The sequence below is a fragment of the Melospiza georgiana genome, chromosome 2 (genome assembly GCF_028018845.1).
Source record: "Melospiza georgiana isolate bMelGeo1 chromosome 2, bMelGeo1.pri, whole genome shotgun sequence".
Lineage (NCBI taxonomy): Eukaryota > Metazoa > Chordata > Aves > Passeriformes > Passerellidae > Melospiza > Melospiza georgiana.
In genome coordinates this window covers 7,550,534-7,838,891 of record NC_080431.1, presented here as the reverse complement: position 1 = coordinate 7,838,891, position 288,358 = coordinate 7,550,534, and the positions used below count along the sequence as shown (strand labels likewise).

Here is a 288,358-nt window from a genome sequence, read left to right as displayed (position 1 = left end):
CTCAGCGCGCTGCAGCCCCGGGAATGCGGGCACCACGTGGAAAAGAAAAAGAAGGTGAAAAAAGAAGAGAAAAAAGAAGGAAAAAAAAAACCTAAAAAGAAAAAGAAGATGAAAAAGAAGATGAAACAGAAAAAGAAGATGCAAAAAAGGACAAAAAAGAAGAGGAAAAAGAAGACAAAAAAGAAAAAGGAGAGGAAAAAGGAAAGGAAAAAGGAGACGGAAAAGACAAAGAAAAAGAAGAGGAAAAAGAAGACAAGAAAAAGAAGAGGAAAAAAGATGAAAATGAAAAGAAAAAGAAGAGGAAAAAGGAGACGGAAATTAAAATGAAAAGAAAAAGGAGAGGAAAAAGGAGAGGAAAAATAAAAAGAAAAAAGAGGAAAAAGAAAATGAAAAAGAAGATGAAACAAAAGACGAAAAAGAAAGAGAAAAAAGAAAAGGAAAAAGTAGATGGAAAAGGAAAAGCAGACAGAAAAGGAATTGAAGCAACATTTAGCAGCTGCTCTCGCAGGAAGCCATGGTGCGAGTGCAGCCTCATGAGATGTTGGCGCAGGTTGCAGGTGTAACACATCTGGAGAGCAAGTGGGGAGAGTCATCCATAAATTATAAGTAAAGCACCATAATAAGTTCATACTCAAGTCAAATCTAAGTCCTTATCCTTGAATGTGCTGTCAGAGGAAGGTATCCATAGAATACAAAGCCAAAGAAGTTGCACAGTGATGCCTACCCAAAATGGGCATGGTTTCTTCTTTTTTTGGGCTCTTTCATTTTATGCTTTCCAGAAGGAAGAAAAGTTGCTTGTTCACACCATCTGTTGCAATTCTACAAATAATCAGGAGTCAAAAATGAGACCTTTAATAGCAACAGCCTAATGAGCTCCATATCTCCCCAAAGTGTGTCACAGCTTTCCTGAAATGATCCTAAGCCTTAGCCAAGATAAGTCTCACACATAGAGTGACAAGAAATACAAGGAATGCAAGTTACCCAATTTTCATGGAAAAACCCCTTTATTGAACAGTGCCTGAGCATAATTCTTTGGAGAGATAAATTATATAACTATATGAATATATATCTACTTGGTAAAATAAGGAACTTGAAGAAAAAAAGAATGGAAAATTAATCAAAACGAACATCTTGGCAAATATTAATAGAGAATTAATTAGCTTTTCTAGTCATATGTAGTTCAACAAAAAGGACTGAACAAATCAAAATATTGCTATAGGAAAATGATATTGCTATCATTTTCCTGATGTTGTGGAAGTAGTAAATAGGTCATTAAATGTATTTTATCAAAGATGTGTAGACTTCCAACTTCCTCTGTTATTAGTAGGATTTAAGCAACTAAATATGTTTACAAATTTCCTTATAAGTTTTTTTTTTTAATACTACAAAAAAATAAAAACCCCATCCCTATTCAGAAAGCTTAGAGGCTGTCTTACCTGCTATTTAGCAGTGGTCTCTCTTTTCCCTATAAACAGAAACATACAGTGATCTTATGCAATAATTTATTTTACCTTCAGGACACAAAAACCTTTCTGCTTGAGAGTTACAAAGCCATCAAGAAATCTAAAATGACTGGAAAGATATCAGTGTTTTTTCCATCTTGAGTGGGTCATAACAGGGCAGCAAAATGGCATAGTAATGGAAATTAAATGCCAGCCAGAACATTTATAGGGGACATTATTACTTACCCTGAGTAAGAATTAAAAAAGAACATGCTGGCTTTGGTTAGCTTATTAACCAGAGCATGCCAAGGTATACAAACTGAGAAAGTCATCCTAGGAATTATCTTTTCTGCGACAAAGTAAATCATCAGTTCAGGACCTTCCTTCCTTGTTAGCTCTAGTTTAGACCACAGATATCAGGAGATACCAAACCATATCTCTAGGATGGGGCAGGAGAATGGCAGCCATGCACAGCTGGGTTTTGTGCCTCCAGGGTAAAGATGTACCAGGCCAATCCCACTCACAAGCTGCTCCAGAACAAGCAGAGACTGCATTGCAAAGCTAGATTATGATTTCATTAAATACCAGGTTCACCAAGCTGTAATAATAAAAATCCTTGAAGAGTTGAGAATAAAATATTGGAATATTCTGATGCGCGAGGCTTCACGGATAAAGGATATTAGATTCTCTATACAACACAGATGAGTTAGTCACAGAAATAAATATTGCATTACTTTGAAATGCTGAACACCTTGATCACAAATCTGTCACAGAGAGGGTTTCAAAAAGGAGGCAGCTGTAACTCTCCAGTCTTGAATTCACTCCAGAGACAGAAAAATCATCATTTAATGGCTATTTCTCTAAGTCACGGAAAACATAAAAAAATGAAGCCAAAAATAATGGTACAAAAACCCACAAGAACTTACATTATAAATTTGAGAGCTTTAGATAAATGCTTTCAGAGTGATTGCTCAAGGAGTAATAGCTCTCAACATTATTTCTAAACAATACACAGTTCCAGTATTGATCTCAGTGATCTGGTTCTTACCTACTACAGTGTACAAAATCTTTTATGGAGGGTCCATATCCAAATTCTTTGTGGGCCCCCACTGTGAGAAAATTCTCTCGCTCAAGATTATTTGGCTTATAATTTAACACAAAAAAAAAAAAAAAAAGAAAAAAGAAAAAAGGGTATGGATTTCTCTCTAAGTTTCTCTTCAAACTGTGGCCTATCAATCACTGAAGGGAAAAGCAAGGGAGGGAGGGGGATGGAGGAAAGGGATGCAGATTTCCACACACAAAGGAAGTAGAAGGTATTCCCTGTGATGGGCACATAAGACACTGCTTTCTATAATCAAACCCCCAAATCCACCCTCCCCCTTCCTGCCTTTCGTTATGTGCTGTTTGTCATATTCTGTTTTCCCATCTGGTGGCAGTTGTGTACATCCAATGAATCCTGCACAACTTTCAGCTTTCAGTATCCTTCTGTGGCTCCTCAGTTCATTTGCTGTTAACTTCTTAAAAGCTTTTCTCAGAAGCACTCACTCAGGTGACACATTTCCACTCTGCAGGTGCAGGGCAGGCATTACTGCTGCTCCCTGTGCTGCCTGCCCCATTCTAAACCCCATTTTTATGGCTTTTTAGATTACAGTAATAGGCACACACTGTAAGGAACAATATTCACAAATGACCCCGTTGTTCAGTGTGCTGCATCCCATATGTTTGCTTATGGCAATAAATCCAATTGCATTACTTCAGCCATGGCAGATTTATACCTGCTTCCTATCAGTCAATGAATTGACTTGAAAATTTTGTTCAGAGTTTTTCATTACCTGCCTGAATCATCCCTTTCATACCTATCAAAATTGGTCTCCATTGATACATACCCTCAGTCCTTACTTTCTAATAATAAATCTCAAATTCATCAGCCCCCTTGCCAGGTCTCTCATCCATGAGTAGCAGAGCATTCACCTGTTATGCCCCTGAGCTGTGGAATTCCCTGAACTCAAGTCTCATCTCCAAATCCCCTGAGCTTTCCTAATCCCTCTTGGATTCACACTTATTAAAAATTACTTTTCATACTTGATCCATTACTGACACATGCTGTAGGCTTTACTGACATAAAAATAGTTCTGTTTTCTTTATAGATGATGCACTGACAATGTCAAGACAAAAAAAAAAAAAAAAAAAGAAAAGAGAAAAGCCTCTTTATTGGCTTTATATATAGATTGCAAGACTTTTCTCTACCTTTCTTTTCTGAGGTTGAGCATCAGTTTATCTGCTTAGGCTGTGGTGTCCAGACCTCAGCTCTGACAATAAAAGTAGGAATTCCCATTGCTATTAGCAGCATATCATGAATAAAATGCAGAGTACTGAGTATGCATATATAAAAATACATTAGCATCCAATCATTCCTATGGCCTAATTGGGTTCTGTGCTCAAGAAAGCTGAAACAGAGCTAGAAATACTCCTGGAATTCCTCAAGGGAGTCAGGTGTTCCAGTGCCCAAACTCTGGGCTGGGACAAGGTCTTTTGCCAGCAGTAGGTGTGCTTGTGTCTTTCCTGCACACATTTAGCCTGCTGGTTACCAGTTTGAAAAAGCACATTTTGTTACAGGTGCACATCTGTGGGAAATGTGTATGAGACAGAGAGATTTCTTTTCTGGTCATATAAAATGGCTGCACTTGTAATTATTTTTTTTTGTCTGAGTTTACTAAACTTAATAAACTGCAAGTTTTCAGTGATTTCTCTTAAGTCTTGGACATCCCATTGAACCCCATGCAACAGAGCAATGCTCAGCCCTGGCTGCTCTCTGAGCACACACCTGGGAGCTCTGACCTGGACTTCCCGTGGCTGGACATTGAAAGAATTCCCAGGGTGTGCTTGTTGTTCTGTTACCAGAAATAATGAATAGCACTGGTGAAGGGAAAACTCAGAACAAACGGGAAAGTGAGGATGATTTCTCTTTCATATTTACATTCTCCCCCAGTTAAACAGTCTGTAATATGTCCCACCAGGATATATATATTTATCATTCTTCTCTTTACTGGTTGAGTTCTAAGTCTAAGGTTTCCTCTGAGATTAATTATTTCAGGTCATCAACTCGATTTACAGCAATGCATTTACTCACCTGGATTATCTGAGCACTGAGTTTGCTTTAGTCCTCTGAAACTTCTTCACTGTTCTCTGTTTGTTTTTTTTTAAAATCAGCATCATGGTCCATAGAGTTTCCCAACAAGCCCTTTAAATACTTGGGTGCAATTTATCTCACCCTGTAAATTCAAAAAACCCTTTAGTTCTGACAGTTGTCATTTAATGATCTCCCAGTTTATTGATCAAGAAGTAGTCCTCACCACTGTCAGATGTGATTATATCATGCTGGTTCTTTCCAAACCAGAACAGAAATATTTATTGGCTTCTTTAATCTTTTCTGCACCATATTTGACAGCTTTACCTCCTTTCCTAGGTTTTCCAGAGGCTGTGCACCACTCTCAGTGTTCCACAATTCTGCTGCACTGAAAGGATTTCCTCCTCGTTACCCCACGCTGTTATTCCCTCTAACTCTTCCACACATATCTATAAATCCTAATTACTAAAAAAACCCATTCCTCCAACAGCTTCTCAGCCCTCAAGATATTTTATGGTGGGTTTAATGAAGAACATTATTCCCTTTCAAATTATGAAGCTTTCTTACACCATTTTGAAAATGCAATTTTCCTTTGCAACTCTGAAAATCCCAACCTTAACTACATTTTATCACAGTACACTCCTGAATGAAGTTTATTACTGGCTGAAGACAATGTTTCTTTGTACCTAAGCAGAACCATGCATGCATTTTTCTTCAAATTTGATATTTACTTCAATAAATATTTCACATTTTATTTTAGTTCATAATGGATAAGTACTGATAATTGAGACTGTGTGCTGATCTGAACATTTTTTTCTGCCAGAAATGTTTATCCATGAATTTTTAAAATAGTAAATAGAAAATTTTCAAGGAAAAACTGCCTTTGGCAAGCCAGCCTCCTTTTTCAATTGTATTTTTCTTAAAGCTAGTGTGAGGAGCTGCCTCTGCCCTTTCTATCAGATGTTGTAAACATTATGCCATGCTCAGGTTTTCTTTCAACACCTGTGAAGCAGAAGTCAATTAGTAGTGGTACTGTGGAAGGTAGAAGAGGAAACATCTGGGGCTTTTTTGGTAAAAGACAGAAAAACATGGCTTGCATTATTCCACAAAGGTCTGCTGAAGCAGACTGAGCCACAAGACCTGGTTTAAACTACTGGTTGCAGCAGAAGACAATTGATCTTCTTTAATTCCCATAACAAAATTCTACTTGCTGCATCAGAGAATGCCAAAGGGAATGGCCCCAGTGCCCTAAGGGCACTGTGCCACCCCTCCAGGGTTTGTTTAAAAGGGTTTGTGTGTTAAAGCCCCATCACTGTGGGTTCAGCCTTTTCAGGGATCTAGCTACTTATGCTGGGCAGAGCAGGCAAGGGACAACAACATTTAGGGCTTTGAACTCGCAGTTTAGAAACTGTAGGAGGGAAAGTGTCTGTTTAGTTTAAGTTTCTGGATGGAGAAGCTCCTCCAAGCACGACAGGCAGCTCAGGAGTACATACACAAGTGGCTGTTTAAAAATTTAACAAGCAGGCAGTGGAGGCTGCTGTAATAGGTTGATCAAAAGCAAGAGGCAGCATCCTGACAGTGAGTGAGTGGTAACAGCTATGATGGGCTGGGACTCTAAAGGGCCTGGAAGGCACAAGCAGTTATTTCTGATGCAGCACAGGAAAAGGAAAGATGCCAGAAGAGGATAATGAAAGAAACTGATCTTTTCAGTACCATCCACCGCAGCTACAAGTGGAACAGAACGCTATTTGTCAAGGCCAGAGTGAGGGATGTTGCTGTAGCTAAGAGAGATGAGAGGCTCAGCGAGCTGGATATAAAATCCTGCATGGAAATCTTTCTCAGAAGTGCTAAAGGAGGAGAATCTGTGAGACTGAGATATTGTCCAGAAGATTCTCTACTCAAATACTGTGGGGGCCTGACTACCTTGTATTCCTACTGAGCTTTCCTGGTGCCTCCCTGAACGCAGGTGCCAGAGATGGGGACAGAGGCGAGCTTGAGGAAAACATGCAGATGTTTTCATTTGGTGAGAGAAAGAGGGAATTAAATGTTTGCAGAAAATATTACCTAGGGTCCAACATCAGGGAGGAGACAAGAAAAATAAGCTTTGAGAAGCAGCTGAAAAAATCAAGAAGGGGGTAGCAAGATTAGACCCCTTGTTAGATTTCCCTCACTGCTCAAAGCTCCATCACTTCAGGTCCTTCATTCCTGTGGCTCATCCCTCACCTGCTCCAAAGGACTGCAGTGCAATAGTGATGTGGAGGTGGGGAGAACCAAAACCACCTCGTGCCAGCCTGAGGTGAGGCTGAGAGAGCAAGAAACCAACTGAGCACTGACAGCCTGCAGCCTGGTGACTGCCCACACTCACCTGGCACCAGCAAAACCCTCTGCAGCCTGGTGACACTCTGGGAATCTTCTCTGAAAAGCCAAATCTTGCATTTTTTTTTTCTTTTTACGGCATTATTTAATTTTTTTTCCAATATTCTGCTTAATCATTCCAACATATTCCTCTTCTGATTAGCTGTACAGCACATGGCTCAGTGGGAGCACTCTGTGGTTACAGACTAATTCTAAAACCAATTTAAAACAATGTAGATGTAATTTACCATGTGTATGACTAACATTCCCTAGGCAGTTGTACCCTTTATTACAATCAGGGAAAGCCTTTTACTGTAGTTCTTCAGTTTTCTACACATTGCTATTTTTAAATATTGTTTAAAAAATACTTATAGTTCTTACAGAAAACTAATCCACTTACATCTCTAAAGCTTATGAACATACTGATTTTATTCTTGCATTTGTTTTGGGGTTTAGTTCTTGCTTAAAAATGTGTGAAATATTGTGTCAAGAGGGAAGATGCAGAGAATAATTCTGTTTATACATTGAAAAAGTCAGAGGAAAATCTGTTGAGAACAGAGTCAAGAAAGCCAGGGAAAATACAAATCTAAGGACAAATGTGAGTGACAACATCAGAGGCAATTAAAAGCTCAGGGAACAGAGCTCTGGCTCTGTTTCCTGATTTCAAGACTAAAAGGCTTAGAAATCATTTGGAAAAGTAGATTATCAGTTATTGAAGATAGATTTTAGAAAATCTGGAACGGAAACCCAGCTGAGAGGGCCCAGGCAGGGGCAAGTCCTGCAAGAGAAGGAAAGATAAATTGAGAAAGTTATTTTGTCACTCTTTGCATGGAATAAATTTGTAGGAAATTTTGCCTAGATAAGTGAAATGAGAGGGTAGGAGTAAAGTTTCGAGATCTTACCTTAACACTATCATCTGACTATCAAATTAGAAATTTTGTTACAAAAATAAAAATGTGAGTAAACAATTTGACATTGGAAAAGGAGTGTTACCTTGCACAGAACCATACAGTACTTTATTACTAAATGCTGTATTGAATATTTAAGTGAAAATTTATCTGAAAATAGAAAATTTAACACACAAATTACTAAATACTTACAGAAAAGCATGGCAAGTTGAAGAAGGGGATCTTAATTGGAAATGACCTTCTGCTCTCCTGCATAGAGATGCAACATATCTACAATTTCCCATATCCAGCTGGTGCTTGATTTCATAATTTCTCTCCATTTTATGCTGCCTCTTCTGTCCCTCAGGAAGCAGGTGGAGTGCCAGGTCCTGTTGGAAAACAAGGATCTAGGACTAGGATTATTTTCATATACTTAGTTATTTCTTATCAAACACAGCCAATTTGATATCTTTGTTATATCATTTCCGCCATCATCCAGGAGCATTTCACAAAGGCATTAAGGAATTATTTTCTGAGTCTCTGGCAATTTTTTTTTTTGTTCATAAAAACAATGAGGTTGCTGAGGAAAAGAGATTAAAAAGGCACGCCTAAATCTAATAGAAAAATTACAAAGCTAGGAGAACCCTACATATTTATCCCTTCCAATAATGGTGAGATTGTCCTGAGGTGAGACAAATACCTGAGTCAGTGTGCTCATAATCACGGCATCAGAAATTAAGTTGCACACAGTATAATCACACTTGAATGAAAAAAGGGTTATCCAAACAGGTAAGACTGAAGTGCATAAAGTTCCCCAATGCTACAAAAATCCATTTTCTAGGGTCCCAAACTAGAAATAATTTCATCATTTCAACAGCATTACCCTCGTGAGTAAAAGACGACTTCTTTGGTGAGGCTTAATGCCAGCAATTAGTAAACTATTAAAGTTACATTAAATTCACCAGTATGACTGGAAAAAACATCCCTAATTGGTAAAATGTAACAACAAAACACCCGATTTAAAATGCACATCCATATTTTTTAATACATCAGAATGAAGATTGAGATTTCAGGTGTCCTGAATTGCAAAGTTTTTAGATGTTGCATCAAAGTGAGCATGGGAACTCCACACACAGAAGATGACAATGGGAAAAGAACAGATCAAACTTCACCCATCTTCACTGAAGCCTACAAGATGCCCAGAAAGCTGGTGAAATCCCCAAAACCTGGAAAGAGCATTCTGAGTAGATCTGCTTGCATTATCAGAGCCAGCTAGAAATTGCTGCTGGAGATGGAGGCTGAGATTTTTTCAATCACCTGTCAAAAGCAAAAAGTAGAAAGTAGCTCAGCTAAAATAAAGTTATATGCATTATTTTACATAAGGCCCTATGCATTACTGGAAGAAGGCTAAATTACTTCCTTTCTCTTTAAGCAGCAACACCAAGGAAAAAAATGCCCAAAAATTCTCCCTCTGAGGTAGTTTCACTCAGATAAATTACCTATCTGATGGAGATAATTAAAGTATAAGATTAATTAAATCAGGAAAAGCTTTTCCTTGAACGTTAGCAGAAATGCTAGGCATGTTTCTGTGTCAGGCACAATTATCAAAAACCAAAATATACAGAACTCAAATGGGACAGTCATCCTTGCATTATTTTGATTCTTACCTTGTCCTTCCTGGGCTGTCAGGTCATCCTTTTCATTACCATTTCCAAGGATTGTTACAGAGCAGAGCTGCCTGGGATGCAGAGGAAGTTTCTTGCTTTTCCTTTGAGTTGTTACTTTCTAAGAGAACACTTTCTAATGGAAAACAATGAACAAGAATTTTGTACAGAAATGTGCCATGTCCAAGATGACCTGTGACCAGAGCTCACTGCAGTGTTTAGATCCAGGATCTAAACCTTTATTCCCCTACCCAGTCCAGAGCAAAAATCTGAACATACAGGTCTCAGATGCAAATTCTGACCAGCAGGAATTCTGTACAGAGTAGGGGGAAACAGAAGAGGAAAGAAATAGTTCTCATGAAATAGATCTCTACATGGTAATAAGCACATTCAAAATAGTGAGTTCAGCTTTTTGTTCACAGATCATTACAAAGTACACACCAATGAACTTCATCTGCAGTGTGCAATGGTATGGCTTTCTTTAATCTTTTTAAAATGTTTCTCACAAGTGGACAGCAAGAAAAAAAACAGGAGGAAAGAGCAATGTGCTTTTTTATCAGAGACATCCAGCTGTCCCTAGTTAGGCACACACATAAAAACAGGGTTGACTCTCTTGCTCAGATGTGGAATTAGTAATCCAATTTAAAGATTCAGGCTATGCCATCCAGAGTTAATTATATAAAACACAGGAAACATCTCCCACAAACCAGTTTTCAAAACATCCCTTTAGCCCAGGATCAAATAAACAGAAGTCAGAGCAAGCACTCAAAAAAGCTTAGAAATGGAGGTTTTGTGTGATTCTCACAAATTAAAAAATGGAAGATGCCAATAATTAAATATTAGGAGGGTTTTCTCTTCACTGACAGAGTGGTAGGTGAAGTACAGTGAGAAGCAGCTATATCCAGTTGTAGCACTGAGCACCAATGCAATCCCACTGACCTTCACTCACAGTCCTGAAAATCCTTTCCTGCAGGAGCTGAAAACAAGCAATGAAATCCAGGACACTGAAGGAGCAAAGAGCAGTTCACAGAGAAGCTAGAGGGATGTTTGAGTTGATCTTTTGCTGTGAAGCAGAATAACATTTCCCCATCTCCGAGTGGTTCTCTGCATAATAAATGGTACAATAAAGAACAGCTCGTGTCCGAGCAGAGAAATGCAAGATGACTTCATGCTCCCACACAGGAGACAAGGAAAAGCTTGGGTTCTCCACATTGGATCCAGGAACTTAAATTGATGCTTGTTCATCAAACAGCTGGAATAATGCTTTTTTTGACACATAGATTGCTTTTTGAAAGAGACCTTCTATGCTCAGTTTTTTCCTTTCTTTTTCAGATCACCAGAAGTGGAAGAGCAGTTTCATATCTGATTTTCTATTGAATTATTTTCTTAGTTTAGTTAGAGAAAGCAAAAAGATGAAGCATTAAATTATCCAGATCCTCATTCCTTAATATTTAATTAATAAGGAAAAGTTTGTTTTTGAAACTATCCCTGTCCAGCCACCTTTCTGAATAAATACCAACTTCTTTTCTTCATCTCATTTCTTTCTCTTAGCATGAACACAGCCTGACAACAAATGTGCAGGCAAAAAAAAAACATTTTCACAACTAGAATTACAGAAGGAAATAGCACATTTCTCTGTAGGAAGATACTGAGAACTGCTGTTTATATGTGTCCAGAGGATATGATTAATTAAAGACCACATACCTAAATTTTCAAATTTCTTTACTAATGAAGGTGTGTGCTCTGTTTTGTTTCCACACAAACATAGGAGTCTTGAAATTTTTATCTTTAAATTATGTCTACAAATCACTATCAGAAGTTGAAATTCCTGCTCTTTGTCATTTCTAGGGAAGAACCTCAACCTGAAAAGGATTTTGACAATGAAATTATTGTTGGAAAGTTGATATCTTGCTAGGTATTTTGAGTTATCTGGAGCTACATAAACCTGTCTGCACTAAATATAATGCATTTTGTGAAAATTACATGAAAGAACATTATGTAAGAAGTCCATACATAATGTAAAACATATGACCTACAGAAATAAAAGGGAAAGGGAAAAAATGCCTTATAAATAATCAAAAAGTTCAAGGCTGCATCTTTGAAACATTCATTGGAAAACACTTTGTTTGCATAAGAATCAGGCTAGTCTGCAAACTTCAAAAGTATTTTTTAATATTATTTGTTTCTTATATTATTAATTATTAAAATTAAATGCTGTAGGTGAAGATTTTTACAGGAAGTTAGAAAAGCTGCTTAAGTTTAAATGACCTTAAGTTCAATTAGATATTTTGGAATAATCTTGACTTGTTATGCTTGTTTTGCACTAACTAATCAGGCTACCTGTTTTCAAGGCCTAGCTAATAACTGGTCAGACACTTATTTTGTACAGCTCAAACAGCTTTGACAATTGTTGAAATAAAGCCTTCTTCCCTTGCTGGAAAACTCTGAAATAACAAAACCAAATCCTACCAAGTATAAGCCTCAATGTCAAGCTGTGAATTTATACTTGTGTAAAGTGAAGGCAATCAGAAGCACAACTTGAACAGCCTATGACAACAAGGGAAGGGAAAACTAAAAATAGAACAAATAAGAAAATAACCATAATGAATCCCATGAGGAACATATTAAAATGATCTCAGATTGCTCCTCTTCACCAATGGACCACAGTTCATCACCATGAAGTGGCATTCTGTGCCAGAAAACTCATGGTGTCCTATGCCCTGCTGCAAGGAATTCCTGCAGTTCTGCCATGTTCCCTCATGCCTATGGGCATCCCTATTCCATCCAGGATCCACCCTGCTTATCGGACCCCTAGGCAGGGTAGGGGGCAGTCCCTGGTGTCCTCACTAGTGCAGAATTTCTGGACATAAATCACAGGCTCCTGCCCCTGCTGAGGAGGCAAGTTTTGGTAATGGGGTTAGGAATCCATAGAAAATCCATAAAAAGCTGCCTTTTCTGTGAGGATCATCCACAAGTGGAAGGGTGGAGGGACTGACAGAGCAAATACATGTATTTTGTTGCCTTAAGGCAAAGGGTTTTAGAGAGGGAGAAGAAATTTCCCAGTTTCTTACATCCTTCACTGCTATAATACATTTTTGTCCGCTCGCAGCTATGGGTTCATTATTTCAGCTCCAGTCCTACCTGCCGGGTTATTCAAGTGCCACACAGTAAATTTGTGCTAGGCAGCTCCTCTCCTTTCTACTATTCATATTTCCTAAGGAGACAGCGCCGTTCTTACAAGAGGAGGCATTTAATTCACAGCCCTGCCACGGGCTCTCTGTGTGACCAGAGACAAGCCACTTAACCTTTCAGTGCTTTGGTTTCCCCTTCTCTAAAATGGGAAGAATAACAATACATTTCTTAGCTTTTATTCATTTTGTCTGTTTAGACTCTAAGCTCTTTCAGGGTGGAGGTTATCTGCACTAAGTTACAGGACTGCAGCCTTTATCAGTGTAAAAAAATCAGTTGCCGTGTAAAATAGTTCCGAATTTTTATTTTCATAGATGAACGGGAAGTTCAGCACTATCTGAGCAAGTGCAAAATGTTCAAATGCTTTTTTAAAAAGCAAGAAAATTGCTCCACACCGCCTGTGCTTACAGATACTCTGCTGTCAGCCTCTAACAGGAGCATTTAAGCAGCACTGCTGTGCCTGGATTCCTGATTTGTGACAGCTGAGAATCTTACAGATGGAGGGGGGATTAGGGACTGCCTTGTCTCTGAATTCCCCAGTTTTCTTGTTCAATACATTGTTAATGTGATTTTAATGTAGATTTGCAGGTATGTTCTTGCTTGATGCAGTGGTCTCAATATGCAGAGTGGCCACAAGAAACTCAATATTTCTTGGTTTAGTCCAGAATGTGTCACAATTTGGGGGCTTAAACTGCTAACACTTAAATGCAGCCAGCTCCTTTGTATTACAAATAGAAAGAAAAAGTGTGTGTGTGTACTGGCTTCTTAAGACCCTTGACTCCCTATTTACACTCAGCTAGATTCGAGCACAGACCTTCCATCTTTAACAAGAGTATTTGTGACTTTTTTGAGATTGGGGGAAATGGACGCGTTAGTCTACACTGAGACAGCATGGAAAATGGTATGTCACAGATATCTTTTATGAAAAATCCTTTCCTTAGGATTTTTCCTCCTGAGAAGCTGAGAAACCTCAGGAACAAAACGTAAACATTGATTATCTGCTGCTGTGGAATGCAACAGGTGCATCTGTGATTGGCCCATGTTGGATGTTTCTAATTAATCACAGTCAGCTGGCGCAGACAGAGAGCCTGAGCCATAAACCTTTGTTATCGTTCCTTCTTTTGCTATTCTTAGCTAGCCTTCTGAGGAAATTCTTTCTTCTATTCTTTTAGTATAGTTTTAATGTAATATATATCATAAAATAATAAATCAAGCCTTCTGAAACATGGAGTCAGATCCTCATCTCTTCCCTCATCTCCAGACCCCTGTGAACACTGTCACAATGGTAGAATTGCCTGATAAGCTTGTGAAAATGGAAAAGCATTTGTATTTTAGGCTACCAACCTTGTAGCCCTGTCTGCAGGCTTTGCTGCAGGTGCCACAGCCAGAGGGGCTTTGTTCTCCCCTGTGTGAGCTCCCACCTCTCCAAGACAGCAGAGGACAAATGCTCCTGGGCTTGGAACCCATCCTAGGGAGTCCAGCAAGGTTGATTCACCCTTCCTGGTGAATGTACACTGAGATCTTTGGGAAGGCAGGAGGAGAAAGGGAGTATGAGGGAGAAGAATGCATGAAGTATGCAATGAGGAACCATATCTTGTCCTACTACCAGCACTGTTGAATTATTAATGTACTTTCTAAAAAAGGCTGTGCCATGGATGACAAGGGCCTTAGCAATTAGACATATCACCACTACAAAAAATATTTTCCCCTATTCTTAAGACAGCTAGGACTTTCTTATAGTTGAATGTCTAAAGATCTCAACCTGTACTGATATTTCCTGATTAGCATCACACTCAAATTTATTCAGCGTACAACTTTCTAATGCAATCTGAATTTTGTCCAAGAGGCTGACTTGCATTTTCAGAAACAGCAAAGCTCCAAATGACAGGGACAATACAGCAACCATTTTAGATTTCACTCAATACTGTATATTGCTGATGGTCCAGGTTTCTAGGGAGTTGAAAGTTTGCCTTTGAATTGCAGGTAGGAAAACATATATTTTAAGAGTTTCAGATCCCAGCTTTACTTTTAATCATCCAAGACTGGTGTTTTTCCCTTAAATCTGTCCCCTGTCAGCTCTTTCTGGGTAGCTTCTTTCAGAACTGATCAGAAATAAGTGACAGAGAGCAGAAAGTCGGGTGACATTCACAAGTATTCACAAAAATCAGAAGCTTAGGGCAGGGGTTTCATTCACACTCAAGTATTTGAAATGCTAGACATCCTGATTTATAAATGCAAGTGGGTTTGCATCAAGGTTTTTTATAATAGAAATTTTTTGATGTAAAGCGATCATAAAAAAATAAGTGTTGGAATCCACTGGAATGAAAAAAAAAAAAAAAAGAAGCAAACCTGCTTTAACATTAAATAAATATAAATGGAATTAAAAAGAGAAAATATTTGTTTGTACTTTATATAGAGATGTCTGTTTACCTTGACTATGGTGTGATTCCTGGGGTGTTCTGCACAGGGTCAGGAGCTGGACTTGATGGTCCTGATGGGTCCCTTCCAACTGAACATATCTTATGATTGTATGACCTATTCAAAGTTTTATCTTCTTTGTTCAAAGAAAATAGCAAGTAGTTTGGGTTGTTTTTTCCAAAATTATCAGTATTAGTAAGCAGCATGGTTTAATACACAATCATAGCTTTTCGTGCGAGCAAAGGCTCATTATTTCCTGCAAAGTTGAAAAAAGAGAAACATTTTTGTAGGGAGATACCATGAAAACATTTGCACACAAAATATTTCCTATAAGAAAACCTGTTTGCGTTGCAGAGGATGCTGTCCTCAAATTCTGCATCTTCAGGGCATCCTGAGAGTTGGGAGCTCCCTCCTTAGCACAGAATGGTTCCTCTTCTCTTAGCAGGGAGAAAAGATGAGCCTGCACTTTCCCCCTCAGTGCAAACAGCAGCATTAATGCTGTGCTATTTCAGGCATAAATCCCAAACAAGTCCTGTGGTCCATAATCACCAGAACCACAACCAAAATCCTTTGCTATCTAAGCAAAATTAGGAAGACAACAAAGAGAAGGCAAACACACACATTTCTAAATATTTCATTGTAACCACAAATTATCAGAGGAAAAGTGTCAGGGCTGGAAGCAGCAGAGAAAAGCTGTTCATTTAGTAAACAACTGTAGATGGTAAAATGTAATTATCACAAAAGCAAACTTTACTAAGGGGATAAGTGTGAGGCTGTTACAGTAAAAGGTCTCTTTGCATTTCTAATCTGACAGGCTGAAAGTTCTCTGGAGAAAACAGTTCTTAATAAAACCACAGAGGCAAGAGGTTCTTTTCAGCTCTTGTTCTCCACTGTGCCTCTGGTAATAAGCTTACAAAGCAAATTAAACTTGTTTGTTTGCAGTAGTGACCACGTGTGGAAGATAAACAAAAGCTTTGCTCAGTATTCACCGGCAAAGCAATATAAGCAGATTTTAGAAAATTAATCATTCTTGACTCACAAGCTGAACTAATAATCTGGATCCCAGTTCTTCTTTCAGCCTTTGAAAAATGTGATAACTCTTTAAAGTCGCTTTTAGGGATGAAGTGAATTGCTCAAGAGGAGTAATTCCAAAAAACCCAAGCTCATTCCATGACCAGCTCTCTAACTTTAAGCCTTGACACAGGAGATACCAGAAGCACCACCTCTTTAAGAGCAACCATACACAGACAGTTTCTTCCTACATTTTCCCTTGAGAGTAACTTCCTCAGAAGTATCTTTAGTATTGTGAATAAATGTCTTGCACCATTTTAAATGGGAAATCCAGTCTTCATTTTCTACATTTTTATTTAACTATAGCCAACCCTCTCTTTGCCATTCTGCTTACAGTTCTATCATTTAGAGCTTTATTGCTACTCAGTCGCCAAAAATATGCATATGCAAAACTTGAATTGTGAAAAATCTATCCAAACATGGGACTGGTGAACAAAAACTCCTACACAGGGTCCTTTGCCCCCTGAGTGGGCACAGAGTTCTATTAAAAACAAAGGGATGCTCCCACGCAATGCCAACAATCAGAGCTGTAGATCGCAAAAGGACAAAATAAGTAAAGTTGGTACACAATATTAGATGCAAAACATTCCAAATGCAACCCTTCAGGACTACAAGGAATTTTGGAGAAGCAATCTGTACTTCCACTTGTTTCCACAACAACAATTCTGTAAATTCCTGCCCTACAAAGTCCAGTCAGCCCAAAAGGTCTTTGGAGAGAGATTTTTTTCATCGGTTCAGCCTGTTCATTTGGGAACAGGCAGTTTGATGTTCTGAACATCATTTGTTTCTTGCTTTCCCACTCCCCAAGGTCCGGAAGAGTTTCGAACCACAAAATCAGTTGCTTGTGTAATAAAACACCAACCTGCTCTTGAAGAGTTATCAGAGCTCAGCAACAGGAGTTTGGTTTATAAATCTGACGACATTTCTTCCTTGATTCTATTGCTCTTTCTCAAAGATCCCACTGAAGTTAAATGGACCTATGCCCTGGTGAAGATGGTTGCTCCTAATTTAGCAGCTGTGCCTGTGTCTGTGGATTAGTGGTTTGTTTGTGGCATCCTAATCACATTTCCTGATATGATTAAGGAGCCAACATTGTCTTAAGTTTCAGGGCCATAATGCCCTATTGATTTTGAAGCAAACTCCCCATTGATTTCAGTAAGAAACTCTAATTTTAAAAGAAAGGAAAGGAAAAATAATCAATGGTATATTATGGCCCTTGGAAGGTAAGCAGGACAAGAAAAATCATTTGAAGATGTTTCAGGCATTACAAAGGGATTTTGTTTCAAAACATGAAAGAATAAAACTACTGCATTGTCTGAACTTTCTAATTGATTTCCAGGTTCAATGAAGTATTAAGTACAAACATGCCATGTTCATACCTGCCTGGGGGAAAGATAATAAAACTTGCTCAAGTTATGGTGCCAGGCATGTCCAGTGCACATCTATAACAACAGCTCTGTGATGGTGAGGGCAGAGCAGAACTGTGGTTTATTCCAGATCAGTTATTCACTGGACTTGGTCAGAGAAAATATCTTTCCTCTAACACATAATTTTAAAGTTTATTCGGGTTTGGCTTTAGGATTTTGTTTTATTTTTTTGCCTTTTTAACTAGAAATAAATTGCTATTAGTGCACAATGTTTAGGTTTAGAATAGATTTCTTTAAGCAAAATAAAATAAATACCAAACCCTAATAAAAATAGATAAAGCTTTTAATTGGTATTACTGTAAGATGTTTCCAAAGGAAAGGGGGGGGGAAAAGTTGCATTATTAAAAAGAATCTTGCATATTTTTCCCGCAACTTCCCCTCTCTTGGTCCTGTGAGAACACTCTAATGAGAAGCTACCAGAGCCCAGCAGAGACTAGTTCTCCTCTCCAAGAGCAGCTCTGAACCTCTCTCTTAAACACCAGCAAAACTTTATGGTGCATTAGCCTGTCAAATAAAATCTCTAATATATGCTCTTCAATTCCTTGTTCATGTGGTGCTGAGCTTTGCTGCACTGTGACTGTCCTCAGCAGGTTATTCTTCACGCCAGTGCAGGCAATTTATTGTGATTACTAGTGCTGTAAAAGCACCAGAGCCAAAGGATGGAGCCATCCATCCCACCCAGGAGCAGCGGGATCGTCCCTAACCAAGTGTGGAGAACAAGGAGAGGCAGCCTGGAGCGACCTGCAGCCATGTGTGATGTACCAAATAACACACAGGCTCTGGGGTGAGCCCCTGCTCCCTCCTTTTGCTGCTGTTTCCACTCTCATCCAGGCTGGAAGAGGGGCTGGAGCAATGCCCAGGTCCCTCTTTGCAGCATCTGCAGCCCAACAATCACAGTTAATCCCCCCTGTAAATGTACAGCCTGGGGTCAGGGCTGCCAGAGCACAGCTCTCTCTCTACAGCTGAGCATTTCAGCTGCTGCTGTCTGAAAGGAAGGATTGAGGTCTCTGGATGGGACTATAATAGACAAATTCTCTGGTGTTGACACAGGTAGGTCTGCAGCACACTCAGCAGTAGGTTACGTGTGACTTCTGACAATGTCAAACGGCACTATTCCCTCAACTTGCCTTCTTTATTTGTGTTTGGATAGGAGATATTTGATCTTCCCTAGGAAACTCAGATTCACATTCAAATTACAGCAAGAGAGTGGTGTGTTCCTTTCCTGTCTGGTATGGTAGCAGCAGTGGAAACTGGGAAGAAAAGAAAGTTTTCTAAAGATCCCACATCTTTACTTCCCTCTTCCCATCTATTGTATTTACAGGGATGCCCTGACGCAGGCAGGAATGATGCATCTGATTCTATGTTCTCAGAAGGCTAATTTAGTGCTTTATTATACTATATTACATTAATGAATACTACACTAACTATACTAAAGAATACAGAAATGGTACTTACTGAATGCTAAAAAGATAATAATGAAAACTCATGATTCCAGAGTCCCGACACAGCCTGGCCCCAACTGGCCAAAGAGTCAAAACAACTCACACTAGAATCTAATTAGATAATCACCTTTGGGTAAACAATCTAAACACATTTTAGATGAGCACAACACAGGAGAAGCAAATGAGATAAGAATTGTTTTCTTTTTCTCTGAGGCCTCTCAGCTTCCCAGGAGAAAAATCCTGGGTGAAAGAATTTTTTAGAGAATGTGAATGCTAGACCCATCCACCAGCCCTGAAATCAACAGCAAAACACTTTAAACTCTGCAAATCATACAAAAGGAATAAATATTAAATAGAGCTATTAGAAATTTGGTATATTTTGCTTTCTTTTGTGTTAGATTTGAGAGTAAGTCAGGAAAGATTTTTTTTTTTTAATCCAAAAATGCAGTGAAAGGAGAAATGGATCTAAAAGAATAACTGATTGCTAAAAATGAAAATTCTGTGCAATCAACTCCACCCTGTGAAGATACTTGAGCACTCCTGTGATGGTTTCTCTCCCTGCCCCAAGGGAAATAATCTTTGCATCCATCCTGGCACCTTCTCCCCCTTCCAACCAGCTGCTGTTGTGCTGTTTTTTAGGCTCTCCCAGCTACCCAGAAAGGACCCTTCATCCCACATTTCATTCATCCCACATTTCCAGGGATCGCTTCCCTAAGAAAACACACAACCCTCAAAACAGGAAAGAGGAAAAAATTACTTTTCTAACACAATGGTGGTGAAGGAACCTTCACAGACCTTTCTTCAAATGCTCTGTGCTGAGTGTTCAAGGAGAAAATAAAAATGATTGAGATGTTATTTTGTCTCAAAGTGAGGCTGGAAATGCAGGAACATCTCCAATAAAATGCTCAAGGGGGTTTTCAGGTTGCAGTCCTGGCACATATTCATGATCAATGAATAACCCATGGATTCCAAAGTCTGCAGAAATTCATGAACATGTTACCCTAGGACTGCTCAAAAAAAAAAAAAAAAAAAAAAAAAAAAAAAAAAAAAAAAAAAAAGAGAGGCTATCACAATCTCTTAGCTTACAGATGAGCTTTGGGTGAGTTTTTAATGACAGAGGTTCACAACAGATTACAATAATTCTGAAAATGAAGGCTAGTCAGGTAAGTAAAGGGAACTCACACAATGCAAATGCACATTTTAACAGTTTTGTATTTACCTGAGAGACCCAAATGGCTCCTACAGAACCATTTATGTCAATCCAGAAACAGCACATTCCAGGACAATGGTGTTCTAAGAAAAGAAAAGGAAAAGCATGTGTAAATATTCAGAATATTCCTCACACCACAAGAACCCAATTCAGAATTCAGTTCGAAGCTGTGTCCTGAATGCATTGCCCCAGAGATTGGCCTTTCCTGTGGCTCTGAGATCAGCTGAAAGCTAATTATAATGTGCCATCCCAGGGAAAAAGGAAACTCTTTTTTGTTATTCAAAACAGAATTCCTCTGTAACTGTGCCTGTAAAGTGACTTCTTGAATTTCTTTACATTTCAAATGCATCTGCTTCCTTGACTAGTAGTGTTTAGTATTTAATAAGAGGAAGAAAAGGTGATTCTGCTTTTCAAAAGGCTCCTGTTATAGGTGGTGAATTTCAAAGCACTCTACTTGTTTCTGCTGTTATTTTTGAGTGTGAATGTCACAGAATAATTCTGCTGTTATTTTTCCATGTTATTTCTTGAGTTAAAAGACCTGACTGCTATACATTCCAAGGTTGCTGATTTCCACTGCACTTCTTATGCCTTCAAGCTTACATTATTTATACAGCTTTGTCTGCTGCCTTCATGCCTAGCTGTCTCCTTCCTAAACATTAAAGTAATATAAGGCACTTTTAGGTATGTTTTATACTTAAAACAATATCAAATGGCACACAAAGTCCCTGTGCTGTCAAAGGACTACAACTCACAGACCAGCTTTGTTTTCTTATTTCAGTTTGGCTCTAAGCTGAAGCACCTAGGCATGAATTCTGTTGTACTGTTTGCATTTGAAAATCACAGAGAAGTGCAAAATGTGATTAGTCAAATGTCTCTGTAGTCACACAAGGTGGTCTGACTGAAAGATCATACAAGCTGGTGTCAGAAACAAAGGACAGGTTAGTGAAACACAACAAAACAAATGAATCAGAAGAGCTGCCCCATCACACAGAGTCTGTCACTGAGCTGAGGTTACACAGCCACAACAAAACTGCCTTCAAATAACCCACCTCTGTAACACCATTGATTCTCCAGCTCAAAACGATGCTGCTCTTTGGGGACTGGCGCTCAGAGCATCAGAAGTGCTCGCTTCAAAGAGGAGAACTCAGGTGGCTGAAACAATTCCGAGGCCCCAAAAGACCTTTCAGCCTGGGGAGGAGCTGGATGCTGTTTGCTGTGCAGTGCAGGGATTTCCAAAGGAGGCTCCCCTGGGGCTGAAACAGTGGGATGAGCTGCCCATGGCCTTGGGCTTGGCCACCTGGTGCAGGGCACAATAAGGAAACTCCACAGTGGAGGAGGCTGGCTGGTTCCAAAGGCACACAAGGCAACAAACAGGTGCTTGCAATAAGAAAAAAGTCTCCACAAACCAAGTCTCCATGCTTTCAAGGGAGCACTGTCAGTTTTCCTGCTTTTCTTGAGGTTCTGGGGATTTGAAACAGGCTCTGGCAGAAGAATGACAGGTATTGGGTTTAGTCTCTTCTCTCCTTTATAATATATGACAGATTTCCCTGGAATGCAGATATTCACAAGTAAAAAGCAAAGCTTACCACTGCTTGGGCCTCACATGGAAATCCCCCTGACCCCTCTGAAAGACAGAGCAGTGCAGCCATGGGAGATCACCTGGGTGGATTCTTGTTGTTTGTTATAGGGGAGGGTAGAGTTCTTTTAAATCCATTTCTCTAGAATTAAAAAAAAAAAAGTGTCAATCAGGTGATAGCTTATAGGTCAGTCCATTTTTTCTAGTTATTTCTTGTTATATTCTCTGCATATTTACCTGTTAATTAGGAAAACACACAGTAAAACATCACAAAACCCGTGGAGAACTGAGCATCCACTAAAAAACCACCCAATACTGAAAGTCGAAAAAAAGAAGTACCTTATCAAAAGCAATAACTTGTAAAACATCTATCAGTATTATTTACTTATAAAAGATGGAAAAAATTTCTTTCCATAGAAAGACTCCTATAGTAAGAATTAAAGGGAATTTTTGACAGCTTCATTATCCCTCCCTGGATGTACAATGTCTAGTCATTGCAGTGCACATAACAAGTAATAAAAATGTAGATGGGTGATATAAACAAGATATTCTTTAAGGTATGAAATTATTCTTATTTGTCATTGATATTGAGACAGAATAGGCATTACCTCATTGAAAATGAAAATAATTCTTATGACAAAAGGAAGAAGGGATAGAGAAAAGTGAATTATTTTTCTTTACAAGGAAAGAATTTTTTACCTAGGATACACATGTTCCATGATATAAAAGAATACTGAGTATTAAATCTGAAATAGCATTCAGATTTTATTATGGCATAGATTCTAATAGGAAGGTATTTCATTCTGATCCTGCAAAGCTGTACATAAAATTATCCTCTTTTTTCAAAGCAAATTTTAAAAAAATGTTAATAACATTCCACATTTTTAAATGTTAGCTATGTCTTAAAAGAGAGGCTGCATAGAACTCTACCATTGGGTAGAGTTGATTTGGTAAGGCTTATTTCTCAGCATTATACAGCAACATGCAAACCCCTGGGGATACTGATTCTATTACATTTTATTGTTCCTGAGTTCAGTGAATTTTCTAAAGGGACCATTTTACCAATCAAGCTAACAGCAGTTCTGAAAATGTTGTAGTAATCTGTATTCTTTATTAAGCATACATTTGCTGACTAAACAAATGGCTCTTGTTTATTTCCATAGGATAATAGCTCTGGTGCTATATTTGTCTGCAAGTCTGTTGCATGATTTGCTGCCACGGAGAAATGAGAGTTTTGGCAATGAGAAAGATCCAACTGCAGAACCCAACCTCAATTCCACAGAACCCACCTGATCGCTCCCATAAAATGATTGTGTTCTGCTGTTCTTCATTAACAATGCTGAACATTTAAGTCTATTAAGATGCATTTCAATGCCTTGGCCAAATGCAAATGCCTTTCAACCTTTTCAGAGCAGTAAGATTTATCACAGTGTTTAAAGAATTATTGTGCATCCTTTCTTGTACAAACAGAATTTGTTTTCGTGGGTACCATTCCCAGCAATTTAGCAGCTATAATTCAGTGGGCTTGATGTACTCCTGTAAATATTTGTGATGGAACTTGAGTAACAGCCCTGGCACATCTACATTGATTTACTGAGAGATACTTGCAGGAATGCAGCCACAAATCACAGCGCAGCTCCATTGTTAATTACAGAAGTAATTACACAGTTAAAACACCAAACAGTGCAGAGAGCAGCTCCTGTCAGCACCTCCTGTTACCAATAAGGGTGTTGTTTTATGGTAGCACATGGGGTGGCAGTTATGGCAAAAGGTAATCTTTATGAGCACATTTTCATCCCTGCTCGTCCATGATTACATCACAGAAAATAGGTTGCAGAATTAATAAACTGATTGTGATCATGCAGATATGCCCTAGCGTATGCAGATCTGGGAGGAAATTAACTTCCAAATCCAAGTTCAGCTTGCATCAAAGTTTGTGTAGGCCTTTAAACTTAGAGGATTTTTGCTGAATTTGAGTGAAAATTGTGACGGTGTTCACAGGGGTCTTAGGACGAGGGAAGAAACGAGGATCTGACTCCATGTTGGAGTTATTATTTTATGATATATATTATATTAAAACTCTACTAAAAGAATAGAAGAAAGGATTTCGTCAGAAGGCTAGCTAAGAATAGTATAGGAAAGCATGATAACAAAAGCTTGTGGCTCAGACTCTCTGAGCCAGCTGACTGTGATTGGCCATTAATTACAAACATCCAACATGGCCGGGCACAGATGCACCTGTTGCATCCCACAGCAGCAGATAACCATTGTTAACATTTTGTTCCTGAGGCCTCTGAGCTTCTCAGGAGGAAAAATCCTAAGGAAAGGATTTTTCATAAAAGAGGTCTGTGACAGAAAATTGTCTCTGCTACTGAGGCATTAAAACATCCCTCAATTCACAGCAAACAACATAACTCTACAATAAATTTTTCTGTTCATGACCATCTATTCCCTGTAGCCACCATCACCCCAATATGGTGGCAAAAACAGCTACAGCCTCTGCTTCTTCCATCTGCTCCTTGTGCCACCCCTCTTTATGACAGATTAAGGACAGCTCAGCTGGTGGGGGAAGCACATTTGCATTATTAAGTCCACCCACCACACCAGAATTACTGCGCAGAAATAAAGGCAAAGCACCTTTCTGGGCCAGAGCACTGATGAAGAGATTTCCCAGTCACTGGCAGGGCTGCAGAGTAGCAAACTGATCCACAAGAACACAACACTAAAGTACAAAAATAATTTATGACACTGATCTCATTGGTTCAGTATTGTTTTTTTTTTCCACTTACGGGTACCCCAAATTACCTGAAACTTTTTAATAATACTTTTCCAATAAGAAAATTCTTTGGTGCAAAAGAATTGCCCAGAATTGGAAGGCCCAGTTACATATCTCTCTAAACAACCTGTTCATTTTTGGTTTTGTCAGCCTCAAATCTGAACACAAGTAAAAATTCTGCAAACAGGCAGGCTATTAAACTGAGTAAGGCTGTGTCTGTATCACTAAAGCATCCTTTTGAATTAAGTCTCTCTGATTGGATGTGAAACAGTAATCTGAAGTCAATAGATACCTGGAGGTATTTTTACTCCCCAACAGCCTACAGAACACGTTATTCCATTTATTTTCCTTTTACCCTGGAAGAAATATGTCTCACAAACCTACAGGACAGGCTACATAATGCCATCCCTACAACTCTGAAACTCTCCTGTAAGGTTCAAGCATGAGAAATACCTGAATCTAATTGGAAGTAGGAAAGATGTGTTGGGTAATAAAATGAAGTTAGTGCACCAGGAAGAGTACAGTTACTCAGCAGCTCTTTGAGAAAAATCTCTGCCTTCATTTTCAACTGCCAACTTTCTAGAATTGTTGTGGCAAAATTACCCTTGGAGATAAATATGATTATTCACTTAAAATATATTTCTGTAATAAGAAGGCTGCAGACCTGTAAGGTATATAAAATTTTAACACAGAGTTAGGTATATTAGCAGCTAGTCAGAAATCATTTCCCTAAAATGTCTCTAAGCCCCAGACTGGCTTCTCCAAGAGAAACATCTTCAGCTAATCCTCCTCACAGTTATGAGGTTTATGGGACAGAAGCCTGTTTTTAATTTGGGATGTGGAGTGTGGTTCTCAGGGACTGCCAGGGCATCAAACAGGAGCCTGGCTGTCCTCTGCCTAAAACAAGGATGAAGCTACTCCATCTTCAAAGCCTTCCCACCCTCTCTGCCAGGTCCTCCACCCTTGGTGTCTTTCTGGAGAGGCTGGTTGTGGCAGCAGCATTAAGCCAGGCTCCACAGAGGGGTACAAAGGACCTCACAGAGCAATTCAGAGCCTTCCTTGTGCTCTGCCTTGGGCATGCAGGTAAAACCAGCAGCTGGCAGGGAATATTCCAGGCCCATGAGAAGTAAACAGCTTCTCCTTCCACTGACAGGAAAGGTCTCAGGTGCTGAAATAATGTGATCTCCAGAGAGGTGAAGGCCCTCCTGGGGTGGCTTGGGTGCCCAGCAGCCTCCGTGAAGGTCACCAAGGCTTCCTGCAAACCCAGTGCCACACCTGCCAGTGTGATTTGAGGCAGACACTTCAGGGCAGGCATCTGAGAAACTCCCTACCAGAACAGAAACACATTTTAGCTTGTGCTACTTGAGCTGTTCTGTAAATCCATATTGTTCTGCGAAGTCTTACTTTGGAGGGCTGGTTAACAACACAATGCTTTTTACCTGTATTTAGAATCTGTTAGCCGAAATAACTTCATCATTTTAGAAGCAAAATTCACACACAACACTACTGCTGTGAAGCTTTCCTTTACTGGACCAGAATCACAAGGTGCTTTATGTCTGGGAGCAATTTCAGGAGCAGGTATTTTGGCTAAACATGCTGAGGAAAATGATTGCATTGGATAATTCCACACAAGAGCATTAACGGCATGTAAAGCCAGCATCCTCTGTGGTCTAGTTTTATCCTGAAAGTGATTTTTTTTTTTCCTGGATCTACCTTGTTTTCTTTTTTGCTAATAATAGGTTCCTTTTGGTTTTTGTGGTAATTTTTCACACTTGATATCTAAAGCATTTTTTGCACAGTGGAATAAGCAAGAAAATACAAAATACACACTTTTGACAACATGATATCCAAGGTTTAGCCAAGCCTTCCCCCTATTTTGCATGATTCCAGGACAACATGAATTTGAGTGAAAGAATCATGCATTACTAAAAAGACAAAACTTAGATGCAATTTGAAACTAGACACTAATACATATAATGATCTTTTTCCTCTGGTGACATTTGATGGACTCCTACTCTGGCCTTTCAAACTATTCTAGTTTTCTAATCCTATCTGCACATAACCTATGAATGTGTACAAGATTATTAATAATAAAATTGTCTGTGGTCACTCAATACAGGAATACTATTTCACCTTGAAGTCTGTCTGCACTGCATATGACCCAGAAAGGGAAGGAATCTGAATGAAAACTAAAAGTTCAACATCACTTCACAAGGTTTCATAAGTCATATAATTGCATCAGTGAACACTGAGCTAAAGCTGCAGTGGCTGGTATTAATTCTGTCACAGAAACACTCAACTCAAGTGGGTCCTCTGCCCTGCAATCCCTTCCTAAATGTGTATTATTCAAGCTCAACAGCTAATTTTGCTGAAATAGTGCAGAAGCCTTTGGATATCTGCTTAAAGTCATTACAGCTCTCCGAGTAAACATCGTATTATTATTATTTTTAAATAAAAATCATGGCCATGACCAAAGTGAAAGTTTAATACTATGACCCTAAAGGAAGATATAAGGGCTGACTCCAGATTGATATTATTCCCTGAGAACTTATCAACCTTTATAGAAAGGAACTGCTAAAAACATGTTCAGATTTTAAAATTCCACCCCACATACAATCTGAATGCAAAAAGTACCTGAGTTAAAAAATATTTTATATTGTATGATCTTCAAACTCTGAATAAAATGTTTAAAATGCACTGGTTGACTTTGGTTATAGATTTTAAATTTTCAGCAACAGAACTGGCCAGTAGGTATCAGTGTACACTACCAGATGGAGATTTTTACATTTATGCATAGAGGCACTGGAAAGGTTTGACGTTTTCCTTGCAAGCTGTTCCACATGCTGACTGCAGCACAGAGTTTTACTGAGGCAAATGTAAGAGGTTACAAAAATGAGGTGTGCTTGAATCCCTTTAAGGATGCCTGAGCTGTTTTGCAGACCTGCACTCTGTCAGGGGTATAAAGTTTAACACTCAGAAAAATGGGGCACAAATCCTTCCCTTACTGAAGATCAGGAGGAAATTTGCCTGAATTATGATCAGAGTTTATTTGAAGTGCTGCATGCTGAAAAATGACCAAGAAACGAAAATAAAGTTTTGCAACGTGAAGCCTTGTTACATGCATTTATTATTATGCTAAATTATCTTTTTTATAATCATTACCTCACTGTTCCTAGGTCTCCATGAAAAATAAAAAAATAGAAAAAAAATCTTCTTTGTGAATTTTTCTTACACCATGATCTCTCTTTCCCCACATTCAGCACAATAAAATTGCCAAAATACAAACAGGCTGCATACAGTATTTCAAGTATGATGTGTCAAATAAGGATGATTCAAAACCATTTTATTACAGTCTTAATTCTCCTGACATAAACTCAGAAAGAGAACTACCCAAACCCTATAATATCACCTGCTGCTCAAAAATCTGCAAATCTACTGTTCTTTGAATCCAGTGAGCATATTTTGCCACCCATTTAAATGACTGCGCAACTGGTACTGGTACAATAGTGAATATGGAATGGAAAAACAAGGTTGCATCCTTTAAACTGTAAATGTATATATGTATATACATATATGTATATTTGACCTTGGAAAACTTATCAGAATGCAATAGGCACCTCACTAGGTCCACTTTTGTGTGATGTGAGTGCCCACTTTGGCTGGGATGGAGATAATTTTCTCCCTGGTAGCTGGTAGAGAGCTGAGTTTTGGATTCAGTGTGGGAGTAATGTTGATCACACATTGATGGCTCGGTTGGTGTTCAGCAGTATATATATATATAGTTATATAGTTATATATATATATATATAGTTTTATATATATATATAGTTATATATGTATATAGTTACATATCTCTATCTCTCTCTATATGTATATATATATAGTTATATATATCTCTTTTTCTTATTCATTATTTTTTTTACCTTTTTTTTTTCAGTTATCAGGCTGTTTTTATCTGAATCCTTGGGGTTTATATTTTTTTTTTTCTGATTCTACTTTCTCTCTCCACTTCCTATGTGGTGCTTGGTTGCCAGCCATGGTTAAGCCATGCCAGCGAGGTAGACATCCATTTGACTTAATCTGTTTTGCCCTTGACTAGATTAAAGCCCCCTGCAGAATTAAATACTGTTAATGAGCTTTGGACTATATTCAGAAAAAAAGAAAAGGGAGATTCAGTTCAGGCAAAAACTTCAGTACAAAGGTATATATTAAAATAAGATTGTTAGCGCATTTGGGGGAACAGGGTGATACCTACTGAGCCTCTTCCGGACTTACAGGCTCAACACCACAATGCCATGTTAGTGCTCTTACCAGCTAAAACATGCTCAACCAGGGACCAGAAGAGAGAGGAAGAAAGGGAAGGAGAAGGAAAGGGAAAAGCAATTTTAAAGGACAGATATTGCTATCTTGTACCTGCCTTGAATATAGGAAATAGAATTTCGAGTTTGCAGCTGCTAAATTTAGTTCACTGCCATTTCACTATCAGAAGAGAAAAAATTAAAGCAAGTTCCTGAAAATAATAATGAAGATTTCTCATGGGTTTGCATGGAGTTTTTTTGTTTTGTTTGTTTGGTTTTTTTTGTTGTTGTTGTTTTTGGGGTTTTTTTACATAAGCCAGTTGGCACCAATCCAGTCTGAGGAGCCATATATGAAACAGTAATTGAAACTCCTACCTTTTCCAGACCACTCCTCTCCAAGCCAGTCAGGTAGTTTAATCCAAAAATCCTAAAGGAAAAAAAGATCAGAATCATGGTCTTTGGAGACACAATCTAATTGATGTACCTTTGTCCTCAAAGATTTTGTATTAAGACACCACACAAGCTAAAACTGTACAAGAATACACTGTACTAAAGAAAATTAGGAATAAAAACAATATGAAAGTAGAATGCAACAATCCCAGATCACTTAAATTTTTTCCTTACACTTTTTCCGGTGCCATGTTCTGTTCTGTTTCTAGTCACCCATTGGAGAGCTGCCGTCACAAGCCACCAATTCCTCCCAGTTGTGTGGTGCCTGGGATCCACCAGCCCTGCCAGTGCCAGGCAAGGATGACCAAACAATGGAACTTCATCATCTGCTGGACCTTTGTGTTCCCTGTGTGATCCTCCCATTCTCAGGTGGATGACTGAGCTCCGCCCACATCAATAATATCATTACTGGCACATACCTGCAAGATGTTGAAAGATGAAGTCATAAGATCCTGCTCTTTGCATGTTGTATTGCTCATGGACATGCTTTTGGGGTGGGAGCCTGGTGGAAGCAAAGGGACACAGCTCTCCCCTTCAGGAGCCAGCGTAGCAAATGGCCAGGGAACTCATTTTCCAGTGAAATTGTTCAAGGGCTGTCTCAGACTCCGACAGGAGAGGCACAGCCTGATTTTCTGCCCCTCTCTCATCCAAAGGAATGCTGGGCTAGGCTGCTTTCGTAATGAAAACACACATGCAAGCAACTCCCAATGCTTTTAAACTTACAGTAATAGTACAAGTAGGTTGGGATGGCTTAAGAGAGAAGCTTATGGATACCTGTTCGTGTTATTGATGTCCAAAACAAGGACCAACCAATTAAAAAGTGCTTTTCCTTTAAAAATTGTGGAATAAAGAGGCTGGTTTGCTTTATTCCTCTAGACAGTTTTAAAGTACAGTTGTCCAGCTGGTGGCAAGAAAGCAGCTTAGCATATGGTGATTCTTATCCCAAAGAAGACTCCTTCCCTGCTGTTTGAGGATTCTTTTTCCTTCTCCCCCAAACCTTTGACAGCTGCCTAATTCCTGACTGAGCTGCACTGTGCTCAGTCAGGGCTGCCTCACTCCATGCAGTGTGTGACCCAGATATGCAGCTTACTGCTTTGCAAAGCACATTCCCCTGCACTGACAGATAATTCAGTTTCTTCTGGCTGCTTAAAAATAGCAGCTTGAGCTGTTGGAGGAGTTCTCAGCGAGCGCAGCCAAAACACGAAAGGGAGTAATCCACCATGCTCTCAACAAGGCAGAGGAGAGCCTGGTGCACAGGCTGTCACCCATACACAACCCCACTGGCTCAGCAACACAGCTGCAAAATCCTCCAGGCACAGCAGGGGCTGTCAGCAGCACTAACATGATTAGCCAGGGGGATCTGCTTGTTTTCCTATCACAGGCTTGGGAAGGGCAAGCTCCATTCAGCTGGGGTGCTCCCCTCAGCTGGGTCATCTCTGCTCCAGGACCTAACAGCCCTAAAAAATGTCAGCACTGTCCACTCATGCTGATGCTGTCAGTGCCAGCCTGATAATCTTGGCACTTCTTCTCAGGTGTCAGCAAAATTTGGCTTGGCCAAGGGGTAACTCAGCTACTTGTCTCTACACCATAGCTTTTGAGCAAGGGTTCTTGTTCCACTTCTCACTTGTATCAGCTCCAGGCCCCTGAAATAGACCTGAAGAGTTTAGAAAAGCTTGCCCAAATAATAGTTTGGTTTTTTTTCCCCTCACTGAAAACATTAGAGACTAAAAGACTGATAAGTTAGTAAGAAGCGTCTCCTTCTACCTAACCTGACTTAATGCAGCATTTCTTTTCAGACCATGCCCCAAATTTTTGGTACAGAAAGCTCTCAAATACAATGAACATCATTCAAAAAAAACCCCACAAAACCCTAGTAGTATAGAGGTGGCTTAAGAAACTAGCAGAGCAAGAGGATCTTAAATGGAATCCTCCATCTAGACAGTACACCATCTCTATTATACTGAGATAAAACAAATACTACCTGCTTTTGGATGTGTTTTTTTTTTCCTTTTTTTTTTTTTTTTGCTTGTTTGTTTAATGTTTTGTTTTGTATGTTGAGAAGACTGAGACTGTTATTACATGGGAGCTGGTGATGGTGACTGCATAACATTTGTTATATATCCTCCCTTCTGATGAGAGAATAATAATATTTGGTTATGCACTTTGAGTACTGGAAGGGCCATGGTGGGTGTCATTAGAGCCCAATATCAACTGAATAACCTGAGCTGAGAAAGAAGAAAAAAATCTTCAGAAAGACAAAGACATCCATTGCAGTAATTAGGTCAGAAAGGTCTATGAGAAGGTCAGCCATTCTCAGTAAGTGTTTAATCATTCAGGATGATTGGGAAGTAAGTGCACATACACATCCTGAAGAAAAGAAAAATACTGTGGTGATTGATTCCCCTGAAAATTTCACATTAGACCCAGACTACTTACCCATTTGATTTGATGTGTATGTTTTCTGGAATGCAGCATATTTTCCTTGAAGCCTGTCAAATCTTGAATATTCACAGTAAGCCAGGCAAGGTGAGCTAAAGGCAGCAAAACCAAAATGAAACTCCTCTGACAGGTTAGGTTTTGTGGCACATGCTGCAGACAGGAGGTCACACTTTATCAGAATAATCCATTCTGACCTTAAAAACCTTTTGAACAATGTGAAAACACTGTCATGCCAAGATTTTTCCCCACATTGCATACTGCTCAGAACGCAAATTTTAAAATGGCTCTGAACCATTATGGGAAAGATTTTTCTACCACTTTCCTGTCCCAGGTGTTTGCAAATAAAAAGCTAATTAAAAAATGAGTAAAAAGAAGTAGAACCCTTTTTTACTTCATACAACAGCAAAAAATAAATATTCTCTCAGTGAACATACTGATGGTATGACAAATGACAAACGTAGAACATACTGGATGGTCTGACAAATGACAAAAGAAAAATAATTTTTTTCTTTTACTTTTTGTTGAAGACATAATGGAGTTTTAAAAATGGCTTTGTGTCTTTACACACTGCATGAGGCTACCCCCACTTTACCCTTCCCAGGGAGATCAGTCAGCAGAACATATTTCCCCATGGGTGCTCGTTCCAGCGGCTTGTCCTCCAAATCAACAAGAAGCCAGCCAGCTCTGGTTTGGAAGCCACGGTGGCATGGAGTCCAATCCAAATTGAAATGCAGTGTCTCTCATCCAGTTTATGGCAGGGCCAGCCCCGAATTCATGCCCTTGAGAAGATCCCAGGTCCCAGCTGATCCTCTCTGAGTGTGGGCTGGACGGGAGCGCGCCTGTCGCTGTCACGGGAACACCAACTCGCTGAAAGGGATGCCCAGCTTGCACAGAGGCTGCACATTTGCAGCCTGCTTGTGAGGCAGTTCTGCTTGCTGGGAGCTGGCATCCTCCAAGGGCTCCACAAATGCTCCTTTCAGCAGCTCTGGCCTTAAACTTTCTCCCTGCTTTGTGCCTCCTATGTCATTTCTGCTCCCTTAGTTCTGCCCATGTCAGCAATTAGTGGGGTTTGGGGGAGCTGGGCAGTAAACCTCCAGTAAAACTGATACCACAATCACAACACTGGCCTTAGTGGTAGCCAGGCAATAAACTAGAAAAGAGGAAGAGTAATTGCTGAAATTAATTGCTGTTAAAAATAAGGAGGGGCGTGCTGGTGGCAGACAAAACTGTGCTCACTTTGTTATACTGCAAATACATTTTTAGCACTGACTTTAGCCCTTTCAGAGCTGCTGCTCAACTGACTAAAAGCAGGTGCAGACCTATTGAATGCAGGCTAATCACTTCCATGAGGAGGATCATCATTTCCAGTATCATTTTCAGGACAGTTAAGTGGAGCACCATGGTTGCTTGCACCTTTAACTTCATTTGTGGCAGCATCTGTGGCACAATGCTGCTGAAACTGCAGCTGAACCTGGTTCCTCTCCCAGGACAATGCAGCAGGGCTATCTGCTCTCAGCTGGCAGATCTACCTTGAAGTCCCCAATGAAACCAGCTACCAGACATGAAATCAGCTGCAGATTTTCCTACTTTTAACAGCAAACCCAAATAAAAATATCAAATATTTAATTCAAGATTTCTCCCACATGAAGTCATTAAACTACAAGAATGTCTTTTGTTTCTTATGTGGTATGCACAAAATCCAAGAGGACGCTTGTAATTGCAATTTTCTGCTACTTTTGATGAACTGTCAGAACCTAGATGCAGAAAGTAGAATGGGCAATAAGTAGCAGTAATTTACAGCCCTGTAAGAATCTTATCACTTGGGAACCTACAATATGTTAATTGCAAACCTCAGCATTTTACCAAACGATATAAAAAATCCCTTCAATAAAATGTTCTGTCAATATTGACTAAAAATCAGCATCTAGCTTTTAGCTACTACAAGCTTAATTGATAAGAATTAGTTCTATTCCTCTAAAAGGCAATATTATGAGGCCTCTGGAAACAATATGTTTTTGGAACCAGTAAGTATTCACATCATCTTTAAGACAGAAAAACAAGGCACAGTGTCTGCAACTTACCCATTTGTCCCAAGGCATAGTTACAGGAACCCACACCACCATCACATTTCACCAATAATCCTTGAAGTTTTCTATTCCTCTATTTTTCATGCAAATTTAGAGCTCTTCAGGAAAAGAGAGAGGAGAAAACATTCAAAAAAGTCTTCAACACATGGCTGAAGTGAAAGATTTCGTTTGGAACTACCTGCCTTGATGCTCTCTGATGACTCCAAGTTGCCAGAGTTTTAGAAAGGCGAGAAGTTCTTGCACTTAAATAGGAACAACTTACATTTTACTTATCCTAAAGGAAAGAAAAAAGAAAGAAAGGTAGTGCTGGCTCTGTGGTAGAGGATTTCTATCTTAACTCATTATAGGTACATATAAAATCTCCAGATCTTAAAACATCTGACAGTTTAGGGGAATTTTATCTTGGATTCATATCTAGCAGAAAACCTGTAACTGGATCAGTCACTCCTAAAGAAGTGGTCAGAATTTTTATTTTTCTGCAGTTCTGGAAATGCACACTGACTGCACAACCCCACTATTACTGCAAAGCTTTAATCTCGTTCGTATATTCTGGTTTTTCTCCAATGCTAAACATGCCTCTAGCAAAGCAGAGCTCAGCTTATTAGCACAGATTTTTAATCATTTCTCCCTCCCCTTTCTCCCTCATTTTATTTATTTTTTTTTATGTTATCCCTTTTTGTTTTCTGTAATCCCTTTTTTGGCTAGCCATTAAATTTAAGACGATCCAGTACATAAAAAGCTGAATTATATCAACTGGCAATAAATACATTTAACTTAAAGATTTATTTCTTTACTAGCTATGTGTTCTTCTCTAGTCACACTCCAAGGTCTATTGTAATACATCTGGCTAAACAATCTTGGTTTATTTTTCTGTAAAAATATGGATTCCTGCTGACAGCAACATTTTATTGCAGAGGTATTGGAAAGTAATATCTGTTCACTGTAACAAGCTCTCCTGAATCCATGCTATCAACCAGAAACCTGTTGTGGGCCATTTGTTTTGTCTTTTTTCCCCCCCTCCTCTCTCTTTTAAACAAGTGGAATTGGAGCTGGAGCAAAAAGGCATCCTTGAAGGACAGATCTGGAATGGTCATCCCTCAAAAGCGCTAGGCAGGGCTCAGATGCCATCAGTCAGCGCCCCTCAATTCCCTCTCAGATGGAAGAGCTGCCTGCCTCACGTTCCAAATGAATTTTGACAGACAGGTTTTCTTTCAGGTCTCTGAAGAGAGACTATTTCCTGACTCAATACACCTGCCCCCATTAATTAAAAACAAAAAATAACCCACCCAAAACAACACACGAGCAAGGAATTCTTCTTCACTGAGATAACTCATCTCCAGCTCTGAAAACAGGGCTGCATCTTTTGAACAGGGAGCTGCGTACAATTCCCTTGAAGTAAGCACCCACTCTCAGAAATGCCCTTGTCCAAATTTTTACTTATCCACGCTGGGTTTATGAGAGACAGAGAGTCATATTTCTTACTGAGAATAAATGAAATGGAAGAATACAAATTTAGCTGATCCAAACTGCCTCTACACAGGGACATTCACACACTGACTAATATCATTGTGATGGTAATTAAAAGAGCAAAGACAGCAGCAGAGACATCTAATTTAATACACTGCTAGAAAGGAAAATTTTATGTAATAAGCAATTGTTGTTTTGGGTTTGTTTGGTTTTTTTTGGGTTTTTTTTTTGTTGTTGTTGTTTTTTTGCCATAGCTGCTTAACTTTCCCAAATATTGACAAGATAAATTTACACCAAGATTCTTTAAAGGTTTAGTCTTTGCCCTTAATGACACCTCATATTTTAGTTAGGTATTTTTTCCAACAAGAGAAAAAGGCAGGGAAATTTGATTTCAGGAAAATAAAACCATAGCATTTTCCTGTTTTCAGCTCCTGATTTATATTAACATAAGGAAGAGAGAAGCTCCTGTCATCAGTAACCAACCAAAATTTAAACATGTGTAAACATTTCTGATATGAAGGCTAAACGTGTTTTGAATCACTCCAAGTTCTCCTTGCTCTGTTCTCTGTTTTTAGATTACTCATATTAATTTTTTTCATAGGAACAGTTTTTCTACTTGGGATAGTGATAGCATGCATATTTCTACTAAAAAAGAAGAAGCCTGTGAGCATGTAAAGGGTGGTCAGGGAGAAATCTAAGAAGGTTCAAATCATTTTTTTAGACTTTTAAATTTTTCTCATTGGTACTATTTTAAGTCTGCAAGACAAATCTGATTCTCTGTATTACTATTCCCCCTAGAACTCCTCTGCCCCATTGGCAAGGCTGATAGGAATATCATTACATTTCAACTGCTAGGACTTGGATTTTCCCTATTCTGTTCTTTTCTTGGCACATTGAAACATTTTTATTCCCCTTGTATCTTTTAAATATATCAGATTACTATAATAAATGATAGCTGACCTTTATAGACATGCTGGCACAGAACCATAAATCTTGTTTGGTCACTTCTAATGGTTGTAATAAAATGGGATTACTGAACTGACTTGTTTAGCTTGTGGGTTGTTCCAAAATGACCTGAATCTTCATGCACTGTCCACCAGCTACTGCAACTGAACTCATCATTGCTGAGGTCTTCTGGTCACCATCTGAATACAAATCAGATAGCCACAGCTGGCAGAATAGGCTGCAGATGTTGGGCTTGGTTGCCACAGCTGGATCAATTCTAGCCCTCCATGATGAGCAGCACTTGAGCTCACCACACTGCTCAACCTTCTCCTCCTTGTGGTCATCTCTTTTTGCTTTGCATCTCTTCTTGGGCTTCCTACACGGGAAAGGTTTAGAAACACCTATCAGAGGATGTTCCAGCAGTAGGGACTCAGATATTTTGGTCAGAGATGATTTATTCAAGTTCAGAAAGCTCAGCCATCCGTCCATTCCACAAATAGATGCAGCTGTGCCTGGGGAGGTGTTATATAACAATGATCTGAGACATGTGTGCATACTCATACAACACACATGCTCCTCTGTCACAGAGCTTCCTTCCCAGCAACAGAGCTGTGCCAAGTTTATCATGACAACTCGAGAGTCAGGGGGGAAAACAGGAAGCTCTAAAGAAGGAATTACGATCTGTCAGGTGGCCGTGTACCTTGCCTTGAAAATCATTGCAGCATAACTGATGTGCATCTCTGCATGTCTAGACACAGCACCTCTCCCTCCTCAGTTACTGATATTGATCAGACAGAACATGAAAACAAATTTTCAGATGATCTTCATATGTATGCATAAATTTGAATGCTTGCTCTGTCGTAAGCTCCTTCACAATCACAGGGCTTTTCCTTTTATGTGTATGGCCTGTACAGCAAGGATAGGAATTAAATACGAAGCACATCCCATTTATCAATTCTTATGTCAGGAAAGATGATGAATACAATGCAACACTGATGGATTTCTCAAAGCTTGCAGAAACATCAGTCATATACAGTCCATGACCTGGAGTAAAGTGGAAAAATAATAAAGCATAAGCTGAAATCCTCTTTGAAGTTGACCTGAAAGTTCTGAATGACTTTAAGTTAAATTCTTATCTACTCTCTTATGAGCAACTATCCTCCACATAGGAAAGTTTGGCATCAGATTCTCTGGGGACTATTTCCAATGCAGTGTGTGTGCACAGAAATGAAGTAATGTTTCAGTCAGAAAAATGTTTATGAGCACATTAGAAATAAAAGTGAAAGCAAGATAAATTTTTGATCTAAGGAATAATCAGCATGCCAAGAAAAAATGGTTCTGTTCATATCTGAAACTACAAGGAATTTCAGCAGCTATTAACATGAAAAGTCACATGTATTGCAAATTCAAGTTATTTTATCAGAAAATATGATAAAGGCAAAATGATTCACATATCACCCTGACTTGTGTGTCAGGATCATTCTTTATACCCGAAAAAAACAAACCATTTCCATTTCAGAAGTCTAAAAATTCGAGACCAATGTCACCTAACATCTTCAGCCCCATTTATGCAATTTCACTTAGAAATCTCCTAATGAGATATCTCCTCATTCACATCAACCTGAAAAAGCTAAAATTTCAGAGATCTGGCTTAACGTACATTTGAGCTTGGGCAAACCTGGAGGCCAAGTATGCCAAGTCAAAACAATCCATCTAAACCCAGGACACCTCTTGCAGGTGCCCAACACAGATGACACCTTTGGCCCTTTTCTCTCTTGCTGCTTTGCTCTCTAATCAAGGGACCAGAGCTCCAAAATGCAACTTTGGGAACGTTCAGAATGCTGGTGGATAAAGCACCACCATATTCAAGGGATCTGTCTGTAAGCCAGAACCTATTTATCAATACAAATAACCTACATTTTAAAACTGAAACTATCTCAGAAAAGGTTAGAAAGGATCTGGCCTGCTATAATACACTTTGAGCAGCCACTCACTAACACAGAAAGAATTTAGGGCATTTGGATCATAGATCTTATCAATTGCTCTGGATCTACCTGTATGAGAAAGGAAAATTTCCAAAGCATCCTTGCAAACACAGCTTCAAAATCAAGCTGATAAATCTGTCCTGCATGAATACTGGCTCATAGCATCAGGACAGCAAGCAATGAATTATTTTAAACTGAAGCCTAACTGTTGTTGACTACATATGAACTCCTGAGGGAACTATAAAAAGCGGTAATTTAAGTCACTTAAGAGATGCTGAGTTTCAAATACTAAAATAAAATTGCCTGAAAGTTTCTTGCTGATGCTGTACATATTCCAGACTATGAGAAAAAATAATCCTCACCCTTATCTAGAAGATTTGTTAAATTAGACATTGATCTATGCTCAGAAACTTGAGGGCATACCTTCATCCTCAGTAATTCTAGGGAAGCATTTGCATCTTTGTGTGTTTTAGCACAAAGCAGAGAATTCCATCACTCCCCAACACCCCCAGTCTGCAAATGTGTCAGTGAATTAATTCAAGTCATATGGAAAAAAGGTGTTTGTTTTTTAAGAGCAGAATGTCTGTACAGAATGCAACAGGCTCTGTGACAGCAGAAGTTTCTGTCTGGGTGAAATGCCAGGCAAAAGGATGCTCCTCATCCCAGCACACAGCTGCAATGTCCCACAGCGTCCATTCCCTTCCAAAAGCAGAATCCCTACTGCCCAAAGGTCTCTGCTGAGGAGCAGCTCTCTTATTCCTTCATCATCTCACATTTTTCAATACAAGTCTACCCAAAAGGCTCAAGGCTTGCAGACCTGGTGGAGGCTAATTGCCTACCTGCCAAAGTGGAGCAGGGAAACACTCAAACACTTTTAAAAACACCAAGGAGCGCTTCCTGAGGAAAAACACACGTGAAAAATAATTTGCAACCTGTCTGCTGCCAGCATTCTTCTTCTAACTTTTCTCTTTAATCCAATGATAGCAACAATAGACTGACTCCAAAATACTAAAAAAAAAAAAAAAACCCAAACAAAAACAAATAACAGGAAGAACAACAACAACCCTAAAGAAAAAAATGGGTGTGTGTGTCTTGAATGTCACAGTTGTTTTAAACATCCGCTTTTCATAGATGAAATTTCAAGGAGTGGAAATTAAATAATTTTGTGACATCATTAACACCTGATATTAAATTTTACCTGAGTGACTAAATCAATGCTCTTCAAAACCAGGGTTAGGACTTGATCCAACACTGGCAGACACATACCTCATTTCACATCAGGGAGTTGTCCCCTCTTGCTCAGTGATGCTCTGTCCATAGAAAGCCCTGCACTGGTACTTTAGGGACACCCAGGCTCATTCCAAGCACAGGATGGATGCACCTGGAAAGCAAAAGCACCCTGGCAGTGTTAGGAAAGTACCACACCTTGCTGTCCTGCTATTCTCTTTCCAGGTCTAAAATCAGGGTACTGAACTTTGCTGCAGGGATCTGCTGTAGTTTGCTGGGCTCTACACTAAGGCATATAAGTAAAAAAAAAATAATCTGTTGCTCAAAATCACACAAAAAGTCCTTGTCTGCAGTGGAAAACTACAACATGCTAGAATATGGCTTCAGGAATACTGGGAATTAGGAGAGTTCTAAATGCATTATATCAAGGATTGTTAATTTTGCAGTAGTCAGATAACCAATGTTAATTCAAGGTTGGTTTTAGCTAACACTGACCATAATCTCTTTGAAGAGATTGGATTTTTTCTTTTTTTCCCAAAAGAAAAGAGGTTACAAATAACAAGTAATGGCTAATCCAAAATATGTTCCCAGCAAAAATAAGTGAGAAGTTGTGTTACTGTTGGTCACTAGGTCAAAGCACACTGCATTCTTCCCTGTAGTATTTACCTGGACCTAAAACTACAATTCCAGCCTTTACTAACATTTTTATTGTGTTATTTAGTACATTATGTAGTGCCTATAAAACTTTTTTCCTCCCTCCTGCTGGGAGTTTGCTCCGTGTGTGCACAGCCTCGTCCAATGCTGCCTTCATTTCCTGACCCTGGTGGGTTCTCCAGCACAATGTGATTTTTGTCAAAAAAAATCTGGCACAAAAAAATTTGTCAAACATATCAGTATCTCAGCCAGGTCCCCAGCTCTCCCATGAACACAGTGAGAGAAGCCTCTGCAAAGGGAAGAAATTACAAAGCCACAAAAAGCTCTGTGTGGCATTGTGCACTCCAGGGATTGTCCACTCCTTTCCATCCACAAGGCACAGGAGATGGCAAGAAGAACGATTGCAGGTAAGAAAGAGGAGACCAAGCTAGCAAACCAGAAAAATCCTTTGAAGTTTTGGACCAATTTAGTCATTCTGCACATAAGACCCTCTGTAGATCTGGCATCTACACTGTCACGTTTAGGGATATTTCATGTCCAGCCTTCCAGAGCATGACAGTGTGCAGGGATTTATATGCAGATTCCACAGCAGTGAAAGTCAGGACAAAAGCAACTATTCAGACTTCCAATGGACGCCAGGCAAATGCAATTATAAAGGGAATTAAGAAGAGTTATCTCCTTCTACCCAACTATTCTAGAATTTTTTGGGGCCAAAAATGGTAAGGAAGATAACAAGCATGCTGAGAATCTGTATTAGGCATTTCATTAGACATCTTCTCTGCACTCTACTATTAAAAAAAAAAAAAAGATTTTCTTTCAATACTGCCTGTTTGAAAGAACATTTTTTTTCCATCTTTCTTTATAAAAAAACAACAGCGTACATTTAGGTCTTAAAGGGCTGGAAAAGTCAAACCGGAAATTATAGAGAAATGGAATTATTTACTAGACTTTAATAATTAGATGGCTGAGGTTTCTCCTTGTTGCCACACCGTGCACATATGATGATCCCAAATGAACAGCCTATATTTTCAAACATCACACAAAGGGAATTCCCAGCAGGGCTACAAAAAGATTGGGAAAAATCACTTTGCAAGTCAGTTCACTTTATTTTTAAAAGCTCGCCAAGGTCACAAGCCCAAGGAAAGCTTAATTAAAGTCGATGGAAGACGCAGAAGCGAGGCAGAAAGAATAAGATGGCAAGAAAAATCATTTTTTAAAACAGATTATGTGAAGCCAGAGAGGCTTGACACCATCGATTTCAGAAATGGGTTAAAGATAAGGAACCAAGTATTGTAGGAATTACAATGAGGCAAAGCGGGCTCAGAGCATCTGCTACACACATTCCCTCTCTAATTTCAAGGGATACAGTGAAGGCTAAGACTAAAAGGTGTCTAAACCCAGTAGGCTTTCATTAGGAGCTTAACTCACAGGTCCACAATGAGGAGAAAACAGCCCAGACATGTTCTGCTGCTGGGCAAACATTTTAATCTTTCCTCTCATGAACTGCTAGTAAAACCCATAATATTTTGCCCCATACAGCTTTGATATGCACACCCTTACATACTCTACCTATTGGTCATGGAAAAGGTGTGAGGAGATTTCCTGCCCAAGACAACAAGCAGTTTTCCATCAAGCTGAGAAGCTGTCTCAGAAAAGAACAGAGCATAAAAAAAACCACAAGCTCAACTAGCACTTATTATGCATAAAATTATTGCCAACACTTTATGATACTTTCATTAATCTTCTCCTTCTCATCCTTGTTTAACAAGCAGGAAAGCTCTCCACTGATAATGTGGAGTTGTGCTTAAAGCACCCCTTTATACAACTGCATCTTAAAGTGACTGGAATGGCACAAGGTCAGTGCTTGAAGGTGTAATCCCTGTCAACAGAGCCATTTTCATTATCTGGGTGAAGAGTTCGCATCTTGACCTCTAAGACACTCGACTCCTCTCAGCCCTCCTTGTCCTCTGGTGCTCTCTGCTGCAACACCTCAGAGGGGAGAATGAGGGATGGAAGCTCCTCACTTTCAGCTACAGACCTACTAAAAACTTTGGAAACCAGCAGAAGGAAAAGCTTCCTGAGGGTTTGTGCAGAAATAGAGAAGTGTTTCTTCTGGAGGATGCCACCAAACTTAATTGGTATGGGGTGTTCCTAGAAATAAGGTGGGGAAGGGTCCTCATTCAAGGAACTCCCCAAAACTTCCCAGGAAATTTTCAGATGAAAGATGAATAAGAATAATCCCTTGCTTTTTAAATAGAATACTACTGATTGCTTTTTTTTGCAAAGCATTTGAAAATACAGTGTTTTATAATACATGTCTAGAGAGTCTTGGGGAAGCAGAAGAGCTTTTTGAGTCTAATACGTTAAAAGATTTTTAGCTTGAGGCAGTGCTGGCTAAGGGAATATTAGATTTGTAATCAATTTTTACTACCACTCTATTGTTTTCCAGATGTGCTTATTGATTATTAGTTTCAAAAAGTAACACTTAGTCTGAATAAAATATATATAGTTAAGAATCACATAAATATTTATATATTTTTAAAAATTAATACGTTAAAGGGGTCTATGTATACCAACATCTGCTACACCTTTTCTTAGCATGTTTCTTCCCTTCTGCAGAATGTGACACTTATTCTATGATCAGATGAGAAAGAGAATAAAGAAATTACATCCACCTGAAAATCCTGGAAGACTTTGGAGTTACCTGATTATGCTTAGAATTATCTATCTGATTACTAACAAAGGAAAGGATTTAGCCAAATACAATATTGGAATAGGTTCAATACTGCTAAATTTATGAAACCCATTTTCACTGTTTGTGCACCATCAGTGAAAAACTTGCCATTGTTACTGAAGGAAACCAACATCTCTTAGGTAGCATGTGAACCAAACATCTGCAGCCCCCACTTGCCTGTACACAGACTGTGGAGAGCAAATGAATAAATTGCTCACAAAGATGCTTTTATTTTTCTCAGTGTGGCTGCAGTCTGTAATTATTTGGAGATCTAATGTCAGCAGCACTTAGCCTATGACATGCTTGAAAATTGTGTTTAGAGAATTAATATTGCTGTTTGTAGTAGGTCACCTTGGGATATATATCAGCTCTTCCCTTTCTTGATGATACACTTCATTATATTTAAGTAAATTCCTGGAAGAGGCAGACTGAAGCAAAGACAATTAAGGGAAGTCAGGTTAACAAATTAAAAAGTTAAGGGGTCTGGGTTTTTCTTTTGAAAAACTATTTTTGTTCTGAGCAACTCTAAATAACTCTGGCCAGATAATTTGGATTAGGTTAAGAAAGTTAGCAACAATCCCTGATGGCCAGACTCTCTCTCACTGCAGGGATATGTGGCTGTGTCACCTGGAATTCAGCCTAGCTCAAAGATCTCTGGTTCAGCTGATGTGCTGCAGGTATCACAAGAATAACATCTCCTTGCTGAACCTTTGGAAGAGTGTTTCAGGGCAGAGTTTCTTGGTTCAGAGAAGGACTTTCTCTCTTGATATGATTTATTCATTGGCGAACATCACCTGCACAGAAGTGACAGGAAACAGCAAGGGCAAAGGGATGTGCAGGAACAGAGAGGGAATTTCTTAAAACAGATGCCCCCAAATTTTGTTTAGATATTCAAGGGCAAGATTCAACTTGCTATCAGCAGCCCATCCAGGTAGTTCTGACTGGGAAGAAGTGTGTAATGAATGGGGAAGAAGTGTGTAACGCATAGACAAAAAAGAAAGAGAAAAAACCCCAATGAAGAAAGATCAATAATCAACCCAGGGTGAAGAAGAAAGAATTTTTATATTGGGACTGTCAAAGATCTGTTTGTTCTACAGTTTTCTATAATTATTCTATAAGGCAAAATATTACAGAAGTCTCCTCATTGGAGATATTGAATTGCTATATGGAATGCTGAATTTATATATGGAGATAGGTAATGGGGCAATTGGGACAGCAAGGAACTGGGTCATTCAGAATCACAGAATCATTTAGGTTGGAAAAGACCTCTAAGACCATGGAGCCAAACCATTAACTCATGACTCTCACGTTCACCATTAAACCTTGACCCTAAACATCATGCCTACCTCCAGGGATGCTGATTCCATCACTGCCCTTGTCAGCCTGTTCCAGTGCCTGACCCCCTTTCCAGTGAAGAATTTTTTTGCAATATCATGACTCATTTCTACTTGGAGTGTTACCTAGGGAAGAGAGAGGGAGTCAGGGAAGGGAGAGAAAAGAGCCTTCTGACAAAATTAATTGGAAAACCAGAAATCTATTCCTTTCACTTTCACCTGAAATGGATTTGGTATAGTATGAAACTGATTTCAGCTTACAATCTAAAAGTCTATTTCTCAAACTTTTCTGCAAATAAAATTTCACTCACATGAATACAAACATTTGTGAAGGGATGAACATACAAATCAATAAAACATGGCCAGCTGTTTCCCTTTCAAAATAATTCCAGCTATTTGTGATTTATTTTTCCTATTATTTTGCCCAGCCTTAAACTGAACCTAAAGCCTAACTTCCATACACAGAAGGGTAAAAACACAAAGATTTCTCTTCCAAGTAGGCTTCAACAATGTTCTGTAAAAAAAAAAAGGTTTTAGCATTTAGTTTGTGGAGCTCCATTATCCCTTAGACTCCGAATATTTCACATTCATCAAAAGACACAACATTTAAAAGCCACCTTAATTTTGCCTCTAAATATTCAAGGGGCAGAGTGAACAGAAAGCTTTTTCTCTTTATATTTTTCATGGAACAGTACTTAAAATTTCCTATGCCAGGCTTAGGTAGCTCTCACAGTGAAAATTGGCCACTGGGCACTGCCCTTAAAACCACAGCTCTTAATGGTGGTGATTAAGTGAGAGAGAAAAGCCACTTTTACTCTCTCTTTAGTTTTCACAGGATGATGGATACAGTGCAATCTTCGTGAAAACCAGAGATGCAAAGCATGGTTTGATCCTGAAAGTCATTTCAGTGCTGGAAATGGATGATTTTTGGAATAATGCCCGGTGAACTGCATCTTTCAGAAAGCCAAGAGACTGTCCTATTAAATCTAAAAGGTTGCTTCGGCTGGTAGACAATAGATACTAAACTCAAAGAACTAGTCAGACTGACTTACCTGAGACATTTATCTGCTGCAATGATAGCCCACCTTTCACTCTGCTCTGCTGAACTACCACACTCCTCATCAAACCTTTATGGCCACAGAGGCGCATGGGTGACATGAGGCAAGAGTCAAGCGTCAGCCCAAGGAACCTAAGGCACATGGCAGAGTTATTATCACTTATTTTTCCCCATTTAGGAACAAAAGGGGCATATAGTGTTTAAACACTTGACAGCAATATTCCTTTCTCTCCAGGATTGACTTTTATGCTGTGTGACCCAAGCCTTTCTCTAGGGTGAAGTTTCCTACCTTGTTATCCATGGTGATTTATAGGGAAGAAGGCAGAATGTGATCCAAATTTTACCATAACCCTAGATATACTTCAATAAAGAAAGGAGTTTCTATGAAGTACCTATTTCTGCAAAATACGTATTTTTGAGCATTTGCACAGGACTGAGTCTGTTGGCAGAAACCCCATCAAGAATGCTGTTTCACTGCATCCTTGTGACTAAGTCTAGAGCACCCCCCTCCCTAGCCCTCCTCTTTCTACAAAAAGAGAATCTGGCATGAGGGAAAAGAGCCACATAGAGCTGAGCTGGTGGCAGAAATCCCAGGCTGCGCTGGGAGTGTGCTCAAAGGTTGTATTAAACAGAAATTATTTGACTTGGTCGTCTCCTGTCCTACATTACAGAGTCCTGTAATTCCCTCTGCTTGGCTGCCATCTCACAGAGATAACAGCTGCAGAGCCATGTGCTGCCCTTGCTTGCAGTCAGCACAGAATGCTGTCGTCTGATTTCACAGATACTGGAGGTGCCACTCGGCCATCTCCACCCTCATTTTGCTCCAGGCTCAGGCTGGAAATGAGAATGGAACTGAAAGAGGAAATTAGCCCCTCGGTCACAAGTATGAGCATGTGAATGGGATCAGTGCAAAAGGCTTACTTCTGCTCTTCCTCATAAACAGAAAGAAAAGTAGTGTCAGATTCCTAAAGCTTGTTCTCAATTTTAATGAGCACAAGGGAATAACACTGAAAAGACTTGTATGTTAGAGGCTCCAATACATCAGGCTGTCAAAAACACTGGAATACCACATACTCTAATCTTTGTTCACTCACCATTGCACAGTCAGTACAATTATCTTGTTGCAGCAAATAGGGGAAAAAAAGTATTAAGAGTAAATTAGTGTTTAAAAGCTATGAAATCTGCATTGCAGGTTGCCCTATTTCCTAAAGGGAGAAATATTATGAAAGCATTAAATAAGGATGTGAATTTTTAAGAAGCCTATTTCTCCTTTCCACAGCACTGGAAATACTTCTGGTGCACAGCCATGGCATAATCTGTAATAGTATCAGTGACAAGGAAAAAAATTAAAACTGGATGAGACCTGTAATTTTAGAACCAATACATAACAGCAAACAAATCTGATGGAAAATGCCATGAATAGTAATTGCCTGTTTGCAAAAGATATGAAGGTCAGGAAAAACACTGGGTGAAATTCAAAAGATGGGAATACACACTGGGAGAAAATAAAAAATTTCAATTCATGCAGATACCTTTCTCAGTCAGTGATGTATTTCCTTTGCATCTTTAAAATGCTAAGTGTACTCTTCACTAAGAGTAATTAATGTTAAATAATTTGAAAAGCCTTTTCTCTTTTCAGGTCCCTGATGTTTATGACACTTGAAGACTGCCAGGATGAATACATCTACCCCTACCTGCTCACTGAAGTTCAAGAGCCACATGCAGTGCTTGGATGCTCCATCACCAAGATTTCCATACCACATCAGAGGTACAAATCTAAAGAGACATGGACATACACAGATATAAATGAGTAAGGCCCTATTTGGTTTTGCCAATATTATCAAACAAAGGAAAGTAAGAAGAAAATATTAGAAAAGCGGGCTTAGATTACATATTTCAAAAAATTCCTGAAATAGTAGAATGTGAAAAAATTAATAAGATGTCTTCTGTTAATGATGGAACATTATTTTGGAAACTGTGAAGTGTGATTGTCTGAAGTCCTAAAAATAATTAAATTCACATTTTCACAATTTGGCTCTTAGGGAGTGTTGCAATACATAAAAATTAGTAGAGTCTAAAATGGTTGTACACTCAAAATATTTAATTACATAAAGGTAGTAGAAGAATAGAATAAACTCAGTGGTCCAGAGTTAATATCTAAGGGGAGTTTTGGATTTTGTTTTCATATTTCTCCTGAAGGACTTGGCAGTGAGCAATGAATGCTGATCTGCTGATGACTCTCCATGGCTGGAGCCTGATGCAGCTGTGGAACGGGTGAAACCTCTGCTGTGATCCAGTCAATACCTCCAAACATCTCAGTCTCCACTGTTGCTTTGCTTTAGAGTCTGGTTGTACTTTTAGTCAGTCCAGCAGACAGCCAGAGAATCCACATTAACTGATTTTATTGTAAAAACTCACCTTCTGATAGTGCTTTTTCAGCTGTGAGACAGATGAGGATTTTAGGATTATCTTTTTATCTTGATTCCATTTGTTGTTTCCCAGCTAGTGGGGCAAGTTTATGTGGATAAGTTATGCACAGAGAGGCATTTCTCTCCTGTAGTAATAGAAACCCTAAAAGACTTAAACCCATTTGCTTCTGTAATTAAATCATCCATCTCAAGAGAATCAAGGAAAAGCTGCAAATGGAGACTTTTCAAATTAAGAAAAATTAGGCAGTAAATAAAGGTTTAAAACCCACCCAGCTTAAATTAGTTTTCCTTTAATAGACTGAATTTCTCGCTCCTAAACAGAAACAACAACAAATCTGACCACCACAACAAACAGAAAGCTGAACTTACTCCCTTAGTAATGGTTTATTCTGACTTGGAATATGAAGCTCAGACATTTAAAAACTGATTTGAATGGATTTTTTAAATTATTATTGATTGTTTGTCTTTCACCTTATGGAAGCCCACAAAGAGAAGAATGATAATTGGCCATTTTGTCATTATAGTGGTTGGTACATAATTCACATGGGCAGAAATTTAGCAAGTGTTTGTTGTGGCTCCTGTCCTTTTGAAGAAGTCTAAAAGGACAAGTACCACAACAAACACTTGCTAAATTTCTGCCCATGTGAATTATGTACCAACCACTATAATGACAAAACAGCTAATTTTTGGGGCTTTTTTAATTCACTCTGGTACCCTCACACACTTGAAAATATATTTTCTATTTAGATAAGGCTGCTTTTTTTTATATATCTGTGCCATGCAGATTCAGGAAGACCTTTGATTATATTGGTGAACCCTGCACAAGGGGCTGCTTCCAGCATCAATGTTTAATTGATTTTATAGACACAAACAACCAAGCCCTTGAAAACCAAATTCATACTGAAGTGGCTGAGCCTTTCCTGTTCATCCCTCTAACTCCAGCATTCAATTCCAGCTAAGAAAGATCACATTCTTCAAGAAGAATTTTTTACCCACACTTTTTTTTGGTGATTAGCTATAGAATTCAGCAAAGTGCCTGATGTACCACATTAAGAAGGATGCTAAGCGGTTTACAAATCTCAGTAATTAATGACTATTTTTATCACAGAGAATATAGGAGACTTTCTTATATCTATCTGGAACTCAATATAAGCCTCTATAAGCCTCCAGGCTGCATAATTGGTGCAATAGAGCTGAAAATGAGATGGAGGATATAATACAGCTCAAGTAATCCTGCCTTTAGCTGAAATGGAAGAGTGGAGGCTCTGAGCATCCAGAATGTTGTTTCCACTAAGATTTAAAGCCAGCCAGCTGCTGCAGTGAAAATTGTTGTGTTATTTACTTTCTTCAGTATACTCCAAATACTTAAAGAGACACAACCATATCTACCGGCAATTTTTTTATCTTTAACAACTTAAGCAATGTATGCAATCACATTTTTCCTTGTTAGGGGCCAAATGGGTGCATATCCTTCATAAAAGTTTCAATTCAAGCACCCTGGAAATTACCTCAGGTCAAAACATCCTGGAAACGATGCAATTGGTTTTACCTTCTCTATGCAGGAGCTGTGAGAAATAAAATATTTTTAAAATCATAATGGGTTCATAAAGGGCTCTGAGAACAGGAGGGAACATTGAAAAGGTTTATACAGTGGTGACATTTTAAGATTGAAAGAGAGTGCTTGTTACACAGAGACCTGATGAAATCTGTCAGGTTGGGATTTACTGTTTAGCACATTTACCTCAGATCTAAAACCAGAAAAAAGTATAAAAAAGTGAAATAAAAACTACATCAATCTCACCTTTTCTTTTCTTTACAGTTTACATTGAATAGAAGATTTGAATGAACTGATGAAAATAATGACAAAATCTTTAGGATAATTCATTTTACTTTTTTTGTAACTTATTAGCAAATGATAAACACAGTATATTGCATCTCACTTTTCTGTGAGAGCACTGGGAAAATTTCTCCAGTGTTGTGTCTGAAATACAGTCAGACTAGGGTTTTGGGGTTTTTTTCTCTCTAGGGAAATCTTGGTTACTTTAAAGTTATAACAGTCTATAACCTATGGTTTGGGGTAAGGATTATCTCTGTTTTTAATTGTGTGCAAGGGGCCTGGCAGAGCAGAGTCCAGGGGCAATGCTGTAAAACAATCATTAAATACCATGAAGCCTGTGGCAAGGGAGAAGGAATCAGTTATAATCATTGTACATCATTCCTCCCAGATTCACCCTCAGCCTAGGGTCTAGCTCTTGGTCTGCTGGAAATGACATCTTTGGATTACACCAGAAAAACCCCATCAATGTTTCTGCCATTGCCACAGTCCTGCTGCGTTTGTCCTTGTGACAGATTCATTGCCCCGTTCTGTTCCATCATCTGCATAGCTGAAATGAGAGAACAACAATTCTCTGTCTCAGGGACATGATGTGGATTTTGACACTGCTGGACTGAAAACAATGTGGAGCCAGAGAACATTGTCATTACTGTTTAATAATCAACAAATACTCAGGAGCTCTTGTGTGACGGTGTTCACTGAGGTCTTATGTTGAGGGAAGAGAATCGGATCTGACTCCATGTTTCAGAGGGCTTGATTTATTATTGTATAATAAATACTACATTAAAACTATACTAAAAGAATAGAAGAAAGGATTTCATCAGTAGGCTAGCTAAGCGAAGAATAGAAAAGAATGATAACAAAGGTTTGTGGCTCAGACTCTGTGTCTGAGCCAGCTGGGGTGTGATTGGCCATTAATTACAAACATCCAACATGGGCCAATCACAGATCCACCTGTTGCATTCCACAGCAATGGAATAACAGATAATCAATGTTTACATTTTGTTCCTGAGGCCTCTCAGCTTCTGAGGAGGAAAAATCCTAAGGAAGGATTTTTCATGAGAAGATGTGTGCGACACCCTTGAGCCTCACAGGTCCTGCTCAGAGCATGCAGCCACCTCAGAAGGGAAGGCAACCTCTGTTCCACCCAAATGGGCTGTGTAAATAATGTCCTGTGTAGATAAATATCCTGTGAGAGCTCTCATGCTGCAAACAACCCTCCACAATCACTGACCCCACTGAACCTCTGTTGTCCCTGGATAACACTGTGGGGCTGTGACCAGAGACTGCAAGGAGAAGAAACTTCAAGGGCCGGTGGCACCTGGTCAGTCTCTGTCACCTCCCTGCAACAGAACGCGCACATCCCTCAGTGCTCCTAACCCAGGCATGGATGGGGAAGTAAAAATTAATTTACCCTAGAGACCCTGAAATTCTGTATTTTGGTACTTTGGCCCAGGCAAAACATTACTTATCTCATTAAGAGATAAGTACTTAGCTTCAAAAGTGCAAAGATGAGGCATCCTGACTTCTATGGATGGACAGAAGGCATCTAAATTTCCTTCCTCCCACGACACAGTTTGGACCTCAGAAGGAAATCTCTGCCCTAAATTCATCTCTTCTAAGTACTGCATCTTTTATGTACTATTTTGCCTTTATAGATTATGCTGCCAAAGAGCTGCTAGTTATTATGCTAAGAGATCATATAGAAGGCATTGCTAAAAACTGGTTTATCTCACTTACATTAAGGTGGTGGAATCAAATATGTTTTGGCATTCACTGTGGAGAAATGCTTCTCATTTTTTCTGCTAATTTTTAAAGTTTTAACAGCATCAAATTTGAACTGTTCTTTTCCTAACCAGGGTGAACTAGGAGAGAAGGGAAATACATTAAACTGGAGACATGAACCTCACATTATTTTCTTTGGTTCACAAAGCCCATTTCACCATATGAGCATTCACTCCAGGAATTTAAGACCACTCTTTCTGAGAGGCAGCTCTACTATTAATAGACAGGCCTATGAGCTATAGAAGGTTTTGATGATGTTTCTGGAGTTATACATGACCAAGGCAACAGTGATTTGATTGAATAGGATGCAATATTGCCACAAAAAAACTTCAATTAAAAATAAAAAGTGAGGAATCAGGTCTGAACATTCACTCTCTAACAGAAAAAGTAACAGAGCTGTCCTTATGAGGACCATGTTCTCTATTCATGTCTTGAACTAACTAATCAAAATTTTGATTTTACTATTTGAATCTCCTCTATTTTGTTCTATAGGTCTTCACATGTTTCAGATTTGCATATTCAAATACACTCCTTAACTTTCCACTATCATCTCTTTCTCTGGACTTCTCAGCATTATCTTCTTGGTATCACACAATTCATTTTCCTATTTCCTTCTCAATATTCTCCCTTGAATTCCTCACCATATTGACATATTTTCAGGAACAGTTTCTCATATTGTCAGAAGTTGACTCCAGTGTATACATTAGAATTAAGTTCTGAAAAGCAATCTACAGAGGAAAGGGACACAAAAACCTTTACCTGTCACACTCTCCACCCCCTGCAACATACCCCAAGAGGACAATATTTCTGTCTGGACATGTACACACAGAGCTACTGCTTTTTGCTGTGTCCTACATCTTTAATTGGAGTTCAGGATGGCACACAGAGGGATTGCCCAAAGTTTAATAGATTTCTGTTGCAGGAAAAAATTCTGTTAACAACACATTTTAAAATTTACTTTATAGAATTTAGCCAGGCAGATAAATGCAGAATAGTTCCTAAGCCTCAATAATGCAGAATCACTCACTAAATCATTCATTCCTCAACATTAGAGGAACATTAATGTTGGAAATTGTGGTCCCTGCCTGCAAGGTAACATGGACCTGCAGATTTTGAAGCAAACTGTAATTGACACATCAGAGTAAAGCCAGGAAGAAGACAAAACCAGTTATCTACAAGTGGGAAATAATTATGGGAGGATAGTTATGATATGTTATATAATCTACCAATAAACCCATAGAATTGTTACCTGCTGAGCCCGTGGGTGCATCAGATGCCATAGAAACTGTACAAGAGTGGAAGCCCAGGCAGAGTGTGAATAATCTGGCCAGGTAGGTCTGAGAAGCTGATTAAAAAGCTTCCAAATGTGGGAGGACAATTGAAACAACAAATTTGTTTTCCTGCAAAATTACCAGGCCCAGTTTGGTGCATTCAGTCTCCTGGGATTCCATAAATTTCCTCTGTCATGCTGGAGGACAAAGAGCTCTCACACTCTCCACGCAGAAGGCCAGGAGGAGCCTTTACCTCTCATCAGCTTGACCTTGATGTGTCCACAGCAGAAAACCTGACCTGTGGGCATGGCAGCCTGGGTCTGCCTAACCTGGCCACTCCTGCTGCCACCTGCACTGCTCTGCAGCAGCAAAGGCAGGCAGCTCTGCTGTCCCTCTCCTGGGAGCCAGTGTCACAGACATCTGTCAGGAAAAATCCTTTCCTTAGGACTTTTCCTCCTGAGAAGCTCAGAGGCCTCAGGAACAAAATGTAACCTATGGTTATCTGCTGCTGTGGGATGCAACAGGTGGATCTGTGATTGGCCCATGTTGGATGTTTGTAATTAATGGCCAATCACAGCCCAGCTGGCTCAGACACAGAGTCTGAGCCACAAACCTTTGTTATCATTCTTCCTTTTTTTTCTATTCTTAGCTAACCTTCTGATGAAACCTTTTCTTCTATTCTTTCAGTATAGTTTAATGTAATATATATCATAAAATAATAAATCAACCCTTCTGAAACATTGAGTCAGGTCCTCGTCTCTTCCCTCATCCAAGAACCCCAGTGAACACGGTCACCAGCTAGTTGTAGCATTCACATTCTTTGAAAAAAATCCCTTCGCCCAGGAATTTTCTCCTGGGAAGCTGAGAAGCCTCAGAGAAAAGGAAAACAATGCTTACCTCATTTGCTTCTCCTGTGTTGTGCTCACGTGGAATGTGTTTGGAGATTGTTTACCCACAGGTGATTTTTTCACTGGATTCTGGTGTGAGTTGTTTGACTCTTTGGCCAGTTGGGGCCAAGCTGTGGAAAGAGTCACAAGTTTTCATTATTACCTTTTTAGCAGTCTGTAAGTATCCTGTCTGTATTCTTTAGTATAGTTTAGTATAGTATTCTTTAATAGAATCTAGTATTATAATAAACTAGCCTTCTGAGAACGTGGAGTCAGATTCCTCATTTCTGCCTTCATCAGGACATTTCCCAGCAAATGCAACAGCCAGTGGTGCCACACACAGCAGGGACAGCACAGAACCTGGCAGGGAGCTAATGAGCATTGCCAAGGAACTAGGGAACCTCTGCTCCAGTGAGACTGCAGCCTCACAAGCCAAGGGATGGAAAAATGGAAGAGTGTTGGGATATTTCTGCTCTTTCTTACGTCATTTATTTACCCATTTTAACAAGCCTGGCACCATATTTGTGTGAATAAATATATAAATAAAGGGGTGTGTGCATCTCCACAGGAGACTGGACGTGAGCATTGCCAGGGATGGAAGAGCTGGGGCCAGTTCTGCATAGAAAATAGCCATTTAAACTCAGGTGCTCCTGTTAAGGAAACTTCCCAGTGTGACCACTCACCATACTCCCTGGGAGTCACACTCCCAATGTCACAGACTGTCACTGATGACACTCTCACCCCTTCACTGGGGTGGCTCCAGTGACCTGACAGGTCCCTGCCTGACTCCCTGCACACCCACTCACACTCAGACCAGGCTTCCTCGCCGACTCAATCCCAGGATTTCCGTAGCAGAGCCTCAAATACCTCATTGCACAGAGCAGTAACACAAAAACAGCCTGAGCTGGTTCCTCCAAGGGGGGGACCCTGAGCAAAGGAGCCCCTGGGCGGCTCTCATCCCCTCACAGTCCAAGCACACCAAAGTCTCTCTCCTCCTCCCCAGCCATCACCTGTCAATGTCTCTCAGTGTCCCTGCCCTGGCAGTGACACAGTTCCCCGTGCCCTTTGCTGTGCACAGGGTGGCAGCTCACAGCCTCTTGTGTCAGGTTCTCATCCAGGTCTCAACCTGCAGCTCCATCTACAGCTGCACCCCGAGCTCCCTGCACAGAATGTGTGTTCCTCAACACTGCCATCACACTGCCATGGCAATACCATCCCTGAACCATCCCTACAGCCCACCACATTGCTCTGGAAGGATATCCCAGACATCCAGGCTGAGTTCTGATCCTGCTCAGTGCATCACATAGCAACACGGCGCTGCACTTACCCACAACAATTCAGGCATCGAGGTGCTGTTTTGATTTTTGTGGTTTTGCTCAAGAAGAACGTTTCTGTGTAGCCTGGGCATGGTCACCAGTACTTTGGAATCTGCAGATTTGGACAGAGGGAGACAAGGCTTTGATCAGGGGGAGGGATGAATTGGGTAGCAGGTAGTGAGTGATCCTCTCATGGAGGAAGAGCACTGAGATCTCGTCCCCTCTCCCAACAGGTGCAGTGGGGAATCTGGTCACAGGAATCTGGTCACACTCAGCCTGGCTGCTGAGCAGCCGGCCTAGAAACTGTCTGCATACTGACGGAAAAAAAGTAAACTGCAAAAAGTAAACAGCCAGTATTTATTTGCGTAATTAAAGGAGACTAAAACATGATAGAAATATCTAATCACCACAAGAAATCCTGTAACCAATTTCCAACATGATTAAACTCGCATTGTTGCAAAATAAAGCAATCTAATCAACAGCCTGTGTTCTAATTACATCTACCTGATCTCAAAATATTTCTCAGCTTGTTTATATCCCCAAGCCCTTTTATCTTGACTGTACTGTAAAATCATTTCCAAAATGAATCAGGTAATGTGCTTTTCTTTCCGCGGCAGGTACGGCAGTGCGAGCGCAGGGAGGTTCAGAGACCACTGCCACGAAGAGATGATTGAAAATCTCAGGAAAGGGGGAGAGGGAAATGAGAGTGCTCAAGGGGAAGAAATAGGCCTACTCCTGGAAAGGGAAGGAAAACACACTGTATACAAATGAGGATATAACAGGGGGGAGGAGAAAATATACAGTGCAGGAAAAGAAAGTAGAGCAGAGAGATGAAGGCAGGGCAATCAGAGGCACCTAGAAGCAGGATGGAGGTGGTGGAGAGTATTCAAGACTCCCTTAAATTGCCAATAATCAAGTTTCAAAAGTTCATGTTTGTATCTCCTCCTCATATTGTGCTATTTTATTCATTTAAGCATTTCCTCAAGCCTCATCTTTGCTCTCATAGTCATAGAGTTCAAACAGTTAATGATGGTTGGTCAAGGAGGAGATGAGTGCATGAGAGGTGATGTATGCACATAGCTGAATAGTTAAAATTCTAAGTTACCTCCAAAAGATAGGGAAGGACAGGGACTTTGGGGAGTGGAATAATTATATCTTCCTATTTCACTATACAGCAAAGTGAATTAAAAAGTTTACATCATAATATTGGCTACAGCAAAATGTAGAATTAACAAGCATGGTGTGTCTGTGGGAAAGGCAACATGCTACAAATTAGAAGGACTAGGAACTGAACCAGCAGACTAAGCACACAAATGATGAAGGGGGAAAAAGAAATGCAAACTTTCAGGGTTTCATTTTCTTTTATAAACTCTCAAATAAGCCAAACTACTTAAAAAACTACTTTCCCCACACACATACATATTTTACCTCCAGTGTTAGGATTTAAATCAGGTTTGCCACCTGGAGTGCTGAAAATCAAAAGGACCTGTAGCACACAGGCAGACTCCCAATTAGAAAGACTCCAGACAAAATGCTGCACAGTGCTGCCCCTCATTTCTCAGACAACAGGAACTTACCCCAGGTAAGAAAAAGATAAGTCACTTTCAATCAGTGTGACAACAGCAAGACTATTTGGACAGGGGCAAAGACAGGGGAGATAACTTTCAACTGAAAAATGAGCAATATTCAGCACCTATAGTGGAGGCAAACATTACTACATTTTTTAACATTCATGAAAATTTCAGATCTTTGCTGCAAAACCCTTGCTCCCCTGTTTCCTTGTTTCTTTATGCAATCAGAAGAATATAATAATTCAGAAGCATAATGCAGAAGATACAATAATTCATTGTTTAACATCCATGGAATACATTTCACTGCATGAAAGCTTTTTACTCCTCATCTATTTCATTTCAGATCTCTGAGATTTAATGCTTTTCCCATTGTTAGTCGCTATTAATGGCAAGAACTCTCCTTTATTGAGCTCAGTATCTGAGAGAGTGGTCTGTCCTCACTGAAAAACAGCAGGGTTCTGAAATTTTGGCAGGCTTCCTCTGAAGTACATCTAGAGGCCCTTCAGTGCAAATAGGTATTCAAAGAGGCAGCAGCTGGAAAACTAAAGAGAGAACAAAAAAGTTATTTTGACAATGACCTCCATTCCTAAATTAAAAAGGAGAAAAGAAAAGAGGAAGAAATAGAAACCAAACAACAGCTCTGTGAGCTGTTACCAGGAAATGTCGTGGATGCAGCCTCAGAGCTGGAAGAGAGGAAAACCTTGGCTCAGATTTTCACATTTACTTTGTACAAGACAAGGTCATGCAGGAAGGTTAATCCAACTTTTTTCTATGGACTAATTTGCTTTGTTTAGAACCCACTGTGACACAATACCTGTCTTACAGGAGGTTTTCCCAGTATCTAAAGGGCTTTGGGTGCCTGATTCAAGGGCAAAGCCAGGAAGGGCTTGGAGAAAAAAATTGTTGTGGGAGAATGCCAGCAGATCAGACTAAGATATTCTCCTCAACAAATAAGAAGCAGAAAGAAAATTGGAGCAAAACATGAAACGTGACCAAAAAAAAAATTAAAAAAAAAAAATTGCCTGGGTTAAAAAATAAACAAGCCACAGCTTTAGAAGAAGGCTAGCAATTCCCAGGAGTCCTTACAAAACCTGCAGCACAGGTTTGGTTTTCATTCAAGTATATCAGCGGCCATATCACCATACAGAGACATTCAGATCACCTTCCTATGGGGACTGGCTTGATTGTAGGCAAAAACCTAATGTTGGCTGCACAGAACTCAGCATCTAATAATTTATCTTTTTTTCCCCTCACCTCTTCTCCTCTGGCTGCAGTGTTTATATTTCTTCAAGTGCTCAAATCTCATTTGTTTGTGTATATCCCCTCTATAAAGGTCTCTGAGCTTCTGGGGCTTTCCTGTTTCTCCTAACACAGAGAGACAGACAAACAGGACAATTACAACCTTCCAATTATGCAAAAAGTTGGTGTGGTTGCTGATGATTTATATGTTGTTTGATCTTTTATAGGTCATCTTAAAAGTTAACATTTAAATTATTTGAGAAATTCTGACTCTTAAATTGGCTGTTTCAATAACGTTATTGCCGCTGACTCCCTCGAGTGCTTGTGCTCCCAGTTTCCTGATTTTAATTATTAATCCACCACCACATGTTGTGCTTCTCTGTAGCAGCAGAAAGGTTAATATTCATAACCAGTTTTTTAGGTTATTTTTAAAGGTAGGTGAGGAGCAGTGCAGGGGAAGATGGAGGAGGGAATGGAGTTTTAATTACTTGTTAATATTTCTATCGAGGTTGTGGAGCTGATAGCAGCTCTGCTCCTTGCCTGGCTCTTTATGTGCACATCCACAATTCCACCCAAGGCTGAACATCACTCCCTGTCTCTCTGAAATTGCCTCTGTGCCAGCTGCTTTCAGGAGCCTCTCACCAGCAGCTTGTGCAACGTCGATCTGCTGAGGTAATAATTGAAGGGAAATATTAAAGAATCGTCCATAAAAAAGGAAAGCCTGTACACACATGGAATCTCATCTAATCTTGTGCTGCATTAAAATACAAATAACACAGACTGGGTTCTTTCTCTGGTTGGGAGGGACCAAATCCAATTTCCATGCTGAGAAAGCACAGAGCCTGCTGGACACCTGAGCTTGTCTCTGCCTTATTCTTTACTGTCTCAGACTGATTTTTTTTCTCCTGACAAAAATCTGGATTTAAAAAACCAGCACAATTTATTCCCTTCTGCCTGAGTCTCCAGAAAGTGGAAAAGCTTTTTCTTTTTCTTTTTTTTTTCTCCTCTACAAAGACACACCGAGAAATCTTCCTTTATATCAGCAAGGATTTCCATCACAGGCTCGACTGTACATTTATTATCAGAATGTAATATTTGGTCCTTTCTCCATAATGGGTGCACTCAACTACATCATTTATAGTGAAGCCAAAGTGAGAAAGAAAAGAAGAAATAAAGAAAATCCTTCCATGGGTAATCTTCACTCCATTAGTTTTTCCTCAGGAAAAGGTAAAACCAGTTCACAATTAGGCACATCTGAAACTTATATCAAAGCTCAGATTTGCCCAAGACAGATCTCTCCACATGTCCCTGCATAACCTCCCTGTATCCACATGGGGAGGCTCCTGCTGGGACTACTTGCTTTCATTTTACCCTAAAAATAAAGTTCAAAGTGGACCAAATTGGTACCTTCCTGTCTTTTAAACATGAAAAGGAAACTGACACACACACTTTTGTGCCATTTGAAGTTCTCAGCCTGTTCAAAATAAGACCAGAGGCCACTTGCTTCGATTTCCCAGTCTCTCTCCTCCTTCTGCCCTCAGAAATGAACCACCAGGGTATAAAGTCAAGAATATTAAGATGAGAAAACTGCAATCTGAAAGGTAACCCAGCAGGTATTTATGGAAGACAGAGTAGGATACATACTCCACTATTAATTTTCCCCATCTTACCAAGAGGTTCAGGATCATCTTTTTCAAAAAGGAAGCCCTGGATCACCAACATTACTCAACTCAAATTCAAAAATTAATGTTTACTTGGCACTCCTGATGTATCTACTCATGCAAAATGCATTCCAAAGCCCATTTGCCCAGGTTCTAAGGGAGTGATGTGACTGCAGCCCTGTTACATAAATGAAATGCCAATTGCCATCCTGACAAGAAACTCACATATTTAAATGATGAACAATTGATGGGGAAAAAAAAAAAGGATGTGAATATGTTTTTTGTTACCTTGTAGGATTGCTACAGAATTCCTTTCTACTGAATGAACCTCACTAACACTATAATTGCCATCTCTTTTTTATATTTTTTTTATTTTCAAGCAAAATTTCTTTGCTTTCAGAATAATAAAGCTTTGTTTTAATAAAGCTGTGTCTTAACTGCCTGTTAAGACACAGGCAGCAGGAGAAAGAAAAATTATTCATCATCTTTCCAATAGTTCCACTCACCTATATTCACAAGAGGACATTTACCTATTATTCTCTACTGTAAGGATGATGCAAATATTTATTATGCATCACCATTTGAAAAGTCTTTTTTATGTTCTACATCAAAAAGATGAAGTGGATGAAAACTGAAAGTCTTGCTGCATACACAGGAGATAAAAACTCGAACCTGCAAACTGCACTGTTTTAAATTGCTTTTTTTCAAATCAGAAAAATGATGAAACTAAGCTCAGCTTATTCCCTGCCACCAGTCAAAACATGCATACTTGCTTGCCCATGGCTTCATGCAGAAAGCTGAATTTTGACTAAGATTGAATTTTTTTATGAATTTTAACTAAAATTCATAAAGCTAGGACAAAATGCCTACAGAGACACTACAGTGATGCTTCTCTGAAAACATTAAAGTGTTCCTTCTGCACTGTCAAAGCCCTCTAGATGGCATTCTTTAGCAAACTTTGGTGGTTGCACACATTTTGGCCTCAGCGCAGTTTACAGTGTTTTCAGTAATGTTTTTAAATTAATCCACTGTAATGAGTGTCAGTTTAATGAGTTATTAAAAGATATTCATGCTTTTGTAGTGCAAAGTGTAACAAAAATAGAATAAATAACATTTCGCTCATTGCGAAAGTTCCTAGAGTAAAATATATTTCTCTGTCTGAAGTGCATTGCAGGCTTTGGAGAAAAGAAAAGCAACAGTATTTGCGAGCAATTAAATATTTTCTGGAACAGGACACATGCCTGCAAAGATTATAGTAACCCATCTTCCTCCTGAAGTAAGGTCTTTATAAATGAGAACTTCACTGAGTTTGAATAAGTTTCTCCAGTAGGGATTCTCTGAATGGTTTTACAAGCGGAACAACTCGTAAACAAAAGGAAAACCTGCTGCTAGGACCCCTGCTTAGCCTTACATCAGAATGCTGCATTAATTTGTAGCGGGCCCACAAATGTCAGTCTCATTAGATGAGCAAACACAAATTCCTGTATAAGTCAGGCTCTCTGTTAGTGCTCCATGGAGCCCAATAGCTTTGCAGAAGGAGATCCCAGCAGTGAGGCAAAGTGTCTGGAAAAGGGCAAGCCAGAGAGATTCTGACAGTCACTGTCGCCAAACAGGGTGGCAATCTCCAACATCAGTGCACACACAACACATAAACACACATGTATGGACTGGGACTCCTGTGTGCCAATTTAGTACCCAAACAAAGGGATTTCAGAGTTCCTGACCCACAGAGCTACTGTCGCAGACAACTTTTATGGAAAATCCTTTCCTTAGGATTTTTCCTCCTGAGAAGCTCAGAGACCTCAGGAACAAAATGTCAACATTGATTATCTGCTGCTGTGGAATGCAGCAGATTGGATTGGCCCATGGATTGGATTGGATTGGTGCATCTGTGATTGGCCCAGGTTGGATGTTTGTAATTAATGGCCAATCACAGCCCAGCTGGCTCAGACACAGAGCCTGAGCCACAAACCTTTGTTATCATTCTTTCCTATTTTATTCTCAGCTAGCCTTCTGATGAAACCTTTTATTCTACTCTTTTAGTATAGTTTTAATGTAATATATATCATGAAATATTAAATCAAGCCTTCTGAAACATGGAGTCAGATCCTCGTCTCTTCCCCAATCTGAAAACCCCTGTGAACACAGTCACAGAGCTACCTGATCACAATCTGGGGCATGCCTCCAACCCTACATGCTTTGCTAAAGAATGCAAATGTTTGAAGCACACTTGAAAACCCAACCCCTACACCCTAATCATTACTTAGTTTGATTCAGTAAGTACATAGGTGTTTCATTTAGCTTTTAAACCCCCAAATTAAGCCATGTATTCCCTCTTGTTTGTATTCTACCAGATGGATGCTACCTCATGCCTTATGCAGAATACCACAGGAAAAAAGAAATGAACAAATGCTATGTAAAAGAAGAACAAGGCAAAAATACCCCGGGGTTATTTCAAACTCCAGCAGTTTTTTGCAGGTGTTCTGGGCTTCAACAGCACAGTGAGACTTTTCCATTCATGTTCTGCCTGCTTCCTGGAAAACAGCACTGATGTGAATATCCAAGCTAAAGAAAACAAACCCCAATGTATATTTCAAAGGGAGAACTGGCTTTATATCCTATGGATTATTATATAGCTGTGCTCACAAACTGTGCCTAGGCATCTGAGGCATGTTGAACTATTCAAGCATAAACAGAGCCAAGAATATTTATAGTTCTATTCTGTCATAGTGGATGTTGCAATTGGACAAATAATAGGGCCCAAGGTGACATACTATAATATTAATAGAGGGGCAGAGTGAGAAATTACCAAACTGAAGCACTCAGAAATCTACAACCTACAGCAAGAACACCCAATGTCATAAGAAAGTCATTCCAGACTAAGAGCACATGGATTCAGGTTCCTTTTAATCATTTTGTCTAGTTGTGTACTCTGCTTTATGATGGTTTAATTGTAGCTGTACTTCAAATGTGGTTCACTGATGGGGGACAGCAGGGGAGCATTAGGCGTACAATTTAACTGCAAAGCTCAATGCAATCCTAATTATGGTGCTGCTATGACACCTCCATAATTACTCATTCTTATCCACTGGCTCCACTAAAATAATTCACAAGACAGAAAAGCAAGCTGAGAATGCCAGCATTGTCACTGCAGTCCAACACTACACAGGACTAAAACATGGTGATGCTCGGCTTTTCGACACCCACATCCTTCCACAAAATTTACAGAAGGCCTATTTTAAGCTCTGAGTTCCTATATAATTCAAAGATCATCTAAACTAGCTGGAAGGAAATGTGGAAGAGAGAAGTGCTTAAAATTTCATCTTTCTCAGGCTGTGTGATCTGTGTTAGCTGCTTTTATTCAGTCAGGATCCACAGCCCTGCAGGACTGGGGAACCTTTTTAACAAAGGCAGGCAACTTACACTTTCCTTTTTAAAAAAACCACTAGAAATAGAAGTGGAAGTCGTGCTGCTATTTTTTTTTTCTTTTCATAACAACCAAGGAGCAGAGCATTTCATTCATGGACAAAATAAATAAGCATCACCATGCCTTTGTCCCTCTCTAGACCAAGCGTGCAGTGACAGGGCTGGCATTCTCAGCTTGCTCCTTGTCATGTGAAACACTCAGCAGAGATGGTGGGTAGGGAAGAGTGATGATAAATGTGTCATAGCAGTGCAGTAATTAGGATTGCACTGGATATGGGAAGCAGGGATCAATCTTCACTCCTCTCTTTGCCCAGGGAGTGCCCTTATCACAGGGCGGAGGAGACAATCCTACAATCCTTCCCTTTTTTTTTCAAAAGCTGGCCAATCTAGCCTCCAGCTTCACAATTAGGAGACTTTCATGGGGAAGGACAAGCAAGGGTCTGCTTTCCTCAGGTGAGGAATCAATTAAGACTTCGACCTTCACATCATAATACAGGGATATGTATCGGGTCTGGGGAACCTTCCCTGTGCTTACTCTTACTCCAGGTAACTTTATCATGTGATGGAAGCTAAATCAAGCCTGGAGAAATAAACACATATTCATGAACATAGAAATCTTTGCTACACTAAAAAAAAAAAAAAGAATTCTAGCCACCTTGAGTACTCCACTAAAATAATATAAGTATGTATTCACAGCCCTTCCAGCATCAGGACAGTTATTCTGTGCTCTGCACTCCTGTACTTGTGTCTCATTTCACCTGGCTTATTGTTTTGCAGTGTATGTCTCAAAAGATCATCTCAAAAGACTTGGAGGAGTTACAAAACTCCTGATAACCTCCAGCACACACTCTGGGGTGTGAAAAAGGGCAGCAGCCTCTTCTATCACAGAAAGGTTAAAGAGCACTTGTTTTGGCTGTGCAGAAAAGGTCAAGGAGAATTACCAAAACTCTCATTGCTGTATTTCAGGTCTTTCTGTCCTCCAATTTTAGAGCAGCTTAGGTAGGGTACGAAATCATTTATTGGATCATGACGCAAGAGATATTTAAATTTTAACAACAGAGATACAGATTTCCTTTAGTGCTGGCAACTCCAAGCCATACAGAAAGTTCAAGCACTTCGTTTGAAATAAAAAGCTTCAAGAACTTTTGAAACAGTGAAAAAAACCACACAATTTTGAGGGTGCGTTGTTCCTTTTGAAAAGGAAAGACTGTAGAATTTAAAAAAAAGACCAAAAAAACCACAAAAACCACCCAAAACATACCTAAAAACAGAGTCTGCAACAACAACAACAACACACAACTGTGAATTTGAACTGAGACACCACTTACTGCAAGAACATGAAATAAACAGTGAGTTTGCAGCACTGTCCCTGCTCAGCTCATTCATTCACTGAGTGCAAGGTTGGTTGATAGGTACTGACAGCAAAGGTTAGATCAACTTCCCAGTCTGCTGCAGGGTGCTTAAGGGATTAGTACCAAGGGACTTAATAATATTGAAAGTACCTGGTTCTCTCTGCTATTCTAGGTTATTGCAGGGAGCTGCTTCCCTCTGCCTACACAACAGCAAAATATCTAATCAAAGGTAAAATCAGGTGCACTTTTCATTTCCTGATTATTTCCTGGCTGATTTCTGAAAACTGTGACCCATTTCACATAATCAAACTTTTAAACCAATCTGGACTCAGAAGGCACAACCACAAATCCAGCTAATATATATCCAGCAAAACCAGAATGTGCATGTTGACTGCAAAAATGGATTTTTTTTTCTTTCACAGTAATCATATTTAAAGCAACCAAAAAAATTTTCTTCTTAATCCAAATTCTTGCTTAAAAACAATCTAGATCCACGCTTTTGCTATATATGTGTTTTTATATATATATCAACATATGCATGCATATATATATATGCATGCCATTGGTCTTCCCTGAAAAGTTTAAAAAATAAAAATTTAAAATTCAAAGTTTTCTCTTCATGACCATTGACAAAGCAAGGCAAAGGAAGATTCAATGCTTCACTTCCCTGAAGTCAGCTCAGGATTCACCTGCCTGCCTTCCAAACATTCATCTATAATGTACAGGGTATGTGACACCTGGTCAAATAGACTTTTCTAGAAGCACAAAAGTGGAGATTTATTCACAGTGAACCTGATCTCAGCTGAATTTAGAGGTCTAAGATAAACTACAGGTCTAAAAATCCAGTGAGAGAAATCCTTCTCCAGCCCATTTGCTGCTCCATCCCACAATATGAAAAATGACATCAGATTTCCATTAATTACAGAGAACAAGTAAAAATGGAATGTCTTCGGAATGCAAACCTACAAAATATTCTAGCTTCAAATCCACCTTGCTTCTTCTAAAGATCTAAAATCCAATTATTGCATCAACCATTAAATTGCATATTTACAGCTCCCCTGATTCAAAATATATTGAGAAATCCAAGGCTAACTAAATTTTCTTTACTCTCCAAAACAAAATTCCTGATCTGAAGCCAACCATGGAATGCAGAAAACCAAAAGGGATCTGGCTGAAAGAGCTGTGGAAAATTGACATGAGAAAGGCTAAAGAAAACACAGGCCAAAACAGTCTCCTGCAGCAGTGCAATATGAATATTTCAAAAGCAAAGACATCACTAAGAAAGATTTTATAAATATGTCCCTAAAATGGAAAAATCCTTGAAAATGTATATTATGCATCAATTATATTTTCCCCTATAATAGTCTGGGGAATATCAGACCTAACTTCTGGGGGAATATCAGACTAACTTGTGCTTACCTCTTATCCAGTCCTTCCTGACAGGCTTACAAGTGACCCCACCTGTAACAAAGAGGATTTCAAGGGAGAGGTTAAAGATTCATACAAACATCTTCAAGTAAGCACAGCACAAAGAGAAGAGAAATTTAAAAGATGGGAAAGGTTTTTTTATGTACAAAATGAATGATGCCCACATTTCATGTAAAGTTTTCTATTTCATGGTCAGTTGTTCAGAGATAAAAGGTAAAGTCACATAAGAAAACTCTTAAATCTGAGTTGTTTTGTCAATATAGAAGAAAAACATGTCTAAATATACCTTTAAGAAAAAAATCTTCCTTCCTAATGTTAAAATGTTCATCTGTATAGGAAAATGGATAATCATGGTTGCATCCTCTGCTATTTATTCAAGAAAGAAAATTAGGTGCACCACATGTAGGTAATTTTTTGTCACTTCTGTAGGGACAAACCATCCTTCTCACCCTTTAACAATCCATCACAACTTTTTTTGCCATCAGCCCAAAGCACCAGCTGAGGGGATTTTGCTAATTAACTACAAGTTGCAAGGTTCAGAACTCAGCCATCAGGTTGTTTTTTCTTCTCCTAAATAATAACATAATCAGAACATTAAAAAGCTCTTGTTGGCTTTATCTTACATTCTTATGTAAAACAGTTATTTAAGAACCAGAGTAAATATTGAGAGCATTAACTAGCAAAGCTAATGGATGATAGAGGCCCCATGAAGCTAAAAGTGAATGCCAAAATGCTCCAGCAAACGAGGCCATTAGATTTTCCACCCACCACGCTGCCAATAAGGCAAATACAATGATTTCATTTATCCAAATAACTGCTGCTAGTCACAGATAATGGCAGCTTAAGCTACTCAGTGTGCAGCAGGCCACTTGCAGAAACAAAACACAAACAAAGCCCACTGCAGAAGAAGGAAACAATGGTGCAGTTGTGTGTGTGGGCCCTGGCAGAGAGTGCCCATTATTCCTGGTTAGCAGAAGGAGCCCACAGGTGAACAGATACCTGCCTGGATAAACAAATGCTCACAACACAACTCACACGCTGAAAAACTGGCCCACAGACCAAACCTGCACAACCTTGAGCATAAGTAGCCTCTTTCTTTTATTTTTTTTTCTCCTTTTTCATGCCTGCATGTACCAGATAAAGTCACAGGAGTCCCAGGCAGCGACTGGAACAAATGAGCTGGTTCAAAGGGCTGTTGTGAGGAGCTCTCTCACCGTACACAAAGTGCCATTTCTCCTTTGCCTGCTCAGTGCCATCTCTAATCCAAAGCAATTGCCCTAAGGTGCCAGACACATACAGAATGAGACAGCCAGCAACAGCAAGGAGCATCAATCTGCCTCCTCCACATACTAAATGCTGCTGGACTGAAAGCTCCTGCTTTATTCTGCCTGTGTCCCACCAATTCCAGAAGAACTCATAATAATCTCAGCTGCTGCTCCTCAAATCACCACAGTAATTCTGTAATGAATGTGTCACTAAGGAGAGAAAAGTCATCTAGATTTACTCAGCAAAGAAAATAAAAAGGGGGCTTTAATTACAAACACGATGTTTTATTTTCAGGCAGTTCACAGTTAATTTTTTCACACTGCCACTGCAGAGAAGATGTTTCAGCTGATCAGCCAGCAGACCTTGAGCCACATAGTTTACAGTGCAGAACTCCAGTGTAAATGGAAGTGGCTGCTGATTTACACTCTGCAGCTGAGGGCAGTAACTTTCTCAGCCAAACTATGCCAGCTTTCCATGCTCATGTAGAAACCCAGGGGACGGAGTGAAAAAAAGTGTGGAGATACATGTTTCTATATAAATGTTTTCCAGAAGATGGTGGACTCCATTTCATGCTCTGAAGTGAGCAAAATAATGGAAAAATCAGCAAATGGACTAGGTGTTGGTTTCTGAGGCTGCTTGTCAAAGGGCTCTGAAACCTCACTGATACTTCCCCAAGGTTAGAGAAATTAAATACTGAAAACATTCAAACATGTTACAGCAAAAAATATTGTGGGGAACAAAATGGCTCAGCTGGCATCCCATCTTTGACGGGCAGTACTCTGGCATCCAGAAGGGCAGTGTAAGGTGAACCTTGAAAACTCTCTCAAAGACCTTTGGGTTGGCTCTTTTCTCGTCTCTGCCTGGGGGACTGACAGCTTCAGTGGTACAGCAAAAGAAATTAACATTAAGAAGCTTGTGAAGAAAGATTAGCATCTAGAATACCAGTACTCAAATAAGATAAGGCTTAGAAGGACAAAGGTAAAACAAAACTATCAAACAACTGTTCTGTATCACTGAGGAAACACCATCTCACCAGAAGAAGCTACCACACAGGAGCAGTGAAGCATTTTCCGCCCTCTGAAACAAGCTGGTTTTCTCCCAACAGTATCAGCATAAAGATAATTTAGATTAAAATAACTGGAGAGCATTTTTTAATACAAAAACAATGAAAGAAGGACTGTCCATCTGCAGGCTGAGAGGTGCAGCTGAACAGGAGCACCAGGCATGGAGGAAGGAAAAATGTCTTTCAATGCCCAGCTTCAGGGCCCAAGGAACAGCTGGTGGGAGCAGACACCAGTGCAGCTTACCTGATTGTGCTGAAGTTATCTCAGCAAAGGCGCTCTCCTCAAATATTTACCTTTTGAACTAGCAGAGGCTGGGACCAGATGTAAAGTTTTGAGAAGCAGCTGGGCTCACATGTGCTTAACAAGGGAAGGACCAGAAGTCAGCATCAATGGATGAGAGAGAGCAAAACACAGATTTTTATTTATTTTTTTTTCAGAAAATTACCTGATTTCAGTCATGCATTTGCAGCACTGCCACCAACTCTGACCTTGAAAACGTCACTTGCAGGCTCCACTCCTTTGCCTTCCCATCTGTACAGCACCTGGAAACTATTCTTTTAGCCTGCAACCTGGTTCAATTTAGATTTAAATCTCCATATTTTATGTCTTTCACATAATTCAGAAGCACAGCGCTTATTTTTTAAAGGAACACTTGACTCCTTTGTTGTTAATTGCACTATCTGTATTTTCCCTATTAATATATCTTTAATGTAGAATTTACTTTCCACCATTTTCCTTTTAATTATTACCAGACTCATAAGCCATAAACAGAAGAAACATATTGATGGGACAAGCCTTTTAAATGATGGGACATAACAATTATTAATTACAGCTTAAAAGTCCCTAGCAGCACTTTTTTGCTATAAATACTGGCTGACTTCAAAACCTTCAAAAGGAAAAGACTACTATTGTGCAACAGTCAATTAATTAGATATACTGCAGATACCTTTCTTAACGAATTTGATTATTAATAGCATAACTGTCAGATTTAAATTCTGACTCAAGTGTTAGCATCCATATATTTTTTCAAGTATGAATATATTAGACTGCATGGGCCACCTAATTTAATTGCAAATTATTTTCTCTGCTATCATGTGGTCTATTGTATGTCAAGTGCACTTATTCAGACAGCTGTGGTAGGTGGCAAAACTTTAAATCATCCCTAAAAACAAACAGTATTTTGCATTTCTTCTTTCTGTTCTCTGTTATTTTTTGTAGAATATGTCAGAATTTTATAATTAAAATAAAATTTAAATAAAATTATTGTAAAATAGCACGCCTGTCACAAGTAAATCAAGAATGTCCTTTTTAAAGACATGAAAATGCTTAGCAACTTTCTGTTTTAATCCCAAGCATGTTTGGGAACTGGTAATTTCTTTTCAGAAGCAATGTCTCCACAGGTAGGGAAGTTGTTTTGTCAGTTCAGTGAAAGAGCTTTTAATTACCTGCATTTAATTGAGTCTTGCACACAGACATTGGGAAACAATTTGTGAGGTTTTCTGAGTCGACAACACAGTTCACACAATAAATCATTCTTTCTCTCTGTACTTAACTCACATGCTGTCTTTGAGCCAGGCTTTGTTGGTATTCCAGGGATTTTTTTCTTTCCAAGGAATATGAAAAGCACGGAGAAACAATCTTCTGGTCCCAATAATGCGGCATGGAGCAGGGTTTGGGGTCAGAACAGGACAGCTCTGTTTTCTTCTCAGCTGCACCAGTTACACATTAGGAGACTGGACAAGCCATGCCACCCTCATTTTGGCATTTGCATTGGAGTGGAGATAAGTATTTCCCATTTCTGGTGCAGTTTTCTGAAGAAACAAAACCTGCACATGGGAACGAAATATCTTGTGACTGCTTTGCAGAAGTTCAAACACCAACTTGGGCTAACATGAAACTAAGCCTGCATTTTCCAGTTTGCTTCTATTTGCAAACTAGATTAATTTCAGCAAAAAAACAGTGATTTCCAACTGTGGTCACGACTTCCTGCAAAGATAAAGGGAAGGGAAGCCATGACTAAATGCTTGAGAAAAAAAATCCAAATATTTGGATTGCAGCAGAACCCAGAGGTGCCAGGTGAAACCAGCAGAAAACTGCCTCAGTTCTGATGTGTTCCTCTCAGGGATAGGATGTGGGGAAAGGAGTAGGTCTAGCACTATTTATCTAATTAGTGTTTCAGTTTGCTCTTTGTTTTACACGAGATGTGAAAGGTTTTCCGTGGAAAATTCAGAGCATAGAGTACACTAAGGACAAAGTGCTAAACATTCTAAAGACCTGACTGCACTGCCTGCTACTCTGGGCTCCCACATCTTCATAAATCGGTAAGAGTGATCCTGCAATGAGAAAGATTTTGCTGGGTTGCTATTTCACTCAGTGTTTGCCAAAATAAATAAAATCCAGAAATATGTTGCAGAATGAAGTGGTGATGTGAATTTCTGCAAGCAAAGTCAGGGATATCATTGCCCACTCACCCTCGACAGATCCTTCCTCCTGATCCTTGGCTCTTGTCCCTGGGAAATTCTGCTACAAAGGAGGCTTAAAGCAAATATATATCACTAATGAGAGAAAAGATGCTCACAAAGCTGACACAGGAGTGTGATACTGGTGTACAGGTAATTCTGGTCTCCTGAAGAATTGATTAAATTCCTTATGAAAATTTTAAGGCGTACTCCTTGGGAAAAAAAAAAAAATAAATCCTATTGAGACAGACAGAGAGACTACTAATCACATTTCTTCTCAATTCTTCTACCTAGCCCTAATTAGTAGGGAGTATCTGCCTTGAAAGAATCTCTTTTTCTCCTTCATTCATTTGATCAGCTGCTTATCCCTCACCTGGAGCCATAATCTCTTGTCTGTAGCTTCATAATCTCCTGCACTGCTGACAGGATTATGCATCCAGGTGAAGCCTGAACAGCAGGAGCAGATGAGCACACAGGAAACAAACACCATCCTAATTTTTCAGATGCCACTTTTCCCCACAGTCATTAGGTAAAAATGAAACTCTAACCACCACTGCCTCTTAGAAAGCAAAGAAGGAGCCCTGTAAACATACAGAAGATTAAAAAAAAAACAAAAAAAAAAACCCAGAAAACCCAACAAAAACCTTAAGACATAGCTTTTTAAATAATTCTCCCTCAAAGTAAAACCCCATAAAACCACAAAATGAGCAATATTAAAAGAGAATAAGAAGAAGAAAAAAAAAAAAAAAAAAAAGAGAGACAGCTTATTCTAATGCTTTAACAATTTGCTGCAATCTCTACAATGCAAATATTTTCTTTTCTGAAAACAAATGTCACTTTCTCTGGGCTTCAAAAAAACTGGTGAAGCTGAACTGGAGGTGGGAAAGTTATATTTTTCTGTCTGTAGTTTTCACTGGGCAAGATTGAGTCTGGCACTGTAGAGCCCACAAACACATGCTCATTTCTTTTATAAATTTATAGGGCATTTCTTACATGTGACTTGTTTTAAAGCCACGACATCTATTAAGGTTAAGAACTCTGCATGTGATCATCAAAAATGCATGAGACAAACATTTGTAAAATTCAATATGTATTTAATTCAAAATTCAACAGTTGTAGAAGTCAACATTTCAAAACTCAAAACTGTAAGATCTAAATCCAGCCAGTTCATACCCTTTTTGACACACCTGATATTGGAGGCTTTCCTTTTGTTGTTTACCATTTCACTCTTTTCCAAGAGTGAAAACTAGACTTCTGATGTTAGGGTCAAATACAGCTCTCACTAACACACTGCACAACTGGAAATCTTTCAGTAATTGCTTTGGTTGTCTGAAATTGTGAGAAAAGAAAAAATATTTTTAAATGCATTGTTCTCTTTCATTAAGTTTGAGTGTACAATAAGTTCTACAAAAAACAATGGCAGATGAATATGATGTTTTTGGTTATTTAGTAGTGCTTATATGTGGGAATGGGGTCAAGTGAAAGCATTACCTGGAAAATGAAGCTACTAGAGAAGCAGAAAATGAGCTCAATCTATTCAAAACCAGATTATTCTTCATACCTCTTCAGTTCAAGTGACAAGGTTCTCCTGCTTGCTAATCTACCAATATTGTCTGTGCCTAACAATGTGTTGATTCCTTCCCTGGCAGTTTAAGGAGCAATGGATCTGCTTGCCTCCATCAGGAGCCTATGGAGATTTACGGGAAGCCAAGCAAGGCAGCCCAAACCTGTTCCCAAGAAGTGCAGTGTCCCTTTCATTGATTAGGATAGATTTCAGTAAGTGAGTGGACATAATAGACTGCACAGGGTTGGAAAGGTTGTTAAAGATCTGCAAAAATCCCAGCCCAATGTAGATTGAGTTTAGAGATCTTTGCTAGTGGAACCAGACCCTTCTGTGCTCCTGCCAGCAGCACAGGGGCAGCTTCTAGAGAGCTGACAAAAGATTCTGTCCAAGCATGTTGTATTCATGTTTCTAGATTCCCATACTGTTGTTATTAGATTTCTAGAGTCCCCTACCTTCTCTCGGTGTTTTCTTATGGCTGCAGATCTTCACAGCACGGATTCCTTCCTCTGCATGTTGTCCCTTTTTAGTCAGGGCTCCTTCCAGGCTCTCCCTGACTGGCCAAACCCACCCCCTTTTATCCCAATTATCTTCACAAGCCACAGCTGCAGCCCACCAAGAACAACTGGGACCCACCGGGGCAAGGCCTATATACAGATATTCAAGTACAATACAGATATTTTACTAGGACTCAAAGGCCACCTCTACTGTATTTCCCCCTTTTCATTTACTTACAGGAACAGGTTTTACATAGACTTGCTCAAAGGCCATATTCTTGCACAGCTCCTGGCTGTCACAGCTCCTTGACTCAAAGGCTATGTTCTTCTACAGCTCTTGGCTGTCTTATCCACAGCTCCTGGCTCAAAAGCCATGCTTCTCCACAGCTCTTGGCTGTCTTATCTTTATCATGTCGGGGCCAACAATTGTTGTATTCATATTTCAAGAGTTCAAGTGTTGTTTTTAGGTTTCTAGAGTCCCATACCTTCTCTCGGTGTTTTCTCATGGCTGCAGATCCTCACAGCACATACTCCTTCTTCTTCTGCAAGTGGTTCCTTCTTAGTCAGGGCTCCTTCCAGGCTCTCCCTGACTGGCCAAGCTCACCCCCTTTTATCCCAGTTATCTTCACTAGCTACAGCTGCAGCCCACCAAGAACAACCAGGGCTTCTCAGGGCAAGGCCTATATACAAATATTCAAGTACAATACAGATATTTTACTAGGACTCAAAGGCCGCCTCTATTATACAAGCAGACAAAAGTCAGCACCTGAGCCAGGGGAGCCTACATCTGCCTACACCTACATTTCTTCTCAAGGGTTATTTAAAATTTAAAATGACCATGTGGCAAAACTCACTGAAAAATAACAGCCACATGGAGTCAAACTTCACCTGGCAGTCCTGTCTACTACCCTCTTATAGACAACTACAATCCCGTGTTTTCAGGCAGAGATATCCATGGAAATGGGAGCAAAAATTCAGCAGGGGCTTGGGCCAGACAGAGGACGTGTGCTGATTCTGTGGTAAGGATTGTCTCTGGTGATGTTACACGCTAAATATTAACCTGAATTTGAAAAATGCAACTCATTAACTTGAATTATGAAAATAATGCAAAAGGGCACACACTAGACTTTTTTCTTTTCTGCGAAACCACTACCACTCTTCCAGGAGATGCACACACTGGCTGGAGGTTTGCAGGGAAAGTTACCCTACCTGAGACATTTGCTGTGATCTGAAAACCCCTCTGAGCCCCAGCTGTGGCCAGAGGCACGGGAGCAGCAGAGAGCAGGGCTTGCCGTGCAGGCAGGCACAGAGCTGGGCTCATTCTCCTCATTGCTCAGAGCAGCCTCGGGCCATTGACCTTCCAGAGAGAGCTGCAGAGCTCATCCCTCTCCTTCATGCAAGTGGAAAAATTACTTAAAAGGCAAAAGCCAAGACTGAAAAAGCTATGATATAGAACAACCTGTTTTTTGTTTTTTTTTTTTTCCCCTCCTTCATATTTGTATTCATTATTCAAACCACAGCATATACCAGAAGAGCCTAGAATCTAGGGCAGGTGCTTTAAATGTCATACTTTAATCCAATCCACTAAATAGCTCAGAAAATTGGAATATCATTGGTGATTGCTCAGTTACTAATTAACAATGAAGGACAAAAAAATCACTGCAAACGTGTATTTGGCCAATAATTGACTAAAAGGTAAAGTGTGGAAAAGAAGGTATGTGTGTTAATGAAATACGCAACATTTGAGGGCTGCAAGCACCTGGGGAGGGTAGAAAGTTATACTTTCTTAGACAACCTTAAATAAGAATGAAAGTCATACAAATTAGAGATAATTACTAAATAGCAACAAAAATCAATCTGAGTAACAAAGCTTTAAAAAATATTTGTATGTAAACACCACAGAGTTAATATATCAGTTTCTTCAAAAGAACTTAAGCTGGGCTTTATGTTAAATATTAGCCATTCAAAAACCAAATTCACCATCTATGGTGCTCTAAAAAGAAAATGTTAAAGATGGATGTGCCACATATGTGAATTGTTGACCAAGAGCTTGATGAAACTAATGATTTTTAAAATATTACAGCTTTGATATATATTTTGATAACATATTGGTTCAAAGATAACAAGTGAGAAGTAGAATACACTAAAAAATAAAATTATAGTAGGACAATGTGACTTTTACAGTCAATGCACAAGATAAATTTAGTAAAAACTATCAGATTTATGTTTCTAGAGAGGGGATATTCAGTACTATTATACATCAGGTAATATTTCTTGGTAAAGAAGAAAGAACCAGTGTTCCTATTGAATCTCAATTGATTTGTGCTGTGTTGCTGCCAACACAGACAAACACAGGAGATTAGTAAAGGGGGAAAATGCTTATTTTATATATAACTGGATCAAACGTGATCCATCATCCATGAAGGCACAGACTGTGCATCTCAGCTAAAACTGCTCCCTGCAGCATCTGGTGCAGACCATCACCTGGGCAGGAGCTCTGGTGCCTCTCAGCTGCTCTTTGGGAATCACCTCGTGCTGTTTTGGGACACAGGCAGGGAGTAAGGGGGATGAAAACAACAGAAGGAAGAACAAAACAGGCACTGGGGCAAAGTAGCAGGAAGCTCTCCAGGGTACAGAGCTGTGATTTTCTCTCTTTCAATAACTCCAGCTGAGCTGCCAAAGTCAATTTAACTCTCCTCCCTGTCTTCAGGTGCTTGGGTTTTGGGTTTGGTATTTAGGTTTTGTTTTTTTTTTTTTTTTTTTTCTTATTTTCTATTTTATTTTTTTGGGGGTTTTTTTGGTTTTTTTTTTTTTTTTTTTTTTTTTGGTTGGTTGCTTTTTTTCTTATTTTTTCAGGTCAAGGGGAGATTGGGGTGGTTTTTTGTTTGTTGGTTTTTTGTGGGTTTTTTTTTTTTTTGGATGGGTTTTTTTTGGTTGTTTTTTGAATTTTGACAAACGATAAGATAGAAGATTTCTACCATTTGATTTAGGTAAGTTCAATTAGTGACCTGTCACCTTCAGTCAACTAATTCAGAAAGCATCCTCCTTTTCTTCTTCTGATTCACTCACAGTCCTAAGTACAGTTTATTGTTACATCAAAACTCTTTTTGTCCTGGTTAACTTCAATGCTTCCAATCACTCTATTTTTTTCTCATTTCTTTTGCCTCTTTGTTTTTCCTTTCACTCTATTCTCTCTGCATTTGCTGTAAGTAGTAGCTTAAGTCCTTGAAATCATTGCAGTAATGAAAGTAATATTTGTAATCTCCATTAAATAACATAGCTGCCCAACAAGGACCGCTAAATTCTGACCAATTCTGACTAAATTCACCCTAGTTCATTCTGAGACCACATCACCAGGCTGCAAATGAGATAAAAACACATGAGAATGTTGAGATGTAATAACACTGATAATGTTACACAGGCTAACACCTTCATGAGGATTTCGGGAGATGTACTGGGAACATTTGAGGAAAAAATGACACAACAAGGAAGAGGCCAAGCAGCTTCAGTTCATTCTACTCTAGATGGAGTAGGAGAACTAAATAATCAAATTTCAGCATCTTAAATCAAGGCACTGGAAAGCTGAATTTCTAGTTTGTTACATGAAAGTTATATTTCTTGTTAGCTCAAGTGTTTAAGCTCTTTTCTTTTTTAGTTCAAAAATGTTAAATTTTGCAGTCCATCAATCCAACCATCTCAGAGCTGTTACTGGAGCTAAAAAACCTCATAAGGGAAAGAAATTAAAAACAAATTAATGTGAGAAGATGAGATAAATCAAGTAGTGAAGTCAAGAGTAAATTATCAAAAAGATCTTTTATCAAAAATGAATAATTTTTTCTACTTCAAGAGTAACCCATTAATTTTATTCCCCTCACTCCATTCCTTAGCATGATTGTAGTTCAAGCAGCATAATATAAAAATAGGCTTAAGATATGAAATATGTTTAACTCTCATCATAAGCACCACAGTCCTTCAAAATTTAATTTAAAAATATATATAAATCAGGAGAGCATAAAAGCGTTTGCACTTTTCAATAATTAAGGGGAAAAACGCATTTATAATTGGCAAAGAGTAAGCAAAAGGGAGCCAGAAAATAAATGTCCTGGGCTGGATTTGGCAACTCTGGCAGCACTATGACTGCTTGCATTGACCTTAAATGAGCTTTTGCAGCATTTCCTACAGAGTAATTGCAGAGATATTTTTTCAAAAGGCACAATGTAGGAGGTGCAGTGTGATTTGATATCAGTCAGAGTGATTCCTTGCATATCTGTACGACATTCCTACATGACACTGATCTGCCCAGTCCTGAAGGAAAAAGGGACACAAAATAAAAAGACATATAATTATTAATATTCCTCTTTAAGGCTTTTATCTCACTGGCATCCCTCCATTAAGCAAGCTCTTAAATTCCTGTCTGGAGTGGCCAAAGCGAAGAGGTGGGGCATGGCAGCCCCTCCCTGACACAGGAGTACAGGTGAATCCTTTTTCAGCGGCTTAAACCATGTGCAGACTTGCTCATTTTGCTTATTCACAATCCTGTGCATCCCTGTTCTCTCCTGGGATAATTACCAGATGAGAAAGCACCAAAGGGCCCTCAGGCCAGGGCTCCATGGGGATAAAGGAACATCCAAGGGCACTGCCAATCCCAAAAGCAAGAACCTGAGTGGCAAATTCTGACCCTGGGGAGGAGGCTGAGGAGGTTATCAGGAGATAACTGGCACAACAATTCCAGGGATTCTGGGAGCTCCATGAGAGAGCTTGCAATAAAATAACAAGGTAAATCACAGCAGAGCAGATTGGGGATGCAGAAAAAGTACTGACGGTGAAGGCAAAGTAATAAAAAAGATGAAATAGTTTGCCAGTCATTATCAGCTCTTATTATATGATTATTATTTGGCTGAGATACCTATATCTATATCTCAGGAACTGTAGCAACCCAAATTCCATTTCATAATTCATAGGCAGCCTGAGAGGTAGGCAGAATTTTTGGGCAAATTTACAATATTAAAACACTTCTTCAAACTCAGTATACTGAGACCTGAATCCTGCTTTCCACTTCATGTAATTCTGATGCTAAGGTATCAGAGTCCTGGTAATTACGTCTCTGTGTCACAAAGACAAAACCACAGCTTGGAGGAAGAAATAAAATAGTTCCCACCAACCTAGAATTTGTGATCCCACAACTTTCCCAATTGACTTCCTTAACGGAACCCAGTTCAGTGAAAGATTCAATAGAATCTACTGAACAAACAAATAGCACTGAAACCACTTTAGAAAGAGCATTGAGGATCTCACAGGCTCTATGGCTGCTTTGGCAAGTTGTCAGGGCAACAGTTTCACTTAATATTTAAATAAATATACTTAATGTGAAAGAAATATACAAGCATATTTGCTTGTCTGTATATTTTCCTTAATTAATGTAGAGCTTATAAAAAAGGCCCATTAGCAGAATTCCACAAGAGGGAGATATGTCTTTTTATCCTGTTCCTAAAAAATTATAAAAAAAAATTAAAAATCAAAATCTCTGTAAAGGAGCAATCTGATGATGTGATAAGAAAGGTTTTATTGTTTATTGGCTATGCATATATGTCTAGGAATTTCATTATTAAACCAGAACTTTTGTGTTAGGTTTGTTCAGGCATACAAACAGGAGCTGTTCCTGACCCTAAAACAGATGGAATGTGGTAAGTATTGATGCAATCCTGCACTCAGAAGAATAATAAGTATATTTTGTATGCACATGCACAGGGCACATATACATCCAGAAATGTCCTTTCTATGGAGACAAAACAGCCTTAAAGCCTTAAAAAAAAGAGACAGAACATCCAGGGTGGATCAGGTATTCCTAAAAGCAAAGAGCAGTGCTTTAGTGCCATTTCCACTTAAGGTCATGGCAAAGATCTGGTCTGGCTTTTCCCTTATTCAGGATCAAGGAGCTCAGGTCCACCTTGCTCAGTTCCCCAGGTACAGTAAGATCAAGATGCTCAAAAATTATGATTGCACCAAATTAAGCATTTCAAGCATTACAGAATATTGTTTTACTTTGGCAGCAAAAAAATAAGAACTGCTTATTTGATTCTTAAATATTTGTATATTATCAGTGTGCTGAAAAAAAAAAAAAAAAAACAAAAAAAAATCACTTATTCACCCGGAAAGACACTGACATCTGCTTAGGAGGAGAAACTAACTAAAAGTTGTTGCTGGATTTTTATAGAAACTTTTTTTCTGGAGGACTGGAATGAGAGTGGCAGCCTCAAGGGCAGTGTTCATTCCATTCAGCTCACAGGTGGGTGGGCTTTTCTCATTACTGCAATTAAAGAATAATTTAGTAAGGGAAATGCATTGTAAGCTCTGAAAGCAGTGAATGAACATCCTGAAATGCATCCTCTTTGTGACAGATCTGTCAAGTGGGCCTGGATCACTTTTACTTCTGAGCTTCTGTTGGAGATGAAAATCATCTCCCACAATCCCTTATGTGAATATAATAATGGAATCATAGAATGGTTTGGGTTGGAAGGGACTCTAAATATCATCATATTTTTTTCAGAATTTTTTTCCTGATATCTGATCTAAACCTGCTTTCATTCTGAAGCCATTCCCCCTTGAGTTAATGGTCCCTCTCCATCTTTCTTGTGGGTTCCCTTCAGGTATTTGTAGCACCTGAAAATACCAAGCTCAAAGACTGAGAACCAACTCCTGATTTTGAATTTATGGCTGCATCAATGGGAGTGGCAACCCTCAGGTGGAGCAGCCTAAGAATGAAGCAGGGAGTCTTCATTCTAGGAGTGAGGGGAGCCAAGTGTTCCACTATGTGTTGCTATATAAATTAAAGCCCTCCTCACATTAAAAACAAAACAACATAAAACTTGTTAGCTTTTAAAACTCTTCTGGCACACAAAGATGAATTAGTCCCAACTAAAAAAACCCTCCCAAGCCAAATTGCAGCTGCCATCCAAACATCCTGTTGGTAATGATTTCGTTCACTGAAATGTTACATGCACTGCTTCAATTTATAAATCTGCATTTCAGATGAAAAAGTGCAAAATAAGGTCTAGTAAATTAGATATTAAAGATTTTGCCACTGACTGCAGTTTCTGTTGCATTAGACAAGCACATTATTTGCCATAGCAGGCAGAAAAACAATGACTAAAGGCTGTTATTATGCTGTAACAGCTACATTAAGATAACTGCAAAAATAATTGTAGATTCACAACATCAGCTCTGTGTAAACAGTTCCAGAAACATTTCTGTAACTTTAATTTGGTTTGCAGTGTTACATAAAGAACAGGGTTTAAGCCAAGGAATAGGGATTGACAACAGTAAAGTCTTGCTGGCCTATTATGCTACATGTGTTTTAGCAATATTTTTAGAAGAGATCAAAGTGGCTGCTGAGCTCCTCACACTGCTATTCCATGTAGTTTGGGCAGTATGCTCTGGATCAGAGACAGTCTTACCTCCTATGCTGAAGCTTCCTGACAGGAAGGTTTATTCTGGCATGGGAAGTCCTTGCAGTGGACAGAGGCAGCACACAGAAATATTGGAGGTGTAAGGAAAACACACCAAGGGACATCCAGAGTGCTTTTGGAGAAGAGGCTGTTGTTTATGTCCTCCTCTAAAGAATCTACATTTTTCTGTCCCAAAATAGCTCTGGAAAATGAGTTAGCACGTGGTAAGTGAAGACCATCCAGGGACTCACCTCAAAATTTCACATTACTGCTCTGATCTGAACCACTGGTGTCGACACAGGCTTGCAGGGCTACCAAACAATTTGCAGAACATTTATCTTTCTGAACTCAACTACCACTTTCCTGTTATCGCTTTAAGAGGTTCAGGCCTTTTAGGTAACACTTCCAGAAAAATGTCACACAGCATTATTACACATCACTTGGTTAATTAAGCAGCATAATTTGCGGAAATATTGTGCAACAGTAGGTTGCTGTTGCTAATGATGCGACTTAGAGATGCAGAAAAGAAGTGGGTACAAAATATTACAGAATGAGTACTTTAAAAATAAGGCCAAATTACTCATGTTACTGTGATAGAGAGATACATTAACAGAAGATTTCAAAGCAGGAGAAAAAGCATCACTCCAGACACCTACCAGAGATATTTGGATATCTGTGCTCCACATTGATCCCTTTATCATGTGCACTCCATCCCTAAACAAACCTGCCTTGCCCAGAAAGAGGATTATCAGACAGGTACCTGCTGCTGGCTCCTTGTGTCTTTTGCCACTGTGAAAGATGAGGTGAACAGCTGAACAATTCCAGTAAGAACTGGGAGTTAGAAACACTAAACTCTGTGTGTATGTACAATTCAACCAAGGTTTCATGCCCTTGTTTACCTTGGTCATTCTGTCACCTGAGTTTGTGACACTGCACCTACAATCCCTGGAGCACAGGCAGTACCTGCATACTGGCATGGACATGACTGGCTGCCCTAAAAGAGATGGGAAGAGGGTGAATTTGACATGACTGGCTCCCCTAAAAGAGATGGGAAGAGGGTGAATTTGACATGACTGGCTCCCCTAAAAGAGATGGGAAGAGGGTGAATTTGATTGTACCAACCCAGCAGCTGCAGGGGGATTCACATCAACTCACCCTCACTCATACACTGGGCATCAGAGCAACCTCAGCAGGTGATGTGTCATCACAAACCCTTCATGTCTTCATATTTGGCTTTGCTTCCCCCAGTGCAATAGGCTGTACCTGGTGAGTTTTGGAGTGATTCTCTCAAATTCTGGGCAAGTCATCTGCCACAGATCAGTTTTGCAAAGTGAAGATATGTGGGACACAAAAGCAACTTTGAGACACATGCAAAAACATGCTCAGACTTACCATTTTTCCTCGTGGAGAAAATTCCCAAACTACAACATACAAGAATTGCTCAGCAGATGACATGGAGGAAGACCTTCAAGAAGCTGAAGACTCTTTATTTGCACACCTCTGATTGCAGCTTACATGTGCTGTTCCAGTCATTGCTGTGAAGGCAACAGTGGAAACACTACTGCTGATCCTTTCAGGTCACAAACAGCCCTGAGAAAGGACCCCCAGACCAGAGTGACAGAATTTGTAAAATCTGGGGAGGTTAGGAGGTAGAAACTGGACCTTTAAGGATGAAGTAAAACATGGGCCAACACATTTGTTTGTGCTACATTTCCCCGTGTCTCCAAGCTCCTGAGAGATTTGTCTTTAATAAATCTTTTGATGGGCCCAAGCCCTTGTGAATACCTACACATCAAGATCTCCACCTCCCTGGTGTGGGAGACAGAAAAATAGGAAGGGATAGGGACACAAGGGCAGCACAGAAGGATAGAAATGAAAAGAAAACAATTAGAGGCACATAGGGTTAAGTCCTGGGATGTGGCTGGGCACTGCAGGGAGCACCAGCCACCTGCTTATGTTGTCCAGAATAAACAGGAAGATTGACAAGCTCTGTTCAGGAAAAAGGCAAAAGCAGGTTGAAAGCTATGCTTCACATCAAAGCAAACCATGACTTGAAACCCATCAAGGCTGTTAAAACCAAAGGTCAGTGCCTATAATCAGTCACAGGAATGTCTACCTGTGAGATACAGCCAGTGAGGAATCAGCAATTATTTTTAATGTTTTAACAACCTTGCACAGTGTTTTACATAACAAGGTGTGCATCACCACTCAAGCTCAAATGGGACTATTACAATCAGCCACTGTAACAAGCAGTGCAAGGCAAGTGTTTCCTGGTGAGAGCTTCTATAGCAGCAGCAGATGCATAACTCCAGGACATTTGCTCCTTTCATGTTTTGTACCAGTTCTACCCAGTTGGGCAAATCATATTCAGCTTGTTTCTAAACACTTAGTCACATTACAGAATTCCTTGGGAATTTTAAAAATGGAGCAAATTGTCATAAAGAACTGCCCACTGTGTTAATCCATGAGTATGAGGAATTGCATTGCACTTGTCTGATAAGCTTGAGGAGCAGGGGCTGGTAGATGCAGAAGGTTATTGAAAAACAGAAGAGTTAGTTCTGTGTAATAGCACAACTAGAGCAAACACAAGTATTGAATGCAGCCCTCACCCCCGCTGACAGGTTGCAGGGAGATTGAGATGTCTATCTCAGAGAGTAAAGAGTCAAATTTCCAGCTTGAACTAAAGATCTCAGCAGCTTATGCCATTCTAGAGCTGTATTTCCACAAAATCAGTTCCCCAGCCCAGATCAGCACTTGGCAGCACCAGCATTTGTGAAAGGACCACAACCAGGACAGCCTGGCCCACCTGGGAAAAAAGATGCTGAGGGCAGCAGCTTGGCCAAACCACTGCCTGCCAAGCTCCCCAAAAGGCAGAAGCTACACAGGTGACTGGAATTTCAGAAGTCCAAGGAGGCCTATGAAAAGCCAACTGAATAGCCCTATCACTTTACACAATCATTAAAAATCATTTTTTTCCCTATAAAAATGGCACAGTAATTCAATTGCACAATGAATTTAATGAAATCCTCCTTTAAGCAGCTGCATACACTAACAGAGTTAAAGCTGTGAGTGCCCATGCTTTGCACATAATGGAAGCATTGATTTTGAATAGTGTTTTTATAGAACTGTTCTGGAAGGGTTTTCTGACAAATCTCTTCCTATGAAAATGCTCACTTGTCATAATCCAATATTTTTTTATTAAAAAACCCAAAAACCTGTATTTCAAATACTGGAACATTGTTTGCCTTGGGAAAATAGGGGGGATTTTTTGCACAAAAACCTGTTCTCTATGCCATACAGCTCATCTGCTCCATTTCGTGAAGTGATCAACACTAGGTCCCTTCAGATAAACAAACCTGGATAGAAAAATTCATTTCAGTTTTGGACATGATGTGCTTGCATAATTGCTTTCTCATGCCAGTCTAAAGACATGCTTTTTTTTGGTGCTGCACAGGGCTAGCTGTTTTCTGACAACGACATGCCACAGTCAAAGATTTAAAGTTATTAGTGGTATTGCAAAGGCAGGAATTTAAGTGGTATTTAACAACACCAGGAAGCATATTCAGTCTTCCCCTCTTATCCCCATCCTAGAAACTCCCAAAGCAAGGCTAACCCCATCTTCTGACTGATGATTGAAAACTGGGATTGCCTCAAATATTCATAGGTAGCAGTGACACAGGTTACAGAGCACACAAAGACTCAGTTTTGCCTTTGGTCTAAAACCACTGCTACAAACAAAGAAAACAACAAAAATCCAGAAGCAGCACTCAACAGCTGAAAGGAGCTTTGTGCAAAAGTAATGGTTAAAATTCCATGCATTTTAAAGGTCAGGTTTTCATTTAATGTTTCAGTTAATTTTCCATATCTTCACTGCACCAGAAGATAGTCTTCCACTAGCAGCTTCCCATCCTCCCCTTTAATAATGAATAAAATTTTCTGAAAGATTTTACATTAGAACTTACTTCCATTTTGAGGTAGAAAAATACTTTTACACTTTGCTACAGGGATAAGGTAATGCTACTACTGCAAAAGAACAGGTCCAAGAACTTCTAGCATGAAATGGAGTGAATATATACTGTCTGTTCCCTCATACAGGTGATACCTGAATAGAAGAAAAATTAATTACTCCAGTTGTCTCACTCTACAACTCAAATGAACACAAGATACACACTCAGTGTTTTGTGAAGGGCAGCTAAGGAAAGTTGGGATATATCTTCTCCCTTTTTATTTCAAATTGCTTCAAGTGTCTTCACCTACTTTCCTCCTGTCAGCCAATTTCCTTCTGAGGTGGACAGCTCACTCAGTTTTGGAGGGGGTGGGTTGATGCCAGCAAACAGCCAAACACCCTCCCAGGTTCTTGCTTAGCCCCCTCTGCTCCAGGATGGTGAGGAAATAGAAGGAAGGCGAGAATACTTCAGCAGGGAGAGCAAAAGGTACCTATGCAAGCAAAGCAGAAACAAGAATTCATCCAAAACTTCCCATGAGCAGGAAGACGTCCAGGCACATCTGAGTGAGCACAGGGTAGGGAATAGAAAGCCTTCACACTGCAAGCTCCATTCTGCAACAGCCAAAACACTGATTTATCAACACTATTTTAGCATGAACCTGCCCCACCAGACCCAGTACCCCAGGACAGCTGGGTGCCTGCCCCCAAGTCCTGCTGGGCTGGCTTTGGCTGGGGTAGAGCTGGATTTCCTCACTAACTGGTATGGGGCTGTGCTTTGGACTTGTGCGGAACACAGGGTTGATAATATAAAGATGGTTTTTGTTATTGCTGAGCACGGCTTACCAAGGGCCAAGGCTTTTTCTCTTTCTCATGCTGCCACACTGGAGAGGGAGCTGGGGATGCCTGGGAGGCTGGGAGGAGACACAGCCAGGAGAGGTGACCCAAAGGGATATTCCAGACCACATGGCATCCTGCCCACGGTTTAAGGTAGAGGGAAGAAAGCAGAAGGGGGAGATGTTTGGAGTGATGCCATTTGTCTTCCCAAGTCACTGTTATGTGTGATGGGACCTTGATCTCCTGGAGATGGCTGAACACCTGCCTAACCATGGGAAGAAGGGAATGAATGCCTTGTTTTGCTCTGCCTGTGTGCATGGCTTTTGCTTTTCCTATTAAGCTGTCTATATAAAACTCAACCCCATGAGTTTTCCAGCTTTTACCTTTCTGATTTTCTCTCCCTGATCCCTCTGGTGGGCAGCGGCTGCCTCAGGCTTGGCTGCTGCCTGGGATTAAACCACGACACCCATTACAGCACTGGCAGCTTGGTTTCTTCAGTGCTTGCAGACACACCGCTCCTCCTAAATGCACTCTACCTGTTCTGTCATAAATACCTCATACCACCAAAGACAGAATTATGTGAATTTAATGCATTGAATATTCAATAACAGACTGTCCTTGTTCTATACATTTAAATTGTCATCTGTGAGGAACAGCCAGAAGAAACAAGGAAGTTGAGAAAGTTCGCTTGTAGCTTTTAACGATATGGAAAATTTGAAGTTAATTTGATGTGGAGTCAGATGGCATGGATGATTAGTGCTGCATCAATTTTAACACTCTCCTAATATTGAGAAATTATTGTCTTTGTCTTAACATTCTAAGACAGTTTTCAGACCTACTTCAATTAAACACTTAAGATTTTGTTTTCAGTGTTCAAAATAGCTTTGTAAAGATGCAAAACCATCAGCTCAGCTCAGACTGATTTCTTCAATACCTACAAATTCTTTTGCTTTGTCCTAATGTATTTTAGGCTTTAATTTACCATGAATAACCAAGACTTATTTGTATTTACAGGGTACATATTGTACCCACAAGCATGAAAAATACAATTTGTCTCATCTAATGAGTCATCATTAGCTTTTGTTTCTACCTTTCCATAAGCAGAATATTATTAATGTATTCAACTGGAGTTATTTTTACCCGACAAATTATAGAATTATTTTTAAGAAGAGCTGTCATATGTCAGCCCATCACTATTACTGCAGGTTATTTTCACATAAAAAGCAAAAACTGAAAAAGCCTACTTAAAGGAAACATTCCATGATGAAAAATACAAAAAATTCTCTTTATATAAAGGCAAAAATGACCAAAACTTTTGGATTTCCTTTTTTTTTCTTAAATGCTCATGAAACTTTCAGAAAGATGCTGCTTGTCGCCTCAAGAACTTGAAACCAACTCTAGATAATCTGAGAAACGAAACAATTAAAAAATAAGACTGGCATAAGAACCAGCTCTCCATCACAGCAAATTACACCCTCAACCCCTTCAAAACACTTCCACCATAAGGTGTGAAACACACACATGTGCAGAGTCTTCCTTGGCAAAACACTTCAAATTAATTGTTAAAAAGATACCACTTACAGGTTCATTCTTCTGAAACTGGGATCCCAGATAAGGAAAATACATGAAAACATGTAAAACACTGCTTCATCTGTGTAGCAGTAGTTCAACAATGTCAACATGCCCCATTTGGAAACATCAGTCAGTGATAAAATACTTAAATGCAGAATACTTAAATTCCTAGAAAATTAAATTATGTAGCAGAAGACAGGCAAACTATACACCTCAATGTATCCTGAAAAGTGTCCTAAATCCTAAAAATGTCCATATTTATTTAAGGTAAAGGAAACAATTTCTGCTGTTCATTCAGTTAATCTTCACTCTTTACTAATTAACTGCAGAGTTACTTCTAAGCTCTCAGAAATGAGACTCAAATAGACAGAAAGTTCTTCCTTTTACCATTAATAGGCTGTTAACAACCTGAGTCATGAAAAAATGGGGAAGCTAAACCTTCAAGATGCTTAAAAATATCATTTGAAAATAGAGTTGTGACTGACAGATTAATACACAAAATATCAGTATCTGCAAGTACCACACAATTACTTATCTGGTATCTTACTGTTCACACAGCTGCTCTCCCTTTGGCAGAGTTTTACCAGCACCACATTCCTGTCTTAGAGAACATGGTTTAAAAGTCTTGACTAAATTAAGTAGAATGAGCAAGAAAAGCTTCATGAGAAAAAAACCCAGCAAGCTTGAAGAGTTTTTACCAATTTAATTTGTTTTCCAGAAGTACTCACCAATTTTAAATAATGGCTCCATTCTTCATCTTCAAAAAAAACCAAAGCCTAAGGATAGTAAATCTTGAGTTGTGGGAGGAGGAGAAAACAGTGGGGAAATTAAAACTCAGTGCTCACAGAACACACCAGTGTAGTGGATGCCTGCCTGTTATCACAATAACCACCCAGTCTGGAGAGTAATTTGAATTATTGAGTGCAAAGAACCCTTCGCACACACAGTGCAAGACAGAGGGAAGGTCAGCCTGACTCTTCAGATAAACTGGCAGGTGAAGGTGAGCTTGAGTTTCCATGATAGAGAAACTGGGGAGCAACAGCTTCTGCGGCCAGGGATAGCAAGAATTCCCAGGTGCCAGGGAAGTCTGCATTTCCAAACCTTGAAATACAAACCCTTATCAGCCCTGTACACTAAGAGGTCATCTTTAAAGGGCTTATCCTTCACTGTGTCTGAGTATCTGTGGAGAGCTGATTTGAGGTGTGGCCAAGCAAAAAACCTCTGGAGCTCATCTGCTTCTCAGAATGTCCCAGGCTTCAACCAGACACGGTGACAACCTCAGTACATGACTCTAAGGAGGGGCCTTGGCTGCAGAGTGTCACTAGAAGAAAAGTGAAATATTAATTTCTCTTCATAATCCATCAATATTCAAAGACCAGGAGGAAGAAATTGGCTTTCCATGGGCATTGAAAGGGAAAATTCCCCAGTCTTGCAAGACAGGCAGTAGCACCCTCACCATTAAAATGCAGAGGTGGGCTCCAAAAAGCTCTAATTATTCTGCTTTCTGTGTTCACATGTTCACCTTACCATTTTTTTCATTCATTTTTATTAATCTACAATTATGTTAAAGAAAATATGCATAGGTCAAATACTCTACCTATCTCATTATGAATGCTTCTGACCAAGACAAGTCCCTGATTTTAGGAGGGAGCAAAAATCTAATCTGTCTTTCAGTCTTAAGACTGCTGTAAAATCATTTTACAATGCAAGGAATGAAACCATATATGCATTTGTTTTCTCCTCCTCAGAGTTTATTTTGCATGTGATTTTACAGTTTATACTTCACATCATACATTTATTCCTTCTCTTGAAGAAAGGTTTGACACAGACACTTGCCATTACATTTTGAAACCTGGAATTGTGCCAGAAAAATAAAATTAAAAAAAAAAAAAGAAACAAACCACCCTATAAAACATATTAGAGCAATACATTGTAAATATAACATGTTTTAGAAGTTGCTCTGTATTAGAAGAAAAACAATCTGGGGAAAAAAAAAAAGATAATCAGTTCCAGTTGCTAAAACAGCTCAGTATATTTTATTTAAAGTCATAGCGTAACAGGACTGCTTTTATTAGCCCACAACCAAACAATGATCAAACAGGTGTAGAGGAAAATGAAGCATGATCCTGTGGTACTCAACTGCAATATAACATTCTCTGCCACACAGAACTTATCAGACTGGGGATGTTCACAAAGCCCTTTCAGTGTGAACTCTGCAAAAGACTGTTTTCCATCATGCTGCATTATTCCATCCCTTGTTTTGCTTAAGAAGTAAGCCACAAGTAAGCATTCCAAGAACTGTGAATAGATTGTCAGTGTTGGCACCAACTATTCAGTAGTTTACACAATGGTTCACAAAGGAAACTGGGTAAAATTATGACTTGGAAATGGTCACGGACATCTTCCTCTTTGGCTACTTTAAAAGTTAGAAAATTCAGATTGGTACAAAAGACATTCATTTCAGAACCAATTCAAATATGTTTTTAAATAAATGGAACAAAATAAAGCATGTCTCGTTAATTTGGTATTAATTTTCCAGAATAATCTGCAATACATTTTCAAATATACAAAATCTTACTCTTTACAAAAAAGTTGTAGCTTATTGAATAAACTCGCTTGAATTATCTTAGCAGCACTCGAATAATTAACTACCTTAATTTTAATCAAAAAGAACCACCTTAGTTTGATCACTGAATTTTGAGACTGCTTCTTCACGAGAAGCAATGTTTCAAAAGTTATAAAAGTGCAAGAACATCATCATGTTCCAAGCTGAAAGGCAGCTTCTGCAAGTAGTGAAATCAGTATTGCAAGGTCCTGATGCTAGTGAAATATATGCAGTGGGAAGAACTACACTTTAAGTACCTCTTCCAGTGTGGTATTGTTGCATTAAGAACAAAACATGCTTCTCACTGAACATTTTAGTGATCTAAATAAAACAGTTGCGTGATTTTAGTCCATCTCTAGCAAGTGAGATGCTCAGACTCAGTGATTTGGGTGGGAGCAGACAACCAGCACACACAAAAGCATCAGCAGGCCCCCACTCAATCGGCCTGCTCATTTTGCTGCCCAGCATTTTTGTGCATTTGTAATTAAGTAAAACATGGCAAAGTACAAGACTCTCAGAGAACCTTCTTATCCATTTGGATAAGCATTTCTAATTCCATGTTAGACTTCATTGAAGAAGAGGAGCCTCAAATTAGGTCCCACAAACCATTAAGGCTGCCTTTTAGCAAAAAACTTCTGCTTCATTTAAGCAAACTACTTACTTTTAGTAAGAAGCATTAATACATAATGAATATCTGAATTCACTATCAAAATGAGGATTATAAGAAATTACAAACTTTGGAGCAGGACCACTCTTACCATTCCTGATAAAATTCTGTAAACAACAATTTAATTGAGAATACCTGCTGCTTTGCAACACCTTAAGTGTAATTTCGTACTACTAGAACTACAAACCCAACATTTTCCTTTCTGCCTCTTTGTAAAGCTTCCTCAAAAGAGGGCCTAGCAAGTCAAGAGCTCTGCACTTATATGTGAATATTAATCTTACATTTTAAACACCTACTATTACTATACTCAGCCTCAGAAAGCCTCCTTAGAGCAAGTTTTGTTATACTTAGTACTAGTACAGTGTATCAGCACTTCTTTGTGACTTGCTTCTTCTGTGGTGGTCACAGAGAACTTCACTTTGGGATGTCCACGTTGTGAAGCACAAGAGCAACTCTGCTTGGAATGTACACCTAGGAAAAACATGACAAGAACAAGAACAGCTGAAAAACCCAGAAAATTAACAGGACACAACTTCTAAAAAACAGTATATGGAAAAAAACCCCCATATTTTAACTGTTAAAAATCTGTCATTTGGGCACTGTTGTGGGTATAAATATAATATTTAAAGAATGATTATCGACTGCTTAGTCCCTATCATTGGAATTACACAAGATAAAAATTTTAAAGGCAGACTGATTACAATCTCTTTTCTATTTTTCTTTAAACAGCTTATAGCGATCTATTTTAGGTGACTACCAGGAGAGGGCCTCACATGACTTACAATGACCAGTTTCAAAAACCTGAGAACATCCAGGTCACCAGATGGGCCAGTGATAAATGACAAAGTTAGGCAACTCTTTTGCTGTGAATGAAAGTTGTCCCAAGGCCTGTGATGTCATTTCATACAGGTAAATATCAGCAATATGACACAGGAGCACATTCTTCACACTCTTGGCACCTATGGAATGTCAGTGGCTGAGCAATAAAACTCCCTCTCAAAAATGGACAGAATCAAAATTAACCATTTAAATGATTGAACTTTGCTTCCCTTTTTTTTCCCATGAATACCACAAAAATATCCAAACACATATAATCAAAAGACTTCTCATAGATCACAAAAGAACTCGTGGCAATGTATTTTACATGACATTCCTTCCAAGCTGAGCAGAGTCACAATCAGAAAACAAGACTGATATGTGGTATCTACCAATTACCTTGATACACGGTACTCCATCAATTGTCAGGTCTATGAATGTGTTTTCTGAACAAGTCAATAAAAATGCAATTATAAAAGGTAACACAAGATTGAAGATTATTGGTTTCATTCTGACAATGTCCTCTTTTAGACTATCCTTCATCCCTGTGGAATGTCTAATATTCTGCAATTTCAACTGCGTTATCTGCTAACGAGAGCCTGATGGCACGAAAGGCTTTCATTGTTTTCAGAACAGAATAAAGCAATAAAGCAAAGAGCTTTAGGAAAAGGAGAAAAAAAAGGAAAAGAGCTGATCTTCATTGAATCAGACAGAGCAGTGTCCAATGCTTCTTGAAAGGCAGTGAACATAATGATTTCCCCTAAGGTTTCAGTGATAAATAGCTTCTATAAACTGGTGCAGGAGAGGAAATACTTAATGAAGTCAACTACCTCAAAACATACAGATAAAGGAGAGATTCTGAAGTTGTGTACTGAGAAATTCAGCACTCTGGGTTTGGATGATGAAGTAAGAAGGGAGAAGGAAGAAACAGAAATAAGTTTTCTATGAAAGAATTTGTAAAATGTTATTTCAGTTATGGGGAAATAAAAAATTAAAGTTAATGCAGGACACAACAATTCTCAATTATATTGTGGTCAATAATGTGTCAGATCCTAGGAGGAGTAAATTATCCCAATTCCTTTAAAGTCAATTTACATCAGCAGAGAATCTGAGAGCAGTGTGGGTCATCCAACTCCAATCACTTAATTGACAAGTAGAATTTTAAAACTGGTTTAAGCAGAATTTCCGAACTTGCACAGATAATTATATTTAAACTAATGACAGATGTTTTCCATTTGCCATGAAGAGCTGTATCTGCCAGCTAATTACTTTAGTCACTTGTTTTTTCCTTACTTAGGGAAATTAAACACATATTTTAGAGTTTTTTATCTTGGTGGGCTTCTTGCTAAATCACAGAAAAAGCCACATATGGCTCTATCTCCTAATCTTATTTTATTGGTCATGTAACCACCTCTAAGGCTATTTGCTACAAAAAGCAATAATTAAGGCATGAACAATGCAAAAACACCAATTATTGATTAAGCACATGATTAATTACAAATAAGATTATTCATTTTTCATTCCACTAGTGTACAACTTTTTAAAAGGATAAATACAACACAACTATTAGATACTACTCGTTACAAATACATAAGTATTATAGGTATATAAGCATTATTATTATTCCTTTCCCCCAGCCCAACAATATTCCCAGAAATACTATAGTCTATGTGCTCTGGCTTTATTAATTGTTTCAATAGACAGAACTCAGAAGATTGTGTGAGGGACTGAGGAAGAACAATGTGACCAGTGAGGTTGGAAAGATCACTGTTTTTCCTGAGATAAAGTGAAAACTGGAAGATTATCTGCCCAGGATCCCAGCAGGGTTTTCAGCCCAGATCTCTCACCTCCACTCCACCTTCTGACAGCCTAAATAAAAAAAAATTCCTCACCCTTTTCACTCCAGTATTATTCCTTTACTTTCAGCACCTCTCACTTGAATTACCATTCTTGTAGCAACATATCCCCCTTCACTAAAATTTATTTTTCTATATTTTTTCCCTGAGCGTACTGACTGTTTCAAGCCAGTGCACAAAGTCAACCATGCTCCAAACATATGCTTCAATCTGCCATTAAGTAACACTATTAAAAAAGTCAGGAATCCATTGCTGACAGGATAAGCTGAAATGCAAGCATTTCATTGTATGTTTGAATCCAGACACTTTGAAATATATAAATGTAATGATAATCAAATGTAAAAATGTATGGATAATCCTTAGCTCTAGATGTGTCTGGATTGGACCTTGACCATTCAGTTGATCAATGATTCACTCTAATTCAGTGTCATTTACAACTGTGCTCTGTCCCAACATGCTGGTCACTGCTCCAGACTCCAAACAGGATCAGCTCCATCACAATTCCCAAGACTTTCTCCTTGATTCCAGTCAAGAGATGCACACAGAACCTCTGATTGTTCAAACAGCAGTGGCCAAGACAGTTTTTAACCCACGTAACAACTTTATTTTCCCTGTAGCTCCTAGGCAGGAATGCTGCAGGAGACAAGGCTGAAAGTCTTACTGAACTCACTGGAGCAACCTTGGCACACAGCTTGAGTCATTTCATCAAGAAAGCAATCAGGCTGACCATGCATGCTTTGACTTTGCTAAATCCAGGCTGGCTTTCTGACTGACCCATCTCATGTAACCCACTTGCCTGGGCACAGATTGCAAGAGGAGGTGGTTCTTTTCTTCTGCAGCAATTGCCCTACAGACCTCTCAGCCTTCCTTTTCAGCCTTGCTTCAGCTGTCAGAAATTTCCCCTGACCACTATCATTTTTTTCAGATAATAATCACCAGCCTTGCAATCACATCACTGAAATAATCCAAGCCTCTGCGTGTACCCCACTTATACATAGCCTATTTAGCCTACTGCTCTGCTACTTTATTTTCAGTAGTGCACCATCACACAAAAGTGTCTGAAAGAAGACTTTGCCCTTGGAGTCTGAGTAAAAAAAAAACAAAACAAAACGGCACTGAATACTCCTGGTATTGTCCATATTATCCATCGCAGTTTTCAGTCTTCCCTTTGTCAAGGTACTTGCCTTTTTGCTGTTTTTCTTTACCAGCAGATTTGCAGAATCACCTTTCTCTATTCTTCATTTTATATATATAGTATACAGCCTGAGATATATATATCTATCTATAAATAGACAAGTGTATAAAAATACATAGAGGCTTCCTGATGAAAACCATTACAGGAAACCTAGGTATTCTTCAGCAAAAAACACTATAAGAGATATGTAATTTTTTCCTTTTTCCATTTCCTAGGAAGAGTGTCTCAAAAGTTTATTCTTTCATATACTGCTGCTGAATTATATACTTTCAATTACCAGCTTCAGTTCTACTGATCTCTGCTCTTTTAACCTGCTTTTTCTGATCACAATTTTTATCCCATTCATGTCTCCTTCACCATTTCCCAAGGCTCACTTGATGAACATGGGCAGAAGTGAAAACCCAAAGAACAGAACACTAAAGAGAATTCATTCATAGCATACCCACATGAATCAAATCACCCTCAGAGTCTCTCTTATGTTCCAAGCTTTCTGCTCATCCTGAACATCCTTTCCAGGCACTTCCTCCCCTCCAGACTCATCCATGTTGGGAAGGGCCTCAGGAGACCCAAAGTCCCTGCTGGAAGCAGTGAGCTCTGAGATCAGAGAGGGTCACCAGGATCTCAGTGAATTGTCCCCCTGCTCTCTGTACCAATTATTAACTTACAACCTCGAGCCCTCTAAGGTTCACACCAACCCCACTATTTTAGGAAGCCAAGACGACACCTAAAAAACACACACAGGAAGGCTCATGAGGCCTTTTCTGACAGGGGAGTGCCACATGGGGATTGGAAAGCATCCAATCTGTTTGAGACAGCATGACTCAGCTGCAAGGCAGTTTTTGAAAAAGTTAACTTTCAAACATTTCATAAAATATCACCGAAAGTCGTTTTATTCTCAGTTTGGCAGGAATGGAGTAACTGCTGTTACTTCACCAGATGATGTGCTAGCAGAGAGCATGGTGGGGAATCTTGTTCATAAAGCAAATACAAAATGGGATTTTGTTGGCACTTTTGACCTTTTTATTCTGCATGTCCATAGGAGGCAGCTACACTGTCTGAAACTGGGCAAGTCCTACACAGATCAAGGCTTCTGGCACTGAAACAGTATAACTAGTAAAGAGACAAAAAAAAATTAATTATTTTTAATCATCAACCTCTTGCCCACCAACTATCTATCAAGATCATAGTCTATTCATGCTGGCTATCTCACAAACAGGTCAAAAACAACTGGTACTACTACTGGGCAGGATTGTAAGATGTTTTCAGCCAAATTCTTACTCCTTATACTTCATTTTTTTTTTCTTTGAATATCCAGAACATTTCTAGGAAAATAAGAAATTTAAAGAATTAAGAGTACAGGATTACCACATGTAGGAAGCACCTGTGAACAGCAGCAGCTATAGGCAGAAATATCACCTTATATATTTCAGAAGAGGACTAAAATACACAGCAATCTCCAAATATATCTAAAAACCCACAAGCAAGAGGGTCTACTATGACAACTGCTACTTTCAGATCTGTCAGACTAATTCAGTACCAGGTGCAAGCACAACCAAAATTGGCTGGAACTGCAATGAACTGCTCTTCCTCTGACTTTCAGGATTGGAAAACACCAAGCCCTAAAAATAATTTCAAGGTCATTTTGCAACAGATGGGAGAATTACTAGAACTCAGAGCTAGATCAGGCACTGCAGAAAAATACTCAGTAGCACATATTGCAGCTGGTAGATGCAGAAGGCAATGTCACAAGAGCCTGTGCCAACATCATCCAAAACTTTTAATTAAAATGAGGACTTTAGACAATCTCCTGTCTCTGTATGGCCACTAATTTTCACACATGGACACTATTCTGAGAATATAATTAACCATCCAAGAATAAAATAGATGATAGCTCTTCCTTTCAGACTCTAAGTTATTATACAAAACCTCACACATTTTAGTTTTCATTTTGGTAGATTTTGCACATGACAAAGTAGGTGTGCTTAAAATAATGTGAAGTTTTGCCTTCCAATTTGTTTTTCAATTTACAGATATACAGCATGAATATGCAGAAAATAATGTCTTAGATTGTCTTGCTTCATTTATGCAAAAGAAGTCCATTTACTGCAAAAGGTGTGTCTCAAAATTTCTTCTCTATTACCTTCTGCACTCTTTTTTCAGGTTGAGAAAAAGTACTTTAAGACAGCAAAAATCCCTGAAAAACAACTACTCTGAAGACAAAGATAGGATGAAACAAAATTAATAACAGAGTAACTTCACATTACATTTGCTGGTGGTTTTAAGAAGTCAAACAATCAATGAAGATGAACAAATGAATTTAGAAGTCTTAATCATCAAGATTTAAAAAACAAAAAGACCTTTGTGGCATTAAATTCTGATTGATTCATCTAGTTTGAACAGTTAAGTTTCCAACTACAAACATTCTTTCGTTTAGTCTGTCTATCTGCATATCAGGGGAGAAAACAGTTAAGATTACATCACTCATTTAAAATTCAATACATAAATCCTTATAATGAAAATTATTTGAATGAATATTTTCAAAGCTAAGGTCACTAAATGCTTTTAGATCATTTCCATCTATGGCAGTATTTTAATTTGTCCACAGACTTAAGGAAGCAGGAAGTTGCACTTTGACACTGAATAATATACATGAAGGTCAAGGTTAAAAACTCAAGGCTGTAATAAGGATATTCTTAAAATAAACTATACAATTTCACCTTAATTTAATGTGAAAAGATTTATCATTGAATGCCAAAAATAGAGAAACAGAAAAGGCGGCACTGGGGACAGGGGGAAAGGAATACTCTGAAATCTATTTATTTTTTAGCTAATTGGAATGAACTACAGAAAAAGTAAATCTATAAAAGTCAAAATATGTTAAGCAATTATATTTCACAATAAATCATATACTACTTTTCCAATGACACAATATCCTCTGCAATATTCCACTTAGCCTCTTTATGACTCAGTTTCTGTTGGTGCACAAAGCAGAAAAGTATAACCCCTCCATTTCAATAAAAATGCAACCTTTTGGCACGGTACAAAAAATTTACTAGGACACTTATTGATAGCTAGTTCTTTCCTACAGCAAAATTCAATCAAGTTGGGTACCTTAGAAAAGGCCAACAAGATATTCTGAGTAATACACTATTAAAAAATTACACTTTTTCTTCCCCCTGCCCCAAATCTAAGTTTCACATCCAACCACAAAAGCCAAGCCAGGTATCAGGAAATGAATTAATCCAAAAAGTGGCACCAAGATCTGACAGGGGTTGAAATGTGTGTGCAGCTCTTAAGTTACATCTTGCCAAGAGATGATGAAACATAAGCAAGACCAAAGGTTTATCAAAAAAGCACACATAAACATACCTCCAAAAAGACTACTATGAGAATACCAGAGTGGAGTTGTAAATAGAAATGAAGCTAAAGGGGTAAAAAGAATCTATTCCTACAGTGACAAAATGGTTCACAGCTTGTTATTAGAAAGTTTGATTACATGGAATGTTACGTACATTTCATATATTTGTTAACAATCCATTATAGAAAAAGCAGTGAAATGGAAAAATTAGTACAGTTATTTAAATAAGTCATACTACAAAGGGCATTTCTGTGCATTTTCTATGAAGTTCACAAGGTGTGTCTGATGATTTTGAATTCTGGCCCTCTAAGAGCTTTACTACACAAGCCTGAAAATTGGACAGTGAAATGCTCAGCAGTGCTTACAAAGCTTCATCTTCTTCCAGGATTCTTTGCTCCAGGAATTTCATATCTCCCTTCTTCTCATTTTGATATGCCACCTTGAATATTTCTTTTATTAGATGATTTTTAGAATGAATCATGTCACATTTAATCTTCTATTTTTGTACCACATTTGTGTGCTATTAAAGCCTGACTTGAGAAGCAGAATTATTGCATGTGATTTCATTTTGTCACAACCCTCTGGGCATGTTTTACTGAGAATGTTTACTCACACATCTTAAGGAAGGTGCATCTCTCATTAAAAAAATACTCTTTCAAAGTTTGTAGTGGAGGAGAAACTAGAACTTTTGAAACAAGAAACTCAAGTCTCATGGATTATGAATTATTATTAAACAACAGGAAAAGAACTTTCAGAGTTTACTGAGGTGGCATCATACGTTATTTGGTGGGAAGACTTCTGAGTTGGATTTTAGAAACTGCAATTAAGACTAAAGAAACTCTTAAGCTGGACAAATTACCCAATAACCTGGATATAAATTGCTATTTGAAATAAAACATCTTTGTTTTACTGCAAAATAGCAGCTGGAGGCATTTACTGTAGCTTTTGTTAGTTCTTACATGAAGACCTATTTGCTGAATTTAGGTTTTCCAGATGTTTTTCCTCAATCACTTTTACTCACTGTCCTTTCACTGGTACTTTACCTTTATTTGGTGCAAGAGGCATCCTCTGGGGGCTTGGCTGGAGCTGCTCTGTGAATTGGGTGGCAGAAGGACACAAGTGAAAGGGTTTAATGGGTTTCTCTCTGACCTACAAGTGCCATTGCCATGCCACAGCTTTTGGTGCAAAAGTGCATTTGCTGCAGTGTTTGCCACATGCCTTATCTTGCACACACTCCTAGCAAACCACAGCTTCACGTTCTGCCACGTTTGTTTCTGGCTTGGAAGGCTTGCACTCACCATCTAACGAACTAAATGTGAAATACACATTCCGAATCACAGTTAATTGGCTTGCAAAAGTTAAGTTAGTGATAGATAATTAAGATGCTCTCCAATCACCCAGGCAATGTACTTGAATTGGGCACACGAAGCAAGAACTCTGGAAGCAATAATTTGCTACATAACCTTCAGAAATGAAACCTCAGACCTTTCATTTCAAATTAGCACAAATACTTACCCACACTATGAAGGCACTATCACATGCAAATACTTAAAAAAGAAAAAAACAAACTCCAAACCCATTTCTAAGATCCTTTACACCAAGCACAAAAACTCTCTCATGTAAAGAAAATATTTTAAATCATGCAAATGAAAGAAATGCCAATACTCTGGATACAGTGAAAGAAAGAGAGATAGAGGTTAGAAGTGAAAATAATTTTCAGCAGTTTAGATCTCATGAGAAAAGTTAAGATGTGACACTGGAAATTCATGTTCTGTTCAACCATGGAAGGGGAGTGGCCCACAAAAATCAGTGCATATGCTCCATTTTTGCAGGCCCTTAAGGTTACAAATGTAATTTATCTGCAGGTATTTATGTATACCAATATACCTGTGCATAGAGAAACATACCCTTCACCCACAGAAACGCACTGGGTATAACAATCTAATCAGCAATATAAGTGATTTCAGAATTTTTTCAATGAACTCTTAATTCCCAGCTTTTCTGAATCTTATTTTCTTGTGCTTATGAGCATATACACAGATGTGAATGCATACAGAAAAAATGGGAAATATGTACATATATACATACATAAAGAATAGGGAAAATAACATTTTACAATTCCTACTTGTGATTCTGATTTCGAGAGCAATTTAGGAAGGTAAAGTTTTATTAGTGACCACCTCAGCTAACAGGAATTGTATGCAAGGATATGTCTCCCAGTTCATCTCAGGTGATTTGTGGAAAACTCTTTATCCATTATTCATACCACTCTAGGAATGGAAATCTTTGAAATTCTTGATGTGAAAAGAGAAATCCTGTTCCATTTTGCAAAGTTTTTCTGTAAACTGGGGAGGAAAAAGCCTCCCCAGGCTTAGGATTGACCCTAATTCTTGTTTGTAGGGTTAAATACATGTTTTTTAAGACAGAAAAGGAAGATTCAGTTTCTGCAGAGCTTTAAACAAAGCAAGCATGAAGATGCAGTCTCTTGACTGAAATAAAGTGAAAATAAAGGAAATTATAATATTAAGGAGAGCAGCTCAAAAGCATGTTAGTATGTTTCCGTGCATGTTGGCAAGGAACACAGCACGCCAGACACTGCAAAAGCGCATAGAAATATAAGAACAAGGTTTAAACAGAAAAATTAGTTAATACTCTTGGTTATAACCAAATCATAATGTTATCTATACTGTATTTAGATAAAGGTTAATTTCAGAAAATAAATTTAAAATATCCCTTTTCCCAAATAGAAGGAACTCCATATTTGACCAAAGAATTGCAAAACTTACATAGATGAAAGTAAAATGAAAATAAAACAAACAAACCCCCAAACAATTTACTCACCATAATTGAATTAGGTCGATAATTGTGAGGATAATGCTCAGAGAAGTACTCTGTTCTGTGGTCCAGCCTTTGATGCCCTCCATATTCTCCAGCATCAGAATCAAGAAGGATTTTATACTTGAAGGCAACTGTTAAGGAACTATGCCAATTACCCCTTAAACAGAAAATAAATCAAAGCAAAAGATCTAGAAGAACTAGTAGTGGAAGTTATGCAGTAATGGAAGCATGCTGATATATTCAACAAAAACCAAAAATCATACCAAAATCTAAGAATAGAGTGGAAAAACATGCAGAATATATAGAATTCATATGAAGTTTTGAACTGAAAATTTAATTTAGCACAGTGACTCCTCTTACAGCAAGTACCTCCCAGTATCCTCAGCAATCTGCCATGAATGATAAGTTTATACACTACAGCAGATCTGCACAGCACTTCAGGTGATGAACTAGACTAAAAATGTACCACTAAACAAAACAATGCATTTGAATTGCATTTAGGAAGTAATGTAATTGTGACCATCAAAATCTATTGGTATTTAACAGCATTTTACAGTCTGTCAGAATTTGATCAAGAGTCAATCAGAAAAGCATGTAATTTTACAGAAGAAAACCCCACAACTCCTCTGAGAGTCTTCTGGAAAAGAGCTGGAATTATTATAGCACAGAGGAACAAAAGAAAGAATATATTGTAAGAGAAGGCTTTTTAAGAGACAAATATTCTGACTGCAGTTGTTAAAATGGGGTGAATTATTTAACAAAGTGTAGCAATGAGTTGGAATACCTCTAGATACTTAAAAGGAATCAAATAGATTTAGCAAAAAATAAAAGATAAAATAAAGTTAAAACTTTACAAAGTAAATGCAAATTATAAAATAGAAAAAATTTTTACTTTGTTCCAACACTTACTGCTGATGAAAGAAACCAAGTGGTGCTTGTGGGGGTGATAGAGTCTTAAGTGGTGAGGCCATTTTCCTTTTCATAATTCTTGAATTTTACTAAAAAAACTAGCATAAATTCGGGATGAAGGGTACCACTTTTGCTCCTCTCCACACATTGCTAATTTTGAAGTCTAAGGATTCAACCTATGAGTGACAACAAGTATATGGAGAGTGGCTAAATTTTTTAATGAAGTTAAACACCTTGGCCTGATAAAATTCAGCTCAGGCTATTCCAACGAAGCCATTTAAGCACTCAACACATGCACAAGTACTGAGAGGGAGGGGACCACTGTCCCTTTTAACTTCTGCCAAATATGATTTTTGTTTAAACCACATGCAAATTTACAGATATGTCAATTCATGCTGGTTGGTGATTATAAACATAAAATGCAGATTTACTTTGGAGCCAAGATAACAAACCTTGTTAAAAGAGAGGGAGATATACACACACATATAGCTTAATGAGACTTCCAACACAGGGGAAAAATTATTTAACAAAATCAAGTGTGGAATCTTAAGGAAGGAAAAGAAAGGAGTTCTTTCTGAAATCTTTAAGCCCCTTTCCTATTTGTTTTCCATCCTTTCAGCCATGCTCCTTTTGAATAGAGGAAAGAAGGTTTCCATATTGAATTTTCACTGCAGACTGGCCTTGGAATCCAAGCACTATCCTACAGAAAAGCCTAGGCAGTAGTAAAAACATAAAATTGGAAACTTATGAATGGTTTGTCCATTAACATTCAAAGTTTTACCTCCAATCAGAAAACTAGAGACAGCCGACCTAGATGTTGATTGTTCATCTACCTCCAGACGGAAGCAAATTAGGCAGAAATAATTTGTTAGTTCAAGCTTCTTTTCTCATGAAAAGGCTTCTGAAAGAGCATAATTTATGAAGTAAAATTCCAGTATAAGTACAGAAATGTTTTTCTTTTTCCTTCACATAATGACTCAGAAATTGGGCAATAGGATATGCCACTCTGATATTTACACAGACTCACAGTGCTGCAAACCTCCTTCTTCTCCCATGCAGATCAAAGAGGCATTCCCACATTAGTATGCCGTATTTCTTATTCACACCTATTAACCTTAAGTATCAACCACCTTGATGGAATTCAGCATTTGACTGATCCTAAATTAAGTCCTTTGTCTCAGTCTGCCAGGATTCTACCAGGCAGGGACAGTTACACAACCACACTTCAAAGGGGCATCTTTGCCTTCAGCAATCACATGCCAGCGACTCATTTAAATGACCTTACTTGCTCATTAGAAGCTCTAGATGCACGTTGTAAATGTCAGAGAGCTTGAATTAATGTGGAGATTTTTACAAAAAAGTGTATTTTTGCAGCATTTGATGACAATATTTGTGATTCCTCAAGTTAAATCTAGCTATTTGCTTATGGATGATTCTCGCTTCAAATCACAGAACATCCTGAGTTGGAAGAGAGCCACTAGGATCCAAGTCCAGCACAGGACAGCCCCAAGAATGACATGTGCCTGAAAGCACTGTCCAAATGCTCCTGATCTCTGTCACATTTGGTGCTGTGATCACTGCCTTGGGGAGGCTGTTCCAGTGCCCAACCACCCACTGGGTAAAGAACCTTTCCTAGTATCTAACCTAAACCTGACACAGCTTCATACCCTCCCCTCAGGTCCTGTCACTGGTCACCAGGGCACAAAGATGAGTACCTGAATGTCCTTATGAACCCTAAATTCATGACACTCTGCTCTTCAACCACTCTGGGACTATAATGCTTTGATACCTGCTATGCAAAAACAGCAATATGTGAAACAAAGAAAGCACTCTTTCCCATGACATCTTTTTTCTGCTTGAGCAGTATATGACAACATGAAATACCAAAATACAGATAAGTCAGCAGCAATTTATACTGCTCAACATTCACAGACTCTCATGCTCACATATAAAATTAAGGACCCATTCCTTGAATACCTCACACCAAAGTACAGTATCTTACAAGAACAAATTGTAGAACAGAGCAAGGAAAATAAGTCAAGAGAGAAGACTGAAGCATAAGGAGGAAGGAAAAACTGACCACAAACTGTGACTTCTCATACAGACATGGACTAGCTGAATGCCCACAGAAAGACTTTCCAAAAGCAGGTGGGACCAGCAGAATTGTAATGTTTGCTGACTACACCTTCTCATATAAAAGAACTGGGGTTGTTATGCCAACAGCCTACATACAGAAGAGTTGAAAGAAGAATGACATTTTCAGTGAGTTGAGAACAGAGGAATGCCTACAAAAATGCAGGCCAGGCAGTAAACTCTGTACCTTTCAACATAGCTGGTAACATATCTGAGAAGCTGTGTAAAAACCAGCTTAGAGAGATATATCACTACAATAGATGGACAGACCAAAGCCATCCATTTTATAAAGGCACATTCAATGACATGTGTTAGGTGCAGTCATTCATCTAGTTCAATGCACAAAACAAACTTAAACCTAAGTATTGAAAGGATCATCCCATTTCCCACAATTCCCAATATAATTCAGAAAAATGTTTAATTAAAGCAATTTGATCAATACATTATTGCAGTTTGTCTCTTCTGGCTTTTAACAGCAAAGGATATCAAACTGAAAATCCATTAATTTATTAAAAGAAACAAACAGACTAACAACAAATTTTTGCTTTTAGGTACTTCCTCTGCACATCTAAATTTCAAAAGGATCATAAATAACTCCTTTTCAAGTGGAGAAATTGTTCTGAAGATTTAATATAATGTTACCATATGTCCTAATAATAGGACATCATTTACTGAAGTCTTAGGTTAAAAGCATCCATTAAAAAACTATACATAAAATTCATGGTTCTAATTGCAGAAGAAGAGTTAGGGAGAAACCTTAGCCAACATTAAAACACCCCGAAGTATTTAAAGAAAATAGGTAAGGAAATTCCTCGAGATATTAAATAGCTCCTTACTCTTCTCTGGTGAGCTCCCCCTGCCACAGAGTACTGTGCACAGCTCTGGGATCCTCAGGACAGGAAATTCCATGATTGAACTAAAGCAACCAAAACATGGAATTACCCTGAATGGCTGATAAATAAGGAAAAGGCAAAAACTGGAACTGCAGAGCTTTAACCTGACACAGCAAGAGTCACAGACTAGGCTGAGTTTGTCAAAGGACTTGAAAGAAACTGAATTTGGGCAACTAAAACTCCCCCAGAAAATCAGCATTAATTTTTGGAGCCTCTAAGAATTTGGACACAAATGCAAAATCAGTCAATTACTTGAGCTGTCATTTACTGCTCAGCTGATCTCAGAGCACATTCTCAGTCCACTCAAGTTTTAAAGTACAAATGTACAATTACAAACTGCCTGATGAAGGTTTGCACTAATGCACATTCCTGTGTGACTCCATGCAGCATTATCCCACTGTGGTGGCTTTCTGCTGTGTTTTTAAGAAGTAAGAGTTCCTTACTTTCTCATTCCTCAAGAGAATTTCAAAAAACAGCTTCAAAAGTCTTTAAACTGCATTTTTTACTTTTGCTTTCTACAAAATTATCTCTCCTGAAGAAGACTAATTTATAGATTATTTTCTTGGTGTACACAAGGAATTAAAGCAATGCTATATTGGTGACAAATTAGTGATTTCTTGCCTTTCAACTACAGGTTGGATTCATATTAGGAAAAAAAGACATAAAATCAGCTTTCAATTTCTAAAACTTTTCCTCACAAACAGAACAGTAAAGAAAAGGATATTTTCCTGGAGTTTCAATACCCACTCTGTAGTCCACATAACTTTGGTATGGATGGAAGTTGAAAATAAAAATAAGACCTGCTCTCTCAAATGCTATGACCTTATTGGATTCATGCTTTTCACTCACATAGGCCTAGGGGGAAAAGAAAAAAATCAACACTTTAAAAAGATTTAATTTCTAATGAATGAAAAAAAAAAAAAACAACAAGAAAAACCCCACTGCTTCTGTACCTCATTTCAAGTAATACAGGTAAATACTCAGGGAACAGAACTAAAGGCATTAAAATGTGCAAACTGAAATTGTTTATCTATGAAATTTAATATAAAATTTTTGATTACTAAGCTGTAGCTTACTTTTCACAAGGCAACATAAAATTACAGAGGTAGAAGCCTGTTCAGCATAGAGCACTTGAAAAATACTTGCTCAAAATTGGTAATATGGTCTTTTCATCACACTTTTCTTTAGTAAAAAATGGATTCCTTTTGGTAGCCTATTTGTTATGGGGATCTGCATCACATATAGTAATATTAATTCAGAAATTGAAGCACTCAATACGTTTTTTTGTGTGTTTTTTTAGCAATCTCTGTGAGCAACAGCTTTGATAAGCCACAATAAATGGCTGTGCATACTTTATTTGCTAAAGCCATTAATAAATAACTAGGCATCAATTAAAAAAAATCTTAAAAGTGTATTATTCTTTAAAGTGGGCTAGAATAAAATAATTAAACACTGCGAAATTATAAAAATTGATCTTTCATAAAAATTACAGTGTGATACAAGTGTAAAAAATGCAAATGCAGAAGCAGCAGGTTGATGACTAGGAGACTATAACTTATACCAGACTTTGCTGAAAGTTTTTCCTCAGAAATGGAGTAATTATTTTTATAAAGTGTAATGTCAGAACAACTTATACTTTTGCAAAGCAATCCTTGGATTGGATTACAGACTATTTTATAGTCTGCTTTATGCAATCCACAGTTACTGAATAAAAACAGGGAAAATAATAGGAAAAGACCTTGTTATGAAGCTAAAATAAGACTGTTTCAGGTTTCTATTATCTGTGGAAGGTATTTCAGTGCCATATTTTGACAACTTGAAATATATGGTGAGGCATTACACAGTGCATAACAAAGCACTGTTTGAAATTTCAGCATGCAAATTTGAAAGCCTTGTTACTCTACACATGTACCCAACTGGTGACTAAAACTTATCATTTTGTACACACAGCTTACCTGGGGAGATGCAAGCCAGCCAAATCTTTCCTCCAATTTATTCATATCTCTATCAAAGGCATTTAGGAATTTATAGCGAAGAAGATCATCCTCAGTAAGATTAAACTGTCTTCTGGCATAGTGGTAGCTCTCATTATTCCCTATTCTGGGGAAGTCAAGCCATTCTGGATGTCCAAATTCATTACCTGCATTCAAAAATATTAAGGATCTGTGAAATAACATGCTAAGAATACACTAAGCCTGCAAAAGCAAAATATATTAATGTGTGTTTCCTTTCTACAAATTTTAAACTCCAAAGAATCCACTTCCATACATAAAGCAGTCATTTCATAATTATGTCTCTAATTTTTTTAATAGGTCTCTCAGAAATTGCATTTTTATTAGCAGGGTTGCTTGGCCATTAAAACTACAAGAGCAAAATACCCATGGACTCCAGGGGAAGTACAAAGTGATGAATTATGAACTCCATGTTATTGTGCTTTAAAACTTCCCAAAAATTTTTCTGTGCGTGTGCCATTCTATCTCAATTTGGTTTTTTATAGCAGTAGCTTCACAAGTCTGCCAGTCTCACCCAAATTATCTAGCCCAAAAAACTACTGACCAGACTTCTCTTGAAGACAAAGAATAGGTTTATTCAAACTTGGATCACATTCAAAAAGAAGGAAACAGGTTAACATTTAGGCAAGAAAAAGTTTAGCATCTCTTATGTAGCATCTCCAACGCAAATCTCAAAGCAAGACCTCATTTGGGACTTAGTATTTTGAGTGACTTTGATGTATCCAAAGTGTTCTTGATTTACATATTGTCATTATTACAGATTGAGACAACTCCAAATGCACTTAATAATTCTAACTCATGATATAACCTATGGTCCTGCAGACTCTCTGACATTTTGGACTATTCGTTTGACACAGGATTAAAGGGTTTCAAGTACCTTACAAGTTAAACACTCACTTCAAAGCCCACAACAGTGAAATCACAGCAAACATTTCAGAGATTACATAACACCCACTCACTATAAAACAGAGACAAAATCATATACCTAGAAATATGTATGGAAAGAACTGAAATTTAAGAGCTTTTCCACTAAAACAAGCAACAACAAAAAAGAATAATAAAAGGATCCTCACATTTCCACAGACTATTACTCAAGTTTTGTCAATGAACTGGAGCTTTGTGGCTGACAGAGGGCAGGGATGCCAAGGGAAGGCAAGAGATTCCTGGCTGGATACCCTGCATGTGCATCCAGCACCCATCTGCTGCCCCATCCAGCCTGCACTGCCTCGCAGGCAGCAGAGACAACTGTGAACTTCAATTTGTGAAATGATTTCTGTAATTCTGTGCTTCATGGGAACAAAGAAATGAACAGAGGACAAAAGAGAAAAGCCTCATATATATTTAGGAGAGTCCTTCAGAGTGGTATCTGCTTTGTAAACGAACTGACAAGTTGTAAATTAAATTTCCTATTCAAAAGCTAAACCACTAAATTTCATATTCAGCTCAAAAATGGAGACAAATACAAAAGAATCAGAATCACAGCAGGACTTACAAAATGACCTTGGAATAATGCTGGACTGAGCTCTTAAACTGTGCTAACAATAAGGTTTGGAAAATGAGGAAAGATATTGCTGCAAAACAGACACAGTATCTAACCAAATTCAATATTCTCTGAAGAGCTAGACAAGGTATTACCTTCCTTCGTGATCTGCACACTATTGAAAAGATGAACTACATGAGATAGCTCAGCTAAAGACAGCAAAAACTATCAGAAAGACAGAGATGACACATATCTCGAATTGATGGGCAAGAAAATCATACCTATTTGTTCAAGAAAGAAACAATGGGAGAAATAAGCAATAGGAGATAGCAAATAAATTAGACTGAACTAGCCCATCATTTCCATAGATTATTTCACTGTAAATAGAGCAGACTTCCTTCAGGTTTATAATGTGTAATGACTCTCTCACCTCCACTTGCTTTGCCTATTTCCCCACCACAGTTACGAATGTGGTTCCAATGCTGTTCTGCTGTCTTGGCTTTTTAAAAGAAACAATATAAGTGCAGCAAATACTAAAAGCAGTCTTAATTTCCTAACTATTACTAATGGCTATTGAGAAAAAAAGGGAACTTAGTACAGTGCAGCAATTTGACAAAACACTAAGATACTTTCTGTTACCAAAAACACAAGCTGAGGTTTAAAGTCTGCATGTTCTTTGACATTCTGTGTTTATGAGCATCTTCTGGAGAATATGCTCCTGAGCCTTTTCTACTAGTCGCTTGACTGTAAAAGGGTCACTTGCTTTCTCTTTATAGGAAGAAAAATAGTAATAAAACGTAACAGAATGAATACAAGCAGTTTTGGTTATGTTTTTAAACTGTGGTATAGGGAAAATAATGTAGCATTTAGGATGCATCTGCTTCTTGCAATGCATTAAGGCCATGCATCCTATAAAAAAACTCACGTCTACATGCTGCTTTTTTAATTGCTGTTCTTTCTAGTTTAGCTTCATAACAAACAATAGGAGGGACTAGGAAAGAAAAGGCACGGGTGAGCAACACTTGCTGCTAGAGATAACTATCGGTTCACGGAATGTGAAGCATCATCTGCCTCCTTCCCCATGTTACACTGCTCACCTCTGACCAGAATCAGCAACATTCACTTCTATTCTTAGAGGCTTCTACAGTTATCAAGAAATATAACTGGGATTTATTTTCCTCTAATTAATTTACTGTTTGATGTAAAAGTCTAAACTACAGATTGATAAGAAGCCAGCTGCCACAAATGATGCAAATCAAGACAATGGAACTAATGTGGGGGAGGTAGAGAACAAAGCTGAAATTAACTGGAGTTTTGATTAGAGAAACAAAGACAAATCCTTGAAGTGCAACGCATGCTAATTTTATCTAGGAATTAATTGAAGTTTTCTATTTGCTGCATATTACACACACTGGACAATTTTATTATGTACAGGATTTCAAGATCGCAATTCCAACAAATAAATTAACTTTCTACTACCATAATTAAAATTTATGTCACCCTTGTTTATGAGGATAGAAATGCATTAACACCACAAAGAAGTCAGGCTGCTGTGAATTCTTTTAAAGTTGATCTGCACAGGTCAATAAAGTTTTCTTCATCTCTTTTCTTTAGACATCTTTAGTAGCAATTCTCCCTGAAAGAATAAGCCTCAGCAGAACTGAAGGCATATTTAAAAGATGGAGCAGGCAGTTTCAAGAGATGTTATTAGGAGTTCTTTGCATTTTGAATTAAATATGATGACACTAAATATTTTAAAAGCAGTTAAAACAAGTGGTTTATTTTATACAACAAAGGTAAGAAGTCTAATTAGGTGCATAATGCTAAACAAGACTTTAAACCATCTAAAACACTACAAAAAGATCCTATTTAAATCTGATGAGCTGGAGACTGGACACATTGGGACAAAATTCCAGCAGTTCCACCTTAAAGTACTTCTATCAAAATATGTGCAGTTACACCAATTTACAGAAGTCAGATAATAAAGTCATCCAGGAGTTGCAACTGCTTTGAATTTTACTTCACTACCTTTGTGAACAATGATGGCAGTACAACAATCTGCAGGCTATAAATAGAATCAATGTAAATCAGATCTAGATAGCATATGGTATTTATCATTACTTCAAACAATAAACACTTCAAACAATGGATCTTCATTTTCCCTACTTGTAAAGCTCTTGGGTGTTAAGTAACCCTGTATTTACTCAATTTAGTACCAAATATTCTTCTTAGCATCTTAAAATCTTCTTCTTACTACCAAACCCAAACAATAAACACTATACTGTCTCTGAAAGATGAGAGAATGAGCCTCACTGCAAGCATTTCTATAGTCTTGAAATCCATACAAAAATAAAGTGAAATTCCAAATAGACTCCTGATACACCTGGGTTAGATGATATGAAGACCTTCACATATTTTAATCTTCCAGCATTGGTATTTAATGACATATTGGGTCAGAAAAGACTAACAAATCAGTTCAAGCAAACAATTATATTTTAACTTCTGCATAAAACATAGGCTAGAGGAAATCTCTAGCATGAGGCAATGGTAGAGAGGGCAATCGGTAAAGACAGTAAAGTGAAAATAACTGTATTTTTCTCCAATTTTCTGAAAATACCAGATATTTTCTCCTCCCAAGTTTTGAAAGATAAAAAATCAGCATAAACACCATATTTGTTTTGCAGCTTGGATCTTCCACATCTCCTAGGGGAGAAGGGAAGAAACATTTAACATTCCCTGTATTAAAGGATCAAAGAATGCATCTCCTCTGGGACGACACAGTCATGGGGAAACCAAGGATGCCTCCAACGTATCCAAGACATGGGAAAGGATTGAGTCCTTAAAATGCTTGCCCTAAATCACACAGGGACACAATACTCTGTACAGGGATACAGTTCCTGTTGTTTCTCTCCTATTCCCACTTCCCATCAAGGGTTGCTCTGTCTTCTCTCATTTCCTACTGATGTTTAAAAGTTGGGAGCTATTGTACCACACCATTTTATAAACACTGATAAAACAGTTCCAGGCTCTTAAAGGAGATAATATTCCAATTGTTCCAACAAAAATTCCAACCATACTAAATAGCACTGTTCAGTTCTCATATCTCAAACCCAGATCTCTCTTTAGCCAGATAAATTACAGAAAAAAACACCAAACCAAATAAGAAATAAAGAATTCTCTTAAGAAGCACCAATTCTGCATCTCTATTAGGACAGGCTGGATGGCTGAGAAGACTTCTTACATAGAAGAACAACCAGACACAGGCATAGTAAACAGCATTGCTTATTATTAGTTACTTTCTTTTTCAACAGAAGATCATATGATAGTTATGCCCACATGCTGGTATTTAGTAGAACTCTAGTTACACAGGAAAAAAACCCAAAAAACCCATTTATCTGGAATAAATTATTCTTTCATTGAATTATTTGTAATGTTCTATCAAAGGAGTACTCAATAAAATACCAGTGGCCTCACTGACAACAGTATTCAGTTCCTACGGGCAGATGAACATTTTCCCTTTAATGTTTACTGAGCAGAGCAAGAGTTGCTGCAGTTCATACTAACAGAAAAAAAAAAAAAAAAAAAAGAGTACCATGAAAAGTTACCTAGGCTAGAAGGGACCTTGAGTGGATAATTATTTTATTAATCTACTCTTAGAAACCTTCAGGCCTGAAAGTTTACATTTTAGGCCTCCTTTCCCAGCATAGAATAATCTATGACTGACTTAAAACTTACTCAACATCCACATAGAGTATTCAAAACAATAAAGTAACACTTAAACTCCTTGTGGTGCTTTTACACTGAAACAGTTCCCATTTTGCTGTTTCCTATTAGCTGCATCCTGGTAAAAAACAAGAGACTGACTTTGATACTGTGACATTTCCACCAGGCTCTATGTGACCACGGCACAGTATACATTATTTAGTCAACCACTTCAAGAGCTCACTAAAATATTTAAGAACAGAAATATTGCAGAACACATTGCAAAGGTTAAAAAAAAAAACCCCACAACTAAACAGACAAACCTTCTCCCCAAATCTAACAAAAAATACAAATCTATATCAAGAAACTTTTTTAACAGATGATGCAGTCAGAGAAATTCTAGCTAGATCTTTCAGTTTGGTGCACTGCCAATTATTAACTAGTACCACAAATGACAGGTTAATGGGCTTACAAAGTGAATTTAGAACATGGCTGAAACAGAGAGGTCCAAGAAAGAGGCCAATCTATTTGCTCTGGGATACCCAACAAATAGCAGTTTAGTTAATGGTAAGAATTTCACTGTCTAATTTTCAAAGAACACAAAGAATTAAGAAAAAAAAATGCAAACAGAGGAAAAAGACCACTTACATAGTGCTTGGTGCACAGGAAAGTTAAAGTAAATGAAAAACGAAAGTTCAGTATTATCCTGTTCTTATTACAGGAACATACTGAATTACTTAAATAACTGTGCATTTGTTACAGCGCAAAATGAGAAAATTTGAAATTAAAATCTGGAATAAACTTCAAACAAAGTAGGGGGGAAAAGGCATTCTAAAATAGATGTCAGCAATCAAAACAGAAGGTACATTGTGAGAAGCCCTGGTTTTCTTGAAACAGTACAAATAAGCCATCAGAGTATACTACTGGCTGCACCTCTAAACCTCTTCTTACCTCATGTCCTCAAAGGAGTACATTCCCAAGATTATTCCTAGACTCACATGTCACTGCTTTGAAATTAAAGCTTCTTTCTGCCAGCTGCCTCCTGCCCTCCACCTGAGGCTGGTCCAACCCTGCCATGCTGAGAATGTATTTATAAACTGCCAAAAAACATTTGTTTCAGAAAAAAAGCCTTCTCAAGATCCTCACAATTTTAAACAGCTCATGTCTGCCATTGTTTTCAGTTAACCTGGGCACTTATTAAGATATTTACAAAACCAGAATTATGTAATTACTTTAAAAGTCTTTGGAAAGGCACAGCATCATCTTGCTACACTACTTTTTTTCTCTAAGAAATGGAAAACCCCAAACAGCACCTGGGCACTGTTGCACATTCCTTAAAGAATACAGAGACCCTTGATGGGCTCAGTCTCAAGGCTGTGGCTGCCAACATTAAGACTCCTCTGATGCAGAAAACCAATCAATGGTATTTCTAAGTTGCCATAACAGTTATGCTTCATTTCAGATAAGGAAATGGAGTTATTTGTTTTCTGAAGGTTACATAAGTGATTTGTAAATTTGAAAGGTACAATCTGTGTTTTCTTTGCAGGACTCAGCACTGTTTCAAAGAAACCTGTTACTGTTATGTCTCCTGCTATGAACTTGTATATACACAAATATAAATAAACATAATATTAAAAAAGCAATGAATTGGTGCATTTGTTTCTACACACAATTCTACTCAACAGCTGAAGTCTTAGGTGGAACTAACACCTAACTAAAGCCATATTTTAGATATATAAGGATATTTACTTAAGAATTAGTTGTCCTTGGCCAAAAAAATCCCCAATATTCTAAAACCATCATGGAGAGTAAAATTCAATATCCTACTCTCAAAATAAAAGAAAGAGTACAAATTTTCATATCAACTTGTAAAATTCTCACACAGAAAATTCTGAATGTTAGCAGAGAATTTTACTAGACTGGAAATTGAAAAAATAGTAAAACGATTCTGAAATTAGCCATACATCATATTAGATAAGAAACTTTTTTCATTGAAATCCTTTCAGGTTCCCAATTCAGCAATTAAACATCATACCAACATATACCAAAGAAGTTTCTGACCACAGTTGTATCTTCCAATTAAATACTGTTCAGAGAATAAAGACTGGGAACATACAGATGTATTTTCCAATTGTTCAATTATTATAGAGTTTGACAACACCACTCCAGTGGCGTGCAGTGCTTGGTCAGTACACCCAAACCCATCATTAAGGAGAAAGGCAAATATTGTGATCCAGAATTGCATATTAGCAGTGTCTCACAATACAAACCATCTTCCAAATGAGAAGCATTTTTAAAGTCACATTTCTCTTACAGAGTGTCCTCAACAACAATAATTTGTTTCAAGAAACAGACTCACTTTAGTGAGCCAATAAAAAAGCATATCCTTGCCTTTCTACTGTTCAGCAGGGCATTTTCTTTCTACAATTACTTAAATTTCACTACTTAGCTGGAAGACGTTCAAATTTTTATTGCACTTCTACCTTGCAGCAAAAGAATATATGAGACTGATGCTAAATAATCATGCACTGGGGATTCAAGGTCATATGAGGTTAAGGTTTTGGATTTTTTTGTTTGCAGCTTGGTTTTCTGTGGGATTTTTGGTGTTGGTTTGGGTTTCTTTAGACAACAGCTGAAAATAAATGCCAAGGACTGACATTGGAAAAGATTGGTAACTACTCTCTTTGGCTTCAGGGCTACTGCTGAAGGATGAATGAAATATGAGCCATCTGTAAAACTCAAACATGCTGGGGAAAATAAAAATACAAAATCCACATTTCACTTTGTTAATAGTTTAAAATAGTCCTGAGAGAAGACTATCAGCTAAATAATCCATTTTTCCATAGTTATTAAAAAAAATGTTATAAGGAGATTCACGAAGAGAACTGAACGTGTAGGAAAAGAACTTTGAGTGTGAGCAACAGGCAAAACCAATCTTCTTACCCTGCTACTTGGAAATGCTCACACTAAACCCTTTTGTGAAATCAATACACAGCATGAGCTATAAGAGTAACTGTGTATAAGATGTTATCTTGGGAAAGAGTGATGATAGTTACATCTAGCAGCCAACAAAAATGTTGGTTTGGTGTTTTCTAGCTCTGTTTAAAGACATACCAAAACCACCAACCCTCATATGGAATGGAGCACAACACAGCATTATGCATTGCTGTTTGGCATTTCCACTCAAGCCAACACAGCATGATTGCTGGGCTTTGGAAGGAAATTTTACCTAATAACTCAAGGGAAAACATGAGCCTGGTCAAAAAACATCTAACAGACAGATTAAGAATGGTTAGAGAAGAATGGCATTACCTGGAATAAAAATTAACTGACTATTTAAGCTAGGCAATTACAAGTCTGCCAAAAACCTCCTCGTGAAAATGCGAATATTTTTGAGCAACCTGAGGAGAAAAGAGGAAGCCACAAGAGTTACAATCTCTCATAAGGCCTATGCCACCTTAAACAGTACATTTACATCATGATTCATTTGCCTTTTGGTTACTGTTAAATAAACAGATTAATCAAGTACCATAACCAGTTTAAACTCTATGAAGTGGAAAAAATTTCCGTATTGTTCCTCTCACAATAATTTGACTCTTTATCTGGGAAGCAAATTAGCTTTGAAATACACAGATATTCCAAAAAACAAAACTGCTGCTTTGCTGTGCATTTCAAAAGCAGTATCCTCAATGGATACTAAATAACTATGCTTGTATAAATATAATTTATGTGTATGTCAGAAGAACGTCCTGTATCAACTTAGTGACTTTTTGCATTCATTGTTTTAGAGTCTTTTGCTTCCCCCAACCCTTCAACTTGTTCATTGTTAGCTTCACAGCTCGGGGCTTTGTTTGCTTGTTTTAGTTGTGTGGGGGATTTTTTTTTAAAGATACTATTGCATAAAAACACAAAGATTATAAGTGGTTTATGTAAAACTTTAACCAGACATTTGAAAGCAATTTTTTCTAAGTCATGTTTATTTAACATATTTCAAAAATCCTAGCATAATATTCTTTTGGTGACAGCATAATCTGTTGAAAGATCACTGCTCATTAGAGTCAATCATAACAAGGACATCTAAGAAAGATTACTTGTATTGTTGGTGGGGTTTTTGTTTGTTTGTTGTTTTGGTTTGTTTTCTTTGTGGAAACGGGTATTGAAATTTTCAGGTTTGGAGTTTTTTTCAGAAAGAACAGTTAGAGATTTCAAGGCAGGGTCTCTGGTATTTTGTCATGCTATTAAAAGGGCAGGTTTCAAGAAGAGTCTCATTTGCCTGATAATCAATTAACATACTTATGAGTATTAGTCTGTATATTAAAGTCTATTGTTCTTGAACAGAAAATCCATGGTTTAAACTGAAACGTCTTGTCTGTAAATGAGATCTATTAATGAAGGTGCACAGAAGGAGTGTATTAATGAGAGAAACCTCTGATGATGAAATTCTGACCTGTTCAAAGCAGTAATTGCCCTGGTCTTCTCTCTCCCTCTTACTAGACTAGGGACCAAATCTTATACAGTTTTCAAAGAGATATTCTGAACTTTTTGCAAGATACAAGGCAAGAATTGCAAGATCAGACTGCACCTGAGAATGTCAAAAATCAGAATTCATTTAGAATCATTAAGATGTGCTGCTTCCACAAAAATACTTAGTCTTGGAATGTTCACTGCATCAGATTTTAAAATGTAGCATAGATTTGCAACTGCCTCAAGTGGACATCATGCATGCACATCTTATATGAAACGAAGTGTCACAACATCTGGTTTTTAAGCATCTTAAACTTGATCCTTGAGCCATCCTTAATCACATCTGAGAGTATAAGAACAAAAAAAACCAAAAATTAAAATACCATAGCAATACAAAACTCCTATGTTATTAAAATTCTTTTACAACTGTTTACAACCCCAGAAGAGGATAAAGAAAGGCTGTAATTAAGAAGCAGCCTCTGAAGAGCATCACCTTCTAATACTAATCTACAATTAGTTATACCAGAATAATTGCTGGTCTTCCAGTATGAGTGGGCACAGGGAGACTGCAACTACAGAGCAGGCTGGGGCAGACCATCACAAATACCCTGATGGCAAAATGGGCTGGACGCACAATGTAAAGATAGTTTTCACTCACCTGTACATTAACCACTGTCAGTACAACTAGAAGCAGGAAAAAGGAGAAAAAAAAAAAAAAAAAGAAAAGAAAATATAGCAAAAAATAAAAAAAAAAAAAAATAGCCGGCAACAGTTTTTAAAGCTGAAGAAGCTGAAGCAAAACCATTGCTCAGATAAAAAAGGGAGTTCAAGGAATTGGTACTGATGGTACCTTTGCTGCAAGAAGCAGACGAATTACAAAACAACCACCAAAATCCATAGGAACTGAGCACAGTTGTGAAGGAAGGTGTTTATAATTTTTTTGTTGTTGTTGTTAGTTTCTTGTCATTGCTGTTGTTTTTGTTATGTAAGGAGACAGGAAAAAATAAACCTCATCATATTGAGAGAACGGTTGTTTGTTGAAATGTAAAATAAAATACAGAGTGAAAATAGACTGTAACTGAATGTTACTACAGCCTTTGAAAAAGCAGTTGTGGCCAAAAAAAGCTCGTTCTGCCCATTCTCCTTCCCTTGTACTTCTGAAGAGGACTTGCTTTAAAAATCAGCTTTAAGAGACATCAGAAGAGCCACAATATGCCCTGATTTAAGTGGCATGATTCCACTCCTCCTTCCTTCAGGTAGAAAGACAAGAGAAAAGATTATGGACATTCGCTTCCTAATAACAGGTCATTTGATAAAGAGATTTTAAGAGGTATTCAGAGTATCATTGGGCAGAGCTGCTGCTGCCATTTTTTAATTTGATCTTCCAATTTTCAGGATTTAGTGCAGAAAACTTTTCAAATAGCTGGGAAATCCAAGACCCACTAACACACTCCATTTCCTGACAATGGGTACATTATATAGGTAACTCCACACACCTATCAACCCATTCATCAACAACTCTAGTATGGAGCATGTCACAGGAAAGTGATCCACTGCTCTTCCTGACTGTCCCTGTGGTGCAGGTGGAAAGAAAAGCTGAATTTTGGATGGTTTGTTCTGGTGGCACCTGAGGAAGGGATGATCCCAAAATCAGACTGGTTATCTGTCTACACACAGTATTTTTTTTCCAAATAACTTTGGTCAAAAGAGGTTAGGAAGCAAGTAAATAGTTGTAAAAGAATAGTCTAGAACTGTGAACCTTTGAGATTTAACGTCTAAGAAAAAGAGGTTCACCATGAACTATCCCCTCTGTTCATTCCATTATATCATGCCTCCTTATTTGCATTGGACAGCTAACCCTTCTCTGAAATTCAACAATTTGCTATATACACGGAGGCAAACATGACAGCATTCATCTCATGCTCAAAACATATAAAAATTAGCATCAAGACCTGAATCAGCTGAAGGCATAAAAAAGCTGTGAGCCTTTCAAGACAAAACCAGCTAATAATTTTAGATTTTTCTTGTGACACCAAGTTAATACACAGAAAACAAATTTAGACTGATGAACGAGAAGAGCAGAAATTATTCCAGATTACATTATGGCTGCTTAAACCATGATAAAATTTTAATTTATTTTTTAGTTTTGAAATAAGTACTTCTGAACTAGTGTACAAACCAACAAAAGCAATGTCATTTAGGTAGACACGTCTAACATTTTCCTTATCAATGTTTTACTAAAAACATATGTTCAGATGAATTGCTCCTTTCCCTACCCTGAAGTTTCACATAACTGCTGGAATTAATTCTGTATGCACACATTCATTTCTTAAAAAATATTATTTCCAAAAACAGTGTTTCAATTTACTGAAATATGAATGCATTTAAAGTACTACATTTCATGCTGTCATTGCATTGTACACAAAGAAGAGATACAGCTTTTTTAGGGGCCGAGATGAAAATATACTGCACATAATGCTTTTTCTGCCTTTAAGACAAAACTTCTTTGTCAAAGGAAAAAGTAAGCTTTGATCTCATGAAAAAACCCCCAACCTGCTTCCATGTCTGAAAAATGTTGTTACAACTGTTTGAGGAAAGCCAAATATGTACAAACACCAAGATGATTCCTCCTTTCCCCCTGCAGCAACGCTGTATGGAAATTCAAAACGACAAAAGCAAAACACAAAACACAGACAAGAAACCATTAGAGATTATTTGCACAAAGACATTTTGAATTGGACACATGAAATTTCTCAGTAATGATTTTTCATTCCTTTGCAGGTTTTTTCTTTAAAAGAAAAGAAAGTTGTTCAAGTGATAAATGCTTTACATGGACCACCTATAAAAAAGGGGAGAAGAATCCTCTGAAACCAGTAAAATTACACCTTTATCTGCAAAAAAATATTTGCCAATGTCATTACTCATTTTGTTTTTGTTCCATTTCATTCCTTTACATGGCCACATAATGGTGGTAGCTTATTTCAATACTTGTTTTCTTATTTAGATCTTAATGGGAACATTTTATTGTCAGAAAACAACATATCCTTTGAAAACCTGAGAGGTCATGATAGCAGGAGGGAGGAAAAGAGACAGGGCCCTAACAGGAGCCTGGTAAAAACTTCTCATGTCCCTGAGCCCAGCCTCACAGTATCTCAGACATTGATCACATCATCCCTTTATGAACTGGGAAATGAAAAAAACACAAACCAAAAACTTACTGAGAGAATACGACATGTACACATCACCTTTATTAAGATAAATTTTAGTAATTTCTACAAGTCTCTTCCTGTATTTCAGTTTCCAGAGGCAAACAATGAATTTAGTTCTGTATTCTTATGTGCAAACCAAATAGTCTTCCATATAGGAAATAAACCAAAACCACAGTCTTTCAGGCCTACAAATATAAAAGCAACTAGCAAATACCAAAGCAAACTTGGACAATTTATCTGAAAACTTCAATTATGTCCAGGTTGAACTCCACAAAATGAAAACTATTTTAAATGAAGATACTCTCTGCTTCATATTTAATTAGGAGACACCTTTCCAACCCATAAGTAGGAAAGCAGGATATTAATAAATAGCTTACTATATTTCTAAGGCTAGTCACTGACAGAACTTTAACAAGCTTAGAGCATTATTGATTTTTCTGTTTTCTTTTTTTTTTCTCTCACCAAACAGAACAATAAATTTCACATACTGATGAAATTTGCACAAATAAGGCAAGTTTTCTTTACATCTGTTGAAATTTATATGTCATTACTCTGGCATGCTTATCAGCCTGTGGGCTCTGAATAGGCATACAATCATAACGGTTGTCTGCAACGTGCACCACTAAACCACATCCTCAAGATAAACACACCCAGGCATGGTGACTCCACCACTTCCCTGGGCAGCCTGCTCCTATGTCTGACCACCCTTTCAGTAAAGAAATTTTTTAATACTCAATCCAAATTTTCAGTGGAGTAACTTGACAGCATTTCTTCTTATCCTGTCACTTGTTACCTGGCAGAAGAGACCTGGCTACAACCTCCTCTCAGGTGGTTATAGAGAGTGGTAAGGTCACTCCTGAGCCTCCTTTTCTCCAGGCTAAACAAAATGTATTGAAAAATACAGAGTTTTAAAGAATTAACTATTCACATACTCAAGAAGAAATACATAAAAGTTGTTTAAGTACAGCTAAATAGCACACAAGGATAAAAAAACACAGTAACACAAGTGAAGACTGATGGAAATTGAATATACATTCACATAGTATTTTGGTATTTATAAATAACTACTACTTGGACTGTGTTAGCTTAGAAGAAAGAAAAAATGTGAGTTATGGAAATCCACCCATGTTCAGACTTCTGCACTTCTCCTTTCAAGAAATATCATGCACAATTCATGACTTGCTAAAATGGTGGCAGCCTCTAGGAACTACAATAAATAACCAGTCATGAAAATAAACAAGAACATCTCAGCTAGAGCCACGTTTTTCTTTTGTTTTTAGGAGCTCAAGGTAAATCATGGAAAAGCATGCTGCCAATCCAACAGTGTATATTAATACATGTTAATGTTTTCCATCAGATATCCTTCTTTTCCCCCAATAATATTTTGAAACAAGACTATACATTTCTCCATTATGAAGATCAAGGTTGTGAGCTTAAGCTGCAAAAGAGCTGATCTATTATACAACCACCCAGATGATCCAGCCTTTCCTGCAGTATTCTGTATTAACAGTTAGCTGGATTAAAAAAAAAAATATGAGAGGCTTAAGGGAATTCTTTCATAGTCTAGAGATTGACTCTTAAATCAAGAGGGAGTGGATTACTAGATTGCCTTTAAAAAAATCTCTCTAGAAATGCCACTTGAGAAGATATTCTATGAAAATACCTTGCTTGCAGGACTTGCTCTGAATTTCACAAAAATATCTCAATACTTATCCCAACTGAGTAAAAGTTCTAAGCTTCTGGCTGTGAAGACTGCACCAGTACTTTTGGCTTTGTAAATAATCCTTCGCTCCTTAAGACATTAGTCACTTGTCTTGTTATTCCTCCAGCCCTGCAGTTTTATGTAGCACATTATGACAGAAGTAGTGGTTTATATTCAGCAAGGCATCCCAACTCAAAAGGTACCTGTACTATTTGAAAAAGAAAAAAGAAAACTAACAAAACGTTCAAAAAAATCTCCCTTTAACAAAATTAATTTTCTTTTCAGCCAGAAGTATTTTTATTGTGTTGATAAACTCCTTTTCTACTTTACTCCACTATAAATTCCATCAGCATTTAAGATCAGACAGCAGTAAGACATTTTTTGCTGTGTGGGTGGTGAGATAATGGAGAAGTTGCCCGGAGAAGCTGTGGATGCTCCATCCCTGGAATTATCCAAGGCCAGATTGGATGGGGCTCTGACCAGCCTGGTCTAGTGGAAAGTGTTCTAGCCCACACACAGCAGGACTGTTGGGATTGAAAATATTTAAGATGATCTTTTGGTTGTTTCCCTTCCAACCTACAACATTCTACAATTCTACGGAATTTCAAATTGAAGATCTCGAGAGACATCCAAGAAAGAAGTCAACCTTTATAAAGGATGTTCTTATGCTTTGCTCTGCAGACTTTACCATTTCTCAGAAAAGGCAGGAAATACCTTGTCTCTTCAAAGTCAATGAAAATTTAACTACAATGTTGTTCAAATTCTATTCTAGCAAATTCCTCTGTGTTAGATTGATGGCCTCAAAAAATTAGGACACTGAGAAGATTCTAAGCTAATAACATCTTGTGAAAATAAGCTCTTGAACAAATAAAGACGTCTTTTTTTTTTATTCCAATGTCATCAGACAGTGTTATCTCAGCTTAAGCTACATTGATTTGGGGAATTAATGACACTACTGAGATGAAATCATTTCAAATTACCTCAACTGCATGCATTAAAATCCAAATTGGAATCTATGCCTAAGGATCTAATACGACAGACTTTTGCAAATACAAAATGTGCCCTGCACAGTCATGTCTCAAACCAACAACTCCTTACTGAGTAACACATGGGGTTTAATTCTATTTGGCTCTGCACTGCCCAGAGAAACCAGCCTGAGAAAGAGCAATGTGCCACCAAAGGTAGGCTTGAGATTAACAGAGCCCTCTGCATGCTCCTACACCAGCTCACTAGAGCCTGATGTTGCTAAATTACTTGATTTGGATCACCTTTCTCTACCTCTTTAAAAGCCAACCTAGGAAGTACCATCAGGAAGACATTTTTTGCTCTTTGGTAGATGGCTTTGGAGAAAATAGTTATATTTTTCTCTCAGCCCTTTCCAGACTAGTGAGTACAGACAAACTGGAAAAAGGAGAAGTAAAACACAGCTGGGAGTGGTAAGAAGCTGCTGCTGCTTCTTTTCAGCATTGGGGGTTTCAGAAATAAGGATCTTAAAACAAGTACTGATAAATTATCATCATCTAAATTGCATGTAACACAGTGAGCAGTAGGGAGGAAAGACAAAAGCTTTAACATCCACATCACATTTATCCCTGCTTGAATGGGTAGGCTTACCCTTTTTTCCTGCTCCTAGAACACAAAATTCTTGCACAGATTTAGTTTTTTAACAGGCGCACCACTTCTGTAGACACCTGGCATTCAGGAAATGAATGACCTCCTGCAGTAAGCACTTCATTAGTGACACTGACAAACTCAGAAATCAACTTTACTCATCTGTTCTGTGACATGGCAGAGGCCAAGTTCTGCATGAAAACTGTATCTGATTACATGAGGTTACTGTAGAAGGTACAACCAAGAGAAACCCCCCCCCCAAAAAGTTTACTCTCTCTCTAAACATAAATTCTAATGGAGACCTGAATGCTGGACTTCATTTTTATCCATAGTTCAAGTTAGTATTTACTTGAAAACCTGAAAATATTTTTAATTTTCTTTAAGTTTTGCATTGTGTCTTTCAAACAGGGACACAGAGCACTAGAAGTAGAAGTCTGAGCAAACTCATCCCAAAAAGGCATCTTACATACCTTACAATGGAAAGGCTCTTCTGAAGCATTAATGATTACCAAATTGTTCATAGACTGAACCAAGCTTTATGAAATTTTTAAAGTCACTGTAATATGTAACAGTTTAAAGCACTTCAAATGTATATAAAAAGATATTCAAAGCATTTTGTTTGAATCAAAATTAACCACAGCAAAGGAAATGTAAAATGGCTGTGGTTAACTGCTTAAACAATTAATCATATGCAAAGTAATGTTTACACACATGTAGATAGAAAAAATTGCCTATGTGCACATAAAATATTTCTATATATTATAAAATTTTAAAAACTTAGCATAGTTTCATACTACCTGGCAAAAACATTCTGTCTTTTACTCAAATCTTAATTTTGGACCATGTCTAATGTTTAATCAAAACAGATTCTTATGCACAAAACCATGTATTTACATGCACAACTTCCCAGAAATTTCAGACGTGTTTTCAAGACAGAGCTTTTACAATGGCGTTTACATTCTGAATTAAAAAAAGAAATAAAATCCAAAAGTGAGGTAAATTTGTTGATTTTAAACTTATTTTAAGGTGAAGAGAATGAAAACAAAATATACTTTAGTCTTTGGATCCATCTGTAATTATTTTTTTGCATAAAAGACACCTAAGTAAAACTCATCAATGTCATGTGTAAATAGTTTAATTATAATTTATTGTAAAGAAATTCTGAATCTTATAGCTGTGGAGAGAAAAATAACAAACAACTATGAGAGAATAACAGCCATGTCCTGTAAAGTCAGAAATCCAGGAGTGAAAAAAGCTTAGCATAATGATATGAGTTTGTCGTAATTTCTGAAATAAATTACATTTTTGAACAAATGAAAAAAGAAATTCCTCTAAAAACCTATGTACTATACCTAAAAAGTAATACTACATAATACAGTTATAATATATAGTGTAGAGTTATATAAAATTATAATATATAGAGGCCTATATTCTGTGTTCTTGAAAACAACAAATAAAGCAACAATAATGGAGAAATGGAGGCTGTCATGCAACAGAAATGGAACTCTTATAACTTAAAGATTTATTTTGCAACTTTGTTCATTATTCTTTTGCAAGCCCTCACATCAAATCCAGCATTATATTTGCAGACAAGACTGCATGCACTCACACAGTGACAGCGGAGATGTCACAAGTCTCAACTGTGACATCTTTACAAATCATACAATATGCAAGGCAACTGAAGGAGCCCCAGGAATAAAGTCTGAGACACATGCAGAAGTTTCAACAACAGTATCCCATGGCTAAATTATGCTACTAAGAATAATTATAAACAAAATAAATAAAATTTAAAGGATAGTAGTCCCATCCTCTAAAAAAACAAAACACCCAACACCTTGTAAGTGATGCAGAATATCAGAATGCCTTGATATACCATAAATCTTCTCCACTGGTAATGTAGTTACAGCCAATACCCAGCAGATGTGGGTACAGACTAAGGAAATATGAGCATTACTCTGAGAATAAAACAAAGCACCACTCGTGCCAGCTACCTCGATTAAGGCTATTCCCCCTAAAATCCTGCCTGGATTTCACTCCATGAACACAGCTGCAGCAACTGCTGGTTCTAAAGCAGTTCTGAGGATGCTGCTGACTGTGAAGGTTTCTGTTTCAAGGTTTCTGCCTTGAGAGGCCACACTGTGGACAGGGATGCACCACCACATATAGACTGCTGCCTCTAACAGTTTTATTTATGTATTTAAATAACATACACACATGTATACTGCTTTATTCCCTACACTTTCAAGGAGAGTGTACAGTCAACCCCCAAAACAAATTCCTAATATTGGGAAATACTTAATTTGTGAAGAGTAGTGGGATAAGGCAGGTCTGTGTGCATGATTTAGTTTTGAATTATGAGACAATCTCTCTCTTTAATTGTTTTTCTCGGAGTCACTCTAATGTGTTTTGAGCAAGGGCAGAGATGAAGTTTGCTTCAATCAACTCTAAATGAATAAATATTAACAGTTTGCACCTCTAGACCTTGCAGAAGAGACTGTCAAAGTGATTTATGAAGCCTAATATATAAATTTGGATTCTTCCCACTGCCACTGCCCAACCCAAGTTGTGAGTGGGGTTGCATATGGGCTATTATGCTACAAAGTTGTAGGTGGTTTATCACTAGGTCTCAGAGAACCTGTAGGTGAGATTTCAGATTACACCCTTGCTTTCTGCTTTAAAGTGAACATAATTGTTTTCTGTCAGGCTGCCATGGAATTAAAGCACCTGCTGGAACTGGCAGCACATTTGTCACCTATCCTAGGCAGGCACATTAAGAAGGATGACTTCAAACCACCTCTCCTAAAGCTGCAGTCTGTACCAAGGCTGCAGAGGAGCTGACTGAAGTTGGTGAATTTGAAGAGCATATGCTCTCCCCCAAGACCATTCTTTAGATGATGGTCAAAAAAGTCACCCTGTAACCAGTGCACAAATTTAAGATGCATAAGAAAGCGAATAGAGAAAAGTATCAAAATGCAACATGTGCCAAAGAGAACCAAACTCCCTTAAGTTTAGGCTAAATATCCTGTTCTTGATAACAATTTCTTTTTCATTTAGAGTAGCTAGCAATAAAAATAGTAGTCTCGATTTTGTTTAAAGTATCATTTCTATTTATATTGTCAGTTATGCTGCACCATTTTTATTTCAGGTTTTAATGAATATTATTAAAGAAAATGGTACACACCTTTCTCACACTGATATTATGGGTGCAACTGATACAGTTTTTCTTGTTTGTCAATATTTTTTCAAGAGCCTGCTGTTATGAAATTGCTTAGTTTAAAAGTAAGCTTCTGAAAAAATAGCTAAGTTTCTCTCTCTAAAATACTCCAAGGAATAGATGATGCATGTCATTTTACTGAAGATGGTAGATAAAAACTGCTGTGTAAATTAACTAACAAGTTGGGAAGAGGAAACCTAACAGACAAATTAGACAGTAGTGAAACAGGTGAATGTCAACCCAAACAGTAACATTTTCAGTCAATGTTCATGATAGCTAAAAATGTTCTAGTTATTTCAAATAACTTCCTAACTATATACATATATATAGTCTCGGAAATTGTTTTTCAGGGAGTGAAACTTGGTCTCTGGAGTCTTAATTAAGAGTTGTTTTACTACAGGAGAGTCATGAAAAATAGTGCTAGAGGTTCATGTAGCAACTAATCTCCATTTAAATCAATGGATTTGAGCTGAAGCCAATTTCAAATAAAGAAAAAAAAAAAACCAAGGAAATTATTATTAGCAAGATGAAAAGCAAGACCCTATAGGGGCATAAAACACTTAGTATTTGTGCTATGAAGGATCTCAAGGACCCAAAATGCTATTTAAGGCCCTTTGGGTATCTATATTCTGGGCAACAAAACAACTACCCTCCCTTGTCTAAATCTGGACACAGATGTATCTTGCAAGATAAGGAGAGACCATGGAAACAAGTGCACTGAAGAACTGGCACTGCTTTTTTACGTGTCCTGCAGGCTTTCCCTAAGTGCAAGACAGATGCAATGAACAAGAAAAACACAAAAGGAACATTTAAAGAAAAACACCCTTGTCTACAGCTTGTCTTCAGGGGCAGAATGGAAAATGAAGCAAAAAGAAAATGCAAGGATGGAGAGACAGCAGTTTTGTAGTGGTAAGTTCAAGTATTTTCAAGAAATTTGTGTGAGTCTTCATTTACACTGAAGTTAAACATGGCTGGGTAACAACAGTGGTTGCTTTATTTTCAGGCTGAGATCAGAAGATTCCTGTAATACTCTAGAAGTCTTATAACAACTTCTATTAGTCCTTGTTTAGTGCTTGAGGAATTATGCTCAATCTCATCAAGTCCTTTTGTTATTTTGTAGAGGACTAAAATTGACAATTAGGAATTTTAGTCAGATACAAGATTTTTATTTTGGATTTTTTCTCAAATCCTGATATTAGGGAGGGCAGAGATCTATAGCCCTAAATATTTTTGCATTTACATTCCTAGTTTTAAGTTAATTAGATGTGTACTGTATTTCAGTACTACTGTAACTACAAACAAAAACACTTGAGAAGGGAGAGTTTTTTTTCCTTATTATTTACAATTAAAAAGACTACTTTCACTATTTAATATACACACATTGTAACTGCTTGAGCCTATAAGTGTCAATAAAGTTCAGATATGTGTATTGTCAATGTGAAGGCCTTCACAGAAAATTATTAAAGAAAGAAACCCCTTAAGACACCATGTGCTCTCAACTAAAGGACTGTGTAGAAGAATTTGGAATTTTTCTGACTTCAACTGGCCCATATCATTATTAAAATCTGTCTAAAACAGGAGCTGAGTTACACAAACTACAGCTACATTGGGATTGTTGCTCTCTACCTGCTCTGAAAAAAGAAAATTTAGACACAGCAAAAGTTTCAAAACAATTTCTACTTTTTTGCTATTACTATGAAACAAACAGGCCTTCCAGAGAATGCATTCACTGCTGCAGGACATTTATCATTGTTATTCTCATTTTCAGCCAAGCATATGGAGTTTCTCCTTTCCTAGGTTAAGTCTTCCATGCCAGATGCACACATGAAGCCTGAGAGATCACCTGGAAAGCTGCACATAAAACCAAAACACAGACTGGAGGAAAGATTGCTCCCAAAGGTTTTTGTCACAAGGGAACCAATTTACTGAAAGGACAGAAATTTCCTATTCACATTTAACTTGGCATACAACACTCATTGCCAATAGAGGGATGTAAGCAAGTGGGAAGAAAAATAAACATTTCCAGTGAAAATTAAACATTCAGAAACATGAGAAATAAGAATTACAACTTTCAGGATTTGCTGTAGTTTCTTAGAGATACATGTAAGAAGGACAGAGAACCATCCAGTGTGAAAAGTGAGAAAGATGAGAGAAAGCCAATCAGTGTTTGATGCACAGACTTTTGTCAGCAGCAATCTGCTTGCACATATCGACTCAAATGATGCTCCAACACATGTGTAATTAAATATTATTGCAGCTCTTCAAAGAGAAATCACAGGATATATTTGAGCATAGAGATTTCCACTCCTGACAACATTTTTTTGATGAGGTTTCTTTTTCCTTAAGGCAAGCAAAGCATACAGAAAGCAGGGTGTTTCTTTGCTGGGTTTTCAGAGACAGGAAGTACAAGATTGTTATTGGAGGAATCTAGGGAAGCACAGAGGCACCTGGAATACCTTCTCCAGGCACTGTGAAAGAAAATGTCCACTCCCTCCCTTACCCTACAGGAGGCTTCTCCTTCTTACCTTTGGCATTCACACAAACCAGCTAGTTAAAGAACTCATTTGTCACTGTATTTGCTTAATTAGATAGCATGTTGCAACATGCATTTTAAGTCCTCAGGACTGCCAGCATTCTGAATTTTATATGCTTTCTCCTCCAACAGTTATTACAATCTTTCCACCTTTTTATATATAGCAAACTATAATGTAGTTACTGAACCATTTGCAGTACTCAGAGATACCCAATATTAATTGCTCAATCAGCCAGCATTGACACACTGGATTTAACATGCCACATTACATTACTGATTATATCTCTAATCTTACTAAGTCAATCTGGGCCAAAGACACCTGCAGTTTAGCTGCAGTATTTAGCAAACACCTGTTTCCTTAACTATTACAGTATCACTAGTTTGAATAGAAGCACACACCTCATACCTTGAACAGCCTGATTGCACACTTCATAAATATTCATTTCATTAACTTTTTTTTTTTTTCTCAAGAGTGAAGCAAACAACCTGAATTTTCTCGGAAATAATAGTTTTACTAGTATTGCATGAGGTGAATTAGTTTGTTCTATACTGAAATGGCTTCTTTTTAAGAAAATCAATACAGTATTTTCTGAGTTTTCTCCTAATACAAAGAAGGAGAATATGTACCAGAAAAGGTAAATTTAAATCCAGTGTCACCATTGTCTTATGTTTTCCAGGTTTTTAATAAGAAAATATGATGTTAAAGACACCATTACAGAAGAATGGCAATATATATACACCAGTCCCTTTAAACTTTATATAACAAAACATTTAACCACAGTAGAAAAGTAGAAAACAGTACTAAGCTAAATTTCCTATAATTTTCGAATGTTACATTATCAGAAAACTGAGATGGTGATTTTGTAACAGGCTTTCAGCCCTTTTATTCCCCAAGAGACTTTCACAAATGCTATACAGAACTTGTCAGACCACATTACAAAACTTTTACTGTAAATTAAGAACTATTTTGCAAAAAATTTAAATAAATGAATGTGGCCAAGAACAGACAGCATAAATAGCCTTGGAATTTTCCATAAAGCTAAGAATACGCAACTTTTAAGATGACTACCTGAAATTGTAACTTGCTGATTAAATTAGACTAACAACTGAACTTTCATGTAGCAACTGTGCTTAGGAAGTAACTCAACAGTTTTATTTTACAGTTGATGGACCAGAAGAAAGTACCACTAACTCTTACAATTTCTGTGCTTTGATAGCAGCTTATGCCTCCTGTGTCTGTGATTTGTCCTTGCCTACCTCATTAAGCACTAAGAAGCAATGAAATAGGTCAACTGCTTCCAGACTACTTCCTGACAATTAATAACTGAAATAAGCACAGAGCTGTCTTTAGTAAATTTATTGTTACCCTACAAAATTTAAGAGAGTAAAAGAATAGAGATGAAATACAACTCAGCTGCATGAGCCACAGCTCACCACCTGACACACTTGCAAAACAACAATTAAAATAATAGTCTGAGTTGTAGAAGTTATTTCTCATACACTTAGAAACCATCTTAATTTTTTTTTCTTGTCTTGCCATACATCTTGCAGACAGAAAAACAACGCATATTACCTTTTGTAATAAATCTATAAAAGCATTTATGCTCCAAATTTCAGCACTGTGATAAATACTGTGGATAGAAGACGATGTCAGATCATTTTATTTCCCCGCCACGCGTTCTGTAGAAGAGAAAATGAGAGACTTTTTCCTGAGATTGCTTACCCATGAAGTTCAGATAGCTCTCTCCTCCGAGTGCATGAGTAATGAGACGAATCATTTTGTGAAGCTGGATCCCACGATCAATAACTGGTGTCAGGGGCATGAGCACACTCATGTTTGTGTACATCTCTGCATCCATCAGACGAAAGGCCAGGGTCTTGTCACCAACCAGGGCCTATAATAGTTCAGAAAAACTCTGAAGAAAACCATTGGGTGTAATAGAATTGTTCCTAGGTTTTGGGTTTTTTCAAAACAGGGGGTCTATATTGTAGGTGGAGATCTTGCAAGATCTCTGCATGATCCAGTCCCTGTTCCTGAAAGAAACCGCCAATGATCACCAGGTCATGGTGATCCTACATTCTGATCACTGCATCTGTGATTGTGTGATGTGCCATACAGATCTGGTCTGCTGCCAAAACCTGAGGCAGGGATGTCCATGAGCTGAGCCTGGATTGGATGCCAGCCCCAGTTATCTGCTTTCCCCTTGCAACCCTCCCCATTCTTACTGGGGCTGATGGGATTGAGTGTATAATGGTAACAGACTAGCAGCTGCCTAACCCTGGTCCTACATTTCACCTAATGGGATCATACTGCATAAATACTTCCTTTTTCACCTACAGATATAAACATGAAATATCAGCATCAACTCAGTAAGTCACAACTGACCAACCATTTGGGAATTGTTATAGGAAACACAGAAAATAAGAAAGCAAACACCTAAAGTAAAAGTTTCAGGAATGTAAAAATAAATGGGTATAAAGAAAACTGATTCAGACATGCAGAATGAGTATGAAGCATTCACTTATATGCAATCAAGAATGTGATTGGTTTTCTGTGATTTCACACAAAAGAAAAAACTGAATTACTAACTTGCTAGTGCTCACTGCTACTAGAGAAAGGCCACAAATGCTATTCAATATATTAGCAGGTAGATAGTGGGAAATATTTTGGAGCATTTATATTTAAATAGCTGACTTTTGTTCAATTAGACCAATTCTTGTTTTATACTCTTGAATGAAAACTTAGTAAATTCCAGAGATACAGGTGAATCGTAAACAGGTCTAGCTGAAAAGCATCATCATCCTTTCATTTTCCAGCTGACAAAATAACAGCATATATAGATTACTCCCTTAGGTAAAAAAAATACTCTATTTAAAGGAAAAAAAAAATCCTATGACAATGACAAGACTGAAGATTGCAATGAACAACTATTTTCTGGATTCAGAATGTGGCATTTGTTAGTGCCATTTAATATCTCCTAATCTTTCCATTGGAAGAGCAGCTAAGTGTTTCCCTATTCATGTTTTCTGTGGCAGCTGTGATTTTATAAATGGATATATTTCCCCCTTCAATGATCTCTTTGCTGCCCCAAAGAATCTTATTCTGTTTAGTTTTTTTTTTCTTATGAAAATCAATCTTCACCTGCTCTTCCTCTCCACAGTTTTTTTTTTCCAGTTATGCTGTATATCCTTTAAAATACAGGACCAAACCTGTCTCCAACACTGAAGATGCACACAAACCAGGAAAGACTGCAGTGGCATGCTGATTGTGCTCTTTGCTCTATTCCACTCAGTAATTCCAGGACTGCATCTGCTTTTTTGACAGCTATTAGATTTGGAGTTGCTATTTTCACACCCTTCTTATAACCAAAAGGCCTTGTGCTCTGACTGGCAACAGTCAGCTCATAGCCCATTACGACATATAAGAAACCAGGATTGTACCCTCACATGGATCACTTCAGGCATCTTCAGGCTGAATTTTATCCACACTTTTTGTTTCTCTAGCCTACTTTTCATATAACAGCCTGATGCAGACCTGTAATCATTGTTTGGTTTTTTTAAATTAAAAATAATGAGATCTTTTTTTCCTTAAGTATGACATTCTAAACAGAAAATGCCAAGTGATATGGAAAACAACTCAATTGCTAAAAGTCACGATGAAATAAAAGAACAGCAACAGTAATGTTATATGCTGTGCTTTAGGGTGAAGAACCATCTTTGATGAAAGCAGCTTATCACAGAATAATATATATTTCCAAGTAATTTCTGAAGTTCTTTATAAGGATCATGATCAAATGAACACCATAAGAGACTCTGAGATTAGAGTGTAAACTGGCACACAAAATGAGTTGTAAACTCAGAATTCTCTTTTTAAAATATGCAACTTGTTTGGGATATTTCTGTTGACATTTATTGCAGAAAATACAGGAAATGGAATATCAACCTCTATTATATAAAGGAAAGATAGGTTATTAAATAAAATATAAATTTTTAATGAAAGGTTTAAAGACGCTAATGGTACAGTTCCCAAATTACATGTTTTCTGACTCTTCAGAAACAAGGGTTAAGAAGATTGTGGGAGATGAGTTATCCAAACTCATCATTACTTTTTCTTTTTTCTCACACACAGAACTATTATAATTGCTGTGCTTTGAACCAAACTCTTACAGCATATTTCATTTAGGTCTCAAAAGAGGATGTTTTCAATTCTTCCAGAGAGGAAAGACTTTCATGAAGGCAAAAGAAGTCACAAACAAATTTCTTAAATTGGCATATTGTTTATGCTTATCAGAAGTAGTGTTCCAGTTTACTTAATGGAAACACGGTTTTCAACTGCATGGATTATACACCTTCCTGTCTTCTATGCCAGGCAAAATAAGAAGCTTTGACTCATTCCTTAAAAAAAAAACCAAAACTGAAAGCCAATAATACCCACGCACTCCAGGGAAGATTCTTTTACTAAAATTAAGGACCATAAAATAAAACACAGAAAAACAAAAAAAAACCCCAAAAAACAAACAAAAAAACCACCAACCAAATCTCCCCAAAAAACCTAAACAAAACAAACATACCAAGTACAAAAAAAAAGAACACTAGTCCAAATCTACCCATTTCTGAAATTCTTATCATCCTCCTCAACTCATTTCTCATTGAAAAAAACAAAGCAAACCATCAAACTTCTAACAAGTTCTTTACTTGGTTACGAACAAACAAACAGCTGAAAATACCTGGTCATGACTCTCTGCATAAGCAATGTATTTTTCTTCATACCGTCTGTTTGTCAATGTATGCACAATATTGCCCATGTTCCAGTCTTCATCTTTCAGCTCCTTAATTATCTACAGAAATGAAAGAAAGATCACTGGAAAATTGCTTTAACTAAAACCATGTAACATTATCCTGGCACAGAAATTTCCAATGGATTGTGAACTGTATTCTCATGCTCCCAAGTTTCGAAGTGATGAGCTTTCTCTGATAATCCAAAGAGCCGTCTTTTTCTTTTCAACTTTTCCACATAAATATAATACCTAGGATACTTTGTTTCTCCTTTACCTCCCAAGGAAGCTCAGACAACAGAATTTGCCATTTATTATATGAATCCTCTGATACATGAGATAATGTGATTGATAGGACCTGCAAGAGAGCACTGCACCAAAACCAAGGAAAAAAATATGTGGGCACAGACCTACCTGGTTCACAATATCAGGAAATGCCATCCTGGCATATGGGAGCTTCCAAATAAAACTTTGGCAGTGTGGTGCTACCTCCTGATTTTTAGCAATTTAAATTGAATCCCATTAATAGGAATTTTCTGCTTCATATCACATTATTTCCTTCCTCTGCTAAATCTAGCTCAATCTCAGTGTTAGTTTGTTCTTTTTTTTGTACACCACTTTGTAGACATTCATTGATCACAATGACTTAAATGCACACACAAATATAAAGACATAAAAATAGAAGTCATAAAAAGGCAATAGCACCAAGATGGCCAATATCACACTGTAAAAGTTAACATTATAATTGTAACTGCCCATATACTCCTAAACAGTCTTTTATTTCCTCCTTCGTTGATTTTTTTTAAGTCCATAAATTCTGGCTCTGAACACATTGAGGTCCCTATGTAGCATCATGTTACATGTACATCATATTACATCTATCTTGAATCAGAACTAGTACAACCACTGCTGTGCCAAACAGTTTATCTTTCTTACTTTTTCAGATTCCTTAGAATTAGTTCATGGAATCTGTTGGAGATTCTTCAGTTTTCAAACAGACTTTAGCAAGTTGCCCAGAAAATTGCCTATTAACAGGTATGTGCTTAAAAACTGGAGAGACAGTAAGCAGTCTAGGATAGTTTGATAACAACTGATAAACTGATTAGCTGAACTTCTCCTTTCCAACCATCTCAGCTTTATTTTTCCCTTCATGAAATGTGGTAACAAACTCTGGCATCACTTCTTTCTCTAACTCCACATCTCTACTCTCATCACTTATTTGCAGTTTCTTTGGCAAGAAGCTTCCTGTCTACATCACACTAAGTTTTTGTACATTGCCAATAATAACTGATTTGCACTTAATATCCCATTAGCGTCCCATCCTGTCCCATGTCAAGTGCCTGTTTAAGCTGGAAAAACTGACATTTTCTCCATTTAAAGCATTTGCTGCAGCACAGTTATGTTTTCTAGCCAAGTATTGTGAATTAAATGAAGCAGACTATATCAAAGATTGTTAAATTAGACTGCAAACTTTTTTGCACTGGTAAAATTCTATGGGGTCTGGGGTTTTTTTTCCTGTGTAACATGAACTTGGCCACTTGCATTTTGCTTACCTAGGAAATTGCTCATCTTGCCTGCCCTAAATTAAGTTAAGGAACAAAACAAAAAACAAACTAACAAAACTCCAAGAAACCCACAAAACATCACAATTAGGTATTTGTTGTTAAAAGAAATTGAGCCCTTACTGCATTCCAGGACCTAAACATCTAAATTAAGTATTCCAAGTTTTAGTGATGGTGTCTCTGTTGGAAAAGCTGACAAATTTGTCTTCTGAAAAGAAGCTTGAAACTGTTTTTCAATTGGCCCTTTACCTCCTAGTTACAAAACTGAAAGATGTTGAAGGTAAGCTAATTTTTTTGTTGTTATTCTTAGCTTCATATTGTATTTATTGAAGCATTAATGGTCATATAAAATATTTGTTTTCAGATCATTGTGACATCCCAAAGGATGTGGGTGCAATATTTCATTTAACTGGAAAACGTTCTCTAAAACATCACTAGAAGCGTATTCAAATCATTTAGTGTTTATGCCTTTTCTTTTAATTCTCTATATTAAGGAAAAAGTGATATAAATCCTTATTGTAGTCAGAATTTACTCCAGATTTATATTATTCAGCTTTGTAACCCCCTGTACCAATTGCAGGTGTTTGTGTAATTCACCTAGGTTTACTTTGCTTAAACTTTCAAGTCTATGCCAATTTCTATGCCCAGCATCAGGAGGGTTTAGTGCATGTTTTTGCAGTGATTTGTTTGTTTTTATATATTTATATGCATATAGTTAACTTTTTTTATCTACATGCTCACATTCAATACAGATTACACATTCTACAGCTCTTGCAAGGCACAGGTCATTTCAAAGAAATTGAGCTTATGTATATTGTATTAAGAAAGCAATTATCAGCTGAAGTGTGAATCCCAGCTCCTGAACTTCCTCACCTGAAACCTACCCAACATCTGACAGCTCTCATTTCAGCCTCTAATACCTGTGCTCTAGCCTGTCAAAACTTATTTCAGTAGCACATAACCATAAGAGAAAGCAAAACTTGTCAGCAGCATTCAGAAGTGTTTATGTGTATGCACTGACAGAGGAGCATCCCCCTCTGAAGAGCAGGATGTAATTTTTAAGTTCTCACCTGTATCCACTTATCTGGAATGGCCATGGCAAGTCGATAATCAAAGCCCCCTCCTCCCTCTGCCACAGGCCGACAGAGAGCTGGCATTCCAGAAACATCCTGGAACAGATCAAACACCCACAACATCATTTCCACAGCACTGCAAATATCACTGCATATTTCCCACCAGTAATGCTGATATACAAACACTCCAGAAGCAGCTTCACAGATTGACCTGGTTTAAGGGAGAAAGGAATAAATTTAAATCGGCTATAACTACACCCAGATGGGCTGTTTGAATACAAAAGTTACAGAGAAAAGCATTATGACTTTTCTCATCACACACTCTGCCTCAGAATACTTTAATACGGTAAATATTTAAATGGGAAGAGACCTCAGTAGATGCAGAGTTTGAAATAATTAGCTCTCTGGAGCTCCAAGTAATCAATAGAAAGTACAAAGTGGTCAACAAAAGACAAATTAAACCTTCATTTTGTTTATTGATATTTTGCATAAGGAATTGCATAAAATAAGGTTAAATATAAAGTGCACTAAGGAAGAAAAATACAATCTCTACTCTTTTCTCAAAACAAAACCTATTGATCCAGCTAGTCCTGGAAGTGAGATGCTCTTACTGCCTAATTTTCCAGTTCCATATTGATGGATGCTGACTACTCTTATATTTGTAATTCCATGTTCTCAAAATATATATTTCACCATGTTGTTAGGCAATTTTATCATGCAGCATTCTTTTCTAAAGTTATCTGAACAGAAAATGCAAGTCTCTAACAATTGCAAAATATCCATCAGCACTCAATTTTATTAACTTCTGCGGGGGAATGGCTTCTCACTAACAGCAGTTATGGATTAACAAACACCTCTTGCATCTACACAAGGGAATTTATGGAATTAATACTGACTAGCACCAGGGCTTAATTAGGAAGCTCATTCTGATTTGCTGGATTCAATCCAGTTTTTTTCAACCCAATTTCTGCATTGGAATAGTGAAAAAAAGATATTTATGCTTCAAGTCATACACATATACAGGCATACACAGACATAAGGGAGGAGATCAACCAGATCACCAGGAAGCTCATGGATGGCATCCCAGGGGTGGAAGGCAGGGCTGCCACCCAGAGGGACTGGCTGGAGGACTCAATCAGCAGAAATGTCACACAGAATGTCAGAATGTCACCGAGCTAATCCTGACCGTGGGATGTGCCACCTCCTGCATCCACAGGGGCTGGGCCAGCCAGGCTGGGGAGCAAGGGCTGGGGCTGGGGGCCAGCAGCCAGCTGAGCTTCAGCCAGCAGCCAGGCCTGGCAGCAGGGATGGCATGGCCAGCACATCCCAGGCTGTGTGAGCAGCACAGCCAGGAGATCAAAGGAGGGAATTATCCCCCGTCAGTCAGCAGCCACTGGATCACACAGAAAACTGTGTCCATATTCCACACGCTGTTAAAAAATGTGAAGTGGAAATTTTTTACAAAGTTTTAGATGTGATAAAAATTTCAAAAACTCTCCTAAGTCAGTCAGAAAGGATAGACACAGACTCTTGGTCTCTAGGTTATACAGGACATGATGATTTGAAAGAAAAGCCTTTTCTGTAATGCCATGATGCCAGTCAGGAGGACGTCCAAGTCTGAGATTTAAGCAAGTCCCATCTACTTAAAACAAAATAATTAAAGCCAGATTTTTGGGAAGTAAAGTTTCAAATTTAACAGCATTTATATCCATGTCTACCAATTTTAACTGGACACAAAAAAAAAATAGTTTGTTTAGTAGATCAAATGTACTTAATGTACAACTACCAGGAAACTTCCTAGCCTAGTACAGCCCTCAGACTGCAACACATTACTGATCTTCCACAGAGGAGGCAATAAAGTGACAACATGTGATCCAAGGGAGATCACAAAGGACTTGAGGGCCTTGAGACAGTTGGAAAAGGAAGCTGAGGCAGAAGCCCTTTTCTCCTCTCTAACTCTAGCTGAAGGCAATAACATTGAAAGGAATGGATGGACTGAGTTTATTCATACATTGCTCCATGGTTGGTGTTACTGCCAAAATGTTGGGGGTTTTGGCAGTGGAATGGCCAAGCATGCTGGATTCAGACAGGAATCACATTTCTCAGTGATGTCTGTATGGAAACCAATTTCAGCAGGCACATGGGAGCCTCATGAGTTTAGCAAGACACAAGTCCCAGGGGCTGCCCCTGGCTTGGGGCAACCCCTGTTTATCAATCCAGGCTGGGTGTGAACAGATCCAGAGCAGTCACTGAGAAAGACTTGGGATGCTGGTGGGCTGGACATGTCAGTGTGCTCTTGCAGCCCAGAAATCCAAATCTGTCCTGGGTTGTGCCCAAAGTGGGCAGCAGGAGGGAGAGGGCATTCTTCCCCTGTGCTGAGAGCCCACCTGCAGGGCTGCATCCAGCTCTGGGCTCCCAGCACAGCAAGGACAGGGACCTGCTGGAGCCAGCCCAGAGGAAGGCTGTGAAGATGATCAGGCATAGAGCACCTCTGCTATGAGGAAAGGATGAGAGAATTAGGATTGTTCAGCCTAAGAAAAAAAAGCCTTTGTGGTGACCTAACTGGGGCCTGCCAGTACCTGAAAGGAGCCCACAAGAATGACAGAGAGGACATCTTGCTAGGATATGTATTGATGGGACAAGGGGGAATGGCTTGAAATAGGAAGAGAGTAGGTTTAGATTAAATATTAAGAAGAAAGTCTTTACTGTGAGGATGGTGAGGCACTGGCACACGTTGCCCACAGCAGCTGTGGATGCCCCATTCCTGTTCAAGGCCAGGTTGGATGGGGCTCTGACCAACCTGGGCTAGTAGAAAGTGTCCCTGTTCATGGCAGGAAGTTGGAACTCGATGATCTTTAAGTTCCTTTCCAACCCAGGCCATTCTATTATGCTATGATTAAACAGCTAATTTCAAAGCAATTGTTCATACCAGGTTTGAAAAGAACTGCATTTAAAAATAGAAACCTCAACATACTGTTTCTTTGCCTGTTTGTGTCTATAATACTTCAAGCATGACATAATCTTACTTAGCATATTTTCTTCCAATTATAAAGATCTTTAATCGCTGCTTTATTTAGAAGACCAAAATGAAAAACAAGCGTATACTCAGTAACACCTAAAAAATTAGCAATTACTAAGACATAATATACAGAATATTAAAAAGCTGTAAAATCATCAATTAATTACATTAATTAGGGAATATATTATCATTAGTTATGGCCAGAGAAAAACATTTTTCTCAAATGGCACTAATTCTATAGCCAAGCAGACATTCTTCACTGCCTTTTGTAATTTTCAATTATGTCAATAGTTTCTCATTCTGAAATTCTCCTTTAACCATGAAGCACATTGATCAATTCTATGATTCATGTAGCGACTTCCCGAGGCAGAAAATTATGTATTGAAAAAGAAGCACTCTCAACTTAAGCATGAGAAACTGAAGACACATCTTATTAAAAGAAAGGAATTCTTAGGCCAGGTAATACAAGACAACTAAACTCAGAAATTCTTTGGTAGGAATGCTTATAATCTAGGACTACCTAGAAAATTAACTGATTTAATTTCAAATAAGCCTACAGCTCAATGAAATCATCTCCAGTTTGCTACTGATTGCTCCCCAGATAGTGTTTTAGTAGCTTGTCATTGAGCTACTAGCAGTGATTGTCTATGATAGAAGAGTTCGCCATAAATAAGAAATTAAGTAAAGCAGTATTTTGCTTTCTAAAGATAGAGAACTCTTCAGCATCACAAATCCTTTTATTAGAAATCCATATAGTCCCTAATGGTATCAGACAGATATCACTTTTTCTTCTAAACAAAATGAATTATTTAAACATGATAACAGAAAAGAATTCTCCATGTTTAAATGATTTTTCTTCTGGATAAAAACAAAATATTAGTGAAAATTAGAATTTTGAATGCTCTGCTGTTTCATACTCTTAAAAACTCCATGTGCCAAAAACATTTTTCAGTCAAAAAAATTTATCTCAATAAACTCAAGTAATATAGTCTATTTACTCCTTTAGAAACCTGGAGAAACTTAATAATAAATTTAAATTACCCTACATATTCAACATCTATAAGTTTATTGCATTTAATTTGAAGGGTAATTGTCAGATATACCAATATAATTCAAAATATGCAAAACATCATTAGGGCTGTTAATCTTTAGTACCACAGAACACTACTGACAAATGGCTATCATGCACAAGCAATAAACTAATAAAAACAATTCTCATTACAAGTTCAAGGTGATGAAAGAAAAAAAAGAAAAAGAAACTGTCACATTAATTAATAATCTATTAATGTTGAGAAAATTCCCAGAGTGCATATTAAGCTTGTTTTTTCCCACCAGGCAAAGTCTGTCCACTAATTAATATTTTTCAGCTCATGTCACTGCTTGAGTACCCAAGGCGTGACTCAATAATTAACAGGAAATTCACATCCTAAAGCAAACTAATCAATATTAATGTCACTGAGGAAGGCAAATTGATCTTACCTCTGCTATGGTTATGCATTCTGGGTGCAAGGTATTAATCATGTGATTGGCCAGCATCAGGTAACACAAAGCATCTTCATCCACGTGTAGGCCAAAATACTCATTGTAATCTCCACTGAACCCTGTCCCTAATAAGACAACAAGTTTTAAAAGCCAGAGTCAAGCTTTGTTTAGAAAACACAGCTATTTCACTCAATATATCATTTTATAAGCAGAATGTATTAATGATTTTCCATCTATCCTCATAGCAACAAAGCAAGACAATTAACCAATGTGGATTTTTTTGATCATTCACAGAATATCCTGAGCCGGAAGAGACCCATTAACATCAGAGTACAATGCCTGGCCTTGTACAGGACCATCCCCCAGAATCACACCCTGAATCACCCCGGTGTTTTAGTAATCTTCTGAACCAGTTTAGCAATCTTCTTCACACCTGTGCCAGCTGTGCTGTGCTCCCATCCAGCCGCAGGACTCATCCCCCCAGTTTTGCTTATGCCAATCATGTCAAAACCCTGGGACTGGGCTAAAGCTTTGAGCTCTTCTTTTTCGTTCCTCATGTTTGTGTTGGTACAGAAACACTTCCAGCATGGTTTGTTACAGCTGACACCTTGTGGAGCAGATTGAGGGATCTTCCTAGCGCTTCCATCCTCATGTTTTGGTTGCGCCATCCCATTGCTCCCCACTATCAAGCCTGGTTTTGTCCCTTTCCCATCTAGTTTCAAGCTCTACCAACAAGCCCCTCTAACTCTTGTGCTAAAGCCCTTTTCCACCCTGAGAAACAGTGAACTTTAGAGGAACAGAGCTGCACCAGGAGGGCTGAGATCAGAGCTGATAAATGGCTCACCGATGCCGTGGTGGTGATACAACATGGACGTAACGCCGTCGAACCGGAATCCATCGAAGCGATAGTCTTCAATCCACATCCTCAAATTAGACAGAAGGAATCTCAGGACTTCCCAGCTGAAATACATTTATTAAGCTTTAAAAACCTTGGGATCAACTAGAGTTCCTTACACCATGTCCTCCACTTGCATATGTAGTACTTGTACTGTACATTTTACTATTTTAATGACTTCTTCCCTGTTTTTCATTAACCTTTCCCAAAAAGATTTGTCTTTAAGCCTTTGCCTTTTTACTGCACCAAATCTTAAGACTGGAGATAGGAGGTTAGTAAAAACTCTCAACTATCTACATAGACATCTAACAGGATAGTGTCTGAACACATATACTATATTTTACTACCCATACTTGCTGGTGTAATTTTTCTTTCCCTCTTTGAAGGTGGTTACTCTCTGTGGGAACAGATGCTATAGAAAAGGAAATAAAATTTTAATAGGCAAGAACTTCTCCCCAAGATTTTATGGATTTATAGCAATTTTTAGGCATAACTGCTGTTGAAAAACTGCCCTTCCTAATTAGTGACAAATCATATGTCACCACTAGAATGCCAAATCACCTACTATGTTGCAAATTTACACTTTGAAAAGTAAACCACGGGAAAGTTGAGGAGGTGTATTTTGAAGTTCGGAACATCGGGAATGTGATATAACACACATACATGCACAAAGCATGGAGATGAAATCAAAATATAAGAGGTTCCAAAATGAACAAGCATGAGGAAACATTCATGAAAAGACTTTGATATTAAGGAATACAATAGTTTCATGAGCAGTTTTCCTAGTATTCATCACCTCCTCTCCCTGGGCGTTGGTCTCTGTAGCTTCCAAAGATACCCACAACTTGTTTCTACTGTTTGCCCTCCACAGCACAGCCCTGACACCCTCATGTGCATCTCCTGCAAGCCACAGCTCCGAAGAGCTCACCCATCTCAATCAGCCAACATAAGATGCAGTGAATCTGGTTTTGCCCACGTCTTCAACACTTGCCAATGTTATGATTTCTCTCTAACCAGTTTTCCAGCATAGCTACACCTCCACTTCCTACCAAGTTTCTGTTCAGAGAAAAGGCCAGGAGCGGGCAGGGTCTCTCCAGCCACCCTCTGCTGGGTGAGACAGAACGGGTAATGTTGCAGAAACCACACCAAAATTTACCTATGCACATGGTAGGCATAGGGTAAGGAAGGGAACCCTTCCTACATTTCATTTAACAGACATCAGAAACAGTAATTTCAGGAAGAAATTCTGACAAAAGGAAAAACTCCATTTTGACAAACAAATGTCACCATTTTCCTTCCTCCAAAAAACTTCTTCATATGAAGGATGCTTTAAGTCCTGAGTAAGTGGTATTACAAGAAAAGATGAGAGGCTATGGACACACTATAAAGTCAAATCCTGATCTCACTAAGTAGCCAATTCTTATTAACTTCCATAGAATTTTAATATTTCCCCTTCTTTCTGCATGCACTGCACAGAAATACACACTTGTGCATTTAAAGATAGAATTACTACCAAATCAAAACCTCCAAATTTAGGAAATGTGAAGCAGCTCACTGTGAATTCCCTCAGTTCAACACCTTTCTTGGGCATGCATTACATGACAAGATTTTTTTGGTTATTGTTCCATTGCTACACTCCCCTGCTTCAAATCATACAATTCACAAGTTAACACGACACTGGGAAGATCTCAGGAGCTTGTCTGAAGAACCTTTCATATATTTATTAGTTCTCAGGTGAGATGGTTTGCAGTGAACGGACAAGAATGAGATTGCTCTGATATTGAAAGGGATAGAAAAGCATCAGAAGTCCTAAAACTGGCACCAAAAAAGCAATTTTGTGTAAACGTTTGCTGTATCTTATTCTGACTCAGCACAAAATTCACAGAAAGCTATTTCCTGCAAGCTAAATACTGTGAGAAACGAGCACAGCATTTTAGCAAATAAAATTAGTATCTCACACAGAATTAGGATAATGCATGCACAAAGAGTGCATTAATTACTACAAGCAATATCCAGACTTAAAAGTTATTTCTTCTCATTACAAACATCTTGACTTTATAACCCTAAAGTCCTTAAGATGGTGAAGAGGATTTGAACATTTGTAAAACATACACAAAAACCTCAAAATGGATAACAAATGTAATTTTTCCCACCATTGTTGGCATTGAAGATTGATCTTTGGGAAAAGATGGAGAACCAGCAAGAACATAAATTGTAATGACTTTTAGATGAAAAAGCGACAACAATAAAAACAAACAAGATGAATTTGTTGCACCAAAGTATTAGTTGGAAAATTTATGAGATCAAAAACCTGAGTAGGAGCAGCAGATGTTTTCCAAGCATCTGATTGCACATGGGAGAGAAGATCATAAATAAATAAATAAACATTTTATCTGTGATTTTAGTCTAAACTTGGACAAAATTCAGCTTTAGGATAATTTTTAAGAAGTATACCAAGTACTAGCAGCCATATTGACTTGTAGAGAAATGCCTACACAGCTCCAAAACATGAACCAGAATAACGGATTTTTTGAGACATGCAAATCACACAAACCATACAGAGGATCATTTTTCATCCAAGTCAATTTGTTCATGGGAGCAGCAATATTAGACACAGAACTTGACAGAACAAATAACTTTGCAGAAAGCCAGTAGAGGCCAAAATTGAAGAGACATAATTGAGATACAACCACCACAGAAGCAGTAATTCAGGAGCATTTCTAAACCAGCTCATTCTTGTATTTTACAGGCAGATATGGAAACAGGATAGCATTCATCAGGAATGCAATTTCTTCTGGAAAAAAGCCATACCTAAGTTATATCCTAAAAATCTCACATTTTGGCATATATCAGAATTAAGGAAATTCTTTCATTGCATGCATGACCAAAGACAGGCTATTATGTAGCTTTTTTATGCTGTATCATCATTAAGGAACAGAATGATTTACAGTGTAAGAAATCTAATTCAGAATTCACTCAGACATTCAAAACAAAGAAGGTCTTTGCAGGGAAGTATTGCTGGATTTTTTCCCTTCACTCTTGGAGTCCATAGCTCATTTATTAATAGCAGATTTTTTTGTTTGAAAAAGTGGAATGAGCACATCTACCCTAGATGACCTAGTTTCATGAGGTGATGAGACATTTAACAACTTTCCTATACTAGGTCAGCAGAAAACCTGTGAAATTGCTTATAAGACACACTTGTTACTCACTTTTTTCCTCTATACTAACAAAAAAAGCAAAATAATGATTCACCAAAAGCATTTTAAATTCCAGTCCATGATGAACATGAAATATTTAGATGCAAGCAATGAATTTAAACCAGTTAATTTTGTCACTATGGAGAAAAAATAATATTGGCTGCACCTAATACAGTTTGAAGATGTAATTTTTGAACCATATTAATGTTGACCTTCAGGAATTGCATTTATTACTATGTATTGGAGAACTGCTGACCTTATAAGAATCTAGACTTTTATGATGATATGCCTGCTTCAGTTCTCACTGTTTAATTAACTTAAGACATAGGAGCACTGAATTGCTAAAACATTATTTCTCAAACTATCCCCAAATATTTCAACAGCTGACTGGGCTAAATTTAATCAAAAAATTGCTAAACAAAGAAATTAGCATTCAGTCTAATAAAGTTAACAGTTGTAAATTAATTGGATGCAGGGTTTCACAATTACTTCTGTGCCTTTTTGTGGGCAGAACTTCAATTCTTCATAAACCACAGAAAAATGTACATATTATATGCATATATATAGAATCATAGAATGGTTCAGGTTGGACAAGATCTCTGAGATCATTGAGCACAACTCTTCACAGCACCGTGCTCACTACTAAGCCATGTCCCTGTGTGTGCCACATCCACACATATTTAATGCTGCCAGGGATGGTTCTTCCACCACTCCTATGGACAGCCTGCCACACAGGCTCACCCTTCCACTGAAGACATTTTTCCTGATATGTCATCTTGAGACCATGTTCTCTTGTTCTGCTACTTGCTGCCTGGGAAAAGAGACTCATCCCACCACGCTACACCCTCCTGGCAGGAAGTTGTACAGACCAGTAAGGTCTCCCCTGACCCTTCTTTTCTCCAAACTAAATAGGCTGAGTTCTCTCAGCTATTTCTCACAGGAGAAGCAGTCTGGCTTTACATATATATATATACACACATGTATGTCTATATATATATGTACATATATATACTCATATGTATATGTGTGTATATATACATGAATGTCTGTATGTACATGTATATAAATATATATGTATATGTTTATATATATGTATAGCAACCATACTAATATATATTATACACAATCCACATTATGTTTTATGTATTTACAATTTTCTATTTAAAAATTCTAATAAGTAGAACACTGGTTATTATGCAGCTTGTTTGGCTTGGTTTATTTTGAGAACAAACTAGAGCAGCAGCTTTGAAGATGCAGAGGGTTCTTCATTTTAGTTAAAACTGGAATTCTGGAGTGCCACACCAGACAACAGTCTTTCTGCAACCATTAATCCTAATCCCCAAAGTCCACTGCTATGTAGAGAGAAAGTTTTTGGTTTTTTTTTTCAATATGCTGTAAACAATAGCACTACGCATTTATTAGACTTATATTCAATAAGTACTTCAGCAAAATGAGTTCTTCGAAATAGGCACACTGTTTACTCATATAGAAGCAGTAATTCTGAAGTGCTCATGAAAATATTTTTTTTCCCCTCAGAATGCTACTCCCTCTGTTGGTACCAAGCAGTGCCACACAGCAAGGTGAAAAAACAATTTCCCAATTTCTGATTGCTTAGACACTTGATCGATGCGTTGAAAAGACACCTCATTGTAAAATTGCACAGGTTTATTCTGCACCAACTCTCTCATATTTTGCCAATGAATTAAACATGTTTATAAATATATTCACATGACCTTCCTGAAAAACCATTTGCACAAAAAAAATTTCTCCTCAAATGAACTATCTACTATATAAGGATTTAAAATAACGTGCAAGTAAGCAGCACCATCCTAGGCTTACATTTTTATGGCTAGTCCTATCCACACTTGGTAAGAGTAAACCAGTATCAAATAAAGCATTCAGTTATCTGCCCTATAAAATGGAAGCAATAATTCAAATACTACACAGCAAAGGTTATGTCCTGCAAAATGTGAATATAAGAACAGCCTTGGAGGCAAAGCAGGTATGTACTTATTGTAATGAAATTTAATACTCTTGATGCTTTTTGCTCAGTGAGTTTCCTGAGGTAAATAGAAAGGAAAAAAACCCAAGTAAGTACTGAAGACAATTACCTCAGTTTTAAGAGAGCCTGCAGGGCATATACATTTTAAAAGAGAAAATATCAAAAAATATTACAAAACTCTTTTAAATGCTGAAAAAGCCTACATGGATTTCAGCTCAGATTTCAATAAATTAGCATTTGTCCCACTTATATTCTACCCAAGTAAATTATACACTAATAAAATAAAAACCTTTGAGATTATGTAAAATCCTGTTCTCCCAAAATAAACCCCATAGACAATATTAAGTTTGTTTGGTCATATAATCAACTCTGCATATTAACAAACAAAATTTGCTGTTCTACAAGGTACAACTAAATCACAGCTTTAAAGATGTATTGTCAGAATTTGCATACAAGTTAATGCTATTCATGATTTCCATAATTAAACAGTAGTTTACTGTTCAACACTGAGTCTGCTTTCAAAACAAGTCTAAATGTAGTGCACAAATAGCTACAAAGCATTACAGGGGAGGTGACTTGATTTTAGACAAACCACTAAACTGAACTTTACTCAGAAAACAGCACCAGAGTTGGGATGGGGATTGGCAAAGAATCAGGTGTCAAGGGAGATTTAACTGCTTTGTTGTGAGATGCTTTTTCTCCCCTGAAATATACTATACACATACTATATATGTATAAGAATAGACAACAATTATCCTCAACTTTATTTATTCCCTATATAGGAAAACAAAATTACACTCAAAATGAATGCATTCCATCAGTAGTGAGAAAAATATTAACTACCTGGACAAAGCTCTACTTTCTCAAAGCCATCTTATTAAAAGCCTGAAACAGTGCTTTCTATAAACCTAATTTCATTTCTTTACTTTAAAATACTGGTTCCCTAATTTATGCTCACACAAGTGACTTTAAAGGGACACTGAGAAGGTGTCTGGTTCACACACAAAAATCTTTAAAGCATTCGTATTATGCCTGCACCTTCAAAATGCAAATTCAAACTGGTGTAATTTGAATTCAGGGGCATTTTTTTTCTAATGCTAATGAATAGCAACAGGTATTTAGGCAGCTAAGAAGCAAAATTATTCACAAAAGAGAACATTTTGAAAAATCCCAACTAAAAGCACTAGAGAAGTGAAGAAAGACCAGACCTCTGCCTCTGAGAAAATTCCAGGATTAGTATAAAGAGATCATCAAATATCTGTTTTTCCTGAAAGTTAGAGAGCACTGATGATTGAAAAATCTTTTCTGTGTACAGACGATGGCAAATCTCAGTTGTTGCAGATGTGTGAGGCTCAAGTTCCTCTATACCACGATACCTCGTACAACACCTTCTCAATCTACCGTTCAGTATCCACATCCTACTACAAAATTTTTTTTTAAGTAATTACCTTGAAATTCAGAAATCAAAACTTTAATCCTCAAGCAACAAAGCATGGCAGGTGCTTTTTATGTTTATATAGCAAAATCAAGCTCATAAGGAATGTGAGTTAGTCTCATATAAAGAAGACTGAAAAAGGGGCAAACTCTTGCATTTTACCAACCTAGGGCACCACCTCAGAAGATATTACCTAAATATCTTTTTACTTTAGACCCTCATGGTCCAGCACACTGAATCCCTGAAGACTTAGTTGCCTGTCTATATTTTATTGGATGACTGAATATTTATTATATTTTAAAGGATGACTGAAAGTTCATCCTTCTCTTCATCCCAACTAGACAGTTGACAGCAATGCCAAATCTAGACAAGGATAAGAAAATTTTAAGATGAGTCAAAGTGTTCATTATCAGTCACCACCCAGTACAGACAACAAAGGATGCTTCTGAGACACTTACTCCACGTCTTGAATGGCAATCTACTGATTTCTAACCCTGGGGAAGCAGGGGCTAAGGGAAGTTCACTCTGTAAATTAGCTACTACAAGGCTTAGATTACTTTCCTCTCATGCTTCCAGATTTTATCCTCAGCATCAGCAATTGCTGGGGATACAGACCAAAATGTTCCTTTCAGCACCGTGGTATGAGAGTGCTCAGTTACGTGACAGACTACGGCATGGAGGGCAGAAAAGTTTGTACAATGAATTATTACTTTCAGCGACAAACATCTCCAGTGGAAAGCTTGAAGAGCCTGAAGACTGTCTAAGATCATCCCCAGCACAAGATTCAGGGAATCTGCAAGGGGAAGCAGCCACCTGGCAAAGCTGACCAAGGCATGCAGCAGTCCCCATTCTCTTTGAGGAAGCACAGAATGCAAAGCTGCTGCATTTCCACAAACCATCACAGGAGATCTCAAGTACACGGTTCATATTAAATAGGAATCCATCCTTAAGCACAGCTCAGTATTTCTCTCTTGGCTGCATTTTTTGAAGCTACATTCTTCAAAAACGTAATTAAAGAAAGATATTGGCTCAGACTGGGCTGTGCCAAGAGAGTTGTGAACTTGCAAATACACTTTCAGTATGTTTTATAAATACTTTTTCATCTAAGAGACCTAAAGAATAGGTTTGTATTCAGAGACACCTAGTTTTTAATCTCAATTTCTTACTAGGTACTGTCATTTCAACCATATAATTTGTACTTCATGAAGATAAATATGAGAACAATAAACACATTTATGATAGATTGTGACTGTAGCTTTGCTTCGTAAAATACATGGCAAAATTATTATTTGCATCATCTCTGGAATAAATACCTATAACCTTATTCTTGTATTGATTCACAGCTATACTCTGTTTTATTCATTATTTTATTTTCCAAGTATTACGCACCTATTTTAAAACCTCTTACAACCGGAGCACATTTTAACATACCCACTATCTTTCTTTAACCACCAAATTGGTAAGCTCCACAAAAGACAGGTGGGAAAGACACTGTGACAAAATGTATTCAATTGTATTCCCACTAATTTAGTGAAAAAACTCAGATAGTATCTTGAAAATATTGAGAAAATAATTAGTGTCCCTTGACAGAAATTACAAAAAACATATTTGACTGCCTAAAGCTTACTTAGAAAGTTGTTTACAAACAACACATTCCTCCACATTTGAAAAAAGTTTTGAGTACTGTATTCACACTTTGAAGTGAACAATGGGATGGCAACTCACACAACAAGGCAACAGAACCCTTTGATAGTTTTAAACCAACTTTTGTTCTTCTACAGTAACAGGTTAGTGCATGAGATCTTGTACAAGATCACAGAATGATCTGTGTCCAACAGGACATTAGGGATTATCTAGTCACACCCCTTTATCCCTAGTAAAGGTAAGAAGTTTTTTATAAAGTTAGAAAAGTATGTATCAGAAACAGGAAAAATAGAGAACTAGCTGTAACTACAAAGTTTGAAAATAGAAAAATGTTATACTAGCATAGTAAGAAAGGATATTTAATAGTTCAAGTTTTAGTTTAGACAGATTTTAAGATTATAGAAAAATATGTTTAGTAAGATAGCAGAAGGTTTTAGGTTGAATATTGGTGTATGTTAATAGAAAAAAATATTTTGTGAGGTATGTGTAGGTATTTTAGCCACAGCCTCTCTGGACAACCTCTTTGGTGTCTCATCACGCTCCGCATGAAGTTTTGTTCTTATGTTCTTCCTTATGATCTAAATCTACCCTTCCAGTTTAAAACCATTGTTCCATGTCCTGCTACCTGTGTCCTGTGCTGCACCCCTTCCCTCAAGCCAGTCAGCCACACCCCACAGTTTGGTCCCATCCACAAAGTTCAGTCCCAATATGTTCCTTGGGGACACTGCTTGTTACTGATCTCCATTCAGAAACATGAATCTACCAATATATTTCATGCACTGGAAATATGTGTTTATTTTTAACACTAAGGTCTTTTACTGAAAAGCCATGATTTTCAACTGAAATGAAATCAACTCTTTACCTACTACAGATATTCTCTATTTCAGACCATATTTCAGTGCAAGTATTACTGACCCTGGCTTTGTGGTAGCAGAATACTGGTAACTTTTAATTAAAATATATCTGAAATGGAAACTTCATAACATTATAGAAAACAGGTTTTCTTGTCTAGACCATGACAGGATAAAAAGAAAACTAAAGCTAAGATTCTCTGAAATAGTTTAAAACAAGTTTGCCCTTGCATATATTGACAGTCTAGCATTGCTGGCAAATGAGTTGCTCAAGCCTCAGACTCTAATCAAATGTTTCTGGTTTTCCAAGTTTGGGTGAGGACAGTTCTGTGCTAAGAGCAACTGTTGGTGAAACCTACAAAACATTTCCTGTTTCCAGTACACAGTTAATGAGTTTATAAGAACGCAATTTTGAACTGCTTTCTCTAAGTCACCACCTTTTTCAGCCAATTTGTTAGCTGGATATGGATTAGAAAGAACATCCAGCTGAAAGCTGTTTCCCATTTCCTGACAGACTTTCAGTTTCCTCCCCAATTAACCCAATGGCAAAATAATTACCTTGAAATTTCTTATAACAAAGTAGATTTTCATCTTTTCCAATGCCCTTGTCCAAGAAGGTGGTGGCAAAGGAAGCTGGAACCATTAATAATGTAAATTTTAGTGGTTTGTAGTCAACTTTTTTTCCTCTCCAAAAAGTATTCACTTGGTTAATCACCTATGGGGCTTCAACATCCACCCTAGAACAGTTATAAGCCCCTAAGTAGTTTGCAGGAAAAAAACCCCAGAATTTTAGATTTCAGGATAGTGAATAGTGTAAAAATTCTGGGTAATAAACACTGAAGACTCAAATCAGAAAATGAGGAGAAATAGCAATGGAAATCTTTTGGGATATTTTTTTCCTCCAGTGTTTGACTGACTAATTACTCCAATTCACCGATTGGTCGAACATAGTTTCTATCTATGAAAGCTTAAAGGCAAGAGTTAAATTTCAACAAGGAAAAGTAAATTTCACCAAGTCATTATTCCTAAAACCAGCTATACATATAGCATTTCAAAAGATTATGCTATTTGGTTCCCTAAACTTCAACTTTTAGAACTTGCTTCTCAATGTCCAAGCTTAGTCCATTTAAAACTAAATAAAGTAAAATAAATCTGTTCTATTTAAATTGGATAACTCATAATAAAAAATGTTTTTTGCTCGTAGATGTGGCTACACTTACAGTGACAAAATGTCATTCAGACAAACTTGACACTTGAAGCCAGTGCAGAACATATGTTTCCTTTGTGTGAAAAATTCTATTTATTATTGTTATTATTTATTATTGTTATTATTTATCAGCCTGACTAACTTGGTGTCATAACAAGTGAAACAGTAACTTAAACGGTTTTTCCCTTTTTTTCTTTTTTGCCTTTGGTGAGGAAGAGAATGGAGGGAAGACAAAGGGGAATTTAGCACAGCTTCCACCTGCTTGGCAAAAGGTCAGGGTATGAAAATGTAATACTGTACTCATTCCACTTCCAGTTGTGGTTAATAAGAAATGGATTCTTTCCTCAAAAGACACCAATTTCTCTATTGCTCTACCAGAGAACTGTCTAAGAAAGTTTAAATATACTACTAATAATAAGTCTGTGCTAAAAGGTGCTCTAAAATATCAAGCCCTAATCAGAGGTGGGCTACATTGCAATCAAAATGTTGCTAAATAGAAACAGCAAGAGGAGAAAAAGTTAATGACGCTGAAACACTGAAGGAAAAAAACCCAAGAACAGTGACAATTTCTCTGAAGTTTTGTGGGTTAAAAACACAGGCTGTACAGTCCAACTTGTTTTTTTATGACAGGGAGAAAGGAAAATAGCCTAATTCCATATCATGAAATGACAAATTCTATGGTGTTTACATAAATCCCTGCAGCCAAGAAGAGGCAATCTTAGGTGTTTATTTAATCAGGAAAGTGACAAAAGTCATTACTTTACTTTCTTCACAAACCTTAAAGGAATAAAGGATAAAAATAAAGACTGCAAAGAGAATTCTCTTCATTGTGAAGCCTTTTGATAAATATACTCAGTTAAACACTCTTTGTGCAATGACTAAATATATTACATAAACAAAAAAAAAACCCCATAGTTTTACTTGATAATTCTCCAGAGAACTTAATACTCAGCTCTTTGTTTGAACAAATTAAGTCGTCTCCTACAGAAAAGATTACAAGAGCATATAATAGTGACTATGGGTGTGCTTTTTCATTCTTGTTTATTAGTTCACATGTATCTATCCTTAAAACTACACTTGACAGGACTTAATTATTGTGCAATAACACTAAATAAATCAAGGGGTAAAGTCTCCAAAGTATTACTTGTACACTTGTTTTCCTCTGCCTGAAATAAACTCATTAATTGCAGAAGAATAACTTAGAAAAACTTTTGTCAACGACCTAAACTATTAATTAATCAAACGGGCAATTAATTTCTCTTTTTCTCCAAATAACTTTATACCAGTTTTCAAGAGCTGACACGGAATTGTAATATGGATACATACAAGTATTGGGTAAAGAGTCCCTTTATCAACGAGGAAACCCAAAGCAATTCCATGGGGAAAATAGCCAAGGAAATACTGTATGCTTTTAAAAAACCCCAAAACCACAAACCACTCTTTTTAATGACCTGGTATGGAATGATTTGCTTTGCTCCCAGGGATAAAGCTTTTACTAGAGTATCATCCTCATTCATTAGGACATGTTTGACATGATACACCATTTCAGTTTTTCTGACTTGTCCTGTAACTACATCAGCCAGAACAGAGCCAAAAGCTGCTCCTTGTCCATCCATTGCTATTATAATGGAGCAGTAGAACCATTTCTTTAAATCTTCTTTACAATCTGGGCAATAATTTCTTCAGTATCAAGTCTAACAAAATTTCTTTCAATAACAACAGTCCCAAAATCATTATGGCATTTAAATAAGCCCTAAAGAAAACATGTATATACAGCTCAGTATGTCCTTATAAAAATTCCCTGAATCTTAGCATGCTATCACCAGTAGAGTCCCATCTCAAGCTGAATTTCAGCCAGTGGCTACAGGTGGGAAGCAATTTGTTTGGACAGAGGCAGCTACTCCCTGAAGCAGCAGGCTGCCCTGGTTGTGTGCACTGCTCTTTATATCCAATTCCAAACACCTTCCAGAGACAGGAACTTTTGTCTTTATGCCACTCTCAAGAAAACAAGGCATCCCTTTCAAAACTCGCAGTAATATATCAGATCAACACCATCACTTGCAGATTATTTCTCATCTGTTGGCCATACATACACTAGTGACTTTTGGAAATGCTACAGCATTTTGATTGTTTTCTACCTTGTAGACATAGCCATTAATTGATTTTTTTCCCCCAGTTATTTATTTTATGCTCTCTACAGTGAGCTTCCAAAAAATGCATTTTAAGTGGATCTGTGCCTTATACAACATGTACATAATAGAATCAAAAAACCCCCCAACAATTGTCTTAATGTTTCCAGCTTCTTCCCTGTTATACCACGCCTAATTTTCCTCCAGCCTTGAAATTCTTTGGATAAAAACCTATTAGAAGAAAGTCAACATCCCTCATTTCATTTGTGGATTCCTCTCAAACTTGTACAACCATCAGCCTTTTCTCCAGCACAATATTCTATTCACAACAGATGCTGCTCATGTAAACTGCTGCAGCAACCACTTAAGAATGCCGTGGAAGTTGTCAATTCAAGTGTGGATTACTAAATGCAAGATCATTATTGCATTTAGACTGATGCAAAATTATCCCCTGCAATGTGTTGAATCTTAGCTAATTTTATATATTTACTGAAATAGCATAATCAATTTCCTCTAAGTGTGACTGTATTTATTCAAGATATTATTGAATTTAAGTGGCTACAAGTGGTCACCTCTGTATTTCAAAATGTGCTACCTGACAAAATTTACAACAATTGACTGCAACTTTTCAGTGTGCCTTTCTTCACATTTCAATATCCTGCTTTATTGCTGGACCACTTTCTGTGCAGCTACATTTTTGAAACTTCACACAAAGCTTTGAATGCTATGTTAGAGGTTAATTATGGAAACTGGACACTTCAAAGAAAGCTACATGGATTCTTATGTGAAGCTCTCAGTTTTAGAGCACCTATGGATTTAAAGCTTCACAGTCTGTTATACCAAAATACAGTAAAACAATTAAGCTTGTTTAATTAAAAACTTTAAAAATTAAAAAGTAAACCAATTACACAGCAGCTCTTGACTGCATGTACTACAAATCATAGAATCATGGCTGAAACTTTTATTTTTTGCACTATTATTTCAATTTTTCCAATTAAATTGCAGTAATTTCCAATGTATCATCTCTTCTGTGAATGCTTTCAGTAATCATTCCCTTCAAAAAAGGCAATTTGTAGACTGCAATGTCCCCATACTTGAAAGTGTTTGCTTTACAAACACTTTAGTCATCATTATAAATGAAGAGAAAACAAAAAGAAACAATTTTTTGGGCATGAAAGGTCTCAATTTTAAGGTTTAAATTCTATAAAGTATTTTTATACTGACACAGTCACCATCAGAATCCAGTCTATTAGAAACAGAGAGCTAAGGATCATTGGCAGACTGTTTTTAAAAAACAATCTTTAATCAAAATAATTACATTTATGAAGGGTGAGGGGAAGAATAAAAATCTCACTATTATGCTGCAAGCAGTGCTTCCTTAAAACAGTCATTAAGAAATAATCTTTGCCAGCCAAATGAAATTCCAACGCATATTATGCAGATCTTTGAATACAGAGCTTTCCTAAACTAATTTGGTAGAGGAAGACTGGCAGGAAATGAATTAAAATCAGCACAGCTTTATGTTTTACATAATGAAACACAACTTACATCCTTGTTCTATTGTAATTACCCTAGAATCAACAATATACCAAAAAGACATCCCATGACGGAGAACCTCTCTCACTGTCAACTCTCACTGCATTATCTTTAGTCTAGCTGGAATTATGGCCAAAAATTCTCATTTCACAAATGAAAACACATTTGTGACAACCATGGCAGGGCACTGGAAATGGAGCTGGGGAAATGCCACCTGCACCTTGCTAAATCAGAAGCTGCAGAAGAAAAAGCTTCAGGTCTTACACTCTGGGAAGTCAACTGGATATGATTCGCTAATTATGTTCAAGCCACCCCTACTTGCTTTTCCCTCTCCTCTTCCTGTGTTCCAAACTGTGCTCAAAACCTTAAGCTTACGCTTCTAAAAAAATTCCTTAGCTGAGAAACCTGAAAAGTCTTTAGATTAGAACTAGACAAGAAAAGGTTACAGACAGGTTTGTTAGGAGCACTAGGATTCAAAAGGAAGATGATGGAAAGGCACAAAACAGTGAAGAGGACAATCCAGAACCATCAAGAGTCTGTGACAAGTAGTGGCAATCTCCTTTCTCCCAGCTGACTGACACCTGCCTGGCCAGCAGAGTCTGTTCAGGTGTCGTCTCAGAAGCAATGAGTGTCATAGTAGCCTTTAAATCCCATCCATCCTTTGTGTGCATGAAGCTTACAGTCAAATCTTTGCACTCTACAACGTGCGTCAATAAAGGGCCCCTGGGGTGGAGGGCAGGAACACACACAACGTGTTATCTGCTGTCCGTATCTCATGCTCATGTGTCAATTTTCCTTAAGAGCATTAGGCAAGGAACCAGAATCTTTAATACCATGGTACTCCAGAGTATCAGCTGAAATCTATTTAAAATGCTAATGATGTAAGCAATAAAGAGTAGCAGCGAATCCATTTCATCCCGAAAACTGTTACAAACCATGAGGATGCTCCCAAAGAAGGCAACAAGTCCTTACCTCCACTGATATTTAGAATTCATCACTGAATTGCAGGAAAACAAAACCAAAAATATTCTGAACAGCTATGTTTAGAGAATTATGAGCCCAGACAAGTACCTTACTAACCAAACACTAAACTCTGAAAGATTTATGTTCCAGTTAATTCCACCTACTATCATCACCTCAATGGCAGATAAAGACTAGCAAAGTAGGCAATCAGAAGAAAAGAAAAAACAATTTGGGTGAATAACAGCTGTTTAAGGAAGAACTAAACACTGAGCTGTTGAAGATGTTAGAAGATAAACAGTCTTTAAAGAGTCAGATCCTGAAGCAACATCAGGGGATCTTTTCCCCTCAGAATATACAGAGTAAGGTTTATGCAGAACTTAAACACTGGGTGGCAGAAAAGGCCACTGTCTCAGCATCCAAACACAGGTGGATGTTTTAGATGCAAGAGAGCACCTGAGACACCTGCCCCAGGCTGGACCACAGGACAAGGGGGAAAAAGCTTCAGGTGACCCACCCCGCTGTGGAGGGGCAAGCTGGGGAAGAGGCCACCTACACCAGAACAAAGACACAAGCTCAAACACCTGACAGCTGCCCTGTTTCTGCAGCACTTACAGCAAGGTTAAAAGCAGTTTCTGAGCTATGGCAGTTTCTAACACACATGAAGAAAAATTGAATTAAAATTAAGAAAAAAAAAGTAAAAAGTACTGAGCTATAATCAGCTGTTCCACCAGCAGTTCAGAAAACTGAGCTGGAGAGAACATCTGGACTGGCAGCAGGGGACTAGCAAGTCATCTGCTGCCCTGATGTAAAACTGTGGCTCATGGGACAAAGTGTTTATTGTATACACTAAACCCTACCTGTTGTAGCACTTCAAAGCTCATTTGGCATGGATGTCACTTGAAACTTCATAAAACTGACAAAAAAAACTCAATAGGAGATTTCTTCCATTACATGGCTTAGTTATGATTTTTGACCCCAAAAATATGGACACAACATCCTCTCTTAAAAAAGCCTTGAAAACAGGCCTCAAAAAAGGCCCAAAGGAGATGCTGGGACATTGGCTGGCCCCAAATCCTTGCAATCAATGTAATCTCTTACTGATCATACTACTGCACTCAAGGAAGCTGGATTAATTAAAATTAAAACTGCATTGTAAATCAATCACTGACTTCTGCACAAAATTCATCTCCTGGACTGTGAAATAACTTAAAATTTTGCGTAAGTGCTCAGGTGAAAAGTGTCATAGTATTAAAAAACCAAAACAAGCCAAACTAAGCCCCCTCTCCAAAAAAAAAACCCAAACAACAAACCAAAACAAAACATAAGGCATCACATGATTTCTGAATTTTAATTTTACCATAATTTCTAAAGGCTCACAGAAATATAACAGCATAACTATTGACATTCAGAATTGGCTTAAGACAGAATAGAATCCAACAAAATCTAATGAAAAGACAGGAAAAGCCTTAAAAGTCAAAACAATACTCTGGGACCTCAACAAGTCCAGAAGGGCAACATCATTTACACATTCTATTCATGTAGTGCTGTGGGAAAAATCTTTACTAGGTAATATCTTGTTCTCAATTATTTTTAAATTGTTTTCCCTGATTATTATTTTAGACACATTTGCTATTTGGAGAAATGAATTTAAATGAAAACACAATCAACCACTCTAGTTGTGATCCCACCTGGTCTCCAGGGTGTACGACAGCATTTCTAATGAATCTGGCAGCTGAATAACCTTTGAATGTGATTTTAGGAGCAAAAAAGATTACACTTTGCTTGTGCAAAATTAATTACAAATAGAATCCTTACTTAAGATGGGAAGGTGTTTACATGTATTTCAAGAGAGCTACCTTTAACAAGGAACACAACAGAGATCTTAATTTCCTCCAAAATTAACTGCACAATGCCAACTAGAGTACCAGTCCAGAGCTTCTGGCACCCCTTTTACACTAAAGCATTTCCTGTCATGAATTCAGGGCTAGAAAAGTCACAATTATTAACAGGAATCAAAGCAAATTATATAAAAGTTTGTTTTTCAACAGAAAGTGTTAAAATCAACTGCAATTCTCACTGAAGGTATGTGATTCTGGTTTTTGGCTTGTCAGCTGAGGGAAAAGGGATGGACACAGATTTAGACAGGATAGAGATGATGGAGAGGAAGAGTCACCAATTTAGAACATTTCAAGAAAAAAATGCCCAGGATCTCTATTTCAGAAAAACTCACAAGAATGTGCAAGAATTATGAAAATTATTAAAGTAAAATTTTCTTTTTGGTTGATTTTTAAAGCACCGTTGATATTCTTTTATTGAAAATAGTAAAGCAAAAAGTATTCTATTGGCCAACTATCTTATCTGCAATTTCTCATTTCAATGAAATTGAGTTATTTTCCTGTGACAACACCATGAAAAGCATAATTCTAAAATGTTGCTCATAGTTTACAGAAAAGCTCCTGCTTCATACAACACTAGTATAAATATGGATTAAAATATGAAGAATATAAAATATGCCTTTTTCTTTTTAAGCAGCACTATGGTGCAAAGATGCAATACCCAGGTCTGTTGAACAGGTTTACTATTGCTTTTCTTGTAACTACTCTCTACTTACATGAATTTTACTAAAAAACACTACTTAAATACACAAAGGATATAATCCTTTTTTATTTTTTAGCATGGATATGGATCTTTTGCCACATTCTGTTACAGGAAATATTCACAGTCCCCTTCACAGACAACTGAATAATCTTGCAAATGCTGTGAGATAAACTTACTTACATCTTGGCTTTCAAAGAAAATGTAGACAGACTAAACTGATAAAGCAACTGTTCCTTAATCTCCTTCACGGTAGAGAATTAGTTTCTCTCAATTCCAAAGTGAATTGAGCATTCTTTGCATTTGATGTCTAAGTACCTGTAGATTTAACAGCTCTCCAACTACAGAAGGAAAGGGATTTAGTACAAGCTCTGTGCAGGATAGAAGGCTGTGCTAGCTGAAGAAATTTCACTCAGCAAGCAAGCTTTTCTGTAGACCATTCAACAGACTGTGTCTGCTGTCATTTATTTTGAGCAAACTTTCAACATCTGCCAGCAACTTGAGTCAGTCTCACAGATTTTTATGCTTGCCTCATCCAGACTAGAGCTGCTCATCCCCTGGTATGGAAATTAGCAGAATGCCAATACAGACTAAACTGGGTGGGGAAAAAAAGCCAAACCAAACATTTTCAATGAAATGTCAGTTTGATTCTTTCACAGTTTTGCTCGGAATCTGCACACACAAAGAATACGGGAAAAAATGCAAGCTATTTTTAATCAGTTCTGTGAAACTTACAATGACCATGAAGGTTATAACTTTTCAGCCTTAGAACTTGACTCTAAATACATAGAGAATATTTACTGTCTCTGCTATGAGGATGAAAGAATCCAGTAATGACTAGAAAAATTCACAGCATCCTGTGCTTGAAGGTGAAGAAAGGGTTTCCACAACCATTTGAAAAGAGAACTCGAGATTTGCAGTTGAATATCATGAGAGGGCAGGGGATGGGAAATGACCTTCAAGGGACCCACAGTCATCCAAGAGCTTCAGTTTCTCTGGTCTTTGCTATTCTCTAATCTCATCTCTCTCCCTCACAGCTCTTCCCACTTCCCCTTTCTGCATTCAGTCTGGCACCTCTTCCAAAGTCAAAGCATGAAAAGAAATTCCATAGGTATATTCCACTGACCCAACCAAGCCATGGAGGCAGTTCACTTCTGAAGAAATATTTAGCATTGCCAAGTACAACCTACAGAGGAGCTGGTTCTTTTCTTATTTATAAATACCCCCAAACACTCAATACCAACACCATTTTCTTTTCCAGCAGGAAGAACCAGAACAGAGGAAGGTCCATAACCACATTCCATTGTCTCACTACAGACATTGGTACTCATAAGAATCAAATGAAATAAAATGTCTAATACTATCATATTGATACCAAAGCTTTAAGATTATTTGAAGCACAACTGATTTGAGTATGAATTTAAAGCTTTATAGGAAGGACTAAAATGCATCTCTTACAATTATTAAATCACAATAAATCACATCAGAAACCCCCCATGAAATGACCCATTAAATTGTCCCCAAATAAAGAACAGCTCATCCTATTAAGTATTGAAGTGCACCAGTCAGTTTTCACACTGGTCACTTGGTTTATTTGCCATTGAGTTCCATTAAACAATTGGCCCATGCTATGTAACATGACTTCTGTGCAATCATATCCATCCAGTGCATGGCAATTCAATGTAAACAAGGGAGGAAAATGAAAAAAAAAACAGGAAATTGAACCTGCAGCACAAAAACCTTAACAACTAAGAGGTTAAAGAGAAACTAGAACTTGACAGTTGCTCTGTGATGAGCCACTACAGGAACATTCAAAAGTAGCCTTGAAAGGGTTAAAACAGGACTTTGTAATTGATAAGAAGGTCACACCAGATTATGCATCTCAAGGGGGAAAATAAGAGAATTTATCCTGGAATAAGTGATCAATTCCATACAGAATTTTATTAAGACCTGTTTTAAGCAGATTGTAAAGTTACACAAAACTTACTGTGGAATGCTTAGGGAAACAAAAGAAAGGAAAGGGAAGAATCAGGGTGGTTCAAGGATGAACAAACAGAAAAAAATGCGAGGACACTGAAAGAATCTGGCTGCTTGTACCTGTTCCTCCATTTCACCCACTCAAACATCAGCATACAAGATCAATCTCCTTGCTCCCAATACCTCAGAATACAGAGTAAACAATATTAAGTACTAATAATCAACTGGCATTAATACCTGTTTTGACACATACTATATTTATACTGGTTAATTAAGTTTGCCCAAACTGGGGTCTCTAGAAATGTCTGCTGAAAATGACCCCTGCTTTGTATTAATTGTTGATTGACCTCCAGAAGCTTTTTGAAATAGAGTTAGCTGTCCTGGGGGAAATCTTTTCCTACATTTCAACAACTTGACAGTATGTCAATAAATTTACAGAGCTTACAAGTTTTCATGAGCTTTTCTTACAATTTTTTTTAATATACAAACATAATCTCTTATATATATGCAATATACTATATATAGTAGAAAAATAATATGCATAAAATGCATAAAATACACAATTATACACTCCTATATAATAGATATTTAATTGCTATTTATAGAGAAATATGTTTTTAAATAAAAATAACTATAATTATATAATGCATGCAATGCACATGGTATATAACATGCACATTGGTAGTCATAGATGACAGGAAAGCAATGAAATGGAATTACTATCATTTAGTGTTAGATTTTAAGGATTTAGGCAAGTAGAGGAATTTAACTCCACATCCTGCAATTGCTAAACAACCCAAATAACTTTACCAGCTTGGTGAGGAGTGTAGTTTTATCAGAATTGCTATGAAATAATAACCACTAGCACAGCTGAAGCAATATTTTATACTCACTTGGCATAGTCAAAGAGCCTGCTGTCCCAGAGCTGGTGATTGCCTCTGTATCCAGAATGGAAGAAACAGGAATCTGTACCATCAAACTGGTTGAGACCATCTTCTGAGTTTTTTGAGGCGTGGCTGTGCACCACATCCAGCAGGACTGTGATGCCCATGGAGTGAGCAACGTCAATCATTTCCTTCAAGTCGTCAGGAGTTCCGTACCGGCTGTGAAACACAACGTGGCACCATCAGGACTCAAGCTGGCAGGGCTCAACATTCATCATGGAAACTACATCAAAGTCAGCAGTTCTTCACCACCTCCTCTACAGACGCACATGGGTTATTTTTTCAGCCTCTTAAGCAGTAGCCATTGCTTCGAAACTAACATTTGATCATTTTTCCTTATAAGAATTCCATCATCCACACAAATGCTTTGCAAAACAGATTGTTTTATTCTTCCCTTTTTAATAATACATAAAATTCAGTATAAAAGATAACAGATACAACTTAAAGCTGCTATTTAATATTGAACACTTCCTTAGCTCATAAGGGACAAGAACACATTGATATTGCTGGAATAAAGTAACGCAATGATTACAAAAGTAAATGTACATTCACAAAGTCCACAAAATACACTAGCTGCTATTTTCCTGCTTGGTTATTTGGTTTAGGTATTACACCATTTTCTTAAAAAGATTTTTTTCACCTACACTTGACATACCTTTTTTCAACTAATCAAGCTGTTAAAAACTTAAAAATTTGGGTAGTTAAAAACTGCCTATCTAAATTTAGTCTGGCTGCCACTTGATCTGCTCTAAAAGTAAAAAAAAAAAACAAAAACAAAAACAAAAACAAAAAAAACACAAAAAAACAACAAAAAAAAAAAACAAAAACAAAAAAAAAACCTTCCACATTTATCATAATTTTCTTAACAACTACCTTAATTAATTTTTCATGTAATTTCACCCTATACCTCAAGTCTAAGCACAGTCTGTTACAAGCCTGTAAGGGAAAGGGTGCCCAAAGAACACAGAGAGTCATGATTTTAATCAAGTTCATTATGAACAGTATATAGTTCTGTTTGTCATAAAAGAAAGCACTACACACTGTTTTTTACTGCCAAGAATTTCACCCAAACCTACGTATAAAGACTGGTGAAGGTGGATTACCTGGAATATGCTATGGCAGCTGAAGTTACTTATAAACTTTTTGTCTGTAATTCTATCAAAAGCGTTTCACAGAGCTGTTGATCACTGTGCCAAATTGATTTCAGATTTAAGAGGAAGGTAGAGTAAATACCTAAGCCATTATACACTTCCTTGCAAACACACATCTGCATGCAATACTGATTTCAATGGATGTGAAGGAAGGGAAAAGAACAGAGAAGATGCTGGAGCACTTAAACCTACCTTGATGCTGCAAAGAAACTTGTGACCTGATAACCAAAACTGGCATAGTATGCATGTTCCATAATGGCCATCAGCTGGACACAGTTATAGCCTACAATAAAAACAAATATAACAAACAAATGCCTTAAGGATAGTAAAAAGAGTATTCAACACCTGTAACATATCCATTCTAGTCTTCTCTCATTTTAGCTGCCTCTGACCCTAATGGTTAACACCTAAAGATTCAGTAACTTTCACAAAGCAATTCTAACTAATAGTTTATACTAATGTGATCTCCATGGCAAATGAAACAGTCAATTTGTTAAGCAATTCACACATATTTAATCTCCCAGATGCGGACAGAAAGAAGTGTAATCCTTATCTAACTTCAGAATATTAGTTATGCCAACCTGCACGTCCTGAACTGCTTCTACTTTTGACACTTGCAGTCAGGGTTATCCACACTCTATGACAAAATCACAGGATGGTTTGAGTTGGAAAGGAACTTAAAAGATTCTCTAGTTCCCACTCCTCTGGAACACCTCTAGTGGGACACCTTCCACTAGACCAGATTGCTCAACACCCCTTCCAGGAATGGGGCATCCATAACTTCTCTGAGTAACCTATTCCCATGTCTCACCAACCTCAGAATAAAGAATTTCTTCCTCATGTCCAACCTAAACACACCCTGCTTCAATTTGAGGCCACTCCATCCCTGGTGTCCACTTGGATATCAAGTCATTGACTGAAACTCTGAGTGTGACCATCCTTCTAATCCCTTATCCTCCAAGTGGCCCATCTGTCAGACCCACATCTCTCCAGCTGAGACACAACACTATAATTTCATGACATATTAAATCCTTTTTTTTCATTCAGCAAAAACATATTTTTCCAACTTTAATAATTATTTCTTCCCTCTACAAGAGTCTTCCAAAAAGAAAAACAACACAAGTGTAATGTGTTTTTATTCCAAGTTAACCCAAGAACCAAAGCAGTCAAGGAGGGCTGGGGGACACACTGTGTTCTATCTCCTAAGATAGTTCAGTGCATGCTTAAGGAAGGGAACTCTAAAGAATCAATATTTTTCTACAGACTATTAAGACTCACACCTCCACCACTTCTCTGTTTGAAGAAAATATCCACTTAATTCCTTAGTTTCAACAAGACGCTGTAGAATTTTTTATTCTTCCTTGGGTTTTTTATAGCTGTGACATTTAAAACCAGAGCAATTATTAGAAGATGGTGTGAGCTCAGCACTTTGTCAAATTCATTGCTGGTTTATAATTCAGGCCTGTTGTAGTTATTTTTATTTACATCATTTTATAAATAAACAGCAACATTCCATCAAATTAATCTCATTCAATTTGCTTGCTACTTATTTTGCTATTTGTCAAGCACATCCTCCTACAAACTAGTAATATATTAGGGTTCTCATACAGTGACGTTTTTAAGCTTGTTCTAAAAAGTAAGACATTCCAAAACTGATCTAACAGACCTTAAAAATATTTTTTAAAATACTTAATTCCGACGATGTTTACTTAATGTAAACAAGAAGGAAAATTAGTTATACTTCCTATATACCCTAAATTTGATACTGCTTTTTATTATTTGGTGTATCAGCCTTTTCATGACATTTATAGAGTCCTACAGTTTTTTCTTTGTGAAGAAATCCTATTAACTTCCTGGGACAAGTGAAATTCCTTGGCAGTAAGGAGTCACAGACATATATTGTAAAATCCAAAACTGCTTTTTATATAATGTAGAATCCAAAACATCTTCCACATGTGCAAACTCCCTCAACTTGACCAAAAGGCAAAAGCCACAAAACATTGACTTAACATGTAAAGCTACACAAAAACGTCCTCTTCAGGCACTCTGATAAATAAAACAGAATTTAAACAAATCAAACACAAACACAGCCACCATCCACAGAGGTTTCAGCTACAGATGTCATGATTATTTTACAGCAGTGTAAAATATATATTTCATCACAAGGCAGTAAGAGGCAATAGCTTCCAACATTGTCCATTACAGAAATAGTGCAAAGACATCATGGGAAAAAAAAAAATTAAATGAAATTGAAGTGAACAGTTTTGCTGTGGTTCCTGAGATAATGTTAACCAGCTCTTTCACATATCCTCTCCAAATATACTAGAAGCTCTTTTCCTGAAGAAGGTCTTTCATATTTAAAGTTTGCTTGTTCTGATACTTCTGAGCTACTGCTCAGGGATAAAAAGTCTAGCATGCTTATTCTAGCAAAACAAAGAATATTGAGGTATTTCTTCTGTCCTTTCTTAGAATTAAGCTTTACACTAGTAGAGCCAATTAAGAATGAAGTAATTTCTGAATACTATCACAAAAACAGGTTCTTTATCAAGCTGAAAGCAAACCATGCCAAAAGCAAATTACCTTCCAATACTTATCTGGGCTTTAATAACCATATTTTACTTAAAAATTTGGAATAGACTTTAATTCACATATCCTATTTCAGTCTTTGTTCTCCATAGATTTGACCTGTTTATGATTTTTGCTCACCTAAGAATCTATTTTTATAGCAAGTGTAATTAGGAAATTCAAAAAACCTCCAGATACTTGACAGTTATCTTTTCTAACAAGCACAGGCACAAAAATATTAACTCTGCAAGCATTTCTGGTATTACTTACCAAGGTCCTTTATTCTAGGTAGTACGTTGTATGTGAAGTTTTTATACGAAGCTACTTTGCCTTCTGGGGAAGCAATTCCCACATGAGATTCATAGATTCTTAGGCTTTTTAATCTCTTGGGAGAAGGATTCTTATGCTATAAGAAAAAAAAAAATAAACAGAGATGTCATTAGCTCAGGAGTGTTGTCATAATCACATGATTTGTACAAGATGAAAAACAATTTAGGTTTATTTATTTTTTCCTCTAAGAGCATTCTAAACATTTCGGAAGCAATTGACCATTTTATATTTTTAAAGGAAATGTCTGTTTGAAAATAGCATCCTTGATGAACAAGAAACTGGACATTGATGATTCAATGCTTTTCTAATATTCTTTTTTAAATTATACTTCAGTGTTCAAACTGATAGTAGCCACTCCACTTGTTTTCCTTCTGAATCACTATGAAGCTTGCTTGAAAATAGAGAGAGAAAAAAATAAGATAGGCTTTTATTTTTTAAGCATACCTGCTTTTTGCAGGTACATGAAATCACTGCCTTACCTCATCTGAAATTTTGAAATGTTATTCCTAAAGAATACAGTCCCACAGCACAGAATCATTTAAATTGTAAATATTTAGGATTAAAATATAATTTAAAAATCCCAAGTCTGGAGATCAGTACACAGCATTTCTAGATGGGTGAAAATATTTGAAGAATACAGAGGCCATTGAATTATTATCCTATTTGTTAGTTTATTATTCAGGTGAAATATTGAAAATGCAGAACAAAACTAGTTCTGCATTTTCAAACAACAAACAAAACAAACATGTGAACAGAAACTAAAGGAATCATGTGAAGAACAAAACTTCTGCTTGAGTCTTGTTCCCTGTGATTTATTTCCACTGGATACCTCTATTATTCATAAAAGGACTTTCATTTTTTTTCAATAAGGCCTTATCTGTATCCAAAATTTCAAGCCTCTTTTTCACTCTAGGTGAAACCCCAACCATTGCATTCCCAAATCCCTTTCCTTGTGGACATTGAGATGTCACAGAGCATCATACACAGAGTAGACCACTAAACTGATAGACTACACACTTTAACAAGAGTTAACATACATTATGTTATCTATTTTTAAAGAAAGTATTTTCCATGCCAGTAACCTTTTCTCTCTCAAGAAGTTGCTTCCTAAATTGAGGTGGATGAGAAAATTTAACTCAAGATAGAGTCTACAGCATTTCTAATATAAACCCCTGCATACCATTTTTCAGGGAAAACATGAAAAAGTTTATTATGAAACAACATCACTCAGACAGTCTGAAGTTTCCAAATGTTCTCCTAGGGTTTTTCATACATGATGCAAAGGGTTCTCTCCCTTACAGCAGTGCATGAGAAGAAAGAAGGCTTTATATTCAATAATGGGATTTTCCTGATACAAAGAAACCAGGATTTGACTGGAGCATTGGCACCTTATTTTGGAAGTTTTTTCTAACTTCATGGAATATTAGCCTAGTGTTGAGTACTGAGCATTTGCAGATGACCAATCCTTAAATCCAGTACTGATAATTCCCTACTCTCCATCCTACCAGGAATAGCCATCTTGTCCCAGAATACCTGTCAATCTTGCCTAACAGGTGGCAAAACAACTTTAAAATACCACATTAATAACTATTTTTATACATTCTACAAGAGGCTGAAAAAGCAGCTCAAAAACATCCATCATTAAAGTCATTTATTTCTGTCAAAGCCATGAATAAAATCCCTTCATCTCTCAGCTCTTTTAACTTGTTTGCCATTTCCTTTTATTTTCTCCCAAACAGGGAAACAAAGATAACATGATACACCTCTCAAAAATAATATTGAAGCCTTACTATATATGACTGTGGAGGATTCCAGTGAACCCAATCATAATTCACTTTGTCTTCATCACGGACCACATATCTTGCCCAGGGTGAAATACGATAGAGGAGGGCGCCGTTCTGAGCACGAATCACCACCTATAAAATAACACAACATATGCAGGCAGTCACTTATAACTCACAGAACGCCTTCTATGCAAGCCACAGCACAGAATGAAATAGGAGACTACACAGAAATTTAATTTAAAGAACACACAAACACACAATGCAAGTCAAGAGGAGGAAGAATGACCCTGCCCGCAGGGATGATTTGCAAAGGGACACTCAACCAGACATGTCACACAGGAGTGATGTTCACAGCAAGAGCTGAAAGGTGAGAATATACATAAGATTTATATAAGTAATGGGAGAAGCAGCCTTCCCAAATGGATTTCTGTTAGGTTCCCTAATCACTCCTGTCATTGCTATTTCCTTTCCATGTTCTGATAAATTTAAACAAACATGCAGTATTATGCCATTAGGATGAGAACTGTGATTTGTTTAACTTGACAAACAAAACAATCTAGTAAGGCAATTTTAATATCATAATGCCATCTTCTTTTCCATGCTCTGAGAGTCCTTAACAATGTCACACAGCCCGGAACCACAGACAGCACAAGAAGCACAGGACAATTTTTGGGTCAAAGCAAAGAAAAAGTTCCGCCTCTCTCACATCCTCCCACCCCATCCCACCTCCTCTCTCCTCAGCACAGAAGGAACAGCACCACTCTGGTTTTGCTTGGTATCTTGGCTGCCACTAAAACATTAACACAGATGGTTTGCAAATTTAAAACCCAGAAATGTACAAGCAAGTGAATGCACAGAATTCTTAATTCTGCTTTTTTTAAACAAAGTGATGACTGAGACTTTTCAGTTGAGTTGGTGGTTTTATGAGGCTTTTTTTTTTTTGTAAGAAAAACTATGAAGTTATAAGAAGCCTCAAATGAAAAAGGATAGGGGATTTTTTCCACTCCTTTCTCATCTTTTTGTTAAAAAAAAAGTTACTTTTTTTTGCTCTCAATTCCTGCAGTAGTCTGGAAAACAAAATTATCAAAGAATTGCCTTCTGAACTCTGGCAAGTGTCTTTCATGGTTTTGATAGATTATTTGTATCCTTAACCCAATCATGGAAGAAGGCAGGATCACAGAACCATGTTTAGTTGAAAGGAACCTTATAAAGGTCATCTAGATCAACAAAGAAGAAAATATGTATATGCAGATGGTTAATGGAAGTTGATAGAATAAGGCAATGAAGAATGACTGCTGTCCCTCAGCACACAGTATTACAACTCCAACAATTTAAAATAGGTTTTATAAAATGGACTAATTCATATCAAAAACCTCACCAAAAAAGCTGAGAAAGTTATTGCAAACCACTGTAAAGCTGCATGGAAAATTTCTTCTGTTAGCTGCACTAGCAAAGCTGACCCAAAGAGTGTTTCTGCAAATTCTATCAACACTGTGAAGATCCCCCTTGCTGATAGCATTGACAATTGAAAATTATTCTTAAAATAACAAAAGTTATCTCCTCTCTCTAATATCACACTTCTGATGGTGCTATTGCTTCTTTTATTATTTTGTCCCAATTTACCCATCACAGAAATAAGATGATTACTGCATATAATAACCTACTCATCTTGGCATTCCTTTTTTCTAATATTTTAGCATAATTCATACTAGACAGGCTTATGAAGGGTGGGCACATTTAAGAAATGTGAAGTAATTAATCTACATTCAGAACATTAATTAGCTGTAGTACTGGTTTAATCCAAAAATGATACTGGAGGGGAAAAATGCAAATTTCTTTATTATGCTATATTAATCCAGTCACGTACTGTCTTTAATTAAAAGCCATTAAGCAATGAAAAAGTTAGGAGAAAAAAAGATATCAGAAAACCATTCAAATGGCCAACCATCAGTTATTTGACTTTTTCAAGTTAAATTTCTATAGTTATACTACTGCACAACCAATTTCTGTATCCTGTCCTTCTGACAAAGTTTAAGAACTTATATTGTTCTGTAGTCACTTAAATTGACCTTATTTTCCCTTATTTGTGAGACACCAGTGCATTTGTTTTAGCATTTATTTAGAAGTAATTTTTTCAAGTGCTAGTTTGGCATTTAATCAAAACATCTACAAAACCAAACTTAAGGGCTACACTTTTCAGGAATTGAGAGACTTACAGGAAATCATATAAGGTTCTATCAACATTTACAGACTTAATTTTAAAAGATAAAACTAAAACTCCGTAGAAATGCATCCATTTATCTGTCATATATTAACATAGTAATTATATAGAGTCATAAACAAGCTGCGGAAATCTACAGGTTGGGTTTACACACTTGAACAGTCTTACAACTTTAGGGTCTGCTCTATTTTAAGGCTCACAATCTAAATTTTTGGGTTCATTTATTTTAAAACTTTGCTTTCAGTTCTATTATGCAAACATATAAGACAACTCCCATGCTCAAAAGGAAGTTATCAGAGAATCACAAGGTTGGAAGAGACCTTTAAGATCATAGAGTCCAAACCAAGATACATTTATCCAAAAATAGAAGTAATGAAATTTAACCATGCAAATGTCAGAAAAATCTCAAAAAATGGGGAGAAGCACTTACTTTAAACAAGTAATAAAATGTTTTTTGCTTTCTTTACAGTATAGGTGGTCTTAAGAAACATTTTTCAAATATATCCAGCCATAGCTATAGATTAATCTTACCTCTACAGTAGAAACCTCAAGTTTGCCCATTTGTTGCTGTAATTTTTAGTATAATGGGCTGTGCACAGAGAAAGCAGAGTCAAGATAAACAATTATTACACCACCAGAGCTGGTAAAGTTGAGTCCTTTCCTTCTCTGGTTTGCAGAAGCATAATCAACACAGCATCCTTACAGATCTATCAAGTGATCCCTGGCAATTTCAATTCTTTGTAGCTATGCTTGTTTAATACTTTTCTTAATTTTATGTGAAGACCATTTACAGAGTCTCTCCTAGGCTTAATTATGAAGCTCTATACTCAATCATCTTAATCTTCTCTCTTGATTTTGTATAAATTTTATTAATAAGGTAGAACTAAAAATTCCAAATAATGTTCTCTGAAGTTTCTTGAGAGAGAACTCTCACACCACCATGCTTAGATGAAGCGTGATCACAGGTACAGGAAAAAACTAAATGGCACCACAAAACAAAGAGCAGTTCAGCCCAAGACTGACAAAAAATAACTCTAATGCAAACAGTCTGGCAGCTTTAATTCACATATTTGCTTTGCTATTTCTTGAAACAATTACATATAAGTAAAATAATAAAATACTAATATAATAATAAAAGGAGTAAAATTATAAAGCATACATAAAACAAAGACAGGTGAATACTCTTGCTCCACTCACCTCAAATTACAACTTGTGGTTCCTTCTCTGCAGTGCCCAGATATAAAAATTAGCTGCTGTGTATACTCTAAAATGTGCTGTTACAGATTTTACATGCATAAGGAATATTGAAGAGTCATTACACAGCACTTTGACAGAGTATCTATAAATCACTTTAACAGATACTGTACTTTTCCTCCAAATTAGTTTGAAATGAGTAAACACAAATTTCTAAAAGTTGCAGCCTAACTAGCTACTACTTAGTTCATCAAGACTTTAGAGCTGACTTAACACTTTCTAATTAACTCAAAAAATTGTTCTCTAAAGAACATATATAAGACCATGATGTTCATTAAATTAGGCTTCTTCAAACTGGCCTGAGGATTTACCTACTTCCTTTTCACAAGGCATGTCCCTGATCATTCCTCAATGTATATGAGGAGGCACATCCCACCATTTGATATAAAAACTACAGTCCTCATTAAACAAAGCTTTTAAAATGCATAATGCTATAGCATGAAACATATACCAAGTGAACCAAACAAACCTCTCATCACAAGCAACCTCTTTTACAGTTTAGACTAAAGTGAAAGAAAATCCTAGGTAAAAATAATCCCTGTATTTTTGATCCTATTATTACAGAAAATACTCCAAGAGGACAAGTGAGGGGAAAAAAGGAAATCCGAGTTTCCAATACAAACTAATACATCCTCCCAAATTAGTTAAAAACCAACATAAACTGTCAAAGAAGAAAGAAACCGGTATCTCAAAAGAGTTACATTGAAACTGCCCAAATTTAGTCAGAATGGAAAAAACACAAAATAACTGATGTAAAGAACTTGCCACCATCTACATTAACCACCTCTTTGTGGGAAACATGAGATAAAGTAATACATATCAAATTGTATACTACATGGACAACATCATGATTTTTTTTTGTGTCTGTGTGCAAAGAGGGAAGCATCTTACAACAGCAAGCCTGTTTAGAACTCTCAAAGAGAGTTTTTTTTTTCCCCTGTTTCCAGAATCTCCATGATGGCTGTCCCATTGGAAACTTCTGACACAAGAATGTAGGAAATTCAAAGTCATGCTGAATTTGCTGACATCAGCTTTAAAAATAGTTCACCTAAATAGTTTAGGGTTTTTCCCCACCTCTCCTACTGGCAAACATTCAAAATCCTTGATGTGACCTTTGAATGTCACATGATTCTGACTTCCAAGTGAGATATAAATAAACATAAATAAATGATCTCACAGAAATAAGTGTCAGGAAGACAGAACGAAAATGTCCTTCAAAACCTGGCATTAAAAAGTCAATTTGCTCTAAAAATGGACATGACACAGACACATAATTTATATAAGTACAACTGCAAAACAACAGAAATGAAGACCTCAACCTATGCTGTACATCTTTTGTATGCAAAGGTTAAAAATTGATGTTTGGTATATTCATTTTCTATTAAAGGGATATTGAGTGTATTGTCAAACTTTCTGTCTGAAGTGTACAGCATCCTAAAGTTTAGCATCCAAAAACACTGTAATAAGTGCTGTGGATTTTACAGATGAGAACACCCAACACAGAAAAAAACCACGACTTTAAACCTGAGTTTTACAGCATCAGTGCTAGTAAGTGATTAATTCTGAAAAATTTTCAGACCTAAATAAAAACAAATGTATGGCTGCAGTTAGAGAAAACATAGCCAACAAAGTCTGGCTTTGAAGACATATAAAAACTGGTGTGCAAAAGTTCTTTCCAATTTTCCAAATGCTGGACTGGTGGAAGACAAAGCAGGACCTAAACGTCTCAATAACACTAGTACAAAAGTTACAATGTGTTCCACGTCTGTCCACTAGAGGATAGGAAATTCATGGAAGGGGAGTAGGTTGTAGGACAGAATTAAATATAGGGGTTATGAGTCTGTTTGATGATGTTTGGAACTCTCAAAAGCAGTTTATTACAGTTAAAGGGAAACCATCACTCTGAGGTCAGTCCAGTATCATAAAGAAAATGCAATAACACATAGGAGCAATTCGGAAGCTGAAATAGGTCTCATTTAATGTAATGATGCTGCCAATGCAGGACAAGTGAGATTGAAAGGCCTTGATTTTTCAGGCATTTCAGACTCTTGGGTATCCCATTATTCTGCCTTTCCAAAATAACCCAGGCCTTTTATATCACCCACAGCACATCCAGCAATTCCTTCTGGATGTCTTGGGGCATTTAAAGGAAAACTCTGTGCTTACAATCAGGCAATTTTCAACCTATTGTGACTCAGGGAAATCTGCTGGCTTTTTATGAACAGGCACCACACATTTTTTCTTTGACGATCTATAATGATAAAAAGTATGAAAGGTTCACAACAAATTTAAAAGCTTTGTCACAAATACAAATTCAGATAAAAAGTAAATCCATGTGTAAAAATGGAGCTCAATGTGGCTGTGCTATTGTTATGACAGATGAACCTCTGCAGTAAGAGGACACGAAGTACCACATTTGAAATTCATGTATGTCTATGAATATCCCTTTTTTCTTTGCATTTACCTACCTTCATCTTCTCTTCACATCAGCTCCATTTGGCTACTTCAATTCCCAGTATACACAGAGATCTTCAGAACAGTGTGAGAGGATAATTCAAGAGACAGTTGCAGAAGATCAGACAACTACTCTGCTCAGCAACCACTCCTTTTGCTTTCAGCTCCTGCATCTAATCCATTTAATTTAATTATGATGTGCTTCCATAAGGTGTCTGCCTCTGTTTCCACTAATTAGGAGACAGGTTCAAACACTAGAACTAAAAAGGCACGCTGCCATTCCTTACTTTTTAGATATTTTTTTTGATTTAAAGTTCTTTAAAAATTATGTATATAAAGTTCTTCAAATATATACATAACAATTTACACGCATTTCTGCTTTTTGAGAAATTTTTTATATAGTGCTTTATCATTGATACTCCAGCTGAGGAAATGAAAATAACAAAATGATAACTAAATAACTGATGAATATAAGCAAGCCAATAAATTGCTCTGAAACTGTATTATTATTTCATTACTTTAATAGCTCAAAAGCACTTAGAATGATTCTTGGTATATGTGGCTTTTAATACAATGATGAAATTAAATTGGCCATCAAACCAACAATAGCTAATAAAATGAGAGAGTGGACTAGCTTTAATATAAAGATGGAAATGGAAGTGACTTTTTATATAAGGGCAATAAGGTATTATTTCAGTATTTTACAATCTACAGTATTTCATTAGCTTCAGATCTATTCATTTGTGACACAAAATTATACAAATGCCACAGGAATACAGCTGTAAATATCATTTCATCTCAGTAACATGCATCTGACTTAAAAGCAAGTTCAATGCAAAACAAAATATGGGCAGGATAAGCTCTTGAAGACTCCCTAGAAAGTTTATATTAGATGCTGTGATAACATAAAAAGGTTTTTCTATTACATGAAACATACTAGAAATTTTGCATCAAGGTATTTTCCTCCCTCAGTTTTTTATAAAAGTACATGAAAATGGAAAAAAACTGCTTAAAGATGAAGGGGTCATTTTCAAGTTAAAACGTAAAATTGTATATTCTACATAGCACATTAGCATAATGTGCTCTGTAGAATATAAAAGTTAACATTTTTACTTTTTTTCTGTAGAGAAATAGGGTAACCAAGAAAAAGCACCACAAATTTCCAAGAACACAAAAGAATGTGACTCAATATACTTAGGACACATTGGTGCTATAAGGAAACCTGTTTTTAGATTTTATTTCATAAATGCTGTTCAAAGACAGGTCCTGCATTCAAGACACTGATACAATCCTGCTATTCTCTTTTTCTTTAAGTTGTACATCCTTTTCTCAGCATCCTCAAGTTGCTCCAGAAACAGAATCCTAGAGTTGTTTATGTTGGAAAAGACCAGGTAGTCCCACAGCTAGCCCAGTACTGTGCTCACCACTAAACCATGTCCCCAAGTGCTGTATACAAGTGTTTTCTTAAACTTCTGAGGATGGCAACTCCATGACTTCTCGGTTCCAATGCATGACCACTCTTTCCTAATACACCTCTTCCAGCACAACTGGAGGAAATGCCCTCTTTGTCCTGTCACTTGTTACCTTGGAGAAGAGACCCATTCCCACCATGCTACAATCTATTACCTGTAAGTCCCTCTCCCTGTGCACCCCTGCCTCAAAAGAACTCAATTTTCTTCAATACTCAATATTCATCCTGAAAAAGAATGAATCCTGACTTCAGCACCCAGGATAGACAACATGGTTCTGATGATCTTTTGCCAGTGGGCAGTGTAAACTGAGGCCATTTACAACAGCAAATAAAATCACATCATCCCCTCACAAGCACAGAGGCAACCAGAGAGCAGCTCCTCTCTTTCTACAGGTCAGCACTGGTTTGTGGGAGAAGCACTGGAATCTGGAGGCTGCACTTCAGTGTGTTTGGTTCTTAATGCAAAGGACCACAGCAGAACACTTCCTGACAACACAGGGCAACCTGCTGCAGAGCCCAGGACTGGAATCTAGAGCTTCTTGTCTGAAAGTTCACTTTAAAGCAGCTTTAGGTAAAAATACAAAAGCCTGATAAAAATTTGGGATTGAACAGCATGGTAAAGAGCATTATTCCTTAATTGTCTCCCTTTACCTGATAGATTTTTAGAGGCCAGATAAATTTTTCTCTTAGTCTCAGAAATAGAAGGCAAGAAATGAAGAAGCAAACACAGCTCATTAAGGCCTCATTCTTCTTGCTCCTGCACAGCCCTGTAACAAGGCTCAGGAGAGGCAGCAAGGAAATTAATGAATCAGAAGCTCATCAACACCTCAGTTTCCCCAGCTCAGGAGCACCTTCCCAAATCAACCTTCATCCAAACTGCAGGGGCAAGAAGCACAAAAAATGGGAGATGTTTCCAGAACTCAACTTCCCCTGGAAAACTTTACCATAGTCTATTCATACTGCTCCAAATAACCAGGAAATTGAGTCTATCTGTCAAGGTGCTTGTAGACTGAAGTTATTTCCTTACAGTGAATTGATCATAAACCTTGAAATGAAATTTTGGAAAGAATGGACGGCATGTTGCTTCTTCCAGGCTGTTCTCCTTCCTAAATTGCAAATTGGTTACACTGGAAAGAAAAAGTAATAGAACACTAGTCACATTATTCTTTCCCCCAAGTTTTTATTTTCCTGATCAATTTATGATTACTACCAAAACCGAGTCAGATTATACAAACCAGTTGTCTGGTTTGCTCTTTTTCTTCCTACCTATTTTCTGAAAAAAAAAAAAACCTGCTAAAGGGACAAGCATTAATATCAAATATTGAAAAAAAAATCCTTAATTATCAGATATAATAGTACTTTTGAGATGGTTTACATGTTTAACAAAGTTCTGCAGACATTCTGTGCAATTCAAAAATCATTGGAGAGAGATTTATTTGCTTTGTAAATGTATCACAACACCAAATATTGCAATCCAAACTTATCGATAATAAATATTTGTTCACAATCCCCCTTTTTTCCCCCCTCCCTTTTCCCTCAAGGAAAGAAAATAAAGTAAGACTAAAATACAATCAAGATATGAAAGAGGCAAAAGCCTGTATTCTAAACCAAGTCATGGAGTCATGCCTTGACTTTCCAAAAGAGGGAGATGCAGCTCCATTTGTGATTTAACTATTTCAATTGCATTGCAGAACTTCTGAACATCTTTAACTAGTTTACTAGATCAGATCAAAAATGAAAGCTTTTGTTCTTTTTTCTATTTTAGTGCTTGTCTTAGAAAGCTAGGCGAAACTTATAGTAACAAAAACACCAAAAAATGCTGTATTATCTATTTGAATAAAAAAGTAATTCAGAAGATGGAGCCAGTAGCCTAGTATTAAAAAATATCTACGCAGACAAAAATACCACAGGAAAATCAAACTGTCAAAACCCGGAAACCTTAGGAGAGTTGTTAAAAATGAAAGCAACATCACACAGAAACATTCCCAATTGATTTTAACAGTCAAGTGTATAGAAAATACTTCACTTAATCACCCAAGTTCATGGATTATAACTGTTAGCCACACAGAGGCAGAATTGTTAGGAATGAGGGACAGACAGTTTATTTTCATAACAGGAAAACACACATCTGTGCTGAGGGAAAGCATTAAAACTTGTCTTTCAGTCTAGAATCCTGATTTTGAAAGCTTTTAGCAAAAAAACCCAAAAAAACAAAGGAAAACTGGAATCTCTAGAAAATACAGTTGAAAAAATATTTTCCCTCACTATGACTTAATCAGAAACAAGTTACTATAAGAACAATGATGAAGCTTAAAGACTATAAAAATGTGTATGCATAAAATAGAAGCATTCCTGTATGTATTCTGCTAGTCTCTTAGTTAAGAAGCTTGGGGTACAAGAGCATGGTTTGAAAAGCAACCATAATAATAAAGCACATTACACATACAGCAAGTGTAACTTCTTACAGTTGTTTCAAGCCATGTCAAGTAGAAACGAAGCTGATGAAGTATGTAATACAGGCACTCAAGCATTAAGTATTAGTTATCCTCAACTACAAAGCATTTGTATCAAGGACAACAGCTGCAGAATGCACCTTGCAATTGGGTGGCTGTGCCACACTGCAGAGAATGGCAGGAGCTCTCCCTAGAAAGTGATCCTATCCTCCAAACCAAAACAATTCCCATGACAATCACAGTCAGGCTTATATATTCTTAATATGGACTCTCAAATTCTGTTTCAAGACCTCTTCTTCTTTAAGATGTCTCCCTTTTTGTCCTTAAGGAAAATTTAAAAATCACATTTTAGCTAAATGTACACCTAATAGTTATTGAAACAATTAGTCTTCTGTATGGATAAACTAAAACAAAAATATCTTAGGATATTTTTAAATAGCAAAACCTCCTACTGGAGAATTGCGCAACCTTCAACTCACAGGAGAACGAAGCCTAACAAAAAAACAGGACAAGAATATTCTAAAGAACTGAACTCAGTCTGCAACAAAGGCTCCAAAAAACAACAGCCCACTGCATTACAACAGCTCATTGGTGCTACAACCTCTCCTATGAGTCCACGAGGAGCTGCACATTGTTTACTAAATTCAAACAGGCAATGCCAAAAGACCATTTATCTTCTAATGAGAAAACAACTCCTCCTGCTGGCAAACCTCATCTGTGACCCAAAGAAGTCTACAATAACTTGCTGAAGGGTCACGGCTCACAACCACATAGTGAAACATGAAGGATACTGCTACAAAAATACTGTTCCAATTCTTGTCAGTATGATTTATATCCAGAAATGCATATGGTACATGACTTAAGTCCTGTTTAGTAACATCAAAACCCCAGGAATACAAGTACGTTTATTCTTCCATAGAGGGTATGTACCATGATGCTGCAGAACACTTGTTTCATTCACTGTTCAAATCTGCAAACCTGGTGATTGTGTTTTGGGTTGTTTTTTTTGGTTTTCTTTTTGCATCCTACTGACTATGTAGGAAATGATCTCGAAGTGATCCAGAACTTGGCAGCGTGAGCAAGGACATTCCCTCTTCCCCCAAGCTAAGGAAAAAAAACAGAATAATTAGAAGTGTTTCTGTATGTACATTAAAGGAAATAGCAAACATTTCTTCAGGAAGGTTTCCACTGAAATCAAGTTGAGTACCTCTGCTCAGGGTACCCAAGACTCCCTTTGTAAAAGCCATCTGACTGCACATAACCAATCTATGACAACCATCTCTCCATGAAAGTGCTGGATTCCCCAATACGGGACACTTAAGTTCCAGCTAGACAGGGTGCTGGGGCACTGTGACAAGGCCATGCTTTTATCAAGAATGGCTGGACCAGAGGATCCTTGAGGTCCCTTCCAACCAGATATTCTATTTACATTTCACAACCCTGAAAGTCCACCACATCCTTAACACTCCTGTCCCTAGAATCCCAGCCACCAGCCTGCCATTATTAATAGATTTCCTGAGATTTCACATTCTCATTACAAACGTTTTTGACTGCAGACTGCTTCAAGTGCACGAGACCTGAACTCCACACCAGTCTGGCACTGCTGCTGCACCTCCTGATCAGTGGGGTCAGCTGCAGCACCATCTATTTCATTGGTGACAGTAATTACATTTGATGAATTTTACTAGCAGTGGTTCCCTGACACAGATTAACCTACCTGCTCACCATATTTGATTCTTTTTCAAGGTGTACAAGTTTAACACAGAGCATGCAGATCTACTAGGAAGTATAGGACAGAGTGGTAAAACTGTAAAGATTAAGTTTTAAAACTATTCTTCACAACTAGCTTTCCTCTACCCAGCACCTCATGAATACAAGCATACTTCAGGTACTTTCAATCATGATGAATAAACTGTTAATGCTCTGACTCAATGTAGTACTTTCCTTTGGTTTTAATATGTTTCCAGTCCTTTTTAATACTCAGGTGTACAATCACAGTGAACTTACAAGCATTTTGTGCAAACTGATGCAAGGACTGTGTTCTTCATGCCTGCCTTGGTCTTTTACTGGCCTTGGCACGTACAACTCCTGTTCAGCAATCACTGAAACCACTCAAACATGCAAGAGCAGCAGTAGAAAAATATTGTACTAACAAGTATACAGGTCATCAAATCTAATCACCTCATTACAGTACAAGACACTCCCTCAAAAAAACTATAAACATCACCATTTAAATACATACAATATATATATACACACACACAGACACATGCGAAGAAGAAAAGGATACAGACTTAAATAAGGGAATGCAGAGCTTTTAAAAAGGTTTCTACCACTTTCTGGGGTGTTCTTTCCAGGAAAAACACATTAACTATATTTCATGAATATTCAAGTGATATTTAGTTGCATATATAGAGTAGTGCACCTATGCAGCACATTGTTAGCTAAAGTGTCAGATGAGTTTTAGACTAAAAAAAATATTGTTCTGGTAATTATTTCAGAAATCACATATCTATTGTCATTATTAGAAGGTTTAACAATCACTTCTATTTTAATATATCCTCTCCAGCTCACAAAAAACAATTAGTGGTTCTGCTATATAGATTCTTTTCCTAATTAATGCTACAGAGCAGCAGGTAGCTCTATCATAATTGCCAATATTTTTCAAGTACTGACCTTGCCATTTTTCTTATTTAGCTGTGTGAAAATATTTCGGAATTTGACCATGAATTTGGAAATTATTTTCAACTAGGTTTAAATTCTTAAAGGATTCCTTTTACCAATTGCTTCCCATTTTCTTTGTTGTTCTTTGGCATTCCTGTAAATAATATTAAGCAAGCTCCCCAGTGCAGATACTAAAATCTCAATTTTACCCAATATAATCCCTAAACTCCATTGACACTACTTCAAAATTAGGATCTTGCCACCTACAGTGAAAACTTAATTTACAGGTACATTTAAGCAGTTGGAAAAATCATTTATAAATAAACAGTCAAAGGACAAAGTTAACAATGATTAAGCTCCTGCATTAATACAACCACACACAATGAGACTTGCTATAAAAGTTCACCTATGATATTTTTTTTAAAAAAACCTGCTGCGTCCTCTAAAAATTTAATTAAGAACGCAAAAAATTAAAGAAACAAAACCAGTCATTTTCTACCACAAAAGGTAAGTACTTGCACCCCAACAGCTACCGCTGTAGAATGACAAACATGCTGATGTTTAAGGAAAACATCTTTCAAACTACCTCATTAGAAATAATGAGAGGTAAAAAGGCTTCTTTTATTAAAGGATAACATTTGGCTTTGGGTTCAAATCTATGCTCACTTTTGACACCTATCAGAAGCTTAAAAGCCAGCACTACCCTACCATAATAGCAACAATATTTGTTCACTTAACTCGGTCTAAGCTCCCAATTGATTGAAAGAAAGAAAAAAGATACCCTTTCCGAGCAGGTAACCTTATTTTGAAGATGGATGTCAAAATTGACAAGGGAGTCACTCAACTATCATAAGCATCCATCTCCTCACACAGAAAAGTGTCAGATGATTTACAGCAGGTTTTTTAATTACTCATTTTCTGCAGTGTTTATATTTACTTATGAGCACACTGCCTGAAGAGCTACAGTAGACAGCCTGCTACTATTTGAAAACAGGCAAACATTTGACCTCTGCTCCTCATTTATTTTCCCACAAAAATATTTTGTGACCTGATCTAAATTAGTGTCACTGACTACACTCCATCCATTTCCCATTCTGGCTTAGATATTACTTATTTAAAAGAAATGACCTTGTTACCATTTCAGAACTTGGCATTCGCCTGTGTGGAACTGAAGATCAAAACAGAGTACACAGAAGCTAAAGGAAAGGACCTTCTGGAGGAGACAGTTCTTGCCCTAACAGATTAATCACCACAATAATGTCTGAAGTTGACTACTTTAATTTCAGTATTTAAGAATCATACTGGTAAAAGGAACTTTTAAAGCTGTGATTCCCTTAGGCTTCTTTAGTAAAGAAAAATGGGAAATACTTTCATTACTCCAAAGATGCCAGCACAGCCACCAGTGTCTGTGTACTTCAACATTACCTCTGCAATCTACATAGCAATTTCTATCTGCAAACAATCAATTTTCTCAGCTTCTACATGAAAAAAGAACAGCAAAACTGTTCTAACACAAAAAATACAGACGTTTATGAAAAATTATAAATGTTTGAAGCATGCAGCTCAAGAAAAACTTACAGAAAAGCAGCTTTCTGCACCCATTAGCAGAATGGGAGAGGAAAAGATCAGCTGTAGCATGAGGATAAGGTACATGCCTACCATGTGAATACTCCAAAGCTTTTGTGATAAACCATCTTTGAACTACCTTAACTGGAGACTTTTTTGGTTTTTCCATTATCTGACTACATCACAAGTATACATTGAGAAGTGTTGGATTCAGTCCTGAAGGCACCATAGAACAAAAACAAAGTGTCATGAAAGGTTATCACCAAAGCTACAGATGAGGCAGGGAGAAGCTCCATAAAGATGGAGCCATCAGTTATGACTACATACACTCACAAATAAAGTTTGTAATTATTTGGTCCTTTTTTAAGGAATATAATCCAAAGAAAATTTGGTTTACAGGCAGGCCTGCTTTAAAAGCCTGGACAATAATGTATTGCGAGTGTCATTGACAGCCCTGTAACTTTGTCTAAAATTGACCATGGAAAGCACAAGTCAAGTGACAGGGTAAAAAAGCCTAAAAATGAAAACTCACATTCTACTCTGACAATGGGTATCTTCTGGCTTTTCAGAAAACTCAAAGCAACTACAGAAGTACAACAATTCATCTTGAAAGTAAATCAGTACCAAGTGTAATTCATAGCAATTGCACATACTAAAAAAATTATGTATAATGCAGTCTTTGCTTTATGGACTTTATATTAGAAAGAAAATGCTGAACAGGAAGAAAATACTATCAAGACCTTACTTCAAAATAAGGAGATATGACCAGTGATTATCTAAGAGAAAAAAGAAAATCATCTTCTATTGCTCCAAAAGCATTTAAGATTCTATGCTTTTTTTGCTATTGTGTTAATAACATCATTCACACCTCTAATCCTCACAAAAAGCATAGAATAGTCTACAGTAGGTGAGTCAAGAGTTTTGTAGATAAAACAGAGAAGGTAAATTCAGCAACAATCAAAAAATCTAACCTACTTGCATCTCAAGACCATGGAAAATATTAAATAACCATTTTGCACTCTTATACCTTGCTGCATAATCACTGCATTTCTGAGTTGCAGACAAGTATTTTCTTTCCTGCTCTGTAAAATAAAAACAGCTTTCTCGTCCTTGAATGACTACTCCTAGACTTCAATTTACCCTTATTTATTACTGGGATTATTTCATAAACCATAACAAAAAGCACAGAGATAAGCACACACACTGAGTAAGCACTTCCAGAGCATTTTTACACATATCTTTGTTTTAACAGATTTCTTGTTTGCCTAAATAGATTTTCAGCAGAAAAATAAGGATATTTTCTTTCAGTATTTTAGTTCTGTTGATGGGACCTCTGAAAATGTAGCAGTATTACACAAATGTTCCCAGGTTCTTAATTTTCCTAGTCTATAGGTAATTTCAGTACATTTCTTTCCTTTACTACTTATTACTGCCCTCTATTAGCACCCACTCTCTCTGAAACTCAACCTCTGAGTGCAACAAAGCACATCTCTGATTTAAATCAATATTCACCTAGAAATCATCAACTCTGCCCTAAGTTAGTTGTCATTTGGTGTATTTGCACTAAGCATACAACTGTGGCATTTGACAGCTCAAAAAAGTTTTTAGTAATTTCTGGAAGAAAGTATTTTAAGCTCATGGATGCCCATGAAATACAATTGTGCTCAGTTTCACTTAAGCCTTCCACTCAATACTCTGAATTCCTAAAGGGTAAGTAGAAGCTTTACAAATCTGCATGTACCATTAAAGCAACAAAAAAATCACCTGAAAAGCCATGGTTACAAGTATTGCAAAAATTATCAAGATATTGAGATTTTAACAGGATCTTAATTACAGGTATTTGCATCAAATACAGAAAGATTTTACCCATATATTACTTAATTCTTCTTTTTCAGATTATCAATTTGTAAACTGTTTTACGCTTATGGCATGATGAAATACCCTACAACTACATTTCAGCCACATATGCCTGTTCCCAAAATCTCTTTGTGATGCTTAATGTTTCACTCCTTTAGGTCACTTTGCTCAACTAGATAAACTGATTCTGCTTCTTAGAACAATTAGAAGATGATAAAGTTAGTTACAAGGAAACAAAATGGGCAGTAAGTGAGTAAGAAGGGTTTCAAGAGTTAAAGTCTAGAACAAGCACCTTTAGCTTTGACCCATGGGGCACAGGAGATTGGCCATCTTCAGGTGGAATGAACAACTCCCACTTCCCATATTCCAACTTCTTATATGGATGAGAAGATGGATTCCAGCCATCTGCAATATAAGAAATAATACTAAGTGTTCATCTTAAAATGCATCCAGTTACAACACAAAAGTTACACAAAGGAAACTCCGAGTTCCATCTTTCTCAAAATGAACTTCAGTGAGAGAGCAGACACAAATACTTCTATGCCTGATACTGGACACACATTCAAAAGGGGTGAAATTAAATGCCACAGATTTAAGTCTTCAAGAAGATTCCTTTGTCATTAAAAAAAAAAAGTGAAGCAAGCTGAAATCCCATAATTCAAGACTCTTTGTCCTCTTTGATTTATTGAGCACTGGATACGTGCAAGGATGGTCATGATGGCCTGTCCAACTGAACAGACACCTGCCAAGGGGGTCTGGAGTGTTTGTAAGCACATTCAAGGTTAACTCCTCTGAATGGAGTGAAGAAATCACTTCTGAGCTGACACATTTCAACAATGGAGTCACTTCTAGGCTAAAAGGAAATAAAAAGATAAGTTTGAAAACTCCTTTTTTCTTTTTGCCTTGTAATGTCTGTTTCACATAGTTCAAGGCAACAGACTCAAGCTAAACAGGAACCAGCAAATGAAGAAAACCTAATTACAAGACATTAAAGCAACACATGTTAATCTTCATTCATACTCATCTATTTGCATGCCATGGCCTCTTAGAATTAAAAAAAAAAAAAAAAAAAAAAAAAAAAACCTCCAAAAAAAACCCAACAAACCAATATACACTTAGAATATTAACTCAGTGTTGTAGAAAACAACATTGCTACAAAATATGTCAGGTTAAAAGCATTTCAATTAAAAAAATGTACAGTTACACTGAAGCAGGATCATCACTTTTGTCACCATGGAAATCACAGCAGGGGAGGTAGAGAAATGAAGAAGGTCTATCCATCAACATATGTATTTTCCTAAACATCAATAATCACAAATATTATCTGCTGTGCAACAAAAGGATAATCCTTCCTGGCAATATATGCATATGTTGCATTTCAGACAAAGACCAGACTGTGTCAAAGCTACTGGCTGCATTTGCACAGCTGCTTGAACCCAAGAACTGCCAATCTTTAGTTAAAGAACATTGAAAGACACAAATTAAACAAGGCCACACAATGTGACAAAAATAACCATGCCAGACAAATATTCTGGTACCTACTCATTTTACAGTGGAGAGTAAATCAGAAATGCAATTAATTCAGTATTCTAATTAGATGGTGTTTTTATCATGTTTAAAGTATTTGGATAGTAGAGCTAAATTACATATATTAGCAGAGGGAAAGTATTTACTAATCTATTGCTTAACAGCAGAAGAGCTTACATATTAGTAAGAATTAGATGGTTCCCCTCCCTTGGCTTTACACTGAATTTTCAATCAAGAAAAATAATTAAACAAATGCTACTAATATCAAACAAACAAACAACACCTTGACAATTAAGCAATATTCCTTAATAAAATGCCTAGACTATAAGTGTTTATACAGCAAACTATAGTGTTTGTAAAGTAAAATATAGATGTATTTTTTATTTCAGGGCATGGTGAAAAAGATGTAGAAAACAGCACTTGAAAAAAAGTTGGTTTTTTTTTAATTATAAGCAGCTAGACTATCTCAAATAAACATTCCAGGCAAAAATGAGAAAACAGAAGAAAGATGTTAAGAAGTTGCAAGAAGTTTGCTTTAAGAACAGGTTAGGATTTATGATAGTCCAGACTCAACTTGGGGGACTTAGTCTAAATTCATTCCATCTTCTTCTGCCCCCAGATATTCGATCATCTTCATGGCTTCTTATCAAACTCTTCCCAACAGAGCTGTACCTCTTGATTCACACAAACTGAACCACACATGCCAGGTGATAAATACTGAGCAAAATTAAAAGTTACAGCAAAAAAGTCTTAGGCCCAATTTTTATAAAACTCACCCAGAGAAACCTACATGGAGTTAATCGCGTTCACCAAAACCACTGCATTCTCACAATATTAAAAAAGATTCTCTGACCTCTACTAAAACCACAACTCTTCCCTTCTTCAGAGAGGGAATGGTTACATCCCTCTACCTATTTAAATATTTCTGCTCTCCACAGACAGATTTGATAACTCTGCCAAAGTTGCCTGAACTTTCCCCTTCAACTGCCAGCAATGCCAGATGCTCCTGGTAATCCCTCCTGTTCCCAGCCACAGTCCATGACTGCAAGCCTGTGGCTCATGATTTAAAAATAAATGCAAAGCAATACCCATCTGCCCCAGATGGTCCTACTTAAACCCACTGTTTACTAATTACCCCTGGAGAGGAGCTCACTTAGAAAGATTATAACAGAAAACATTGCTTTGTATTAATGCCAGAGGCATAAAGAACACCCTGAAAACTGAATATTCCTTTCAAAGAGAGAGTGGCTCATGCTTATCTCTGTTTTACCGCTTGGTTTTCTGATTTTTCAGCAAAACTTAGCCCAAAATGCCTGAAGGAAGAAAAAAAACCAAAAAACTCAACTAACCAACAAGTGATTAGTAGAGTATTATGAAGATGAAAAGCTAAAAGTGAAAAGAAATATCTTAGTTTGAGAACAGAGACTTCAAAGATCCTGCCAACAACTACAAACAGGAAAAAGCTGAGGAGATTACCAGCAGAAGTTCAAATAATCAGCTTGAACAGGTATTGGGGAAAAAGGACACCATCACAGAATACTCATAAGCCATAAACAAAGACAAAATCTTTGTGCAAAAGTTCAAGTCTCAGCTATTGCTTAATCCAACACAGAAGACATCTTTGATAGCCTGATACTTAGTTTTGTCTCATCTCTGTGATTATATCTTCCAATCCCAGGCAATTATTAAAGCACTACATCCTACCTCAACAACAGGAGGCACAAGGGAACTTCTTGCTCAAAACTACACCCTTAGCATGCCAAAGAATCATGAACTGAGCTTTTATGTAGAACAGAATTCAAATGGGTTCTACCATTTGTGACAAAAAAATCAATTTAAATGCATATTGCCGGCTAAATGACAATTTGAGTGACTTCTTGTTCAATCTCCTGATTTTGTTTTCACATTGACAAGGATATATCCATACACCTCTGAGGCTCATGCCTGAACTTGGAGTTTCACACAAGAAATTAGCACTTCTCACAGAGGAAAGCAGTTGTTCTCACATATTAATCAAATAATTGACTTTGTCCTATTGTGAACTGTAGCTGTTTTTTCCCAGAAGTCAAAAAACTTCATAAACTAAAGCTGAATTCTCGAGTGAAATCAAATCTCTTACAGCAATTGTATTTCCACATACTTTCTGATCAATTAAAGACATCTAAAGACAATAGAGGGTTCAGCAAACACAAAGTATTCTTGAAGAAAGTCTATCAGACAAGCAGCAGTTCAGACAACAGACAGAGCATCAGAATCCCAGTAACCCAACAAGATACCTGTATTCCACTTTATTAGAATATGAAATCAGAACCTAACTGGAGAGATCCTACAAGGACACTACTCTGTTCTACACAGTGGCCAATTAGGTCTTCCTCTCCTCACATTAATCATTTTTAAAGCAGATTACATTAATGATCTTGCGCTTGAGCTGTTGGAAATTGGGCAAATAGCTCAAACAGTGACATAAAAACAAGTGTCATTACTTCTTAGATAGGATGTTTCCCTGAATATTAGTGGCACCTTATATTATAGTCTACTGCTTTCAATCATCTGCACCCACAGAAATATAACACTGTTTGACTTTACTCATCAAATGAGGATATTTCTCTATAAAAAATCTTGAAAGGAAGCAGTAAGAAATTCAGCATGATATCATGACAGTACCTAGAATGCATTTCAGTAAAAATCTGGAATAAACAAAACCTCAAAACATTCTGATACATGAAGTTTTTTAGTCAGCCGTCAGATACTCAAATTAAGTGCCTTAAGGTACTCTCTTTTTACTCTGAAGGGATCCTGTCAGAATTTAAATAATAGACAAATATCCTCCCAGAACCAACTATTTTACCCTCCTCCAACCTCAGCAGTAGCCTTCCCCACCAGTGCAAGGAAAAGGAAGCAAAAAACAAACCACATATTCCAGACTGATCAACATTTTAGACCAACGTTAGCTGGGAAGAAAGGAAGAGAAAACAACTAAAAGAACAGAAACCACAAATATAACCATGTATTATATCAAATGCTGACTTCCAAATTAATATATGCATACTTACTCTTAAGCTTTTTAAACCAGTATCTTTCTTTTTAAAATTAAGGACTTGTTTACAGATAACCCATTGAGCCTCTGAATGACCAAATACAAATGCTGAGTGTTCCAATTCCCAAATAAATTCCGTGGGTTACTCTCAAAACTCACAGTCACTCAGTGACTTATTTTGAAATAGTCAATTTTAAAGCAGCAATAAATTGCCAGTAGTCACTGGGTTCCTCAGCAATAGGGCACACAAATGAAATATTCAGTGTCATCACTGAGAGCTTTTGAAGGAGCTATAATGTTGATAGAGCCTCTAGTATTGGAAATTCAGCTGAGTAATTGTCTCATACACTTGATTTACTGAGATACTGAAAGTACTAATTGACAAATCTTAATGTTTTTGGATGCTCATTTAATACTTCTTAGATAAAGCTTCATCTAGAACAGCAATGGATACAATACATTTCTCTCCAATTATGGAGTTTTAAAGAGACAAAAACAGCTCTGAAAGCATTGGGATTTTCTTGAATTCATGTTTCATTCTCTAATCCACTTACAGATTTGTGTACTACTACTAATTTCTAGCTTTTGTTATTTTTTTTCAAAATGTACACTGATGTTAAGAATTTTTCTATAAATTAGAGCTATCCCATTCATTACAAGTTTCTCAGAATAAGGTATAAAAATCCCATAATTTGGGTCAAAATACCTTAATAGCAAAGATTTACTGTCTGCTTTAAGGCATAAAAGTCATTCAGAAAAAACTTTACATGTACAGGACTAAAGCTTCACATGTATATAATTACAGAAGTAAATTATTCATGTTCATCTTACATATAACTCATAACAAAGAAATTATCAACTATAAGCTTAAGTATAAATTTGGGGAAAAAAAGTTCAAGGTCTCTCTACAAAACCTATACATGCCATTTTAATTCTTACTAGTTTTTCATCCTCAAATACCTTAAGATGAAACAGCAGAGACTAACACTTCGTGTCTTTACATCAAACATTAAGCTATTCTCAGAAAATATCATTATTAAGGAAAACAGTGCTATTCATTCCAAAACAAAAAGCATCAATTGACAGTTATTTATATTATATACCACCATATTTCAGTTTAAAACCTAAAGAGCTTCTGTCTCCTAAATTCAGTCTTTCTTTAAGATTTCCAACTTCCCCTGATGTGGCTATGCTATGGTTCTTTTTATAAAAAAGTTTTATTTAAAAAAAATCTTTTTAAAAGCAATCCCAATATCCAATTTAAACACAATATAATCATAAATTTAGTCTGAGACTTTAACCTGCTTGAAAACTTAAAGAAAGGTTAAAGGGATTCAGTTTTAATTAAGCATATCTGTAGCAATCTGACTCTAAATCTTAGGGTTTTGCAATCCAATTTCTCATGAGAATATTATTCAAGATCATATGAATTGAATGACAATGTTCCATGCCTCCAGTCTCTCCAAGTACACTATTGTCTCCTTGGGGAATGAATACTGTACTATGACTGACTGATATATAGAGAAACACAGTTTTTCCACATTACAATGAATTTCCTTTAATTTATTTCCTCTTCATATTGCTGCATTCATTAGTGTCTAGATACAACTACTCTAAGATATTAGTCCTAAATTTCTGCTTTGTATGATGTATTACATCAAATATTTTAAATAAAGTAGGGTTTAGAAAACTATTCCAGTGTTAAGCTATCCTATTCTGGTATACATATACTCCTCCCCAAACTTGATAAGACAATTTACAAGCTATAGCCTCTTTTCAAAATGTCAAACATATTATTAAAAATCTGGTTTTAATGTTAACATCTTTTAAAACACGTATTTAAAACAAACACATTCTGGTCTTTAGCTGAGTTGAGACATTTAACCTGCACCCATCCCATGAAAACCTTGAGCAATGGATGGGATTGCAGCAAGTAGAGGAGAGGCAAGGAGAATTTTCTGCATGTTTATACATATAAAATTGACCTATGAAAACAACCTGATCTAGCTGCCTTGCAGTCTGTATTGATACCTGAAATCACTATTATCTATCTAGTAGGTGAACTATACATGACTCATTCAGAGGACATACCCAATTTCAATATTAAAAGTCAAGAACTACACTTACCTATTTACCAATGTCTATTCCAATAAAATGACAAGCAGCACTTTAACAAAAGCTACGTCATCATTCACTGTGTTAATCATATCAAACAGGATCATGGCTGAAAACAATGTTGCACTAACTTTTCTGTTCAACTTCTGCATCAAAACCAGGATTTTTTTTTAAATAAAAACTTGGCTAAAATAGAGTTTCATTTCAATAGCTTCCTCAGACAGGGGTAAGGTATGGCCAACATTTGGCTTTGTGTTTAAGCAAAAGTAGTTAATTGCTTCAAAGGACTTTTCTTCATATTGCTTCTTTGCAACATAAATACCCTAGATCAGTATTTTTGCAAAATCAAAGTCAGGTAAATAAAACTACATGCTTCTGAAATGCAGTTAAATGAACAAAATAATTTCACAGAAAGTCCCTGTTCAGTACTTTGGCAGACCTAACTGAAGAGAGAATAGAGGTCAAAAGCAAAAAAAGAACAAAGCTCTCTGAAACCCTAAACAAAAAGGAGAGCAAGTATTGCAGGATTGAAGAGCAAAGATGAATGTCACTTTCATCTAAAAGTTTTAGATAATTTGAGTGTAGCTGGCCTTCAAATAAGCAAATTTATCTTTTTGTTTCCAATTCAAAGGGAATAGTCTTCCTGGTTCTCAGAGGAAGCCATTGATTCCTCCATGTAATACTGCCACCTTCCCATTCTGCTAACACCTTCCCTTCTTCTGCCCTCACAAACACAGAGCAGCTACTCTTTCAGTAAGATTTAGTTGGATTTTAGGCTACCATTTTGCACCAGAACTTTTGTCTAAACTCTCAGGATGGGTGGGAATCATCAAGGGCTTTGGTCCTTAACAACACTGTTGCTTGATCAATAAAAAGATAAAGTAAATAATTTCACTGATATTTCTGCTTCTCTGCACACATTTTCATAAAAGTCTAGTTATAAAGCTTTAAAAAGAACTTCAGGAAGTTTATGTACAGCCTCAAGTTGCAGTGTGATCCAGTGTGAGATGAGTCATTGCCTTTGGGGTACTAAAAAAATGTATAACACTGACCTCATGCAACAGAAACACATCTTCATAAGCTACTGCAACACAGAGCAAAGTATTATTCATTTAAGCCATGACATACATTTTTTACTATCAGAATTTCACCATTGTGACAAAATTTTCTTTAAAAGAAGAGAATATTTAGGTAAAACATTGTGCAGGGGAGAAGAAATTTTCCTAAGAATACTTACTGAAGTCACCTGCAAGAAACACTGCTTCTGCTCCTGGTGCCCACTCTTTGCAGTATATTCCACCATCTGCAAGCTGGTTCACTCCAAAGGATTTGTAACTTTTGGTAAATTTATCAAGGCCACCTTCACTTTCCTCAATGTTCTTCAAGTGGTTATAAAACAGAGAATACCTTGCAATAAAAACAGAGAACATTTTTTAGAAAGATTAGCAAGCATCTCTTATATTAACCAGTATAAAAACCTAAAACAACAACAACAAAAAAGCACACTAACATGAGATTCACTGCTCTCTACTGGAATAGGAAAAAATCTAATACAAACCATGCAATTTTTCCATAGTTGTTACACAGTCTAAAACTGCAATCTCCCTGTTTGTCACTGCTTTCTCTATTTTACAGGAACATTTTGCACTTTCAGTCTAAAGCTACAATTCCTGACTGGCAGCCAAGAAATCCCAGTATTACTACACAACAGGAGAACTTCACACTCTGAACAGCCTAGCACTTTTCTTTCCATCTTATTAATATCAGACACAAGCCTCCTAGGGAGAGCTGGATAGGCCTGCCACATCTCTCACAGCCAGTTTTAATAGACAGACAATCTCAGGCCATTGAAAAGTTTGCAGTACAGCATGTCAGCGTGGACAAACCCATCTGGTCCTTGCAGAAAGGGGCTCATTAGGCAACCTCTTTACAGAGACAATCAGCAAGACTTTGCAGTCAGTCCTTGACACTGCAACAATCTGGAAAAAAACTGCAGCTTCATAAAAGTAATTATTTGGACCATACCCTACTTATACCAGTAGGAATTTAAATGTCCTGAACCTCTAGCATAAACCTTTGCCTGTAACAGCTTAGAGTTTTTTGACATATATTGCTTTGTTTTCGCCAAGTAAGTTTCTGGAATTGATGGTAACATCAGGGGCACAATTTAAACAAGATAGTCAACTTTGACTCCTAAATTATGAGCTATTTTGTGCAGAAGCGCAGCTAAAAGCTGCAGTTCAGCATTTAATTAATGCTACCTGTAGAGTTGTTTTTGTTATTTGTTTGTTTTCAGTAAGACACTCCTGAGGTAAATTAGAAATGTGCTTGCTTTTTCATAAATGGAAAAAAGTCTTCTGAAGTGTATAAAAAACAGTAATAACCCCTGCAAAATCAAACTTGTCAGCCTTATTACACTTCCTAAGTTTTGCAATAAGAAATAAAACACTAAACCAGCACTATGGAATAGCACCTTGTTGCTTTTAGAAAAAGAAGTCTGTTTGCAGTGTCAGAACTTAGAACTCTGTGATTTGTTGCAAAGTTTTGATTTTTTTGGCACTTAATTAGTTCAAAGTAGAAGATTAAAATATCTAATTACTAGTTAGAATAAACAGCATTATCTGTATTAATTTGGAGTACTATAACTACTATTAAGGTTAATCTCCCAGTGAGTTTTTATTATTTTATTATTAAGCCTGATGATCACCTTTAAAGGGAGAAAGATCTGAAAATGCCTCCAGGATACACAGCAGCAAATACACTCATAACTATTTCTGCCCATCCACCTGCATTATTCCTTTAAAATTTGCTCATGGGTATAATCCTCAGAAGTGCATTACTAACTACTACTGCTCTTATAATCAATTTCATTTATGTCCTTGAGGGAAAATATTTTGTCAGATTTCCAACTATAAGTGTATTATATACATATACAAACTCAGTTGCTCGAATTACATTTTAAACAGCTTCAATCACAAAGATTTATATAAACCTTAAATACAGAAACACAGAGCAAGTCACAAATACCCTCAGAATTTTAACATATATCATCTGGTAAATTCAGATTACTCTATTTTTGAAGAGTTCTCCTTGGGGAAAAAAATAAACCAACCACTATAGCTTAGAAATTTAAATAATTCTTTAAAATACTGTATGATACAAGAAGTATAGTTATATACATATAGATATTTTCTCTGTATATATGCATATATTTAATTGGTTAAGGGAAAAACACATATAATAAGAAGCACATTTGGAGTATTATCTGCCCTACAAATGCTGTTTCAAAATTGCTGCTTGTCACATGTATTGCTTCCACCTTGTTCCACTGTGGCTGAAGCAGGATCTGTTTTACTGTAAGTAGCTGCTGTGACTTCAGAGAAGATCTAACTGAAGCAATTAGCTTGATACAGACAGGCAAAATAGAAGAGGGGGTTTTGAAGTAAGTTATCTAACCAAAATTATTCTTTTCCTCCCCACTCTTACCACAAGTACATTGTCATAGCTTTGAAAACACGATTAGTTGGATGCAGTTATTCCCATACTCAGCAGAAAGTAAAAGTAGTGGTAAGCTTCATTTTTAAACAAAAGTCAGTCACAAACCCTTGAAAGCTGCAGAAGAAGGAAATGAAGCCTTCATTACCAGAGAAGAAGAACAAGCCAAAAAGAAGGACTGAAAATCTCAGTGCAGAAAAGGAAAAGGCTTCTATTCACTTCATATCACCTAGAGGTGCAACACATGCCAGTGGCCTCCTCCTCTTCCTCAACCTGACCCCTTCCTAGGAATCAAACCCATTGAGCTACTTCAGAAGAAATAAGCCTCTAACAAATTCAGGATTTGAATGTGGGATGGATGAAAATGGAACTTCAGAAAGCAATTATGTGATTCTGTATCTTCGGGAAAAAAATCAGACATTGTAAACTCTTGATTCTTGTCATAAAAGCACTAAGAACACCCACTGCTTCAATTTTTGCCTTTCAGTAAATTCAGAGTTTAAGCAAACCATGACACAAAGAGACCATGGCAATTAATAGATGACATGATCATGAGTATCATTGTGAAAAAACTCAAGTCTTTGCTCACTTTGCAAAGAGTGGTGAGCAAGACTACATGCTCAATAAATTATTTTTGGGGGGGAGAGGGAGGGTAGGCAAGAAAGGGAACATATTAGAAGAACTGTTGAGCAAGGATGTATAACATTTTTACAATAATTACTTTTTATACAGGACAGACTTGTAACAGCATCATGTACACTGAGTAAGAATGTTCCTTCTATTTGTACAGAAGCATGCTGACTTTAATAGACTAAGTTAATTCAGGTATTATTGCTGCATCACATTGCAGAACTAAAGATTTTTTTCAACAAGCAGTGCTCTCTGCAATTGATTTTAAATTATAATCTAGAAAGAATTTATTCTTTTTAACCGCCTCCTGAGATTATTCAGTAAGGAACTATAGTTTGCTCAAAGCTCACAAAAAAAACCCACCAACTCCTGAAATGGATCAATTACTTTTGCTGTGAACTATTCCAAAAACTCATCTCAGGAGATGAAACACTTCTGGACACAGAACAACATTACTTGTCACAGAAGGCCTTGTAAAGCAGCAACGGTGGCCTGCTGCTCCTTCGAAGGAAAGGACTGAGTTAAGTACATACTGATGCATTTTAGGGAAGTTCAAGGTTTTGCTTTCCTGGCCAATATTTAGATGCTCGCTTTTGCAAAAATTTTTCATTTTTTTTGAGAATATTTTTCTGAATATTTCAGCTTTCATTTCTATACTACTAAGGCTTGTTAAACACTTATTTTATCTTCCAAAGTGACATCCCAGGATTACACACAGAAAACCACAGGAACTTTTTTTCCCAACCAATTCCTAATGTTTATATTGTTCACTATCAGCATACAGGTCCTAATACCAGAGATAAACACTTGAATAAGACTACATTTTGTGATCTCTTCAACACTGAAAGTTATGTCACATTCAGCTATGCTTATATATACTTATATGACAGACCCCGAATGCATTTCTTAAGTGAGAATCTCAATATTCTGGGCATGGGAACAGTCAACATCAGCATCTAGAGCTCTAAGTCACAACAAAAGACTGACTTCTGCCTTCATACTTTTCAAGTTCTCAGAGAGTGAAAAGCCTGTTAAGATTGTGTAATTTCTGAGCATTAATGTTGACACTGGTGAGGATTACAAGGTAAAAACTGTACCCAGTAATGACTTGAAAAGCACAACCGTTACCTTTGGGACAAAAACTGAGCAACAAGAAGATCCACAGAATTTCTGAACAGAGCATCTGAAGTGAGTGAAAGAAGTTGCATATGAAGCCCTTTACTACAGGTACAGCAACACAAATCTGACAAGTGTAAGCAGCAGAAGGGGGGCTGCTTATGGTGTCTGCCTGGATCCTGGAGTTTTTATGAAAAGGTAAGGTTTTCAAGCCCCTTATTCATTCATTTAGCCTCTGTTAATAGATCAGTGTTTCTTAAAACTGAAATAATGAAATTGTCATCTTCAGACTTACTGAAAAGGTTTCAGTCTCAGCAGGAGCCCAAGAACACAGAGACTGAAACAAAGTACTACTCTGTTACCAAGTGCTTTTACATCAACATTTTTGCCCTCCCCATCATTATTCCAGTGTGAAGCACTGGTAATCGTAAACATCACCTGAAACACAGTCACAACAGTCTTTTCCTATTGTTACATCCATAATTTGTAACACAGCATCGCTTTAAATCCCATGCTTTATATGCAGCTTTGTTTGGAAGCCTTACAATAGAAGTGTAGGAATTGGCTGACTTTCCATAGAAGCAGGATTAAAACATCAAACATGAATTACTATAATGGCTATCTAGTAAACAAGTATCCTGCCAAAAAATAGCCTTCCAAGTGAACACAAAGACAATATTACATCAGCAACCACTTCAAGAACTGACATGTCAGGTGAGCACTTACTCCTCACACTTCTATCACTGAAACACCCTCAAATATTTTGTCTTATGGATACCTACACAACTAAAATTAGTGCAGTAGAAGTAAAGAGTTCTAAGTTTAATGTTAAACTATACAGCCTTATACTAAAAACAATGTTCTATTTATTTTGTAACTTTGATATACAAACACCCTGGTTCTGCAGTTCCAATAACCCCTGAGTTAATACAGCGATTGAACCCATTAAAAAAGTCTCAGGTATATGTAAAAATTGTTAGCCTCAATATGAAGCATAAGAAAAACAAAACTAAGTCTGCCCTATCTCCCCAAAGTCAACTGTTTTATTGAAATAAGACTTTTGGCAGATTATTGAACAGTCTGATGCTAAGTCAAAGCACTGAGTTAGAACTCCACATAAAGCTTTCACATCTTTATTCTTCCAAGCAGAAGAGGTAATAACTCCTTCCTGGCCGCCTCATAAAATAACAAAGAGGTATTGTAGTATTTTAAACTTTTAAATTTAACCAGATCAGCTTTAGTTTCCCAGGCATCACTAAACAGAAACTAATATAACCAAAAAGGAATACAAGATACTTTCTTTTAAAGAGGCTGGTGCTGAATACCAGATTGCTGCAAAACTTCAAGATATTTTTGTGCCCATCCTCATGGGTTTTTTTACAAAGCTCTTGTTATTGCAGGTTATAGAACAGTCAGTCATCTTACTATAAGACCTGTGGCAACAACACTGCAATTAATGATTTTAGCCCCTCTTCTGCTTATGACGGTGGTTTTAGTAGCTCTTCATCTTTTAGATTTTTTTCCACATCATCTTTTGGTCATGGCTTATTTCAACAGTATTTGACCAGTATTAATGCTAATTTATTCAAAAGATGAAAGCTAGTAGGAGACTTTGATAATGATATCTGGTATCCATATGGGAAGTCCAATTCTGCAGATACCAAAGGGAACAGGAAATGAAAGAAAATACCAAGTGAGGTACTCTCTGTAACCAAATCCTACATTTTCCAGCAAGTACAAACACTTAAGTTAATGCCAGTGTCATGGACCATAGTCCATAGCTTTATGGCATTGTTCACAAATTGCCTCTAATATTGCTGCAATCACTTTGAAGATGCAGTTACAAAGACTTGCACTGACACCAAAGCCAGTGCAGAGTCCCTGCTCAAATTAGTGAAGCCCTGGGTCTCATCTTCCCCTTTAGTCTGTAGCCAGTTATTCCCTCAATCTCTCATCATTCAACTGGTCAGAAAGCAATGGATTGCAGGAAGACCAAAGTAGGAGAGATAAAGCTCTTCCTAAAGTAAATTTCTGCAGCCCAGCAAATTAAAGGCACCAGACCACTCTGAACTAGAATGATGCAACACAAGCAAATTCCTGCTGGCAGCTTCTTCAATTTCATTTGTCACTAGTGAAAATAGACCAAAACAGAAGCCTTGGGTTTTACTTCATTGTTTTCTCCACCCTCTGTCACACACTTTTCATTTGGCCATTCAGAGCATTCCACAGAGTAACCACACTTCAGGAAAACAGGAAGAAGTAAAGGCACAGTAAATCTTGGGTAGGTATGACTACTTGAGAACAACAGATTTAATGCATTTTTAACTTTTAACAATTTTATAGTTGTAGTTGATTGACTTGCACTTTCTGCAAGCAAGTCATGTCCCATTCAGAAAATCTTTTTTAATATGCATTTAAATAGATTAAGGAACATCAACAACATGCAACTCACACAGCCTTTGAAGCATTAGAACAATTCTGAGAGAGATGCTTTAGAAGCAGAAGATAGCCATGGATGATTATTACAAAGATCCAGGAGATGACCACTTAATTTTGCTTTTTTGCAGGTTAAAAGTAAAGTTGTTATATGATTCTGAAATCATGATCTTAAGACCTTCCCACATAACTAAATCTGAATTCTCCAAATCTTCTAATTGCTCCTTCTACAAAATTGTTCACTATAAAGCAATTTGCCTCTCCAACATCAGAGGCAACTAAGAACACACTTTTAGCTGAAAACTAAGGCTTCTGAAGGTTGCCAGTGGCATTAAGTTTCTTTCAGGAGTCATAAAATCAACAGTTAACCAAGTAAGTTGAGGATATAGTTATTGCAATAAGGAATGTACACAGTTAAACCATTTATGTTGTAATTCCTACCAAAAATGTGCTTTTTTACTAGCTGCTAGAAGACCATCCAGCAGAGAAATCATAAGAGTGAGCAATAAATGCAAAAGCTTGAAAAATAACTTTTCCAAATTGTCTCTACTTGGTAGATAATGAATAACTCCCAGTTCTCTTTGGATGTTTCATGATTTCAGAGTGCTGAGGTAAAGAACTTATGCCTAGAACACTAATGTAGTTCACATCTCAAACTAAATGCAACATCAAAAATTAAGAAATATTTGCTTGAGATAAATAATACACAATCACTTACTCTGTTGAAAGCCATCAACACAAGACAAGGCATCTGATTCAGCATCACCTCCTTGCAAAATTATTTAAAGTACAATGACATGCAAGTCATGCCCTAACAAAAAGTCTAGTATGTAGAAGCACAACAAAAAATGGGCAGAAAAAAGAAGAATTACAGATTTTCTTGACATCCTACCAGCAATTTCTAGCAGAAATGCAGGGACCTGTAATCTGTGAGGTCTAATATGGATAAATATCATTTCATAGTATTTCAGCAAGAAGATTATTTGTTGCTGACCAGGAGCCATCTTCCCTGCTTTAACCATTAAGGTAACTGAGTGGCTTTGGCAGCATTTGACAGCTGTAATGTTTTTGCCATCAGCACCAGAATGAACACACACAATTCTCAACTTGGAACCAAATGCAGGAGAGGTTAAAAGATGTACCAAATGCAAACTTAATGCAATCAATTATTAACAACTGCCCCACTGGCTTATCTAAACCAATCCCAATCCTAAAAACAATCCCCCTCCCACCCACCTCCCCCTGGCCAATATTTAGAGGCTCACTTATACACACTGCTGTTCATCTCCCACCCACTTCAGTTTATTAGAAACACATGGATGCACCTCACAGGTTAAGGGTAACAAATTACCAGTGTTTAGAAGGACCAAGAGGCATTTTCTTTCCATCAGAAGCCCAGCAAACTACTTGGAGACATCAATTGCAGGAGGAAAGAAGAAAGAACAGGGCATGTATCAACACTTCCTACAAGAAAGCCATTTACGTTAACCCTCTAATGGAATAAAAGGTACATAGCAATTTGAGAAAACGAAACAACTAAAGCACACACTCCTCAAAGAACAAAGTAAGGGAAAAAAAACCGCAAATAAAGAAAACTTAAATTAAAAAACCCAATAATTAAAAAAAAAAAACTCCACAGACAAACCCCCAAACCTTACAATACTAAGTTGTGTTACAACCTTCTGGAATGGCACAGCTATGTATATTCTGTATCTGCCAAAGCACTCAAAACAGCTTCCCTATCACGAGGGCACAGTCTAAATAAGACAGCGATTACAAAATAATGAGAGTTCTATATATTTTTTTTCTCTGAATGTAAGGAGACAAATTTAGCAGCAGCATACTTCATTTATTTAGGTACAGGATTTCTTCATTTCATAGTCATTGTTCCATTATTCCTCTGCTAAGTAGTCTTTATTATGCATGAGTTGTACACTAAAGCCCCTCTTTTAGCTATAATAATTTGCTTCACTGTTGTGATGATATCTGAAGTTGATGGAGTTTCTGGAATTAATATAACTACAGAGAAACCCCACCACATCTGAGCAGAAAGCTGCAGAAGCACAGCGCAGATTTTCCTGAAATCAGTAGACTGGGGCTGCGTTAGCTCATGTTTCATATTACACAAGAGAAAATAAACTGAAAGGTCAGTTGAACAGTTACAGCATTGCCCTTTTCCAAGGTAATCAGCAGAGCATGTAGCAGAGCTGTGAGCACAGGCGTGACTGGAAGGACAGCAGCTGATAAAGAGGCTCTTGCTGCCAGAGCGGCAGGACAAGACACTGCTCTCTCCCAGGGGCTGCCGAGGAGTGGGGCACACTGCACACCTTACCTCACTAACTCTGATTTATTGCTTTAATTTCAAATTGTGCTCTTGCTAAACATTCAGGATTCCATATTGCCGAAACACGCTAAAAATGTAACACTGAACATTAATCACATTCATGGATAACCTATAGGAACAGTGTAATTATTTATGTGTTTGTAATATGAAGACAACTGAGTCAAAAATTAATCTGGTTTACTAATGCCTTTTTATTACACGTTCACAAATTCTTGTTATTCAGTACTATTTAACTGGAAACCAAAGATTAGATTTTCTCCCCATGCTAAAAACAGCTTATTGTTTCTCTTCTAAGCATGTATTTATTAGTAGAACATTCAAAACTGTTTCTACTCATCACATCAATAAATGCTTAAAAGCACCTTAATCTAGAAAGAACTCAGACGTTTTATTTACCAGAATTAATTTTAATGAAGCTGTAAACAGCAGCTTATCAATTCCCATTTGATTCCACTGCTAGCTATTGCTAACAGACCCCTTTGTGTTAACAGAAATCAAGATCCAGTTTGGGGCAAAGAGGCAAGGATTACTACAGCACTACTACAAAGCTGGAATCAAAACAAAGTTGCTGTGCAAGAGACTTCAGGGAAAAAACAGAATTTTTGTAAAAATAATTTGTAATTCTCCTCTTGATAGTCAAGTGTTATTAACTCTTGCAGGCCTTCAGTAAGCTGGAAGCACCAGATGGCACCATTTCTAAAATATTTATTTGTGCAGTGAGAACCAGCTCACACACCTCCTACATGTTGTAAAAGCCCTGCACAGTGACAAAATAATAGACTTCAACAACCCTTGAATTTTGTTTTTAAGCTGGTTTGTATATTGTGGGTTTGGGTTTTTTATTAGCTTGCCACAGCAGCAAACATAAGAAGACATGGGTTTCTTTTCAAACTTGGATTTCCATTCTGCTGCATCAGTTTGACTCCCATATTGAAAAGCTGCAAGTAACATTAACTGCAATAAATGAAGCTCAAGACAAGCCTTTCTAAATAAACTCAAAAGAAATTCAACTAAAAGTTTTATTTGTCTACCAAACAAAAAAAAAAGCTTTTAAATCAGAAGTCAGAACTGCTGATTTATTTGAAATAAAACACCACATATTCCTCACTACCTTTGTCACTCATCCCACTTCGGCGGAAACACGATGGAGTAAGAATTGTTATTTGAATTTCCCTGGCAGAAAACTGCCCAGCTGCTCTAGCTACTGCTTCATTGCTCATTTCCACAAGTCCCATTTCACCACCCTTAAAAATATGCTCCAGAAATTAAAAATCAAGTCAGGATATAATGGACAAGATCAACAGCTCGTGTATTTAAACTATTGTATAGGTCACTATTTGAAAGACATGTTAGAAACTTAAACAAAAATTCTCATCCCTGATAAATATCAACCAACACAAGCTCCCCTTACTACAGGATTGGTTTTTTTTGTCAAACTCGAATCACATTTAAATGGACAGCCATCTTAAGAGACTGCCAAAAAGATGGTTTGAGAAAAGATACCTATATCAACACCTCGCTTCTTTGCTGCCTCTCCAAACTGTCCTCCTTATAACAATTTTCCTTTCCATAAACCTACAGTATTCCACCTAATGAAATAACCCCTTAAATTCTACTAGCTTTAGAATGTGCATGTACTCATGCATCATCTAAAAGACATGATTTGTTTTAATTTGCCATGCACAAACATAGACTCCCAATCCCTCTGTCATGTACACAGATATTCTGCCATTGCAGGTTTCTTCTTGGCCTTTAAGTGTTTGTCATCACCCACTTTTCATTTACCCCTGTATTTTATCGTAACAAAACTTCACAGAACTCCAGGAGAGAAAAGCCTGCATGAGATTTTTACACAGCACCACAGCTGGACAAACAAGTATTAAACATGGAATGAGAAGGAAGGACTACTGCTTTTATTACTGACCACTCTGCCAGCTTTGATCAGCCATCACTGGTTGGATCAGGGAGTGTTTTCTCTGCAGGCTCAGGAGCTGTGGGGGCTGTTCACACAGACCACACATTCAACTCCCCCAGCCCGCCTGCTCTGCTTGCTGGGCTCCCTGTAATGCCTGGGAAAAGCAGCCTTTTGAGAAAATCATTTTAAGGGAGAAAAAGTCACCTCTAGTGATTGGGAAAAAAGATCTGGGATATTTGGGGTGGGGGGGTGAACATCATTATCACACCAGGTCCAGTCACCTCAGCGGCTTCACAGCACAAACTTTTCTAAATTTAATTCTTAGCTGCTTTAAATACAGACAAGACCAACAAGGGAAGCCAAGCACCCAAACATTTATACTGACCACAATGCCAAGTCTTCATAATTTACTGTCAATGTACTAGAAGTATAATTAGAACTTGTGTACTTGAGAAGTGTCTGTAACTAGTCCCAGGGAATCAATTCCCACAGGAGCCAACCAAGCTAAAAGCAAGTATTGTTGTTAACAGCTGCTAGGAATAGTCTGAGACATTCATGTCCAAGCATTTTCAAGGCGCAGTCTAAACACTGTTTATTCCAGAGTGCAGTTAGAATGAATATTGAGGTAAGAAATAGTAGCCATTAACAAGATTGTTTTAGCCAAAAAAAGCAAACAGCAGATTTTCCAAGTTGCTATACTGAAAATTTTAAACTTTATCGAAAACAGGACACTTTAGTTTTCACATAGTCTGGCTATTCTTGCGAAATGCTAAGGTACCATATCTCTTTGATATAATCTCCAATCTGACTAAAACTGTATGATTTGCAGCATCACCCAAATCTGTTAAACATGTAACTGCAGGAAAAGCACTGCCCAGCAGCTGTTGGATTCATCCCACATAGCCCCTTCCACATGATTTAAGCTCCTAAGTACATATGGCATAACTTCCAATAAACCTCTTTCTGATGGGATTGCAGCTGTACTGGATGTTAGGGAGAGCCCAATAATTTTAGACATCATTTACTTTGCAGTCGCCAAGCAAGTAAGTATTTTCTACAATGTGACTTATCTGTCACAACATTAAAAAGCTTATGATTCAAGTTTTGAATTGATTTGACTAAAGAAAATTGCAAACAAAATACACAGGAGAGAGAGTATTATCTAGTTCTTCATTACTATGCAACATTCAAATCTCTTAATAACTCAAGGCACATCAAGACAGTGAGGTTTACAGCAGAATTTTAAATATCTGAAGTGGTGAGGTAACTTGGGACACAGCAATTGCAGCAATTCAAAGCAGAACTACAAAGTTGGAATATCTGGTATTGCCAGGGTTAGTCATCCTGATACACTGCACATGCAAGTGTAACCACTCTTAATGTGAAGTACAACTGGGAAAACTTCCAAGATCATGGAATAAACCCTTATCTAATATTAGGAGTTAGGAAATAAAATATGTAATAGAACCCTTTATTTACTGGGCAGAAAAAATTGTTTTTCTGCAATTTCAAATTCATCTTGTCTAAGACTATATGCACCTTCTAAAACTACTTAAGTTAGAGCCATCTTTCATAGAAAATTTTAACATGAGCTTTGTACAAAACCTTTTCTGTAGAGAATTAATATTACTAAACACTCACTGTAGATGGATAATCTTAAACAGCAAATAGGTTGAGCAACATAGTAACAGATTATATGCTGGAAAGAATTTTCCTTTTTAGTAATTTTGCACCCATTATGACATCCTTATGACTACTTAATTTTTTTCTCTTTATAAATAAACTTGGACAATTTGCACTGGATTACCTGCTTGAAAAGCTGTATTTTAAAGTACCTATCTTTAAAGCACAAAATAAAAAAAGCAGTGCACTGCCGTCTTGATTGAAAAATAAAAGAATGTATATGATGATCTGCAAATCTGATTGTTTACATCACCTCTCCTGAAATTCATAGAACAAAACATAAAAGTAATATCTCTTTTACTGGAACTAAGCCTAGAAAATACTACCAGCTCCAATTTCCAGCCTGGAGAACTGCCAAAGAAAAACCCACAAACTGAGCCAAGCAGGACAACAGGTTAGTCCCAAAGCTTCAGGCAGCACAGCCTCCTTTGAGGGCAACTTGGTATGCATCAGCACAAGGGAATAACAAAGCAGAGAAACCATGAGCCAAAACTTCAAGTGCTCAGAGTTTTTTAGGAAATCAGTCTCTTCATTTGTGAGCTATATATGAATAATAAAGCTGGTAATAATGATATTAATACTTCCAAGGCATCAAGGAAGATAATCAGTATTGTTAGCTATGCAAACAATTAACATGTTTCATTTTTTATCACCTTTTATTCTTTGCATCAGAGTATCTTGGCTATTATTCCAGAAATAAATGTATAACTTTTAAACTGCATATAACCTTCACAAAAAGCCATACTTAAACTTTTCCTTCTACTCTTGGAGAGTTTGAACTCACATTCAGCTTTTACGAAGCTACACATACGTTATCTATACCATCATCACCTGTTCTGTCCCTCCCAACACACAGTTTGTGCACTGCCAGTTAGAAGCGTTTTTCAATTGTTATCTGAACTGGTATGGGATGAAAGATGTGTGAGTAAAACACATGCAAAAACAGGGGGTGCCACCCAGAGAGAAGAAAATAAATATTCTCTTAGGACCAAGGCTCCATTCCTGTAGGTTTGACATGCAAGAAAACAAAATCATGAACAATCCAGTCCCAATTCAACATTGGCCCAGTCCTGAGCAGGAGGCTGAGACTCCAACAGCTTGGAGAAGTCCCCTTCAACCAGAATTGTTCTCTGAACATTTAGTACTTCACATCTACTGTGAAGCTAGACAGCTCTGCTTTAAAAAAACTAATTTAAAACCACCACAAAGCACATAAGGTATATAAAACTAACAATGGAGATCACAACAGATACTAACACAGCAAATGCCAAAGCATTCTAATATATCTTGGATTACTGGCAATCACATACACCTCCCCTAAGCTGGCATTAATTTTCTTTGTTTGTGTTTCTGTATCTATGCACACAAGAATTCCACAGGCTAAAGGCTAAAAGGCTAAAACACACAAAAGCATGGAAAAAAACAGCCCAGCTACTACCTCAAAGGTAGTTTAGCATCTGTCTTCCTTTGCAAAGGACAAAACCTACCTCTACATCACCAAGGAGGGAGTCAGACAGTTTAATTCATTGCAGTGTGATGGCTAGAATTAGTGTAATGCCACACATCATGTAGCCTCTCACACAGCAAAGAGTTGTTGATATGGACCTCCCTTCTTTTTCAATCTGAAGGAAGACTGAATTGGTATAGTCCACCATTGATATACTCGAAGAAAAATTCGTAATTATTCTCATTTCTTTTTTTGAGCTAAGCATTTAGTGCCTTTAAGAACGTGCACACAAAATGAACTCAATTTCTTTTAAAAGTTAAACCACAGAGTGGGTGATTGTGTGATGAAGTTTGCAGACACCTTTGTTCAAAAGCCCTGGTGTGGTGTCCCAGTGCACCACATTACACAATACACTTGCACTTGGTTATGACAGAAAGCTTCAAGCAACACACCAGACAGACAAGAGACTGGCAGAAAAGCCCTTCTTTCTCCTTCACAGTCCTTTAGTACAGGTCAGGCAGGCAAACACAACCCAGAACCACAGCTTCTCTCCCAAACCCAAATTATCACACAGCCCATGCACTTATGTTTCATGTCCTACATGGAGCAAAAGCTCATTAAAGGTTTCCAGCACAAGATGTACATGTCACATGAGGAGGAGAACAATGAGCAGGGCTTGAATTTAAATGCTCTTTTTTCCTTTACCTGCACTGGAAGGCACCCCTGTGCATGGATGTGGGGTTGGAACTGCATGATTGTTAAGGTCTTTTCCAACCCAAGCCATTTGATGACTTCAGGAAATACAACTGAAAAAAACAAATTTTCAGCTTGTCAGACAGCTTCTTAAGAGAAGCTTCCTAAATTTATCAATTATTCCTAATCAAGCACATCCTTTCAGGTTGTTTACTGAGGTAAAATCCACAAAAACTAGATTCATTAAAGCATAGTCTGTATATATAGTGAAAAATATGAACAAAAAGTGATCTGGACAATATTAAGGAGTCCAAACCAGCAATTCATCTCTCTTTCTAGTACTAAAAGAGTTGTTAGAACTGTATTGTACTCATGTGTAACACTTGACCTTTGGGGAGGCTCATGTCTGCTCTCCAACACAGATGTCAACCTGCACACATGATGTAACTCTGTTCTGTCAGACCCTTTAAGAGCACACAGGATCAACTCAGCTTCTCCATCAGCCCTCCCATTTAGTTCCTCAGGCTCCCAGCACGCTCCAAGTCCAGGATAAGCAAAAAGCAGGGTCCCACAGCCAGGCCCTGACCTGTTCTTTGCCCACAACTTTCCCTTTTGGCAAGACCTTCCTCCTCCCCTGCACCTCAGTTTGGAGCAAAGACAAGCTGTGAACTCCACAACTAACAAGGCAACTTCTCTCCATACAGGTCTCAAAACAAGTCAAACTGTCCCTGATACAATTTTATGAACCTGACATTTCAAATAGCTCAAACATAGCCAAGATCCACAGGCAAAAAAAAAAACCCAAAAACAAAAAACAATGAAAACAAAACTAAACCCATCCTCTTAAAAGTTTAAGGTATGTTAAAGAGAAAAGCTGTTCTTTAATTAGATCATTATTTACATTATTGGGAAGAAGAGGTAAGTACTTTCAAAGTAAGTATTGAGGCAGATGCCAGCAAACATGAAAGACAATGAACATGATATGGTAACCTTCTACTAAAACAAACAGAATGCAAGGCCAAAACTTAAAAACTAAATCTTAAAAACTAAATTAGCTAGGTCTTTCTAGACCAAATTTCAGCGTCAGGCACCCTCCACTTTTCCTTTGAGAAGAAATTCCTAGTAGCAACTAGCTGCCAAAGGGTTTTGTGGGGGTTTTTCGTTTGAGACTTTCTTGCTGGTTGGTTGGGTTTTGGTTTGGTTTTGATGGGACAGTAATGGGAAAGCAGCAGTTATGGGGGTGAATAGTAAGAAAACAGCGCAACAGAAACTATCTCAGCCTACCTAATTATTGATTTCTTATTTAATGTGTTCTCCCAGAAACAAAAATAAACTTAATACTGAGTTTAACTTGCATCAAGGACAGCTATTCTAGGACCATTCAGTGAACTTCAAACTTTGCTTATTGCTAAATTTCAGGAAACTCTCACTCCTCGGACAGCTCACAGAGAAATTCAGAAAGGGAAAAAAAAAAACCCCACAAAACCCTGTTGTCATCTTATTGCAAGAGTTCCATACCTTCTCAGTGACTTCTCATGTGCAGCTCCTCACAGCACAGCCAACAAACTCCAAACCTCTCCTCAGCCAGATAACCCACTCTTTTATACCATTCATCTTACTGGACACAGCTGTGGCCTATTAAGGGCAGGGCTGTTCCTCATCTTTGGTGATTGGCACAGCTGCAGCTCCTCAGGGGTGAGACTGCCTTCTGTACTATTCTCTTACATTCCATCCCTCCACAAAACTCCACTCCCAAAAAGTCAGAGAAAATACACACACACGGTGTCCCCCCATCAAATCCATTAATAACACACCTTGAACAGAGTTGAGTAGCCCAATAACCCCATTTCATTAACAATTTTGAAGACTGAAGAACAAATGCCGCCACAATTTTAGTTTGCACTTGTACTCTCCTTTATTTTTGATCTGTATGATCCCACACCACTAGCTCCACACAAACTTACAAGATCCTCTACTCCCTCAGCCTTGAGGTCACCTGTCAGTGTTCATGAGTTTTCATTAAGAGTTTCAGTAGTATGCAGCACATTCCAATTGAATATAAACTATATAACAACAACAGAATCAGACAGATTTTGTTTCATAAATACTTTTATTTTGGATGTTTACAACACAGATACACCACAGACATCACAGGAACAATAAAAAAAAAAAAAAACAAACAAAAACCAACTTATTCTACATTATTACCAAGTACTAAGGTATTTGACACTCAAACTCCCATCTTTCTAAAACATATTTCTTTCTCTTGTAATTACTGCTCTGGCATGAATTCCCTCCATTACCTTGTAAAGTAACACAACTGCTGTGTGTTTTTAAGAAGATAGATTTGTATTATCAGCCTCAGAATCCCAAACTTCTCAAAGACCACGAAGTGCTGGCTTGGACACTCACACTACTTACTCCAGATTGCTCCCTGTGTATAAAGGATACAATAAAGGCATGCAAAGAAATGGTTCTCATGGCGGGCAAAAGCAGGAAAGGTAATTAATGTAAAAAGCACAGAAGCTGTGATGTAAGTATTTTTTAAGATCTGAAAACACAAACTCTGTATATTTTACCCTTTCATAATACTTGAATTCAAGATACCTTTGCAATAATCACAAGGGTTGTGCAGTGTCAGTAATGTATGATGATATGAGTCTTGTTTGGCTGCAGTTTGGTAGGGTACAACATTTCCCATAATATACAGCATTCCCTGGAGTACTGACACGATTGTATCCAATACAAATTGCATCATGAATAATGCAGAAGCTATTTCTTTAAGCTTTGACAGTTACCTGTATTTCCAAAAATTTAACAAAAGCACTTACATGGCTCTATCTACTAATAAAAATTTCTTAGTGATATCTAACCAAGATATCAGAACACCAAGAATTCCTGAAGACTCACACTGAAATATGCCGTTATTTCACCTGAAGGTTGATAGCCATCTTGCTCATGTAGACACATGACACAATGATGCAATTTTTTAAGCTGCCTGCATTTGGCCATCTCCCTTGTCAGCTATCACAGCAGAGCACAAAGGAACAAGCAGGCAGAAGCAGTAATCCTCCACAAAAGTTATTGAGATTTCATGTGATCTGCAATTACCGTGTCACTGCAATAACCATCATGAAAAGCAACACTACAGGTTGCAATTACAACCTGTGTGCTCCAGTTATCTTATGACCACCCTAACAATTATTTAAAAACCCTACCCACACGACTCCCACACCACACACTTTCTCTTCGTAGCTGGAAAACAGAACACAGCAGAGTCTGGACACTTTCCGAAAGAGATGTAACCCAAGCTTTTATGACAACCTTTAGAGCTTCTGCAAATCTGCATTCCCTATTTTCTTTTCCTTTTGCTCCCAAATTTGCCTGGGCTCTCACAAACACTCACATCCTTTAGTTTTACTTTTGTTGAGGCAATGAATGTTTTTAAAAGAAACAGAGTGAAGTTATTAGAGAAGACAGCAATTGAAATTCATATTACAGTAGCCACTTGGTGTGTACATGCATTTGAGTGTACAAAATTCCACTGCACTCATCCAGCCCCAAATTTGCTTTGGCTATATTATGAATGGTAGAAACAGCGACATATATTAGAACCTTATTTCGTTTATGCAACAGTACCCTAATATTTTATCTTCATCATGTCACCACCTATTCATGCTTCCAAGTCAACATGAGTTTTGAAACACTAAACTTGTAATCTGATCTCCTACACTGCAGCTGTAACACACTAGCTTGTTTCCTGGGGATATATACAATTCTAATATTGTTTAATAAATAGCTCTGTCATTTAATTAAGGTCATACATGTAAGATCTATCACTGTAAAAGCTCCCCACTTTATTCCACATCACAAAGAAACCTTTCCTGAGTCCATCTGTCAAGGCCACAATTTTCTCTTTGCTTCAATTCCCTCGTGGTTTCTTTCATAATTCACAAGTGGATCAGTTGATGAAAGAATATCAATAGAAACAGCAGGAAAAAAAAAAAAAAACCTTAAGCCAAAGCTTTTAGCCTAGGAAATGATGCTTTCACTGCCAAAGCACATGCACAATAGCACTGCCAATCTCTGTTTTCTAGATGCCCCTTTGCATCTTACAGGCTATTAGGTTTTCACCAGGTAAAAGCTCATACCCCACTGAATTTTGAGGTTTTTACAATGTCCTCTAAATGGGAAAGGAAACCACAGCAGGAACACCACCTTGATGAAGCACAGCAAGACCCAGAGAACTCCCAACCAGCACTTTTCAGCTCCTTCTCCAACAGAGCTGTTCATGCAACCTCAGTCTTGGTCAGCCTATTCTGCACAAAGCTTTAGAAAGCCAGCAAAGTAATTTACAAGCTGCAGGGGATGGATTCTTTCTTTACACTGACATTTGAGAATCAACAACTTCAGCAAAATAGATTCAGAAAGCTAATCTACTGCAGATAGATATTTTTAAAAAAAGCCAACAGAAAACAAAAAACACCTCCTAGTTTAAAATAAAAATACCCATATATCTGAAAAATTTTATGGAAATACACCACTGCAAAGTATGAGACATTTTAAAAAACAGATACAAATTACTTTTTATGCCTACTTTTCTGTTACAGTTTCCTTGCCACAAGAATTATGGTCCTTGTAAAAACACCAAAAAAACCCTTATCCTTATTCTTCTTCTATTCATCATTTATGCTTTTTGCCTGATCAGAAACATCAAAGCTAGGGTTTGGAACCATCAGATCAAAATTATGTTTCTCTGTGCTAGGAAGTAGCAAGTTCCAGCTTCCAAACATTCCATAAAGGTGGTCAAAAAGTTAATTTAGGAATTTTAAGGTTTTATACCATTGTTTCTCTGATACAGATCTGACTTATCTTGCTCTAAGTAGCAACACTCACTGAAAATACCAGGAGTAATGCTAACCTAAAAAAAAAAAATAAATCAAAAAAAACCCCACTCTTGAATATCAAAACACAGCACAACCTGCTTCTGGTCATTATTCTCCTGAAAATTTTTCTCAACTAGTCCTCATCACCATAACAATTCATGGAAAACCAAAGGACAAACCATATACATGTTCAACTCAACAATACCTATGCATTGTCTGTATTTCACAACATTGTAACAAACATGACTGTAAGCACCATGTTGTCTGACACCTATCATGGAGTAATATTGATAGAATGAATGCCAGAAAAGGTCCCAGGGGCTAAAAGCCTTCTCCCTTCTGACAAATCCCTGAATTTCTTACAGTTCCTGGCAGGCAATCCACACAGCCTAGGAAAAGAGAACCAAGATAAACTTCAGAAACAGAATAAGAGAATAGCACACATACAAAAAAAAAAATATTGACACACTTAGCACATCTGTTCTTTTGAACAAGCAAAGACTGGACAGACAAACTTTAGTTTAGAAAAAAAGTCAAAAAATAAATACAAAACCCACCACAGTTTACTACTATCACATTGCTTTCCTTCACACAGTCTAAACATGGCTTGTATTAGACAAATGTCATGAAGCATTTAATAAAAACCTCTCTGTGGAGAAATCTCAGTGGCATTTTTACAGTTATTTAAACAAGCAATTACATACAGAGGCTGCTGACAAGAGTCAACAATACCCAGAGCAGCCTTTGAAACTGATAACCCACAGTAATCAGTGGAGTCAAATACCTGAAGTTCAACCTGTTACCTCCTGGTAAAGTCCACAAGTTACACAAACATGGTGTCAGACCTACTGCAGTGTAGTCAGCCCCAGCACCATCTAAAGGAATTATGCAAGTGCACCCAGGAGCTGTCTCTGACCCTTCCAACTGTGAAAACTGTTGTTCTAAAACCAGGTTTGTATTAAAAATGCTTGCCAATTATTAGCAAACACTACTGGTGAGCAGTGTCCTTCTGGATGCAAAAGTCCTTAGTGGGTAAGCCATTCGATGAAGGCATTCATCATTCAGTTTTTAACAGGGCTGGACTGGGCACCAGCAATAATTTGTATTATGAAAACCATAAACTGTGTCAGTGTTGCACACTATATTGGTAATGTCTTTTTGTGGACATTCACTACTCTCTCTGGACTTTCTACTTCAGTAACTCCCTCTTTTGGTAACCCTGTCAAGGAGTGCAATTGTTATCCAACCTCCACCCCAGAACTCACTACCCATTTCTGAGGAAACGCTTTAAATTGAATAACAGTAATGACAGGTATTGTGTTTGCAGCAAACCTTTCTGATCTCCACTGCATAAGGACAAACAAGCTGTTCAGTGAGACACCTGGAGAAGAATCAGATTTGGCATTTCCTGAATCTGTAAGGCTTGAGAGCTGTTTCTGTCAGAAATCATTATGGTCAAAGTGGTCTACAATGACACTTAATGGATATAATTGCCACTTACAGCTACCTCCATTTTAAGCTGGAAATCACTCAAGTCAACCCCGACTGCTGCTGAAAGCTTAGTCTGATGTCAGCTTCGATGGCAGTATGTTATTTATGATATTAGGGAAGGTCATGCCTTACTTCTTGTTCTGCAACTCAAAGGCCCCCATCTCAGATGAAGTATTTGCCTCTGCTGTAGAAGAAAACCTTTTCATGACATTGTTTATACTACTTACAGCTAAGCAAAAAGCCAAATCGCTTGGCCAAAATAGAGAATGCCTGATTCACACTCAAAGACATCGTTTGTTATCCTGTACTACTCAGGCCATAACTTCATGGTCCAGAAGAGATTCTATTCACAATGCAAAGACACTTTAATCCAGCCATTGTCACTGTGCAGTAACAACATTCCTGCTTTACTGGCTGGGCTAAAATAGTTGACATCCAAGCCCTATTTCAATCCAAATTTAATAAAATTTCAAGTGAGAAGGATCATTAGTTGTATTTACCCACCTAATCTTTATAGTAAAGCTTTTCCTGTCCTTCCCAGATTCACAAGCTGTAGCTGAAATCTCCAAACACAAACTGAGTGTATTAATTTTACTCATTTGGAACCTACAGACACCAATTAAAGGTGCAAAGGACTAAGCTAACTTCTGTACTATGAACACTTTTTTATCCTATTATCAGTTAATGGAAAAAGAAGGAGAGTGCTTTCCTCAGAAGAAAAAGCATATTTTTGAACAACCAGATTTATAGACTGTCTTTCACTGTCATTTAAGAACCTTATATTTTCATTATCCAGTTGAAAAAGACAACAGAAACAGTTTAAATTTAAGCAATAAATGCATGTTAAAACCCACTGCAGTGGGAACCTTGCAGAAAAGGAACTGGTGACACCTGCTCTGATGGAGTTGTTCTTAAAGCTTGAGTAGCTTGAAGAATCAACAACTTCAGCAAAATAGATTCAGAAGGTTCACCTGAGTAGCAGTCATTGCATGAAGATGAGCATTCAGGACAAAGTGAGTTTTAAACTAGCTTATGTGCCATCTTCAGTCCTAAAACATGCTCACACCTATCTCTGGAACAAAATACCTTCAAGTCAGAGAAAAGACAGCTCCTGCTATAAATCAGCATTCATTGCATGGCAAATTTTGAGGATAAAGGGGCAGAATTTATATGCAAGTAGCAAAGCTAAATGTGCCCACATAGTATCAGAACACGGCAACATTAAGTCAGGTAGCAAACTTCTCTGACCTCCCCCAGGTCTTGCCTCCTGCAAACTTGAGCTTTTCAATCATTGCCTATCACAGCAACAGGAAAACAATGTACATTTCATACATGACTTGGTTAGACACTGACATTATGACCCAAAAAGAGTTAAAAGAGCAAAAACCATACCAATTATTAGGGTTTTGAATTCTTGAGAAAAGTTCTCCATTCATCTACATACACAGCAACTGTGGCATCTAAAACTGAGGGAGATGAAGAGGGCGTCTTCAGCTTTGAAGTGTTTTTAACTACATGAATTTACAGTGTTCAAGTGAAGTAGCAAATAATCTGATTTATGAACTCGTACTCTTATTTATTTTAGGACAAGCAGCAAATAGAAAAAGCTCTTGTGCCCAAAAATTTTGATGAAACAAAGAAAATGCAAAGAAGTTTGGCAAATATCTCTAAATGCTAACACTTCTCATTTATAAATTTGTCTGAAACAACTAATCACTGTAATCACATTCAAATTACACTGTAATAGCAAGCAGATCTTTTAATAGTAATCTGCTATTTAAAGAAAAAACTGTTACAAGCTTGATTTTTTTTCTTAAATACTTTCCAGTTGTTGTAAACAGGATTAAAACAAAGCAGCAATATTTTGAAAAAAACCTTTCAGATGTTTATAAAATCAAGCATTAAGGAACTCTGATTAGAAATTTTGTAACAAATAAGCCACAGGTTAAGTCCATGAATTCCATAAGCCATAGTTAAACTTGCCAAGGAACTCTAGTGGAGGCTGAATTTACACACAGACCAGCTAGAACTCCTCAAAAAAAAACTGTGTCTATATAAACTTATGCATTAAACACATAAAGTGCAATTAATAAAGATATTTTTATGGTCTTTGGGGAAAATACATTATAGGCTCTACAGCAAATGAAAGAAAACTGGCATTCACACTCAAAATAGCTTTTAGTGATGTAAAGTTTAAGCTACAACTACCTTGAATTTTGCACAGACTAAACACATCTTTAGGGATCAAATTCCTCCCCATTTTTAGCAGCAGAGCTTTGTGTTTGGGGGTTACACGTGGAGGCAGGGCAGGGAGGAAAGAGTTAAAGCACAGACCTTCCTGACACTCTTACCAGTACCAAGCTCCTGCCTCAAGTGACCTTTTTAATCCCTTTATCAGTTTAGACTTTCCCCCTCACTGCCTGACAAAGCAGGCAGCAACACCTCCTTGGATTTGCTTTCTCCAACAAAGGGACAAAGCTGCTTAGACAATGGACACACACTCTAGTGTGCAACCCAAACGTTACACTTTGCTGCAGCCTCTCTCCCACCACTTTGGGGCTTGCCAACGAGGAGATTATTCTTCTACTCATGCTACTGCTGTGCAGCAACCCAAAAGCACCTGTTGTAGCTCAAAACAATTGATAACCAGCACTAAGAAAGTAGCCAAGAGCTGAGGAAAAACAGAGGCACAAAGAGCACCTTAACTAAAAAGAACATGGGCAAATTGGTACAGTTATTTAAGCCTCATGATGGCTGGACCAAAGGAAGAAAGTACAGCCACCACATTATTTGCAAGATGAAAGATTTAATGATATTCTGACAATGATTTTTTTTTAAGCTATATTTTTCTAAATAACTTCCTCTTTAAGTGACAATAAAAAAAATGTACAGAAGACAGCTGAGCCCTACTGAAAGGGCAATGAAAAACCTTTTCCAACAGACTATGTTTCACTGGGAAAAAACCTCACACACGTGTTCAGAGAGGCCATGCCATTGGCAGAACCAGACACGTACTGTTTACTTCCCAGAAATGAAATATTTTATTAAAAACAACATCCATTTATTCAACGTGAAAGATATGATGATCCATGAGCTTTCCAAAGATTAAGTTAAAGCTTGGGAGTTCACATCAACTGAGAGAGTGTATTTGGTTGTTCAGAGAGTAGATTTAAATTGCTTGGCTCATTCAGCATGCAGAAGCTTTACCTTGCCCTCCCCTGCTTTAACATTCTCAAAAGAAGCTGCAGTCTAAACAGTCCCTGAAGTTGTAAAGGTTGTCTTTCTTCAGCTCTGTTCCTTCCTTTCTTACCAAGGAGGGAGCTTTCCTCATTCCTTCTGTATTTCTCTTAGGGATGTCAAAGGTTTTCAGGGAGTGAGGACAACTGCAGAAGGGTGGGACATGGGAGATAACACAAGATTACAATCCCATCAAAATACAGGCTGAAAAAGGATTTGAGAACTAACACAAAGTACTTATTTGCCTTAAGTCTCACACTGATGTACCAAGTATAAGATTGTTCTCTAATTTCTACTTCTCAAAAAGGTAGATTTTAGCTCTAAGCTCTGGAGAGCCCCTGTACCAGCTCCTGTCCCAAACCATCACATCTACTGTGTCACAAATGCTTCTATGGAGTCATCACTGCTGTTTGTGCAACAACATAAACCTATTGTGCAAGTATTTACATGCTGCCCAAATTTCCTCAAAAAAGCTGGCAACCAAAGCAGTATTCCAGATTCCCTATTTCTATAAAGCTTCAACAATTCCCTAAAGGAGTAGCATTTTCAAGAAAGAAGTGTTTATTCAGGTCAAATTAAACCATGCTGAAAGTGATCAGAGTCATAATTTCATATGATGGAAATGGAATTCTTTTTCTTAGACTGGAAAGCATCCATGGCCTTACAGCTTCCCAATCCCTGTCATACCAGGAACATTTATATTGGGGATATAGCCTACAATAGGAATCAAATCATTATGTTAACTATTAACGGGTGTCAAATAATAATGTTAACTTGCTTAAGCCTCACACATAAGACAGAATTTATTAAACTCTTTTTTTTTTCTTTTTTTTTTTTTTTTTTTTTGCTGGGATAGCAGGTACAGTACAATCAGGATGCCCCCTAAAGCCTAAAGCTGCTAAAATGAGCTGCTGACTCTTATGTTCATGCAGTGAATACATTCTAGATGGGCAATTTCCAAACAGTTGTGGTAGTGCAGCATGCTTTCATTTACAGCACACAGTAACTCAGCATGATTTTAATAAGAGTCTTTCAGACAATTCCCCCTGGCCCTCCTGCCTTTCGTCTGAATCATCTTATCAAATGCTTACACAACCAAAAACCTGGATCTGATGATGACAATGCATTCACATGTGACTGTGGGGGATGCCTGGAGGTACATAAATGTAGCCTGCCTCTCAGGGACACATTAGGAAAAAGAGAGTGCCCTCAAGCCAGAAGTCTGACCCACACACAGTTGGCACAGTTTAGCCACCATCTAAAATACTCTTTTCTCAAAAAAAAAAAAGTCCCCAAACTAACTACCTACCCTCCACCTACATCTGAGATCAGGATTAATTTCATTTTTCACTTCTTCCAAATCAATGTCTCCTAAAGAACCTTCTCTAGCAGCTCCCTCTTGAAGAGAAGGATGAGAGAAAATGAAGATCACACTGTAACCAATGCCCAGAAATAGAGAAGTAATTATCTTACAATCACAGATTAGCAAGCACCCTTCAAGATCCATATAGCTTCTTTACATATGCCAATGTACACTTCCAGAAGCTTTTCTTGACTGAAAAGTTAGGGTTTGGTTTTGAGGAAGAAATTAAAGAAGAAATACCGATAAGCTTCAAGTCCTTACTCTCCTAATGTAATACCTCAGCAGAATCCCTCCACATTTCTATTCCTGCCATAAAAGACAGCACCCTTCCTTTGGCATGTCATATCTGAACCACTTGTAAGTGGGAGAATCCAGATCCCAACCTCCCTTTAGAGACTGTGAAACACAAATTCACTCAATGAACTCAACACCAGTTCAGGCAACAAGGGCTGAAATTCACATTTCTTATTCCATGAATTATGGAAACCAGCACATCTCAGTTAATTTCGTGTAACTGAGCATCACTCCATTTGTACATCTAGGTTAGATCTTTCTGAACTTGGCATAACCTTTTAGCAGTGGCATTCCTTCTCTGGAGAACGTAGGCCCACCATTACCAGAACTTCATGATACACTTTGGAAATATTTCCCCTCTCTACCACTAAGCACAACGACAGAAATGCTAAGCACTGACAGAGGCAAAGCAACACACCAGGACAGCAAGGATTTAAAGGAAGCAAAGTATCCTGTGCCTGAACAATTTCAAAGAGAAAAGGAGAAAAGGAGGGTGTCTAACAGACAGCATGAGAGCTACCTCTACCTGCAGGTAATACCAGGCAATGGAATCACAGCTGAATGACTACAACTCTCAGTAAGGGGTTTTTTTGTTAAGTATACCAAGAGAATATAAGTTTAGCCTTAGAATTTCCCAGATTCATGGAACAATTTTTTTGACATGTTCACATAATAGAACTAATTGCGCTGGGTCCTTCAGCAGTTCTTCAGACATCTATTTTACCAAGAGCCTATACTAAATTTTAATTTTAAACAATGCTCAGATAATATTCACTAATTAGGCGCTTCCAAGAGCAGCATCTTGGAGGCATATTCTTTGTAGAATCAACAGGACTCATCTCTAACAACTGGCCTTCAATTTCTCAACGTGAGGTGCTGTAAGAACATCAAACTGTCATACTTGGGGAAGAGGCAGCCATAGGTAGAAATTTTTTTTTTCTGAATATTCCTTTTCCAGAAGAAAACTTATGTTTTTAACATTTTAAATACAAAGATCTCATCTTGTTGCACTAGACACTTTTCCTGAAGACATTATTTTCTTTTTAACCTGATGAATAACTGTATGAAACAAAGTTTCAGAAAGTACAAAGCAAACGGAAGCCTGAGTGAGAGGTTTTAGATCTCTGACGCTGAACAAGCCAAAAGGAGCTACCTTTTGTGGAAGGCAGAAAATAAGGGAACAGTTAGGATTAGATACTGGGAGTAAATAAAAGGTAACAGGGAGCTTGAAAGAGAAGTGTCTACACATAAATATTGAAATTGAGCAGGGGAAGAAAAGTGTCTTCATGAGACAGGATGTCAGTTTAAGACAGTCCTCCATAAGAATGCCTTCTTTACATCTTGGAAGTAGTGAAGAAACATGCATAAATACCTGAATGTAAAATATTCAACAAAACAAAGCTGTTCCTCACTATTACAGTGAAACAGTAATCAGACTCCTGGTCACGTAATAAATTATTCTAGAATTCCAGGCAAATTCTCAGAGCCATCCAACATGCTCAGATCAGCTAACACTGCATAACAGGGCTGAGGGGGCCTCAATTCATTTTTTCAGAGAACACCAAGTTTTAATTTTAATACAGAGGCAACTCGTCTGCTAACAAAAAGCAATACCTACATATTTCCCTGCCTTTTCATAAATCTGGCAGCTATTAACACAATTCCAACTTGAATCTTTTGATGAGGCACACATTTGCTAGAGGTACATTGGCCCATGTAAGTACTTCCTCAGACACTTAAAAATTCAGGTCATCAGTGAGATAGTGAACTATGCTTGTCATGGCTAGCAATCCAAATGTACATGAGCTAGAGACTACAATAATGCAGGATATATTCCATTAAATTGGCAGGGTTCTAGAATCAACAGAAGTCTACTCAAATTAATGTCACTGAAACCAACAAAAATGCAGCCACATATGACATTTTTTTCCATTAATATTTAGTTCTGCCCAGACAATACAACAGTCTGTATGAGACAAAATGGAAAAGGAAAACCCAGTTTTCCTGATGATACATAATAGTTGCGTTAATTCTGTGACAGATCATACTCCAGTCCTTCTCCCCTTTCCAACTTCACCTAAAAATAGGATTCTAGCTTAGTCACCCTTCAACTGCCATTCCCAGACTTGTTAGAGCCCAACAGCTGCCTTCCTACTCAGCCCTATCACATGCACTTGACACCTCTTCACTTTCAACACCTCAGGCAGGTACCCACCACTGTTCCTCTTCAAAAAGATTGAAAAAGACAGAACCAGAAAGCAGCATTAATTTGACATTAACCAGATACAAAATGGGAGATAAAAATGGAAGAATGGTGAGTATTTGTAAGAATGAAGGGATCTCAGAACACTACAAGAAAGCTATGAGCCAAGTGACAGGACATCTTGGTAACTGATACTGCCACAAAAACCACTGAGTAAAAGTTCCCATCCCTACCACTACAGAAGGAATGGAACTCCTCTCTCGCAACCCATTCATATTGCCAAGCACTTTCAGCAGCATTTTATCTAGCTCAACAAACTAATGTTTTTTGAAGACAAAGACTGAAGCTATGCATTGCTATCAGTTTTCTTATTTATTCTATAAATTGAACTATTCAAAAAAACTTTCACCAATGGCTACAGGATCAGTAAGTTACAAAGCTGCATGGTCTGGAAAAATATAATAAGCCATGCACATTGCTATAGCAGAAAATTCTAACAGGCAGCAGTTTCTAACACCAGTTTGTAATTCCATAAAATGCAATTACACCACAGGCATTAATGGTTTTAATTGAACCAATTGTGCTCTAAGAGGTAAAAGACTAAAAATACATACTAAATTATACCAAGTCTTTAGTCTAAATAACACTTGAGACTTAACAAAATACTTGTGGGCAAACATATCACAGATGGTCAAACAATGTAGCACAGCAATACTCTACACAAACACTATCACTTAGGGATTTTTTTTTTGTTTGCTTTTTTAAAGCAAATTCTTATTTAGAGATCTGAATAATGTATATTTTGGTCAAGGCTGAGCAGTTCACTATACAGATGCTGATTTCCCTTCATCCCAAAGAAGATACTCCTTCCTTGACTCAGGATCAGAGACAGGCATTCATCAAAAGAAAAAATTACAGATTTCTATTTTCCCCATGAACACCATTTGCAACATGCTCAGGAATGACAAAGTATTGAAAAGGGAACGTGACCAGAAGTTTTTCTTCCTCCATTTAACTATGTCTGTCCATCCTCCACGCTTAGGGCATTATTAGGTCCTACCACCACATTTTAGGCATTACTTCTCCAGAGAAGCCCTTTGTTCCTATCAAAGCACTCATTCAGCATTTCTCGAGGCTTTATGAAAGAGAGGGAAAACAATCAAATGTCTAAAGCACAAAGTTACACTTTGCAAGAGGTAAGGGACACAGCCCTTGAAAGCAAGAGGAACATTTTCAGAACTTGAGGCAACATCACGATTCATTTCATCGTGGATCTGGCAATTTTCAAGGTGAATTAGGATAATCATATTACACTGCAGAATCCAGTCTGATGTGACTCAAGCCTGTCTGTCCTTCAGCAAACCATTCCCTCCAACAGAAACGAAAAACAAAAAATGCACCAAGATCTCAGTATCAGCTACACTGCTGTGCATACCTGGACACCATCCTGTGGGTGAAGGAGCACAGGGCAGGGCAGGAGAGGCAGGTGTGACCCCCAGCAAGGCATTGATGAGCAGCAACAACTAGAGCCTCTCCAAAAGACAGCTTTTTATTTTCTGGTCTGTCTACCTATGGCACACAGGCAGGGCCTGAGAGACGAGGTTCTTCAAAACAGATGAGCAAAAGCTAACTTGAGGAGGCATGGGCTGCTTACATCCACTCACCTTTTAAGCTATCTACAGGTACAGATAGCTGAGAGTAACTAAAGAAAATAATGAGCTAGGTTGCACTCCAAGGAAAACAGGGAAAGCAGACCAGAAGCAACAAGTTACAGTATTAAAAAAGAATTTTCCACAATTTGGGTAGCCAACCACAGGGAGAGGCTGCTCAAAGAGGCTGAGGAAACACATTCTCAGAGACCCAACCCAACAAGGTCCTGAGCAGCCCCATCTAACAGCAGAAATGGTCAGTCTGTGAGGGTGAGAATAACCTGGACACCTGTGCAGCCACAGCTACAAAGTTCTCCACTAACAATCACCTGGCCATGCTAATACCCTGCCACAGATAAGGGAGCTGATAGACCCAAGCCCAAAGGGCAACTCAGCAACTTGCTGATGTCTCTGCCAAGATTAAACACCAAGTCCTTTATTTCTCAACACTTCTACTAACAACTTTTACTTGCAAGATAAAGAGAGGACTGTTCCACATCTTACTGCACAAGGCATAATATAATGATGTTCACCAACAAATGCTTAAAAGCTTTGTTTCTCAAGCATCCTTAATCCTCTGTCAAATGCCCCAATTTTTGTTTCTTTAGGCAATACACACTGTGATAATTATAAGCTGTAAAATTTCCATGACTCCATGATGATTTGGTTTAATATTAAGTAAGGTCAATATCATTGCAAACTCTAAGAGATTCAGACTACCACAGGAAATGCATCCACATATATTGTATTTGAAAAAGTCTATTTCACTTCTATTTTTTCCCAAAGCTTCCTAATCCAAGCAAGTAAAATACTTCTCGTGCTACTGAGTGCCAGGCATCAAATCTGCCTGCCATTCCCTTCATCAGGAAAAACTCAACCACTTGAACTGATGGACTGCATGTACTTTTTCTGTCTAAAATATTCAAGGGTAAAAATAAAAATGTCACTGGGCAGAGGTATCCAAAACAAAGTTAGAGAAAGACAGTCAACAGTAACAGAAGGAATAATGAACAGATTGTCACAGGTTCAGCAGTTGAGTGGCATCATTTCTACCCAGTTTTCCTACTCTACAAAACTAAATTAATCGCTAATTTAGTCCTTCTGTCCTACCTATGATGAGGCTATGGCAAACAGCTGACAAACAATCAACTCTTAACACACAGATTTGCTTAACAGCACATATTCCTGGCAGCTTCATCACAACCTTTTCCTGCAGCACTATGGTGTGGACAACCAGATCCACTGAGTTATTTAACGAGTCCCACACCACAGTCATGGGGCACAGAGCCACCAGTTAAATGCATCAGGATCCTTCAGCCTGGAACAAGGATCCCATAGCTCCACATGGCTAAGGATTCCTGACACAGTGCACACAGTTGTGCAGGGCTGTTCACCACCTCTCCCAGCAAAGGAACTAGACATAAAGTGAGCAAATCCCATATACTGGAGGCCCTAAAGAACTGATTCTTCACACAAACAGCATTAAGGCCGCAAAACTCCTTTCTCCTGGACACTCTTGACAAAACACACCCAAAGCCTTTAAATACAGGCTGAATCACAATTCATAGAAACCACAATGAGCATGGCAGACACTAACAGGCATTACCCTGTGCTTACAACTTCTCCTCCCTGGCACTCTCCACCATCCACAGGATGAGCTGCTTCTTTGGGCTTAGAATAAATCAGCCAGTTTATCACAGATTGCCACAAAATTAATTTCAAAGAATAAAGGAAAACTTAACAGGATACATGCTACCACGGTAACTCTACAGCAAGTGACGAGAAAGTGACGAGAAAGTGACGAGAAAGTGACGAGAAAGTGACGAGAAAGTGACGAGAAAGTGACGAGAAAGTGACGAGAAAGTGACGAGAAAGTGACGAGAAAGTGACGAGAAAGTGACGAGAAAGTGACGAGAAAGTGACGAGAAAGTGACGAGAAAGTGACGAGAAAGTGACGAGAAAGTGACGAGACCATCTGAAGCTCTCTGCTCCAGATGCAGAAAACCTGAGGACAGAAAAGTTTTGCAAACTCAGTGTATTCAGTACAGTCACACTATCCTCAAATATACAAACAGCACTATCCACAATATGACTGTTTTGATGGCAGGCACATTCGGGGAGCCCAAATGTTTTAATGAATACTTTTATTAAGAGCAAGATCCGCCCATTTATTAATTCCTACACCCTGGCTCCCTACTGTAAAAATTAGGTATTTTACAGCACTACATGTATATGGCCAGGAGCTTGTCAGGAACCACTGTATAAAACCCTCAGTTGTTCTGTCTTTAAGAGATTAGTTTGAGAAAATGCTCTGCAAGTCAGACTAATAGTTTACTCAATCCTTAATCCTATTTTACAAGATCCAGACTTACCACTATTCAATACCAGAATGCAACAGGACACCTGATAACGTTAAAGCACGTAGACTATAGGAACAGAAAAAAAAAAAAGGCAAAGACTGAAAAATAATAAAAAAAAAATTATATTCCTTTTTACATCCCTCACACACAGAGGCTTTTCCAGACTTCTGGGACACAGGGCATTAGTCAATAATTACAATTATTTTGATTGCCAGAGGACCATTAGTGAAACACAACATAAATATGCAGCATAAAAGCTCCCAATGACTGTGTTCAATCGGCGGGTGAGGTTTCAGCAGCTTTTCCAGGCCAGCAGCCTGGCTCTGCAGGATTCAGGCCTCCTCCTACCCAGCCTGCTACTAGCAAACTCTCACCCAGGCCCTGGACAGAGGGTTGGTGTCACAGCTCCCAGCGAGAGGCACAGAAAAAGGGATGCTCAGCCCAGCAACCTGGCACCAACCTAATGCACACTCTGCTACTTCATGCATTGCAGGTCCGCCGAACAGCTGAGCTGGCGGTTCAGGGACACCTCAAAACATGCGCCTGCAGGAAAATTCTCTGGAGAAACGAGATTCAGGAGCAGTTTATTCACAGATTATTGCAGCTAAACTCTTTTGTTGGTGATAGCAGCTCAGTGCATCACTCTCAATCCTGATTGCATCCAGCTCTGGGATCCCCATCATAGGAAGGGCACTGACCTTTTGGAACGAGTCCAGAGGAGGCCACCAAGCTGATGAAGCATTTCTCCCATGAGAAAAGGCTGAGAGAACTGGGATTGTGCAGCCAGTGAAAGAAAAGGCTTAGGGGTGACCTAACGGCACCCTTACAGTACCTGAAGGGAGCTTACAGGAAAGATGGGGCTAAACTATTTGCATGCAGCGACAGGTCAAGGGGAGACAGGTTCACGCAAGGAGTAGGCTCAGATTAGATATTAGGAAAAACTTCTTTATTGTAAGAGTGGTGGGGCACTGGAACACGTTAACCAGTGAACTTGTGGTTGTCCCATCCCTGGAAGAGCTCAAATGCAGGCTGGATGCAGCTCTAAGCAACCTGAACGAGTGATGGGTGTCTCTGCCCACGGCAGGACGACTGGAACCAGATGATCTTCAAGGTCCCTTCCAACCCCAACCCTTCTGTGACTCGGTGATTCTCGCAAGCTGTCCCGGCTGCGCCCCACGGGCCCGGCTGGCCCGGGCACCGCCTCCCCCCCTTCCCCGCCGCTCTCGGCAGGGCCCGCGGCCGCAGCCCCGGGTCCGAAGGGGCCGGCCCGGCCCCGCCAGGCCGGCGGAGATGTCCGCGGGCCGGGCCTCCCTGCAGCGCCCCGGCCCGGGAGGCCTCGCCGAGCCCCGGCCGCGGATCCGCCGGAAGGGAAGCGGAAGGGAAGCGGAGCCGCCCCGGCCGAGGGGAGGGGAGAGCGGTGAGGGGGAGGGGACACGGCCCGGCCCGGCGCCCCCGGAGGCGGCCGCTCCGCGCTGCCGTACCTGCGCTGGAAGTCGGTCCGGAAGGGCTCCAGGTAAGGGTCCCGCTCCAGCAGCTGCTTCAGCCTGGGCGGCTCCGTGCTGGCGGCGGCCATGTCGCCGCCGCGGGCTCCGCGTGATCCGCGGTGCCGCTAAATACAGCAGGGGAGGGGGCCGGGCGGGCGGCCGGGAGCCCCTGTCTCTCTCCGCCCACCGCCCGGGGCCGCCCCCGCCGCCTCTCCCCGCCCGCGGTGTGGCGGGGCCGGGGCTCCGCGGCTGCGGGAGGGACGCCGGGGATGCCCGGCCTGGCCCGGCCTCCCCTCAGCGATGGGCTCGGTCCCGCAGCCCCGCGGAACATGAAGGGGCCGCGGAAAAGCGCCGACCTCCGAACCGCATGGGGTGACAGCAGAGGAAATAAAAAAAACTTGCGACACAAAAAAAAAAAAAAAATAAATAAAAAAGCATTTGCGGGAGCCGACCCGCTCGACAGGAGGGGGATGTCTGCCTGCCGTGGCTCGGCAGTGCCCCAGTTTGTTTTCTTAGTGGCTCTTTGATGTCTTTTTCAGCGTGTCGGATGCCCGGGTGAACTCTGTGTTCCCACACACACAAAGCCCACTGCGCACCCCGGCCAACAGCAACACCCCCCAAAGCAGATTTGGCATCATCGTGAGTGCTGGAATAAATTTCTCCGCTGTTTGATAGGGTGCTGACGTGCTCACAGACAGCTCAGCAGAACAAGACTGGGGACATCCCTGAGTTCTCATAAACTCCGTGTCTGCACAGCAAAATGTTGCTTTGTCAGACACATAAATTCCAAACGTGGTAAGGTTAGTCCAGCCAATCCTAGTACAGATCAAAATCCGGAATAGCACAGGTAGATTGCTGTGGAAGTTTTTGAGCTAACAGCAACGTCTTGTTTTTGGATAGGTCACCAAATATCCAGGGCAACTAATCACCAGCCTGACCATGCCTCTAGGCCAGCGTTGAGCACTTTTATTTAAGGTCCAGCAATTTTGCTTTGTTTTGATAGGTAGTGAGAAAGTTTATTTAGAGGCCTCTTTTGAATGCTTTTCAGACACAGTTTAGAAACTTTTCAGCTTCCAGACACCTTAACTCATTCCCACAACCATCTCCAAAATTGTTGTCTTCAGTTTGAGACTCATCCCCCTATCTTGGCTTCCTCTGAATTGAAGTGCTGTTTCTCCTGTCTGCCAGATGACTAACAGCACCGTGTCCGATGAACACTAACAGTTCATTTATTACTTCTCCTAAAACTGGCTACAGTGAAAGTTTCCATAATGATTTGTTTCATCAACAGTGCATGCACACTTAACTACACTCTATTTCCTTCCCTGTAGCAGTTTCTGACTACACAGGCAAAAGTCCAACCTTTAACTTCAGGAAGTTAAATTCTGCAAATAGCCCCTATAACAGACAAAGCCCCAGTGATATATTTAACACTTTGTGAACCAAAATATGAATAAGCATACCATTTGTATCTACTCATGTTTCATTTTACAAATTGGGCATGATTTTATCTGCCTGCTTTGTCACAAGTAACTGCAAGATACTAAGGCATATGTTATTTTGATCACTGATTACACCATGATCCTGGTGTTCCCACCATGAGCTGAGGCTGGCTCTCAGGACAGTGCCATTTAATCCTCTACCTGGAGGCAAAACCGACAGTTCAGACAATGAATATTGTCCCAACAGCTGAATGTGTCTTTGTGCATTTGTCAGGGATGGATACAAAGCTGCCAGCTGCTGCTGCCAGTAGAAACAGAAAGAGGAGGACTGTTGGGAATAACTGCTCTTTTATGGGGACAGCAGTGGATCACATAAGAATGGTGTCTAAGGCATGTGTCTGGCACCCAGTTACCAGTGGGGCTGGAGTATATCAATTACTCCAAAGCAGTCTTTCAAAGGATGTTCATGTTTAAGTTATGTATCCTTTAAAATTTTGCAGAGTGGTTCTTTAGAAGTAACTGTATAGTTAAATTTATAAAATCAATTTAGATGTCTTTTTAATATGCAAAGTTCAAAGATAAACCTAAATTTTGAAGAGAAAAATGTCCACTCCTGTCATGCAGCACCTCCATTTTGATTCACTAATATATTGCATTTGCTTTGCAAAACATGACAGAGATGATAAACCCTAGGAACTAAGGGAAAAAATCTTTCTTCAATAAGGCACTGGTCCAGATTCTCCCTCATCAATAGTTTATTTTCATATTTCAGCCAGAATGGATCTGTGAGTTCTCTTACCTCTGACTGGCTCTTACAGAGCCAACACCTGAGCTCCAGGTTCTTCTAAACCAAGTGGCTTAGAGCAGTTCTGGGCCCTGGTCCTGGCCTGGCTCTGTAAAATGCTTGTCTAAGTTGTCTTTGGGGTACAGGCTTCTGCACTGCAGCTAATATAGAGATTTACCTAATCCCACAGTTTAACCTGTGTGAGATGGCAGGTACCAAAGGCAGCAGGATATTTTTTAACTTTTTGACAACATTGAAGAGTTGCTGATCTCTCAAAGTGACAAGTCACAAGGCATGTCCTTTGTATGGTTCAGTTCAATACTTAAAGGCTGTATCAAGACTTGTTATCCTTTTAGTTTGGGCAGAACTCCTCCCAGCTCCTTTTCCTGAAAGTCTTTTTACATCTGGGTATGGTTGGCCCACTGTGTTTGCTTGCATATGAGGAGACACATATTTTTATTGGCATTGCACCTACCCTTGACTTCCAGATGAGAGATAGTCCATGAGCAAGAGCTGAGAACCTGTGACTTGTGCCTGTACTGGATCTCATATTGCAAACTATCAAGAAAAGGTGTTCCTGTGGACAGAGAAAGGAAGATTTGTGCTTCAGTGTTCTGGAAAAATGGATTCTTGAAGGCACCCCTGTCCTTTAGGGACATTTCAGACATCTGAGCATGTTATGGGTGCCAACCCATTGCAACCTCCCACTTCTGGACTGGTTTTTTCACATTCAGTTCCTAACACAAAGTGGAGTTCAAAGAGTAAAGGAAAATTAGCTTATTTTGCCACATCAGCCAACCAAGCCTCCCCATGTTATTTGTTCAAGGATCCATAAGAAATAAACTGCACAGTTGTCCTTCAGATCCAAAGCAAAGCCCCCCTTAAAAAATAACTATCCTTTATCTCAGTAGTCTTCCCAGAGGGGTCAAAGATTGGGCATGGAGCTGTAGCTCACTGCAGGGTGGCTGTAGTAGGTGACCTTTAAAGGTCCCTTCCAACACAAGCTATTCCATGGTCCCATGAGACTTATCCCTATCTTTGGATTTGCCAAGGTGAGACACATAGGAGAAAGGAAATGGTCAGCGTTGCACAGCTGCTGCCGGACATCACATCACTGTTCCATAATTAAAACTTTACTACAGCAAGGATTCAACTGATTGATTACATGTGAAGAACAAAGCATCTGTCCTTGAAAATTGCTGCAAACAAGCAAATTGCAACAGGTATCTTTTGGTATGTCCATTAGTTTAGAATTTTAAGTTTGGGGTTTATTAGAAATGTAGGGTATTGATACTGTCTTTTAAGGTATCACCTTTCCCCTGTCATGTTTCAGGAGCTTTACATAACAACACATCTTCAAAGATCAAAACAAATACACAATCTGAAACACTAAAAAGCCAGTTTCAGGGTTGTAAGAGTCCAGTAAGCAGAGTTGATGGAAATGCCGTTTTCACTTGCCATTTAGAGCAAAATAAAAACACATTCCAACAACCTCATGGTCCTAAATAATGTTTGCTTCTTGTTTTCACAATACTGCAGTGTGATTATGCTTTCGTGTCCTTATTTTGTATAATAAATTATAAAAAAAAGTAAATATCTTTCAAAGTTGTTTACACAAGACACTTCAAAGTGTGATACCAAGTTTAAAACATCCAGATGTAGAACAATATTTGTTGTGAAAATGTCTGTGAGTCTTACTAAAAAAATCAACTAAGAATTTGTAAAACAGTTCACAGATGCAAAACACAAATAAAACCTTCAGGAATTTCATAATATTTTGGGTGTTGCAGATACTCTGTCTGTTGTATGCCTTCTATATTTCTCAAAAGTAATTACTGCCAATAGTAACAACTTTCGACAACTTACTGCAATTTCCTGGTGTTTGCATATGTGTTTATGCATCGGAGGAAGAACAAAAAAAAACATTCTGGACTCTCTCCTTAATGCCATACCACAATACTTTGTGGCTGTCCCCTCTGTTTTACCAATGTGTGTTTATCTCCAACACTTAGAAAATAAGTATCTTGAGCTCTCTGGGATAGTTGCCCCAGAGGAACATTCTTGCTATTATTGCAGCAGCTCCTGTAACAATATATTACATTAAACAAGCAACTTATTAACACTTGCCAAATACTGTATTCCTTTTATCCAATACACTCAGAACTGAGAATGAAACCCCACAGCATCAGCAGCAATTTTGTTTTCTTGCTGTTCATTGTCAGGTCTTTCCTAAACCCCTTGAGGAATGATCTTGCCTTGGGTGTTTCTTGGTTTCATAGTCCTGAAGCATTCAGGCTGCCTGGCCTTTTACTCAGAAAAGAAAGTGAGGTTGCCAGATAATCGTTCAGAGGGTAACACATCTAATCCTTGGGGAGGTCAAGTGAGGTGAGAAGAAAGGAGATGCATACTGCTAATGCTCTGACAGCTCTGTCAATATAAATTCATTAGTATGTATAGAAGTATTTTAGATTTCAAAAAGAAGAATAGTACCTCGGTTGTATTCATGAACTCAAGGCTCTCCTGAGTTTACCGCAGGAAAAGCAGATGGATCTGGTGCAAAGTGTGTGTGAAATGCAGAATTTTTGGACATCCAAAATGCTTTCCACAGACAGCCTTTTAGATCTTGTCAGTATTAGTTCTGGTTTACTTTTTAATGAGAGTTGGTGGCATTTGACCCAATTAATTCTCAGGTATGACCAATAGTGTGTTGAGTGAACAGAAAGATAGGGCAGGGACCAGATCCTTAATGCTACATTCAAAACTTATCTGTACTTAGAAGAAAACACTAAATATGGAACTTAAGAACTTTTTGTTAGTCCAGTGAATATTTTGACACTATCATTTTTCAAAATATTGGATAGGTTTGGAAAATAAACCAAAACCCAACACCCTCATTAATAATGCACGTTTCTGTTTCTCTCTCTCTCTCTCTATATATATATATATCCAATGCATACTTGTTATGCAGAAAATGTGTTAGCACACAAAAGGGTCGGAGAGTATTTAAAAGTGTACAGTATTTAAAAGTAAAGAGTATATAAAAATACATAAACTATGTATTTTTTTGTCTTAGAATATCCCCAGTACTGGAGATAGGTTCCAGTACTGAAGGTTCAGCCTTCACAGTCCCAGTGATACAGAGCTACACTTACAGGGGTGTAATCTGGTGCCATAGTTGATTGTACTGTATGCAATACAATTTTCTATAGGAAATTTTGTATGCTTTGGTGATTCACCTTTTCTTCTTGGAGCAAAGACTCTACATTTCAAAACTCTACATTTCTATAAATATAGAAATCTTTATCCAAGACAAATATATATCATTTTTGTAGAGAACATCAATATTCATGGATTAGGAAGAACTAATCTGTCTTCACATTGTTTTTTTCCTTGCTTAGAGATAAATCCTTTAGGTTGGATCCTTTTTCTCTTATTAGAAAGATTTATATCATGCTCATTTTTAAAATCAGCCATGGCATTTCAGTTAAAAGAAAAGTGGTATGACTTTCACTTTTTCTATATGTATGCATCTTAACAAAATTATACAGTAAAGAAAAATAAGTGATACACAGCTTCCAGAATGGGTACATTTGGAAGGGTTTGATTAAACTGTGTTATCTGTGAGAAATAAAAGGGGCAAATATAATTAATTGTTATCTTAGTTACCCAGGTACCCAGCACCTCCTTCAGTATGAGTTTCTGAGGATATACAGGATTATTAGCTGCATTTCTGTTTCCTGAGTATTTTATATTGAAGTACATACTAATAAAACAACTACTTCATTACTACTTAGTATGAAAATTTACTTCATATTATTAGATAAATTTTTTAGATAACAGTTTTTTTGCAACAAGGAGCTAAATATTTATATTTTAATCCCAACAGCAATCTTCACGGGTAATATATTAATTACAGTCATGTATTATATGGCTAAATTTTGTTTTTTTCACATTAATGCATACCAGTTCCATTAGAATAGTTTAAGTGCTGATGGCTCAGTCAGTTGTGCTCAGTTTCAAACACCCTTCCTTTCTGATGTCTTTCTGAATGTTGTTTTCCATTACCTAATTCTACTTAAAAGATGGTTAATATTGGTGACCAGTCTCATTTTAGCTTAAGCAGCCACTGAGTGCAGATTTCCTCTTGCTTGTACCATCAGCCCCTGCATTAGGGCATCAACACACATCATCACTGCTCACAGCAGTTCTGATTTCTCCTGCTTGAAATCCTCCTGATTTCTCCCGCACTTCTTTGCTTCTTTCTGCATGATATTATCTTCTCAGGCAGCATCCAGGCTCTCTCTTCATCTTCCACTTGTCCCATAGTTCCACCAGGAGGGGGGAAGGTTCCCTTTAGTATCTGTAAAGGTGGCGCATGAGCAATTAGTTGCCTTTTTCTTTATGCCAGTCTTCAGTTAGTGATCAGCTCATTCCAGAATCACTTTGCCAGTTTTCTTATTTTGTTTCCATGTGTTCTAGGTCTGACTATTGACTTACTGCAATATGTCCTACTATTGCATATGTGCATGGGCTATTTTCTGCCCCTTCTCACTTTGTCATCCCCCTTTTGCCACCTCTACCAGAAAAGAATTTATGAGAGTGAATGCTGACAAAAAAGGAGCAGTTTTTATAGCATCTGAGTCATGCACCCTGATGGACTTTTTGTTTTTCTTGTCTGCTATTATTTAGTGTCCCCTAGATCACTTCTTCCCTCATATGGGTTGCCATCTCTTTCTGTACTGTTCCAGTGTGTACAGGCCCTAAAACTAAATATGTTTCTGTGTCCAAGACATCCACTACAGGACTTAAAATACACCCTGGTCATAATTCAAGGCTTGCCTGTCTCTACCACATAAACTTCAAACAGAGACTGACAGCTTTTTCTGGTCCTATTATGTCTCTGCTTTCTTTTGGCTTTGATCCATCCCCAGGTGATACAATCTTTCAAATTGTGTGCCTCCTTTTCCAGCTTGTAGAGTGTTGCATATCTGCCCACAGCTGGCAGTTGCGACTGCAGGAACAGCTGGATTGCAACAATCTGCATCTCCAAGTCTTGGTCCCTGCTGAATGTGCCATTCCCTCAGCCCAGCCATTTCTTCTACAAAAGGAGAGGAAGACAGGTGTTTCTAGGAGCAGAGTGGGCATGTGTAGTAAGAGTTTGGATTTGGTTTTCTCCTTCCTTGATTTCCCTATCAATCTACCTGATTTTGTCCTTTACAGGTAAAGCCATAATAAAAAGAGTCTGTACTCAGCTGGCTCATGAGAAAGGGACAGAGACAGATCTCTAATCACACAGGAGTATGATCAAAGGCTTTTAAAGCAAGTGTAAGCAGATTTGGTGCTTTCATTCAGTATCCACCTATCATCAGCTTGCTCTGACTGCCATCTGTTTTCTCCTCTTTCTTTCAGATTTTCAACAAAGTTTCCCTGTCCCTCACAAAACCTGCTACTTGCCACGGCAAGGTTTGGCTGGGGTGAGTCACAGCCAGATCATAAATTGATGTAACTACTGTCTCTCTGCCTGCCTTGGATTGTTAGTGATCCAAATTTATTTTGTTTTATAGTAAATGAGATAATGGCCAGAAAACAGGACTGCACACCTGATGCATTTGTTCCCAGTCTTCTGTGATGACTTTAGGCTTCCTCCTACAAAAGTTTTTTCAGAGGCTTGGTTGTTCAGCAACCCAACTAGAAGGATTCACAGTTTGTTACACTGAAAATCTTCTTTGCTACACCCTATACACAATGATAAGAATTTACTGTTAGTCCAGTAAATATTCTAGCAGTATAATTTTTTTTGATTAATGCAGAAAAGCCTCACTTTTGTGATGTTCTGGTCACCTTTCCACCTGCTTCTAAGTCCTGAGCTTGGCAGTCTTCCTGATGCAGACAAGAGATGGGACTTTGTAAGTCATCAGCCCCTGAGACCTACACAAGAAAAACAGTGATGTTTAGGTTGAGGGATTCTAATTCTTCAGCTTTGGGTAAGTTTGCTTTTATTTTTAAACCTTACAACATCTGCTTCCCTCTTACATATTCCCAGCTACTTTGAACATTGTACAATATCTTTACTTCTGGGCTCTCAGATTTCTACCATCCTCTGCAATTTTATTCCTCTGTCACTCAACCATTTACTTTACTATAACCAGTAGTTTCAGCAACATGAAGCTGTAATTCCTTAGTGGAGAATCCAGGAGACAGGTTAGAGACAGGTTGATTTTTCAAAATTACAGCAGTTTGGCTGAAGTGCACAGTCAGCAGAGCTGTATAAAACTGGAGGTCATTGCATTGTTAAGTTCAAATTTGTCATTGAGCTTCTCAGGAAAAGCATCTATAAATGGAAGACATCATGAATGTTTATACTGTTCAAAGGGCTGTCTTACAGCCTGTCAGCAATTCAGTAATTTGTTTATATAGAATATAAAAAAACTTAAGCCCAGTATCTCTTCCAATTTATTCTGCTTTTGTAGTATTTACCAAATTTATGCTAAAATCTCAACAGATCTTATGAAAAAACTTATATATATGGGTTTTGGAGCCATGAGCAAATCAGCTCATTGTGCACTAGTCCTACATTAGCCAACTGTTGATAAATATGCAGTAGAAATACTTAAGTATTCAAAATGGTATGTCCTGGTAAAAAATTACAAATATTTTTATGTCTTCTTTTATTCCAGTTTTTTTGCTCAAAGAATTTGAAATGTGAATAATTATGTTGGGATAAATGAGAACCCAGAGACCTGTAGTTATTCTCAGTCTCTGGAACCCATCTGCCGTTTGCTTGGTGCTATCATACCAACTCATACCACATTGTTCCAGGCAAAATTATCATTACAGATTTATATTGTTATAGGTTATATATATCTTATTATAGATATATAATAATATATTGTTATATATTATATACTATATATTTTATATACATTATTATATTTTTATAGATATATATTTTTACTTTAATAAAAACCTATAAATTTAATATTTTTTTAATCAGTGATACAGTTCACTGCCTTTGGTCAGTCAGGTTGTAGTGAAGTAGTAGACATAAAAATACTCTCTATTAGGAATAGTACACTAAAAAGTAGGAATATTTTCAAAAATCTTTCATGCTTTATCCTCATTAAAGCTTAGTGTCATAAACCACAGAGTCCTCTCCTGACATGTCTCTTGGTTGTCATTATCTGTTTTTTTTACTATCTATGGTTAAGGAATTAACTTGTGCAAATAAAGAGGTTTCTTCATTCATAAGATGACTGACCACACTGTTAGAATTATTTTTTCTGTTTCTTTCTTCTGCTGTTTCAGCTGCACACAGTTAAAATACTGAATTACTCTTTAAATTAATGAATTATCTGTTGCTTCTTGACCTAAGCACTCCTGCAGCTGTCTCCTCAGCACCTCCTGTGTTGCCATCTGATTCAACACGTGCACAAGGAACACTTGCAAAGGGAGCTGAGTCATTCTCTAAATCTGGAACATCATCCTCAGAACACAAAACCTTCCCCTGCAGGACTTAAGGGCAAGTATTAACTCTGCCATTCTGCATAGGATGTTTTAGCTTCTCTTACTTTAAATTACTAGTGTGTCTTACTGAAAGGCATATAATTTAGCTGTACCCACCAAAATTTTCTTTGTGACATTTGTGTTGCAAAGTGCCAAATGTTCTTACTTCTGTGTTCCATTTCCTTTTCTTGTAATTAATTGTCATTTCAGAATAAACTCACATCTTCACTGATTGTTTTTAGTACATACATGTAATTTCTGTGAACTGTGACTACTTTGCTGTCGTTCTTGAGGCTCAAGGAACGTAACCTCCTGTACAATCAAGCTGTTATTCCAGTCAGAACACTGAAAGATGCTCACTGTGAATATAAATCTGACTCAAGTCATGTGATATACCTAAAATTTAAAAGGGCTGATGAATGAGGACATGTATTAGACACCCAAAAAGTGAGGAAAAAGTAAGATCAACTGTTTATGTCTTATTATTTTCTCAGCACTATAAAATATCATACACATTCTTTGAATTTTTAAAATTAAAGACTTGTGTGCATCTTTTCTCTGTGTTTGCCAGAAATGTGTGCTCTGGTATGTTGCAACCACTCTAGCACTACTGCAAGTGATTAATTCTTGGATTTTTTTCATGTTTATGTCCAAGTTGCTGGGTTACTTGAAGCACTGAAAAAGATTTACATGAAGACTTGTGAAGAGCTCTGTATATGAGTTATATTACATTGCTCAAAATAAAGCTTTTCAGCTGACTTTTTCAGTATAATTCTTTTTGTGTTTTAGGAATTTTCATGCTAGTTCTGTTTTTGTAAATATTGCCTTTATTAAATTTGTAATATCCCAAAGTAATACTTTTTGCTTTAGGTTTATTTTCTTGATTTATGTGCTCGCAAATTTGTCTTCTCCCTCTCCCTTGTCTAGTTCTTTTTTGATTTAACACTGATTTTTTCCACTTTGTTTTACAGTAAGTCATGTGGCATTGACATCCCTAAGAAATTTCAAATTAACATGGAAGAAAATTAAACAGCATATCAATGGATGAGATAGGCATGATGGTTTCTCCATGATGTCATTGCATGTTGATGGAGGCACAGCACTATGAAATATGAGATGCAAATGCCATCAAAATACTACCCTGGTTTTGCAAGGAGCTGCACAAGGAGCCATTCCTTTTCTGCAAAAGGAAGGCTTGATTATTTATAACTGTAAAAACAAAAACAGAAAAATAAATGTTTTCCCTTTTCTTAACTTCCTTTCTATTCCATGACATATAGATATTCCTATTAATTTTAAAAAGGTAAACTATCACCTCTTGTCTCTGTTTTTCTTAAATCTAGAAATGTTTTGCAAAACAGTCAAATGTCTTGCCCTGTGTTTTTCATTTTTAGAATAAACCGAAATGTTTCAGCTTTTGGTGTCTGTCCTGCTTGTTCACATGATTTCATTTTTATATCAGGGTTCAGTTTTTCATAAACATCAAGACCTTTTTCAATACTGAGTAACTGTGGTGGATTCTGTTGTTTTGCTGTACTAAATTAAATTAATTTTATAACCTATTCAATACTCAGAAACATGGAAACAAGTTTTTCTCTGAGTTTAAATCAGGTACACTATGCCTTTAAGGTTAATATGTTTTACATAGTGCTTTGCATATTAACTGAAGGTTTGATTTGTTTTATTCTTTTCATTCTTTTAAAAAAGTCTCGCATTGTGTATTATCTCTGTTAGTAAAAAGTATAAAATCTTCTCTGATAACTTTCCATTATGTTCAAGAAGATTCAACAAAGCCTTTAATTTCTTTTGTCTTACATTATAAACCAGGATAGTTAAGGGAAAAAAATCTTTCAGGAACATGGTATCTGGTTGTAAATATAATACTGTCATTCATCATTAGAGATAACACACAGGGGTTATAGCTGTGTGAGCTATTTAAAAATCAAAAGCAGCACACTCAGAGTGGAGCCATGTTTGAAGGAGCAGTACATAAAAGTTACCCCTCAAGAACATATCGTTCTGAAGGGTAACCAAATATAATTATTTCATGTGGTGCCACATAATTGAGATGAACTTGGAATTCCCCCTCTTGTAGCACTTCTGATCTGTCTCTAAAGTTTGACAGGGTAAGGTTAAATCTCCTTCTGTCACGGGTTGGGAAGTACTTCTGGTGTTAAGAATAGCTCATTAAAGGGGGATGGAATGCCTCATGAACATATTAATTACCATAACACTCAGTGAATGTGTCTTGGCTGGCAGAATGACATACCGTGCTGCTCTATCAATGAAAACTGAGTTTCTTCTTGGTTAAAACTAGGTCCAATGAAATAAAAACATGGGAAATGGAGCAAGATTTTTTTAAAATATACATTCCTGTTCTAAATAAGTCAGCACCTATTTCTTTTTAGAGAGAATCTGAATTGAACGTAGAACCATGATAATCTGGGACTAGAGTTTATATCTGGAAAATTGAGTGCCTTTACCTTGTCTCAACTGAGTTTTCATGATATTCCTGTTACCTGTGGATACTAAGCACACTGCCACAGCCAGACATTTTGACATGGCTATTCAAATGCCATTCTGAGTGAATTTTCTGTAAGGCTATGATTATCAAGACCCAAAAGGAACACTAAATTACTGAGCATGTTCTTCAATTTGACGTAATATTCCCAGAAATGTTTCTAAGCATTCACTGCCTGTCAGAGAGCAATGCCTTAATATCCAGTAGCACTGTGTCCCATGGGATCAGAGCAGTTGCTGGACCTTGCCTCTGCCTAATCTCCTCATTGCAGTCTGTCTGAGTGACAGGGCTCTGCCCACGTATTACTGTAGCAGAACTCCCCTGAGACACCCTCCTTTGAACCTGAGGAGCCTACAGCAACCCAGATTCTTTATTTCTGAATATAAATCTCCTTCTCATGAGCGTATCCCTTTAATGTCTGGCTTTCAGTACATCTGATTCTTCCTACTTTGAGTGTCCTACAGCTAGCAGGTTTTGATGAGCCCCAAAGAGGCGGCTCTCTGCTTCTAACCTTATTAACACAGGATGATTTGCTTCTGTGTGACAATTCTCTCTGGGTGCCACACCACTATGCAGAAACTTGTGATCTCTCCAAGAACTGTTTTACAGAAGAAAGCAAAATGTTTCTCCTTCTGTAGCTTGGTGAATAGTTTATCCACTCCAAAACATGCAGGAAACCATCCTGCCAACAGTATGCCAAGAGCCATGGGTGCCCTGCTCAGCAACCACTGTATTTTTCACGGCTGCTCTGGAGATGCAGCCCCCTGGCTGGGTTTGCCCTGAGTTTGGATTGTAAAACTTCAAACTGGAAAGCAAACTGGAGGAAGGCAAAGTTAACAATTCCACCACTAGTTTTTTCATAACTTTTGATGTATTCATGGAAATATTGCCAATCACAGTCTGAGCCCCTGCTTCCTTAATAAATTTCAAGGAAATTCACCATGAAAATAGTAAAGAGATGAAGTGAGATCTCTATAACATTCCTGAAGCAGTTATTCCCCCAAGTTCTAGTCAAGTCAGAGGCACTTACCCTGCTGGTGAGCTTTCACTCAGCATAAGGAGGGATCAAATAACTCCTTTATTAGTAGAGAAACCTTAGCCTAGGTTTAACTACTGCATCAACTTAACATGATTATTTGTAACAGGATGATTCTTTGTAGTGTTAGAGATAGCAAAAATAATTTTTTTGTAGGACCTGGTTCTTTAGCCACCCCAGGCAGCCATCTTATGTTCCTCTCTTCTCAGAGAAACATCTGTGGGATAAAGGGGGCAGTCTGAGGCCTCAGGAGATTTCTCAAAGCCCAGCTCACAGATAAGACAGTTTACTGTAATTCATTTCCTAATCTTCTTCATACTGCTCTACCACGTTATTCATTATTCTCACCCTCAGGACTTATTTTTTTTTCAGCCTGCCATACCAAAAGGCAAGTTACAGACCTTATTTAATCCTGAAGAGCGGGGATGTTAATTGGGTTGAAAATGGTAATGATGCATCTAATTCTGTCTTATCTGCGCTGCTCATCCTGCTCTCAGGACACCTGAGTGTTCCTGCATCCCAGAACAGAGCCTTGAACACGTATTTTTCTGTGTTACACCCAGCTTCTCCCTTGACCCATTATCAATGGTACATTACCCAGTGACTCAAATATGAATCCCACAATATTTCCTCTCATTCTATTTCTGAGTAAGAGCAGGTACATGCTCAAAACATTTTTTGATGTATATTGCCTCAGCTAAAGCATAATTAGCTTCATGAAAAAGCTTAACCAGCCCCACCTTAGCTGAAACCACTGTCACCTTTACATTTCAGACTTTTATTTGGTGTTTCAGCCATTTCAATTATCAGTCAAGGAGGGGTTTAAGTCCACAGCATAATAATACTTGCAATTACTGGTAAATAGCATTTCACAGCACTAACCAGTCTGTCCTTACTACATCCATTTCGGGCCGGCAAATAAATGTTATTATCCTCATTTTACAAACACATTGATTAAGTGACTTACCTAAAGGCCACACATCAATTCCAATGTCAGTGCCAAGATTAGCACACAGAAACTTCTGCATTGCAGACACAGAAAAAAGTGACTGCTATTATCAAGGCCACCCCCTTCAGAAATAAACAATCATTTTTCAGCTGTATAGTCAAATGGCATTTACCCTCCTCACATCCCCCACATGTTTTGCCCACCTCAAGCTGCTCCCTGATGATGGCTCAAAATGGTTCCTAAATATGTCTTTAACATGGGAAGCTCTTCTATCTGCCTCCTGCTTTTAACACAAGGGTTGGAAAGCACTGCCTGGAGAATCTGTAAAACTCCCACAGTGGTGGCTGAGCCTATGGAGGCACAAGGCAAGGGAAAGGGAAAGGGACAAAGGGCCCATGCTGCTCTCCAAAAGGCTATGTGATATGATAAGAGGAAGCAGCAGGAGCAGGATTAGATAGAAATTAGGATGATATTTTATAGTCTCATTTTAAGAGATTTTTTGCCCATCCAACAAAGCAAATTCTCAATTTTGAGGTTGTGTACAACAGGTACAATTCTCTTTTGTACTGCTGTTGTAGCTGCTGTTTAGAAATTGTAGTAATTGCATTGGTAACACTGGAAGCTGAGTCTTCAGCTCTAAAACACAGCAGCATCTCTAGTCCTCAATCTGCTGAGCTATTGGGAAAATTGCTCTATTTTAAAGCCCCTTCTTTTGAATTTGGAAGGAGTTTTGGATTTGATCTCTGTTGTCTGGTTTAGACCACCAGATTGTGCCTGTTCAACATCTAACTGATGAGTACAGACCTTACTGCCTGCATGAAGCTATAACCAGGGATATCACAACATGCAAAAATCTGTTAAACATTAATAAGTGTCTCAATGTAAAAATCTGCTTTATTCACAGTTGTTTCTAAATAAAAATATATGGTGGCTATATTTGCTTCCCCCCCAGGACAGGTCTTTCTTATCTGGATAAACAAACACAACAGGGAAAATCAGGGCAGCACTTTTAATTGCTAATTAAGGCTAATTGTGTGTAAGGGTGGCAACATTTTTTTGTTATTTAGGTAGGGGTCACAGGGTCTTCTTGAATCAGCTTCTAAATGAGACAAAAAATCAAAATAACCATAAATATTTTGAACCACAGTAGTTTAGTTCCTCAGCAAAGCTACCATAAGAGACCACAGTGTCATCTGCCAACACCTGAATTTGACCCAGTCATTGAAGCTGATCCTGTGACAACGTCTGAAAGCTGATACGTTGAAAAACTGTTGAGCATTTATGATAGATACTGATATTTCAGAGCAGATTCCCAAGCAATGAATTATATTCTTAATAAGCAGACATGACAAAGTCAAATTTAGAAGTAGAATTTGAACTAGTTGCCAAGTTTTTAACTGAAGGGCATTTCTTTATTTTATTTTTTTTTCTTTTAAACCACATGTATGTAGACACAAGAAATGCGTGAATTTACCTTCAAAATACCTCAAATATTAACCATATGAATTATACATATGCCTTTTCCTGAATTTTAAAAGATTATTTCTTGCATAAAACTAACATCATTCATTTTATTGCTGTGAGTCACCTGTAGATTGCAGTATCAGAATTATTCAATAGGTTTATGCCTGTCAGAATTTTATATTAACTCCATTATTCACTAACAGTAAAAAAAAATCTTTTTAAATGAATGCTTAAGCATGGGTGTTTTCTTGTCATTTCATTGGCTTGTCTTCTATACAATTCTAGGCCTTACTCTTCCACCTCAGAATTATTAAGGTGTCATATACAGAAGTAATAAGTTTAGCTGCCTCAAACTGTGATAGAGGGCTAATCTTGTATAGGGAAAAAGCAAAACATGTCTGGATGGCCAAAGATGTGATTATGTGTTCTGAAGCCTGATAAATATTGTATCATGCCACAATTTAAGATGCTCAAGGCCTTCACAACCTTAATTACATTTTAATCATGGCAACTCTGTTCAATTATGTGCTTTGGCTTCTTCAAAAATGAAGCACTTCAGTCTTAGAACAGATATTATGGTACATTGCACCTGCAAGGCTGCTGCCCTATTTTCTTCAGGGGTGGTTCTGGTGTGTTGAGAAATGCAAACCAAACACTTCTGCATTGGGAGAAAAACAGCATAACTGAGAATTCAATCGAGACTACAACAAGAGGAAATTATGTGGCAAACAATAAAATAACAGAAGAGAGTGGTTTCTTGAAAATGAGTCAATCTCTTTAGCTTGAATGCTGTGCAGAGCCAGTAGCACCTAGTGCTTCCAGAAGGGCATTGCACTGCACAGTGGGACCCTCATTTGAGGTTGATCCTTAGCTGATACCATGAACATGGCTGTTGAAAAGCAAGTTTTTATTATAGTTCTTTCTGTTTTGTAATTTATTTTACTGAGTGTCTCATAAACTCTGTTCTACCTCCCTGCTAAAAGAAATTAATGATTTTGACTAGGCACTTCAAATTCAATCTGCCAAAGCACTTAGAGGCATACCTGTGTCTTCTGAAACTTTTAACACTCTCATTGCCTTTGGTGAAACTTCTTACATTATTTAGAGTCACAGGCACACTTTCAATGTTTCACTGGATTACAACTTTAGCCATTTCTTCTTTCCTTGCATTTATTTCTGTGGCATGGTTTTTTACATCTCCAGTGGTTTGATGATACTACAGCATTTTATTATGGGTTTTGGCTCAGTTTTTTTACTCATAGGTTCACACATAACTTGTGCCTTTCATTCACTTCCAGAAGTCCATTTATGATTTTAATAAATATCTCAAGTCAGAGATAAAATGAAATTAATTACTCAGCCATGCTTTTCAAAGAAAAATTATTTTCAGAAAAGAAAAATTAAAATTACCTAGTGAATACAAATCTTGGGCAGAAAGCCTTATTTTCATTTTAAGGAGCCCCTGAAAACAAAAGAATTGTGTTTGTCCAGAAGCACAACTTGTGCGGGAATTGTTAGTGAAATTCTCTTTGCTTCCCCATGTGTTAGAAGTCAGGCCTAGCTGATCAAAACACTCCCTTGTGGCCTTAAAAGTCTCTGATGAATTTTGAAGCATCAGATCAATGATATGTTATCTTTGTTTCAAAAGAACAATCCTCTGTGATCATTACTGCAGTGCTAGCTGATCATTTTAAATTAACATAACACAAAACAATTTCACAAAAATCAATTCATATTCTTCTCTCTAGAGTTCTAATTTTAAATATGGGAAAAGTGGAATCAGAAAATGGGTCTGTGCAGGAATATGGTGCCTTACATTTCCCAGCCAACAATTCTGTCTTGGGTTGACCATGCCTGGAGGCCAGGACACTCTTTCACACTGAAGCCACTCCTCACCTGGACAAGGGAAAGAAAACATAGCTAAAGGTTCATGGATTAGGATAACGACAGGGAGAAATCACAAATTGATCACTGTCACGGGCAAAACAGACTCAGTTTGGGGATATTGGTTTGATTTACTGCCAATCAAATCAGTGTAGTATAACGAGAAAGAAAACATAAATCTTAGAACATATTCCCCACACCCCTTCCTTGTTTCCAGACTCACCTTCAGCCACAATTTTCTCAACCTGCTCTGCTCCAGCAGGTGCAGGGGGACAGGAAATGGAGTCTGAAATCAGTTTATCACATCTCTGCCACGCCTTCCTCACACTCCCTGTTCCAGCGCGGGTACCCTTCCATTGGAGACAGTCCTCCACAGTCTTCTCCAACGTGAGTGCTCCCACAGGCAGCAGTTCTTCACAAACTGTTCCAGTGTGGCTCCTTCCCATGGGCTGCAGTCCTTCAGGAACATGCTGAACATGCATGGGGTCCCTGTGGGGCCACAAGCCCTGCCAGAAAACCAACTCCAGTGTGGGCTTCTCTCTCTACAGGGTCACAGGTCCCTGCCATGAGCCTCCCATGGAGTTTGCAGCTTCCTCCAGCATCCTCCTGCTCCAGAGTGGATCCTCCCTGGGCTGCAGGTGGATCTCTGCTCCACTGTGCCCAGCCTAGGCTGCAGGGGCACAGCTGCTACACCTTGGTGTCACCAGGGGCTGCAGAGGAATGTCAGCTCCTGTGCCTGGAGCACCCCCTGCCCCTCCTTCCTCATTGGCCTGTGGTGCTTATTTGGGATTTAGCCCCACCCACAATTCCCTCATTTGGGATTTAGGAAGCCCAAAATTCCCTTATTTGGGTGTAGCCACACCCACATTTCCTTATTTGGGATTTAGCCACACCTACATTTCCTTATTTGAGTATAGCAACACCCATATTTCCTTATTTGGGATTTAGCCATGCCCACACTTCCTTATTTTGGATTTAGCCATGCCCACATTTCCTTATTAGGGATTTGGCTCCACCCATCTTTCCTTATTCGGCTAAGCCTTGCCTACCTTTCCTTATTTGGATGTAGCCACACCTACATTTCATTATTTGGGATTTAACCACACCCACCTTTCCTTATTTGGGATTTAGCCATGCCCTCATTTCCTTATTTGGCATTTGGCTCCACTCATCTTTCCTTATTTGGTTAAGCCCCGCCCACATTTCCTTATTTTCGTGTAGCTACACCCACATTTCCTTTTTTTGAGATTTAGGCACGCCCACATTTCCTTATTTGGGATTTGGCCCCACCCACACTTCCTTATTTGACTAAGTCCTGCCCATATTTCCTTATTCAGGTGTGGCCACACCCACATTTCCTTATTTGGGATTTAGCCACGCCCACATTTCCTTATTCGGGATTTGGCTCCACCCATCTTTCCTTATTTGGCTAAGTCCCACCCACCTTTCCCCTTTTTTGGGTGTAGCCACACCCACATTTCCTTATTTGGGACTTAGCCATGCCCACATTTACTTATTTGGGATTTTGCCACACCCACATTTCCTTTTTTGAGATTTAGCCCCACCCACATTCCCTTATTTGGGAGTAGCCCCACCCATATTCTCTTATTTGGGTGTAGCCATGCCTACATTCCTTTTTGTGTTTAGCCACGCCCACATCCCCCTTTTTTTTGTGATTTAGCCACACCCACCATTCCCTTTTTTGGGTTTAGCCCCACCCAGAATCCCCTTACTCAGAGATTGCTGCTTTTCAAGAAGCAGCTAACAGAGCGCGTCACTAACAGCAGACACAGCAAATGCACCAGTGTGTGTGCACAGCCCCTGTGGGACAGAGTGAGGCTGCCTGACTGCTGAAGGCATCCTGAAGGTCAGTGTGGTGCAAAGCTCACTTTGGCATCTGGTGTGATAACCAGAGCTAGCTCATGATCAGCTGCTGAAGCTGAATTGCCAGAGCAATCTCCTTTAAAGATACCTTAAAACATCTGCAGGTCACGTATCACAGAGATATGTTATGGATGGTGTCATGGCTATTCTTCAGATCTTGACTTTTTTCCCCCCCTCAAATATACTACATCTGGAATTTAAATGATTTTCTGTGGTTCACATGTGTTCTAAACTGTGAACTTGCATCAAGGATTAGATTTTCATTTAAGTTCTACAACAGATATGCAAAACAAACCATGAAGTTCACAGACATGTGGACTTCCATAAAATCACAAATGATCGAATATTTTTGAGATTACTTCTAGTTCAAATCTAGGCAAATTTCCATGAAAATTCTTGTCCCTGAAAAACACATTTTCTCAATAACTAGGACTGCAAGTTTTGCTTGCCTTTTGCTTTCCAAATTCTGTCAAGGTGAAACAAACATGAACAAACTCTTCATAAAGAGATAAAATGTATTTTTTTTCCTAAAAAGGCATTTGCACCATAAGAATCAAGATGCTTTGGGAAGGCTGAGTGCATGAAAGCTGCAATTTTCAATTAACTGCCGGTATTACCAAGGCATGGTTGGAAAACAAGATGCTAACATGCTTTTCTTTTCTAACTTGTATTTCTCTGCACTTGAGGGAGGGCAAGAGGAAGCTTGGAGAGTGTCAGAAAGACCCAAGAGGAGCAATCTTAATGGAACACTTATAGCTTCATTTTACCCATCAAATGATGCTAGCCTAGGTTATGTCTGTTGGATCGGTATTCCTTGGCTAGGAATCTAACATTTAATTTCTTTAATCTTTCCCAAGGCAGAGTAATGATGTTACCAAACCCTTCCAAACCTTGTGAGCTACTCACAACAATATTGTTAGTGTTATTACTTTTACTCTTCCTTACAAAAAACGAGTGATTTGGGAGTCCAGGCACAAAAGTCAAAGTGTCAGAGATGCTCAGGAGTGCTGCTATCTGTATCTGCTCTACAGCCACTGCTTGAGCAGAAGAGAAGGCTGGTTTTGGTAGTCCCAGATGGAAAATTTTCAGTTGTGCTAATTAATAGTGTGCATGGCTCCAGGTTACAGCAAGTCACATATTACTCACAGTTTCTTGTTGATTGGTTTTATTGTTTAGCTGCTTGAAAATCTGTGTGTCTAAGAGAGACACCTTTTGGAAGATCCTTTTGCAACACCAGTCGTACTTACAACTTCAAGTGAGTAATGCTGTGCCTCCTTACATCCTTGGGCAAAGTCAGAGAAAAAGGATGAAATTATTTTATGAAATGTCACATAAAAGGGAAAGAACCCAATCCCTTCCTGCAGCCTCCCACTTGCCTGTCTCCTGGACCAACTTGAGGACAAGCTGGGTGACTACAGGCTTGCTGAAGTGCATTTGTTTGCATTGTCTTGTCAGGAATTTAATTTCACAACATGACTTGCTACCAACATAAGTGTGTCATTGCAATTTAACATGCATTTTGCTGGCATGTTCTATATCTCATTAAAGTCTCATCTCCTCAGCCAATGCCGTATGTTACTCATCTGTAGCAAAGCTCTTAAATGTAATGAAAAAGGGATAATTGCAATCAAGAAATGAGCTCTTGACCAGCACCCTACAACAGATTTCCCAATTCTACCACACCACTGAAAGAGCAAACCTCTAACATCATTGTCTTCTCATCTAACATCATTGTCTTACAGGAAATAATATTTGGCTTAGAGATGCTCCTCAGTCACTCCAGTGTTCTTACAGGATTCTCAGACCCCCAGACAGACCTGTGTCAATGTGAAGGGCAAAGATAACTTCTAACTTTGTTTTTTATAATTGAGAAGAAAGTTATACCTCTCTGGACATCTCTTTTCAAAAATACTAATTCAAATTAAAATATCCTGAAAGCAATTTGAGATCATTAAGCCACCTTTTTAACCTGTTGTTGGGTTTGTTTCTCCTGGACTGTTATTGCTTCTGAGTGACAATAGGAATTTTAGCTGTTTTTCTGACAATGGGTAAATACACAGATAATTTTAAAAAGTAGATGCTTTTAAAGGATTGATCTATTAGTCATTGGAAGTTTTATTTAGTCATCATAGATTACAACTAGTCATTATAAAACAAGAACAAAAGAGCTAGTGGTGATAGAGATTAATCAGGTTCTGTCCTCAGGCGTGTGAAGATAATGACAATAAATCAATGTGAAAAGCAACTGGATTAGGTAACAAGCCAAGTTTGGACACAAGACCAGGAGGACAGGCTGCTCTGGATGACTGCTGAGAATGCAAATGTCTGTCACTTTTCTGTCAGGAGCACTCACCTGCCCCAGGAGCTGTTCTGATCCTGTGCTGGCCACAGCCACCCAGCTTGAAAGGCAGATCTTTGTGGGTGGAAGTTCCAATTAAACAGAGTTAACTTTCACCCCTTCAGTATTAAATCCAGCTTCCTGAACCCATGTATCTTGACTGCAGTGCATCGCTAATTAAATCTAAATTAAATTTTACCGAGCAGATTGCCAGGGCCTAATTTTTCCACTGTGATAAATCCAGCTTCCTGATGCTGACTACATGCTCACTAAAGACAAAGATCCACTGAAGAACAAATAATTTTGGCCTTTCTTGGTATGTGAGGTTACACCACAAGAATTGAGCTGGTAGCTTTCTTTGGATAGGCAGTATAATGCACATTTATATTTAGGCTGACAATTGATTTGTACATACATAAATTATGTTTGGAGCTAAATCGGAGTCCCTAAGATTAAAAAATAGCCACATATTCAAAATTAAACTTTTCTATGTTTCTTTGATGGCAGCTTCTTTTAAGCACTTCATTTTCCTACATCCTCCTCTGTCAAAGCTCCATAAATGTGCTAATGGTTGCTTTATTAATGGCTGCCTTGGTCTCACTGAAGTTTTTTCTTTCTTTCTATCTGTTAGTATAATCTATCTTTTGCATGCCTTCTGTCTGGAAAAAAATTGTACAGAATTAGATGGACCTTTATAAAAGAGCACAACTTAATGTTTAGTTTTAATTAAGCGGTCTTTTTCATTCATTATTTTTTATCCTAAGAGGCTCTAAATCATAGTCTGTTTCTGGCTGAATATTCATAGATTACTGCCTTATTTTATCTTCATATTTATCTATTCACTTTGAAAGAACTTGGATGAAGCTTAAAAAGTTTCTGAGGATCACATATGAATTATTTCTCACGTGCTCCTTTTCTGTAAACACTGAATGAATGAAGTCATTTTGCCAGACAAACCCTGTAAAAACTGATTACCATTTCATTAATCATTGACAACAAATTAGTATTGTGAAAACAAAATGACTGCACTCTTATGAAAACACCACTTTCCCCATCAAATCTGGAAGATGACTTATGGTTTTATGTGCCTCAGTTTCTGAATGCCCAGCTAAAGGCTGAAAGCTGCAGAGCACCAGCTGGAAATCAAGGTTCTCTAGATGTACTCAATGGATGGGTCCAATTTGTGGTGAGGAGTGTGGTGAGCTTGCAGTTCCTGCCACAATAAAAGGTCACTTCCCTGGCTTTGCTCATAATTATCAGTCTTCCTTACAGCCTGCCTAAAGCATCTGCCTGTGCTTTGTTCAGGCTGTCAGCTAGACTGAAATCCTTAAGCAATCTTGACTATTAATAATTAGCATTTATTCTGGATTTTATTATATAAAATTATTGAGAAATTTCTATTCCAGATGTCTACACAAAGCTATTTCCCATGAATGATGCTCCCTGACAAAAAAAAAAAAAAAGAGTGAATTAATACCACACATCTTTTATAAATAATAAGAAACTGATTCTTAAATAAAAACGCTTACATCTGCCTCTTGCTCCAGATGGTGCAATTTAGCTGCCTATGTTGGTTTTGGTTTTAAACAAATGCTTAATCCACCAATTGTCATGTCAAGAATTCTCCAGTTCTCACAGCTGAAGCCTAAACTGCATTGCTACTTTAATTCTCAGAACAGGGAGTTTCCTGTCTCACAGGTCAAAAGTACAAGGAAAAAAAAATATTCTTAATATTTTAGTGCAGCAGCCACACTTGTAAAATTGCCTGGTACTGTACCCTCCTGTTACTAGCAAAAAATTCAGGCAGCAAACTTAATCTAAAATTCCCACAAGGTCTGACAGAACGTAGGCAGCAAGGGCAGACCTGAAGCAACTTTTTTTTCCTCCTTTTCTTCCCTATCACCTGATCACTGAGTTTACATTTCTGTCCCAGCTCCTGGGAGTATCAGTTCCATTTTACAGCAAATCCTTCAGCACAGCAACTCCGTGTCCTTGCCCTGAAATCTGCCCAGGAGGAGGCAGCGAGCAGCTCTCTGCCAAGGACAGGCAGGTGCTGGATGCTGTTTTCCCGGGAGAACCACAGTGGAATGGCACAGCTCCTCCTGGGGAAAGCAGAAAAAACCCCAGTGCGTATGGGATGTCCTGTGGGAATATGAAAAGCACAGTGTGTGTGGTTTGACAAGGTCCTAGCAAAGTTATGGCCCAGATCCACCATGTGAGGAGAGTCTGCAGAGATCTTTGGATGGGTTTCACCTGTTTGCTGGCATGATAAGCACAGATATCCCTCTGCTGTGCCATGCTGTGGCAGCAATTTTTGCCTTGAAGTTTGCTGCCAAACATCAAATTTTGAAATAATACTAAACTCCAAAATGTTGTACAGCTATTCCACTTGGGTTTTTTAAGAACCATACTCATATAATATCAAATTCTTAGACTGATTTTAAAACGTACAGTTGTCTTGAGATTTTCATAATAATATCAATGTGCAGTTTGAGTGAACTCATTACTAGCTAGATTAAAAACAGAGTAAGTGAATGCTTTTCCAATCATTATGTTTAAAAAGTGATTGGAAAGCTCTGGTTTAAGAAGCTTGTGGAAAAAAATTAAAATTGCTTTCCACTATTTAAATGAAAAACTTGAATTTACTTGACTGAATTCTACTCATGGAGTTATTTTGGAGCCACAAATTATTAGAAAGGTAAAATTTAAATGAAGATAATTTTTTACTCATTATTTCTTTGTAAGTTTGTTTACTATTGTTGACAGTTTGGGGTTTTTTTTAATTACTTTCCATTTGATTTCTTCTTTTATTTTTAATTAAGGTAAGGAAAAACACTTGGAATAATTTTAGTATGATTTGATTTACTTCTTCTTTAGCTAAACTGATACGTACTTCTATTATGAATCTTTCTCTAAAGATAAAAATCTCTTTATTCTCATTTGTCCAGGAAAAATTGTGAGGAGGGTAGCTGCAGCAACCTAATCTTGAGGGTGTATGCTGAGTATCCAGAATTTTTTACCATAGTGGACATTTCATCTGATTTTAGCTGCAGCTACTGTTAGAGCTGTTTCAAACAGGAGTAGTCCCATGATCCCTAAAAATAAGCAAATAAAAGCCATGGCACTGTAGGCAACCAGCGAGCAGGAGATTTGGGATCACATTTTAGACTTAGATCTATTCTAAGTAATTTTCCTACAGCTAAAATTTGTATCCAAAACCACTGAAATGCCTTAGTGGAAATCCAGTAATTCCTTGGGCTGATTGTCAAAGAACCATTGAGAACCAACGAGAACCATTCCTGTTAAGCAGCTCCCTGTTTAAATGTGTAGTGCAAGATAAGGGATACTTTAGGAAACTCTTCCTGGCCACCTCGTGGCTGTTAGTATCATTTTCCCACCTTTAACAGGTGGCTGGCTGTTGAAATGTGGTTTAAAAAGGGAGAACTTGCAGTTCTGTGGGTGTGAAATGGCAGGAAAGAGCATCCCTTGTCAGCTCAGCTGCCTGCCAACTGCACAAGAGCCCTTCTTGGAAAAGGGCCTGGCTCTGACTAAGCACTAAGTCACAGCTCACACTGGAGATTCTGGCAGAACTCTTTGCTGTGGGCATCATTTTAACTTCCTGACACTGACAGACACCTGTGCCTCTGTGCCTGGGATAATTAACTCAGAATGCCCAAACCCAAGTCGATCGCCTCTGCAAAACCAGCTGAAATTAAAACCATTCTCTCCCCAGGCTTTTCATACAGCTTACAAAGAAATGCAGCCTGAGTGCTGCTGTCTCTCTGTGAGATTGAGTCGTCATATCAACAAAACTGAGCTACACTTAGCAAAGCACTGCCCTGCTTGCTTCAGGATGTTCATGCAACATCAAGCCATCACCATTTTGTTGATATACAGTTTTTATAGATCTGCTGAGCTATTGCAAAGCTGTCAGTTCAGACTGTTTCCTTTAGAGCTCAAAGATCTGTGACCCAAAAATTACAGGGTTTCAAACTCTCCATTTCCCAACAGACTTTGACAGTGGGTCCCCACCATTCTTATTTTCTGATATACCTAAAGCACTTTTACAGTCGATGGATAATATCTGAATATACTGTGCAGTACCAAATTCTTCCCAGGTACAAATAGCCAATTATAATGTAACTGAGGGTTGCATAAATTCTTTACTGACCCTGGAGGTAATAAAGTGATGGCCAGAGGTGGGGGGTTCATTATCTGTATCATTACCACAGCTCATATGACTCCCATGTTAATGCCAGCAATTAGTTTGCTCAGATTGTCCATGAGAAATTTCCTGTATGAACCTAGCAAACTCCATTCTCATCACTTTGTTCCAGCTATCCAAGACAGAGACATAAACACTGTGAATGACCATATATCCATTGATTATGAGCTTGGACAGACTTAACACCCACACAATAATGAGACATGTCCAAATAAGCATTAGGGTCCAAGGCAGATCAAGCATGCAGCAATTGTACCTATCAGCCTCATTAGCTAACCCTGACCATCCTTCATGCTCCACAGAAGTGCTTTCTGCATTTTAAAATATCATTAATGGGCAAAAAACGTGTTTGGGATCTCAAATTATTGCTTCTATTTAATGTTTTTCTAATGTGCTTCTATGAGCATTGGAACTTGCTGTTCATACATAATTTGGGTTGCCTTTCTAAGCCATCAGAACCACTCCTCCACAGCACAATACTGCATCAGGTGTGGATCATGCAAAGTAAAAAGTGCAACAGAGAAATGCATAGAGGCAATTACCTTCAGAAGTAGCAGTTTTATAACTTCCACTGGTTGTCTTTGTAGAGCAGAGGATGACTTCCATTTATTCATGTTCCCATGAACTTCCCAAGATGAGTATTTTCCTTTAATCCTTGTGCCTTGTTAACTGAGGAGCCACCAGGAGCAGAGGGCATTACTCCATGCAGTTCATGAGCCCTCTTGATAGTGAGAATGGAAAATGTCATAATTGATGAAGAGACAGCAATCACCTTTCTTTTTTAAAATTCTAATTTTTGTCACCTAGCTTTTCATCACAATTATATCAGAAGTAAGCCTATCAAGAAAATGATGCCAAATATTGGGAGTGAGGCATATTCAAATACTTTCTTTTTTCTTTTAGGATGTATTAAGATGACATAATTCTGCCATTGCAGTACTCAGGATACTGTGGCCTGAAATGTACAGGGAGATTTTACTTATTTTACTTTGTTTTTGTTATTTCTCTATGTGTGTTATTTATAACACACACACATGCACATATATAAAATACATATATTCATCTATGCATGCGTATATATATATATATATATACATATACACACACACACACACACACACACACATATATATATATATATATATATATATATATATATATATCCCCAGATTTTTTTTCAGCAGAGCAATAAATGGAGCATATCTGTGCCTTCCAGATCTCAGGCTACTGCTGTAGTTGCCAAGCTACAGATCACCAGAGTTCTCAACTTTCACAGTACTCATTCCAGTTCCTGCAAAACAATATCATGTAATGATGTGAAGGGGAACATTTTTCAACAAAATTTCAGCAACCTTTAGCAGAATTGCTTCTGTATCTTTCTACATGTTGCCATAAAATAAGAGAACCTAAATACAATGGAAAGTGTTTTTCTGACATTGCAAGACTGTAAATAGGACATTGCAGCATAAAGAATGATGCACTAAACCAGAAGTCCTACTATTATACATGAAAGTAACCCTCCTGGTCTATCTCTGTTTGTAAAAATAAACCATCCTAATGCCTGCTTTCTATGTGTGGTCCTGCCTTCATGCCTATTTGAAGGTGCAATTTGGCAGGTTCTTTAAACTGAGATCCTAAGTGTCCATGCTTTATGAGTGCTCTCCTCAAGAGCCAGCTGCAAAAGGAAGAGCAGAGAGGAGCCTGTCAGTGAAAATAGAGTTATGGCTAAACCTGAGACACTCTTGTGATATAAGTTACTGAGAAATGAAAACAATCTCACAGAACATCACGGTGCAGGCCAAATGAGCCATGAGAGATTTGGTGGGCAGAATGAAAGGTAATACACCACTGTAATAACTGCAGCAGCTTAAGGACAACCTGTGAGCTGAAAGTACACACCAGCTCCAGTAAACACAAAGTTTGGATGTCAGGAGAGGTCTGACCTGCTGTCCTTTGAAACAGAAGGGGCGCTTCATCTTTGAGTAGATGTTTGATCTCCAAGAGCTGACTTCAACTTTCAATATGGGACTGTTGCCGATGCTGGAAAAAAAAAAAAAAAGCACTTTACATACACATGGAAGTAAAAAACAACCCTGATTTTTCCCTTTTATTGCTGCTCGATATCTTGCACTATAAAAAAACATCAGGATGCCTTTTTCCTGAAAAAGATTCCTCGTTGACTCATTGTGGTGTTGTGAAGTCCCCAGGATGGGGTAAGAGATGAGAATTTGACTCAATGTTCTCAGAAGGATTATATTATATTATATTATATTATATTATATTATATTATATTATATTATATTACTAGAGAAGGGTTACATCAGAAGGCTAAAAAGGAATGATAATGAAAGCTCGTGACTGACTCCTCAGAGTCCAACACAGCTGATAGTGATTGCTGATTAATTAAAAACAACTCACTTGTTTGCATAAACAATCTCTAGATCACATTCCAGAAGAGCAAAACATGGAGAAGCTGAGGCTTCTCATCTTCCCAGGAGAAGAAATCCTGGTGAAGGGATTTTTCAGAAAATATAATGATGACAACTCATTATCTCTGCTTAATGTCTACCCCACATACACAGTAACAGAATTCAAATATTCACTTAAATAGAAACAATAGCATGGACATGTACTGCCAACATCACCCCTCAAAAAAGTTATGTTTGTAAAAATTACTTGCAAAAAAACAACTGCACATCGCTTGCTGGACCGTAAGGTGATGTCCCCAGTCTACCACTCTTACCCCAAGCATGGAAAAAAGTAAAAATAAAGCATTTTCTAAAGCTCTGGTATAAATTAGGAGCTTCCAGACAGCTTAGAAGGGCTTGTTTGCAGGAACTCATCTCTCATAAAAGGCTTGTTGCAGCTCTAGGGAGGAGTAAAATAGCTACTGAAGACATTCAAATCATGATCTGTCTTCTCAGTCATTAATTTTAAATATGATTCATACTCCATTATGCTGTGGAAACCAAAGAAATTATCCTTTATTGTGTCTAGCCATTTTTCATCACTATGTACTCATAATGACCAATTTTGTTCTTTCCTTCTGGTATGCTTGAAAATGTGCAAAAAATTAACCCAGATATTTGCATTTGCCTTTAATTCAGCTTCATAAGGATTTTCCAATGTAAATACATATTTATACAATATAAAAGAATTATTAGCATTCAAAATCTATAAACAACATTAGCCTTTAGATTGGTAAATATTAGGGTTCATAAATTAGAATCAAGTCCAGGTCAAACCTCAGGGAACAAGCACTATTGAGCTTTTTCCTACTTAACCACAAATACATACAAAAATATACATTTGCATGACTGTCTAAATCTGTGTGCATTTTAAAAGCCATTGAAATTAAATCCAATAACTGATGGGTTTGTAATATTCATACTCTGTTGCAATATCAATGATATTTTAGTTCTTGGTTTGATTTGGTTTGGGTTTTTTTTTTTTTTTTTTTGAAAAATAGAACACAGAAAAAATTTTGGCTTACATTTCAAAAATCCAACTGCAATTCCTTGTTTCAGCTACATGGCTTTGGACAAATAATTTACTCTGTGACTCCAAATCCCACATGTGAGTTGGAGGTTTTCATTATGCATTTCCACACAAAATAGATATGCTGCATAAAGCTGAGGCACCATTTCCTTCAGGTTTAATGAGAGGGTGCATCCTCTGCATCCTCCTCATCTCACCCCAGGCAAGGCAAAGTTTTCCCTCCAAAGCCTGTATGAGACATTACTCTGCTGGAGCTCCCACAGATCTTTGTTTCCAGGGGGCACAGCAGTGGAATATTATTTTTAACGTGCCCCTCTCTCTCCTGCCCAGGTGCACATTCACTGAGGAGCTGCAGCAGGGGAGCGCAGAGCAACTCTCCATCACTGAAAATTACTCCAATAAATGAAATAAAATCACTGAGCTAAGTCTCACAGCACACAGTCCAGTTGGATAAATATCTGATGGATAAGGGTGGAGGACTAAATGATATTTATTAGCACAAGCTACTTATTAAATAGCATCATAGCATCACATTGGATTGGAAAGGACCCGCAAGGATCATCGAGCCCAACTCCTGGCCCTGCTCAGAACCATCCCCAAGGGTCACAACCTGTGCCTGAGATGTTTGTCCAAACATTTTGGAACTCTTGGGGCTGTGACAGCTGCCCTGGGAGCCTGTAAGCTGGGCATGGCATTCAGCATCTGCAAAGGCAATGTCATTTTCATCCCTTCGTGTCCAGCATAAGGGCTCATCAGAGGTTGCTGGTTTATAACAAAAAACAAAACAAAACAAAAAAACCTCCAAAAAACAAAACAAAAACAAACAAAAAACCAAACAAAATAAAAAACACTAAAACCCCCCAAAAAACCATCAAAACAAACCAAAAACCAACCAAAAAAAAGTGCCTAAAAAAAGCTTCATTGCTCTTCAAATAATATTGATGATTGCAGGACCTAATAACCTAATAAAGCTTGGAATTTCCAAGAGATTGGACCAATCTCCAAGATTGGTCTTTTTTCCCAGAGTAAGAAGAATAAGCAATTACCTCTACCAGTGAGGGACAGTAAATGATATTATGCAGCTCATACAGCTTGTCACATGTGAAGGAAATCCCACACCTCCCACAATTACAAGCTCCAAAGAGGGGATTTGCAGCTTAATCACTAAGATTCAACGCTAAACTAGGTTATTGATGGATTGCAAGTAAATATGAGATTTGGTGTGGGGAAGCCAGCACTGCAAAACCTTAAAAGTGCTACAAGAAAAGAAGGATTGATGTATTTAAGTGTGGGGTGTCTATGACAAGGTGTTGGCAGCAAGAGGGGCCGCAGGGGTGACATTTGTGAGAGAAGTGCAGGAGCTGCCCTGTCCTGGATACAGCCAAATCCACAATGGATGTGCCATGGGACATCAACCAAACAGGTGGAACTGCTGGGAAAACATTGTTAAGATATGTTTTAAGAAAGGGGAAAATATGCTGGACAGGGAGAAAAGGGACAAAAAACAGTGTGAGAAAGAGCCCTGTGAGCACCAAGGTAAGAGGAGGAGGAAGAGGAGGTGCTGCAGATGCTGAAGCAGCCCATGGAACAGAAAACCACACTGCAACCATTGTGGTGGAGCAGAGAGATGTGACCTGAAGCAAATGTGGCCTGAAGGAACCTTTTCCTGAAGGTTTTTCCTGATTTTTTCCTGAAGATTTATCCCCAAGGACTGGGACCTATGGGAAGGACCCATGTTGGGGCTGGGGAAAAGTGTGAGGAGTAAGGAGAGGCAGAAAGGATTGATTATGCAGTGACCACAACCTCCATTCTCCAATTCACCCGTCTTGGAAGACCTACATCAATTCTGAGTGTGCAAAATACACAGAAACAGCATTAATCCAAAGATTAGGATTAGAACATCTGTAGGGAGCTCACAAAAAAAGGCAGGAATTCTTAGATTCATTATAAAAATAATTTAATTAACCTTCTCTCTATTCAGCTTTTTCAAAATGCATTTGGCAAGATCCCCCTTTGGTAATTTAGTGATTCTAAGCCATTAATTGTTTCAAAAGTTTCATTGCCAGGAGAAAAAGTTAATAAAATATGACAAAGGAGATATTCTTGAGAGAAAGGTATTGGTGGTACTGTGGAAAAGGCAGGAGTTGTGACAATATGGCACTTGGCATAATTTTTAAGTTGCTGCTTTAAGTTCAAAACTGCTAAACAAAGCAAGTAGTTTAATCATTCAGTTTAAATTTTGTGACTCCTTCACAAATGATGGATTCTGTCACTTAACCATTATATGGTTTATTTTGAGAAATGGAAAACAAGCCACTGAAATAGCTTGAAATACTGAAATTTTGAAGCAAAATTAAGATACAATTTCATTCCATGTATGTTCCCATACTACTGAGATTTTTCTCCTTGATTTTCTTTCTGTGTATATATTTGTTCCATCACAGATCTTAAATTAATTCGATTCACTTAAATCCAATGCTATAGCTTATCGTTGAAGCTTAGGTAGGCTTAGGTAATTACAGTTCTTCTGACAGTAACTTTAAGAACAGAAGGTTGCTGTGTGAGGCTGCCTGGTGAGAAAATAAGAATAAGGACCAAAGAATCAATTTGGGGTAGTCTGCAATACCAAGGGCAGCCTCCTGATAGCTGGAAGTGCATTAATGACTGTAAGAAGCAACCAGAAATGCAGAGAAGGAGAGCAGAAATGAACAGCCAGCATAACTTCAGCAAAGTTAAACAAACAGGCAATTCAACAGAAAAGCTGAGTTTTGTCCAGCTTCCTCTGCATTATTATAGATTACACTCATTTATATCAGAAGACAACTAATCCATACTGCATTTTCCTAATGGAAATGCAAAGGCATCAAATATTGGCTACCTGATAAAGCAAAAGAAAGGTAAACTCATAAAATTTTCTATGACAATTGTTCTCATGAGTTTACATAATGCAAGCCAGTCACAATAATTATTTCCCATATACATTTGTCACTTAGTTTTGCCATATTCCTCAGAATTTTGTTTAAAATAATGAATGTTTGCAGAATTTTAAGGAAAATATCAAAGTGGTTGTTGAAGTTTTCTTGAATAAATAATCCAGATCCTCACTTGAAACTGTTCCCATTTTGACTTCTGACTTGTCAGAGAATAACTAATAATCAGACAAGCAATCTGTGCTGCCCAATTAATTGGTTGGAATATAAAAGTTCCTCATCCTTGTTCTTGTGTTGTGACGTCTAACTTGCTAAAAGTCAAAAATCTTGACTGACCTTGGACATTTTGTGCACTAAATCAATTAAAACACTACTAGAACAAGCCACAACCTGTAGAAACAAGTAAAGACAATTTAAGTGTTCAATAGAATTTCTGAACTGGAAAACAATATGAAAATTTTGTGTATCTGTTCTCTTAATTCTTTCAAGAGGTAGATTTTTGATTGCAAAGTGATCAATGTATGTATGGCCACTTTCACCTCACCTGTTTTTAATCTTGTCTCAAAATCAGTGATAGAATTGAAAGGAACACTGAGGCAACACATCATGAACCAATACATGAAATTTAATGTCCTAAAGGTCTTTCAGCATTCCTGAACAATAAAACAGTGATTTAATTATAACACCTAAGACCATTAAGTTATTCATGTTGCAGATATTTCCTGTGATTCTTTACAAAGCTTTAAATAACCTAAATTTAATAATATCAGTTTATTAATTTTTGTAGTCTGAGTAATTACTTTTTTTTGAAAATAACTGAGATGACTGATGCTAAGAAATTAAAATTAATTATATGGAAGTGAATGTATGGTAAAATTCAGCTATTGAAATTGCCTCAGTATTGTTAGCATTTAAAAGCCACTTCTCTCAAGTGTTCAACATGTATTTCCAGAATTATTTTGGGTACTATGCCCAGTCAAAAATAATGAAGAAATTTTTCTCTGAAGCAGCTCAGGAAATGATATTTGGATAATCATTAAGTAAGAGTAAGCTAGGATTCTATTAGACTAGAAGGCCACATGCTGCAAAAATTTTGATGTATATAAGCTGACATAAACGGGGCTCCAAATCCCAGGAAATGCAACCAGAACCACATTTTGCACAGGTTCAAATTCATTACATTACATAAGAAAAACATAAAACAGAATATATACTATATTATATATATAATAGAATATACTAAATATACCCACTAAAATTTCTTGCATTTTATTCTTTCCTTTTATAATGACCTTCAATAATGACCACTTTTGAAACAATATTTAATTTATACATCTTCATAAAACCATGCCACCAGTTTGATATGGTTTTGGATAAAACTTGTAAGGTAACATTATTTCAACCTTCAGCTGGCCCTGCTCCTGTTCACTGCATACTCAGCTTTGGCCTAATCCTGCCTACTTTTGCATTAGTGGAAGTTTATCTGCATCAACAAGGCAAAAGCAGAGCTTTAGTTCTTTTGCTTTACATGCCTTACTACCAAAAAAACCCTCTCCAAACCAAAACAAAAACCCAAACAAATCAAAAATCAAACATACAAAACTCACCCAAATAAAGAAGCTGTCAAATTCTCTGCACCTAGACTATTTCTATTGCTTTTATTACCAGGTAGTAGAAATCCTTTAAATTGCTAGAATGTTTTTTCTCAGTGAAAACATTATATACAATCTTGGAAAAAAAAAATCCCATGAGTAGTATGAGGGGAAAAATAACCCTAATTTTTTTTAAGGGAAAAATATGTTGCTGCAGTCAATGTTATTTTCATTTATTTTTGCCCCTAGAAAAGGGCTTGAGCTGCCTTCAAAACTCTTCTATACCTCACATGCACTGAGGCCATATAGAATCTACCACAGTGGCTAAATAAAAGCAATTTCATCTGGGTTTTCATGCTGTAACTCTTGGGCTTCTTGAGAACCAAGGCTCTTCTAGCCTGGGAAAAGAGAGAAGCCAACTTGCCTTGAAGGCTGACCTAGAGCAGAGGCTGGGCAGAGTTAAAGAATAAAGCAGGGATTTATTAAAAAGCCGCAATGGATTCACTTTGTGCACAAGAGCCCAGCCAGTGCTTCACCCAAAATGATCACAAAATGGATGACTGGTTACAAGGTCTCTCATTTTTAAAAGTTCTGGTCCATTTGCATGTTTGAGTTATTTTTCCAATTACAGATTCAGCTTACGAAGTCCCATCCTTCTTGTTTTTCTCTCCTCAGTCCACCTTGTTTATGCTCTTGGGCCTAAAATTTGGATCATTTGCCCCTATCTAGAGAAGGAATTGTTTTGTTTAGCTACTCTATGAAGAGAGCTCACCATCCCTTAACATGAAGCTCAGAACTACACACTAAAGCAGCACAGAATCTGAAAAAATATAAAAGGTAAAACCTGAGGCATCAACACTGAAGCACACATTATCTGGCAGCCCCATGGACTGCAGACTGGGGAGAGGAGGATTCCCAGATAATAAACACCACAATTATGTAGTTTGCTGAGTGGGAAGCTTACTGTACAAGAAATTAAGGCATTTTTTTTCTAGACTATTGCTAAGGTTCTTTCCCTTTAACAGAGTGTTGAAAGGTCACAGCATAAAGAAATTAAGATCAAGCTGTCAGTTTCTGATGAGTCTCCTACACACGCTGAGAAAGCAGAGTCATTTTCTCTGTATGTTTGGGGTGCATAACCCAACATTTTCCTACCAGGCTGCTCAGTTTTAAAGGAGATATTAGTTATTACTCATAAATGTACATTTTGACCCATAAAAAGAGCCCTTATACGCTTTGCTACGTGACAGAGGCTGAAGAACTCAAGTTTCTGGGTTTAGTGTGTGCCTGGCATATTTGCTGCTCTGTGTGCTGCAGATCCTATGGATCACTGGATCAATCCCAACTCCCATGCCACTCTATTACCTTCTGCTGGAAACAAATGGCATATTCTGACCTTCTTAAATACTGATCTAAGTCCCACTTACCCTTCCTCCCTCCACAAATAGACTCCTGTGCAGCAGAATGACAACACCATAAAGATACGTGTATGCATACATATGGATTTAAATGTAATCTCTATAAAAGCAGTAGAGCATTTGCCTTTATTCAGCTTTAAGCAGAAATTCAATAATAAAGTTGCAAATATCTGTGTATTGCCCTTGGCAGTAGTAAAAATAAGTCATTTGGATTAAACATTTTCAAGTAGTACATTTTATAACTTAAATAATATTATTTTTATTCAAGATCCCATTTGCTTTAATGCAATTTGTCTGAGATCAAGTACTAATTTCTGTTCCAGGCATAGCCTTGGGAAGATAAAAATATTAAATACAATTCTTTGTGGGTATTAAAAAATCATCTTGCCTTACTTAGATTATCACCACCAGTGAGGCCTAGGTACTGATAGCATTTATAATACTATGTATGAGAAAAATACCAAAAGGATTATGTAACAGGCTAGACTATATTCTATATAGGTAGCTGTTGAATTGTAGCCAGAATAGTAAAGTATTTTCAGGTTCTCATTTTCTTAACTTGTTGGAGTCTTATGGTCAAATAAATTTTTTTCTTAGATCTAAAAAAATTTTTGCAGTAACTGTTAAAACAGAAGTTTAATTAAAGCTGCTAAACTGAAAAGCTCTACTAATTGACAGTGTTAAATACAGAGTAGTCCACTAGTATGAATGAGGAGTAAATTACAGATGAAAGGACTGACAAGTAAGGAACCCATATGGGCAGTTTGATATTTACAAATTGGATCTTAATATAATATGTAATTTTGCCTTCATTTTTATCTTTATTGCCTCCATGCAATGTGAAAGTAGTGCCTGAATTCTCACTCTGCCAAATGCAAGCCAAATACCTTCTGCAGAACTTATTTTTGACAAATTTAAACAAAACCTGCTGAAAATTGGTCTCAAATTCCCACCTTCTGTTTAACACTCTGTTTAACATTTATAGCTCTCCAGTGAAACTTAACAGCAAAAAGAGTATTGGTAATTCTTTCTTCTAGTCTGTCAAAGTCTGGGTTTCCTCTACAGAATGAAAATACCAGGGGTTTTGCAGGGTTTCTAAACATATTAGACTTCATGTCTTCTTTGAGTTGCCTGTTTGCTTCTGAATGGTAAAATGTCAAACTGATTTTTAATTGCAGCCTTGAAAATTAGAAATGGTAAGTGGAAAAATAAGTGAAACAAATCATCTATTGAAGAAAGCTGAGGGCAGTTCTAAAGTTCAAGAAGCTTTTCAGAAAGGCATAATGAATATTATCTTTGTGAGAAATGCTTAATCTGGGTGTCTGCAGTTAAACCTTGAGGAGTTTAGCTGGAAGAGTTAAGAGCCACATGCCCAGAAAACTGTAGGAAGAAAATAATATGGGGAAAGGTTAACATCTTAACATTAAATTATGGGCTTTAATAAAAATTACAATATATTTTTATATAATCAGGTATAATTGACTACAATGGCAGGTAGTAAAACAAAAATGAAAAGACTTGTTTCATCTGTCAGTACCCGGTTGCACCAGAGCTCTGCAAAAGAATCATGTGTGTCTTTGAACTGAGTTAAATTCTCTGTGAAATAAACCAGTTTTGCTTTCAAATTCTCAGTTTCTCAAATACAATCTCAAAGATAAAAGTATTGTATTCAGGCCAGTTTGCTTTGTTCAATTGTATTAAAAAATTTAGTCCAAATTTCAGACTCACCCTCACCCTTTATGATCTCTTCCATTGTTTTTCTTTAATTGCATATTTTCATTACTAAAATAATCAAACGCGTATATGATTACAAAAGTGCAATATAGTCCTTAAACCATATAAATAAATATTTTATGACTTGTAGTTTAGATTACCCCTAGAAAAAAAACTTTTCTAGACAAATATTGCATTATTGTAGTCATTAACAGCAATTACATCGATTTCTTTTGTTAAGTCTTTTAAAGATCCCTTTTTTTTTCTCCCAAACCTGACTAAATAGATGAAGCAAAAAAAAATCCTTGAAAATCTCAGTTGGTGTTCCTCAAAATCATTAGATGCCTAAATTCCTTAAGGAATCTGAATAACTTTCGACAAACATCTATGACTGATTTGATGTGTAGGAATAGTTTCAGCGCAGTTTCTGTATAAAGCTGTTCTCATAAGCACGCTTGGCCAAAGCTCTGCCTTCAAATCTCCTGCATTTTAACAGGTTCCTCAACTTTCTTGTTGTGAAATTGTTACAAAGAAGCTTGTATTAGTGAAGGTTATTTTTCCATTGGCAGGGAAATAACCCTACACTGGTATTAGGCATATTCATTGAGAAGATTTCTTATTTGTATTACTGTATTACTGAAGCCATAGTCAAGATCTTAGTTTTAAATAAATATTCAGAAAACTAGAATTATTTTTTTCTGTGCATCACATATACCTGTATATATCTATATATATATAAACATCCATACATATACATATATATACACGCATATATATACATACATGTATATATATATATAATACACCTTATATAAAGAAAAGTATAGTTTTCCTTTTTATTCCAAATCAGCCAACCAAATTCTGGCCTGTAGTTTTGTAACTTCATGATATCATGAAGATTTTCACACAGGGCAAAAAAATGAAGCTGTTTGACTTTACACATAAGGGTATTACAGTATTATTATAATATAAGCATCAAACATATATACTTTATAGTATCATACCAGACTTACGGTAGGAATTAATTGTGAAATTGCAAAATAGTTTCCAAAAAACCCAGTATTTCTATGTTTGCAGGATTTAGTACAAATGACACTTGCTTTGGTTTCTGGGAATCTTATTAGTAAATCCTGGTCTTTGAAGAATTGTCCTGCATTATTCGATTGGACTTGACTCGCTTAGGGTTTGAAAGTATCATCTTTTCTGCTAGCTGCAAAAACTGATGCTAAGGTTTAAAGAGCAGAGCTCTAGCAGAGATGAAGAGGAATGTAGAGATAGAAGCCTGTTGAATCCTTTTTATTCTGGATACAAACAAATATTGAAGGTGCTGTGCAAAACACCTCCAAACAAATGCATCTTAAGGTCTATTTCAGATTATGAAGCACTCTGCTCTGTAGTTACCTGTGAAGCTCTGAAAATACAAAAAAATGAAGAATTGGTGATGATGACAAGTACGTCCTGTGAATAAGTAGCTCTCTCAGAGCACTGCCAAGATGTAAAAATGGCCAGATTGTGGAAGCTGCAGGCTGTCTGCTTTGTAGATGACAGGTTTCCTGAAGAGAACAAAGTCAAGCACTGCACCACATGTAGGCCAGAGAGATGACATTGCTGGAGATACTGTGCACATTTTGTGACTCTGACAACTGCAGTGATAGCAGACTGGAGAACAGAAATTATAGATGTGTATGTGCATTTGTTTCGGGGAAAATTTTCAGCAATATTCACTTAACAAGGTGATAATTCAGCTTACTGCAGAGGTCTCTCTTCTCCATTTTACAAATATGTTTCCATATTTTCTATGACCCATAAATGTATGATAAATGTGAAATTTATAAAATTGTAATTTTATAACAATGAATTTATAAATGTGAATTTTTTATTTATACACTTTTGTTCAGTAGAACTAAAAAAAGTTTGAGTTTTGAAGGCTCAAGAAATAAACCCTCCCAAAGGAAAAATATTAAATCTCTTTCTAAACTGTAGCATAAAAATTAATCTTTATGACAGAAGATATTTCTAGCCAAAACACCTTTTGAGAAAGAGTTTTGTGAAAAAAAAATAGGGAGTGATAGGACAGTGTAATCAAAATGCTCCCAGTCCTTTGTGATCATACTGATTGAACAGAGAGGATGATCAGCATCCAAGAATTAATAAAGGAAGCTAAAAAGTAAAACAAGGAGTTCTTATGCCCTGCTACTTTCACATTATTTATTGTTGGAATCAAGAGAAAGATAATCATAAATGGGCATAACCCATTTTGAGTGACCTTCATTTTGCTGATGACATTAATCAGTAAAATAAATACAAGGTTTTGTGAAAAAAGGCCAAAATAATGCACACCTGCTAATATTCCAGCTATATTTTTTATAAACTTCAAGTCTTTTTACTTACCCAGAAAATGATAGGTGCTGTAGTAGTGACATCAGGCATATGGTGATCTTAAGGAACAAATGTCCTTCAAAAACGTGAAATACTTTTGGCTGCAGAAGCATGATCAACACTGACACAATGATGGCAATCTGCAATGCCCTCTCTCCTTTAGAGATATTTCTGAAACACCACAACAGTGAGGAACTTTTCTAGAATGCACTGCTCTTATCAGGAAAGTCCTTCTAATAAATTGAAAAGAATTGTCACTGTGTTCTAAGGAGGGTAGACAAGCTGAGCACATCAGAGGTGAAACTTGAACACAGGTACATGGCAACTTCCACAACAGCTTCAGCCTAAAAAAGAAAATAATAGGGGAGCTGACTGAAATCAGATATAAAAGTAAGGAAAAAGCCTTCATCATCACCAGGAAGATCAAAAATCCAAGCCCAGAATACCCAGTGACATGTGGTGCATAGTTTTGAGAGAGCACGAGGTGTAAGCACAGACATTTTGGAAGCATTGCATGACTTTCAGTTTTAAACAGGATAAAAAGAGGTCACCCCAGTGTGGATTACATTTTTACTTCTGACTGTTGGTTGATCTCTCCTTATAATCTGAGTAAAATCAGAGATTAAAAACATAGCACTTCTAATATCACAAATAAAGGGTGATTTTTACTAAATGCTTGTTATAAGAACTGCAGAAAAAAATGGTTATATTCCAGTCTAAAATTGTCAACAGGATTTTGGAAACTGTTTACTCAAGTAGTCAATAGGAAACCAAACATTACCATGGCAACTATCACCTTACAGATGCAGTAATTTGTGTACTCTTTAAGTGGACTTTTTAATCGCTATTTAATTTAAAATTCTCTTCAATTTTTTTCTCTCTCAAAAAAACCTTAAAACAAGAACTGAAAGCATTAATTCTATTAATGTTTTATGCATTTAAGGCTGCCATCTTGCTAGAGTGTACAAACTCAAATTCTAATGCTTACTTGATCTTTGGGTTGAAGAGTCAGAATTGAGTGGGACGTGGCAGTGATGCCGCAGTTCTGGACCACAGGGCAGTGAAGTTCTTGGTCCTTTGGAACACCCTGATCTTGTGAGAGGTTTCAAGGCATGCACACAGCAACTCACAGGGTGTGAGTGAGACTGAGGCTACAGAATCATAGAATGGTTTGGGTTGGAAGAGACTTGAAAAATAATTTAGTTACAACTCCAGGCTGCTCCGAGCTCCATCCAACCTGGCCTTGAACACTTCCAGCAATGAGGCATCCACAGCTCCTCTGGGCAATCTGGGATTCTCCTGTGGGTTAAGATATATCCTTGACAGTCTTAACATAATTCTCCTTTTTACCAGAGTTAGAGCCAGGATAATATCTTTGATTATCTCCATGTTTCAACCTAAAAGTTATTTTTCCCGGTTCACATTTTCAACTGCAACACTCCCTTGAAAGCTCTCTACAAATCCTAGCTTGAGATCATTAACCTCCTCCTTCATGTCTTCTTAAAGGGTTTTCTGGCTTACCTTTTTTCAGTATCCCAGCTGTGCTGAGGGTGTCACCTGCTCTGACAGCCACAGTCACAAGCATGTGCAGCACTTTCTTGGTTCAGGTCTCATCCTCTAGTGAATAAGGGTAAGATGCTCAGGCCTTAGGTTGCATGGGGGACAACTTGCATTACCTTAAATATAAACTACAAGAGGGATGCACAACTTGAAAAAAAACAAAAACAAACAAACAAAAAAAAACAACAAAAAAAAAACAAAAACAAAAAAAAAAAAAACAGAAAAAAACCCCACAAAACCAGAATGGATAACATGCAAGTTAAAAACCATTAGTGAAGAAGCAGGGGATGATTTATACCAGGGTTCTATCTGTTTGCCATCTAAACCAGCAGGAGAACTGTAATTGGTACACAAAGGAAAGAGAAACAGTTCTGAGAATTACAAAAGTGTAACAAAGAAAAAGAGAAAAATTATAGCATTAAAGAAAATCTCATTTTAGTAAGAATGTGCAAAGTTCTGGAAACAGAATTGGGCTTTTGGCAGGGGAGTCAGCAAGCTGAATTTAAATGTTAATTTTGATCTGTAGTGCAGAATGCATTAGGCAATGAAGGTTAGATACAATTTTTTTAGCAACTGTCCTGTCAAATGATGTTAATTATATCCTAATTAGTTTACAACCCTGTAGCTAGTCCATCTTACAAACAATTAGCTGAGAGATTTTCTTAGCCTAGCATTTGATATGAGCGCAATAATTTCTATCTTTTCTTCCTCCTGTCCCTTTCATTTCTGTCCCCATTTGCAGCTTCGGAACAAAACCTAAATGGTAAAAACATCCTGAGTACAAAAATGACATAAAAGAACAGAACTTACCAAATGGTTGCCTTTTTCTCCAAGCCAGGTTAGCACTATTATTTCTCAGATCACAGCATCTGTGATTGATGTGCATTATACAAGTACATTTTGTGCAGGTATCAGTTAAATTTTATAGTGCTAATAATGGAAAAAAATCTGATTCAGTACTTTGTGTGGGTCTGAGAGACATGAAGAACAGCATAATATTCTTTATGATAAATTAATCTCTTCCATTGTTCTATTATCAATTGTCCATTGATATTTCAAATTCACAGAGTCAACATTTAAATGGTATTGTACTGTGTTGTACAACAGCTTTTGGGCATTATTTACGCAGAGAAACATTTCTGCAAACACACATAAGACATCACAAAATAAACTTTCAGAAGCAATTGCTTTAGGCTGAAATCTGACACAGGGAAATAAACTTATCCACAGTAAAACAAATTTAGTAGGCATTTCTCTCAGGATAAATTTGGCCTTCTGTTTTAAGATCAGAGCAAGAGTTATTTTAACTTAAAAATTAAATACAGCTCTTGACAGGATATTCTGGGTGAGAACGCAGATGCTTTGTGATGACGTCTTTTGCCAAAGCAGACTCAAAAGAGAATGGGCACTACCTGTGATGTGCCAACTGCTGATGCTGTAAGCAAAGACTAAGTACAGAGCAGTCATAATCTTCCAGAGTCAAGGTCACAATTTAATTTGTGCTCAGAACTGACTGGCACCATCGCAAGTACACACTCTCAAATCAAGAGCTTTAAAAATATATTATTCTGATCAAGAGAAATGGTAGTTAGAAGAGAATTAACAAAATCATGGAAGGAGAATGTCTTTTAAAGCTAATGATAATTATTTAAATATATTTTGGGACAGAGATAAAAATAAAACTTGGTGCTGATGCAATTTTGTAATTACAAGTTCTTCATCTTAACTAGAAGACTTTCTGATATATCCTGAGGTATCATTTTTGATTTTATTCAATGTAATCCCATTAGCAACACACAATCAGCCTGGATCACAGTACATCCTTTGTAGGTGCAAACCATATTGTTGAGTAATGATTGGCTACAAAACAAAAATTCCAGATTTAAACCAGTCCTCTTGCATGTTGGCTATTGCCAACAATTGCACCAAAATATTTGTGATTGCAGTTGATTCTGAAATAAAGAACAAACAGCTTGTGGTTTCTCTAATTCACAGACTCATTTTGTGCTGATTAACTAATATATATAGTGAAACTCATTGTGCATCTCTAAGCTGCAAAAAGTTATTGAGAAAATAATTCTCTCATCTTTACTTTGTTTTAGTGACCTCTCTCCTAAAAAGGTAAGTGAACCAACAGAGTTAAGATCTTGATGGATGCATACTTTCATTTTTCCTTGTGTTGGAATAAACTCTTGGATTCCTTAATTAATTTTTTATACTCTTTGCAAAATAGTACAGGTTATAAATGGCCAGTACATTCCATTTACAACAACTCCAACTGCATTATACACTGTAGCAGCTTCCTTGGAATTCTGCAATCTGCAATGTCAATAATGTCTAAATTAAGGTTTTTAATCTGATTAGGGGTAAATTAAGAAAGCACTGACATGGCAGAATTAGTCTAGACTCCTAATTACCCATGGATTATGGCATTTGTCTTTCCAAATTAGAATTACAAGTGAAAGTGAATATTTTAAAGAAAGAGGTAAGTACTAGGCAAAGCAGAGTTGGACTGCAAAGTATTATCAACTCCAAGTACCCTTCTATGATAGTAAAATAATGCTACAAGCAGAATAAAATCTCTGTTAAGCAGAGGGAAGGCAGGTATGGTTTAACAAGGAATTTAAACAGAGCTTGGAGGAAGGAGCAGCATGCAAGCCTTATCAGCAGCGAAGTGACTCTAAGAGGCAATAATAACAAGAATATGAGATTTATCACAAATTTTTCTCTATTTCTCTATGCTACTTTAAGGGTTTATTATGCCCTTTCCTACCCACCCTACCCCACCCAGGAGAAATGAAAGCAATATCAGAGAACTTTAGATCTTATGTTATTTTTTGTCATTCTTCAAATCTAGCATTGATTATCATTGCCTCTTTCCCAGATGCAAAGCCATTCAGAAGATGCTTTGTTTTAAAAAGGTAATCCCAGATTATTGAACATTTAAAGTGAAAGAATCCATGCTATATATAAGTCTTGCTAAAATAGAGCTCAGGTTACCTCCCAGGTAGCAAAAGGGCTGTAATTATACAGTCCATAGTGTAAAATTAAGTGAAACCCTGAAGAGAATTATTAATCTGTAAGGGGAGAATTCTAATTCCTATTCTACTTACCTAAATCAGAACCATAAGGATTACAACAGTATGAACTTTTCTTACTTCAACTAGTGAAAAATACAAAGTTATGACATTTAACACAATGATTGTATCAGTATAAGCCATTCTGTGGAGAAAAAACCAGTCTGTAACTAATTCTGCTCCTGCTTGGTTCAAGCATGCTCTCTTTTTTTTGGCTGTGTATAAATGTGCACTGGCAAGTGCTCATCTTTTGCAGACTGAAAATCAAAAAGACAATTTCTACCCTGAAATAAAAATAAATCATATATTATATTCCAGATTTGGCAGCGCTACCCATAAAGAGATATAAAAAATTGCGAGTTGTATAAGCCACATGCCACAAATCATCTTGCATGCTCAAATGTCAAGTTATATTTTACATGAGTCACTAACTATCTGGATTTCTTTGGTAATGATTTTCTCCAGTTGGAATTGTATCCCAAGTCCATGCAGTTTTTCTTCTACTACATGTGAAACCTTCACTCTGCCATGCAAACTCTATGGGAAAAGCCGTAAAAAAACAAACAAAAAAACCCACACCAAACAAACAAAAAACCTAACAAGAAAATTAACTGAAAAACCCAATACAAGGATTGTCAAGTAGCTAATTTGAGACAATTGTCTCATTTACAATTACTGACACAAGGTAGCTGCATGCTTAGCTGGATAACAGATATCCCACTCATAAACAAACCTGGAAGACATCCATATTTCCTCAAACACATTTGAAATGCAGATTCCAAGTTTGCAACATTTTACACTTCCCTCTTGCCTGAGTCTCTTAGCTAGTCTGATCCATCTTGCCACCTTGATATTGGCAAGACACCTCTAGTCTGAGTGCTTCAGGCACTGAAAAACTCGAGCTGACACAAAGTCAGTTCTCCCATCCTTGGTGTGGTTACACAGCGATGCAGGAGTGGGAGGCCTTAGCACCAGACTGTCCCCTTTTGGGACCATTATATGGTGTAATTCATAACAATGGCCAAAGCAGGTGCGTAGTCTGACAGAGAATTAGGTGGTTCCACGTGAAGCCCATCTTCCTTTTTTTTGTGGCTCCTGAAGGAACATGGGAGCAGCAGAAAACATAGGCTCATATTTTTCATGCTTTTTGAATATAATCATTGGCAACATTTAAAATCTGTGACTATTTCTAGCTCATCAGTAAAGCTTAAAAAAAATGATATAGCCACCTCAGGAGAATGCCTTTATTATGCTATCTCCTGAACCAAGCAGTTTCAGCTCATTGGGATCCAAGCAATTAAATGCTCGAGCAACCCCTGCGAGTCTGGATGGGAACGCCTGGATACACAATAGAGTACAAAGTGAGCAAGGCAATGCTGTTCCAACTCCTGCTCCTTGCCATCTGATAGTCAGTTTGGCCATTCTTTACTGCCCACTGGAGATAGTTTGCCATTAAAGAGGGAACACTGATGAATCATTGTTACTGTCTGGCAGCGCTGTTGAAATAGATCAGACGCATCGTCATTTTTTTGCTTCAGCAAACTTAATCCACAGCTCTGGAAAGTACTGCTGAAGTTACCCTGGCATAAGACAAAGCTTTTGGATTCTTCAATGAGTTGGCATCTGTGAATTGTTTGCCACAGAAGCATAAATCTTGGCAGCATCACTTGATCTGAACTTTGAAGAGCAAGGCTGAGAGTACACTTTCACACTTGTCCTTGAAAGGTTAAGATGTGATTCTAAGGCAGGAAGAGAAAAAGAAAACATGGAAATATTACAAATGAGATTTTTCAGTAAACTTGTAATTTTCAGATGTTTCGAAATATATCATTTTTCCCCACTGAAAATCATGAGACTTTCAGACAGGGAAAATCCATACCACCATAAACAAACATTTACATAAAATTCATACCAAAAGTGTTGTATCAGTTAAGAATCTCAAATATGAATTCCTTAAGCTGGGTAACCAAAGGTAATTTTTAGGCACTTTTTTTGCCTTGAAGTGTGATGAACAACCATCCTCTCCACATGATTTGTTGTAGGAGCCTTGCACCACAGCAAAGCAGACAGATGCCTAATTACAGCCTAGGGCACTCCTCTTTAGGTTACATCTTTAGCAAACCTTGGCCTTCATCCCTTCCTGCAGGTGAGAAATCTTGTCCTTGTCTATCTTAACTTGGAAACATTCACCCTTTCTCTTCCCATTTTTCCTTCCAAGATTAATGCATACAGGGGCTGCTAGGAAAACCAAATTGTCTTTTTAAAAATATATATATATTTTTAAAAATAATAATATATGTTATTAATATCAGTTATCATTAGGATTATGTCTACACTAAAAATGTTTAAAGGCAAATCTTCCTTTTCTCATAGAGATTGGTACAGTTTAAGGAAATTGCAAAATATTCTTTCCCATATCCCAGTCTTCCCAACCAGTAATCTGGAGACAGGAATAAATAGGACAAATTTAGCCTCTGTGAACATCTCTTCTGGTGCTGATTAACAGATACTTGCTGATCTAACATCCAGTAAATACCAAGAGCATAGTTTTTTGCACTACTGATTTTTTTTCTGTTTTCAAGGTGAAGTATATTGTTACATTGAAAAGTAATCTGGGAATTTGCTTCCCTTCTTTTATGACTCTCCACTAAGTCGGTCATGAATTTAGGAGAGGTTCCAATGTGTGTTTGCACTAAAATAATATAAATAGAAGTTAAATGAAAAGAACTAATTAATGCAAAAAGGCTACATTTCTTTATTATGCCAAGGACTGTAAAATTATAGACTAGGAAGAAATGTTTAGGTAAAATAACATTAAATTCAACCTCATGATCCTTATGCTGAATCACTTAGCCAGATCTGGCAAACTAAAACATGCAAATTTACTAAGATAACAGATAAATGCAGATCCCCAAAGTTTAACACTTGTCAGTGTCCTTGTCCTTTTTGAACTCATTTGTATGCAAAAGCCCATGGAAATGTATGACAATGTGCACCACAATTTATGCTTAGCAAAAAAAAAAAAAAAAAAAAATAATCACTTGCTTTAATCCTGTTTTCCAATAATTTCAACAGATGTCCCCTACTTCCTGTATAACAATTAAGTATCGATACCTAAACCTTTTTCCCCTCATTAATTGATTTTTAGGCCATACCTCTACTTCAGTCACTTGTTTTCATGATAAATAACTCTAGTCTTTTAGATCTTTTGTTACATGAAGGCAGATTTACCTTCCTGTTCTCCACAGGCTGCTTTGAGGTGGGCTAAGTGCAATATCACAGCATTAAAACTCTTGTACTAGAAACACACAGAGTAGTGTAAATTGAGGATTTTGACTCCTCAGAAAACTGAGAGCTTCACAGCAGCACAGGTCACTCACACTGGCAGCTTATTTAGAGTCCATCAGGGCTGCAAATACATGCACTCATGCATACATATAAAAAAATAAACAGAAAATGGGAATATCTACTGTCTGGCCCCATGTTATCTAATTATACAGCACACAGCAGCGTGCTTGATGTCACCATGTTTAACTTTCCAATTCATCCCCTTCTCCAAGGTGAAAATATGCCTGCATATTAAGCACTCTAAATCCCAAACAGAGGACCTGGGGCCTCATCGATAATGAATTTCCATTATAAAACCTAACCTCCTAATGATTTACCATCCAACAAAGACACCTCCTAACGATAATTTCCTGTTTTTCAGGAAGCCCTGTGTTTCAGGGCTAATTTACATAACTAGGTAAATGACACTGACTGTATCACCTGTGTCTGTCACACAGAGGGTGAAATCACTTCCCCTTACAAAAAAACCTATTGACTTTCATTTGCTGCATGATATTTATTCATGGGTCTGCTAATTAATTCTCTTTATTTTACAGCTCCTACCAATTTTATTCTCATGGAAATCTGATTTACTTGTTTATATTAACTAAGATAGCTCTGGAGTTCTTCTCAGAAGTTTCTGTCATACTTAGCACTTTCTTTCCTAAGGTACTATGGATCTTACGATGAATATATTGCAAACCACAGTTAGCAGTTCACCAGTTTCATATTCATGGGTGAATGACACCTGGCCCTGGCAATTTATTCCTATTCGTTTTTGAAATTTGTTTTAAAACCTTTTTAGTGAGGTTTCATCTCCAGACAGCTCCTGTCCCCCTCCTCTGTAATGAGAGGCTCCTTCTGCTGAGGAGCTCCTGATCTGTGACACAGGCTGCCTTGAGCTGTGACAAGTTTATTATCTATACATGCACCAGAGCTTTCCAGCTCAGCAGAGGCTGGGAGCTGCTGTGCTGTCTTCCTGAGGCTACCTGTTGGGCAAAATCCTGCCTTTGTGGTGGGCTGATCCTGGCCAGGAGCTAAGCCTGCAACCACTCACTCACTGGTTCCCACACCTCCAGTGGGATGGGGGAAAGAATCAAAGAACAAATGATGAAAATTGGCAGGTGGAGGTAAAGATGGTTTTGTAAGTAAAATACCACAGAGGCTGCTATGGAGAAAATTAACTCCATCCCATCCAGTCAAGGTACAGTTTTGCAAAAGAGAGCAACTCTCAGGTGCAGAAGAAACCAGGGACTGCCCTATGTGGCTCCAAAATTGACTTACCACAGGACACAGCAAAGTTGGTGGTGTCTCAAGGAAAACTTGATTAAGGAAAGGCAGAACACAGTGGATAAAGGAAACAAAAAGGCGTTGGAAGAGGGGGAGAAAGTGCTTCAGGTGCTGGAGCAGAGCTTCCTCTGCAGCCCTTAGAGAAATCATGCTGGAATAGATGGATATTCACCCTGCAGCCTGTGGGAGACTCCATGCTAGCGTTATGGATATTTCCCTAAGAAACTGTGGCCCATGAAGAGCCCACACTGGAGCAGGTTAATCCTTAAAGACTGCAGCCCATGGGAAGGGCCCCTGCTGGAGCAGGGGATAGGTGATGTTAAGAGAAAGAAAAAGCAGAAATGAGCTGTTATGGATTGATCACAGCCCTCCAACCTCCTACAGTGCTAGGAAGGGGGAAGAGAAAAAGTAGCAATGAAGGAGTGAGGCTGAGCCTGGGAGAAAGGGATGGGGTGAAAAAAAGATGCTTTAGGTATTGTGTTTGTTTCTCACTATTCAATTCTAATTTAATTAGAAATAATTTTTACCATTATCTAATCTCTGTGGATTGACAAGATCTAACTTTTTATGATCTTTGATTATTCATAACTCCTATTACAAAAAAAAAGCCACAAACAATAAAATCAGAATCCAAGCACTACTGCAGCAAATAAGTTAACAAATACAATACATTTCTTACACAGCTATTGTTGACCCTCTCCCCTTGTAGCAGAGAAAAATCCAGCTTTCAAAATTGTGATGAATATGTTGCCAATATAATGATCTTCTAACGTGCAAGAAAGAGGCCAGGAAATGATTTAAAATGCCATAAACTTCCTCAGAACAGGTTTCCTGCTGATATGCCTTTCTCCCCGAAGTGCTCCCCATGCTCTTTCTGAAATATTCATTGCCCTAATGATTTCTTCAGGCACTGCTCCTGTACATAAAAATTAGTTCCTCCTATCAAAAAAGAAGCAATTCCAAGGGAACTGTTATGGGAGAAATCCACAGGATCCAGAAATGTATGCAAAAAATGTTTGCTTTTCTTTCTTTGCACACAAGCAGTTGATTTTAACCTTTATTCTCAGAAGTGGCACTGTTACTGTTATCCATGTGTTTACAAGTCGAAAAACACATTTCTAATTTTTTTTTTTTTTCTCCTTGAGCTGTTATACATCTCTGTTTTACCCATGATCTGCTTTATTTCATGGACTTGTATTTTGCCCTTGCAACACTGCACGGCTAGATGCACTAGGATTCACAGGATCATCCGTTCTCTAGACACTTCTGCAGCCCTCAAAGCAATTCAAAACATATTTATCCCGTCACTTCAACTGAACCCTTTCCCCCACCCCTTAACACTGTCTTGCATACTCATTGTGGTTTTAGGAATTCCTTAGTAATTCCTTAACTCCCGACACCTGTAACACATGGCAGCTGTTTTGCAGTGTAGCTTGCTAGCAAAGAGGATATTTCAGTAACTCAAGAATTGGAAATCTCAGAGTCCAAATGTCCAGTCATGCACCTACCTGTTCTGCAAGGAAGTTTGGTTCTGCAAGAGGTTGAACCACGGTATCTTAGGCTGCAAATGCAAGACATAGCTGGAGGTGTTGTATTCTATTGCCATTTGTTAGAGGTGGGGCAGTTACTTTCTGTTAATTGGGCAGTTTTTATTTATCTATTCCACAACCCACCCTCCCTCTGGGAAATATCTTCTGTTAATGGGCCATGGAGTGTCACTGCATGACTGATAAATGCTTGGCTCCTCCCCTTGGGTTGAGCATCATCCCATTGGGAGATGCTCCACCCAGGGGGAGGAGCCAAGCATTCCAACCTGGATATGATCTGAGGTTTGGAGCGCTACAGGCAGCGTTTTCCCACTGGATTGCCAGAGGAAGACCAGGCCCTTCTACACCACCACTGGATCTTCAAGAGGAAAACTCTACCCTTCTACAGGATCCCTGCTCCAGCAGAACCAAACCTGGCACTGCAGGAGGGCTGCAGCCACCATGTAATGGGACTGATACCAGCACCCTGACCAACAGGGTGTCAGGTTGTATTCTGACTCTCTGTCAGTGTTGGTTTGTATTACTGCATTTTTATTTTTCCTAATAAAGAACTGTTATTCCTACTCCCAAATATTTTCCTGAGAGACCCCTTAATTTCAAATTTATAACAATTCAGAGGGAGGGGGTTTCCATTTTCCATTTCAAGGGAGGCTCCTGCCTTCCTTAGCAGATACCTGTCTTTTCCTGTGGCTCAGGAGCACTGCATTCAGCTGTGCACCTTGAAGACTGATTCTACAGCCCAAACATTTCACTTAAGGGAAGTTTCTACTCTACACACAGCTGTTTAGACTTCTGCACATTAAACTTAATGAAATGAAAGCAAATAGATGGCCTTCATTAAAATCTGGTACAAGCAGTAGCATACCAAGTCTTGATTGCTCATTTGGGGCATGAAATGAATGCAGTAGAAAGCACAGACTAGAAGAATAATACCAGTCAGGATGGATTTGAACTGGAAAGTAGCAGTGAAGAGCATGATGACACTCACCCAGAAGAGAAAAAGTGACCTAAAGGAGATCCACAAACACGCATCTCACTCACCAGTGTTTCAGTGGTACAGTAAGTAATTCAGGAATTAGTCTCCTCCTTTCATTCAACAAAGGCTTCAAATACCTCATGGTGGAAGGAATACAAGACAGATCTCTAATGCCAGGAGCAAGCAGGCACATGTAAATCATCTTGTCTTCCCTGTGATTGGCAAAACAAGGGAATGGATACTCACCTGTTCCCAGGATTCTCCAGGGTTATGCTGCACAATTATTAATCTTTTGAGCATCTATTAAAAATCCACAAATCACAGAAAATTCATACAGGAGCAGGGATCTCACTCAGCTATTCCTAATTATTAGAAACATGAAGAATAAATAAAAGCTAAACAAACATTCCTTTGATTCAGACTTTACACACAAATAAAAGGCAATTCAATCAAGATTCTGTGGCATCAAAACCAGAAATTTAATGGTAGTCATGAGATGTGGGTCTTATTAAAAAACACAGGACTGTTACCTCTTTCTGGACATGATCACATGCCTATGTTGGTACATTCCATATGACAATAGATGGAATAGGAGTTGAATAACTGGCAGGTCTCTAAAAACCATAATTGATTATAGAGTGTAAATGCATTATTAGCAAAGTCCAGTAAGGATAAATCTACCATCCAAAATTACTGAGTCATTTTATCAGCAGTCTGTGTGATGCCTAGTGATGTCTGTAGGTAGTGTGAAGGTTTCAGTATAGTAAGTAACAATAATAAAAACAAAAAGATCTGCTACACAAAGGTATAAATTCACTGATGGAGATGTTGTTGGAGAAGCATTGCGTATTAATATGGCAAAATACAAGAAAATTCACTTGGTCATAAGGAACAAAGATTTTACCCTGCAGAGCAGCAGAGTTTGCTCCAGAAAACACCAACCAAAGAAAGGCTACTGAGTTTTTGCAGGCAGCAACTTTGACTTGAGCTCTAGCATCAGTGATGCAGGTAAAGGGATTAGTTATTGGCTAATTTGGAACTTGCTGGAAAACTGCAGCACATGTGTATTGTTTGGGAATTGCCTAACGCATTCATGTTTGGAAATCTCACAGCCTACACAGAACTTTTTATAAGTGGGGCCTGTGGATTTGTAGTCTACAGACAGATTTCATATTTTAGCCATGAGATTACTCTGTATCTTTTTTAAATTATGCACTGTGTGTTCCCCTGGAAAATGCCTCATATTTCTGTACATGTGATGGCTATTGTGGCTTCCTGCATTCATCCTATGACCCACTTCCATATGAAGGCTGGAACCCTCCATTTAGAATTGGCTGACACATGCCTGAAAATCCTGGCCAAAAGAACAAGTTCTCAAAATTGACAGGACAAGATGTCCAGGTGGAAAGAGAATATAGAACTGGAGAAACAAAATGAAAATCAATACCGAGCCTCCTTGCACCCAATAAGCTGTAGATCTTGGAGGCATAAAAAAGTGAAACAAAATTAGGAATGTGTTTTTCCCTCTGGGAACAAGGTGTCTACAGGTGGCAGAAGGATAACATGTACCACCACTTGGTACTCATGCTTCAGGGAGAGATTTTAGTGGAGCTTTAAGAAGATCCCCAGAATAACTCAGAGAGTCATGCCAAAAATGCAATCTGGTTTGTTTGCTATGGAGAAAATAATGCCAAAACTTACCAGGGTATGCAGCGTACTTATACTTTAAAGTAACCTGAAAATGTGCAGTATCAGAATTCACTCACAATACATGAGCTGAAGAAGCTAAAAATTTAGTAAATCCAGCATCCAAATAAGGAGCAGTTTCCATGTATTTAGAGCTAATAATTTAGCCTGGAAGACAGCAGACTCACTCTTGCTTGGAGTACTTAAGAAGATTCAGTATACTTTAATGTATGTTTTGAAGATGGCTGTGTGGTATGTGTATAAGGAAGCTCAGACTGCTAACAATTTTATTGGATTAAATAATTTAACTAGCATGCAATATGAACCATGCAGTATCATAGGACCAAATTCAGAACTTTCCTGATAAAAAGCTGTGCTTTCAGTAATAACTTCTTTGTTGTGTTCTTAATATTCGAAGCATCCTGTGGCAGAAGAAAATCTAAGCCAACCCTGAATTTAAAGGCAAAGTCACACTTGAATTGCCCCAGTAGATCTGGCAGTTCTCAAGGTTGTTAACCATTCTCATTTTCATGACCATGATATTACAAAATCAAACACCCTCATAGCTGACAAGTTAAAAGAGTGAATGGTAATAAACCATGGTGCTGCTCAAAATGATGAGCTGGTTCTTCCACTGCAATAAATCAACATTATTTCCTTGGCAAATGAAGCCTTAGATTTATGCCACGTAAAGGTCTGACCAGCATGTAGTGTTTTGAAATCTGGAGAAACCATTTTTCTTGGTTGCAATGTGCCTCTTTGATCATAAAAGCACAGTAAAACATTCAGAAAGGTTACTTAATACATTGTCAAGGTAAATGAATCTCTGTAAATAGAGTCAGCGTGGTTATGTCTCTGGTGATACCAGAGTTGCTAAGGTAACTACTAATTTCCACCCTAGAGTAAATATTACATAAATCTGACAGCTTATTCAATTTTATATATTATACTTTGGGGCAGAGCATGGCTTTTATTTCCTCCTGTGATATTGACCCCGCTTCACTTGTGCACCCTCTTGGCTGCTGAAAATCTTTTATCCTTTAACCTTTATCATCCACCAAAAAAAGTATCAAGGTAACAGCCAGCAAATCTGATCCCTCTGGTCTGCTGCTTTTTCACATGCTTTGCTTTTTATTTCATGTCAGGTTATGAGTCAAATTTCTTGACTTGTACCCTGAAGCTTAGAAACAGCATCTCTAAAATACCTTGCAGCCGGCTTCTAAGTAAAGACATACTGCTGCTATCAACCCAGTTTTCCCCACTTAATTTGGATCTCTGATAAGGAAACCAACTTGCCTTTCCTTTTTACACTTTTTGGTGTCTTTGGTGGGCAGCTGTTCGCATCTTGTTGAACAAACACACAGCAATACTTATGCGTTTGTAGGAACTCCTCTAAAGAGATAATTTCAAATGCAAAGTGTTTAGTGGCAATGGCACCTTAAATAAATATTCTTTCCCTTGTCTTGTGGTGAACTTTGCTTTCTACTATGCTGGCACAATCATTTGCTACTCTGTGCTAAAGCTCTGATTAGGATTCTCTCTTAAAATTGAAAAAAAGCTTCTCTGACTGCCTTTTTTATTAGCCCAAATCAATTCCCTGATTGGGTTGAAGGAAAGCGCTATAAACAGGCATCCTAACATAACTGAGGATGTTTATCTGCATGGCAACAGGAAAATGGGGATGTGAGGGGAGAAGGGCAAGGAAAATGAAACCTAAAATTTCGGTTTTCTTACATTCATACTTAGGCATTCCAAATCCACAGTAAGTATTTTTGAATTCTACACTTACCATTTTCTTCCTCACTAAAGAAGATGCTGGACTCCAGCTTTCTTATTTAGGTCTTGCCTCAGCTTTTGATGACATGGTCTGAATACACCCAGAACACACACCCAGAATGTGCTATTCTGATATAATGCAGCTGTAACTAGATTCAAGCATATCCTTTGAATTTCACTGAGTGACATTGATTTACACCAGCAGGGAAACTAACTTTAGAAGATGCAACTGAACAGGGCAAGCACCACCTGCACACCTGTCAGGCCTGCTCAAAGAAATGCTGAATAGCCACTGGCCTGTAGCTGCTACAGGAAATTACTTTAGAATATAATCAGTTTATAAGAGGTTTAATTTCCCTTGGAAATGCAGTGCAATGGAAAAAAAACCTCAACTCCATGTTTACAATAAAACCCCTTCCTGTCTTTTGCAAAAAGAAGTTTACTTTATAAAATACCCACAAATTTGCACACACAATGAGAAATAAGGGAAAAAAAAACCTCTTCTTTTTTGTTTCTATTACTAGAAAATGAAATAAAAGAAGATAATTTTCCAGCTATGGAAATAAGCTGGCCTAAATTCCTGAATTTCGTACCTTTTTCAAGGCTGCATGAAGGAAGGCTTGAACTAGTTATTTATATGCTCACATCCATACATTCATCACATTTATGCTGCTTATTTTGAGAACAAAAGAACATAGGACATGTACTAAAAGATATGGCTTTGACAGCTTGCCAGATGTTTTGTTTTCCTCTGAAACAGGGAGCTAATCACTGCCTCACACTGAAGATGCAATCCTATAAACATTAAACTGCAACAGTGGGAACGTGGGACTGAAAATCTTCTTCGCAAGCTTCAGAAAATGTTTAAGTTCTATATCAGAAAATTATTGCTTTTGTGAGAGACAGATCCCCAAATCCAACCTCAGTGATTGAATGCAACATCTTTATATTTGTGAGGAAATATCATGGACTGTCTCAAGGAAAACAGCCAGGCAAACTGCCTTTGGTTTGCTTATCATTCCAGAGTGGCTGAGGTCTAGGAATCAATTAAGGATTCCAGAAAGCTCCTGGGAGGAGCGCAGGCTGTGTGTGTTTATTTGCACAACCCCTCTGCACTCCTGGGTTTTTTGTCTGAATGCTTGTTTTCTATGCCTGTTTAGTCTTTGAAATCCAAAGCAATAAGAGAGATGATTTTATTAAGCGGACAGATGCCCTTAGCGAGCCAGGCTGGAATCATCGTTGCCTTCGACGTAAATTTATGGAGCAGTTGTCTGATGGTAATGACTTTCAGTCATCACCATGTCTGAATCTGAGGCTGTGAATTGGATAATAATAGACTTGGGGTTGCATTACCAGTTTCCTGAGCCATGCAGTGCCCTGCATCCATCTTGGAAAGAACAGATCTCAATGTTCCTAACAAAATGTTAGAAAATTAAGATTCACTTTTCAATGTCCATCTAACGTGAACAGACTGAAGGATCAATTAAGATTCTTGCAGTCATGCTTGACTTTTAAAGAGAGACTTTCGACATAAATTCTCCTTCTTTGGTAATTTTTGTGATTATCACAGCCAAAACATCCCTCTGGAACAAAACCAAAATTAAAAAGAATTCCCAAAGTTTAGACCAATGATTTTCATCTCTTCAAAGTGAGCAGACTCAAGGTCAAAAAAAGTCATTTATGGTTTCCTTAGGCTTAAGGCTGTACTGTCACAAGAAAATGGACATAGATATCTGCATCTTGTGCTGAGTTTCTCAAAAATTATTCAAATGAATAGATTTTTCCTGCTTGAAGACAATAAATTAAAAAGAACATATTTTAATCTAACTTTATTTCATAGTGCAAGCTAGTGTATATACAGCCCACAATTTTATGCAGATTGACTTAGAATTCTTGTTTATTGACATAAACAAGAAATTATTAATTTAATGCCTTTTAAATTAACCTATTTTGCAAGTGCGCCTTAGTGTTCATGTCTCATGACACATCTTTAAGAGTGATGCTGAGGGACAAATGACCATAAATACCAAAATTACAATGATCTTCAGGGAGTTTGTCACAGCATGAAACAAAACTATCAGAATGCTTACAAATACATCCTAAATTCTTTGAAATTATTAAATCTTTCCTCTTTACTTAGGATCACTGTAGTTTTGCTAACAACTGAAACAGGTCTTAAAACTCTGAATTTCTTACAGCAGTCTGCGACAAGAAAACCTTCATTAATGATGTGAGTAGCATATAGGAGATCAGCATTAAGCTGGTTAGGAGATTAATGTGCATGAAAAGGTCAAAACTAAAATAGAGTTAGTCAAATGTAAGAAACTGCTTTTATCTGATCTAAGTCAGTAGGACTACATATTGGTTAATTACTCTACAGAACAGGAGTTGCTCCATTTTATCTCTAGGGAAAACTCCAACCCTTAAAAGAAAGTATTTTAGAAAGTATTTGGGAACACTTTCTTGTGTTCCAGGATGGAAAATTTGAGAAGTTTCTACCACAGGAGTCATACATAAACTAGTGCAGTTTTCAGTAAATGAGTGGCTAATACTTCCTACCCAAGTCCTTCCAAAAGTCTGGACTCTGTTTTACCAGCAGTACATAAATCAGGCTGAGCTCCATTCTCAGTTACCCTGCAAACAAAGCTCAGCTGTATGTGTGGTGTGCTGCCTTGCTGCAATTTCTTTCAGAGACCAAAAGACTTTCTACAACATTTTGTGGAGCACAGCAATTGTGGTAGGTCCTGTCCTAAATTCACACAAACAGGAGAGTGTGTCCAAAACCTCCTTTGTACCTGTATCAAACAATTATCTCTTTTTTCCTCTTAGTAAATAAGAGATGTGACCACCTAACAGGCCTTTTATAACGTTATAAACTTGAGTCCTGGAATCTGTGATCACCAGTTGTCCTGTTGCCATTGAATGAGTGAAGTTAAAAAGACTTTGGGAGTTGTCTGTATCCAGCTCCCATCTCACTGGAGGGATAACTTAAATTTAGCTGTCTCTGGAAATGGAGAATCCAAAACTCTCTGGGCAACCAGGTCTGGTGTTCAGCCATCCTCACAGCGAGGAATTTTTTTATCTTAGATCTAATTACATTTTTCCTTCCTGCAGCCTCTCTTCACTGCCTCTTGCCCTTTTGCTGTGAAATTCTGACAGAAGTCTAGCTCCATCTTCTCTATAAATCCCTTTTAAGAAGTTGAAAGTGACATTTAGATGTTCCCCTAGCCTTATGTTCCTCAGTCTGCCACTATTGAGCTCCATGACATTTCTGTCAGCCCATTTCTTGGGGTTACTGAATTATCTCTGAGTGACAGTCCTTCCCTCCAACTTATTTGTTGGTCCCAGCACTGGTGTCATCTGCAAACTTGATGAGGATTTATCATCATTCCCACCACTCTGCTCATTAATAGAGACATTAATCAGTATTTGCCCCTGCATCAGCTGCTGAGGAATGCCACTAATAATCACACGCCAGTTGGGCTCCACACCACTGATCGTATTTGGCAGCCTAGCAAGTTTTCCATCTGCCCAGCCTATTTTTACCTCTTTGGCTGCAGAAATCCCACTATGAGAGACCATGCCCAAAGCTCTGCTGCCATCAGAATAAACAGCATCCTGTGCTCTCTCCTCATCCACCAAGCCATTCGTGTTATCTCCAAAGGCAATCAGAGCTTCGTAAGACAAAACTTTCCCTCAGGGAAGGCAAAGTGGATAAGTCTTGGGGGTATTTTGTGTCCCTACATACAGCAAATCAGTAGAATTTGCTCCACAGCCTTATTCAAGGCCAAAGGTTGACTGACTGGCCTATAATTATCTGAATATTTACCCTTTCTTTTAATTAGTGTAGATTGATTTGCCATTTTCTCATAATTTGTGACGTTCTCGAATGGCCACAGACTTTGCAAGATGACAGAAAGAAGCCTTGCAATGACTTCAGACTGCTCCCTCATCATCCTTGACCATTTCCAGTCCCATAAATTTATGCTTCTCCCTTTTCCTTAAGCTATCCCTTTCCTGGTCCCCCTTTGCCATTATTAGCCTACATTTCCAGGGACTGACACAGGACTTGGGACATGTCAGGGGCATGAAAGCCAACAATGCCACAGTAAAGACTAAACTAAACAAGGCAGGGATTCTTTCCATTGCCTTTGTGATTACCTTGCCTATCTCAGGTCACTTGTTCATTCTTTATCTTCTAATAAATTGAGAGGAAAACAATTATGTTATTTGTTAATATATATAGCCAAATATCATAAACATTTTTATTGTATTTACACGCCAGCTGTGAGGGAATCTGAATTGCTGTAGTAAACAACTTCACTGTGCAATTCTCATATATGTAGTTTTTCAACAAATAGAATTAAACTTTTTTTTTTTATTTCTTGCTTACTCTTTGCAACCTTGCAAAATAACCCTCTGCCTCTGGTAATTTAGTAAGATAGCCATTTTTGATTCACTATGACTTTCAAATGTTTCATTCCTTTGCATAAATTTTTTATCCTACACATTTACTGCTCAGGCTTAGCTAGAAACAAAACAAATTGCTCCAGGATTACTTAAACAGAAAGTTCTTAAGCTAAAGAGATCTATCCAGACAGCCAATCAACCCATGATAAAATAGCAATTTTCTTATTCAGGTAGGTCAGTAATTTTGTGTGTACTGTGAGGCTGGGAATAACAGCTTCATAGCAGGCATTAACCTTAGGTCTCTTTACCAAGTTTTCTTCAAAGATCTCTAAGGCTAGCTGTTATAGTCAGAAAGTGTACTTATGAATCAGCACAGACACAATTATACTGAGTGAAAGCAAAATTACCCTATTAAAGAATATTAACATTTAAAAATCAAACCTTAAAACAAACAAAAACAAAAACCCATACCAAACAAACAAACATAGGGGTAAAAAACACTAAGCCCCACCAATCAAACCAAAAGCAACCCAGAAAATGCCATTTGAAGTTACTTTGGGAACTTTAAATGGAAACTTTCAAGTATGCTTTGGCTATGCTTACAGGCTGGCTTTAATGCTGTGATTTTCCTTTTCCCCACAAAACCAGTGCCATTCAGAGCACACAATAGACACTTTACTCTCAGCAACACCTAGTCAATACTTTCTTCACATCTCCTAAGGATACATCCCTTTGTTCAGGCTTTATTTACTATGCACTCTATAAATCTGCTCTGATTAGCATCACACAAGGACTCTGTAAGAGCAGGAGGAAGAGAAATGCATTCTCTCTGGCACCTCTCAATAGCTTCAAAATGCAAGTCCTGCAAATACAAATCTTTTCACAAAACATCTTCCAAATTATCCACATCAATGACACTGGAATACATAATTCCCTCCATACACAACCTTCCTTTCAAAAACTAGTATATTTCCAGAACAAAAAAATTCCACATTTTAATCTCTGAAAAGAGGGACGGCAGGTGGTGGGAGGTAAGCAAGAGCACACAACCATTTTGTTCAACAAGGATAAAGAAAAAGGCAAAACAAAATGTCAAGTGGCTCCTGAGCACAGTTATTTTGTTCACCTGAATCCAGGTATGCAATCATGCCATCTCCACCTTGCACATCAGCTGTGAGCCATCACATTCTCCTTGCCAGCAAAGGCACATCTTGCAGCATGGAGGTTATTCACTTCAGCAAGCTTACAACTGAGGGAAAAGAACATGACATATTCTCCAACCCCATGCTCAAAAAGGCTGAAATCTTCATGTTTCCTTGCTTGCAAAACCCTCAGCCTGAAGATGACATGCTATAAGGTTATTTTTGTATTGCATGAGAACAGGGGAGGGAACGAAGTGCTATAGCTCCTGCCTTAGTCTCACCAGGCAGGTAACATGTAGCACATAACGTTTTGGTGTAAGCTCTGATCCCACTGGAGTGGGAGTTTTGTCATTGACAGGAACAAAGAAGAGAATTTCCCTACCTCTAGGCCAAAATTAAAAGATACAGATTGGTCTAGAACATGCAATTGCCAGGAAAGGAATTTGACCTTTTGTCTGTGTTTAGATATTGTGTCAAACATTTTGGCATGAAAAGTGGAAAGCACCACAAGTAATAAATTATTAATTATAAAGCATCTGCCCTTTATTTCTTAATGTAATCATAACTATATAATATAAATATATAATACAGTTTATCTACATAGATGCATATTACTTTATATGTATCATGTATTTATATGTGCATATACTTAGGTTATACATGCTCTATGTATACAACTACAGTCTACAAGAACATTATTACATTATTTTCTTATAAGTTTCTGTCAGTTCTTTTCATTATTTTCCCACTCCTTCCTGGTCTCTAAATACAAGGTAGGTCTCAGCAATCTGGAATTCTGTCTTATTCTTCAAGACTTTGGAGGGAGGGGGAAATAATTTTTGTTTCTTCAGCTCAAACCACTTATGGGACGAAGTTGGTATCAGTCTTTGTAACACAAGGTGTCCTTTAGCCCATCTTACTGTTGGGGGAAATGGAATCACTCCCTGTGATATGTAGTGAAAATTGTTGCATTCCCAGGGCAAGAAAGTCAAGATGTCCTCACGTTGTCTGGGAAGGAACTAGCAAATGAAATTTCCCTGTGGCCAGAATCACAGGTTGCAACAGAAGTTAGAATTTGAGCCACATATTCCTGAAGTACAACCTGACATTTGACCCAAGAGCTGCCCTGAGAAGGTTCCAAAAGCCTAAAACATCAGACCCCTGCTGTCATGCTGCAAGGGCAATGGGTGGAAGTAAATAAATTCCTTTTCTGCTACCTGTGTTGCTTGGTCTTTGTGAGCCTCATTAATGCAAACAGGGGCTTTTTGCCTCCTGACAATCCATCACACATGAAGACTGGCCAGGAGAATGATTTTTTTACTGATCAAGGAACATAAAGATCAGAGAGCTACCAAGATATGAGAAAACAACTCAGCCATTGGAGGAAAGCGAGAGCAGTTGTGAGATGCTGTGGACCAACTCAGTCATTCCATTATGAAAGAGTTCAAAAGAGAGAAAAAAGGTAATAGAGCAGTGATCACGCACCCTCTAAAGCATCAACTGTGCATTCATTTTCAGCACCTTAGTTCTTCTATTTTCATCAGAATTCTCCAATTATTACAAGTGAGTTTACCAGGTGTATCTTCCAGTCTGTATGGACAGAGCTGCACAAGGCAGTCTATGAGCCACATCATCTGGGGATCTCTCTATTGCATCAAGATAATCCAGGAATAGAAAAGGGCTTGCAAATTCCCTGACAGATATTCAGGTAAATAAGCAGAGGATCTTTTTGGTCTACATCACCATTACAGGCCTGCAAGGTGCGCTGTATGGGAAAAAAAAACTTAAGGGGGAAAAAAAAAATATTGCCTGAAAATATTGCTTTCCTTTCACATGTTGCTGGTTTTAGATACAGCAAGTGATATTGATCTGGTTGATAAATAATTTGTTCCATTCATCCATGCTTGGAAACATTCAATCTATTTATAGCCTCTAGTGGAGACAGAGGTGTCTCAAAATTCTACTTATTTTAGCTCACCCAGTATTATTAAGGTACTTCTACTCACAATATTAAAAGAATTATTAAAAAAAAAAAACCTCAGAAATAATTTTTTACAAAAAAGATACATTCAAAAGAACATCTCTTTAAATGAGTACAGCTAGTTTCCAAGCTCATTCATTATTAAAATGAAGGAAGAATATTTTCTTTGATCCAAATTTTGAGATATTTATTTCCCCAGGCCTGAACATAGAAGGTGGTTAAGTCAATTTTCATTATGTAGTGCAAATATTGACTTGTTCACTTGTTACTTAAAATGTGATACCTGTCTGACATTTTCTTTCTGCTCTGGTTTTATTATAAAATAAAACATAATTCTTTTCCATTTTTCTTCAAATGTTCTGTGTTGGAGTTAACAGTGGACTTATTACCATTACAGATTTTAGGAAGTGTCTCTATCTGATTCTCCTGTTTCATGAACTCTTTTAATTAGTTTTTTTAAGAAAACAAGATAAAGTACATTACAGGATATTTGACAATATGACCTTTGTGAGCTACAGGATTTTTAAAGATTTCTAATGGTACATTGTCTCAATTAATATAAAATCTTTTTATTCATTGTAGAAATTAAAAAGTATATTAAAAGATCAACATAAACTTAACAATTCCACGCGACACAATGGAATTATTGCTTTTAATTAAATGAATTTTAATTGGAACTGGATTACCATCTATATTTTTACTAATATTAAAGTCAAGTTATTGATAGATGAAAATAATCAAAACCTATGGTATTTGAAAACCCAGATTGTTAGTGATTAGTAAAAATTAGTTCCCTAAACACTTTGGACAGACTGTCAACAATGGGATTAGAATTTTTTCCCCTCCTAATTATGATACATTTGAGCTTCCAAAATTTAAAAGTTCTCCTTTGTCATACCTGTGCTATATTCAGGAAATGTTAATCCTATATTTTGATCTCACAGATGATTTTCTTCTTAATCAACTAAAGGAAATATAACCCTGAAGCAATGAACTTCAAGAGCTTTAAAACTGCAGACATTATCAGCAATGAACTGTTACTTAGATAAAGGGATTAATATATTTTTTTTCATATATGAACAAAAATACAGATGTGATACATATATAATGAGCATCTGATAGAACCTTTTTTTGTAGGAAGGTTTTCCTGGAGGATCTAAAGGAATTGGAAACAGAGGCAACCTGGACATTGCTGGAGAAGGGGTGAAAAGTGCATTAAATGTCATGCTGCCTGCCAGAGATAAAGGTCTACAAGCTGGCCAAAGGCCACCAAGAGTCCTAATGGAAATGAGTTTGCTGATGAGTTTGTATATTTAGATTAAAAAAAAAAATTATTATTTTGTTGGCATGACTCAAAGATGGCTGTGCCAGGTGAAGGACTGAAATACATTATGCTGAGTGGATAATGTAAAGTGATATTTTACACCCATAGATGAAGATCAAGACATAGAATACAAAAATAATTTGGAATATTTTGAAATACTCCACCAGCAGAAGACAGAGATTATTCAAAAGAGAGACTTACTTGAGTATACAGGTACTGCACTTGTTTAAGGATCAAGATAAATTAAACCCAGATAAATTAATAAATTTATAATAAACCTAAATAAATTAAACTCAAAGGTGAGTTGTTTGAGATACACAGAGGTCGAGTTATAAAAACAATAGCTTTACATTTTGAGCTAAAATATTCTGAAGTTAAAAAAAAATAAACAGTAGGACTGATGATAATGAAATCTAAGATGTCTCTGAGTTTCTATAAGAGATCTGAAATACAGTATGAGAAACAAATGCTAGTTTTATAAAAAATGCATAATCATCTAGCAGTCATCTCATAATCATCTCTTTCTTTCAGCTCATGTGTGATGGTTCCTCTCCTTTGTCCCTGCTAATTTAAAGCAACCTCTGGTCCAAGGTGAAATATGCAATGACACATCTGTGTCCATACAGCAGGCAACATTTTTCCATAATGCGCATTTTATTTCACTGTTTCCATATCAAAATCCTGAGACCAGTTCTTAGGTCCTTCTGGTTTTCTTTCTGCTCATGATTTACCTACAGATCACCACATCCACCACCTCCTTTGACAACCTCCTTTTCTCCTTGGGATGAAAGGCCCAGGGGTTACATTCTTGATAGACCACTCACATTTCCCCCGGATTATGTTAATCATCATTTTCTCTCTCCTGTTTTGCCTTTCTGTGGCTGCCCAGCAGGCCAATGTGTATTTCGATTCTCCCTCCCAGGTTTCCATCCTAAGC

General features: G+C 37.8%; 1 protein-coding gene and 1 long non-coding RNA gene across 4 annotated transcripts; one reads left to right on the top strand and one right to left on the bottom strand.

Annotated features, from left to right (window-relative positions):
- Positions 1 to 87,833: 87,833 nt before the first annotated feature.
- GBE1 (1,4-alpha-glucan branching enzyme 1) lies at positions 87,834 to 223,895 on the bottom strand. Its single transcript, XM_058044906.1, has 16 exons — positions 223,763 to 223,895; positions 190,277 to 190,446; positions 182,653 to 182,765; positions 166,427 to 166,552; positions 164,577 to 164,712; positions 161,934 to 162,024; positions 160,540 to 160,749; positions 140,057 to 140,172; positions 139,210 to 139,337; positions 134,709 to 134,807; positions 132,029 to 132,139; positions 129,025 to 129,196; positions 105,330 to 105,514; positions 104,101 to 104,229; positions 99,443 to 99,562; positions 87,834 to 89,847 (listed from the first exon to the last, which is right to left on the bottom strand). The coding sequence occupies exons 1-16, from the start codon at positions 223,852 to 223,854 to the stop codon at positions 89,791 to 89,793; spliced, it is 2,055 nt and encodes a 684-aa protein (XP_057900889.1). The 5' UTR covers positions 223,855 to 223,895; the 3' UTR covers positions 87,834 to 89,790.
- LOC131096554 (uncharacterized) lies at positions 223,704 to 234,831 on the top strand. 3 transcript variants are annotated; one of them, XR_009115989.1, is made up of 4 exons: positions 223,704 to 223,794; positions 224,305 to 224,404; positions 231,802 to 231,975; positions 233,297 to 234,831. It is a non-coding gene; the product is annotated as an uncharacterized LOC131096554 (long non-coding RNA). The 3 variants fall into 3 exon arrangements; XR_009115988.1 differs by lacking the exon at positions 224,305 to 224,404 and having other exon boundaries at positions 223,716 to 223,794; XR_009115990.1 differs by lacking the exons at positions 223,704 to 223,794; positions 224,305 to 224,404 and having other exon boundaries at positions 229,389 to 231,975; positions 233,297 to 233,952; positions 234,466 to 234,831.
- The last annotated feature ends 53,527 nt before the right edge of the window (positions 234,832 to 288,358 follow it).

Excerpts from the sequence above, each read along its gene's own strand:
- GBE1 (XM_058044906.1), bottom strand. The coding sequence starts at position 223,854 with ATGGCCGCCGCCAGCACGGAGCCGCCCAGGCTGAAGCAGCTGCTGGAG. Across the intron at positions 166,553-182,652 it reads CCCATGGGTCAAAGCTAAAG|GTGGTGATTCGTGCTCAGAA; the intron begins GTGCTTGTTCTA and ends GTTATTTTATAG. Across the intron at positions 164,713-166,426 it reads ATCCTCCACAGTCATATATA|CATAAGAATCCTTCTCCCAA; the intron begins GTAAGGCTTCAA and ends TTTTTCTTATAG.